At 40.3% G+C, this 288,358-nt stretch overlaps 3 protein-coding genes across 4 annotated transcripts in view; all 3 read right to left on the reverse strand.

Moving 5' to 3' along the window:
- Positions 1-52,783: 52,783 nt before the first annotated feature.
- On the reverse strand, positions 52,784-54,633 carry LOC126260079 (eukaryotic translation initiation factor eIF1). The gene is made up of 3 exons (XM_049957284.1): positions 54,474-54,633; positions 53,999-54,156; positions 52,784-53,655 (listed from the first exon to the last, which is right to left on the reverse strand). Exons 1-3 carry the CDS (start codon positions 54,499-54,501, stop codon positions 53,509-53,511), a joined length of 333 nt encoding a protein of 110 aa, XP_049813241.1. The 5' UTR covers positions 54,502-54,633; the 3' UTR covers positions 52,784-53,508.
- A 42,627-nt stretch (positions 54,634-97,260) lies between these two features.
- On the reverse strand, positions 97,261-211,807 carry LOC126259639 (protein bric-a-brac 2-like). 2 transcript variants are annotated; one of them, XM_049956566.1, is made up of 10 exons: positions 211,003-211,797; positions 210,744-210,920; positions 209,834-209,953; positions 194,068-194,171; positions 172,928-173,115; positions 160,683-160,885; positions 150,407-150,589; positions 104,949-105,086; positions 103,431-103,558; positions 97,261-97,519 (listed from the first exon to the last, which is right to left on the reverse strand). In XM_049956566.1, the coding sequence occupies exons 1-10, from the start codon at positions 211,177-211,179 to the stop codon at positions 97,489-97,491; spliced, it is 1,449 nt and encodes a 482-aa protein (XP_049812523.1). In that variant the 5' UTR covers positions 211,180-211,797; the 3' UTR covers positions 97,261-97,488. The 2 variants fall into 2 exon arrangements, 1 of the variants encoding a protein (XP_049812523.1); XR_007546541.1 differs by lacking the exons at positions 97,261-97,519; positions 103,431-103,558 and adding an exon at positions 150,203-150,289 and having other exon boundaries at positions 104,954-105,086; positions 211,003-211,807.
- A 72,758-nt stretch (positions 211,808-284,565) lies between these two features.
- Positions 284,566-288,358, reverse strand: part of LOC126260201 (1-phosphatidylinositol 4,5-bisphosphate phosphodiesterase gamma-1) — a 282,094-nt gene continuing 278,301 nt past the window's right edge. The window contains exon 22 of the mRNA XM_049957484.1: positions 284,566-288,358. This exon is cut by the window's right edge and continues 3,450 nt beyond it. The gene's annotated coding sequence lies outside the window, so the exon portion shown is untranslated.

Raw genomic sequence — 288,358 nt, forward strand, 5'->3', positions numbered from 1 at the left:
ACACTGAAGTCATCTGCCACGCGCCACTCTGACACAACTGCTTCGCTGGCCCCTACCCGCAGTATGTTACACACTACCCTTACATCTACAGTGTTACAAGCAGTTCTACTTTATGTCTCAACTTCCACTCGCCCCATAACAGCATCTGTGCTCTCACTAACCACTCAGAAGTAATACCACAGCAGTACAATTTAGTCTACCAGCCATTTGGGCCATATCATTTTATTCTTTGCAGCACTAGCCTGCATCTATCCAAACAAAATTCCACTTATTTATGTTTCCGCCTGTCATGGCGTAACACGGCAGCAAACACCAAACCCCTAACTAAAATACTAATTCTACCCTCATTAGAGAATTTCGAGTGTGTGATCATACCGACTCGTGAATGGGATGCAAACTGGTGTAAATGCGCAAGACTCTGGTTTGCTCATCCATTGCACTTTTGGATATATCGCATACAACATACTAATTATTATTACCTGTTTAGTAATTCCCCAAACTAGAGTTGAGTCTCAACAGATCGCAGCATAGCAACTAATCTACCGAGTATTCTCTCAATAGTGTTACAAAGAAATATACAACAGTGGACTTTTAGCAAACAGTTCCTATTGTGATGTTATTACACCACTTGTAACTTTTCATGCCAGTAGGGCTTGCTCTATCAGTATTCATGCCCATTTACCCATGTTTTTTCTACTTGAAAGTTCATTCGTGACTCCTTTGTCAACTGAATTACCTGCTCTATCTAATATATCAAATGATCATCTTTTAACGTCAATCGATAATTTCTTAAAACATGAGAATGGACAAATTCCTTACGAATGCCTGTTAGCACACTTAAGTGAATGGCAGACAGCCACTAATCTGCACACAACCATTATACCCAGTGCCACAGTAACCCTGCTCACTGCTATTCTTATTATCGCACTGATATGGATCTTGTATAAAAGGGGGTTTTGCAAACGGTTATGACTGTCCCCTCCAATAGTACCAGAAGCTCAGCCTCATTGTGAATATCACCCACAATTTGAAAGAAAAAAACCTATCAAGGCATGTGCCCTCCTTTAGTTTTAAGAGTTCAACTGTGTTATCTACCAATGTGAAAACTTGCACAGCATAGTGAAGTGCTCCCCCAGTGTTAACCCCCTTTTTAAATGTATGTGAAATGTGTGAACCTCCCCTCATACCCCACCATGCTGAGTTCCAGTGAACAGACCTGGCCACCACCACGCCTCCTTCCAGCTGGCAGCTTGTGCACTGCCCTCTGAGGACAACACAACACGTCGCATTGCGCCACTCAGTCCTGCGTGTAACTTCGGTGGTGATATGGATACTCATTTAAAAAGCAAAGACACTTGGCGTGTATTCATGATTCAAATTATTACTTTCTAAGATGTTTTATTCTCACTTGTTAACTCACATACTTTTGTTTTGATGTTTTATACTATTTATTCCTTGTTCTTGAGTAAACATAATATTGTTGAAGTGTGTAAATTCTTTTGTGAGCCCTAGCACATCTTCAAAGTCTCTACACCCATCCCTAGTTTAAGGCCCCTGCTGTCTTCTTTGGGAACCTTTAATAAACAAATACTGTCTGATTTGTTTTGTAAACTAAAATTGTCCACATTTAAATAACAATTACATTGTGCAAATTCACATACGTTCTCCACTCCCACAGAAGGGGGAGGAGTGTAAGGTTGTAAGTTTGAGCCAGATAGTAGGGGATTCTGTTGTTAATTTATTTCAAAAGGTTAATTTCATTCTCTTGTTATGGTCAAGCATTAACCAGCAGCTTTGGTTGCCTATAATTTTCTCATCCCACAGTCTGGGAACAGCAAGTGAGCACCGGACTGAGCAATCTCGATCACGTGCCTCCCTCATGTGCTGACGAGGTAACGCTGCCTAGGCGATGCTGACCAGGCCATGCTTCAGAACTTTCCATGCCACCCCCACGGGTTTCTCGGCTTTTGACCAATCAGGGCGGAGGAAGCCATGTGGCCGTGCTGGATGTACCCTGCCACCCATTGGCAAGACGCTCTCTCGGCCGTGCACCCTGTAGCTGTGAACACCACCTGCCTCTCCCAGTGCTGCAGCGCCATGGACCTTGTCTCTGTAGCTGCCACGCCATTTGGGCTTGTCCGAATGGCAGACTCCACTATTCAGCAACTTCGCCCAGGTTTGATGCGAACTATGCATCTCCTACCACTATGCTCTGGCTCACCCTCGCCTCCCTAGGCCTGATTCATGTTGCCTATTTGAATGCATTTTCTACCAATAAATGACCTTGTCACAAAAACTGTCCAAATTATTTATTTCCACCCACCGCCTTAGCCGCTCCGGCGATCCTGAACATTATTTAGTAACTGCCAAAAAATATTTTTCAGTCTACTTATCCTGAAATTCCCACATGGTCCTGCTTTATCCACTTTAGGTACAATTTCATACATCCTCCATACACTGACAGTCAATCTTCAAACAATGCCTATCAAGATATTTCTTATACTACTACTGACCAATGATCATGAAATAAATATGTACAGAGTTCACAGAAGTACATCAAATTGTTGCTTACATGTATCACAAAAAGTTCAATGCATTAATGAGTAGGCTTAGAAGCGCACCAACACAAAGTATATACTGTAAGTACATGTACTAATGATGACTAAAATAGTGTCATTCAGAATTAATGTGCCATGAGACTTTTCTAAATTAGGATACCCCTGTCTCAATGCCAGCTAGACAGGTGTAGCTGTAAATGAACTACATTTTACAAGGACTTGCACTCTCCTTTCCAGGAGTGAGTAAAAGATGAGTAAAAAAAATTACAAGAATGTACCATGAGGGGAAGGCTGTGTGTGTCCCATAGGTTGTAGTCAGTGCATCCCTGATCTGGACTTATGGCTGACACTTGCCTTGTTGATGATGGGAAGACAACAACGTTTTTAATGGTGAACAATTGCCCAAAGAAATTGTTGTTGTGTGTGCTTCTGTCAGTCTGGAGCTCTGATCTTTCACAGCCTATGACTGCAAGAATTCCCATCAGTGAATAACAATATGACTACAATCTGTAAAAATACAAATTCAAAAGGCTGTGTTATGTCATTGACATTCCTGCAATATATATTCGTTGGCTGACCATATTTCTCATTGGCAACCTTCAGCTAATTCACTTTTGTATAATGGAAAATAGTCTTCTTTACCTGATGACAATGAGCACTCATTGTTACAGAAAAAGAAACCTATGTGTCAACCAGTGCCTGGGCAAGTTGGTCTTTGAAGATGACATCAATGAGTTTCTAGACATCTTGGTAACTGTTATTACTTGGAGGATTTGCATCTGTGGCAGCCTAACCTCCATAATTAGTTAGTTGCCTTGCTTGGCCTTGCTGAATTTGTTGGGTAGATGAGTGACTGGTACCTCTGTACAATGATGGGGACTGGTTATGGCATTAGGGGCCGGACCTCGTCTGGGGTATGGCAACGGACTTCATCCCACAGGTCAACCATAATTGTACGCAGCTGACTGGCATGAATAGAACTGTTGTGATGGTTAACATCTCATGGCATAATATTAACTGAGTACTCATCCTCCTCTGCAGTAAAGTGCAGGATTCCCACAGTGGAAACATGCCATCATGTTGTCATCTGTCCTCTAAACATCTGTTCTTCTACAGAGCTCTACGTGGCAGAGGAGTTCATTGTACCTGTGTTGGTCAGATGCTGGGTTGTCATTTGATGTCTGCAGCGTAAGTCCAATTTGACTGAGTCCACTCTTCATGGCATGTTCACCTGGAAGTGGAGACTGATGGTAAATACTGATAAACCACTTCTCCAATATCCTCTTCTAGCTTCTCATGTATGGGGTCAATACGCGCGGCTACTATCTCTTGTTTGTTTGGTCTGTCGTATCTGGCAGCTATAAACTGCTGTATCTATTCTCTTACAACCTGGTGCATGACAGAGGTGAGGTCCAACTCTTTTTCTGTTGCGTTTCCTCAATGTGCTGACACGACTTGACTGATTTCTCTGTTGTTGTGACAACCTTTACTGGAAGATGTCAGTCGATGTCTTTGCATCTCCTTTCATCAAATGTGAGGTTCTCAATGTGGCATACAGCCAAAACATTCTGCGTGTAAGACCTCGTCATTTCCCCATTACAATGGTCCCTGATCTTCAACTGTTCTTTAGATAAATGGGATTGCTGATTGTCACCAAATGTTTTCCTAAGTTTGACCTGGTGTGCATCCCAGCTATTGAGCTTGTATTTGTTGTTCTCTAACCATTGATGGAATGTTGTGTCCAAGTAAAGGCCCACATCTGCAAGACAGATTATGTAATACTACCTGTTGTATTTAGCAACTTACTTGCATTCTTTCAGCCTTTTTGTTAGGTACTGACCAGCATCCCTGGAAAATATTGACGGCTGCATGATGCGCAAATGACTTACTGCTGTTTATGAATCCACTGGTCTCTTGAATATATTGACCTTAGGAATGATGTGCTGCTTGTATTCTAGTGCCTTTTCATGTCTGTGATGGTTTTTATGTTGGCTAATTGGAGTCATTAAGGTGTAAGTATCTGGCATCTTCACCAAACATCTACATTTATATAATGATGTTTCACTGTCACCACAATTGAGTCGAGATTGAAAGGCAGGGTCATCAATGAAGTACTGTACTTAGCACTGAAAGCACCTTTATTACAGACACCAATATATAGGCCAAACAGAAATGCCTCTTGGAAGGAGAGTGCTGCTATTTATGCAGACTTTACCAAAAAAAAAAAGTAATTTTGAGAAAACTCTGGAAACAATAAATACTAGGAAACAAACATTTGCTGGTGATATGTTTTGAAGTGGAGATCTGCAGCGTGATCTGCAGTGCACCAGATAGTGATGCTCACCACTGCATGCAGCAAAGCTTGCATCTCCACCTCTCATTACAATTCTACTATTGTGGTTTGCTAGATTATGTGAGTTTAAAGCTATATGTATTACTTCAGATCCTCTACACCAGGATTTTTTAAGACTAACTCAGCATTTTTAATTTCTTTTTTTTTTTCAAAATTATATATATTTACAGTGACTTTAAGGACATAACTCCTGTAGAGCCTCTGTTAAGCCAGAGTTATGTCATGTTTCAAGTTCAGCTGCACAATACACTTCTGTTGCAGATCTGGATGATTACTGTAATGGCAAATCATATAAATCATGGTTATTTCTTATGTAAATGCTTATATTAAATAGTACTGTAAAAATGCTTCCCTCTAGTTTCACATTGCAATCTTTCATTCCATATGTATATTTGTGAAAGACAGTATCAGCTATTGTCATTTAAAATCTCTCAAAAAGTTAGGAAAAGAAGGTGATTTCCAAATTTCTCCTGTAGAACTAACCTCAATAAAAACAATCATCATTTGCCTGTACCGAAGTCCAAACTCAAACATAAAAATATTCTTTAACCAACTTGAAGGTAGTCTTGACAGTATCAGGGACCTAAACAAAACAGTTATAATATGTGGAGACTTTAACATTGACTTTAATGAAGTTTCAAAAGATAGAGATGATCTTATGGCTATTTGTGCAACATACAATCTGCTCCCAATTATAAATTCCCCTACCAGAGTTATAAGTGTATCCAGCACCACTATTGATATGATACTGATAAACAAGGAAATCCATGAATATGCAGCTAGAAACTTCAACACAGGTTTCACTGACCACTATGCACAGCTTCTTGCAACATCTTCAATGCTGAACTTAATTAAACAAACAGAAACAATAAAAATAGGTAGAATCTTCAGCCATCAAAACATTGAATACTTTAGGAATTTACTAAAGAAGGAAATTTAGACTGAAATGTACAGATACGAAAACACAGATGAGAAGTTCAACATATTTCCGGATATATTTACACATTTTTTTAACATGTCATTTCCAGCAGAAAATCAAGTGTAGTAGGCTTAACAGAAAAAATTGTTGGTGGACAACAGGTATAAAAAAGTCATGTGTTGAAAAACAAAGATTATTTGAGATCTCCAAGTCTTCCATAGTATCCAGTGAATTCCTTGCATACTTCAAGAATTATAAAATGATACTTAAAAAAGTGATCAAAGAAGCTAAAGTAATGGCAAATGACTGCTATATAAATAAATACAATAAGAAACTGAAAGCTGTATGGAGTATAGCAAAACAGCAATCTGACAATGTTTCTCCTCAAAATTCCAGTATTAAAAGGAATTGTAACGGTAAAGAAATTAATGATCCTAAAGAAATAGCAAATGTGTTCAATACTTATTTTAGTAATATAAGTGAGCAATTAATCACTGAAATCAAACTTTGCAATACAAACTGCCCAGTATCATCTGTAAATATCAACATAAATCCTACTTCACTGTTTCTATTTCCAATAACCCAGAAAGATGTCCTGTTAGTTATCAAAACTTTAAAAGTGAACCACTCCACTGGAATAGATGGCATCCCAGACAGCCTTATTAAAAAATGTGGAGATCTCATTATTGAAACATTAGCACATCTTTATAATAGTTCTTTCAAACCAGAATTTTCCCATCATGCCTAAAAACAGCTAAGCTCAAACCACTATTCAAAAAAGGTAGAAAGGATGAAGTAGCTAACTACAGGCCCATTGCTCTACTATATGTATTCTCAAAAATGATAGAAAAAAAATTTTCAAAGAAGAGTAGTAGATTTTCTGGAAGAGCACAAAATACTATCCGCAGCACAACATGGTTTCAGGAAAGGCCAATCAACTGATACAGCAATTTTTGAACTATTAAGTGAAGTACTTCAGAAACTAGATAATGGCAAAAGTGTCATTGGAATATGCCTAGATCTCTCTAAGGCTTTTGATATCATAGATCACACAAAACTATTGCCTAAGCTTGACAGCATGGGGATTAGAGGAACATTTAACAATTGGATAAAGTCATACCTAAGTATTCGTAAACAAGCGGTTGAAGTGCAACATCAAAATTTCATTAAAATCACTCAGCACTATTAGAACTATGAAAGCATTAAATCTGGAGTGCCACAAGGTTCAGTTCTGGGACCTCTTCTATCAATAAATCAAGCAATCAATCAAATTTTGTCGTTCAGCTCATAAAGCAATAGACAACATCAAGATAACTTACATTTTTAACATTAATTACTAAATACAATTTAGTTTGTATTACATAAGGCCATCCACTAGATACAGTGTTGAAAGACAGTATTTTCAGTTTCAAAAAATTCGTCTACTGTGTAGAAAGGATTATTTACTAGTATTCTGTACAACTTAGCTTTCAAGATATTGACGGGTAACTCTTTTAAATCTATACTTAACTTATTGTACAATTTAAGTCCTAGAACTAAATATGAATTTTGTGACTTGGATAGTCTTTGATATGGTACTTCTAAACATGATTTGTTCCTGGTGTTATGGCTATGTACATCCCTTCTTAATGATATATTTGAAATATTGTCTATGTTGAGATGGCAAATTCGGACCGTAGGTCCAAGTTTCCTTGTTGGCATATCCTTAGGAGGACGTTTTTTGTGTCTTCTTGCATAGTCAGGAGAACCTTTCACGGTTTGTCTGACTGCCATTATGTGCTAGCTCATTTAGCGTTACCCGGGTTGCACCACGTGGAGGCGAGCTAGCTTTACACCCCGCTTCCTCAAGCGCTTCCTCAAGACGGGCGACAAAGAACTGGCCGATGACCTTCTCCACAGTCTTGATACTGCAAGACAACGTAAATGGACAGAAGCAATGGAGAGCCTGAATTTCCAGACTTCAAGCCGACAAGCATGGACCCTGTTAAGGAAATTAGGAAGTGGAGCACCTATTCAAAGACAGACAGCAAACGTCTCCCCAAACACCATGGCATCTCATATAGTGGCCACGTCCAGAGCCCCTAGTGACAGAGCACACACGATCAAGATAAAACGTGAACTCAGGAATCTGAGGAATAAGGCGACAGAAACTGAATACGCTCTCCCTTTCTCACTCGAAGAAATAGAAACAGCACTCAAAGAGGTCAAGCCAGGGAAAGCACCAGGACTCGACAGCATTAACCCAGAACTCCTGATACACTGCGGTAAATACACAAAACTCTGGCTGGCGAGATTCTTCACCGACATCATCCAAACCGGTAATGTGCCTAGTGACCTCAAAAGATCGAAAATAATATCCATCTTAAAACCAGGGAAACCAACAAACTCACCGAAGAGCTACAGGCCCATAGCACTACTGCCAGTAATATATAAATTGTTAGAAAGGCTCATCTACAATAGAATCTGCCAGAAAATACTCAATGCTATACCAATCGAACAAGCAGGTTTCAGACCAAACCGCAGCTGTGTCGATCAAGTTCTCTCACTCACGACGTACATTGAAGCTGGGTTCCAAAGAAAGCTTAAAACCTCTGCAGCATTCATAGACCTGTCAGCTGCCTATGACACAGTCTGGAGAGAAGGCATGATTTATAAGTTCCTCCGCATAATCCCATGTAAACTAACAGCTCGCCTACTAAACAACATGCTGAATGACAGAACGATCCAAGTCACCATGGGTTCAGATATTAGTTCACCGAGGAAATTAAAAAATGGCCTACCTCAAGGATCGGTGCTTGCACCACTCCTCTTCAATCTCTACATTGCAGACATACCGGAAACAAGATCAAAGAAGTTTGGCTACGCCGATGACTGGGTCCTTGCAACGAGAAGTCAGTCATTTGAAGGGGCAGAGGAGACCCTAACAGCTGACTTGGAGAAGATGGGAGAATATTTCCGAAAATGGCACCTGCAACCTAATGCCAACAAAACAGAAGTATCATGTTTTCACCTAAACAATAAAGCGGCTAAGAGGGAGCTCAGAATAAAACTCGAGACCACATGGCTTACCCACAATAAAACTCCAAAGTACCTAGGTGTGACCCTCGATAGAACACTCTCTTTCAAAGATCACCTAATGAAAACAGCAGAGAAACTAAAAACAAGGAATAACATTATACAGAAGCTCTGTGGAACGACATGGGGAGCGGCAGCTACTACATTACGGACATCAGCCTTAAGTCTCGTCTTCTCAGCTGCCAAATATTGTGCGCCGGTATGGCTAAACAGCCCCCATACCCATAGAATCGATGCACAGCTCAATAACACAATGAGAATGATCGCTGGTGTAATAAAGACTACACCCGTGGAATGGCTCCCAGTACTAAGCCACATACCACCCCCTAACCTACGCCGCACAAACGCTCTTATAAGAGAGTACAAAAAGATAATGAGCAATCGGAATCTACCCATCCATGAGAATATTGAAGATGCCACCCAAAGCCGCCTCCGCTCCAGAAGGTCACCCATCAGAACCGCAATAGCCACATCTGCAACAGAGGAAGAATTCAACATAACCAGCGCCTGGCACCAAGAATGGTCCTTAAAGAACATCAGCAAACTTCCATGTATCTCCCAGAAGCCTTCAGGTTTTGACTTACCACGCAAAACCTGGGCAACTTTAAACAGAATTAGAACTAAACATGGCAGATGCGCCTATTCCCTCTACCAGTGGGGCATGACAGAATCGCCGCTATGTCAATGTGGAGAAAATCAAACTATCCAGCACATAATAGAAGACTGCCCCAGGACAGCCTATGATGGGACCCCAGAAGATTTCCTGATGGCGACTCCAGAATCAATAGCATATATTAACTCATTAGATGTTTGTTTGTAATTACTTCCAAACTACTATAACTTTGTATAACTACTGTAACATGTGTATTATGTGTAATTTTGTATAATTTTGTATAATTCTGTATAACTATTGTAATAACTGTAAGAATATCTAATGCCAAATTATTACAATTTTGCATATTGATTGTAATAACAATTGTGTCTAAATGCCATACGCTAAATAAATAAATAAATGAAATATTGTTCCTAACATACAATAGAACATCATAGATGGGATCAATTATGCAGTCAATAATATCTTTCAATAAGTTACATGATAGATGGGATCAATTATGCAGTCAATAATATCTTTCAATAAGTTACATGATAAATCATAGTAATCAACGCTATCTGAGGCTTTGAAATTTGTAACTATTTTCAGAATTGTATTGATACACACCTCTGTGAAGTTGAAAATGCTCTGGTTGGGCATTTCAAAACAGTTATCGATGAAGTTAAGGGCATTTTCTGGAGGTTTGTCTATTGAGCTGCATATTTCTTCAATAGATTGGACACAGAATTTATTGAATTTTTTCTGTTATATGTGAATGACCTAAGCAAATTCTGCGAGAACATCATCCAGTTTGCTGAGATACAAGTGTGTTAGTCAGTGAGAAAGAAATGGAAATGCTTCAGAAGTCTACAACAAAGACACTGAACAATATTAAAAACTGGTTCAGTCACAACAGATTGGTAATAAACACAAGTAAGACAGTGGCACTAAATTTCTATAATGTGAAAAAAGGTGAGCAAACTGTTCAGATTCAGATATCTAACAAAGACCAAGACATTAAGATACTCTTAAATTGGAGACACATATCGAAAAAGTCTGTAAGAAATTAAGCACTACACGCTACTTAATGAGAATATTAGAGGGATGCTGCAACAAAGATTCTCTGAAAACTGTGTATTATGCCCACAACTGAAATATGGAATTATTATCTGGGGTAACTCTTCTCTTAGCTGAAAGCTCTTTAGGTTACAAAAAACAATTATAAGAATAATGGAAGGTGTAAAATGGAACAAAACCTGTAGACCACTTCCATGTATATAGGTGTACGTATATGAGATAACTGTTTGTGAAAAAATATTCAATGGAAAATCTCATTCTCTTCCAGAAAAATGAAAATATCCACTCTTTTAACACCAGACAAAAAGGAAACTTTCATTTAGAGCCCACCAACACCACCCTGAAAAAGGAACCCTGTATTATGGGAAAGTTATTTATAATGAACTTCCCACGCAAATTAAATCAATAAATGATCTGACAAATTTCAGATCAACTGCTAAGGCATATTTGACTCAGGGTGAGACACTGACTATTACCACCTAGAATAACTCCAAAAGTATGATAGTACCTGAAAAGTTTGTGGGACAAATGTTGTATGGGACAATGAGTTCCATAAGATGACGTTGGGTTTTTGTTGCTAGGTGGGGTCACGTCAGAGATATGAAGGTCAACTTTGTTTTTTTAGATGGGATGCTATAGTTTGGTACTTATTTTCTGACAGCGGCCATCGAGACAAATCCAATGAAGTGTAACAGTAAGGTCTTTAAAGATCAACGAAGGTCAGAAAGGTGGCATGAACGTCCATTCACAGAAGGTGTTAAAAGTGATGACCATTGGTATCAATGCAGAGCTGCAATCGTCTTATCATGGACTGAGTGGTATTCCTTATCACTTCGGCACTTATTGAAGCACATGCTCTGACAATTCTCTCTTGTATATTGTGCAGATAGTAAATAATTGCAGAATACGGCATATCCATCTAATATGCCATTGACATGTAAACACCATTCGACGGTTTCGCAATACAACAGTAATAGGAACAGTAAGACTAGTATTGTTGAATCAAGCAAATGTGAATGATGTATTTCTCCGAAGAACAAGCTGATATGATGCTCATTTACAGAGAATGCCAACGAAATTCAGTGAGAGTTAGAGACTTACATGTTGAAAGATATCCTTGATGTACTCACCCTACATGTTGTACATTTAAATATGTGTATGATAAATTGAGAACAACTGGATCTTTAATGCATCAGAAACATATCCGGCAAAGGTAAGTTATTAATGACGAAACGGAAATTGGTGCTGTTGCCACTGTGGTTCGAGATCCTTGTGTTAGTTCTTGTCAAATCGCAAGGGAATCTGGCATGAGCCAGAGTAGTGTTGTTCATGGTATGCATCACCATAAATATCATCCTTACCATATCAGTCTCCACCAAGAATGGACTGGTATGGATTGTACGCATCGCATTGAATTCTGCCGATGGGCTCAACTTCAGATTCAGAGGGATGACACATTTACTAATTTGATTTTATTTACTGATGAGGCTACATTCACGAACCATGGAAATGTTAATTTGCATAGCATGCATTATTGGGCAACTGAAAATCCATGTTGGTTGTGGCAAGTTGCACACCAAAATCCGTGGCCAGTGAATGTATGGTGCGGGATTCTGGAGGACAGAATTATAGGCCTTTATTTCATCGAAGGAAATCTTAATGGTAGGAAGTACAGCACATTCTTGCAAGGAACATTAGGTCTATTATTGGAAGAAATACCTATGGGAACAAGAAAAGAGTATAGTATCAACACAATGGGTGTCCGGTACATTTTTCGCTGATTGCTAGAAATGAGTTGGAGAGACAGTTCCCAAATCATTGGATTGGACATGGAGGAGATGTGCCGTGGCCAGCTCATCCACCACACTTGACATGTCTGGATTTTTTCTTGTGTGGGACTCATAAAAGACATTGTTTATAAAGACGTTCCAACTACACCTGAAGACATGTGAGAGAGAATTGTCAAAGCATGTGCTTTGATAAGTGCCAATGTGGTAGGGAATACCACTCAAGTACCAAACTATAGCATTCCATTAAAAAAAAAAACAGAGAGAGAGAGAGAGAGAGATAGATAGAGAGAGAGAGAGAGAGAGAGAGAGAGAGAGAGAGAGAGAGGTTGACCTTCATATCTATGAAGCAACCCCACCTAGTACCAAAAACCAACTATCATACTTTTGGAGATATTCTTTGTGGCAATAGTTAGTGACTCACCATGTATAGCCTCCACAAGTTCCTTCAGTAACTTCACTAACGATTTGTGTCTTTGCCTTAGTGATGTATCATTTTTAAATGTTACAAGAACTTTAATGATTTGCCATGTAAATGTTGCTGTAGTACAAATATTAATCTGCCTGTACAGTACATACTCTTTCTGCTTTAAAATATCTACTCTTTATTTCTGTATAATATTTGCTCTGTATATTGTAAGTCAGTGATCATTTAATGGAGAAATAATGTAATTAATGCAAATTTAATATTATATTTTGTTATACATTGACTTGTCCTACATCAGAATGTACTATTTCTGTACAATATGATTACCAGGACCAATAAAATTAAATTCTACTCTACTTTACTATGAGCAGTTCTAACATCACCTTGTTAGATGAAAATACAAGTAGCTAGTATGAAAATTTGTACATATAATTTAAAAAATGGAAACTCCAGGTAGGAATATCAACAATGTAGAAAAAGATAGATCGTTACGTACCATAAAGATGACACATTAGTTGTATGTCTTGTTAGGAGAGACTGCACTTTCTGGTTGTGTTGTGTGTAACAAAAACAGAAAACATTCATTGAGCTACAGTATGATCAAAGCCTTATATGTGGAATTCAATCTTTTATTAACGATTTTATTATTGGTTGTACTACAGCTTAGAATGTTTTACATTACAAAGAAAACAAACTTTCACTGAACACATTCTGGGATGAAGAATATATGGAATATTGTGTGAACTTGCTAAAGCCTTGGATTGTGTAGGTCACAAAATTGTGCTTGGAAAACCAAGATGTTATGGCAATAATAGCTTGCATGGATGGAGTCTTACCTTCACAACAAAAAGCAGGAGGTCTCACCAACAGACTGTGTCACATGGATGCAACTAACTTCAGCATATGAAAATACACAAGAAATGTTCCAAAAGTAAGTTTCATAATTGTGTTTGAAAGAGAAGATGATACAACAGGTGACACAAACATACACTATATGAATCCACACCTGTAGTAACGCATGTGCAAAGTGGTGAAGAAGAAAGAGTAGCAGCAGAGTGGTGTGCCCACAGTTATTAGAGTACACACCACAAGAGCAGGTGGATGTGTACTGATAATGTGGTTGACAATGTAACTGCATGCTGTTATCTTGTATGAATGGGCATGCAGGACTAGTGTGTCTGTCATCTATGAAGCCTGCAGATCATGTACGGTGAGAAGGTCAAGTCTTGTCAAATGGTTGGTTGTTGCTGTTGCATGTTTAGAGAAGGAAGGCAGAGTGTGGAGGATGAAGGCTGAAGTGGGTAGTGTACCTCCACATCCACGAATGAAAACAACATTGCTGAGATGGAGCAGGCTGTATGACAGTTCTTTGGATCACAGGGCACTGAGTTTTACCAGAGCAGTTTCTTCAAACCAATTGCACACTATGACAAATGTCTCAATGTCAGTGGTGACTGTGTTGAAAAATGGTGCAGGTGTCTAGTCCATGATGCCATGATGTATTCGTTTTTTGTAAGAAAGTTTCCGAGTGAAAAAGAGTGATGAAACTTACTTTGGAACATTCCTCATTACTTTGAATGCCATAAGCATTAGTACTTCGCTCACTCTCATTTCTAACATACATTCATGAACTTCTCATGTCTTGAAATGGCAATTCAAAATTCCCTTTCACACCCAAAAATTGATATCTTCATGATCTAGGCTCAGGATCGAGACACCTTATCTTCATTCTTTAACAAACTCAACACCTTCTCTCCCATTCACTTCATGTAGTCCTCCTCAATCCAGCATGCCACCCTCCTAAATGTTGACCTCCTCCTCTCTCAAGGCTCCATCTGCACATCTGTCCACATTTAACCCACAAACTACCAATAGTACCTGCATTTTGACAGCTGTCTTCCCTTTCACACCAAAAACCCCTCCCACAGAGCCTGGCCACCCACAGACAGCGTATCTGCAGTGACAAAAACTCCCTTGCTCAGTATGCTGAGGGTATCACCAAGGCCTTCACAGACAGGCACTATTCCCCAGACCTAGTCCACAAACACATCTTCCATGCCATTTCCCCTCACATCTACAATACTCCCACCTCACCCAAAGAACCAGCCACAAAGGAGTGTCCCCTTTGGCACCCATTACCACCATGTACTGGAACAACTGAACTACATCCTTCGCCAGAGCTTTGATTACGTGTCATCATGCCCTGAAATGAGGGACAACCTGCCTGAGATTCCTCCAACCCCTCCTTGAATGGTGCTCTGTCACCCACCTAACCTCCACAACATCCTAGTCAATCCCTATGCCACTCCCAATCTCAACCTCTTGCCACAAAATCATATCCCTGTGGAAGATGCAGGTGCAAAACCTGCCCAATCCAATACACCCAGCACTTCCTATTTCAGTCCTGTGACAGGTTTATCCTACCCCATCATGAGATGGGCCACCTTTGAAAGCAGACATGTCATTTACCAGCTCTGCTGCAATCATTGTATAGTTTTTTATATTGGTATGACTACCAACCCGCTGTCCACCAGGATGAACAGCCACTCCCATACCGTGGCCATGAGCAAAGTAGACCACCCTGTGGCGCAACATGAAGCTGAAATAACATACACTACTGGCCATTAAAATTGCTACACCACGAAGATGACATGCTACAGATGTGAAATTTAACCAACAGGAAGAAGATGCAGTGATATGCAAATGATTAGCTTTTCAGAGCATTCACACAAGGCTGGCAGTGGTGGCGACACCTACAATGTGCTGACATGAGGAAAGTTTCCAACCGATTTCTCATACACAAACAGCAGTTGACTGGCGTTGCCTAGTGAAACGTTCTTGTGATGCCTCGTGTACATCTACATCTACATTTATACTCCGCAAGCCACCCAAAGGTGTGTGGCGGAGGGCACTTTACGTGCCACTGTCATTACCTCCCTTTCCTGTTCCAGTTGCGTATGGTTTGCGGGAAGAACGATTGCCAGAAAGCCTCCGTGCGTGCTCAAATCTCTCTAATTTTACATTCGTGATCTCCTCGGGAGTTATAAGTAGGGGGAAGCAATATATTCGATACCTCATCCAGAAACACACCCTCTCAAAACCTGGACAGCAAGCTACACCATGATGCAGAGTGCCTCTCTTGCAGAGTCTGCTGCTTGAGTTTGCTAAACATCTCCATAACGCTATCACACTTACCAAATAACCCTGTGACGAAACGCGCCGCTCTTCTTTGGATCTTTTCTATCTCCTCTGTCAACCCGACTTGGTACGGATCCCACACTGATGAGCAATACTGAAGTATAGGTCGAACGAGTGTTTTGTAAGTGACCTCCTTTGTTGATGGACTGCATTTTCTAAGGACTCTCCCAATGAATCTCAACCTGGCACCTGCCTTACCAACAATTAATTTTGTACGATCACTCCACTTCCAATCGTTCCATATGCATACTCCCAGATATTTTACAGAAGTAACTGCTACCATGTTTGTTCTGCTATATATTCATACAGTAAAGGATCCTTCTTTCTATGTATTTGCAATACATTGCATTTGTCTATGTTAAGGGTCAGTTGCCACTCCCTGCTCCAAGTGCCTAACGGCTGCAGATCTTCCTGCATTTCGCTGCAATTTCCTAATGCTGCAACTTCTCTGTATACTACAGCATCATCTGCGAAAAGCCGCATGGAACTTCTGACACTATCTACTAGGTCATTTATATATATTGTGAAAAGCAATGGTCCCATAACACTCCCCTGCGGCACACCAGAGGTTACGATCGCTGTTTCCGGAATCCATGTTGATTCCTACAGAATAGATTATGGGTTTCCAGAAATTATATGATATGTGAGCAAAAAACATGTTCTAAAGTTCTACAACAGATCAATGTCAGAGATATAGGCCTATAGTTTTGCGCATCTGCTTAACAACCCTTCTTGTAAACTGGAACTATGCGGTACATGGCTGTTAGAAGGAGGGCATGTTCTTTCACGTACTCTGTGTAGAATCGAATTGGTATCCCCTCAGGTCCAGTGGACTTTCCTCTGTTGAGGGATTTCAGTTGCTATTCTATTCCTTGGACACTTATTTCGATGTCAGCCATTTTTTCTTTCGAGCGAGGATTTAGAGAAGGAATTGCAGTGCGGTCTTCCTCTGTGGAACAGCTTTGGAAAAAGGTGTTTACTATTTCAGCTTTATGTGTGTCATCCTCTGTTTCAATGCCATTATCATCCCAGAGTGTCTAGATATGCTGTTTCGATCCACTTACTGATTTAACGTAAGACCAGAACTTCCTAGGATTTTCTGTCGGTACATAGAATTTTACTTTCGAATTCACTGAACGCTTCACGCCTAGCCCCCCTTACGCTAACTTTGACATTGTTTAGCTTCTGTTTGTCTGAGAGGTTTTGGCTGCATTTAAATTTGCAGTGAAGTTCTCTTTGCTTTCGCAGTTGTTTCCTAACTTTGTTGTTGAACCATGGTGGGTTTTTCCCGTCCCTCATAGTTTTACTCAGCACGTACCTGTCTAAAACGCATTTTACGATTGTCTTCAACTTTTTCCATAAACACTTAGCATTGTCAGTGTCGGAACGGAAATTTTATTTTTGATCTGTTAGGTAGTCTGAAATCTGCCTCCTATTACTCTTGCTAAACAGATAAACCTTCCTCCCTTTTTTTTATATTCCTATATACTTCCATATTCAGGGATGCTGCAACAGCCTTGTGATCACTAATTCCCTGTTCTGTGCTTACAGAGTCAAAAAGTTTGGGTCTGTTTGTTATCAGTAGGTCCAAGATGTTATCTCCATGAGTTGGTTCTCTGTTTAATTGCTCGAGGTAATTTTCGGATAGTGCACTCAGTATAATGTCACTTGATTCTCTTTCCCTACCACCCGTCCTAAACATCTGAGTGTCCCAGTCTATATCTGGTAAATTGAAATCTCCACCTAACACTATAACGTGCTGAGGAAATTTATGTGAAACGTATTCCAGATTTTCTCTCAGTTGTTCTGCCACTAATGCTGCTGAGTCAGGAGGTTGGTAAAAGGAGCCAATTATTAACCTAGCTCGGTTGTTGAGTATAACCTCCACCCATAATAATTCACAGGAACTATCCACTTCAATTTCACTACAGGATAAACTACTACTAACAGCGCCAAACACGCAACCACCGGTTGCATGAAATCTATCATTTCTAAACGCCATCTTTGCCTTTGTAAAAATTTCGGCAGAATTTATCTCTGGCTTCAGCCAGCTTTCCATACCTATAACGATTTCAGCTTTGGTGCTTTCTATCAGTGCTTGAAGTTCCGGTACTTCACCAATGCAGCTTCGACAGTTTACAATTACAATACCGATTGTAGGAGGAGAAATGCATACCATCACGTTTCTGACTTTGATAAAGGTTGGATTGAAGCCTATCGCGATTGCGGTTTATCGTATCGCGACATTACTGCTCGCGTTGGTCAAGATCCAATGACTGTTAGCAGAATGTGGAATCAGTGGGTTCAGGAGCGTAATACGGAACACCGTGCTGGATCCCACAGCCTCATATCACTAGCAGTTGAGATGACAGGCATCTTATCTGCATGGCTGTAACGGATCATGCAGCCACGTCCCGATCCCTGAGTCAACAGATGGGGACGTCTGCAAGACAACAACCATCTGCACGAACAGTTCGATGACATTTGCAGCAGCGTGGACTATCAGCTCGGAGACCACGGCTGCAGTTACCCTTGATGCTGCATCACAGACAGGGGCGCCTGCTATGGTGTACTCAACGACGAACCTGGGTGCACGAATGGCAAAACATCATTTTTTCAGGTGAATCCAGGTTCTGTTTACAGCATCATGATGGTCACATCCATGTTTGGTGACATCACGGTGAATGCACATTGGAAGCTTGTATTCATCATCACCACACTGGCGTATCACCCGGCGTGATGGTATGGGGTGCCATTGGTTACGCGTCTTGGTCACCTCTTGTTCGCATTGACAGCACTTTGAACAGTGGACGTTACATTTCAGATGTGTTACAACCCGTGGCTCTACCCTTCATTCGATCCCTGCGAAACCCTACATTTCAGCAGGATAATGCACAACCGCATGTTGCAGGTCCTGTACGGGCCTTTCTGGATACAGAAAATGTTCTACTGCTGCCCTGGCCAGCACATTCTCCAGATCTCTCAACAATTGAAAACGTCTGGTCAATGGTGGCCGAGCAACTGGCTTGTCACAATATGCCAGTCACTACTCTTGATGAACTGTGGTATCATGTTGAAGCTGCATGGGCAGCTGTACCTGTACACGCCATCCAAGCTCTGTTTGACTCAAAGCCTAGGCTGTTATTACGGCCAGAGGTGGTTGTTCTGGGTACTGATTTCTGAGGATCTACGCACCCAAATTGCGTGAAAATGTGATCACATGTCAGTTCTAGTATAATATATTTGTCCAATGAATACCTGTTTATCATCTGCATTTCTTCTTGGTGTAGCAATTTTAATGGCCACTAGTGTATTTGATTTTAATAGCTGCTTCACTACCTGTGCCATCTGGATTCTTTTCTCCTCCACCTGCACACTCTACCAGACAGCATTAGTCTCTTTTCCCATCCATACACTACTATACCTTCCCCTTCTCTGCACCCACCGGATTGCTGCTTGCATCCCATGTAATAGTTACATTCTGGCCCAAGATGCTGGAGCTGGCAGTCATGTATGCATGAGGTGTGTTTGCTTGCAAGTATGAATGGTGTGTTCTCTCTTTCACTGATGAAGGCTGTGAGTGAAAGCTTCATGTAAATTTCTTTTAATTGTGCCTCTCTGCAACTTAATGTGTCTTCTTTACAGAAAGTAGCAGTCTGTCTTTTTCTACATTGTTGATATTCCTGCCTGGAGCTTCCATTGTTCAGTACAAAAACTGTAATGTTTGCTGATGAGACAATTACACTAATCAAGGATCTAAACTCAAACTTAGCAGATACATATCATATGGTAGCTGAACAAGTGCAAGTGATTCCCAACTGACAGTGTAAATCTTATTTTCACAAATATTCATATTATACCATATCAAACCAGCTCTAATGACCTGTTAGTACCAGAAGGAGATAACTAATGAAGAAGCTCAGTTCAGCATGTTATGCCCTTAGAGGCATCTTACATTGTGTTGACCTCAAGACAAGACTGTTGGCTAAGACAAGAATTTTGGCTTATTTTGTACATTTTCACTTCCTACTGTCTTGTGAAATCATCTTCTTTGGCGTTGCATATAGATTAAAAAAAGTGTTTATTCAGTACAAGTGAGCAGCAAGGATATTTTGTAAAGTATACTACCATACATAATTATAAAGCTCCATGCAACTAGTAATACACTGTAAATGGGGCTCAGTATTTACAGTTGTATGAATTTATTTTCCTTGGCAATACCATTGTAATAACACATAAATATTGAGCCATTAACAGCACTTAAACAGTAGCTATATGATATAACTGAGGAGGCATCAGATATTTATCAAAGTAATAATTTTCGTTTTCAATTAAATTAAGATGGTGAGAGTAGCACTAAGCAGTATAGTTATACTTTATTTTTAACAGAGAATATGGGTTAAGTTTCTTTGTCTTAAAGCTGATGTTTACCTTGACTTGTTCCACATCCCTGAAGGTTCTCCTTCCTGATAGGATTTAAGGAACATGATGAACGAATGAATGAATGAATGTGTGACCCGAGCATTGAATAATATAATTATTTTCTACTAACGTGTTCACTGTTCCATCCACTTTGAGCGAAATCACAATTTTCATGATACTCACTGTTAGCAAGCAGCCTAGCCTACACAATTTTCAGTCTGATGACATTGTTAAGGTCACCATGTCAATTTTAAGCAAACAAGGGAAAAGATGAGAAATGCATAGGCAAAAATCACACTGCATACTGTAAACTAGAAAGAAGTTGAGTCTTTTGTAAGCTGTGAATGAAAACACTTGAGTCTCAGTGGCGGCAACATGTATCCTGTACTGTCAATGAAATGTATCAAGTTGTTCTGAGAAGTTCATTACAAGTAGTAGGAAAATAGTCCAAAATGAAGACAGGCTATGGATAAAAATACTATTAATACATCATGCAGAACTGAGTCAAGGCAAATCCTGCTACTGTGTTCCTTTAGGAGGGCAGCAGTGTCCATTATGTGAATAAGCAGTTCATCTCACTTATCTGCCCTTCTGTAGACTTCTTCATCAAATCCTGAACAAACATCTGTCAGTCTTATGTCTGGAGATCTTCATTAGCAGATAATGATAATATGGTGGTCAAAAAGGCTCAATTATAAAAGTGTGGGTGATACAAAGCAGTGGTGTGGCGTGGTTGCTAAGGTTGGGGAGACTCTGCAGTTATTATAGGGAGACAAAATAGTACAATAAACAATAATTTAGACAAATGAAACAAAATGCATCAAATAAGACAACAACAACAACTACTACTACTACTACTACTACTACTACCACCACTACCAGTGCCACCAATAATAATAATAATAATAATAATAATAATAACTAACTTGTTCAAGAAACTATGACAAAGTTGTAGAACTCCAGCAGCAAGAGAAGTACTTATATTTTCTTGTACACAAGTGCAATGTGCTTGTATTTTTTTTTTTTTTTTTTTTTCCACGAATAAGTCTATAACTCGGTCTACATAGATCTGATCAATGGATAGCTCTCCCAGTAGTCACTTTTCTATTGCTAACGTGCACAAACACGACAGCTGGATGTTGGACATTGAATTCCCTAAATAATTCTTCACTCATTTAAGAGCACTCATGCTTCATTCACTGCTTGCTGTAGTTGTGGGCAGGGTCAAAACCAAATGCAGAAACTTTGTTGTTTCTTCATAAACGGAGTCTAAATCATTGTTGACAATGTACTTTAAGAGGATTCTGGGAGATATGTGTTTTTTCTCATCAGCTCTTATGTTACACAGTTCATTTTCAATTTGTTCTTGTTTGAAAAAAGGGTACTGTTCTAATAATTGGAGCAGTTTCAACTTTGGGAATGGATAGTTCAGGAAACACTTTTCGTTCAAAAGTTCAAAAAACTGAATTTTGGGAAGTCTTGAAACCTTCTTTCCATCTGAACAATTTGCAAATCCAGTATCTCGTAAGTTAGTGCCCTGAGAGATGTCTTTTGACTGTCACAGAACGATAAGTTGTCATTCAAACACAACCTGCATTTAATGCATTCATCAAATGTTTCTGTTCATAATTGTCGTAAGTTTCTCAAAACAGTTCTTATTTCATCGTGGCAAGCAGTTATACTGACACATTTTGACCGAAGAACATTAAAGAGATTATCAACATAAACAAAGCACCCTCGGTAGAAGCAAAGTAAGTAGACAAACATAGGATCATCCATCCGTCGTTTCATTCCCACAGCACAGCTCAATGATTCTGGGTCCCACTGAGAGGCTGTATCGTCCAATATATAATTAAAAACACTATATAGCCCAGAGAAATGATTAGATGTTCTTAAAACTGCCCTGGAATGAAAGTTCCAGCAAGTGTTGCTTGCATGTGGCAGTTTAAATCCTTTCTCAGTTAGCAATACAGTCCATTTTGATGATTTGCTGAAAAATGAATGGAATGCAGTGAGATAACTTACAAACATGCGTACCTGTCATATGATTTTGGAGGCATGTAACAATACCAAATTCAGTTGGTGTGCGTAACAATGAATAAACAGCGCATAGGGACAGAACTGCTTCATGAATTGTTGTAGTCCTCTTTCTCTGCCCGCCATTACTGAAGCGCCATCATATGTTTGACTAACCACTTTTCCTTCCACATTCCATTCTTTCAATACTTAATGAATAATGTTTGACAAACCTTCAGCAGTTTTATCTCCAGAAACATCGTAAAATCCAACGAATCTTTCCTCAATTTTGTCTGTAATACAGTAGCTGAATATTATACTCATTTGACTCGTGCATGACACGTCTAATGTTTCATCAGCCTGAATCGAAATGAAATTGCAGTTCTGAATTTCAGATTTTATTTTCTCATTAACTGCCAGAGCTGTCATTCCTATTACATCATTCTGTATATCTAGAGAAGTTCCTTTAAAGGTTGGAGATGATGACAGATGGTCTCAGATTAACTGCTCTCCTTCAGCTAGTAAATCCAGCAATTCCAGATAGTTACCTTTGTTGCTGGAGGATTCGTCTTATCAATGGCCACAACAGGTTAGCTCTTGTTCAACAAAGAAATACAATTGCCTGAATAAGATGAGCCAATACTATCCTGCTGGATGCAACTTGTTTGTTGTATTTTATTGCTGTCAGACAAGCGGCTTCAGAAATGGCATACTCAATTCTACTGTTGCCCAATAACTGAAATGATTCTTTGTTCTGCAGGTGATGTTTTGATATCTGATGTTTTTCTGCTTTCCTGTCAAAGTTCTTTATTGTACAAATGAGCTCATTGCATCATTCCTTTTCACCATCAAACAGAAGACATATATAACAATATAATCTGTTATTAACTGCATTCACAGTCTGTTAAGCACACTTCTCGCACCAGGCTGTCTGAAAAGTGCATTTTTGTTTGGCTTCACTTAAAACTACACTGAATATAGGAGTAGGTCATTTGTCCTGCAATTTGTACTTTTTTCGTATGTTAATGTAGAAAAAGGTGTTTTTAATAAAAATTCTATAAGGTCTTCAGTTGCGGGCTCACTCATGTTGGCGACACAATGAAAATATGCAATAAAATCACACCAGAATGACTACGAACACAAACCGTGTGACTGGTCACTTCTGTGTTAAAAGCCAGTACAGAAGCAGCAGAGACTAGTCTCAATACCTGCTAGCACGTGCAGCACACTGGCCTTCGTGGAAGAGGGGAAGTGGAGGGGAGCCCAGAATGCCACTAACGTACAGGGCACACACAGCCAGGTGAGGGAAGGGAGGCAGAGACAGAGCAGTTGAGTCTCAAGCAGGCAGATACACCAACACTCAGGGTGCGGCGGCACGGGTTACAAAACTGATGTCTTCACACATTTAGTGCTCTTAGTAGAAAGTTGTTTATATTTTTGTTATGAATTACTACTGCAACTTTTTTAAGCATGAACACAGGGGAGACTAAGTCTCAAAGTCTCCCCTCACGCTATGCCACTGATACAAACTGTGATTTGGTTTATTAGTTGCATAACACACATAATCTAAACCATTTTATTCAGATACAGCAGACATATCAAAACTGTGGTAAAATTTATCATACACATAGAACAGCTGATGTTAGCACACAGCAGAATAATAATAATAATAATAATATAATACAATTTTGTTATATACACATACAACAACAATATCTGACACTTAATTACCCACTTGTTCAAATTATCATTTCATCCTCCATGAATTCTTCTACTGAAAGTAGCATTTCTCCCACAGAATATGCTGTAGCCTTGTTTTTAGAATCTCTGGCTTCCCATTGTTATGTATTCTCATTTCCATATACTTATGGAATCCTTGCGTATAATACCAGTTGTTGTGTGGCTAGCATTAAATTCTTTTTATTTTTCATGTTGTATGTGTGGGTAAAATAATTCCCCACACACAGTTTCTGTTTGCTGTATAGGAAGACTATAACTTCATTAATGTGTGTGGATGGAACAAACAAAGGGCAACAAGATTCTGTTTGCTGTGCAGTACACACATATCTGATAATTTTGTCTGCAGTTTCAGTATTCAGGATATGCTATTGGACTTACCCAGGGAATTATATTCTGCCTAATGATAGATTCAAAATACAGAATGAAAGTTTCACTTTGCAGCAGAGTGTGCACTGATATGAAACCTCCTGGAAGATTACAACTCTGTGCCGGATTGAGACCCATGTTTGGGACCTTTTACATTCTCAGGCAAGTGCTCTACAAACTGAGCTACCCAAGCATGACTCACAACCTGCCCTCACAGCCCTACTTCTACCAGAACCTCATCTCCTACGTTCCAAACTTCTCACAAGCTCTCCTGACTAACTTGCAAGACTAGCACTTCTAGAAGAAAGCCTGGGGCTTGTTTCCAGAATGAAATTTTCAATCTGCAGTGGAGTGTGTGTCAATATGAAACTTCCTGGCAGATTAAAACTGTGGGCTGGACCGAGACTAAAACTTGGGACCTTCACCTTTCATGGGCAAGTACTCTACCAACTGAGCGAACGAGGCATGACTTGCAACCAATCTTGCAAGCTTTACTGGAGAGCTTCTGTTAAGTGTGGAAGGTAAGAGATGAGGTACTGGCAAAAGTAAGGCTGTGAGGATGGGCCATGAGACATGCTTGGATAGTTCAGATGGTAGAGCTATTGCCCATGAAAGGCAATGTTCCCAACTTTGAGTCTTGGTCTGGAACATGTTTTGATCTGCCAGGAAGTTTCAGATTCAAACTAACTATGATATGCTTTTTTTCTTGTATGCATGTGAGTAGAATTTGCTAGTATTTATACTGCAAATGCAAAAGTGCTTAGTTTATTTGACAGGAAGTCAATATGTGTATCCCAGCTTAGTTCTTGTCCACATTTAGTCCTAAGAATTTGATCATGTCAACTCTTCCATAAGTTGATGGTTATATTTTATTTTAAGTTCTGCACATTTTGAATGTTTGGTTTTTACGGGATTTTGCAATGTTCAGTTTGAACTGATTTAACTGAAAACTGTTTTGTAGGGTATCCAGTGTGCTCACGTTTGAGCTTGGAATTTTTTATGCATCACCATCTTTGATTAAAACAGAAGTATCATCTACAAACAGAACTGATGGGGAATTTATATTTCTGGGTAAGTAATTTATGAAGAATAGGGGACAAGGTTGGCCCCAAAATGGAGCCTTGAGGCACACCTTGTGATATTGTACTCCCCTTACAATAATAAATCGCTGCATTTGAAGTGATAGTTACCCTTTGTTTTCTATTGTGCACATGTAATGTGAGCCATTTCAGAGGATTACCCTTAGTCTATATTTATCTAATTTGTAGATAAGCAAGTCATGGTTCATGGAGCCCTGCAGCTTTACTCCTCTGATACAATGATTTGGTTATTTTTTCAATAAAGTTATTCTCTGTATCTAAAGTGTTTTTTCCTGGTTGGAATCCTAATTGGTCACTTATAATAATATAATTTTTACAATTATTTTTAATCTGGTTTTTCAGCTGCTCTCTCTAACACTTTCAACAGGATTGGATGAATAGAAATAGGGTGATAGTTTCCCACGTCTTCCAACAACCCTTTCTTGAACAGAGGTCTGACTTCAGCATACTTCAACACATCAGGGAAGCATTTCTGTTCAAAAGATCAGTTGATTATTTTAATTAGTGGCAGTGCTATTATGTCAATCACTGCTTTAATCGGTTTAGTGGGTATCCCATTCTATCCAGTAGAGTTTTTATTTTTTAATGATAATATAAGATTTTCCACATCCTTTATTGCAACTTTTTTCAAAATCTGTGAGGTACTCAGCTTCTTGGTGGAGTCCAAATGCATTTACTTTACTCTGGTACCCTGCTATGTCAACATCTGAATTTGTCATGTTTATGAAGAATTCATTTAAACACTCTGACATTTGAGCTAGGACTACAATAAAGCTTTCATCTACTTTAATCCTAGATATTTCATCACTACTAACTCTACTGCTTAACTCTGATTTGACAATGGACCACACAGCCATTTTCTAACTTTTATATTGTAAAATGAACTTATTGTTTGTCATTTGTTTGGCTACCTTTACAGTTTTTTTTAATGTAGCTTTATAATGTTTAACATCCTTTGTAAAATGTCTTGTTTTTATTATATTTCAGTTCATTGTTTAATTGCCTCTTCCTAGCACTAGAAATTTTAGTACCTGAGTTATCCATTTAAATTTGCTAGTCATTTTGTGGAAAAGTTGCATTAAACATTTCAAGAAAACTACTTAAAAATTTTTCAAAGTTACTATTACTTCAAATACAGCTGTCATGAGGTCATTCAACCTCTCTTACTAAATGTAGTTGAATTTTTTTTCATTGAAGTTCCTTTTCATATGGTTATTATTACATTTAGAGCCCAAGAAATTAGTGTAAGATTAGGAAAACCGTTTAGCTCAACTGAATGTCTAACTACTACATCTAGAAAGTATAATGACCAGAATATACAACATTTCCTTAACTATGTGTGTATAGAAACTTGGGAAGACATCTATTACTGTAAAAGTACAAATGATAAGTTCAACAAATTCCTAAATAGTTTTAGCTATTATTTTGAACTTTGCTTTCCACTCCATAAAAAGACAGTCACAAAAAAGGATCTGAAATTAAAATGGGTCACAGCATGGATACAAATATCTGTGAAGAATAAGAGATTACTTCATGGCATATCTAGACAGCACACCACATCCCTAGAAATTGAATCCTATTTTAAGAATTGCAAAAAGATTTTAACTAAAGTCATAAAAGAAGCAAAAAGAATGGCAAATAGTTCCTTCATAGCAAATGCACAAAATAAAATGAAAGCCATATGGGACATTGTAAGGCATGAAACAGGAGCAAAATGGAGAAATACCATAATATCAAACTGAATGAAAACACTTCTGTGATATATGATCCCCAGCAGATAGCAAATAATTTTAACTTATATTTCTCTGAGGCAGCTGAGATTCTGGTGAAGCAAGACTTTCAATATGCTGTCACTGCAAATCAGATTAAAACTATCCCTAGTAACAAGTCTCTCCTCCTATACCCAACAGACGAACAGGAAATGCTAAAAACAATAGGGGAGCTAAAATCAAAATTTTCCTCTGATACTGACAACATACCAGACCATATCATTAAAAAATGTGCGCCCTTAGTAGTTACACCCATGGTAGACATATGAAATAGTTCACTTTCTCAGGGAGTCTTCCCAGAAAGGTTAAAAATAACTAAAGTGAATCCATTGTACAAAAAGGGTGAAAAACAGATATAACAAATTATAGGCCAGTCTCTCTACTATCTGTTTTTTCTAAAATAATTGAAAAAATCTTTTATAAAAGACTCATAGATTTCACTGAAAAAAATAAACTTTTCTCAGCTACACAGCATGGTTTCCGAAAATGTAAATCCACTGAGACAGCTATTACTGATTTCTTAAATGAAGCTTTAAATGCATTAGATAAAAAAGAACACATAGCAGCAATATTCCTAGATCTTTAAAAAGCATTTGACATCATTAACCATGGTCTATTGCTTAGAAAGCTAGAAAATGTTGGTGTCAGAGGCCCAGCTCATGAGTGGGTAAAGTCATATCTACAAAACAGACACCAAATAGTTGAAGTCTTGTACAAGGAAGGAAAAAATGTAACTTCCTATCAATCAAAGAAACAGTGTGTTAAATACGGTGTGCCTCAGGGTTCCCTACTGGGACCAATCTTGTTCTTGCTGTTTGTAAATGACCTGGAACCACCCAGCCCTAACTATAAGTACATTCAATATGCTGATGTTACAAATATACTTATCAAAGGAAAGACCCCAGAAGAGCTCCAAAATGAAATAAAAAAGAGCACTTCACATGTATCAGAATTGTTCGCAATGAACAACTTAATAATAAACACACATAAAACAAACACTATGCATCTACACACAGTGCAGAATAAACAGCCTTTAACTGCAACCACAGAACTGTTAGGAAAAAGACTTGAATTAGTAAATAGCACCAAATTTTTGGGAGTTTGGATCCAAGATGACCTAAGATGGCAGAATCACACAACACCTATGTAGTAAATCAAATACCATTTGTTATAGTATAAAAATTCTTGCTGGACGCACATCAATGCAAGCCATAAAAAATGTGTACTATGCCCAAGCAGAATCACTACTAAGATATGGTTTATTTTGCTGGGGAAATTCGCCACCCAGCAAAAGCTGTTTTGTTGCACAAAAAAGAATTATAAGAGCCATGGAAGGCTCAGCACCTCAATCTTCATGCAAACCCTCATTTAAAAAGCTTCATATTCTCCCATTACCATGCCTATATATCCTAGAAACAATAATGTTTATAAGGAAAATCATAGATGAAAATAGCAAGATTGCTCCAAAAAAACAAAATATCCATTCATACAACACAAGGAATAATCAAGATTTACATATGCAGTTTTCATGTACAACACTAAAACAAAAATGACCCTTGCAAGCAGGAACAAAACTGTATAACACACTACCTAAAAAAATTAAGGCAATAACTGGCATGCATAAATTCAAAACTGCAGTGAGTGACTACTTGCTACAGAATTGCTACTATAGTGTTGATGAATTTTTATCTACAATGTAAATATGTGAAAAATTTAAATAGTTTACACAATTAAGGTCAAAATAAGAAATGTGTACACGTAGATTTATGTGTGTATTATATGTGGTCTATTACAGTTATGTGTGTATACTAAGATGGTATCTGATCTTTTGGACATGTCCGAAAGAACAGATACCATCAGTGACCATGCAGCTCGTTAGAATGAAATTACAATGAAATGAACACCCTTGACATACATCAACGGGGACAGATGAAAATGTGTGCCCCGACCGGGACTCGAACCCGGGATCTCCTGCTTACATGGCAGACGCTCTATCCATCTGAGCCACCAAGGACACAGAGGATAGCACGACTGCAGGGATTTATCTCTGGCATGCCTCCCGCGAAATCCACATTCTCAACGTATTGTCCCGCACTACATTCGCAGTGCCCCCGCCCATTATACTCATTACTCGCGGCATGTTGCCGATTCCCGTAAGAATTCGGGCACTGTTTGTTCATTCGCACAGAAGAAGAAGATGGTCAAGTGGCTGGTGAGCCTTAACTATATATGTACTGGGTTTCGCTGGAGGCGTGCCAGAGATAAATCCCTGCAGTTGCGCTATTCTCTGTGTCCTTGGTGGCTCAGATGGATAGCGCATCTGCCATGTAAGCAGGAGATCCCGGGTTCGAGTCCTGGTTGGGGCACAGATTTTCATCTGTCCCCGTCGACGTATGTCAACGCCTGTAAGCAGCTAAGGGTGTTCATTTCATTGTAATTTCATTCTAACGAGCTGCATGGTCTGTTCTTTCGGACATGTCCAAAAGAACAGATACCATCTTAGTATATATATAGTTAAGGCTCACAGGCCACTTGACCATCTTTTTCTTCTGTGTGACTGAACAAACAGTGCCCGAACTCTTACAGGAATCGGCAACACGCCGCAAGTAATGAGTATAATGGGCAGGGGCACTGCGAATGTAGTGCGGGACAATACGTTGAGAATGTGGGTTTCGCAGGAGGTGTGCCAGAGATAAATCCCTACAGTCGCACTATCCTCTGTGTCCTCGGTGGCTCAGATGGATAGAGCATCTGCCATGTAAGCAGGAGATCCCGGGTTCGAGTCCCGGTCGGGCCACATATTTTCATCCGTCCCCGTTGATGTATGTCAACGCCTGTAAGCAGCTAAGGTGTTCACTTCATTGTAATATATGTGTGTGTGTCTGTATAATCAAGGCCAAACGTATGAAATGTGTGAGTGAAAAATTTATTTGTGTATTTGTGAAACGTTATTCCCATGTGTTAGAGTTATATTGCTATATACTGAAAACCATACAACTGTTTTTCTGTTAAATTTTATTGCAAATTATTTGACTTGTCCTATATCATTATGTACCCCTGTACAGTGTATGATTCACAGGACCAATAAATATACAATACAATACAATACATATGCAAGAACGTACATTGCTTTCTGTGCAGCCATTAGAAAGACCTTTAGTTGTTCAACTAGTTTTACATGAAGTAAGGGGAAAGCAACCACTAACCTATAATGGACTGACGTGTGGAGTTCAGGGACACACAACAGGAAACAGCATTCATATTAGCTTTTGAGCTCTTGCTCTTTTCCTAGTAAAAGAATGCACATGGATATGTGTGTGCCTCTGTGCTCCATGGAACAGTCCACTGTAAGTGAGTTTGTGCCTTCCCCTTATTTTACGTATTGCTCCATCCAGGAATATCCATTATTGTCGTTCAATAAGTATATTTTCTTTTAAATGCAAGTAGACGTGTTCTCCCATTCATTCCTTCAAAATAATAGGTCCTCTGATTATATTACTGATAACGCCTTACCAATAACTGGCACAGGAGCAAATTCAGAAATTCATTTCAATGAACCATGTGAACAGTTGTGCAGTCATCAATGATTATTATTGATTCCATTCCATTTAAATACAAATTCATTAATAAATAGTATTAACAGAGGTATATTACAATTGTTCTTTGAGCAAGAACATAATTAAAGATGAGCAGTACTGTCTATAACGTAATATGAACTGTTTATGCTGTTACTGAAATGAAATGAGCCATTATAGAGGGTCTGATAAAATTGAAATATTAAGACTGCTGAAGCATTTTGTCTTATATACTTGACTGCTGACATCTGGAAAATATATTTAGAATTATGATAAGTTTGTCTTGTTGGCAACTTTGCATTCATCATCTTGTACAGTTTCTTCATGTCCAAAATTTTGTTTTCCCAAACATTAAGAAAATACATTAAGGAAAGGCAAACCTATGTTTCTAGCATTTGTAGACTTAGAGAAAGCTTTTGACAATGTTGATTGGAATACTCTCTTTCAAATTCTGAAGGTGGCAGGGGTAAAATACAGGGAGCGAAAGGCTATTTACAATTTGTACAGAAACCAGATGGCAATTATAAGAGTCGAGGGGCATGAAAGGGAAGCAGTGGTTGGGAAGGGAGTGAGACAGGGTTGTAGCCTCTCCCCGATATTATTCATTCTGTGTATGGAGCAAGCATTAAAGGAAACAAAAGAAAAATTCGGAGTAGGAATTAAAATCCGTGGAGAAGAAATAAAAACTTTGAGGTTTGCCGATGACATTGTAATCCTGTCAGAGACAGCAAAGGACCCAGAAGAGCAGCTGAATGGAACAGACAGTATCTTGAAAGGAGGATATAAGATGAACATCAACAGAAGCAAAACAAGGATAATGGAATGTAGTCAAATTAAATCAGGTGATGCTGTGGGAATTAGATTAGGAAATAAGAGGCTTAAAGTAGTAAATGAGTTTTGCTATTTGGGGAGCAAAATAACTGATGATGGTCGAAGTAGAGAGGATATAAAATGTAGACTGGCAATGGCAAGGAAAGGGATTCTGAAGAAGAGAAATTTGTTAACATCGAGTATAGATTGAAATGTCAGGAAGTTGTTTCTGAAAGTATTTATATGGAGTGCAGCCATCCATGTATGGAAGTGAAACGTGGACAATAAATAGTTTGGACAAGAAAAGAATACAAACTTTTGAAATGTGGTGCTACAGAAGAATGCTGAAGATTAGATGGGTAGGTCACATAACTAATGAGGAGATATTGAATACAATTGGAGAGAAGAGAAATTTATGGCACAACTTGACTAGAAGAAGGGATCGGTTGGTAGAGCATATTCTGAGGCATCAAGGGATCACCAAGGGCAGCGTGGAGGGTAAAAATCGTAGAGGGAGACCAAGAGATGAATACACTAAACAGATTCAGAAGGATGTAAGTTGCAGTAGGTACTGGGAGATGAAGAAGTTTGCACAGGATAGAGCAGCATGGAGAGCTGCATCAAACCAGTCTCTGGACTGAAGACCACAACAACAAAACTTAAAATTCATTAACATCATTTTTCAGCTCTTTATACATAGAATTTATCTCTAATTACCACAAAGGGGGACAGTACAGTGAATCTTGAACTTCACCAAAACATTTTTTGTGACAGTTATAATCATGAAGTTACCTTCCATTAGGAATGTGAAATGCACCAACGATGGTGATATGACTTTCAGAATTATGGAGCACACAATCAGTCATCCTTTCCTTTCAGGCTTTATTAAAGCAGATCTAGATTTTGGCTAGTAACTAATAACTGTAGTCTTGAATGAACTGTGACAGGACCTTGAACAACAGGGGATTGACGTACTAGATCATGTATTAAAACTCTGAAATCTACATTGATAATGCCTAGTTACTAGTTGAAAACTAGATTTACTTTAATACAGCCTGAAAGGAAAGGAAGACTGATTCTGTGCTCCATTATTATGAAATTATCATCATCTTTCAGTGACACACAATATCAAGCTTTGATTAAAGTTGTTGGTGATTTGAGGGTAAAATAAATGTCGTGTGTCTAGGGCCTCCTGTTGGCCAGGTGCAAGTCTTTCAATTTGATGCCACTTCAGCGATTTGCACATCGATGGGGATGAAATGATGATTAGGACAACACAACACCCAGTCCCTGAGCGGAGAAAATCTCCAACCCAGCCGGGAATCGAACTCAGGCTCTTAGGATTGACATTCTATCATGCTGACCACGCAGCTACTGGGGGCTGTCAGTTTGGGGGTATAATGAGTGTAAGCTTTAGCACACAGAGCTGTCACCCCTAAGAACAATGGCTGCAATCTGGCTAGGCATTGAGTTGAAATGAGCTTGGTTAACAGATAATGGGTTTGTCAATCCATGCTGCAACTCGGACACAGTTCACCAATCATAGTAGTTAGTGAGTGGTGGCATGCCAGTCTTTCGACAACCTGTGATCAGATGTTCTCAGAAGGTCAAAGATATGGAGAACATGCAGACCAGGGTAACACTTAAACACCCCCTGTATTGAGGTAGACCAGGACAGCACAGGCAATATATGGCCTTACGTTATCTTACTGACTGATAACATCACTAGAGACCTCAAACTTAAGGCACAGCCACTGGCCTTAATACACAAGTAATGTAGTGCCCGATCTTCTAATTTCCAATTATGTGGGCCAAATTTAATCATATTGTGAACGCCCATATGGGAACGACCATTGCAGTCTGGTAATGTTCATTGTCCTCGGAGCACCCGCACACAGATGCTGTACTCGGAACCAGAACCCATGTAAAAAGACAAATGGAGTCACTCAAGTGTCCAGTGTTGTCATTGGGCACATGACTATTAGTGCACCTCTCTCTGCCGGCACGTCAAGGGAAGCCGCAACAATTGTTGCAATCTTGACAGACTGTGGTGCTCAAAATATCATCACACTGTCTGTATGGTTTCTTATCTTGCTGTGAACAAGCCCATTTCCTCACTCGAGGCACATGATATGGCCATACAATCCTGAGTGGCTAAGTGAGCAATATGTCTGTTATCTCGGGAACTAGACATCAGATTCCATATTCACTTGACATTCAGTCATTCATCCTGTTCGGATCTTATCAATAAGGTGAACCTTTCAGGATGTGGAAAGATTCAAGGTAAACATTAATGACTAGCAAGGAAATCATAAAAACACAATCTGTAAATTGTATTAACAGTAAACTATCACTATTGTGAATAATCAAGCAAAGGAAAGTCCAGGATGGTATAATAACAATATTGAGAGGATAGACTGCTACTCACAACACAGAAACAGTATTGAGTCACAGACAGGCACAATGGAAAAAAATCTGCTAAAACAGAAAAGCTTTTCTACAACAGAAAACACACACATTCACACAAACAAAACTCTCAGTCACATGGCCACTGGCTGAGAACACTGGAAGTTGGGCTCCATCGCCCTGAGACAGTGGGCATGTGTGTGTGAGTTGTGCTTGTGCGTGTTTCCTACTGCAGAAGGAGAACTTTGAAATTTTTAATATTTTAGATGGCCATTTTCATTGTGTCTGTCTCCAGCACACCACCTCATCTATATGACGAGTAGCAGTATATCCTATTCATATTGTTACTATTTGAATAATGCTATTCAAGCTTATGAAAGCTAAACTGAGAGGTAGTATTTTACGTTAAAGACTGGTACTTTGAAAAAAGTTAGTGCCTCTTTGGCTATACCAGACTCCAATACAATGAAATTCCCACAGTTGTTCTGCAATTTCACTACTGCTGCAACAACAAATGGCTGGCAAGTATAAACACACTGCACAATGATTGTCATGATGTTAGGAAGAACTTTTACCGGCTGTAAGCGGTGTTCTTCCCAACATCATGCCTTTCAACAGCTGCAGTTGCCTGGGATATAAAATGGTTTCTGTCACAATGATCGTGTATTGTGTATACGGAACGGAGAAGCACATTCAAAATGCAGATGAGTTCTTATTTTGGAACTTACTGCGGTGTTGTAAATTGTAGCAGCCAGGAAAGAGAAACTTCAAGAGATTTTTGATGATATGATTACAACTCTGCTATTTTCAACCATTAATATTACATGGCATTCAGAATTTATTATTACATGTTAACAATGCCAGAATACAAGCAGGAAACCAATCTTACCACAGCCTAGCACAACTGCACGGTCCAAATATCTCTCCAGACAGTTCAAGATTTGACTGTACAAAACCCTGATCCAGCCTGGCTGTGAGACATGGAGTATCCGGTAACAGGACTTCCATAAGCTCCTTGTTTTTGAGAGAAATGTGCTTCGGAAGATCTTCGGTCCAGTTCTGGATGCAGATACAGGGGAATGGAGGAGCAGATACAACCAAGAGCTTGAGGAACTATACCAGCAGCCCAACATAGCAGAAACTGTCAAAGCCAAACGAATGCAGTGGGCCGGCCATGTGGCCCGGATGGAGGATCACAGATGGCCTCGGAAGCTCCTGGATTTCACACCTACAGGAAAGAGACCACCAGGGAGACCCAAGAAGCGTTGGAGGGATGGACTCCATGAAGATTTAAACCAAGTGTCAATAGATGTGAACGGATGGCAGATAGCAGCAATGGACAGAATACAGTGGAGGAGGAAACTTGTAGGTGCGTGCGGTCCACTGGGCCTGATCACGTAGTAGTAGTAGTAGTAGTAGTAGTAGTAACATTAGCAGGAGGTGGGCTATTAATTTAATAACATTTTCCTATTCATATTAGAAAAATCACTACCCTATTTAGTGACTGCGAAGTATGAAAGTAATGGCATTAAAAATATAAATTTCTCAGCTGATAGGATGCCATTCTTCTGTTACTACGTGCCAGCCATTTGGAATGCTAGCATCTCTACAGCTGTTAAAACGTTGCATTATTTACCATAGACTGTGGTTATATTATACAAGGTGCTACTCAAAATATCTGAGAATATCACTTCTTAGCTACTGCAGCACAATGCTGTATCATCTTTGGTGCATGCAGCTGTGAGTTGTAGTGGTGCATGTCAGGATATGTTTCAGTGTTTCTGTGAAATTTTTAAATGGGTATTTCAAGGAGCAATGTATTTGCATCAAATTCTCTTTCAAGTTGAAGAAAACTGCAGCTGAAACCCTAAATGTGCTGATGGAGGCATCTGATGAGAGTATACTGAGTCAAGCACGAATATCTCAGTAGTTCAAGCATTTCAAGGAAAGTTGAGAATCTGTGGCAGATGACAAACATTCTGGTTGACTGTCAGCATGCACAATACCAGAAATGATACTGAAAGTGTGTGACGTCATTCACAAAGACCAAAAGCAGATAATTCATGATGCTGCAACAGACTTGGCTGTCGTATGATACATGTCAATGAATTCTAGCTGATGAACTGAACATGAGATGAATTGCAGCAAAGTTTGCCCCCTGCCTTCTCAGCATCAACCAATGAAACCTCAGAATTCAAAACATGCACTAAGGTGCAATAAAGAGCTCGAGAGTGTCCAAAATTCTTATCCAGAGTCATAACAGTTGATGAATGTTGGACCTAGGGTTATGACCCTGTAATGAAGCAGCAGTTATCACAATGGAAAACACCATCTTCTCTAAGGCCAAAAAAAGTTTGCAGCAATATGGAGTCAATGCTGATCATTTTTTTCAACATTCAGGAATAGTGCATAAGAAGTTTGTTCCACTTGGCCACATCATCAATGGGCAGTTTTACTGTGAGGTTTTGAGTAGACTGAGAGAAAATGTTCAGCACAAATGGCCAGAGTTGTAGAAAATGAAAGACTGGTTGGTGCACCATGACAAGGCACCTGCACACACTTTGCTTCTTGTGAAGGAATTCTTGGCAAAAAACAACATGGCAACAGTACACCTTCCCTACTTGCCAGATCTAACCCTGTGTGATTTCTATCTGTTCTCGAAGATGAAAATTATGTTGAAAGGGTGATATTTTAATTCGACTGAAGACCCCCAAGTGAAACCACAACAGGTCCTGAATACCCATCACCCTGTGGGCTTCCTCAAGTGCTTTCAACAATGAGAACAATGCTGGGATTGTTGAAAACATGCCCAAGGTGACTACTTTGAAGGTGAAGGAGGACTTAGAACATAAGTGTAGTTTTCTGACTTTTATAAAGAAATTCTCAGATATTCTGGGTAATACCTCGTATAGCAACTGTTTACCGGTCATTGGCATTTCTGCATAAGACAACAGGAAATATTCAAAATAAACCAGCACTCTTGTCCTTAGGTGAATGAAATGGGAGGAGCTCAGTCATAGCCCAGCTTCTCAAACACTTTTGAAAAGGCTGGAAGGAACTAAATAAGTCCACAATTAAAGGTAGTTTGGTTTTTGCTTGTTGTTTTGGAATGCATTATTTTCTGAGCAAGTTACATCAGTTTTGTTTTTTTAATGATAGCTTAGATGTTTTCTCAATTATGGGCTACAGCTTGTTCTCTGAATTTGGTTGGCTCTCTCTTCCTATCACCAGATACTTCAATGCAAAGAATTACCCATCTCTTATCCTTGCTTCTGTTTGATTATGATCTTATTTGTTTTGGGGAAACATTTGACTCAAAGTGGTGTAGTAATGTGTTTAAGAAATAGAAATGTTCTTACATTAACACTGTCTGTTTGATAAATTTCTGTCCAGCATTCTTCACTTAATTTCTCCCTAAACACTGTAATCAAATCATTACTTATAATTCTGCGATATAATACTTCTGTTCTATTAGCTAAATCATTGGCTATTCATTTTACAGCTAAATCACTCCAGGCTGTTGGGTTTATAAACAAATTGTCAATAACTGTTGCATGATGTCCAACAATCCTTGCAGGGAAAAAATATGAATTTACCCTAAAGATGGTCTAGTGATCACACTGGAAACCACTGGGATGAAACAGATGCTGATGCATTCATAGCAAGTGCTTCTGGCCTTTAGCTAAGTGAGTAGCCTATTATGAGTAGGATTCAGATGCAAACCAAGATGTGTATGAGACAAGTTGGGCTGATTTATCAGCCACACTCACATGTGACCATCTTTCTCCCCTTATTGGTTTTCCAAGCTCTGAATTAATATGTCACACAGAAAGCTTTGTCTAGGGTTTACTGTATCACTTAAAGAGTGACATGATCTTCACACTATTCTGAGGAGCATTCTAATCAATGTACCTGATGCCCTCTTCAGTTGTATAACTTAGGTTACAGTCCAATCTGTTACCTGCATCCCCTACAATTATTATATGATCATCCTTTCTAGGACCTGTCCCCAAAGAGCTTAAATCACAGGTGACACCACCGAGCCCTGTACTTGGCTTAAAATAGTAGTTACCTGGTAGTCACATTACAGAAATAAGGACCAGTTCTGAGATTCCTCTCCCATGACTACTACCAAGCAAAAATACCATTTTGGTCTTCTATACTTTTCCTACACATAACTTGCCCTTGCACACAGCACTGCTTCCGAATTCTTTGTATCCAGAGCATTTGAAGCTATTGGACATAACTAGACTGGAGCTATCAGACTTGCAACATCTTCTGGATCTTTTCACTGATTCGCAAAGTGTGACTGTAATCCAGTCTTCTGATATAGCCATACTACTAATGCAGCTGACAAAACTGCTAACTCTTCTTCCGTTACAGCCAAATTGTCTTTAAGCTTCAAGATAAGCTGCTCCTGTTCCAGTATTGTATAGTGGTAGTGACAATCATTGCATCTCTAGACGTAAACAGCATCCTTTCCTCATGTAAGTCACATTACAGCATCCCAACTTCAATATAAGTGACATTTCTCACACTAATTCCTGATGATTTTGTAGCAGTTTTCACACTTGTCCATTACAACAATCAAAGTTTTCAGTTACAAAGGTTTTTCCAAAGACAGATAACATGTAAGTCATAAAATGGTTTGAAAAACAGTTTAAATGCAGCCTTTCAGCTACAGACTTTGTGTAATGAAAGAAACTTTACAAAACTGAATTAAAATTGTTTGTAAAAGGTTATTTGATTTTTTTGTGTCAATTAATGAAGTTTGTAACAATATTATGAGAAGGAAAGTTGCTACTCACCATATACCAAAGATGCTGAGTCGCAGATAGGCACAACAAAAAGATTTTCACAGTTAAAGCTTTTGGCCAATGACCTTTGTCAGTTGTGTTTGTGTGAATGTATGTGTGGGTGTCTATTTTGTTGACAAAGGCCATTGGCCGAAAGCTTTAAGTGTGAAAATCTTTTTGTTGTGCCTATCTGCGACTCAGCATCTCCGCTATATGGTGAGTAGCAACTTTCCTTCTCACAATATTGTTATATTCCACCCTGGAGTTTCCATTGCTTAATTAATGAAGATTGTATGATAGATATAAATGTTTACTGCTACAGACATGGAGGTTAGGTTTGTTCATAACAGTGGGACACCGGCCAAAATGAGCAGCAACACCACAGTATGAGAAACAGCAGTCTTCAGAGACCAAGATACTGCCACTGTTGAATTCCAACACATTCTGGTAGAATGCTGCTAGGTAGTTCTCACGGTAGAGGTGTGGGCCAGCAGTTGCAAGAAGTGTTGGGGAGTGAGTACCAGGTCACCAGCATTGTGATGCCTAGTGGAGGGATGGCTCAAGTGACTGACAGCATAGGGGAGTTATGTACGAATTTTGCGGAGGAGGATCAGGTAGTGATAGTGGGTGGAGCAGGGAACAGTGTTGTAGGGATAGGGAATATGATGTAGGTGGTGACCTGGTAAAGATAGCTGCTGAAACTGGTGGCACTAATGTGCATTTCGTGCCACTGTTTCAGCGTCATGATCGACCTCACCTTAATGCTGCTGTTAGGTGTGTTAACATGGGTTGGGGAGGGCACTGATGGCGGAGGGCATGGGTCACATCTCAGTGGTGCCAATTCGGTCTATCAGTAGATCGGTATTCACTAGCATGGCCTGCACCTCATAGGTATGGGAAGGGGAGGCTGGCAAAGCTTATAGGTGACAGTGTAGTGGGTGGTGGTGGTGGTGGTGGTGGTGGTGGGATCACTCATGGAAAAATTCCTGTAGTAGTTGGTGTTAGAGTTGCACCATTTTTAGATTGAAATCAGTTGATAGGTATACCTGCTTAAAGGAAGTCCCTCTAAGGGCTCACCTTCTGAGGGTGTAATGTATCCAAGTACAGCATATTTCATCAGAATATAAGAGGTATTAGAGATAAAGTTAGTAAACTGCTTATAAATGTTGACTCTAAAATTATTGGTATATTAGAGCACCACTTAAATAATTTGACAGTTTAGAGCCTTCCTTTACCAGGATACAGATTAGCTGGCTGTTTTTCAAGGAGTTCCTTGCGGGTTGGGGGAGTGGCTACGTACGTAAAAAACAGTATTCCATTTGAGTCCATAGATGTCTCATGATACTGCACTGAGCAGATATTTGAATGTTCCGCAGGGGCTGTTGAATTTAGTGAAACTAAACTTCCAATTGTTGTTGTCTATAGGTCCCCTAACTCGGACTTCAAAGCATTTCTTCTCAAGCTAGAGAGTGTTCTTGATTCACTTTGTAGGAAGTACCAGAAATTAGTTATATGTGGTGACTTCAATATTAATTTTGTATATGATGGTGCAAGAAAAAGGACGTTGGTAGATCTCATAAATTCATATGATCTGATGCAGACTGTGTTTTTTGCAACTAGGGTGCAGGGGGTAGCACAGCCATAGACAATACTTTTATTCATTCTTTAGTACTAGATGGGCATTCTGTCAGTAAAAGGGTTGAATGGCCTTTCAGACCATGATGCACAAATTTCAACACTAAAAGGCTTTATTACTAAAACAAATGTCATATTTAATTACAAACTATTTAGGAAAATTAATCCAACAACAATAGAGAGTTTTTTAAACCTTGTCAAAGAACAAGAGTGACAGGATGTTTATAGTGCTGATAGCATAGATGATAAATATAATGCTTTCCGTAACACATTTCTCATGCTCTTTGAGAGTTGCTTTCCATTAGAATATTCTAAACAGGGTACTAGCAGTTATAGGCAGCACGGGTGGCTGACTAATGGGATAAGGGTATCTTGTAGAACAAAGCGGGAATTATATCAAAATGTTAGAAGTATTCACAATCAAGCTACAGTAGCCCACTACAAACAGTATTGTAAGGTGCTTAAAAATGTTATTAGGAAGGCAAAGAGTATGTAGTATGCAAATAGAATAGCTAATTCACAGGATAAAATTAAAACCATATGGTCAGTTGTGAAGGAAGTGTCTGGTCAGCAGCACAAGGCCGACGATATAAAGTCAGTAAAAATATTTCTGTTACTGTTAAATCATATATATGTTCAGTATTTAATAATCATTTTCTGAGCATTGCCGGTGAATTAAATAAAAATTTAGTTTCTACAGGGAATCATATAACTTTCTTGGCAAATGCCTTTCCGAGATTGATGTCTGAAATATTCCTCTGTGATACAGACAAAAGGGAGATTGAGTCAATAATTAAATCACTGAAGACTAAGGACTCTCATGGTTATGATGGAGTGTTTAGCAGAATATTAAAGTACTGTGCTGCACATGTTAGCCCTGTATTTAGCCATATTTGTAATTTTTCCTTTACGAATGGTCAGTTTCGTGAATGATTAAAGAACTCAGTAGTAAAGCCGCTTTATAAAAAGGGAGAAAGGGATAATGTAGATAATTTTAGACCTATTTCTATGCCATCAGTGTTTGCAAAAGTTATTGAAAAGGCTGTGTATGTAAGGATAATTGATAATTTTATATCACACAATTTGCTATCAAAGGTACAGTTCGGCTTTAGAAGTCGTTTAACAACTGAAAATAAAACAAAACTTCCTGGCAGATTAAAACTGTGTGCTGGACTGAGACTCGAACTTGGGACCTTTGCCTTTCACGGGCAAGTGCTCTACCAACTGAGCTACCCAAGCACGACTCACGCTCCGTCCTCACAGCAAAGGTCCCGAGTTCGAGTCTCGGTCCGGCACACAGTTTTAATCTGCCAGGAAGTTTCATATCAGCGCACACTCTGCTGCAGAGTGAAAATCTCATTCTGGAAACATCCCCCAGGCTGTGGCTAAGCCATGTCTCTGCAATATCCTTTCTTTCAGGAGTGCTGGTTCTGCAGGAGAGCTTCTGTAAAGTTTGGAAGGTAGGAGACGAGATACTGGCAGAAGTAAAGCTGTGAGGACGGGGCGTGAGTCGTGCTTGGGTAGCTCAGTTGGTAGAGCACTTGCCCGCAAAAGTCACAGGTCCTGAGATCGAGTCTCGGTCCGGCACACAGCTTTAATCTGCCAGGAAGTTTCATATCAGCGCACACTCCGCTGCAGAGTGGAAATCTCATTCTGGGAACTGAAAATACTATATTCTCTATTCTCTGTGAGATACTGGATGGGTTAAACAAAAGGTTTATAATGCTTGGCATATTTTTTGATTTAACTAAGGCATCTGATTGTGTTGATCACAAAATATTGCTCCAGAAGTTGGACCATTACGGAATTTGGGGAGTAGCTCACAACTGGTTCACCTCTTACTTTAGCAACAGGCAGCAAAAGATCATTATTCACAATGTTGATAATGGCTGTGATGTGGGGCCTGAGTGGGGTACAATCAAGTGGGGGTGCCCCAGGGATGAGTGTTGGGGCCACTCCTGTTCCTTATTTATATAAATGATATGCCCTCTAGTATTACGGGTAACTCCAAAATATTTCTGTTTGCTGATGACACTAGCTAGGTAGTAAAGGATGTTGCGTGCAACATTGGCTCGGTTTCAAATAGTGCAGTACATGACATAAGTTCATGGCTTGTAGAAAATAAACTAACGCTAAATCACAGTAAGACTCAGTTTTTACAGTTTCTAACACACAACTCAACGAAACCTGACGTTTTGATTTCACAGAATGGGCATATGATTAGTGAAACTGAACAGTTCAAATTTCTAGGTGTCCTGATGGATAGTAAGCTGTTGTGGAAGGCCCACATTCAGGATCTTGTTCAAAGACTTAATACTGCAATTTTTACTATTCGAACGGTATCTGGAGTGAGTGGTCGTTCAACACGAAAATTAGTGTACTTTGTTTATTTTCATTTGCTTAAGTGATATGGTGTTATATTTTGGGGTAACTCTTCCCATTCTAAAAGGATACCTCTGGCTCAGAAATGGGTGTTTCAGGCAATACGTCGTGTTAAGTTCACAAACCTCTTGTTGACCCCTGTTCACGAGTCTGGGTATTTTCCTTACTGTCATTTCTTGTTAACAATATTAGCTTATTCCCAAGAATAAGCAGCTTTCACTCGGTTAATACTCGGCAGAAATCAAGCCTGCATTTGGATTGGACTTCCTTAATTCTTGTGCAGAAAGGTGTGAAGTATTCTGCTGCATCCATTTTCAATAAGCTACCACTCCAATTAAAAAATCTTAGAAGTAATCCAAGCACTTTCAAATCGAAACCGAAGAGTTTCCTCATGGGTCACTCTTTCTATTCTGTAGAGGAGTTCCTTGAAAAATTAAGCTGATTCTTGTTGTATTGTTGATTGCATTTACTTAAAACTAATAGAATCACTTTTTTCGGGTTCATCTGTTATTGCTTTTATGTTGTAATTTCATGTACTGACATGTTCCATGACCTTGGAGATTTGCTCCTCAGTTTGGTCCTACGGAACTTGACGTGTAAATAAATAAATTTTTCTCAGTTCTCACATGAACTGTACCTAACATGAACTTCTCATTAACAACCAAAATTCAAGTAAGAAATGAAAAATCCACTACATAAACTTTGCTTACATGCAGAATGTAGATGGAGTTATTGTTACCTGTTTTGTGTGCTTGTGCTGAAATACCAACCGTTTGCATATCCAAGAGGAAATACACTTTATGCCAGTTCCATGTTTTTCGCACACTGTATTGCAATTTAAATGGCCAGCAGTGTGCAAATTCAATAAAACCCTTATCTGCTGAATCCCAGTTGCACTACAGACCAGGATCTTCCTAAAAAACAGGCCAGTAACAGAGCTATACTAGAAAAATTAAGTTACCGACAATAGTACTATGGCGCAATGGTGATGCAGAAAGCTTAATCACCATGATTCAGTATCTGTTTGTTAATACAGAAATCAAGGAAGTGATAGAATGCTTTCTGTGCTCCAGCAGTGTTAATATTGTTCTGCTATTTAAATTCAAGTGATTTCTGTGCTGATCAAGCAAATGCCAGACCATATTTAATGAATGATATGACAAGGAGTTTGTCTTTTAGGGGGAACTATGGATTAGTCCACATTGTGGTCATTCACATGGGCCAAGGTAGGTATTGGTAAAATTAAGGACTTTCTTCTGAAATGAGGAGTATGTGCTACTGGTACCAAGCAGTTATGAAATTAATGCATTTGCAGTTCCCCAGTTCTACGCGGAGGATGTCTAATGCCTCAGCCATTCAACAAGTGCACATTGCCAATCCAAAATACAAATTACTGAAACAAATCAAATTTATTGTTCTTCCAGCAACATGTTTTGGACAATTATACCTCCATCATCAAGACTTATGTCAGTTGACAGACACACGATTTGAATGTCCAATTTTGTTAACAACTTGTTGCACCGTCTTTCAATTGCCACAGACCATTTCTTCAGTTACATACACATAACATATAATTTCTATAAGCTGAACAGCAGAAATCCAAGTACACTTTACACTCCCTTAATTTTCATGAAACTGTTGAACACTAAGTCTTCATTGTTTTCTGCTACTTGTGTCCTGCAATATTGTAGATATGTCAACATTTTCCATCCGAACTGCTTTAAATAGATTTGTTCACCATGACTGCTGATTCAGTCTATTATGTTACTTTCAAGTGACATCTCACTATGAAGTGTGTCAATTGATCCTTTTCAGAAGACACTGTCCTCGTAATGGACGAGGTAAATGACTTGCTTTCTGGAGCACAACGGAACCACACCTGGCCATCCAGATTTACGTCTTCCGCAATTTCCATCAGTCACTTAAGGCAAATGTCAGGATGGATCCTTTGAAAGGGCACAGCCGATTTCCTTTCCCAACCTTCCTTAATACAACTTTCTGCTCCATCTCTAATGACCTTTATGTTGAAAGGATGTTGAACACTAATCTTCTTCCTTTACTGTCCTCGTGTCAGCCGTGTTCACATGTTCCATTGACATGAAGACAGTGTCACCTTAAGAGGAACAACTGGCATTGTCACTTAAAAACGATGCAATAGGCTGAAATAACAATCACAGTGGACTAAATGAAAGTCCAGGCAGAAAATGTCTTTTCTTAAATAAAGTCTCTACATGTGCATCTACCTACCATATCAACATAGAGACAGTTAATGCTAGAAAGAGTAAGCGGAACACTAATGCTTAATTTTTTGATAAATAAAATAAATAACGGATGGCTGCTTATAAGAACAAATCACACTTGCACTACGTTTGCAATACCTGTAGAAAAAATACATGCCAGGGAAATATGGAATCATTCAATTACTTTCCCTACAGTAGAGCAATTTAGTGGAAAGATCAGAATACACGGAAAATATAATCCCCACTGCATATAAACCCTTCCAACAAAACTGAAGACTGCTACTGCTGTTGTGATCTTGTCTGAAGATGGGTTTGAGGCATATCTTCATACTATCCTGTCCTCTCCATGTTCCTTCATGTATGCATAACTACTGAAATCAACATCCACGGGAACTTTTTTTCTGTAGTCAAGCCTTGGTATGTTTCTGAAATTTTTACACCCACAATTAGCTACACGATCTATCCAAGGCAAGCTGTTACCGTGTTGGTTTTTGTATTCATGACTTGTTTAAACTGATGGTTTGATGTTTCTTTCACTTGCCTGCTTTGGGATCGGTCTTACGGCATTAAATTTGTCACAAAGAGTGAGGATGTTTCACCCATCTCATGTATCTTGCCTACCAAATACAACAGTTTTATCATAACTGTTTTTTCAAAAGATCTTAATACTTCTGAGAGTTGTGGCCTAGTCTGAGAGCTTACAAGTTAGGTCTTTCAGTGCTTTGGCAAATTCTTCTCACAGGCACACAACAATAACGGACACACATCTGGCTACTGTCTGGGTGATAAGCCACACTTCACAGGACCACAGTTTCATCTCATTTTCACAGCTTCCTCTTCCCTTTCCACAATATTGCCTTCAAGTTTCTTTACCTTCAGCTTCCCCCTCCCTCCCCCTATTTCTTTTGCAAAAAAACTGGCTTGACATCTTGACCTCTTGTTATTCAGACAGCTGCATTTCTTTTCTCCAAAGATTTCCTTGAAGAAATGAGAAACATATGTGTGAACATCAAGAGCTCAGGTGGCTAATCACTACTAAGCAAAGATTAGAAGGAATATATAGAAGAGCTACATAAAAGAAAGAAATTTGAAGACTGCTATGCTGTGTAGAAGCTGATCTGGAGCTCTGAAAATTGGGTAGGGCAGTATACAACATACCAGCATGACATACTGGCAACTGGACAAAGTATATGTATTGTAGAATGCCAGTGTCACAATGACCACAATAACCAACGAAATCAGCACTCAAATGTCTACCCCACCTTTGAGTAGGAAATGAAATGGCACAAGGCCCAAACTACTTGGGGAAGTGTAACAAAGCTGGGGATCAATATTACCACCTTTTTTAGGATAGGTAAGAGAGAAAGATGTCAAGTTCTACGAGAGGTCAGGATCGAAACAAATCTTCAGTTTAGGAAAGAAATTAAACAGCACAATTCTAGCACATTGGATCACCAATCACAGCTATCAATTATAAATTTTCACCAATCACCAGAAATTTTATTTCCACCAAGTTGTAGCTCAGTCCTAGGTAATTGCATTGATGAATTAAAGTCACCCAACCCAGTTGACATAATCTGCCTCTCTGAACACCGTGTGACCACTGGTATAGGAACTAGGCCTAAGCACAATGAGAAACTCAGACAGGAGAGTACTGCAAATGTTAGAATAAGGAAAGGTTCTCATAAAGGTATAATTAAAAATAATGTAAGTATATTTCATCAAAATATTGGGAGTTTAAAGAATAAAGTAGATGAGCTTCTGGTTTGTTTAGAAGATTTAGAAGCTGAGAATGAAATAGATATACTATGCCTGTCTGAGCATCACATTGTTACTGATATGGATAAGGTAAATGTAAGTGGATATAAGCTCTCTGCACATGTAATGAGAGAAAATATGGAGAAAGGAGGAGTTGCCATATATGTCAAAAGTTATCATTGTGCAAAAAGTATAGAAACAAAAAAGTTGTGTGTAGAGAAACATATAGAAGCATGTGCCTGTGAGCTTAAATTAAATAAAGGCACATTTATAATTGTAACTGTATATAGGTCCCCATCAGGAAATTTTCATCTATTTCTGAAAAATTTGGACTCCTTGTTGTGCTATCTGTCAGACAGGGGGAAGCAAATTATTATTTGTGGGGACTTCAATGTAGATTCTCTGAAAGAGGGTAATAGGAAAAATGACCTTGAAGTATTACTCGGTTCTTTCAATTTGACACCCGTTATTGATTTTCCTACTCGGGTGGTAAAGGATAGCAGCTCACTGATAGATAACTTCTTTATAGACCAAGATAAGTTTAACCAGATAAATGCTCAGCCTGTTGAGAATGGTCTTTCTGATCATGGTGCACAGCTAGTTACAATATATGACATAGCTCCATTCAGCAATACTAAACAGTCCTCCAAAGTGGTACGTTCAGTCAACGATTTAACAAATGCAAATTTCAGGGAAAGCCTACAGCAGTTAGACTGGGATGAGGTGTACCGTGAACCTGATGCCAATTTAAAATATAATTTATTTCATGACATTTTTGTAAATGCATTTGAAAACTGCTTCCCCAAGAAAATAGTTAAATATACTCGTAAGAAACCTTGTAAGAAACCATGGCTTACTAAGGGTATAAAAATATCTTGTAACCGCAAAAGGGAAATGTATCTGACAGCAAGAAAGAGTAGTGACCCAGAAACTATCAAAAATTATAAAAACTACTGTGTTATATTAAGAAAAGTTATTAAAAAATCCAGGAGTATGTGTATCATGTCTGAAATCAGCAACTCTGATAATAAAATTAAAACAATTTGGAATATTATTAAAAGAGAAACAGGTCAACCAAGAGCAGAGGAAGACAGTATTACCATCAAATTGAATGAAAACTTTACGAACAAAAAGTCAGAAGTTGAAAATATTTTTAATAATCATTTTCTAAATGTTGTGGATATAGTAGGATCCAGGTGTTCATTAGAAGATGCTAGGCTGTTAATGGAAGAGGCCATACCTATGCAATTTGATACAATTGAAATCTCACCCACTTCTCCCTTTCAAATTAGGAAAATAATAAACTTGCTTAAAAGCAAAAACTCACATGGAATTGATGGCATTTCCAGCAAAATACTAAAAGCTTGTTCTCAACAGATAAGTAAGATTCTCAGCCACCTGTGTAATAGCTCTCTGGAACAGGGCATTTTCCCTGATAGACTGAAATATGCTATTGTTATACCTTTGCATAAAAAGGGGGATAGATCTGATGTCAACAATTACCGTCCAATCTCCCTTCTAACAGCTTTATCCAAAATTTTTGAGAAAGTAATGTATTCAAGAGTAGCTTCACATATCTGTAAAAATGAAGTACTAACAAAATGTCAGTTTGGTTTTCAGAAAGGTTTTTCAACAGAAAATGCCATATATGCTTTCACCAGTAAAATTTTGAATGATCTGAATAACCGAACACCACCCATTGGGATTTTTTGTGATCTCTCAAAGGCTTTTGATTGTGTAAATCATGAAATTCTGCTAGACAAGCTCAAGTATTGTGGCATGAGTGGGACAGTGCACAAATGGTTTAATTCGTACCTAACTGGAAGAGTGCAGAAAGTTGAAATAAGTAGTTCTCGTAACATGCAAAGATCAACACATTCCTCAAACTGGGGAACTATCAAGAATGGGGTTCCACAAGGGTCAGTCTTGGGTCCTTTGTTGTTCTTATTATATATTAATGACTTGCCATTCTATATTCATGAAGAGGCAAAGTTAGTTCTCTTTGCTGATGATACAAGTATAGTAATCACACCTGACAAACAAGAATTAACTGATGAAATTGTCAATACTGTCTTTCAGAAAATTACTAAGTGGTTCCTTGTAAACGGACTCTCACTGAATTTTGATAAGACACAGTACATACAGTTCCGTACAGTGAATGGTATGACGCCATTAATAAATATAGACCTTAATCAGAAGCATATAGCTAAGGTAGAATATTCCAAATTTTTAGGTGTGTCCATTGATGAGAGATTAAATTGGAAGAAACACATTGATGATCTGCTGAAACGTTTGAGTTCAGCTACTTATGCAATAAGGGTCATTGCAAATTTTGGTGATAAACATCTTAGTAAATTAGCTTACTACGCCTATTTTCACTCATTGCTTTCATATGGCATCATATTTTGGGGTAATTCATCACTGAGGAATAAAGTATTTATTGCACAAAAGCGTGTAATCAGAATAATAGCTGGAGTCCACCCAAGATCATCCTGCAGACATTTATTTAAGGATCTAGGGATATTCACAGTAGCTTCTCAGTATATATACTCTCTTATGAAATTTGTTATTAACAACCAAACCCAATTCAAAAGTAATAGCAGTGTGCATAACTACAATACTAGGAGAAAGGATGATCTTCACTATTCAAGATTAAATCTAACTTTGGCACAGAAAGGGGTGAATTATACTGGCACTAAAGTCTTTGGTCACTTACCAAATAGTATCAAAAGTCTGACAGATAACCAACAAGTATTTAAGAAGAAATTAAAAGAATTTCTGAATGACAACTCCTTCTACTCCATAGAGGAATTTTTAGATATAAATTAAGAAAAAAAAAAGAAAAAAATATTAAAAAAATAAAAATTAAAAATAAAGAAAAACAAAAAACACAAAAAAATAAAGTTGTTATATTAACTTAAGTATGTTGTTAAATTAACCTAATTATGTCATGTACTGGAAAATTCGACTCGTTCCACATCATTACGAAATATCGTATTCATGATCCATGGAACTAGTATTAATCTAATCTAATCCACTGAACGATTTAATCAGAACGGCCCAAGATTGTAGTTTAAGTAAAGCATGAGATATGGCAATTAATTAGACTATGTCACATCAGAAATAAAATCAGTCTGCCACAAGGAATGTCTCAGGTGTGGAACAGCAACACAATGCTATTTTAAGTAGTGGGAAACATTGCTTTTTTTAGGTAGAATATATCCTGTCCACAGTTTGATTGAATTCCAAACAACAAATGACCATGATCTTTTCTTGGGACCTGAGTATGTCAGCTACAGAAGCAGTCAAAAACATGAACAAAAAAATAAACAAAGCCCGCCCTTGTGATTCATCAAATACAGTGAGAGAAAAATTTTTTTTAGAAAAAATGGAAAACTACACCAACAACTTGGCTGCAAACTATGAAATCTAGTACATTCGTGGCTTATTTTCACATATCTTCCAGCATTCTCTTGACAATCAATTCAGTCTGTTACTTCACAGTGGGTTCTTCCACCCTTGGATCACTTTCCTAGTTCTTTTGCTATGTCTGTCGCCTTTTCATCCCAGTAGACAAAATGGTGCAATTAGAAGAGTCAACCCCAGTCACCGTTTTTTCAGTTATTTCTAAGTGATAACATTATTGTGTGAAATATAGTGTGACCATGTAAAGTAATAACAAAAGAGCATAACTTCTATATTCCACATTATTCTCTTAGCCAAGAGGGTATACAGAATAACTAGGAGCAAAAGATGAACTTCACTTACCACACCTGAAGTAGTTTCAATAGACACCACCCAAACACTTCCTGGGTGCATTACACAATAATTTGTCAGCTGATGTAAGATCACTTGATTCAACGACTGCTTCATATTTACCCTAAACACTAACTCTTACTATTTTTCAGAAACAGACAGTCTGGTTTCCCATTATCACACTTTTTATAATGAAGTGCACTATCCGGACAAATCCCTAAATTTTCATTGGGAATTGGAGCTTACAATTTTACACACTTTTTATAATGAAGTACTAAGTCACCAAGAAGTATGTTGAAGCAAACTAAGTACTGAATTCATTACCTTACCTCTTCACTTTAACAAATTTAAATGTTAATCGTTTTCAACTTTTGTAGTCCTGTCTTCCTCAGTTGTGTGTAATATTATGGTATATTGATAATTTTTACTTATGGACCATCTGACAGCAACTGAATAAAACACAATTTTGGTGCCATACGTGTTTCGCCTTTATTTTCTGCAAGGCATCATCAGTGGCAGGTTGCATGGACAATTTTTTACATATTACGCTCCTGCTGCATTTCATAAGAACACCACCACCAAAAATGCAACAGGAGTGTAATATGTAAGAAATTGTCCAAGCAACCTGCCACTGATGATGCCTTGCAGAAAATAAAGGAGAAACGCTTATGGCACCAAAATTGTGTTATTCAGTTGCTGTCAGACAGTCCATAACTAAAAATTATCAATATACCGTTAATAGTTTTCCTTCAGAGAAGGTCAGACTTCAGTGACATAACATTAAAGCAATACCATTTCTGTGAGGTACAGTATAGGGTAAGACTGGTCCAATTGCCTTTTTCAGATTATCAAAACACAAAGCTCTACAATGTACATGCTTATATCAAAACAATTCTTGGCATTCAATTGGATAGAATTAATAACTGAACTTCTCTCTTCATTGTTAAGAATTAGCCAGAAAGCACACAGGCAATATTTATCTTAGCATCTTCAGCTCAATAGTGCTTTGGACACTTATAGCCTACATAACTGTCAGCTCTAAACCACGAGAGCTGGTACACACCTTGTGAAAATACACAGTGCATTCTGTGAACTGAATACAATGTTTTTAAGCAATCTGTTTCTTACAAATTAATTTTTATTTAGAACCCCTGTACAAGCTATGAAACGACCACACAAACTTCCAGCTGAGGAACATTAATCTAATTATTCTGTATAACATGACTGCAGAAGCTGCTTTCACTCAAATTTGTATCACTGCATTCTGACCATGTTCATTTTATTCAACAGGGAAAGAAGTCATCATATAAGGTTTAAGTGTGTGCGTGTACCTACCATCCACCACACACAGTTCAGTGGTTTTTTACCTTGCTACTGTCAGTTATTTTAACACTACTGGCACAATCATACAATCACATTTGAAATAAAACTTATTCAGTTTGTATTCCATAAATAACATGTACCATCAACATCTGCAAGCTATCTCAATCATTCATCTCATCTTCCAACAATACTACATAATCAACATTTTCATGTACTACAAATACACTTTTGGGGCCTTGCAGTTTTCTTCAGGACTAGAACTGAAGGTTTTGTATTCAGTATCCTTGAGCACATGTCACTGGAACTATTTCTTAACAATGATTTTTTACAACAGCTAAACTCAATAAAAAGTATACATTAATGCGTAATAACCCCCAACTGGACAGTGCTGAAACTTCTGACAATCCCACTGTAGTCAGTATTTCCAGTAACAAATTACACAGTAAGGTACACTTATGTCATTATTACACCAATCTTCACTTTGTGAGGCATGTGATAACAATAAAGCTGTAACACTACTTAAACCACTATAGCATTCTAATTTAGTGGACATTTGTTCACTCTTCCATGTCTTTAAAATATTCACTACTACTTGTAGTAAATATTCAAATTACAGGTCCTTTTTAATAAGCGCGTGTTTACACACTATGTTATTCAACATTTTGTAACAAATGCAAAGGAAAATGAGAACATACAAATGAAATTACTCCATTAATAAATTTATTGAAACAATTCAAATGTTACATACCATACTTATGGTCATTTTCTAATGCTTTAGATCATTAATTTTTAATGAAAAGTGGGGATACAATGTCAATATATTTTAAGTAATCTAAAGGCTCCCTTCACATTCGTTAATAAAAAGTGTACTATAAAAATTTGCAAGCTACAATTTCTGTATCGTATGATTGCCCCCACAAAAGGCACTGATGGAGTAAGAGGTTGCAATCACACATGCCATCTTGTGACAGTTAAAAAACAAATAAGGCATTCTGCACAAAGAAATGTTAAGCACAGTTAATTTTTCCTATACAAAAATACATATAATTGTTAAAGCAAAATTGCCCATTAGATTTTTCCATTCAATCACACACTCTTCCTAAACAGATGATACATTCTCGAAAGTCATCAATGGTGCCAAGATACATACTACCTCATAAAGGCAAAACACATTATTTCCTTTCCTTGAATGTTCAATATGAAAGATAATTTCCTATACAGAGGGAACCTTACCTAAAGAGCATAAGGAAAGAATTGAAGCTAAGAAAGTTAACGTCTGCTACAGATTGATAAAGAGTAATGAAGTCGTGCCAAAATTAGCATCTACTGACTATGATTTCACAGGTGATCCCCACTCCTGAGATTCCCAAACCAATTAAAATTTTTATAGGAGGATCATTTGGATTACAGTTTTTAATTTCCTTTTGTTTAAAACCCGTGAACTTTAAGCTGTTCAGGCTTGGCAAGCCCTGCTTTTGTCAACCACTGGCAAATATTTTCTCGCTGGTCACCCTGAAGCTGAAGTACTTCGCCGTACTCCGGATGTTCAATTACTGTGCCATTACAGGCAAACTCCTGCAACAAGAATTATTGCTGTTAATTCAAAATCTCAACTGACAAGTTGGTAGGCAACAAAACACATCACAACTAGGTCACAGCATTGACCTACTTTCAAACACGGACACGTGAAGCAATCTGTCAGTATTCCCTGCAGCTTTCATTATAAAATGAAAGTTTCGCAGGCATTACTTTTATTTTTGCACTGTTCCGACACCTGATAATACAAAATTCGTATAATCGGGCTCTAATGAGTGCATTTTCGTTGTTGTGTTTTTAAGGTGCATACATGTGCTACCGACAATACCATTATTGAACAGCATAAAACACACATTACAGAGCATTTAATAATGTTACTAACCTTTTTACATGCTCGGACAATCTTCTTCAAGTCATACTCCGATGAAAGTCCTTGGACAGTAGTTAACGTCTTACGACCATTCCTTTGCTGAATTCTTATATGCACGAGACCGTCTTGGACATCATCATCTGAACCCTTGATTGCATCAGCAAAGGGGTCTGAAAGGAATAAAAACCCTTATAATTTTTCCATTTTTAACGATTATGATTATGCGTATATACTGCTGATACAGGAGTGAATCATCAAATAATGTTACACAACCATGCGACCTATAGTACTGTTCAGTATCTCTTTTACAATTTTATAAGCTAAATACGAGCTTTACTTAAAAATCAAAGCTAAAGTCAGCAGAATCTTCTCATAAGTTTCGCTGCATTGCACAACTTAATAGCGATCTCACGATCTGCCATTTTGTTGTAGAAAATTCTATCATTTACACCACAATTAAAATTGAACGCTGGATTTATATACTTACCGAATGTGTTAAGATTCTGGATGGACATACGACAAACAAAGTATGCAACTGTGAAATATACACCTGCAAACTGCAAAATACTACGTCTGATATGCAAGCACGACAATTTCTACGACGCACAAAACCTTCTAAGCTCAATTCTTTACCGGAAACGTATATACGGATATGAATTGGTATGACGTCATGGTACGTCATCGCCTGTTCTGACATCAGCGCTCTCTCTGCAATGCAGGCAGAACTAGTCAGCCGCGGGCGTTTCGAAGCTTGAACATTTAAAACAAATTAAAAGACTTTCTGAATGGCAACTACTTCTACTCAATAGACGAATTTCTAGATATGAAGTAGTAACTGAAAAAAACTGTATAATGAAAACTTATGTTAAACTGGCACGTTCCATATAATTACGAAATGTCGTATTCATGATCTATGGAACAAGTATTAATGTAATGTACTGTAAAGTAATGATCCAAGTTTCAAAGTGCTAAGAGATCTTGTACAATAACTTAGATAACTATTACAGACATTTTATATCAAGTTTATTTTTATACCTCCCATGAAAATACCTCCTCTAAAAAATTAATGGAAGTAGTTACCTAGAAATCTTGCTGTCTCCTCTCTGCTGTTTTGTTCCACATCATTATGATTTATCATGTGGATGAAAATGATCCATGGAACATGAAACTAATTAACTTCATATAAAACTGCTTCAACACCATATACAATTTTAAGTATGTAACACAGTGCAATAGAATACATTACAAGAAAAATAGAATCTGATATATAGTACAATATATGACAAAATCAATTTTAGATACATGAAAAGAAAGTAGAAAATAATTTAAATTTATTTTAGCATATATTCGCATATTATATAGTTACATCTAACTTGAAAATGAATTTTCAGAACTATTTGTAATTTTTGTTACTGTTATGATCATGATGTGATAGGGAAGTTTATTGTATTGTTTATTCCCATGTTGCAGTGGTCCATTTTGTGTGAAAAATGTATTTGTATATTCACTGTAAAAATAAAATTTTTCCCACGTGTCATATACATGGACTGCTTGAGTTGTATAGACTAAGTTGTTTAGCCTCTGACATTTTTCTTTATGTAAGTAGCTACCACAAGTTGCTACATTTCCAATTGTCCTTGTGATCCTTTTTTGTGCTCTGAAGCAACTTTTGGTAATTGGCAAACTGCCACAAAAATTTATCCTCTATAGCAACAGAGACTCTGCTTGGCCAAAGTATACACTTTTTAATTTTTTCCTTGTAGTATACATAGTGCATTATTAGGCCAAAGCACGTTTTGCTTAGCTTCTTGTTAATGTACTTGTAGCTGATGTATTTCAGGTTTTTCTGAACCAATATTCCATGTTTTGCTTAGCTTCTTGTTAATGTACTTGTAGCTGATGTATGTGCCCCATTTCAGGTTTTTCTGAACCAATATTCCATTAAATTTTGTGGAGTTTCCATTTTCTAATTAAATAAATCTATAGTGGGATTGATTGATGTTTGTTTTGTGTGGTTTGAAGATGTGTTGCAACAGTTTTCTCTGTTTTAAAAAGAAGGCTTTAGTGCTTAACAATTCTGTAATGTGTGAAGCACAATTTCATGTTTGATATTGTAGTTCTGCAGCAGTTTTGCCTTTATCCGAGCATTTGTGTCAAAATTTTATGTATGTGTTGGAACTACTAAATTACTCTAGGTCATCAATAAATATGTAAAAAAAAGTATGCATAATGTTCTCTTCCTAGTGGTTGATTTCTATTAGTTGTTCTCTCTCTTTTTTTTTTTTTGTCAGGTATGATTTCTCTGTTTACCTATCAACCCCCTCAATTCCTACATATTCCAATTTTACAAGCAATAAATTGTGATCCATCATATCAAAGGCTTTTGTGAGGGCCGAAAATACATTTGTAGATACATTTGAAGAGTTATTCGTATCTTTAAAGTAGTAATGCAAATTACAGGTGACTCATGTGTACATCAAGCTCATGCAGAATAACATGTGGCAATCAAGAGATTTCCATGCAGAATAAACAAATGAACACAATATTACAGAATAAGGTTACATGTTACTTCAACAAACTCTGATTTCTACAAAAAATCTTTCTGTGAATAAAACACACAGCAAAAATTCCACACTCAGCAGATATAGTTTGTCAGTGAAGACATCAGCATAATGTTAAAAAATTCTGGTTCGCTGTAAACACTTTAAGAGTAAAGGAGACCACCCACCAGAAAGCAGAAGCATTGAGTTGTCAGAAGGTACACACACACACACAAAAGAAAGAAAACTTGAATCCTTTCTCAAGCTAGAGTACAAATACACACAGAAAAACACATGTGCATAGACATGCCTATGCACCTGCATGGTGCTGGCTGGATGTACAATGTCATTTCTGCATTTCAGCAGGTGGACTATGTAAGAGTGAGGGTTGTGTTAGGCGGATAGAGAGGGAGGAAGGCAAGAGGCAGGAAGATGGATCGTGAGTGGGTGACTAGCATCTCAGAGCGAGGCAGCCAGTTCACTGGCTAGGAGTGCGGGATGGAGGACTGGCAGGTGCACGGGCTTGGCATGTGATGTTCTGGTGTTGAAGCCAGTGGGGGACAATGCATGCTGAAAGTGATGTGGGCACATGAACCAGGAGGGGGTGATAGGATGGAGGAAGTGGAAATTGTTGTGTGAAAGGCATGGGGACAGTGAGTAAGTGGAGACTGAGACCGAGATGGTTGCAACACTAAACCTGGCCTCTTCTGGTTCATACCATCATTCAATTGTGACTTTCCCCCACCCCACCTAACCACAGCCTGGTCACCTTCCTTGAATTCCTTACCTCCAACTCAGCCTCAGCAGCCTTCCCACAACATTAACCTTTCAGCACAAGGAACGGCAGCCATACACAACCTTAAAACATATCAGATCCTGATGTAATCAACCTCCCTGAAAGCAAAGGAGCCACCACTGTCATGATGAATCACAATGACCACCTAGTAGAGGCCTCCACCACTGTATGACTATTCCATCAACAAGCTCTGCCATAGTGATCCCATCCTAGAAGTCCAACATAACTTCTTAATTTCTGCTTAAAGCCATATGCCCTTCTTAGAACCTCTCCCCTGAATGTATTTCCCTCCTCACTCCTATTACATCTTGCACACCCACCTTCCAAATGCTTCTCAAAATCCACAAATCCAACAGCTATGGATGCCCCATAGTAGCTGGTTATCGAGCTCCCACGGAAAGAATTTTGGCCTTCATTAACCAATACCTCCAACCTGTTGCCAAGATCCAGCCTCCCATGTCAAAGTTGCCAACCAGCTCCTTCAATGACTCTCCACCATCCACATCCTTTGATCTCCTGAGTCCCTGTTACCCACTGTTGACACCACTTCCCTATACACCAATATCCTTCATGCCTATGGTCTTGTTGCTATTGAACATTACCCTTCCCATTGTCCTTCAGATTCCAGACCCACTATCTCTTCCTTGTACACCTTACTAAATTATCCTAACTCACAACTACTCGTCTTTGAAGGGAAGGTCTGTGAACAAATCAATGGCCCCCTCCTATGCCAACCTGTTTATGGGCCGTTCAGAAGAGGCCTTCCTAGCCTCCCAAAATGACAAACCATTAGTCTGGTTTGGATTCATTGATAATATCTTCATCAACTTGACTAATGATGAGGACCAAGGCACCCCATCCTCATTCCTCCACAACCTCAACACCTTCTCTCCCATTCACTGCACCTAGTCCTTTTAAGCCCAACGTACCACATTCCTGGATGTTAAGCTCCACCTCTCTGAAAGCTCCATCCACACTTCTGTTACGCTGAACCCACTAACCACAAAAAGCACCTGCGTTTTGACAGCTGCATCCCTTCCACACCAAAAAATCCCTCCCTCCCACAAATCTTGGCCAACCATGGATGACGTATCTTCAGTGATGAGAACTCCCTTGCCCAGTATGCTGAAGGCCTTCAATGACAAGCACTAGCCTCCAAACCAGTCTGCAAACAGATTTCCCATGCCATATCCTCACACAACCCCAATCCTTCCACCAAGCAAAAGAAACAACTATAGCTCCTTGGACTAGAACAATTGAACCACATCCGCTTTATCCAGTACTGTATCTCAGTAATTATTTGTAATCAGTTTATTAATTCTGGTCAGTAATAACCATTTTCAGACCTAGAAAACATATGTACATACAGGTAGATCTGAAGATGGTCATTAACAACTGAAATGAATACCGTGATTACAAATAAACATTGTGATCGAAAACTGGAATTATAATACAGCCAATATTTTCCTCCATCCATGGAAATTTTTCCGTAACTATGTCACAACTTGTGAACCGTATCCTTTGTCATGGCCTTGCTTATATATCACCATGTCCTGAAATGAGGGACAATCCTACCCAAGGTCCTTCCCAGCCCTCCTAAAGTGGTGTTCCATCACCCATCCCACCTATACAACATACTAGTCCATCTCTATGCCACTTCCATTCCCAGGCCCTTCCCATAGGCATCATATACATAACGAAGACCCAAGATGTAAGCCCTGCCCACTCCAACCACCCAGCACTTTCTGTTCCAGTCCTGTCACAGGCTTATCCTACCCCATCCGAGTCCAGGCCACCATATCATGTATCAACCCTAGTGCAAACACTGCACTGGATTTTACATTGATACAACTATGTACCAGCTATCTACGAGGATTAATGGTCGTCACAAAGCTGTTGCCATGAACAAAGTTGACCACACACACACACACACACACACACACACACACACACACACACACACACACACCTGAACACAACATGCTCAGTTTCAATAACTGCTTCACAACTGGGCTATATCGATCCTTTCTTCCACCATTAGCTTCTCTATACTATGCAGATGGGCATTATCTTTGCACCACATCCTTCACTCCCATAATCATTGTGGCCTCAATCTCCACTACTACAGTGTCCCCACACTGTCCATCCAACAGTTTTCCTTTCCTCCATCCTATCACCCTCTCCCAATTCATGGCACCATATCACCTTCATCATGTGTTGCTCTTCACCAGCTCTGATTCCCATGCATCACATGCCTAGCCTATGTCTCTGCCACCCCTCTATCTCCCATTCCTAGCCTGCAAACCCGCTGCCTCCCTCTGAGCGGTTAACCACTCACCCCCAACCTCTCTCCCTCTACTCAACCCACCTGACACAATCCCCACCCTGACCTAGTCCACCTTCTGAAATGCAACCTTTGCAAGTTTCAGACCCTGCAAAAATTAAATTTTTTTGAACAGTGTTGCTTCAGTTTATTAGCAAACAGTATATGTGTAGATATTAAAGAATTTACCTGTGTTAATTGCGTGCACATTTTAAAGTACTTGTTAGATATCTATATTTTTATTCTACATAATCTGAAATGTATATGGGGTACATGAGTATGTACTTTAGGTAATAGAATGCAAAAATTGAAAATTTAGCTGAAACTGAAATTAATTTATTCATTTGTATTTATTCAAAAATAATTTGATGTATTACAATTAATACATCCTACATCTTTACATACAGCCCTTATCACTGTGACTGTATTATTTCATTTACTTAAGAGTTTTGCCACTTCATTAGTTTGTCTGTATCACAGAGCACAGCATAGTTTCTTTTACTCTACAACTAATTCCCTTTTGTGTGAGTGACATGCACTAAAACTGTTTTATGAAATTTAATGAAATATAAATATTTCTTTATTTCTTTTCACATATATCATGTGTGTGGAATATATCACTCAGGTTGCCATTTTATGGAATATGAATTTGAGAAAGTAAACACTATTGAATTTGGTAGCCTAGAGTATAAAAAAATGAAGATAAGTGAACTAAACATACATGTGTGTTTTGGAATTCATTGTCATGTTGTGTTTCATGAATCCCATTATGAAGAAGAGCCTTCAGGGTTATGGAATGAGTCAAAATATACATTAAAATTATGACAAAGTCACTGTAGACACTTTCTCTGTACAACGTATCAACATTATACCGAATAGCTATACTGATTAAGGCTATTCACACTTATGCCATCTAAGTTTAATAGAGTGAATCAGCAAAGAAGCTTCTACTCTGAAAAAAGCCTCCTCAGTTATACAATATACATGTCGTGTATCTGATATTAATTGATTAATATTTACTTGATTACAGTGCTTTATTTTAAATAAAACATGTACCTGCTTCTGTAGATATTAAGACTTATGTACAGTACATTACTACTTGTCATGTGTGACATGTATCTGTCACAACTTTTCACTGTTCTGCACTAGACAGAGTGGTTAGTGAGATACATTTTAAATTATATTTTGAACTGGAAGACATTTCGATTTTTTTTTCTGTAGAATAAATAATTTTTCTACCTTAGCAGCAATGCCCCCCAACATTACTCCTACTTCTACGGCTATGCTCTGCAAACCACTGTGAAGTGCTTGACAGAGGATACATCCCATTGTACCAATTATGAGGGCTTTGTCCCATTACATTCACTTTTGAATTATGGGAATAATGACTGCTTAAATGCCTCTGTGCATGCTGTAATTAGTCTACTCTTGTCTTCTTGGTCCCGACAGCAGTAACATGTAGAGTATTTTCATATATTCCTAGATTTGTTACTTAAAGTTTGCTGGAGAAACTTTCTAAGTAGATTTCATGCGATAGTTTGCATTTTTCTTCAAGTGTCTCTCAGTTCTGTTCTTTGAGCAACTTCATGATACCCTCCCATGGGTTGCACAAACTTGAGACAATTTGTACTGCCCTTCTTTGTTTTCACTCAGTATCTCCTGTTAGTTCTGTTTGGTACGGGTCCCACACACTTGAGCAATTCCAGTGTGAGTCATATGAGAATTTTGTGAGCTATCTCCTTTGCAGACTGAATGCATCCACTTAAAATCTACCACTGAATTGCTGTCTGCCAACTGCTAAATGTATTACTGAAAATGTGTGACCATTTCATTTCATAACCCTACAAATCATTACACTCATGTATTTGTATGACTGAAAGTACGGAAAGTATTCTAGCAATCCTGTCTGCAGATCAATGCAATGAAAGGGATTTCAGAATGCAAAGCAACCAGAACTTAATTTGCCCACTTGCTACTGTCACCTTATTTATTATCTGTTTGGGTGCCTACAAACTTCTCACATGGAACCTCATCCTATCTATGCATCCATATTGTGCTGACTAGGCCACACAATGCTAGTACTGCAGTCCAGCAAGTGGACTGTGGTGCGGGTATCATCGGGTGGGGTGGGTAGAAGGAGAAAGAGTTGGGAAGTAGGGGAAGGGGTTGGGGATGAGTAGCTAGAGGCCCGGAGGAAGGCAGCAGCTGTGCAGGATAGGAATTTGGGGAGGGAGGGGTGGCAAGTGCATGGTCTAGGCATCTGATGCACAGGTATCAGAGCCACTGAGGTGTGGCTCAGGATGAAGATGATGTGAAGATGTGGATTGGGAGGGGGTGACAGGACAAAGGGAGGCAAAACTGTTGTGTAGAGGGGCATGAGGAGAGTGGATTAGTGGAGATTGAGCCCAGGAGGTTTGTGGGATCATAGGATGTGCTACAAGGATACTTCCCACCTATATAGTTCAGAAACCTAGTGATGGAGGGAGAGACTTTGTTTCTGGCAACAGTTTGCTGGTGGTCTCTCATATAAAACACTATGCAGAAATTGCAGCAGAGCTGGTATATAACACGGCTGCTTTCATAGGAGGACCAGCCTCTGTGTGTGTATTTGTAGTCTAGATCATTAAAGGATTTCTTCTGAAAGCTAGCAAAGTTTTTGTTCTGTTTTGTGTGTGTCTGTCAATACTCAATGCTTCCGCTATTTGGTGAGTGGTCTCCTCTACTCCTATAAGTAATTTTTATTTGTTTGGATTTGCATCATACGAGTTATTTATTTATCTTTAATCATCCAAGGATCATCTCATAATGATAGAGGATTTGTCAGGGCAATACAGTGTCAATCAATAGGCCAAAATAAAACACAAAGCATAAATAATATGTTTAAGAGGATAGGACAGGTAGCCTATGGGGATAGGAGAGGTGGTCATCTGTGGCCTTGATTAAGAAACCATCCTGGCATTTACTTTAATGATCCAGGAAAACCAAGGAAAACACAAATCAGAATGGCTGGACAGAGAAGCTCCATCCTTCCAAATATGAGGTCAGTGTCTTAACAGCTGCACTGCCTTTGTCGGTAAGTATCTATTGCATAACGTTCCTTCATTTACATACAAAATATTTCAGGTAACTTGCAATACAAAACATAGTTTCCTTTTTCACTGCCCACACACTGAGGACACACTCCTGGACTGTTTCCTGTCACTTGCTATCATAGGTCTACTCTTCATTGCTATTCACACTAAGACACCAAGCAAGGACTCCTAGACTGACAAGATGCTGCTGTGCCTCTTGCTTCAATTCCAGACTCCATATTCAACAATGTGCTAGTGTCGACCTGAGAAACTAAGCCAACAGACATTACTATCGTACATTATACACCTTGACACATGATCCTTGTGAAAGAAATAAACCATAATCAATTATTGAAATGTGATGAGGTGCTGACTGCAGTTATTTCCTTTCGTTACTATCCACTACTCTGAGTCCTCCAAGTAGTCTTTGACTGTGTAATATGCATTACTTGTGAAGAAAGTTTTAGTTGCCTTTTTTAATATTGATAATTTGTTGTATGTTTTATCCCCGATATGAAATGCTGTTTTGTTATTTAGTTCATTTTTCCCCAGTAAATGTAGTTCCAAACTGGCTCTCATTCCAAGGTTATGTGTAAAACTGTTAGTGCACACTTTAGTAATATTTTTCTGTGATATGCATGACAGATACGTACTCACTCGGTACAATAATTATGCCCAATTTTATAAATAGTTCTTTACAATGAGCCCAACTAATGCACGCAGTTATTACTTTTATGGACCTTTTCTGCACTTGAACAACTGAGTCCATGTTTTATGCCTTCAGTCCTCAGAAAAGAGCTATGAATCGAGGGTATGTAGGCATAGTATGTCACCACTAGATATTGGTTGTTACAGACTGGTGCTAACATCCTAAGAGCACAGCATGCTGATGACATTAGTTTTGCTAGTATCTTTGTATATTCATTCCACGTTAGCTGAAAATCTTTGTTCAGCACTAAAAACTTTGTGTTTTCTATGCAACCTATAGAGTTAACATTTAAGCTTGAAAATGCAGAGTTGCTTCCTTCCCTTATGCTGAAGTGCATATTGCTTGTGTTCTTTATGTTCAACATTCATTTATTACATACTACCCAATCATAAACATCCTTGGGGGTTTCATTTGCTTTCTCTAATAGGAGTTCTGAAGTTTTATCAGTGACTACGATGTTGCTGTCATCGGCAAAGAGATTTTTTTCTCCATGTCTTACACTGTCTGGGAAGTCTCTGATATATATATTAAGACCAAAACTGGACCCAATACACTACCCAGAAAAACCGCCTATGTTTATATATTTCTTGTCTGACAACTGTTTCAGTAAAAATTTATCATCAGTAGACATGAGACGAATATCCACCTTTTGCATACTTTTTCCAAGTAAGACTGAAATCTCTCATTTGTTGTTTCTCTTGTCCATAGCACTTGTAGCTTTCTCACCCTTTCAAGAGCTTCAAGCACCACTTTTGTGAACTCTGCAGTGGCCAATATTGTATTTCTTCCACTTCTGAAACCAAATTGTGCTTAGTTAAAGCAGCTGAATTTACTTGTGTATCCACCAGCCTCTCCTTTATAATTGCTTCAATTGAGAATGAAGACAGCAATGAAACTGATCTCTAGTTTTCAGTATTTCTGCATTACCATGCTTCAGAGGCCTGCCAAATCAACTTAATGCCTGTCACAAGAGACTGGCAAATCATGTTATTTGTGTGGACAAATACTCCACCTGGACATGCATATGCATACCGGTACCTTCTGAGAGTCTGTTTCTCATGCATTAAAATTAGGAGATGTTCCTCAGTGCCTCCAGTTTAGCCAGTGTCTGTTCACTGATATAACAGTGATTGTCTTGAACATGGATCTGTTCTTTATATCTCATGAAGCCTTGTTTCAACTGAATGATTACATCAACTCACAAAATCATAGTTTCAGGGCAGTGGAGCATCTGCGTAACATCCATGATATAACTTGCTGACCAGGAGCCAAAAGTGCCAAGAGATGGTTGATGGTCACTTTCAGCATTTGCTATAGTCAAGTTAATACTGTTGGGTTTCTTTGTACCCAGGAACTCTGTTCTCTGGGCCACTTTTATTTGCCCCACCCTCTATAACACCCCACACCACTTTGCTTTTATTTTCTGCACTATATATTGCCACTGAATGATTTTTTTCCGCAAGCTGTACCCTCCTGTATATTTTTTTTATGCCTGTGACAGTACTCAATAATCTGTGGATTAGTGCAGCACTTTTGCAAAGAACTGATAATTTAAGTGTCTGCGATGACTTTCTAATACCTTCATTTTCCTTAGCTGCAGCTATAGAAATGGCTAATTTTGGAAATGTCACCTCAATAATCGATTTAAACAACATGCAAAACTTAGAGAACTTAGCATCTAAATTGCTTTCCATACATACTTCATCCCAGCTTTGATTTGTCAATGCACTAGAAAAAGTTTGTATCTTGTTGTTGTTGTGGTCTTCAGTCCAGAGACTGGTTTTATACAGCTCTCCATGCTACTCTATCCTGTGCAAGATTCTTCATTTCCCAGTACCTAATGCAACCTGCATCCTTCTGATCTGTTTAGTGTATTCATCTCTTGGTCTCCCTCTACGATTTTTACCCTCCACGCTGCCCTCCAGTACTACACTGGTGATCCCTTAATGACTCCGAATATGTCCTACCAACTGATCCCTTCTTCTAGTCAAGTTGTGCTAAAAATTTCTCTTCTCCCCAATTCTATTCAATACCTCCTCATTAGTTATATGATCTACCCTTCTAATCTTCAGTATTCTTCTGTAGCACCACATTTTCAAAGCTTCTATTCTCTTCTTGTCCAAACTATTTATCGTCCATATTTTACTTCCATACAATGCTATACTCCATACTAATACTTTCAGAAACAACTTCCTGACACTTAAATCTATACTCGATGTTAACAAATTTCTCTTCTTCAGAAACCCTTACCTTGCCATTGCCAGTCTACATTTTATATCCTCTCTACTTCTTCTTGAAGCCTGTCTCATACATCTTGCTCACCAGATGGTAGAGTTTTGTCAGGGCTGGCTCTCCCAAAGCTATCAGTAGTTCTAATGGAATGTTGTCTACTCCCGGGGCCTTGTTTCGACTTAGGTCTTTCAGTGCTCTGTCACACTCTTCATGCAGTATCATATCTCCCATTTCATCTTCATCTACATTCTCTTCCACTTCCATGATATTGTCCTTAAGAAAATTGCCCTTGTATAGCCCCTATATATACTCCTTCCACCTTTCTTCTTCCCCTTCTTTGCTTAGAAATGGGTTTCCATCTGAGCTCTTGATATTCATGCAAGTGGTTCTCTTTTCTCCAAAGGTCTCTTTAATTTTCCTGTAGGCATTATCTATCTTACCCCTAGTGATATACACCTCTACATCCTTAACATTTGTCCTCTAGCCATCCCTGCTTAGCCGTTTTGCACTTCCTGTCAATCTCATTTTTGAGATGTTTGTATTCCTTTTTGCCTGCTTCATTTACTGCATTTTTGTGTTTTCTTCTTTCATCAATTAAATTCAGTATCTCTTCTGTTACCCAAGGATTTCTATTAGCCCTTCTCTTTTACCTACTTGATCCTCTGCTGCCTTCACTATTTCATCTCTCAAAGCTACCCATTCTTCTTCTACTGTATTTCTTTCCCCCATTCTTGTCAATTGTTCCCTAATACTCTCCCTGCAACTATCTACAACCACTGGTTCTCTAAGTTTATCCAAGTCCCATCTCCTTAAATTCCCACCTTTTTGCAGTTTCTTCAGTTTTAATCTACAGTTCATAACCAATAGATTGTGGTCAGAGTCCACATCTGCCCGTGGAAATGTCTTACAATTTAAAACCTGGTTCCTAAATCTATGTCTTACCATTACATAATCTATCTGAAACCTTCCAGTATCTCCAGGCTTCTTCCATGTATACAACTTTCTTTCATGATTCTTGAACCAAGTGTTAGGTATGATTAAGTTATGCTCTGTGCAAAATTCTACCAGGCTGCTTCCTCTTTCATTCCTTACCCCCATTCCATATTCATCTACTATGTTTCCTTCTCTCCCTTTTCCTGCTAATGAATTCCAGTCACCCATGACTATTAAATTTTCGTCTCCCTTCACTATCTGAATAATTTCTTTTATCTCATCATACATTTCATCAATCTCTTCGTCATCTGCAGAGCTAGTTGGCATATAAACTTGTACTACTGTGGTAGGTGTGGGCATCGTATCTATCTTGGCCACAATAACGTGATCACTATGCTGTTTGTAGTAGCTTACCTGCATTCCTATTTTTTTATTCATTGTTATTGATTTTGTATTTATAACCCTGTATTCACCTGACCAGAAGTCTTATTCCTCCTGCCACCGAACTTCACTAATTCCCACTATATCTAACTTTAACCTATCCATTTCCCTTTTTAAATTTTTTAACCTACCTGCTTGATTAAGGGATCTGACATTCCACACTGCGACCCATAGAACGCCAGTTTTCTTTCTCTTGATAACAATGTCCTCCTGAGTAGTCCCCGCCTGGAGATCCGAATGGGGGACTATTTTACCCAAGAGGATGCCATCATCATTTAACCATACAGTAAAGCTGCATGCCCTCGGGAAAAATTATGCCTGTAGTTTCCCCTTGCTTTCAGCCATTCGCAGTACCAGCACAGCAAGGCCAGATCAGTCAATCATCCAGACTGTTGCCCCTGCAACTACTGAAAAGGCTGTTGCCCTTCTTCAGGAACCACACGTTTGTCTGGCCTCTCAACAGATACCCCTCTGTTATGGTTGCACCTATGGTACGGCTATCTGTATTGCTGAGGCACGCAAGCCTCCCCACCAATGGTAAGGTCCATGGTTCATGGGGGTGGGTTTGTATCTTATGACCTGAGAAATTCCTGTTGCAGACATGCAGTTTTGCAGGTTTCAGTGAGCCTGTTTTTAGCTTTATTATCTGACAGTAATGTTCCAGAATACCAAGTTCTCCTACAAGTACATTACAATTTTCCCTGTCAATGTCTGTAAGTAAATGATCTAAGGTTGAAGATGAACTTTTCAAAACTCTCGTAGCAGTGTTTGCCATTTGTAATGCAAACTACTTTGCTGCTCAAAGTCTGTAATTCAGCTCCAAGCTAGTGTACTTTATTTTTAATGGCTGGCATGCTGTGATTAATAATACATACTTGTGAGCAAATTTCCATGGTGTTGTACACTCCAGTGTTGTACATTCTGTTTCCCACATACACAGTGCAGAAGTCTTTAAGGTGGTTGAGATACTATTAAGAGATGGGAGCCTATTATGGAGGAGGAGGAGGAGGAGATTAGTGTTTAACGTCCCGTCGACAACGAGGTCATTAGAGACGGAGCACAAGCTCGGATTAGGGAAGGATGTGGAAGGAAATCGGCCATGCCCTTTCGAAGGAACCATCCCGGCATTTGCCTGAAGTGATCTAGGGAAATCACGGAAAACCTAAATCAGGATGGCCGGACGCGGGATTGAACTGTCGTCCTCCCGAATGCGAGTCCAGTGTGCTAACCACTGCGCCACCTCGCTCGGTGGGAGCCTATTATCATGGTTTATCCTGAGAAAGGCCTAGTTCTCAACTAATCAACTCCACCAACCTCCCCTTCCCAAACCTGCTGAGGTGCAGACCATGCCTAGTGTAGCCCCATCTCCCAGTAGTCCCCACCAGCACCACTGTTTATGTGCACCTGGCCAGCAGCCATCAGCACCATCACCAGCTCCACACTGACACACCTTGCAGCACTGCTAAGATGAGGCTAATCAAACTGCTGGAACAGCCCTACCATGCTCCCACTGGTGCCACCAGATGGGGAAGCTATTCTATTCAAGTCACCACCTGTTTTGTATGTCCTGTTCCTGTCCAGGCTGTTCCCTGCCCCACCCACTATCACCACCTGATCATCTTTCATGAAGGTCCTAAACCCTCAATCACCTGATCCAGCCCAGCATTCGGCCTGAAAGTACTGTTGACCAGATATTCCTCCCTTAACTTCTCCTGTAATAAAGGGCTACGCCTCTGTCATGACTGCTACCTAGCGATGGTACTCTCTTCTTCCTAAGATTAGTGTTATACCTAACTTTCCTAATTACAGGCAGAATCTATTGCATATATTATACTCCTTCATCCTCTTGAGGCTCCTCTTCCCTCAAGTGTGGCAACTGAAAGCTGTTGCTGGTAGCTGCAACAAAAATGTTGGACCGTGCCCTCCCATTAACAGCCCTCCTAACAACTGCCATTTCCTAGCCATCCCCCTCAAGATAAGATTAAGGGTTGCACTGTTGGCTGTGAACCAGGCGTAAGCATGTTCCATTATTCTCCATTGTCTGACAAGAATGTGTTTGGTCCCTTTATCAATATGCTTGTATCATCAGCAAACATTTAAGTTTCTGAAGATTGCTCCAGTGCCCTGGGTAAATCATTTATGCAGACCGAGAACAGGATTCCAACCAAGCAAGGAGAATAACCTTTATGGTGAAGAATAGTTTAGTACTAAGTTTCTGTGAAATATCTTGAAAACGAGTTTACCAAGAGTAATTCCTGTTTGTCTTCAATTGTAGGAATTTAAAGTATTTGAACTCACCAATCATCTGAACAATGCATGATAATAAAACACAGCCTTGACATGAACTGCATGTCGGAAATTGTTTGCACCGTATTTTGTCACAGTTAAGCTATGTGTCAGTGTTGTCCACAGAATATCATTCAATTCTTTCACTGGACACAAGCTATGAAGGAAGTTTGACTTGGATAGCCTTTCTTAAGTTTTGTGTGGTAAGGTATGGCCTATGATATCTTCAGACAGGTTCTTGATTCTTTATCTTACAGAAATCGATGGAGTGAACAATACATTCCTCTACGAAATATCTTCATAGGGGTTTGAGAAGTTAAACTTACTTGGACAGCAACTAGACGTAAAAACAATGGTGGCATATGAGATTAATCACTGCCAAAAACATGATATGAACACATCAAAAGAATACCACCTGAGTGTCTACCTTGGCAAGCATTACATCTTAACCAAACTGGAAGACAGTACATAGGACAGCCAATGAAGAGATGGAGATGACATTTGTCTTAAATTCTTTTGGTTTCGGAATAGGCCAATACCCACTCCTTGAAACTGAAGAAGAAGAAGAACAACAACAACAACAACAATAACAACAACAACAACTACTACTACTACTACTACTTAACACTAACTATATGTCACGTAATTGTTCTTCTTCTTCTTGCGTTACGGCCTCTGTAGGACCACGGGTAGCCCATTCGTAGACTGCATTTTCCTCTTCTTCTCCCAGAACCTCTTCATTCTTTCTCTTCTTCTGAGATTTTCAGTTTCTCGTTTCTCCTGTCGGCTCCACTGGTGACACTCTAATCTTTTCCTGTATTCTTCTCTGTCACTGATCTCCGGCATATTGGTCAGTGTATATTTGTTCCTCCAATTTTCCTTTCCTTCGACCTTGATCCCTAATTCCAACCAGTCCTTCCGAAGTTCAACAACCCACTTGGTTCCTGTCTTTCCCCTTGTCCTCCCTGTTGTTTCCCACACTCTCTTCGTCATTCTGTTCATACTCATGCTAACTACATGTCCAGCAAACCTTGCCCTTTTGAGTCTGATTTCCCCGGATGTTGTTCTCATGTTCCGGTACAATTCTTCCCTAGGACTTCGCATCCACCTCTCTCCACCCTTTTGGGACCTAGTATTTTTCTCTCTTCTTTCTCTAGTTGTTCTGCCCCATTTCTTCCTAGTGTCATCATCTCAGCAGCTTATAATACTGCATTACTCACCGTTGCCTTGTAGTGGTGTATCTTTGCCTCTGTAGATATAGTCTTTTTATTGTATATGTCTCTCGTTATGCAGAAGGCTGACCTCATCTTCTTTATCCTCTCTGTTATTCCCTCCTTGCTCCTGTTCCTTCCTGTTATAAATTCTCCCAGATATTTAAATTTGTCCACCATTTGCACAGTGCCTTCCGGTGTTTCCCAGTCTGCAGTGGTATTTAATGTCTTCGTCTTGTTATAGGCGATCCTCAGTCCCACCTTTTTGGCTACCTTACTTAAGTTGTCAAGTTGTGTCTTCTTCCGTCTCACTCACATAATTGTTATCATAACTTGACACATTCCTGACAGTTCTCCTACATGATTCGATTTGTGGAACATGATGTGTAAGTGAATGAATGTTATAGAAGCCATCAATACATTTACTTGATATAGAGTGTAATAACATTAACAGAATTTCCCTTCGGCACCTGGCAAGAGCATGCTAAAAATATTAAATAAGAAACAATTCCTAATGTTCTGCAAAATTAAATTTACTTGATCACAAACTGTCTTTTGGTTTCTTAGGCTGATGATGGCTGAAGAAGCTTGAGGCACAGCAAGTTGGAATTACTTCATATGTTATGATTACAACTCCTGATAACAACTATTTTCTTCCAATCTTCATTCTACCTTCATAAAATTACTTATGTAATTTGTATGTGGCATGTACATAAATATTTCAAAATGTTATCTAGACTTAATTCATTGTTCAGCTTATTATTATTGGTGTGCTGATTCTTCTAGTGTATGTAGTTTTCTTTAAAGTTATTCTAATCAAAAGATATAGATAACTGAACTTCTTAATGCAACACACAAGAGTAAATTTCTAGTGAGCTAATCAGCATATCTGATCATACTTGACAACATCCTTTAGCAAGACTGTCATTCTAACTTTTCAGTAACATATTTCATTTTCTGAAAAACCAATTAATTTACTGAGTGATTAAGAATAAAGTTCAGACGTACCCACATTTTCCATTGCAGATTTTGCCCTCGTGTTTGTTAGATTCTGACCTTTGCCATTATACTTCTGTTGACCTGAATTTTATGCACAAGTTGGCATATTTTACTGATTGATTAAGCCATTAATTAAGATTTTTGTATAACTCATCATAATTTTTGTCAATAGGGTGCTTGTATCTGTAAGTAGGGTATTCCCAAAACAGATGCATAAAATGGTTTCATAAACTTTTCTAATTTCTGTTAATTATTGTTCATATTTATAGTCCACCCAGAGAAGCAAAAGCTAACCTAGCTGTTTTACAAAGGATTATGTAGTTTCCAAAATAACAATTCTTTCATACTCCACTCTTTAAGTAGCTGGACACCACCTAAAATCCTGGGTACATTCCCAGTAATCACTCATGTAACATCTATGTGCAACCTAGCCATAAAAGTCTGTGGAAGTAATTCATTATGCTAATATCTCTATTAAAGCATGTTGATCAGCACCCACAAAAACTTTTTACTAGTGCCTAGAACCCACTAGTGAAGACTCTAATTCAAGTTTGCGAATGTTTTGATTAAATTGTATCTTAAACAATTGGCTAGGAAAGAGAGGCCACCATTTTCATTGGAATGATTGATTGTTGTGCATTGCGACCTCTGTTAAGGACTGAACCAAATGAAATATCTATGCATAATTTTGTTGGACGAATTTCTACAAGATGCTGTGTTTACTGTGATGAAAGTGAACTGTGTTCTGTGACACTCTCAATAATTTTATTCTAGTAACTTTTAGAGCAACTACTGATTTCTGTACAGTTTTTAAAAACTGTTTTACAACTATAATTTAATTTTATAAGTTCTGCCTTTGGACTATTGTTGGATGTGAGAGCTAACCTGATTTAAGCACTACTTGTGTTAAGAAAGTTAAAAAACTGGTCATCATCCCAACAATAAGACATAAAGTCTAATAAATACGTAAAAAAGTTAATCCAAAATTGTGATGTGATATACTTTATTAAATAAATACCATCCACTATTCCTTAAGGTTCTTAGCTTTATGGTTACAGATTGGGGGGCTACTGAAGAGGCAAAGAAGCAGCACAGACAAAAATCGGATTGGTTATCAAGCTTAAAGCCGGTTTGTGACAAAATAAATACAATTTTGAAGAACATTAGGAAGTAATTCCTACTTAATATTATAGTACAATAAAAAGTGCTCATAACTGGTTTGTATCATGTTTATATGCTGCCATGGATGAGCAACACTCCCCAGTTCATACTCCGCTGCGGGCATAACCTGTAGCCTCGAGTCCATGTGAAAAACTGTTGGGCCCTTTTTGGTGCATACACCTTGTGCAGATACTAACGTTAGAATTGCTCCTGTTGTTATGTTTAGATAATTCCAGAAGCAAGCTCCATATTTATGTCTTATGGCCACAAACATGCCTTTAAAAAGAGTTTATGTAACTTTATAAAGAACTATCAGCTGTTTATGTACTGGATCTGTCTAGTACAAATATCAGAGTTATGTGGAATTGTGTTCGTGAGTCCAAGTATTCTGATAAATCGTAGAAACCCCTACTTCTCATGCAACTTTATTATGAACTTCAGTAGCTATCATGCAGCTAAGAAGTTTTTGAAGTCTTTGAACCTTGATAATTTGTGGAAACGTTCAAACTATCAAAACAAAGTCAGTAAGTCCACTCATTGTTTATGTGAAACACTGTGTTTTAATTAATCCTTTATATAATGTAAAATGGTAAATGTAACCAGTGCACAGATGTTACGTTTGTTTGATCATCTACTGATAAAACTGTATGAGACACCAATTATTATCAGCTGGAAATTCTTAGCTGGACTCCACTGGCAAAGAATAAATAAATAATAAGTGTAAAAATGCCAAATTGAGTTTCTTGATTAGTTATTCTGTATGTTGACTCTATTTTAAGTTGTTATTCACATGTTTCATTTTGTGTATGGCCATTGGTATCTACTTCTGATACTAGCAAGTTATTTTTTTTTTTGTGGGATTAGTTATGAGGTTAACTTTACTTAGGGTTGTGCACCTATCATCTCAGTGGTGTTGGTATGTCTGAATTTAGTTTAAAGTATGTCAATCATCCTTGAAAGTCACTGGAAGATCATTGATCAAGGTTAAGAATAGGAGTGGACTCAGTACGCAACCTTGAGGGATCCTAAATATTATGTCACTTCCATTCTGACATAAAAATGAAAAAGCTTGCATACTTCGCCTACTTTCATTCCATAATGTCATATGGTATAATATTTTGGGGTAACTCTTCAAGTCAAACAAAAGTTTTCAGAGTCCAAAAGCGTGTAATACGTATTATTTGTGGAGTAAATTCATGGACGTCCTGTAGAAACCTCTTCAAAGAACTGGGTATACTAACTACTGCCTCTCAGTATATTTACTCATTAATGAAATTTGTCCTAAATAATATATCTCTTTTTCCAACAAACAGCTCAGTTCATACATACAATACCAGGAACAAAAATGATCTGCACAAGGACTTAAAAGCACTTACTTTAGTTCAAAAAGGGGTCCACTACTCAGGAACACTCATTTTCAATAATTTGCCAGTAAACATAAAAAATTTAGTTACAAATAAAGATCAGTTTAAAAGGAGCCTGAAAGACTTACTAGTGGCCAACTCCTTCTACTCCATTGATGAATTTTTTAGTAGAAACAAATGATGTATTGTATATATTCATACTATTAGTATTGTTATTTCAGCTTTTTTTTTTAAAAAAAAAAAATGACATGTTCCACATCCACGAGGATCTCCTCAGCACGGATCTATGGAACTAAAACTAATCTAATCTAATCTAATCTAATCTTTAGTTTTATTTCTCTGGCACAGTCTCTGTTTTTGTGTTCTGAAGGTCTGTCCATGCAAGAGGCATGTCACTGATGTCACAATATTTTAATTTGTCCAGTGGAATTTTGTGATCAATACCATCAAGAGCCTTGAGTAAGTAATAGAATATACCAACAGGATACTTTTCCATTTATATAAGAAACTATCGGCCTCAATTGAGGTAATGAAACCAGCCTTTATCTAGGTTTCAGCCCAAATAATTGAGCTTTCTTCAGAAGATATACCTGAATCTATAATTTGTCTAAGAGGGCATGGTCTAAAAATAAAACTAAGACAACCCAAATAGGTGTACTCACATTTTAAAAATGCGGCACATATGTACTAAGTTAACACCAAGACGTAACTTAAGCTCTGGCATGCGCCTCGTCTCCATGGACGCCATGCGGTGGGCCTCGGGAACTCACGTGAAACTAAGTACGACTAGATAACGCGCTGCAAATCAAAATGGCGGGGAACATTGCACATGTCTAACTGAGACCATGACTGCCAAAGATAAAAGACCAATGCAGTTTTATCTTAAAACAAATAACTTATAGAAAGGTTGAGAATCTTAAACATAAAGCCTCTGCACCAGGTTATCAATAAAATGTTACAAACTATGCATGGATTTATGTAAGTTCGAACACGTTACCCCAACTTACACTATTAGAATGTATTGCCCTTTCACAATGAATGCTGCAAAACACACCCTTGGCATCAGTAAAAATAAGTCCTTATTTCATGATATGCCAGTTTCTCAAAAGCTTGTGTAAAGATAGGAAGGAATGAAATGGGTCTGTAATTAGAGGTTTAGAGGTGGTGTCATTATGTCCTGTTTCATAGATGGGTGTCACAATGGGATATTTAATTGAGAATACATGTTCTGGGTCATTAATTGATTACAAAGATATGAAACTGTTTGATCTGTCAAGGTAGCACAAGATTTTAATACTGTCCATAAACACCACCCTAGTCAGAAGAATTTCACTTTTTACTGACCTTCTGAATTTTGTGATCTCTGTAATGACTTGTTTTGAAATTAATATCCGCTGGTGTTTCATGCAGTGCCTGCCAAAGTAAATTCAAGAAGAAGTAATCACTGAATTTAGTGGCCAATAATTTTTGTGTGTCACAATTTCTGCCAAAGCTAATTTTAGGTTATTCAGTCACAGTTGTATAACTGTTTATATATTCTTTAATTATGTTCCAAATTGTTTATGTTCTATTGTGGAAGTGTTTTAATTTTTGTACATAGTAAATGGTATTACAACACACAGCATGTGAATAAATTTCAAATTTGTGATTTTATAGATGTGAAATGATCATTTTGTCTTATGCACATATACAAATTTATTTTCTTTTCTTTCTCTTTTTTAAATATGAATGAATAAGCCTCTGTTATAATAACGTACTTAAATATTTTATTCTGTTTAAGATACAACAAAACCTGATTAGTGAGGTGCAGCTACTGCAGGCAATTAGGTTATGGGGGCAGAGTGTACCCTATTACACTGGCAGTCACAATCCACTAGGGTACTGTGGCCTCAAAGAAAATGATGCACTTTAAGGGGATATAAAACTATTGATATTGTTGTCATTTTATGAAATAACTGTTTGACTTGTTTTAAACCTCAGTTTCAGTTTAGAATGTTCACAACCCTTGTAAATCAGACACTGTGTTTATGATGTGGATAAATATATAATAAATATACTAATTGGCTTTTTATTGAGGAAAAAGTGATTAGCAAATGTATGAACTTATATATTTTGGTGGTAATATGCCTACACACATAAAAAATAATATAGAAGTCATTCCTATAATTACCAGTGTGAGTTCATTAGCACTAATCGCAATTTCTTGGTAATGTACTTTACAGAAGTTGCCTGTAGTGGCTGCTTGTGCTTGTTAACATATAAATTGACTGGTCCATATCTCTGGAGGCTCATCTTCACCTTCATAATTAGATTTGAGGAGCAGATAAGTCAGAAGCCGCCAGAGATCAGAAAACTAAAAGGCAAAAATCAAACAATGGAAAATCCAGAATGGAATGTAACAATATTATGAAAAGAATAGGTTTCTCATCATATAGCAAAGATGCTGAGTCACAGATAGGCACAACAAAATTACTTTTAGAAAGTGAGCTTTCAGCCAACAAGGCCTTCATTGGAAATAGACAAAACACACACACACACACACACACACACTCAAGTAAACACAACTCACACACAAATACAACTTACACACGCATGACCACAGACTGAAGATAGAGTGCAAGCAGCAGCTTGTGATGGGAAAGGCAACTGTGTGGTGGGGGTAAGGATCAGGCTGGAGTGGGGAGGGGTGGGGGATGGTAGTTCTGCTTGTCGGAGTGAGCAGGGATGAGGTAGACAGAGGGTAGGGCGGCTAGGTGAAGTCGTAAGGTTAGATGGAGGGCACGGGAAGGGGAGGGGGGGGGGGTAAAGAAATAGGAGAGAAGTAAAAAGACTGGGTGCATTAGTGGAATAGAGGGCTGTGTAATGCTGGAATGGGAACATGAAAGAGGTTAGCTGGATAAGGCCGTTGACTAACTAAGGTAGAGGCCAGAAGGGGGTGGGGGGATGTGGGATATTTCAGGGAGAGTTCACACCTGCACAATTCAGAAAAGCTGGTGTTGGTGGGAAGGATGCAGATCACACATGCTGTGAAACCGTCATTGAAATGAGGAACATCTTGTTGGGTGGTGTGCTCAGCAATGGGGTGGTCCAGCTGTTTCTTGGCCAGTTTGTCAGTGGCCATTCATGGTGGATAGACAGTTTGTTCGTTGTCATGCCCACGTACAATGCAGCACTGTCATGGCAGCTTAGCTTGTAGATCACATGACCCTGTCATTGATGGGATAGGTTATGCTCGTAACTGGATTGGAGGAGGTGGTAATAGGTGGATGTATGGGACAGGTCTTGCACTTCATCTATTACAGGAATATGAGCCGTGAGGCAAGAGGTTGGAACCAAGGGTTGTATAGGGATGGAAGAGGATATTGTGTAGGTTCAGTGAGCAGCAGAATACCACGGTGGGAGGAGTGGGGAGGATAGTGGGTAGGACATTCCTCATTTCAGGGCACTATGAGAAGTACTTGAAACCCTGGCGGGAGCAACAATGTATCCTTTCCATTGTCTGATTTTACTATTTAGTTAGATAATCACTGGTCAGGGGGATTTGTTTAATTTAATTTGAATATATGTAACAATAAGTTTATATTTTTAAGTCAGTCAAGTATTGTGCAAAAGACAACTACCTTAAATATCATAAAAGAATTAGGATGCAGAAGGGGTGTTGCAATTGGTACAACGACATTTGAAAAAAGTTGATCAAAAAAATGGCTCTGAGCACTATGGGACTCAACTGCTGTGGTCAGAACTACTTAAACCTAACTAACCTAAGGACAGCACACAACACCCAGCCATCACGAGGCAGAGAAAATCCCTGACCCCGCCGGGAATCGAACCCGGGAACCCGGGCGTGGGAAGTGAGAACGCTACCGCACAACCACGAGATACGGGCTGAAAAAAGTTGGATGATGACTGCAGATTGGTGGGAAAAGAACCAAAATGTGGCCAAGGGTGAGCCTGTACCGAATCTTGCTCCATCAAAATATTATGTTTGCTTACATGGTGATCTAAATATAGAATTTCCAAACAAGACACATGCAGCTCAGATTCTAGATCTGGCCCCATATAACTTGTTTTTCTCTTTCCAAATCTTTAAGAAACTGTATATACTCATCATTTCTAACACTTCATAAACAGTTGTTTTCGCATATAAAGTGTCTCAAACACTCCCTCAAAAAGACATACCATGTAATCTTCTCCAAGTTTGATTGAATATACCATGTATCGAATTTGAAGCAGAAGTAGAGGTACTTTTTTAGAAAAGTATGAAGTCCCAATGCTTCTCATAACAATTTGAGAGGTTCTAACTATTAATCAACTTGACACATTGTCTGAATTTTTATGAAAGATTTTATGCTTACATACTTTTATGATCAACGACATTCCAGTACCAACACATTAAACCACAAATGTGTAACAATTACATATAAACTTAAGTTATAAGAACTGATCTTTATTTCCTTGGGCCAGTAGAAACTGCACCACATCTGAAATACAACAGTCAATAATTTGTATTGGTAACTAAAATACAGTTTCAAGCTAAATTCCTTTTGTGTATAGTTCATGCTGACACAAGGGAGCCATATAAATCAGAAGTGATAACAGTTATATTTAGAGGTAGACTCTTTAGCAATCACACTGGCTCTTCCACAAATATTTTTATCTTAAAAAAGTGTAGAATACAACTCAACATGGCATGAAAGAAGAATACAATTTGTTCAGGGAGATGACAGTACTTAATTTATTGTTCTCTTATTTATCCGAAATTCCAAGTGGAAAGTGAAAGGTAATAAAAGAAGTCATCTTAGAAAACATGTTGACTATCTCACATGTGAAACCTTATATTTCACCATTATGATGCATATACACTGGAAGAGGTCTAGTATGTTAGTTAGATAGTTATACGTTCCATGGATCATTTTGTACGATAGATCATAATGATGTGGAATGAGTCATTTTACATTCACATTACAAATAGATCTCTACATTTCTAAGCTTTTTAAATACAAAAAGGAAAATATATACAGAGTTAGTAATTCACTACCCATTACTTTTACACATTAACAGAAATAATTTTGCAGAGCAGAGGGAGAAACTTCCTACTTTGCTGTCTGTCAGAAATTTTATCTCACTGTGTAAGTGACCAAAAATTTTTTCGCAGCATTGTGTACCCATTTTTATGCTAAAGACAACCTTAATGTGTAGCAATGAATGTCATTTTTCCTTCTGCTGTCATAATTATGAACATAATTTTTCCTTCTGAATTGTAGTGGATTATTTACAAGGTCAGTTCAAAAAATTCTGGAACATTCATAATTTAGGCCAATGGTGTGTTGGAGCAAAGTACAGTTGGCATCCCCGTACATGCCTATGTTTAATCTGTAACTGCTCAAAGTTTCACTGTTGTTTGTCTGTTAATCATTGTTCAGTAGTGACGAATTGGGAGTAGAACGTTGTGTCGCACAGTTTGTGAATTTTGAGATGGCATAGTCAGAGGAGCAATGTGTCTGCACAGAATTTTGTGTGAAACTCAAGAAAACCTTTACAGAGACTTACCAAATGATGCAGGAAGACTACACTGATGGGTGCTTTGGCTGTGCTTGGTATTACAAATGGTTCCTACAGTTAAAAATGGCCAGACAGAAGTTAAAGATGACTCTTTCACGACACCCATTGACATCCACTGACAATTCACATTGTGAATGTTAACAAAATTATGCCTGCCAATTGAAGACTGACTGTCTGAGAGATTGCAGAAGAATCTAACATTTCAGATGGATCATGTCATGAAAACCCGACACAGCATCTTGGAATGCACTGTGTTGTCACCAAGTTCTTCAAGACCAGAAAGACCTTGCGAGCAATGTGTGAAGAGCTTTTGGATTTTGCACATGAGAAGGACTTGTTCCTTAAGAGAATCAAACTGGTGGTGAGATTGGGTTAATGGCTATGATCTTGAGACCAAGGTTCAATTTTCACAATAGGTCGTGAAAAATTCTCCAAAACCAAAAAAACCTCATTGGGTCCAGTCAAATATCAAAGCTATGCTTTCTTTGACTTTGAAGGATTAGTTCCTCATGATTTCATGCCACAAAGACAAACTGTTAATCGATGGGACGATCAGGACATGTTGCGAAGCCAGCAAGAAAATCCGGGAGTGGAAACAGCGTTGGGAGTGGTGTATCAATTACGGAGGAAAATATTTCAAAGGAGACCAAGCAAAATAAGTGAAAGGTAAGAGTACAAAAATTTTGTGGACAAAGTTCTGTATATTTTTGAACAGACCTAATACAACAAATTTCATGAGGAAATAAACATACTGTGAAGCAGTAGTCAGGGAACAAGGCAGGGAGTTCACCAAACCACCTTCACAATTATCCTCTGTTATTCCATTCTTGAATAGCGTGCAGGAAAAAACAAACAACTATATCTTTCCGTGCGAGCTCTGATTCCCGTTATTTTATTATGATGATCATTTCTCCCTAGGTAGGTCAGCATCAACAAAATATTTCTACATCCAGAGGAAAAGTTGTTGATTGAAATTTCATGAGAAGATCCAATCCCAACACGAAATGCCTCTGTTTTAGAGATGTCCACTGCATATCCTGTATCATGTATGCGACACTCTCCCCCCTATTTCCACATAATACAAAACATGCTGTCCATCTTAGAACTTTCTCAATGTCCTCTGTTAATCCTATCTGGTAAGGATCCCACACCGTGCAGCAGTATTCCAAAAGAGGACGAACAAGTGTAGTGTAGGCAGTAGCATTGTGGTGTCACCGCCAGACACCACACATGCTAGGTGGTAGCCTTTAAATCGGCCACAGTCCGTTAGTATACGTCGGACCTGTGTGTCGCCACTATCAGTGATTGCAGACCGAGTGCCGCCGCATGGCAGGTCTAGTCTAGAGAGACTCCCTAGCACTCGCCCCAGTTGTACAGCCGACTTTGCTAGCGATGGTTCACTGTCTACATACACCCTCATTTGCCGAGACGACAGTTTAGCATAGCCTTCAGCTACGTCATTTGCTACGACCTAGCAAGGCGCCATATTCTTCAAGAATGTATTTTGAACTGATAATATTGTGAATCATGTACCGCCAAGAGCGACGTTCATCATTAATGGATTAAAGTTAAGTATCAAACTAGTTACGTCCGCTTTCTGAATTCTAATTCCTTGTCATGTTACAGACCTCACGTCAGTATAGTTCTTCCCTCCTTACGCCAGCCTGCGTGAGTTAAAACGCGTACATTTCAGCCTAAACTAGTAACACGGTGTTGGATCTTCTGCCAACACAACACTCATTAACAGACTTCTTGCATATTCTAACTGTTCTGCCAACAAATGCAGTCTTTGGTTCATCTTCCCCACAACATTTTCTTTGTGTTCTTTCCAATTTAAGTTGTTTGTAATTAATTCCTAGGCATTTAGTCGCATTTGTGGTCTTTAGATTTGATTGATATATCACATAGCCACAGTTTAATGGATTCCTTTTAGCACTCCTGTGGATGACATCACATTTTTCGTTATTTAGGATGAATTGCCAATTTTTGCACCATACAGATATCTTATCTAAGATAGTTGCTCAGATTGTCTCCTAAATTGTTGATATAGATAAGGAACAACTCTACGACTTTCCATTAGTTACTATGAACAGTGATCTCTTTCACAGGAAATCACAAATCCAATCGCATAACTGAGATGATATTCCATAAGCATGCAATTTGATTACAAGCCACTTGTGAGGTATGGTGTCAAAAGCCTTCTGGAAATCTCGAAATAGGGAATCAATATGAAATCCCTTGTTGATAGCACTCAGCACTTTGTTCAAAAGAGCTAGCTGTGTTTCACAAGAACGATGTTTTCTAAATCTATGTTGACTGTGTGTCATTCTCTTTGAGGTAATTCACAATGTTCAAACACAATATATGTTCCGAAATCCAGCTGCATCTTGATGTTAATGATATGGTTGTGTGATTTAGTGGATTACTCATATTACCTTTCTCGAATATTGGTGTGACTGGTGCAACTTTCCAGTCTGTGGGGTACAGATCTTTCATCAAGCGAACAGTTGTATATGATAGTTAAGTATGGAAATATTGCATCAACATACTCTGAGAGGAACCAGATGTCTACAAGGTGAGCACCACATATTATACAACACATTTATGAAGATATTCTTTCTTAAAGAACATTATTGACATTTTTGAATGAAAATGTGCAAAATATGCCAGATTACTGATTTTTCTCTCTCAAATATTTGCAATGATTCTAAGTGCAAAATGTGCTGAACTAGCGTTTTTCAGAGTTCCAATCAATGCTTTTCCCAATTTAAATTCTCATCAATGTGGAGCCCTAAGAATTTTGGCATTTACACTCTATTTATTATTTCCTGACCATCTGTTACACTTATCATTGGTGTAGTAGCCCCAGATGTGCAGAACTAAATCTGTTGTGTCTTTTTAAATTTGAGGCGAGACCATTTGTAAAGGATCAGTCAATACTTTTAAGAACTCTGTTTGCCACTTTTTATGTTTCTGTATGTATGCTGATTACAATACTACTGTTATCTGCAAAAGGAACTAATTCTGCATGTATATTAGGAGGAAGATAGTTTACATACACGAAGAACAATTGTGGACCTAAGACTCCAGTCATGATTTCTCCCTAGTCAGGATATCCCTGGACTATATTGGTAGAAGTACTAAGCACATCTTTCTGCATTATTTTGGTTAGATGTCTTATGAGAAACACAAAAAATTACAACACACAAAATAGAACATAACAATGACTAGCACCAAGCAGGTGCATGTTAAAATACATAGATATTACATAAACATATGACAATTAAAACAAACAGGTATAGAAATACAATATACTCAGTTACGACAATTAAAATGTACACATTTGGGTATGAAATATACCTAGTCTGAAAAAGTGCAGTAAGAAAACAAACATTAAAATACAGTAAGCAAAAAACCTAAACAGTTACACCCAGATCAGAGAGCCAAGCGACTGCTGCTGGAGAGGCAGAATGCAGTTCCATGATGCCCCCTGGGAAAGATCTGCCAGGGCACTCATTTAGTATGTGCCCCATGGTCTGATTCAGTGATCTGCAATTGCTCTCTGGTGAGCTTTCCACCCCTCATTTGGACAACATGTCTCGACATCTACCAATACCTACTCTAAACCAGTTCAGCCAGCTCCATATTTGACAGGGTAGATCCATTACTGGAGTTCTGTCTGCTGCTTGTGAGATAATATCCAAGTTCCTATTTTCTTTATTGGTAGCAATATGCTCATTCATGTGGCAATAATGTGTCAGTTGTCTTCCAAATTGGTGTCTCTCCAGATAGGGCAATGAGACCTAAGACATTTTGGTGGAGGAGGGTGTAAAATTTTCTGTTGTTGTTGTTGTTGTTGTATTCAGACCTGAGACTGGATTGATGCAGCTCTCCATGCTACTCTATCCTGTGCAAGCTTCATCATCTCCCAGTACCTACTGCAGCCTACGTCCTTCTGAATCTGCTTAGTTATTCATCTCTTGGTCTCCCTCTACAATTTTTACCCTCCACGCTGCCCTCCAATACTAAATTGGTGATCCCTTGATGCCTCAGAACATGTCCTACCAACTGATCCCTTCTTCTAGTCAAGTTGTGCCACAAACTCCTCTTCTCCCCAATTCTATTCAATAGCTCCTCATTAGTTATGTGATCTACCCATTTAATCTTCAGCATTTTTCTGTAGCACTACATTTCGAAAGCTTCTATTCTCTTCTTCTGCAAACTAGTTATCGTCTATGTTTCACTTCCATACAATGCTACACTCCATACAGATACTTTCAGAAATGACTTCCTGACACTTAAATCTTACTCAATATTAACAAATTTCTCTTCTTCAGAAACGCTTTCCTTGCCATTGCCAGTCTACATTTTATATCCTCTCTACTTCGACCATCATCAGTTATTTTACTCCCCAAATAGCAAGACTCCTTTACTACTTTAAGTGTCTCATTTCCTAATCTAATTCCCTCAGCATCACCCGACTTAATGTGACTACATTCCATTACCCTCATTTTGCTTTTGTTGATGTTCATCTTATATCCTCTTTTCAAGACACTGTCCATTCCGTTCAACTGCTCTTCCAAGTCCTTTGCTGTCTCTGACAGAATTACAATGTCATCGGCGAACCTCAAAGTTTTTATTTCTTCTCCATGGATTTTAATTCCTACTCCAAATTTTTCTTTTGTTTCCTTTACTGCTTGCTCAACATACAGAATGAATAACATCGGGGAGAGACTACAACCCTGTCTCACTCCCTTCCCAACCACTGCTTCCCTTTCATGTCCCTCGACTCTTATAACTGTTTCAGAAATTCATTTCCATGAACCATGTGAACAGTTGTGCAGTCATCAATGATTATTATTGATTCCATTCCATTTAAATACAAATTCATTAATAAATAGTATTAACAGAGGTATATTACAATTGTTCTTTGAGCAAGAACATAATTAAAGATGAGCAGCACTGTCTATAACGTAATATGAACTGTTTCTGCTGTTACTGAAATGAAATGAGCCATTGTAGAGGGTCTGATAAAATTTCTGAATTAGTACCAGATAAAAATTATATTATTCCTTCAGCACACCAAAAATAATTAAATAATACTGAAAATTTGTTTTATTTAACTGTATAGATAAAAAATTCACTCACCAAGCGGCGGCAGAACACACACATAGAAGACTGTTGTGATTGGCAAGCTTTCGGAGCCTATGTACAAATGTATAACATTGGGGAGAGACTACAACCCTGTCTCACTCCCTTCCCAACCACTGCTTCCCTTTCATGTCCCTCGACTCTTATAATTGCCATCTGGTTTCTGTACAAATTGTAAATAGCCTTTCGCTCCCTGTATTTTACCCCTGCCACCTTCAGAATTTGAAAGAGAGTATTCCAGTCAACATTGTCAAAAGCTTTCTCTAAGTCTACAAATGCTAGAAACATAGGTTTGCCTTTCCTTAATGTTTGGGAAAACGAAATTTTGGACATGAAGAAACTGTACAAGATGATGAATGGAAAGTTGCCAACAAGACAAACTTATCATAATTCTAAATATATTTTCCAGATGTCAGCAGTCAAGTATATAAGACAAAATGCTTCAGCAGTCTTAATATTTCAATTTCAAACTGTCAGTTTCAGAAAGTGCATACTCCTGGAATTTTTGTTCAACTTTTCTTAATGTGTATACTTCAAGTCAACTCAAAGGAGGGTTCAAGGAAATTAAATAGATAAATCTTATTAAAATTAAAAATGAATGCTGTGAAAGTGCATATATGGAAAATTAGTGTCTGCTGCTGGGTAACTTTATTCTATATCATTTTGCTCCACCCACAGACTCCAATATTCTTGATTATTCTTTGCATGCTGTCCATAAGGTAGTAGAAATTTTTTTGATCAAGCTTGTCCCACTCTTCAGCAGTAGACTTCTGCCCTCCTGAGATTATCTAGTGTGTGAGGAGCATCCCTGTGATGACACATTGCTTGTTCCACCTGATCCCAAGCATGCTCATTTGAGTTCATGCCAGAAGATTTGGTTGATTTCTGCCTCTTGGAGAAAGGTGTTCCTGAAGTGGGTGTAATGTGCTTGTTATAACCTTTAAGCACTAATAATTTGCGTGGATATACACAAGTAGAAACACTAGCGGGTTACATACTACTGACTCCGCATCTGTCATTCGACTCCCGTGCCGTGACACGCGGCCGGCGCCGTTCATAGCCAGGTGGCGCTCCCGCGCTCAGCCGAGCTGCGGAGCGCCTCTATCGCCGTGTTCGCGTACTAACGTAGCGGCACTTTTGAATGTCGTGGCACTGTCACAAAACTTTTCCCCCCGTGAAAAAAAAAACACTCACTTCCTGGGAGACACGGACAGTGCGGAGACATCCATGGCCTCTTGGGAGGCCCCGAGAAGATCCCGCGGAGAAACACAAGAGTATGGTCGAAAATGTCCAGGACGGAAGCTTGCGCGTGGAACGTGCCTCCTGGACGAGATGATGGGTGAAAACTCTGGAGCAGCATCCATAGGTGTCGTGGACCTGGGGGTGTGCTCCAGCGAGATGAGTCCCGGAGAAGGCGGCATCGCGACTGGGGACGGTTCCGGCGTACTCGGAAGCGGTAGCGGTAGCGACGTCGGCTGCAGCAACACGCACGGGAGATCGGCAGCAGCGACAGGACTGGCTTCTCGGGCTGGTGGAGGCGAAAGAAGGGGCGGTGGCACCGGCGTGGCCACCACTCGTGGGCGCATCTGGTCGTAATGGCGAACAATCATGTCGTCGTCCATACGGATTTCACAAAGCTGGCGGCCGCGAAGAGCCTTGACCACCCCTGGAATCCATTTAGGGCGAGATCCATAACCTCGTGCCCACACGTCGGCGCCCACCGAGAATTTTCCCGCACTAGGGGACACAGTACTAGGCCTGACAGGGTGAAGCAGGTGCAGTAGAGTGCGCGGTTGGCAGCCATGCAAGAGTTCAGCAGGGCTGCGATCACCCAGAGGCGTGAAGCGATAAGAACTCAGAAAGTGCAACAGAGCGTCATCGGTAGAAAAATCAGTAAGGAATTTTTTCATCTGGCTTTTGAAAGTGCGGACAAGGCGCTCGACCTCCCCATTCGATTGGGGATGGAAGGGCGGTGCTGTAACATGATGAATCCCTTGTCCAGTACAAAAATCACGGAAGGCCTGCGAAGAGAACTGAGGGCCATTGTCCGTGACAATTGTGGATGGAAGACCTTCTAGCGCAAAGATTTTGGACAAAGCCAGCGTCGTCGCCGCAGTGGTGGGCGACGGACATCGAACAACAAACGGGAACTTCGAGAAGGCGTCAATCAACAGTAGCCAATAAGTGCCGAGGAAGGGGCCGGCAAAGTCAGCGTGCACCCGTTCCCATGGCTGCGCCGGATCAGGCCACGGAGAAGGCACTGTACGGGGTGCAGCCAGTTGTTGAGCACACTGACCACACGCAGCGACCATGTGGGTGATGTCCGAATTGATACCGGGCCAATAAACATGCCTGCGGGCCAGGGACTTAGTCCAAGAAATCCCCCAATGGCCTTCATGCAATAGTTTGAGAACATCTTTGCGAAGAGAAGCTGGCACCACGACCCGCGGAGATGCGCCATCCGTGGCCAGAAGAACAACACCCTCACGAACAGACAGACGAAGGCGCAAGGCATGGTAGTTGCGAAGGGGATCCGATGCCCGGCCCTTGGTCCTGTCCGGCCAACCCCGTTGAACAAAACCGATCACCTGACGTAGGACCGGGTCCCGCGCAGTAGCCGACGCGACCTGCGAACCTGTAAGCGGAAAACCCTCGACCGCACGACGTTCTTCCTCATCCATGTGGAAACAGAGTAGTTCATCTCGATCAAAAACCGGGTCGGGGCCCATCGGCAAACGCGACAACGCGTCAGCGTTGGCGTGCTGGGCCGATAGTGAATCTCATAGTGAAAACGAGACAAGTATAATGCTCAACGTTGCAGGCGGTGATTTTTTTTTTTTTTTTTTTTGGTTTGGTTTTAGGGCGCAAAACTGCTATGGTCATTAGCGCCCAACCTGTGACCGAAACTGAAAATCAGCAGCAATGGGAACAAAGTCATAAAATTGGAGAAACTAAAAGCAGAAGGAAGGCTTAAAAATCCACTACAGAAAGGGGTTGGTTGTCCCCAAAAAAAGCTTCAAATGACTGACGTCAGTTCACTAGCACTAATAAACTGGAGAACGCGGTCGGCTGAGCGCGTGTCATCTGCTAAAATCGACGATAGATCAGGCGATAGCTGTAGACGGGCGCGTAACGGATTAAAATAGGGGCATTCAATTAAAAGGTGTCTTACCGTCCACAGCTGAGAGCAGTGGGGACAGATTGGGGGAGGATCGCCGCTTAAAAGATGTCGATGGCTAAAAAGACAGTGCCCTATCCGGAGTCTAGCTAAAATCACCTCCTCCCGACGACGCGTTCGGGAGGAAGAGGTCCAAGCGCAAGGAAGAGCTTTCACTTCCCGCAATTTATTATTGGGAAGTGTTAACCAATGCGCATGCCATAAATGAGCAACTTTGCGACATAAACCGCTCCGTATATCGGTGAAGGGAAGCGATTGAATAGCTGGCCGAGGAAGAGAGAGTGCAGCCTTGGCTGCTATATCAGCCGCCTCATTTCCACAGATACCAGCGTGTCCCGGGAGCCAGAGGAACGCCACCGAGACGCCCCCCAGATGGAGCAAGCGCAGACAGTCCTGAATCCGATGGACCAGAGGGTGCACAGGGTAAAGAGCTTGGAGACTGAGGAGAGAGCTGAGAGAATCTGAGCAGATAACGTACTGTATCCGCCGATGGCGGCGGATGTAGTGGACAGCCTGGAGAACAGCGTAAAGCTCCGCAGTATACACCGAACACTGGTCGGGAAGCCGAAATTGATTTGGGGTGTCGCCAGCAATATAGGCACTCCCTACACCTAACGATGTTTTCGAGCCGTCGGTGTAAATAAATGTGGCGTCCGTCATTTGTGCACAGAGAGCAGCAAATGCCCGACGATAAACAAGTGTAGGGGTACCATCCTTGGGAAATCGACAAAGGTCACGGAGCAGGCAGATCCGGGGACGGAGCCAAGGCGGTGCTGTACCCGAAGTTGTCAAAAAAGTTTTAGGAAAGCGGAAGGAAAGAGAATGGAGCAGTTGACGGAAGCGGACTCCCGGGGGTAGTAGGGAGGAGGAGCGGCCAGCATACCCTACATCAAATGAGGCGTCGAAAAAAAGGGCATGGGCTGGATTAGTAGGCATGGAAGACAGATGGCTAGCGTAACGACTTAGAAGGACCGCTCGCCGATTGGACAACGGAGGTTCAGCTGTCTCAGCATAAAGGCTTTCCACAGGGCTAGTGTAAAAAGCTCCAGACACTAAACGTAATCCACGGTGGTGGATAGAGTCGAGACGCCGAAGAATAGACGGCCGAGCAGAGGAGTAGACTATGCTTCCATAATCCAATTTCGAGCGCACTAAGGCGCGATAGAGGCGGAGAAGGACCACTCGGTCCGCTCCCCAGGAGGTTCCATTCAGGACACGGAGGGTGTTAAGCGATCGCAGACAGCGAGCCGAAAGATAGGAAACGTGGGAGGACCAGCACAGTTTTCTGTCAAACGTAAGACCCAAGAATTTAGCGACGTCTGAAAACGGAAGGTTGACAGGTCCTAGATGTAAGGAAGGCGGAAGAAACTCCTTACGTCGCCAAAAATTAACACAAACGGTCTTACTGGGAGAGAAACGGAAGCCTGTTTCGATGCTCCAAGAGTGGAGGCGATCGAGACATCCTTGAAGACGTCGTTCAAGAAGGCTGGTCCGTTGAGAGCTGTAGTAGATCGCAAAATCATCCACAAAGAGGGAGCCCGAGACATCGGGAAGGAGACAATCCATAATTGGATTTATAGCGATGGCAAATAGTACAACACTCAGCACGGAGCCCTGGGGTACCCCGTTTTCTTGGGAGAAAGTGCGGGAGAGAGTAGTGTTCACCCGCACCCTAAATGTGCGCTCTGCCATAAATTCGCGAAGAAAAAGGGGCAGCCGGCCTCGAAAGCCCCAAGAGAACAGTGTGCGGAGGATGCCTGTCCTCCAACAGGTATCGTATGCTCGCTCCAGATCAAAAAATATTGCTACCGTTTGGCGTTTCCGGAGAAAATTGTTCATGATATAAGTGGAGAGAGCAACGATGCTTTCGGAATCCGCATTGGGCAGGTGTTAAAAGACTGCGGGATTCCAGCCACCACGCTAAACGGTAATTCACCATACGCTCCAAAACCTTACAGACACTACTCATGAGAGAAATGGGGCGATAGCTAGAGGGGAGATGTTTGTCCTTTCCAGGTTTCGGAACAGGAACGACGATAGCTTCCCGCCATCGTCTGGGAAAAGTACTGTCGGTCCAAATGCGATTATAAAGGCGAAGGAGGTAACGCAGACTATGGGTTGATAAATGCAGCAACATTTGGACGTGGATACCATCTGGTCCTGGGGCGGAGGAGCGAGAAGAAGAGAGTGCATGTTGGAGTTCCCGCAAGGAGAAAACAGTATTGTAGCTTTCGCGATTTTGAGAGGAGAAAGCAAGAGGTCGCACTTCCGCTGCACGTTTCTTCGGGAGAAACGCTGGCGGGTAATTTGAAGAGCTCGAAATCTCGGCAAAGTGCTGGCCCAACGAGTTAGAAATTGTGACGGGGTCCACTAATGTGTCATGCGCGACAGTGAGCCCAGAGACCGGGGAGAAACTAGGCGCGCCTGAGAACCGTCGAAGCCGACTCCAAACTTCCGAGGCGGGAGTGAAGGTGTTAAATGAGCTAATAAAGAATTTCCAGCTTGCCTTCTTGCTATCGCGGATGACACGACGGCATCGCGCTCGTAGCTGCTTATAGCGGATACAGTTGGCCAAAGTAGGATGGTGGCGGAAAACGCGGAGAGCACGTCGCCGCTCACGTAGTGCATCACGGCATGCCTCGTTCCACCAAGGAACTGGGGGGCGCCGGGGCAATTCGGAGGTGTGTGGTATTGAATGTTCCGCAGCTGTAAGAATAACGTCGGTAATATGTGTGACCTCACCGTCGACGCTGGGAAAGTGACGGTCATCGAATGTCGCTAGACACGAAAAAAGTGTCCAATCGGCTTGGGCAAACTTCCAGCGACGCGGGCGCATATATGGCTGTGGTGGCTGCAGTCTAAGGACACATGGAAAGTGGTCACTCGAGTGTGTATCATCAAGGGCGAACCATTCGAAGCGCCGAGCTAGCGGAACAGTACCGACCGCAAGGTCCAAATGAGATAAATTTGCCGTGGAGGCAGACAAAAACGTAGGGACCCCAGTGTTGAGGCAAACTAGATCTGCTTGGTGGAAGACGTCTAGCAATAGTGAGCCACGTGGACAAGGATGTGGAGATCCCCAAAGCGGGTGGTGGGCATTCAAGTCCCCAACCAGCAAATATGGGGGTGGAAGCTGACCAAGAAGATGAAGGAGATCAGCTCGTGCCATTGGTGTGGACGATGGAATGTATACAGTACAAAGAGAGAACGTGTATCCGGAAAGGGAAAGACGGACGGCGACAGCTTGGAAGGAAGTGTTTAAATGGATTGGGTGATAATGGACAGTTTCATGGAGAAGAATCATGAGTCCTCCGTGTGCTGGAGTGCCTTCAACAGAGGGGAGATCATATCGGACGGACTGAAAATGAGGGAGAACAAAGCGGTCATGGGGACGCAGCTTTGTTTCCTGAAGACAGAAGATGACCGGCGAGTAGGATTGTAAGAGGATCGACAATTCATCCCGATTGGCTCGAATACCGCGGATATTCCAGTGGATAATGGACATAGGGTGAACAGAAAATGGAGGAATGTGACCAAGGTCGCTGTCAACTCAACGACTGCTCTGAGCTTGCGACCGACAGCATGGAATGGCATTCAGCCGAAGGCAGAAGATCCTGATCCATAGGTTGGTCAGGAGCAGCTCCTGCCACCAGCGACCGGCCGGTTGATCGGCCGCCAGCAGTGCGCCTCGGCGACACAGAAGACGGCCGAGGGCGACTTCCGCCAGGTGGTGCTGTAGATGGGACACGCCTTGGCGGAGAAGGAGAGGAACTGGGTTTCTTTGTAGCCTTCTTGGAATTATGATGTTTAGAGGAAGGAGGAACCGATGGTTGGGAAGTTGCCGTACGTAAAAACTCTTCACGAGTATGCTCTTTTTTCGAAGTCTTGGTGTCTGACTTTTGGGCTCGAGATTTAGCAGAACTCGACGAAGGGTGAGCCAGAGAGTGGGCAGGCGAAAGTGGTGAGGTTGAACGGGCGATCTTTGCGCTGGCCGATCTTACGACCATGGCACTAAAGGTGAGGTCGCAAGTCTGCGTGGCCGCCTCCTTTGTTGGCCGAGGAGAAGCAAGGACAGTGCTGTAGTTTCCTTTCTGAGGCACGGTGGGCTGTCGACTGGCGAATAATTTTCGAGCAGCAAAGGTCGACACCTTTTCCTTCACCCTAATTTCCTGGATGAGTTTTTCGTCCTTAAAAACGGGGCAATCTCGAGAGGAAGCGGCGTGGTCACCCATACAGTTGATGCAGCGAGGGGATGGAGGTGGACAAGCACCCTCATGGGCATCCCTGCCACACGTAACACATTTGGCCGGATTGGAACAGGACTGGCTGGTGTGATTGAACCGCTGGCACCGATAGCAACGCGTAGGGTTCGGGACGTAAGGGCGAACGGAAATTATCTCATAGCCGGCTTTGATTTTCGATGGTAGTTGAACTTTGTCAAATGTCAAGAAGACAGTGCGGGTTGGAATGATGTTCGTGTCAACCCTTTTCATAACCCTATGAACAGCCGTTACGCCCTGGTCAGACAGATAGTGCTGAATTTCTTCGTCAGACAGTCCATCGAGGGAGCGTGTATAAACGACTCCACGCGAGGAATTTAAGGTAGGGTGCGGTTCCACCCGGACAGGGAAGGTGTGTAGTAGTGACGTACGCAGCAATTTTTGTGCCTGGAGGGCACTGGCTGTTTCTAACAACAGGGTGCCATTCCGTAATCTGGAACAAGACTTTACAGGACCTGCAATTGCGTCGACACCTTTCTGAATAATGAAAGGGTTGACCGTGGAGAAGTCGTGACCTTCGTCAGACCGAGAAACAACAAGGAACTGTGGCAACGATGGAAGAACTGACTGTGGTTGAGACTCAGTGAACTTATGTTTGTGAGCAGGCATAGTGGAAGGTGAGGAAACCATTGCGGAAGAATCCCCCATGATTACCGGCGTCTCCGATGGCGCGCTCCTCCCTCGTGGGGGCCCTCTCTGAGGGCACTCCCGCCTTAGGTGATTGTTCACACCTCAGGTCACACCTCCCGACAAACGGACGGAGGGACCAATCGGCACTTTCGGAAGGTATCAGCTCGAGTAATCACCCCTCCCTGGGCCTGGCCGTTACCAGGGGGTACGTACGTGTCCTACCTGTCTACCCGGGGCGGGGAATTACGCGTTACCCCGTCACCGGCTACGCATGGAAGTGCCTGGGTTGGCCTTCAGACACGCACAGGGAGGAAGAAAGAGAAAGGGAAAGGAAAGAAGAGAGGTCTCAAACGCCGCAGCGGAGAAGGTAGAGAGAAGAGGTAAGGAAAAGAGAAGGACAAAGGAAGGATGAAGACTTACAAGCAAGGAAGGAAGGCGAAGAATGTAGTATATGTACAAGCGTCCGTCTCCGGACGTAGGCACAAACCATAACCCCAGAGAAAGGGAAAGAAAGAGCCAGAGGTGAAGAGGGGGGGGGGGGGGGGTGGCGAAGATGGGGGATGGGGAAGGATGCGGAAAGGGGAGGTATGCAGCCCGGAAAGGAAGGAAGGCCACATCAGCTCGGGGTCCCGTGCTCGCTACGCACGTATCCACAAAAGAGTTGTGGATCCCCTGGGGGGTGCAGGCGGAGAGCTGCCTTATCCGGAAGCGACGCCGAGGGGCTGAACAGAGAGACCAGCGGCTTGTGATCGGTGATGAGGTGAAACTTAGAACCATACAAAAAAACGCTGAACTTTTTTAGAGCATAAATGATAGCAAGCGCCTCCTTTTCGATTTGAGAGTAACACCGTTGGGCATCGTTGAGGGTCTTGGAAGCATAGGCGATGGGTCGTTCCGACCCATCCTCATACCGATGGGCGAGAACAGCCCCTAGGCCATACTGTGACGCGTCAGTCGCCAGAACCAAGTGCTGACCCGGACGGAATGTGGCAAGACAAGGCGCCGACTGCAAATGAGCCTTCAGGCGGACAAAAGCCTGCTCACACTCGTCGGACCAACAGAAAGGAACGTGTTTGCGTAACAGCTGATGCAGAGGATGAGCCACCGCTGCCGCGGATGGAATGAATTTGTGATAATAAGCAATCTTGCCGAGAAACGCTTGAAGTACTTTGAACGTAGACGGCCGGGGTAGAGCGGTAATGGCCGCAACGTGCTGACGTAGAGGACGTATACCCTCACGGGACAAGTGGAAACCAAGATACACAATGGAGGGTTGGAAAAACTGCGACTTGTCCAGATTGCACTTCAACTCAGCTGAATGCAGGACCCGAAACAGTGAATGCAAATTGCGAAGGTGCTCCTCAGTGGAGTCCCCCGTGACAACAATGTCATCCAGGTAGTTGATGCAGCCAGGAACGGAAGCCGTGAGCTGTTCCAAAAACCGCTGAAAAATGGCTGGCGCGCTAGCGACGCCAAATGGTAACCGCTGGTACTGATACAACCCACAAGGAGTGTTGATGACGAGAAATTCCTTGGAAGACGCATCCAATGGCAACTGATGGTACGCCTCCGATAAGTCAAGTTTGGAAAAGAACTGGCCCCCAGCAAGCTTGGTAAATAACTCCTCAGGACGGGGAAGAGGATAAGTGTCAATGAGGCTCTGAGCATTGACAGTGGCTTTAAAATCACCACACAATCGCAGACTCCCGTTTGGTTTAGAAACCACCACGATGGGCGATGCTGGAGGTAACAGGAAGGAGAATCCCTGAAGCTGTTAACCTGTCGATCTCAGCCTTGACAGGCGCAGGCAACGCCATCGGAATAGGGCGTGCCCGGAAAAACTTAGGGCGAGCTGTAGGTTTAAGAGTAATGTGGGCTTCAAAATCCTTGGCCCAACCCAGACCAGCAGAGAACACAGATGAGAATTCAGAACACAATCCATCCAGTTGCTGATACGGAATATCCTCAGATATGAGGTGCACATCATCATCAGTGGAGAACCCGAACAACTGGAAAGCATCATAACCGAACAGGTTTTCAGTGCCCGCATGATCCACCACATAAAACGTGAGGGGCCTAACAACAGACTTGTAGGCAGTGGAAGCATCAAACTGGCCAACGATAGGAATTTTCTGCTTATTATAAGTTCGCAGATTTCGCGTAACGGGAGACAAGGGAGGGGAGCCCAACTCCAAATACGTGCGAGAATTAATGAGAGTTACTGTAGAGCCCGTGTCCACTTGCATGCGAATGTCTTTATCCAGAACACGAACAGTAACAAACAACTTATTTGTTTGAGAAATCCATGTCCGATGCCTCGTCCTCATCGACAGGAACTTTAGGGGACTGACACACAGAAGCAATGTGGCCTTTTTTCCTACATGAATTACACGTGGCCCAACGTTTTGGACACGCGGCCCTGTCATGCTGTACGAAACAACGTGGACAAGAAGGAAGTGCGGAACGAACCTGCTTCTGTGGTTGTTGTTTTCGCTGCGAGCGTGGTGGCCCAACGCGACATTGTTGACGCGAGTGAACCGCCGCCACATCGTCGTTCCCCTGTGAAACAGGCAAATTGTCCGCGTCGAAAGTGGTCTGTACAGCGCCCACATCCGACAACGACGGGTTTGGCAGTTGTAAGGTACGTTGCCGAACTTCTTTATCAGGAGCAAGCCGTAGAATAGCATCCCGAACCATTGAATCAGCATAAGACTCATGATGAGTGTCCGTGACAAACTGACATTTCCTACTCAGACTGTGTAGTTCCGCCACCCAAGCCCGGTAAAATTGATGGGGCTGTTTACGACACCGGTAGAACGCCACGCGGGCGGCAACAACGTGGGTGTTTTTTCGGTAATAGTTAGACAATAATTCACACATTTCTTGGAAGGACAGAGAGGCAGGTTCCCGCAGAGGGGCTAACTGAGATAGCAGCTGATAGATCCGTGAGGAAATCCAAGACAGAAATAACGACTTACACATAGGAGCGTCGACAACGCCGAAAGCCAAGAAGTGTTGCCACAAACGCTTCTCATAATCCTCCCAGTCTTCAGCGGCCTCGTCGTAAGGAGGGAATGGAGGCGGAGAAGAGGAAGACAGACGATGAGTAAGCGACGTCGACAACGCCGGAATAGCAGCCGTCAGCTGTGTTTGTTGTTCAACGAGCGCTTGCAGAAGCTGTTCCATGTCTGCCCCAACACGAACACACAATTCCACAACGCAGGAAAAAAAATATCCGACCTCGTCGCCAAAATGTTATAACCTTTAATCACTAATAATTTGCGTGGATATGCAAAAGTAGAAACACTAGCGGGTTACATACTACTAACTCCGTATCCGTCATTCGACTGCCGTGCTGTGACATGCGGCCGGCGCCGTTCATAGCCAGGGGGCGCTCCCGCGCTCGACCGAGCTGCGGAGCGCCTCTATCGCCGTGTTCGCGTACTGACGTAGCGGCACTTTTAAATGTTGTGGCACTGTCACAACAGTTACTATGTAGCATTTTCAAAGATAATGCTGTAATAAGTTGAAACACATAATTATACCATATGTGTGAAAATATAGCAAAATGGAAAGTTCTACGAAATGGTCACTGTGTTTCCCTAGGGCCAATGAATAAATTATATTAAATTGATAGTTCCTTTTTCCTTTAATATTGCAAAGCAACACACGGGCAGGTCAGTGCTCATCTTCTGGAGGCAAATTATTGATAGATACACTTAAGAGCAGAAAACTGAATGAGCAGACTCAATTCAGTTACTCACCTCTGTTAGACAATGTTGCAACTTCGGCATAAAAGGGGAACCTTGGTGCCTTAATTCACAAACAGCTAACAACACAAGTACCCATCTCTGTTCTCTTAGCTCTATTCCAGTGTATGTTTGTTCATAGTTATATTAAATGCTGTCCTAATAAATGTCAAAAGGTAGGACAATATAAGTGTAACTACACCAAAATAGTCAACATAGATAACTTTTACAGTTATGTTCAAAACTAATGACTTAAGAGGTTGACATGTTTTTATCTTTGCTTGGATGCCATCTTTGGAATCTGTGTACCGAAAAATGGGCCAGCAACCCAAAACCTATGTCACACAAACTAAAAAAGTTTTGTAAAAGAAGACAAAAAAGTGTTTCATCTAGTTAAAAATGAAAGAAAATACTATATATAGCTTTTAGAAAAAGGAAGTAAAAAGGATTAGTTGAAGAAGTAAGGTCAGGTTACTCAGACTCTACGTTGAGAGGGGTCTCACCTGCTGTGAGAATAAGGGGATACTTTTACTTAATATACAATGTCATCTTGTAAATACTGACAAAAAATTATATTATCCATTGTATCATGAGTGTGAGAAAATGGGTACTACATGAATAAATGAAATAAACTGTGTGTAGAGGTTTTTACATTCCATTGTTTAAAATGACACAGATCTAACAAACATTAGGACAAAGGAAAACTGCATCTTCATTACTGAAAAATACATATTTTTGTGTTACAAAATATTATTAGAAAATTTGTATTTACTCAGTCATCACCTTAAAGCTATACAAATATTCCTAAAGTCATACATTTTTGTGTGTAGACATTAATAAAAAGACAACAGCTTCTGTTCTTCATGGTTAACTCAGACTTCTATATCTATTTCTTGGCACACCCCTCTTCCTGTTGCCTAAAACAGAAAAAAAACCAGAGTAAAGAATAACAGTTTTTTGGTGCATTATTGGCATAATTGAAAGACTTGAGTTACAGAGTCAGTCTCACTACAGCTCTGTATGTGTGTGTGTGTGTGTGTGTATGTGTGTTGACTTCTACTGGAGAAAGATCAAGAGCTCGAAAGCTAATGTAAATTCTTTTTACTGCTGTTCGTTTTTGTGCACAACACATCAGTTAGCTATAGGTGAGTGGTTGCCTGTCCTTTATTACTTTATTTTACGTAAAATTTTCCGTTAACTTCATAAATGGATAGGCCATTGAAATGTGTCATTTGAGATGACTCTTCCATGCAGATGTCCCCTGAAAATGAATGTAAAAATTCTCTTGTTGCCAGACTGGGACTCAAATCTGGAAGTGTTGCTTTCATGCGAAATGCAACTTACAACTGACCTCTCCAGCCACGGACCACCTACTTTCTCGGTCTGTCAGAATCTACCTCCTATTTTCCAGGCACCTGAAGCTCCCTGCATACCTTGCTGCACAAGCACAAAGAAAGGATATTCCAGATAATGAGTTATAATCCAGTATTTGCTCTGTAAAATAAAGCTATAACAGTATACAAATAGGAACCAAAGAAACAGTTCCTCTCACCATGTGGAAACAGAATGGGCACAAACATAAAGTTTTCTCTGCATTACTTTCTGGGTTCCTCCATTTGGAAGAATATGGGGAACAACTGGAAAAAAATAAGTGTAATTAGGGTCTTAATCAAGAAAGTCTGAGGTGTAATTAGGGTAGTAATCAAGAAAGTCTGTTAAGAGAAAACACACTGAACTGATATTCTGAATCATCTGTGCAGGCATTACTGTGTTTTAAAGTGTTAACCAACTGTACTCTAAGAAATTTTATACAGGGGGTTTTCATTTATTATGTGGCCACTAATGTCTACTACTTGGGGCGACACATCATTTTTGCTTGTTTGAAATCGCACAATAAAAGCCTTTGTGAGATAAAGACTTAAACTATTAGTTGTTAACTACTGTCCATCTTGGAGACATGCGGTACCCAGTTGCTGAGGACACTCAACAGCATGACTGAAAAGACCAGAGTGCCTATCATATCACAAGTACCATCTGAATTCTCCTACCCAGTACTAATTTCCATTAACTCCAGAAATGGGAACACATTCTCCAGCACGTGTCGTTATTCATTCTGCCACCCTCTTGGGTATAGCCTACATTAACTACTCATATCTGGCTTACTCTCATCCTCACCACAAGTGTCTCTCTCTTGTCTCCTGGGGTCTGAGTGACTTGCCCTTCCTTTTTAACCTTCCCCAACTGATATGCCTTTCATTCCTGAACTAGTAATTCCAAAAGGCAGTGTAGTGTGTCACTTTTTTTACATAAGTCTACTGGCAGTACTACATATTTCACCTCCTTACGATAAGTGCTGACCAGCAATTCTGTCTAATAATTTATTAGTTTTCTTGACTGAATTTTTCTTTGACACAAATGCATTAGTTACTCAATTACTTCCTAATGTATTTTCTCATTTTCCCATCAAATTTTTTCTTCCTATTTATTAATTTCATTATTCTATCCACTTTTCATTTCTCTTTCTCTTGTAACCTACCTTCTTAATCTCACCTTTTTATTATCTCTTAAGTGAATCTACCATTGTGTTGACTACTGTATTATCTTTGACCTTGTACTCTCTGTGATACCTTCACTTCCACCTTTGCCTACCTTTATTCTTACAGCAGGTTCCCCCCTTCCACACCCTTTCCTATCCTTCCTGACTGACCCCCTTTCTTCCTTGAAGAAAGAAAACACAGTTCCGAAATCTGAGATTACTATTTGTATACTTCTATATGCAGTAATAGTAATTTCACCTCCTTTTCTAACAGCCAGCCATTCTATTTCCCTGTAATTTTATCATTCTTATTAACAGTCAGAGAAGGCTTGAAATGGGAGCCCCATTTCAAACAAAACTAGTTTTTCATACACCTGAATGTTTACATCATCATATCTTCTGAGCTGTGTGCCATCCAAGTGAGTTCCTATGGGACCAAACTGCTGAGGTCATCGGCCTGTATCACATTTTCTGCATGGCACTTTAAGCAAATCTAAATGTTTGTGACATTGTAACACCTGAAGTATGTGTCATACAATGACATAATTTTGCAGATACATTCAGTGGAATATGTGGATACTGTCTGAAAACTGTGCTGTGAATTAAGTTAGTAGCAAAGAAGTAATAAATTAAATTGTCATGTCTGATTATGCCATTTTATTGTATGACCAGTGAAAATGTAGTAAGCAATAATTTTTTTTCCATTTTATCATTTTGTGGGAGGTGCCACTGAGTAAATGTTTGAAATTATGGGTAAATTTTGTTGGAAGTCAGTAAGAGCTCCCATTCTCAGATACTGAATGAATGATATCTGGGTGTTTGCATGTCATGTTACACTGCCTCGAGATGAACACACAGTTTCTAACATTAGTACGTATCTTATTGTGTTAAACTATTAACATTATACCTCTTAATGAATAGATTATAGCAGCACTTTAAATTTTTTACATTCAGTCAATAACTACGCGAAATATTGAAAATCGAATTTATGCTGTCCTTACACCGCAACTGGTGCCGGTTTCCTGGATAGTGTTTTAGTAATACAGATTTAAACTTTTCTTTCAATCTTTGTTTACTGTTGTTTTTCTTTATATGTGCACATGGAAAATAGCTCGTTTACAACAATGGATTTTTTTTCTGATGAGATGCAATTGGACAATTACATTCTCATCTTCAGGTGGTGAAATTTGATGTTTTCAGGCTAGCTAAACTGTCATGCAGCCATTGGTTTTGGTATGAGAAATAACAGCAATATTATTACAAAGAACAAACACCTACATAGGAAAATGACTAAAAACTAAAATACCAAATTTAGAAGAAAGTATATTTACCAGGTGGTAAAATGAACATTTTTTTTTTTTTTTTTTTTTACAAAATTGTAGCTTTATGCACCAAATATTCTGTAATCTACAACAAAACTAAGAAAAGAAAGTCTCTCGTATTCCATACAGCAGTATCCCAAAGGATAGCCAAAAAATGATATGTTGTTTTTTGACAGCTAATCTATCAGAATATGTATGTTTGGAAACCAACAAAATATGCAGTGATGAACTATTCTTCTGAACCAAGCTGTCTCAGAGGAATAAAAGTGGAGTGTGGCTCCTACTTCAAAGGAAAAACATGGTGTTGAGTCTGCAATAGATTGAAAGAGCCCTACAGATGCTCAAAATTGTACAAAACTGAATCCAGTGTAAAGAAGATATTAATTTTAACAGATATTGCAGTCCTCTGTTTGGGTTAGAACACAAATACTTGGAGGTCTCGAAATAACTGATTATAAAAAAAAACTTGAAGAATCATTCCCAACTCCTCTTGAACTGATTAAACCCAGTTTGTTCATTCCCTAGTACTACCAAAATTATTAAAGAAAAAGCCAACTGATTTCCCACCCTCTCCATTTATTCAGTTACTAGCCCCACTTCTCCTTTATACATTTATTATAAATACTCATGAGCTGCGAGTGATGCAAGAACAGTTGAAAAATGCTGTGCATTAATAACATCTTTGCAATGGTGTAAAACTAAAAAATGGGCTAGGAACTTGAAAACTAGGTCAGGTGCAGTAGAAGTTCAAGATACATCAAAAAAACTTTGCTTCTTCTAAAATAATTATGATGTTTTGTCAAGAATCCACGGACAAGTTACTTAAATTCATTTCAGACAATGGAATATACAGGCTGGAATAACAACAACGGGAGTGTGGTGTGGCAAACAGGCACAATGAAAAAGAATTCAGCTACACTATTTGTGTGTAGGTTGTACTTTATGTGTGAGCGTTTTGTTGTCTACATTTCATGAAGTACTTAGTCCGATAGCTGAATATGTCTAGCACTCTTTTTCATTGTGCCTGTTTGTGACTCCTCTATGTGGTGAGTAGCAACCTATCCCTTCTGACCGCTGTTAAATTGATTTCAATAACTCAAGTGTAGCATCACAAAACAGATGAACTGAATATCCCAAAAACAGTTGGAAGTGGCTATCTAAACTATAATGAGATTCATATTAAAAATCTACAACTCAGTTAACCCATTCAGACTCTCTGGCTACAATTGTACACATTAATTTTTACTGTGTCTTAGCTGCAACAAAAGTATTTTTCCCAATGGAAATCTGATGCACACGTTTCTGAATGTTCTACCTTTCCATTATGCACAAGTGCTGCCAACTCTTGGGCATTAGTATGAAAATATCAGCAAGTCAGTGTAGCAGTGTGTAACAGCTCACAACCACCAGAATACACAGATGTGGTTGTTTTGCTATATTCCACTGTATAATCGAAAATTGTTGTTGTTTTTGCAGGGCAATTACTGAATGATCATTTTACTGTTTACTGCCACAGAGAATATTTCATGATTAGTTATTTTAGTCCACAAAACCAAGCCACGTGTACAAAGTATGTTTTGAAAATGGGTGCATATTTTTCCATAAATCTTGCATATAAAATATTAAAAAATCACCTAGGAGTATGACCACATAAAGAATAATTTTTCTTCATCCAGAAAAAAATTTATATCTGAAAGGGTGAAGATAAGATCAATATTTGTTCTTTTCATTTATGCAGTGTGTACACATTTCAATCAAATCTTTCGCTCAAAGTTCTAACACCTTTAGCTTACTGTTGTGGGAACAAAAATGTTGCTTTTTCTCTATTCAGCAATGTGACCTATTTCAAAAGGTTCTAACACTTATTCTTTATTTTACTTGTTTGTTTCCAAGCATTTTTGTATTCATTTTCCACAGATGATGTTTTTGTTTCTCACAGATGTCAATGGTATTGTTACCTTTATACATTCTATTTTGCCAATATTTATTTGAGCTTAAGATGACTTCGCATCAAAGCGGAGGAGTGCAACCAAAGAAGATCGAAGGAAACGCGTCTAGCATATAGAATAGCAGTGACTGCCTCCAATTCTTTAAATGACACAGTCAAAGGATGTTTTCATTTCATTCTGAGCATTTGATTCTGTGTGGTTTCTTTAAGAATATACAGCATCAATGAAAAAAGTCAGAAGGCACTGATGATGGAGTTATCTACTTGGTAGCATGCATATGCAATGGGCCCTTGTGCCTCCTTCAAGACATTCAAAAGCAGTCCTTCTTCCACACAACAGTGTGCTAACAAACTCCCATTCCATTCTATCTCTTGCTGCCATCTTCACTGTTGTTATGGCACTTGACTCTCAAACTGCAACAGGGAGAACTGACATGGAGAGACTTCTGAAGACAGTAACTCCTCCTCAGTCTCATTATCTTTTAACATCCACTGTCTCTGTCAGAAAATCACCATCTGAACCCAGTAAGTGTGATTCAGTATTTGAAAAACCTCTTCATTAGTAAAACCTCATCCGAAAAACCCCTTTACAGAAAAAAAAGAAAAAAAGAAAATACAACACTAACTGATGGGGAGAGTAATAACACCAATACATGAAACACAGCTGACAAAAGAAAAAACACAGTTGACAAAAGAAAAATGCAATGCAAGTACTTTTATAATTACAAAAGGGAAATATTTTATAAATTATCAGGATTAATTGACCTCTCCTGATGTTCTACATATATATATATATACAGGTACATCATAAAATTTCCATGAAAACTGCTGTACATCATTGTTGAAAGTAGAAGGAATAAAGAATTATGAACCTTAGTGGAAAAAATGTTAAAAACTGAATTTGTTATGTGAAAATAAAATTTGAAAGGTGACTTTTGATACATTTTGTTGTTCTTACATTAAGAGTTTCTTTAACTAATAAAAACTTATACTACAGCACCTGTTTCACTGTAGCTCATTACCTTTCCATCAGCAGATTATTTTGCTCTTGTAATTCTACACCATTGTCCATGTCAGTGGTTAGTATAATGAGGGATGTTTCATGGAAATCTGATTCATCAATGTATGTCACAGGTATCTGTGTTGAAACCTAAGAAAAGAAAAAAAGCATTTACTTGTAGCTCATGTACTAATTAATAAATAACTTTGAGGGAAAGAAATTTCCAACTGATTTTCAACCTAAGAACCAATATAATTTGGACTATGTTACCATTACGTTCACAGAAAAAGCAAGGATTCGCTGATAGGATACATCCTGAAGCATCTTGGAATTATCAGTTTAGTATTGGAGGTAAGTGTGTAGGGTTAAACATTGTAGAGGGAGAGCAAGGAAGGAAGGAAGATTGTGATTAATGTCCCTTCGACATCGAGGTCATTTGCAAGGGAGAACTTGCTCAGATTGTGTCAAGGCGAAGGAAATTGGCCATGTCCTATCAAAGGAATCACCCTGGCATTTGCCTGGAGCAATTTAGGAAAATAACAGAAAACCTGAATCTGGATGGCCGGATGCGTAAATCTGGATAGCCAGACACGGGTAGGATATCAAGGTTTGACTACAGTAAGCATGTTAAAATGGGTGTAGGTTTCAGTAGTTATGCAGCTATGAAGGGGCCTGCACATGATACACTGGCTTGAAGAGGAACATCAAACCAGTCTTTGCACTGAGGTCCACAACAGCAAAAACAATGACTCTCTCTCTCTCTCTCTCTCTCTCTCTCTCTCTCTCTCTCTGTGTGTGTGTGTGTGTGTGTGTGTGTGTGTGTGTGTGTGTGTGTGTGTGTGTTTACTTACACTGAAAAAGAATGGAGAGCTTAAAGTTAATTAGTTTTGTGTGATAAAGGCCATATATCAATTATCAATAAGAGAGGTGATGCCTTTCTTCATTTCTTTTTGTAGTTCATTGTTGTAAAATAGTGAACACCTTTGAAATGAGCCCAGTAATGTTTTCAAACATTTTACTTAATTTTTTAATACTTACTGCTACAAGGAATAAATATGTTGCAACAGAATACTAGCAACATGAAATTTACTAAACAAAATTATCTTTGACTGTGTCTCAGTGCCTACAGACTCTTTGGCAAGTTGTGCAGTCACTATATTTTGTAATTTTTGTATCGGCTGTTGTAAAACGCATTATGAATTGTGTATGACTTGTGGGTTCATTTCTGCATAATTTTGAAGGCACAAGCCTGTAAAGAGATCAGAAGTATGATATATCTACATTTCTGATTAAATTATCCATGATATTATATGAGAGTTACCACCTTCATGAAATAAAGTTATGTAGGCTAATTGCTTGAAGGTATTTGTTTGCAGTCAAGGTAAACGTTAAAATCCTTGTGCCACAGTACCTACACAGCTAGAGGCATGTAACAGGACCGCAGACATGTTAACTGCAAATAAACTAAAATTTAATTAAATTATTTTATTTTTTGGAGGTGATAATTAAACTTTATTCCTCATATATATGTGTGACCTACGTCATGAAAAGAAAATTCTGGTTGCTCTTGTATTGATTCCATTGCTGTGTTAACTCCAGTCTCAGCAGTTTGGTCATGGTTCTTTGATGGCATTTTCTGTGCTTCTTGCAACCTTCTCCAGATGGCAGTTTTCGGAACCTGAAAAACCAAAGAGCAATAGAATTAGCACAGAGACCAACACTCTGTTAACCTCTGGCCCTCGTGCAGGCAGCTGGTCAACTTGGTACTGATTGACATAGTTGTTGGATGTCCTACTGAGGGATATCGTGCCAAGTTCTGTCCAACTGGCACCTTAGACCATCAAAGTCCTTAGCTGGTTGGAGAGCCCTGTCCATAATGCTCCAAACGTTCTCGATTGGGGAGAGATCTGGTGACATTGCTGGCTAAGGTAGAGTTTGACAACCATGAAGACACGCAGTAGAAAATCTCACCTTGTGTCAGCAGGCATTGTCTTGCTGAAATGTAAGCCCAGGAGTGCTTTCCATGAAAGGTGACAAAACAAGGCATAGAATACGGCAACCAAATGGATCTGCTATGAAAAGAAATGGCACCCCAGACCATCACTCCTTGTTGTTGTGCCATACGTCTGGTGATAGCTTGGCACACCTCCAAAGTTCGGACCGTCTCCATACACATTTTCGCTGGTAAACTGGGGTTCACTCTGAAGCAGGACTCATTATTGAAGATAATTCTGCTCTAGTCAGGCTGAAGACGCATATGGAGAGCTCTGGACAGTGGTGGAATACCAACCTGACTTTCATCTGGTGTAATGGCACTTGCTTTATGTTTTCAAGGAGGTATATGTAAGATGATAAACACGGAAGCAATGTGCTGATAGGCATTTAGGGCTTTCTGGTATGGGGATGCTCTATCACTGAGCAAACCGATAGATGTCTCTATGGTCTCACTAACATGATCCTTTGCGAAGGACAGCAAACCGATAGATGTCTCTATGGTCTCACTACCGTGATCCTTTGCAATGGAGAGCTGAACCACCGAGCAATATGACATGTTTCCGTTGAGAAGTCGTCATGATTCAGCGCTCACTCGGAAAGCTCGCAACCGTAAATGAATGCTGTTGCCAAAAGGAAAATGTTGATTTACACAAAATTGCAGTGAATTAAAAGGAGCTAGTGGGTGATATTGGACCCCACCACACCATGAATTCTTGACTGTGGCGACTGATCTATGGCATAGCCCACGTTCTATGTTAGGTTTAAGATGATACTGTGGTTGTGAATTAAAAGTTGTGGCAATAGGCTGACCTATGGCATCACCTAATGTTTACATTCGCACTGTATTTAATGCTTTTTTGACGAACATTTCACCATAAAAACTGAAATTGCAAGGTAAATTCTGAGAATCTACATTAGATAACTGACATAGGCCAGTATTTTGATGCATATTATGTACATATTTGTTACAAAATATGCAGGGGGAGTCTACAACAAAGAGTGTGATAGTGACTGCCAACAGCCACCTCCCTTCCCCCCACCAACCATGCAAGAATGTAATGTAGATGAAATATTCATGGTTTTTTGCACTTTGTAATAGGTGCATATTAGGAGGCTGTAGCTTTTGTTTCTTTCGAGATTGTTTATGCTAATTTGTAATTTAATTTCTGGCTGAGAGTAATTCAAATTAAATTCTGACCCAAATGTCCCAATGATGATTTGTGTGCCTTCAAATATTTTAAAATACTGCAGTGTTGAATATTCTTCATCCCAGCAACGTTATTTCAATTATTTATATTTTGTATTGATGCCCTGCACATACAGATTGAATAGATATATCCTTGTAATAGTCACACATTAAATGCTCTTCATTTAGCTAGACTAACTGAAGCATTTACAATGGTGGACATAAATGACTCACAAGATGAACCCCAAATATACTATCGATGCAAAACAAGTATCAGTATTTTGTTCCTTCTGTTTGTGAATGTATGTCATATGCCACTGCTTAATTATGTCATGGGTTAAAGACTATGTCCATTGTGGGTAGTTTCAATTGCCCCACCTGGCATTTTTTCCTTAGGTGTAATTCACACTCAACACACAATGTCTCATGAGACACAAGGAATAAGCTTCTGACACAAGGAATAAGCTTCCATCGAAGTGGTGCTGAAGTAGTCTTTTTCAAATGGATACTAAATAGCATTCCCTACTCACTGTAATCATCTCTGTAAGTTAAAACCCCGTGACACTCAGTATTTCTGAAGCTCTGTATATGCTCATGAAATGCAGTGCTGATGTCGATGCTCATGAAATGCAGTGCTGATGTCGAGGAATATTCAGTTCAAGTCACTGACATTGACCAGTGACATTTGAAACATGCGACAAATGCAGTAAGCAATGTGCGACTATAACATGATGTTACTGACAATTGTTTTATTTATTTATTTATTTTTTAACTTGGCTCAGCTACGCATCAGTTTGTGAGCACAACCAGACTTCTTTAATATCACGTTTTTTGACATCACCACTCACAACCAATATCACTTTCCAATCTAATAGACCTCAGGTGAAGCTACAGATCAGTCTGTCACCACAGTCTGGTTTTTTTAACATTACATTCACTAGCTTCGCCAACTAACAACAATACTGTGAATATATGCACCAAAAGGTGACATGACATCAGCAATGAACATTATGTCACTGGCCAAAGCCAACAGTTTGTATAGAATATTTTTCCTGATCCTGCACATTAAGATGGCGATTAATACTCAACTAATCTGTGAGAGGTGCAATCTATTATGTGCCAACAGCCTCACGACAACGGTAACACGAGTTCCTGTCAGATCATCAAAGTGAAGTGCTGTTGGGCTTGGCTAGCAATTGGATGGGGAACTGTCCAGTCTGCCAAGTGCTGTTGGTAAGTGGGGTGCACTCAGCCCTTGTCAGGCCAATTGAGGAGATACTTGATGGGGAAGTAGGGGCTCCTGTCACAAAAACTGACAATGACCAGGAGAGGTGTGCTGACCACATGCTTCTCCATATCTGCATCCAGTGACGCCTTCGAGCTGAGGATGATACGGAAGTCGGTCAGTACTGTTGGGCCTCCAAGGACTGTTCGGACAGAGTTTAGTTAATAATGTATTACGAGAGAACTGTTGTTGTTGTGGTCTTCAGTACTGAGACTGGTTTGATGCTGCTCTCCATGCTACTCTATCCTGTGCAAGCTTCTTCATCTCCCAGTACTTACTGCAACCTACATCCTTCTGAATCTGCTTAATGTATTCATCTCTTGGTCTCCCTATACGATTTTTACCCTCCACACTGCCCTCCAATGCTAAATTTGTGATCCCTTGATGCCTCAGAACATGTCCTACCAACCGGTAGAGAGAACTTGTAACTTAATATTTTAATAACATCATGGACACTGAAGAAAATTTCCTCCAGGGACAAGTAATTGAACTTTAGTGAATGTGAACAGAAGGATATCAACAAAAGGTAGGATCAAGAATATTCCAATGATTATGGCATGCAACAGCAATTTTGCTACATTATTCTGATCCTTAACCTGCTTAAAACCTTTTTGCAAGCAACAATATTTGTGGTAGGGTTGGTTTTTCATTACAATAAAAAACATGTTTCATATGTGTAACAGTGACGATAATGAGACGCCATCTTGGTGCGAATGTATATCCTGAGTGAAATTTTCCACAACTAATGAGTTTCTGTTATATTTCAAAACTCAGTTACAGTTATACCTTTTACTGTCAGTAAAAATGGAATCAAATGTCAATGAGAAAATTAATACTAACGGTAGTGCTTACGAAAATACTGAATCAGAATCTAATGTATTAGATAATGAAAATGACAATGCACTGCAACAGGATGGCAATACGACCATCGCAAAAACAATATATTTATTCCCACATCAAAGTTGACACTCGGCGCGCTGGCTGACAGGAGCGACTGCAAATGGGAAGTGCACTCCCATCAGCCACAGCGCCGAGTTTCAACTTTGTTTGCACATGTAGTACAACTGAACTCAACTGCAGTGAATGGACATAATGTTAGATCAAATTATATCACATGGCTAACAGTCGACGATGTTAATTCACAATCCTCAATAGGACATGTCTGTTTTCAAAATAATTTGGATAGAAACAATGCAACAGACATAGCAAACTTTTTCCAAGCAGAAGTAAGAGTTCTCTTGGTAACCCCTTCCCCTGCATTTTCCATCATTTTGACGCAGGCAATGATGTTGATGGTATATTTCCAAAACTCTCCGAGAGTGAGATTGGTACTTCAGTCAACTTTGCTCGAAGAGTGATTTAGTGTAGAGCTTCTTAAAGTTAGAAATAATCTACTGGTCCATAGGCTGGAGTAATGGGGTGGTGTTGGGAGTCACAAATTGGATCCTGATGAATTGAAATTCGTCAAGGAGGTGGTCTTGTAGGCTTGGAGAATGGGCAGGAGCATTTTCCACAACAAGCAAGGCATGGAGTGACAGATTCATTCCAAGCAAATATTTTTTTACTGAAGGACCAAACACTTCACTGATCCAGTTTCAAACAAGATCATGTGTCACCCAACTTCTTAAACAGAAGTTGCTTGATGTAATTCCTATGCCTTTTTTTCATCATGTAGCAGTGAAATTGCTCTTGATTGTGTTGATGATAAGATCAGTTTTCATGTTGTTATGGGACATGTAAATATTTTGAGAAGTAAATTCTCCACATACTGAAAGCAATAAAAATGAGAAAATTTTCTTAGAGCTAAAAATAAAGGTGTCAGCTAAAATTCATTATGAGGAGCCTTGAATTACAATATAGATAGGATTTTCTTGTAATTGTACTTGTGTGAGTTTGATTTGTTTTATATCTTTGTAAATCTGTTCATGTATAGTTTGTAAACCTGTGAATCTGCAGTGCTGAGCTGAAAGAGTGGAACAGTGGCACATGTGTGCTAATGGAAAGGTGAACAACTCACCAAAATGTCAACGATGATTTCATCTACATATAACTGATCCAGCAGGGTTCTTCAGCCTTACGACGCAGTGGGGACTCTTGTAGTTTATGGAATCCACAGGCAGATGTAAACAATTACCTAAGTGGACAGTGTCAACTGTTCATACTCCAACATACAGGCAAATAATGCTCTGCATGATGTGGAAAACAATAGCCACGACAAACTTCAAACAATGGAGCCAGCTCATGCCAACTACTCAATGATGACAGAAAAACAAAGGACAGAAAAAAATGTAAATTTTTATTTCAAACTAAAGGAGAGACATGGAATTGTCATACATATAAATAAATAAAGATAAATATTTAATTGAATGCATGTGATGATATGAAACAAATTTGTAATATTTTCCTTATATGTGTGAAGTAATCATTTTGTTTGTAATTTTAATATAGTGTACGAAAATTTTTGGTAAAATATATGACATATAGAGAATTTGGTAAAAACTAGGTTCCAACATAGCTGACACATATTAGTCAAACAGTATATTAAAGAATAATGGACAAATATACCAACATTTGAACAGCCAAAATAAAGGTTTCTAACCCCTTTGGCCATGAAAGCAGATGACTGACTGCACCTTGTCCCTCTGGGTAAAAAATGTATAACTTTTTATTAAATTAATAAGAAACGGAATTTTTTTACTGTGTGCTATGTATATGAATCCACAGTCCACAGTAGGAGCAGGAGTAATGGCACTTGCTAGATGCTTCCAAAGAGGTATACATAAGATAAAAAAGGAAGTGATGCATTGTAGCAGAGATGCTATTACAAGGTTTGTACTAAAAGTAAGGTTCCCATATTTTTTACAAATAGAAGACATTGCTTTTTGCTGTTAATTTATACATAGTTAAAAAGCTTACATTTTTGTCTATTTTTCAACATAACCTCCATTTTTTTTCGACACACTTTTGAAGACGGTGCTCCAGCTTTTGTATTCCTATGTCGAAGAAGTCTCCCGCCAACCGAGGAAGCGTGTGACCTCTAGTCGTACTTCATCATCACTCTTGAAGTGTTTGCCATCTAAGAGTTCATTTAGCTTGCGGAAGAGGTGATAATCTCTGGTGGCTAAGTCCGGGCTGTACGGGGGATGGGGCATAATGGTCCACCCAAATTTCTTCAAAAGCTCCTGTGTTTGACGAGCAACGTGGGGTCAAGCGTTGTCGTGAAGAAGCACTACTCCCTCTGTCAGTTGGCCTCTCCAGTGATTCTGGATTTCTCGCCAGAGTTTGGTCATTGTTTCACAATATCTGTCTGAGTTTATTGTTGTCCCAGGTTGCATTAAATTGATGAGGAGTACTCCCCCCCAATCAAAAAACACAGTTGCCATAACCTTTCCTGCTGACTGTATTTGCTTGAATTTCTTTGGTGGCAGCAAACCGGAGTGATGCCACTGACGAGACTGTTGTTTTGTTTTGGGAATGTAATGAAAAACCCACGTTTCATCTCCCGTGAAGATAGAGTCCAACAACTTCTCCTTGTTGCCTCCCCCCTCACACTATTGAAGAAACTTGTGAGCACAGTCAAGGCGATGCTCCTTGTGTCCGTCAGTCAACATCCGGGGGACCCAGTGAGCACACACCTTGTGATAACCCAAAGATTGGGAAGCTTCAGGAATGTGTTCAACAAGTTCACAGACAGTGACCCTGTGATCTTTGCGTAGCTCACTGTTGATCTTCTGGACAATCACATCAGAAACCGGCAGTTTTCCACTCCATTCTTCATTGAGAAATTCCATGCGACCTTCAGCAAAAGCCCTGCACCATTTGCGGACGTGCAGAACGGGCATGCACTCTCCACTATAAACCTCAGTCAGCTGACAATGAATCTCCACGGGCGGTAACTTCCATGTGTGGAGAAACTGGAGTACTGCTTGAACACTTGGTGGGAGCAGACATTGACATTTCCACCTCTGACGGCTGCCATGCCAACAGTGAGTGACGTAGTGAGTCGCAGACAGCGGGCTCAAGATTGGGGGAATCACTACGGATGGCACTGTTGTCGGATTTAGCCTCGCACCTTCCCTCGAGGCTGTAGCTCACTGGGAACCTTACTTTTGGTACAACTCTCGTATAAGAGAGAGATGTGACTGTCACTTTCTTTTTAAGTTGGCAAAAAAGGAGAAGGCTGTGGTGTGTCTTGATGAAGAGAGGCTGTGAACATTTTATAACTATTCGTGTTGTAACAGTTTTGTTAATAATATTGGATTTTGGGTCAATATAAATAAATTAAGTGGAGTAAATTACAGTGCCTGTCTATTTATTTGACAAATTTTTCATCTTACCACATTGAAACATGAGTTCCCTTCATTAGACGACACAGTCAACAATTAGCAACTTCTACAGTGGCTGTATTCAAGACAGCCATCCCAGCAGAAAGAAGAGGTAAAATTTCCCATTGAGAAGAAAATACAACCAAGCACATTTACTATTAAATTTCCTATAAAGTTTATTTCAGGTATGCTTGATGGTGTGTCTTCTGCAGCCAACCGTAAAAGCATTTCATTAACTTTCATTCATGACTTCACAGTCAAAAGTTATAAAACATTTCCAATTCAAAAACTCTTAATTCATTATCCAGCCAGTACTAAAAAAATTAAAATAGAGTGGAATACACTACCATATGACCCAACAACCAAGAGCCATGGTCTGGGTTGCCATTTTTTCATAGTAGGACCCCTTTGGTTGTCATTTGGGGCACTCTTACAGCACATCAGTACATCAGCAATATTATATGCCCCATTTTGTTGCCCTTCACGACAAGCCATCCTGGACTTACATTTCAGCAAGATAATGCCCGCCTGCACACGGCAAGAGTTTTTACTGCTCGTGTTCATGCTTGCCAATCCCTACCTTGGCCAACAAAGGTTACTAGGTCTCTCTCCAGTTGAGAACATTTGCAGAATTATGGGCAGAATCCTCCAACCAGTTCAGAATTTTGGTAATATAACATGCAAATTGGACAGAATTTGGCACAATATCCCTTAGTAGGACACCCTATGACTCCATCAATCAATGCCAATCCAAATAACTGCTTGCATAAGATCCAGAGGTGAAGCAAAATGTTAATGACTTGTTCAATTTGTGAAGCTTTTTCTGTTGAATAAAGCATCCAGTTTTCCTGAAATTATAATTGTTCATCTGTTCATGTACATCACATCCATCGATTACCTTCCCATTTGAATAATTCCTTCATGGGGAGCGTCCCTCTCTCTCTCTCTCTCTCTCTCTCTCTCTCTCTCTCTCTCTCTCTGTCTGTCTCCATCTTATAGTGTATAATGATGAATTAAAAAAGGTAGATGGAAAATTCTTTGATTAACAATAGGAATTAAAAAACAGGAAGCTATAGAAAATATTTGTGAGATTCAGGGATCTGCAACTGCTTTCACATTATAAAAATTTCTGTTTAAGATGAATTACTGATATATATTATATATAATTTTGATGTTATATTCAAAATTAATTATCCAAAGAATATTTTTTTTAAAAAACTATCTGAGATGGTAAAGGGGGAAACTGGGGTGTCTGTCCGGCCAAGGATGATTAAATAACTAAAGGAAATGACAAAATAATACAAACGGAAAACACACATTCAACATTTTAAACTGTTCCCCCTTTTATGTAAGAGAAAATCCAGATACATGGTCTGCCAGCAATACAGATCATTTCAGAGGGGTTGCCAAATTACGGGCCTGTTGACATCATTCCATTGAGGAAAAAAAACAAAAGTCTAGATGACAACAGCCACAATTCAGGACTGGCAGCATTGTATCATTGAGAACCAAACACAACAGTTCAGAACAACAACACTAATGGGTTGTTGTCGTAGGAAACTATGGCAGCAGCGACTGCAAACAGTGACGCCTGTTCCACCAACAGGTGGTGTTCTCATCGCACGACAAATCATGGCACTACTTGCATTCTGCCACGTCAAGTGCCTGCAAGTAGTCCATGCCAAATTGCTCTGCACCAACAGTATTTACGCAAATGCACAGCCATAACCAGAGGTTCAGTCTCAGCCACCAAAAGCAGCCTGACTCAGTTCACCCCTCCATCCAACTGCGATCCACCCTCCCTGCCCCAAACCACCCTGTTACTATTCCAGAATTTCTTAACCTCAAGCCTTGCCTTACCATCATTCCCCAAATACCTCACCATGGAAGCTAGTGTGACACCTGCAGAAAGGACTGCAATTCACCAGCTAAAATCTGATCCTGACCTCATAATCCTACCTGTCGACAAGGCTCCACCACTGTTGTTTTGAACCACAGGGATTACCTGGTGGAAGGATTCTGCCAGCTGTCAGATTCGTCCACCAACACACCCTGCAACAGTGACCCCATTCCAGAAATCCAGCAGGATCTCCAGTCTCTCCTCAAATCATTAGGCCCATCCCACAACCTCTTCTCAGAGTCTGCCTCTCTCCTCACCACTACCGCTCCCCACACTCCTACCTTCTACATACTTCCTAAAGTCCAACTACCTAGGATGCTCCATTGTGGCTAGTGACAGTGTCCCGGTTGAGAGAATCTCTCCTCTTGTTAATACTTTCAGCCTATCACCCGTAACCTACCCTTCTATATAAAAGACACTTATCATTCCCTCCTCGAACTCTCCACAGTTCCTGTTTCTTTGCCACATGGTGCCCTGCTGATCACTGATAATGCCACCTCCATGTACACTAACATCCCCAATACCCATGCTTGTCCTTGCCACAACTGAACACTACTCTTTTCAATGCCCGACTGATGCCAAATCTACAATCTCCTTCCTAGAAATCCGTGGTACAGCAATGTGCCCCCAAATGGCACCATCCTATGCCAACTTACTCATGCGCCATCTAGAGGAATCCTTCCTCACCAACCAGAATTCCAAACCCCTCACCTGGGTCAGATTTATTGATTTGTGATCCAGACAGATGGTGAGGACATCCTATCCACATTCTTCTCGAACCTCAACACCTTCTACCCCATTCGCTTCACCTGGCCCTTCTCAACCCAGCAAGCCACCTTCCGCGATACTGATCTCCACTTCACAGATGGCTACATCAGTACCTCTGTCCATATCAAGCAATACCTGCACTTCATCAGTTGTCAGCCATTTCATTTCATACCGAGAAGTCCCTTCCATACAACTTAGCCAAGCACGGTTGTCACATCTGCAGTGACAAGCAGTCCCTCTCCAAATATACCAAGGGTCTCACTGAGGCTTTCACAGACCAAAATTACTCCCCTAAACTTATACATGAGCAGATCTCCTGTGCCTTGTCTCTCTTGCCACCTACCACATTCCCATCATATGGTCATTAAGGAGCACTCCCCTTGTAATTCAGTATCACCCACTATTGCAGCAACTGAATCACATTCTGCACGAGTGTTCCGATTACCCCTCATCATTCCTGAAATGAGGAATATCCTACCCACTATTCTTCTCATCCCTCCCGCAGTGATATTCCGCTGCCCACTGAACCTTCATAATATTCTTTTCCATTGCTACTCTACCCCTGTTCCCAAACCATTGCCTCATGGATCATTTCCTTGCAACAGATTTAGTTGCAAGATTGTCCCATACATTCTCTCACTGCCATCTATCTCCATTTCAGTCACAGGCGTCACATATCCCATCAATGACAAGACAACCTGTGAAAGCAGTCATGTGACCTACAAACTAAGCTGCAACCACTGTGTTCTATGGGCGTGTGATAACCAACAAGCTGTCTGTCCTCATGAATGACCACCAATGAACTGTGCCCAAGAGACAGTTGGATCACCCAGCTCCTGAACATGCTGCCCAGCACAAAGTTATTCCCTTCAATAAATGCTTCCCAGCCTGTGCCATCTGGATCCTTCCTATCAAGGCCTAGGTGGGAACTATATCCTGCAACACATCCTACATTTCCATAACCTCCCTGTCCTCAACCTTCGCTAATCCCTGTCCTTCACATACCACCTGTTCCCACTCCAGCACTACACAGCCTTATATTCCACCATCGCACCCACTATTTTTCCCCCTCCTCTAATTCTCTCTTTTTCCGCTCACATCCCCCGCCTCCCCCCCCCCCTCCACCTCAAACTTCCCTTCACCTAGCAGCCCTATCCCATCCCCACCACATCCCTGCATTTTCTCACAAGTAGCACTACACTCCCCCCCCCCCCCCCCACCCTGCTGTCTGTGCCCCAAATGCACCAGCCTCCTCTCTACCCTCACAACCCACTGATTGCTTCTCCCATCAGGCACAGTTGCTCACAGTCCAGTCTCAGTGGTCAGAGACAGTGGTCATCTGAGTGTGTGTGTGAGTTGTGCTTGCATGAATATGTGCATGTTTTCTACTTCCCGTGGAAGAAAATCTGTGACCTGCTCCAAAGAGCTGACAGGAGCAATTTTCGGGTGGACACCAAATTTGGCAGCAACTGTATCCTCATCCAAATGTTGACATTTTCAATTGCATTGATTTTGCTTGTGTCCATATAGTATTGTCAATTCATTCCTAAGCGCCTGCAGACAGTTTAGCTGACACGTATAGACGGTGTTGAAGATGCTCTTTTGAAGTGACATCTAGTATTTGTCAGGTGCCACGAATTCTCTCATATACTAGAGCCAGGTCTGCACAGTGCACAATCCTACTTGTCGATGATGTGTTAATGTGGTACTTGATTTTAGCAAACATAGGTTAAACTTGTTCATCTCAATACCTCATTAGGAAGATCAGTGGACTGAGAAGTCGACCTCTTCTTTGATGGATCTAATCCAACTTGTATATCTTGTGGAACATCTCCTCTCCATAGAGTGACATATTGTGATCTCTCTCAGGGCTTTTCAGCATGACTGATTAACAGTGTGCTTCTGTGCTTGCCGGTGTTCTGCCAAATTGCTGTTTCCATTTCTCCCCCAAGGAGATCCTCACCAGAGAATTTCAACATCTATGAATATTGTTCTGAGGGATGGGTACTCAGATCATCAAAATCAAGAATGCCTGAGAAAGAGATTCAGGCTGAGACCGAGGAAGAGAAGCCAAAAATCCCTTATTTACCTTATGCTGCCCAATATCTGGAAAGATGGGTAGACTCCTAAGGAAACATGGCACCCGGTGTCTTTTGCTCCTTTCAACTAAGATAAAAAGAACTCTTTTCAAAGATCTATGTCTCTGAATGCTAGGTGTGTATCACATTCCACGTGACTGTGGCTTGTCTTACATGGGGCAGTCTATAGAACAGTCAAGGTTAAATGCAAGGAACATCAGCAACACATGCGACTAGAAGAACAAGGAAATCAGCTGTCATTGAGCACTGCCTTGAATACAGTCATGAAATGAAAAATGATGAGAACCATACCTCGGTGAAAATGTTGAGTTCCAGGACAGATTAATTAAGGAGTCTTTGAAATAAGGATTTCATAAAACATAATAAACAGGGACAGAGGTTTCAATTTAAATAATGCTTGGGGTCAGCACTCAATTTATTAAAATCTCACTAGTTGTCACATCCCTTAGAGTTGGAAAACACCGAGAGAATTTGTGTTTCACAGAATATCATTGCGAGCTCTGAAAACAAAAGAGCATCATGGAAGTGGGTATCATGAACTAAACCTGGCTATAAAGAGCAGTGTGAGACTAACAAAAGTTCACAGTTTAGTTGGAGTCCAGGCAGTGAGTACACACAACAGTAAAACTCACAGGTCATGAAGATATTATGCAGAAAATGGGAATGACAACTTGGCAGAACACCCAGAGCACAGAACACTACTGATCAACTGCACTGAGAAAGAATGAGAGAAAACAAAAGAGCATCATGGAAGTGGGTATCATGAACTGAACCTGGCTATAAAGAGCAGCGTGAGACTAACAAAAGTTCACAGTTTAGTTGGAGTCCAGGCAGTGAGTACACACAACAGTAAAACTCACAGGCCATGAAGATATTATGCAGAAAATGGGAACGACAACTTGGCAGAACACCCAGAGCACAGAACACTACTAATCAACTGCACTGAGAAAGAATGAGAGATCACAACACTTCGCTCTATGAGGAGGTGTTTTATAATGTACTCAAGTTGTATAAGCTCTGCCAAAAGGAAGGTCACTTCTCAGTGCATCCCTCTTCCTAACAAGGTGTTGAGAAGAAAGAGTTGTACCTAGATTTGCTAAAACCAAACATCACATTAACATGCCAGCAGAAAATAGGATTCACCACTGTGCAAGCATGGCAATACCACGATAGAGCATTTGTGACACATAAAAAATGCTAGATTTCACTTCAGAAGACCTGTTTCATCTCCATGTATACACTTTAGCAAAACTCTCTGCAGGTCTTGGGACTGGGCTGTCTATATGACACGGACACAAGTAGAATCAATGCCAAAAAGCAAAATTCAATTGCTTGCATTAAAAGCTACCATATGATGCAGGGAGGATGAAGATACAGTGGAGATCTTTGCTAAAGGACTAAATTTGGCATCGACTCTTAAAATACTACCAATAGCATATTACATCAGCTTCGTGGAGCACTTTGTAGCTTATCGCCCAAGGAAGCAGCAGAACAGGTTCATCACGAAACCTGTAGAGCACTTGCCAAGGTACCAACACTAAGATCAAATCCACTGAAGAGTGAGTAGCACTGAGATATCCGTGGGAGGACAAGGAAACTGTAGTTTTGCCAGTTGATAAGAGATTCACAGGGGGTTCTAATGTCACATGTAGATTACAATAAGATGTTTTTCAATCTTTTCAATGACATTCCATACACAGAGAGAATTGTTGTTCCTACAGTTAAAACCAAGAGGAAGATGATAACTCGTCTTGTAGTAACCAAGTAATATATGAAACTGATCCAAGTAACATAAATGTGGCTTTATTCTTAAGCCTCTGAACAATAATGGAAATAAACCTCTCCTGACTCCACACACAAAAACACAAAAGAATCATGCAAAAGGTGCATCATAAGCGATACACAGAACAACTGATGTGAGCAGTACAAACAAAAAGGACATAGCGAGAGTGAATCAGCACTGCTCTGTACATATAGGGGGCGAGTCGCTGATAGACAGTGCAGTGGAGACCATGCCATGTGCATGCTTTCTTCAGTTGGCAGTTGATTTACATACACACACGTGGCAACACTACACTAAGCACACTCACACCAAAATGCACTAGTAGCAGACACAGCACAACTCTCCCTCATGAGAAGAGAGTGCCCAGGCGATAGAAGAGACACCGGAGACCTGACGAGAGACATATCAGTTGGATCTGGAGCAGCAGCAGCAGCTGGTGCTGATGGCGATGGTGGAACAATGAGCACTGGAGCATAGGGCCAGAACACACAGAGACATGGGCATGTCCAAGGGCAGTGGAACCGTGCGGTGACTTACGACAGCACCAGGGAGGAGGGTGCCACCATCATCTCTTTGTCATCATCAACAGGCAGGTCCCCAGTACAGAGAAGATGGGACTGGACCCACTGCTGACAATGGCTGAGGTGATGATAGCGAGGGGGCCAGTGGAGGTGGCCTGACCGGAACAGCAGGCTGCAGCAACGGACCAGATGATGGAGACCATCAAGCAGAAGACGAGACCTCTGGGTGCCACACATGGAGGAGGCAGGGCAGCCAGTGGAATGGGGTTGCCTCCAAAATGGGTGACAATAGAGGTTGGTGGGACGGGATGTGCAGATGGGGACTACCACATCCATGGACTGGCAGCTTCCGGCGGCAGGTGGGGGCGCAACTGATCAAAATAGTGCACCACCAGCCCGTTGGCCATATGGATACCACAGAGATGGCATTCCCAGCAGTGGCCAACAGTGGTCAGTATCCACTTGGGCCCGCAACCAAAGCCTCGTGCACACACAGGTGATTCCAGTATGTAGCTGTCAGACAAACCCGACTGCAGCAGTTGTAGTGCAGGCCACAGAAGGTGGAGGAGCATGTGTGGCTGCCAGTAGTGAAGCAACTCAGCCAGGCTTTGCTCCCCTGTAGGCGTGAAATGATAGGTGAAGACACAGAATATTGTGCCATAACACGGTGGGAATGACTACTCTGGGAGAGAGGTCTTCCACGGTCAACAGCAGAACATCATAAGAAACAGAGAGATGATACTGTAAGGAAAAATAGTTGCGCAAGGGGTCCGAAGCTGGATCAGGTGGTTTATCTGGCCAGTTCTGTTGAACAAACCAAACCACCTGGTGGAGAACCAGATGTTTAGATGTAGGCTGAAAACAGATTTCGTAATTGTAGCGAGACAAGATCAGCACCCTGCACTGTAGACGGTGCACTGCCTTGTCAGACAAGGAAGTGTGAGAGTTTATGGTCAGTAATAAGGTGAAATTTGGAGCCATAAAAAATTAACAAATAAATAAAAATCCACGAAATTTCTAGAGAGCATAGCTATGGCAAGGGCCTCTTTTTACACCTGAGAGTAAAGCTACTGGGCCGGTTAGAGAGATTTAGAGGCAAAAGCAACAGGTCATTCGGAACCGTCGGCCTATCGGTGTGTTAGGAGTGTGCCGAGGCCATACTGTGATGGGTCAGTTGCCATAACTATGTGCTGGTCCAGAGAGAACGCACCTAAATAAGTGGCGAGAGTAGTTTGGATTTCAACATTTGAAAAGTGCATCCACAACCAGGGCTCCAGCAAAAAGGTACATTATGCATAACAAGGCATGCAACGAGTATGCCAATGTGGCTGCCCCCGACAGAAATTTACGGTAGTAGGCTACCTTCCCTAGGAAGGCATGAAGCTCCTTTATGGACAATAGGCAAAGCATAAACATAATAGTGGACATGTGGTCTGGCAGAGGCTGAACCCCACCCCGCGAGGCCTTCAATCCCGAATAAACAACAGAAGGTTGAAAAAACTGAGTATTCACAAGGTTCCACCGTAAGCCTGCGGACTGTAAAATAGATAAAAAGTGCATACATTTTTCAAGTGATCAGCCTTGGAGGAGGCCGCAAGAACAAGATCATCAAACTAATTAATCCAATCCAGGACAGGCACAGTCAATGCTCCAAAATTGTTGGAAAATAGCAGGGGTGCTTGCCACACAAAAAGGAAGGCTCCGATATTGACAGAAACCAACAGGAGCATTCAAAACCAGAACTCACAGACTCTTTATCTGCAGAAACCTGCAGATAGACTTCACACAAATCTATTTCAGAAAAGTTCTGGCCACCCAATATTTTCATTAACAGTTCCTCTTGATGAGGGGGAGGAACAATTGACTGCACGTTGACAGTAGTATTGATGTCGCCACAGAGGTGAAGTTTGCCCAGTGGCTTCCAAACTACAACCACCAAAGATGAACATCAACTACTCATACTAGGTTGCACCACCCCTGGAGACTGAAGTCTGTCCAAGTCTGCTTTCACTTGATCTTCCAAGGCGACAGGAATGCGATGTGCATGACAAAAATGAGACCGAGCTGTGGATTTCTAAGAAATATGAGCAGAAAAATTTGTACACACCCTATACCTTCCGAAAACATGTCCGAAAATTTCTTATAGTGTTTCCAATTGAGACTACAGCACCTGATTGGGCACGAGGTGAACTGTATCTGTGATGAAAAATCCAGATGCCTGAAATGGGCCCACCTCGAACAAATTCTCAAGATGGGCATCAGCAACCAGCAAAAATGTAACGGAATGAATTACCAACTTTTAAGAGGCAAATATCGTAACTTGTTCCAACAGCACAATGTTCCATTTATTATAACTGACTAGTTTCTGTGTGACTGATGTCAATGGAAGCAAGCGTAAACTCATATAGGTTTGAGAACTTAATAATATCACTGCAGCACCCGTGTTGACCTGTAGCCAGAGCACTTGGTGAAAAACACTTAACTTGATAAATAAATTGGGAGAAGTCACAACTATTTTTCCTGGTGTCACAAAGTTTATGTCCATGTCCATATCCTGAGCAACCTTTGGCGAACGACACACGGACGCGACGTGGACTTTCTACTGACAAGCTTTACAAGTAGCCCAGTGTTTAGAGCACGGCGAACATTTTTGCTGGACAAAACATAACGGAAAAGACAGAAGCAGTGAATGCTAATACTGGTGTTGTGGTGGTTGCAGCTGCTTGGCGCAGCCTTGGTCTGCTTGGCGCTGGGCCAGCAAGTTATCGCCGCCACTGCCGCTTCCTCAGGCAAGCTATCTGTCATCCTAGTAGGTATATCTAGTGACACTACTGCCAAATTGCCTCACACTTCAATGTGGTCACCTGCTGGCCAAGAAACTTCAAAAGATTTTACTATTTACATAGCACCTGCTAACGGGGGATTTTCACAGAGTAAAGATTCTGGCACACTTCCCCATCCAAAGCTAAACAGATAAGTGCGTGATGGACCATAGAGGCTGCATAAGAGTCATTATGGGCATCAATAATGAACTGACAGTTATGGCTAAGGCTGTGAAATTTGGTTTCTTGCAGCATTGGTAGCATTCAACTTGTTCCGCTATGGCGTGCATTCATTTACGATGGTAGTTGGACAATAAACTGCACACATTATCGAAAGTAAGAGCTGCTGGTTCTTGTAAAGGGGCAAGCTGACACAGTAATTGATACACCTTAGGTGGAATCCACGAGAGGAATAAAGCTTCGTACAAATTCGAGTCCGTCACACTGAAAGCCGAAAAATGCTGTCCGAGTCTTTTCTCATAAGCTTCCTGATCCTAAGTTGAATAATTATATGGAGGAAAAGTGGGTGGATAGGCCAGTGGAACAGTACCCTGTCTGTTAATGAAAGCCAACAAAGTGGTCACTACCAAAGTAAGCTGTTCAATCAGGACTGGTAGCACAGTATCCATAATGACTAACCCTAATGAAACCACACTTAAAGACTGCACATGCAGAAACCATCCCATCCTCATCATCAATCGTGTAGTAACCAGGTAATCCAAGTCCAAGTAACACAAATATGCCCTTATTCATTATCCCTTGAACATTAATGGACATAGGTCTGTCATGACTCGACACATAACAAGACAAAAGAATCTTACAGAAGTTGCAACATAGGAAATACGCAGAACAAATGATGTGAGCGGTACAAACTAAAAGAACATAGTGAGAGAGAATCACTGCTGCTCTGTGCATATGTAGGTGTGAGTCACTGGTAGATGATGCGGCAGAGACCGTGCTGTGAGCACGCTTCCTACAGGCTGCCTCTAGTGGCTGGCCTGTGCTGATACAGTTGGCAGTTGACTTAAGTACACACACATGTCACTATGCTCAGCACACTGACGAGCCCTAGTAGCAGGATACAGTACTTCTTAATGAGACTTGTTACGTAACAACATTAGGGGTCTCAAAACAAGTGGGATGCCACCATGATTACATGGCCTTCCTAAGGTACACGAGGAAGGATTTGTCTAAGACCCATAGTTAGTAATAAAGGCACACCTACATGCCAGCTGGCAAAATATCTGAAACACATTCTCAATGAATATGTGGAGAAGTGTGAACGCCACATTCACAACTCCATTGCTTGTGTACATCATCTCAGTCAGTTGCGGCTTCAGGATATGGATATTATGGTCAGTCTTGATGCAGTCTCCCTCTTTATGAGTTAGATTATCTGATTCTTTGGAATTAATCACAGAAAAGTTCAACAATTGTTTCCAGGAATTTTTTTAGACATGTTCTGACATCTGCTTCTTACCTGTTTGACAGAAATTGTTACGAACAAATGGCGTGGCAATGCATAGTCCATTATTGCCTGTCATGGTGAAACTATACATCAGGGCCAGCCAAGGTATGTCAAACTGCATACGAGCTGGATATGTGGGAAGAGGGAACTTTACTTCGTCCTTCTTCGAAATACCCGACACACTGCGGCATTTAATTTAGTATTATGGTGTGGCACTGTCAGTGTTGTTTACCTTTAGCATTCTGTTTGTGATATGAAGGACGTTTACAGGTCCAGTGCTGTTTGGACAGAAGACTGTCTAGTAATCTATCATCACAAGCCTTTAAAAATGAAAGGGAATGACAGAAGAGAGGGATGAGAATTGTTAATATCTATCATGGAGTCGCATAAGTAATGGTTACTACGAATCTTAATGGTTACTACGAATCTGCTCTGAAGTGACATTACTATACCATGCAGAAACTATTTAAAGATTTAGTTGATAATGGAAGAGCAAAAAATTTTAATCACTGAGAGGTGGGATTTACTGTTCTGTACATCTACTGCTAAATTTGCAGGCGTGGAATGCATGAAGAAATTGGTGGTACAGACACTAAATTTTCTGACATCGCACGCATTATTCTGTAGTCAGTTTTCGATGGAACATAACAAGGAGTGTGGAGCACATACATTGGTTGAGTCAAAGCAGTATGCCTGTAATGAGTTTTCCATTTAAAACTAACTATACCTGAGTTTATGAAGGAGAAAGGGCTGCAGGAATGAAAGTTAGAACGTTCAGGATTGATTGTAGATCTCACATTTTAATGAACTTCACTGCACACTGTCCACAGTAAGACATGGCAAGACGAGAAGAAGAAAAATATCGTGAGGTTGAAGAATTTATGGTGGCTCTGAAAGAATTACAAGGATAGTTTTCTAAACGTTTTAAGGACACTGTCAATCTTACAACTGTTTTTGAGCTCTATTTAGAACATTTGCTGTTTCAGCTGAAAGCCTTCCTGCGCATGTGAAGATGTAACTGATTGATCTGCAGCGTAATTAGCCCTTTAAAGACAAATTCTTTTATGTTAAATCTGTCCAGGATGACTACAGGGTCATTCCATACCAACTGAACTGTGGCATGCAACCCACTGACTCAGGTTTCTATGAAATTTGGTACACTTGGTTTATTTACATATGTAATGACTGGTTTAAACTTTCAGGCCTCTATCTTAAGCTGTTCCCAAATGAGAGAAACCTGATTTTCAGACTAAAATACTAAAAAAAATTCATCCATGGACGTTGCAAATTCAACAATAAGTTTTAAATTTATTTAATTTATGCTAAAATTGAAGTAGGAAAGATTTGAAATTTTCCATACCTACATAAAATTTTCTGCAGAATTCAAATATTGTATCAGATTTGTTATAACTGTATTGTGAAGGGTCATCTGAGCCTTGAAAATAGAAATATTACTTTCTTTTAAATGTCCACAACATGCATTACAAATTATTGTGTACAGACTGTTGTTACCTTGTCTCAGAATTATGGCTATTATCATTGGAAAGAGAAGAAAATTTACTTCAAACAGACTTAAAAAAATCTTTGGGGAAATGACAACTAGGCCCGCGATAGAACTAAACGCAGTAAATTAAAAAAAAATATTACTGCATCACAGAAAACTTTTCAAATTTCCCTCCCACACCATGTGTCACTACTGATCACTCATCTATCAAAGTGGCTGCCATGAGAAGTTGTAGCTGGTGTGGTTAGTGTACAATCCAAGCATTATATTTCACAAACTGCCTATTGGCTTCTGTCTCGGGTTCTTCGGCCGACGTTCATCTAATGATTTTTCTGACGTTTCGCCAGCATGAGTGGCTGGCATTGTCAAAGCTTCACCCTCCATTGCTGGTGGTGAACTGGAGCCGAGCTTGCGGCCGCAGACTATATGTACCTGGCGCGCCAACGCAGCGCAGATCCGATGCAGCGTATCACACGGAATACGAATCGATTAATCAAGGTGCAACACAGAAGCCCTACCACCTCGGCTGTATGGATTACCCAAGATCCATAAGAACAACGTTCCACTGAGACCGATCGTTAGCGCTCCTGGCTCACCGACAGATAAACTGGCAAAACACTTGGCCTTTCTGCTCCAGCCACATGTGGGGAAGACCGACACATACATTAAGGACTCAGGACATTTCATTGAGAAGCTGAAGAAACTGAAACTTGCACCAAAAGACATCCTGGTCAGCTTTGATGTTGTTTCGTTATTTACGAAAGTGCCACTTAGTGACGCTCTGGAGCACATCGGTTCCATTTTCCCACAAGACATCAGAAAGCTCTTCCATGCATGTCTCCCCATGAGCTATTTCACATGGAATGGCGATTTCTATGAACAGCTGGAAGGCGTCACCATGGGTAGTCTTCTCAGTCCAGTGGTGGCCAACTTCTTCATGGAACAGTTTGAAGTACAGGCGCTGTACTCGGCGACTTGCAAACCTAAGGTGTGGTACAGGTACATCGATGATACTTTCGTGGTGTGGAGCCATGGTGAAGAACAGCTCGGTGACTTCCCAAGACACTTGAACAGCCTCCATGCCAACATAACATTTACCATGGAAGTAGAAAAGGACAAGAAACTTCCATTTCTAGATGTGCTGGTCACAAGGGATGGCGAAAACCTGGGACACAGCGTGTATCGAAAACCGACACACACGGACCAATACCTGCACAAACTGTCAAACCACCACCCGAGCCAGAAAAGAGGCATGATCAGTACGCTCGTAACGAGAGCAGGACGAATATGTGAGCCGCAACATCTCAAACGAGAAATGCAACACCTGGAAACTGTCCTGAGGAGCAATGGGTACTCCACAAATTATATTAGAAGTCTAACAGAGCCAAACACTCGGCAAAGTAACGAACCAGAAAAAGAAATGTCGGGTACGGCCTTTCTGCCACACATTCCAAGAGTGATGGACAGAATCGGCCGTATATTGCGCAAACATGGCGTAAAGACAATTTTCAAACCGACAAGGAAGATCAAAGAATGTCTTAGATCGGCGAAGGAGAAAAGAGACCCACTTGCAATGACGGGAATATACCGTATACCATGCACAAGCGGAAAAGTTTATGTCGGAATGACTGGACGATCCATTAACACGAGGATCAAAGAGCATAAGCGACATTACAGGTTGGGGCAGGTGGAGAAATCGGCCGTGGCAGAGCACGCACTGAATGAGACCGACCACATAATAAAATTCGCCGACATGGAAGTTCTGGCAGTAGAGAAGCACTATCACACGCGCTTGTTCAGAGAAGCTGTAGAAATACAAAAACACGGAAACAGTTTGAACAAGAAAGAGGGAAGCCTTAAGGTAAACGGATCCTGGTTTCCCGTACTGCAGTGAACGACCGTCGAAGGTAGCAAGAGGAGAACCGCACCGGAAATGACCGCGGAGAAGCCCTCGGGCATTGGCGCGCCAGGTATATATAGTCTGCGGCCACCAGCTCGGCTCCAGTTCACCACCGGCAATGGAAGGTGAAGCTTTGACAATGCCAGCCACTCGTGCTGGCGAAACGTCAGAAAAATCATTAGATGAACGTCGGCCGAAGAACCCGAGACAGAAGCCAATAGGCAGTTTGTCAACAAGTGGCCACGAAAGCCTTAACAATTTTGCATTATAATTTAAGTGCACTGCTAATTTACAACTGGATACTTATAAAGCAGAATGATTAATTTACTGTAGTTCATTTTACAGGAAAAATAACCCCTGTTGTAAAATATTAACTTACATGGACAAGTATGGCACATAGACATGGAGATTGCACGTTACCCATCATGAAGCACTGGAACTTTCCTGCAAGCAGAGTGCCATTAGAGTATCCTATTCACCCATTGTGACCAACACTGCAGCTACTACATTCACTGACGTACAGAATGAACTGCTGCTTTGGCAACCAGGAACTGAACAACATGTTGATTTAAGTAATGTTAGCAATCACCAGAAAACTGAGAACCTGAATCAGTATGAAAGTCATGCTCATGTGGGTTGTGATCCATTGAAAAAACACAAAAACAAACAAACAAACAAAAAAGCATGATTTGTGAGTTGTTCACTTGATTTTGCTAAGCAGTTCCGTAAGATATTACATGTTAGGACCCCTGTCATTCCAGGGCAGAAGCTGCGTTCAACATGCCATAAGCATGTGCCTTAAGGGAAATTTCAGGTGCAGACCAAAAGAAGGGAAACAAAGACAGCAGTCAAGGAAGTAACAGTGAAGTGAAAACTACATCTGATGAAGACTGAGTGGAAGGGCAAGCAGTAGAAGGTACAGAAGAACTGGATAAACTTAAGACAAGTTGAACAGGTATAGATGACTCATCAATGAAAATGTATTCTCTAGCTCCACACCAAAGACTACATAATGGGAAATGTAAAATAAAGGCTGCTAACCAAACTCTACGAAAGAAAGTGGCACACGTGCTATGTTCGAGAAGAAGAATTATGCAAAGACAGTTGTTTAGTCTGAACGTAGAGCAACTAACCACGAGGAAAAACAAAACTCCAATGATTTAGAGAGTCTGGTTAAATTAATGAAAGAAAAATTACCAACTGTGAGTAGGTGGAAAAGATTCATATTCTTGCTTTTACTCCTCAATCATGGTGGAGAACTTTTGGTGTATCACAAAGAATGGTATGTGAAGCTAGGAACATTCATAATACAAAAGAGTCTGTTCACTGCCAGACCCAAAGAAGAAAGTTATCTGATGAAACTGTATTACTTGTAAGGAATTTTTATAAAGATGATGAGTACAGTCGACTGCTGCCCAGTGCAAAACATTATGTCAGTATAAAAAATAACATTCACGTTCAGAAGCATTTAATACTTAGTAACCTAGAGGATTTGTATGTGGCATTTAAGCAAATTTATCTTAACATTAAAATAGGATTTTTAAAATTTTGTCAAGTGCGTCCTAAATGGAGTGTGCTTGCTGGTTCATCAGGAATGCACCAGAGTGTCAACTAGAATCAAACAGTGGAAAATCCAGGATGGAATGTAACAATATTGAGAAAAGGGAAGTTGCAACTCACCATATAGCACAGAGAGGCACTGTGACAGTCTTTATGTTGTTCCTATCTGTGACTCAGCATCTCGACTACATGGTGAGTAGCAACTTTCCTTTTCACAATATAACCGTTGACTTGCTTTTATGTAGCCTAAATTTAAATCTGGAGGGTGATATAAATTCTTTCATAGATAAAATAGTTTGCAGTAAAGAAAACAGGGATTGCATGTTAAGATTTTGTGATAAGTGTCCTCCTTCAACAAATTTAACAGAATACACTGAAACTAAATTTCAACTTGAGGAAGATGATAAAATAAATTTCCAGCAGTGGGTATCGCTTGACAGAACCTAGCTTACTGACATGCCCCTATCATTTAATGAATTTATCAATATCTTAGTAATTAAACAAGAAACTTCTGTTCCACATAGTTACACAGCAAAAGTCAAGCTGCGTATTTGAAAGAGCGAAAAAATAATATAAATGAAAATGAGACATCAATATTAATGGAGTTTGCTGAGAATTATGGTTTTGTGCTACGAGATTCATCATTATCATTATATTTCTGATGATTTAAATCATTATGTTGCTTTTGTCTTCAACATTCAGTCAAAAACTGTAGAGTTAATTAAGCTTCACTGACCTGCTGTTAACAAAATAGATTATTTTACAGACGGGTGCGGTGCTCAATACAAAAACTGCAGAAGTTTTCTTTGTGTCATTATGAGACTGATTTTGGAATCACTGCCACATGATCTTTCTTTGCAACAAGCCACAGAAAATCACCTCGTGACAGTACAGGGGGCAGCGTGAAACAAATAGTGGCAAGGGGCAATTTACAGAGGCCAGGCCATGTAAGGTGCAAATCTGTGACCCTAAAAAATTTTTTTTGAAGACAAAAATTTTCTAAAACCTGTTTTTTTATTTAGAAGAAAGGAATTAAGTTTGTGATGATATATAAGGACTCTTATTTTTTGGTGACCGGCCAATTGGTCACAAGAAAGTCAGTTCATGGCTGAGTTTCAGACGAGGAACCTGTGTTGGTTACAATGACAAAAATGCATCAACTTAGCAGTGAAATAAGTGTTACACCAATTGGTCATGTGTTAAAGCAATGGCAGTGACCGGTCAATTTATTTGAAAGACTGTGAACTGTATGGTTAGGCTTTTACTGCTCATAGATGTTCAACAGTAAACTACTGTAGCAGTATGTGGAGGTTTGCCTGAAATCTATTAATGAGGCTTGTCGTAGGTTAATCAATAGTGAATTGGCCATACAACTAGGTAATATTAGGGGGTTGTGAACAGTGAAAGTACAAATTCCAAACCCCATTTTTCAGATAGTGTAGCAAAGCAGTATGTCGACACCGAGGACAACAAACGAAGAAACAAAGTAGGCGAACCGCCACACAGGGAAACTAAGATGAAATGGCTGCATGAAAAATGTGAAGAAATCGAAAAAGAAATATTTCTCAGAGTGACTGACTCAGCTTATAGGAAAGTCAAAACAACCTTCAGTGAAATTAAAAGCAAGGGTGGTAATATTAAGAGTGCAATGGGAATTCTACCGTTAAATGCAGAGGAGAGAGCAGATAGGTGGTAACAGTACACTGAAGGCCTCTATGAGGCGGAAGATTTGTCTGATGTGATATAAGAAGAAACAGGAGTCGATCTAAAAGTGATGGTGGACCCAGTATTAGAATTTGGATTTAAAAGAGCTTTGGATGATTTAAGATCAAATAAGGCAGAAGGGATAGATAAATAGATAGATAACATTCCATCTGAATATCTAAAATCATTGGGGGAAATGGCAACAAAATGACTATTCACATTGGTGTGCAGAATGTACGAGCCTGGAGACATACCATCTGACTTTTGGAAAAATATCATCCACACTATTCTGAAGACTGGAAGAGCTGGCAAGTGTGAGAACTGTTGCACAATCTGTTTAACAGCTCATGCATCCAAGTTGCTGACAAAGATAATATACACAACAACGAAGAGGAAAATTGAGGATGTGTTAGATGGTGATCAGCTTGGCTTTAGGAAAGGTAAAGGAACCAGAGAAGCAATTCTGACATTGTGGTTAATAATGGAAGCAAGACTAAAGAAAAATTAAGACACAGTCATAGGATCTGTCGATGTGGAAAAAGCATTCATGTTGTGACTCGCCGATCCTTCAAAGTGCCGCCACGCAGTTATGTGCATCCTCTACATGCGGCACTGTCTGCCAGCCATGCAGCAGCAGCGCCACCTAAGCGGCCAGCCAGCCAGCGGCCGCTAGACTCGGACTCAGTTCTGATTTGACTGTTAAAGTGTACACGTCTTACTTTGTTTACTTGATCTGTAACTTACATGTATTGTGTCGTCCTTGAAATATATTTGTTAAACTTGACGTTATAACAATTGGCGACGAGGTAGTGAATTTTTCTTTTTCACCGTTGACCCGCAGGTTTCCATGGCTACTTTAGAGCAACTATTGCAAGGTCTCATTGAACAGCAAACACTTCTCACAAATGCGATTCATGATTTCATCGCGGTATCCAATGTGGGGCGTCTCTTGTCGTTGTCTCTCCCTCCTTTTCCTCCTTACGATGAGACGGCGGAAGACTGGTCTGATTATGAAAAACGTCTCCGACAGCACTTCTTGGCATTTCACGTTGCCTAACTTCTTTGTCAGGCACCTACCGGATAATAGCATCCCGTACCATGGAATCAGCGGCCGAACAAACATTTAAGTCTCTGTTCCTTTCATGGATTTCACCTCAAATGTATCGGTTGTTGTTGCAATTGGCTCCTTTGAAAGATCCTGCATCTTTGTCCTTTGCTGAAATGTGCTCACTTCTGTCCATATATTTTCAAAAGCATACGCATGTGGTAGCCTCTCGTGTTGCCTTTTATCGTTGTCAAAACAACTGAATCAATCCTACCGCACTTGGGCTGCTGAACTTCACGGCTTCAGTAGAAAGTGTCAATTTGTTACTGACATTCACAAAGAATCCTACGCTGATTCCATGGTACGGGATGCTATTATCCGGTAGGTGCCTGACAAAGAAGTTAGGCAACGTGCCCTTCAGTTGGCAAATCTGACTCTAGATGAAGTCCTATCCATTGCTTAGTCTTTTGAAATTTCTTGCACTGCTGGAGTGCAAATAGAGGCAGGGGGTGATGTTGGGGACGTACAACCTCTGTGCGCTGTTGACGAAGCGTGCAGCGTGTCCCTGCCGGCCGACGTGGCCGCAGTACGCTCCCTAGCGCAGCCTCGGCCTACCCATAAACAAACCTCTAAGAAACTGCAGCAAACCCCACGGCAACTTCCTTCATGTCCGTGGTGTTTTACAAAACATTCACGAGAGGATTGTCCCCAACGTTGGGCCGTGTGTCACAAATGCAAAAAGAAGGGTCGTGTGTCATCCGTTTGCAAATCCGACCGCATACCTGATGTACATGCACATGAGGCTGATTCTGCTTCTGTGTTGTCTGTCAATTGTACTTCTTCCCTTTCAGGAAAGTTATTCCTCACTGTCCAAATACTTGGTCGAGATGTTCGCATGCAGGTGGATACTGGTTCTGCTGCCACTATCATCAATTCTCAGACGTATCTTCAGTTGGATTCTCCAATCCTGTCACCTGTCACTAGGCAATTACAGACTTACAATAAACAGAAGATCTCTCTCTTGGGACAATTTGATGCTGAGGTATCTCACAAATCTGTCGTTCGCACTGTTCCCATATTTGTGGTTGACCATAGTAATGCGGAGAATCTTTTTGGTTTTGATGCCTTTCGCGTTTTTGGGTTCTCCATAGATGACTCTGTCAATATCGTCTCTGATGCTATTCCTTATGCTCAATTGGATTCCTTGTCGACGACATTTTTGTCCCTTTTTTCTCCTGGGTTAGGCTATGCAAACGACTTTGAAGCTCATATCACGCTCAAACCCACTGCTCGGCCTAAGTTTTTTCGGACTCAGCCCATTCCTGTGGCCCTTCATGATCGGGTCAAACGGGAGCTGGATCGTATGACTGCTTCAGGGGTCTTGCTTCCTGTCACTTCCAGTGAGTGGTCCTCTCCTGTTGTTGTCGATGCTATGCCCAACGTTGATATTCGTCTCTGTGGCGATTTCAAAGCCACTGTAAATGCTCAATGCCTCATCGACACTTACTCTATGCCTCGACCTGAAGAATTGTTCACTAAACTTGCTGGAGCCAGTATTTTTCTAAACTTGACCTGTCAGAAGCTTATCATCAACTTCTTCTCGATGCTGCTTCTCGGCAGTTTCTGGTCCTTAACACGCCTTTCGGCCTCTATCAATACCAACGATTGCCATTCGGGGTTGCCAGCGCCCCTGCTCTCTTTCAGCGATTCTTGGAACAATTATTGCTCACTGTCCCTGGGTGTATAAATTACATGGACGACATTGTTAACACTGGCTCCACCACTGAAGAACATCTTCAGAATCTCCGCACACTTTTTCATGTCTTACAGACTGCTGGTCTTAAGCGTAATCTTCAGAAATCATATTTTTTCAGGCATCTATCACGTACTTGGGATTTCAACTCTCTCAGGATGGTATTCGTCTGCTTCAGCAAACTGTCACTGCGATCGATGCCCTTCCTCGCCCTACGTCTGTTAAGGAACTGCAGGCCTTCTTGGGGAAAATAGCATACTATCACAGGTTTTTACCGTCTGCTGCTTCGGTGGCTCAGCCGTTGCATCGCCTGTTGCATAAGAACGTGCCTTTTCACTGGTCCGCGTCATGTGATGTGGCTTTCCAGAAATTGAAGACTATGCTGAAACAGGCTCTATGCCTGGCTACTTATCGACCTGGCCAACATCTTGTTCTTGCCACGGACGCCTCTCAATATGGGGTTGGTGCAGTCCTTGCACACCATTTTTCTGACGGTTCTGAACAACCCATTGCTTATGCCTACAAAACGCTCACGGATGCCCAACGAAAGTATTCTCAAATTGAAAAAGAAGCATTGGCCATTATTTATGCTCTTCATAAGTTTGGTGTTTTTCTCTATGGATCCAAATTTGATCTTGTTACAGATCACAAACCACTTGTTTCCTTGTTTCATCCATCAATGTCACTTCCCGACAAGGCTGCACACCGCCTCCAGCGTTGGGCTCTATACTTGTCTCGTTTCAATTATGAGATTCATTTCCGGCCGACGGCTCAACATGCGAATGCTGATGCACTGTCTCGCCTTCCTATGGGTCCTGATCTGGCATTTGATAGGGACGAACTTTTGTGTTTCCACCTGGATGCTGCCAAGGAGTGGGTTGTGGATGGGTTCCCCATCACCGGGGACCAGCTGGCGGCTTCTACGGGTTCTGATCCTACCCTCTCCCGGGTTTTACGCTGTATTCAGAAGGGTTGGCCAGATCGTTCGTCCGCTAAGACTTCCGATCCGTTGCAGAACTACTACGCTTTGCGCTACCGCCTCACGGCTAGGGATGGTGTTATCCTCCTTTCCACCGACAATGCTTCGCCGTGTGTTGTGGTTCCTGCGTCTTTGCGTGCTTCGGTCTTGCGCCTCCTTCACCAAGGGCACTGGGGTGTCTCTCGCACAAATCTCTGGCGCGCCGTAATGTGTACTGGCCCGGCCTCGACTCTGAAATCGCACACATGGTCGCTGCCTGCGGCCCTTGTGTGTCACAGGCCGCCGCCCCGAAGTCATCTTTGTCACCGTGGCCTTCGCTTGAGAAGCCCTGGGAGCGTATTCATCCTGACTTTGCAGGACCTTTTTTAGGTACTTATTTCTTCTCATTATTGACGCCTACTCTAACTTTCCTTTCATTGTCCGTTGCATGTCACCTACCACTGCGGCAACCACCAATGCTCTAGCTCGCATTTTCTCTTTGGAAGGCCTTCCCCCTCAACTCTTGTTACTGATAATGGTCCGCAATTTGCCTCTTCTGATTTTGCGGAATTTTGTGCCCGTCACGGCGTCATGCACGTCACAGCCCCTCCGTTCCATCCACAGTCAAACGGTGAGGCTGAACATCTGGTCCGCACATTTAAGGCTCAGATGAGGAAACTCCTGACTTCTTCTGCTGCGGATAATGTGCTTCTTCAATTTCTGGCTTCTTACCATTTCACCCCCATGGGCAACCACAGCCCGGCTGAGCTCTTACATGGCCGACAGTCCCGCACACTACTTCATCTTCTGCGGCCTTCCACCTCACGGCCACTGGTGCCTTCGCTTGGCCGGTTCACCGCCGGCGACCTTGTATGGGTACAGGGATATGGCAGGCGGCCAAAATGGAGCCCTGGCTGCATCTTACGACACCGCGGCCGACACCTGTATGAAATCCAGACGGACACGGGTGTTGCAGTGCGTCATTTGGACCAGCTTCGGCCTCGTGTGCTGGCAACTCCTGTTCCAGATGCCGCTACACCACCTTCGCCTCTACCTGATGCTCGGGATCCTGGAATCTCTCATTACTCACAACGCAGTCCTCTCACCATCATCTCGGTGCCAGCACAAGAACTGACACCAACAGACGACGTGCCCATGCAGGAACCAGATGACCACCATCTGTCGGAACAACTCTACTCGCCTCCTCCTCCTACGGACGCGGACACATCGCCCATGTCTCCTGTTATAACAACCGGACTTGCCGCAACGGGCAGATTGGTGCACAGGGCCCCAGCAGATGCGACCCCCATGTCTCCTGTCATTTCGACCCGTTATCATCGGGGACACTTCCGTCCGTACGGGAAGCCTCCTCCTCGAGACTTTACGGCCAGTCAAACAACACCTATAGACGTTAGCAATCTACAGGCCACTTCCATCAAGACATGTGCAAAAACTTCAAAGGGGGGAAAATCGCTGTGACTCGCCAATCTTTCAAAGTGCCGCCGCGCAGTTATGCGCATCCTCTACATGCGGCGCTGTCTGCCAGCCATGCAGCAGCAGCGCCACCGAAGCGGCCAGCCAGCCTGCGGCCGCTAGACTCTGACTCAGTTCTGATTTGACTGTTAAAGTGTACACACGTCTTACTTTGTTTACTTGATCTGTATTGTGTCGTCCTTGGAATATATTTGTTAAACTTGACATTATAACAATTCGACAATGTAAAATGGTGCAAGATGTTCAAAATTCTCAGAAAAACAGCAGTAAGCTGTAGGGAGAGACGGGTAATATACGATATGTACAAGAGCCAAGAGGGAATAATAAGAGCGGACGTCTAAGAATGAGGTGCTCAGATTAAAAAGGGTGTAAGACAGAGATGTAATCTTTCACACGTACTGTTCAATCTGTATATCAAAGAGGCGATGATGGAAATAAAAGAAAGTTTCAGAAGTGGGATTAAAATTCAAGCCGTAAGGATATCAATGATACAGTTCGCTGATGATACAGCTATCTTGAGTGAAAGTGAAGAAGAATAACAGGATCTGCTGAAACGAATGAACAGTCTTCTGAGTACAGAATATGGCCTGAGAGTAAATTGAAGAAAGACTAAAGTAATGAGAAGTAGTAGCAATGAGAACAGTGGGAAACTTAACATCAGGATTGATGGTCACGAAGTAGATGAAGTTAAGGAATTCTACTACCTAGGCAGCAAAATAACCCATGATGGATGGAGCAAAGAGGACATCAAAAGCAGACTCGCTATGGCAAAAAAGGCATTCCTGGCCAAGGGAAGTTTCTTCTTTTTTTTCTGAGTCATCAGTCTTCTGACTTGTTTGATACGGCCCACCACAAATTCCTCTCCTGTGTCAACCTCTTCATCCCAGAGTAGCACTTGCAACCTACATCCTCAAATATTTGCTGAATGTATTCCAATCCCTGTCTTCCCCTACAGTTTTTGTCCTCTACAGCTCCCCCTAGAACCATGGAAGTCATTCCCCAACATCTTACCAGATTTCCTATCATCCTGTCCCTTCTCCTTATCAATGTTGTCCACATATTCCTTTCCTCTCCAATTCTCCACAGAACCTCCATCCCTTATCTTATCAGTCCACCTAATTTTCAACATTTGTCTGTAGCACCACATCTCAAATGATTCGATTCTCTTCTATTAGAGTTTTCCCACTGTCCACGTTTCACTACCATGCAATACTGCACTCCAGGCATACATTCTCAGAGATTACTTCCTCAAATTAAGTCTACTAGTATCAAACATGGGCCTTAATTTGAGGAAGAAATTTCTGATAATGTATGTCTGGAGTGCAGCGCTGCATGGTAGTAAAACATGGACTACGGGAAAACCAAAACAGAAGAGAATCAAAGCATTTGAGATGTGATGTTACAGACGAATGTTGAAAATTCGGTGCACTGATAAGGTAAGGAATGAGGAGGTTCCAAACAGAAAGGAATATGTAGAAAACACTGACAAGAAGAAGGGACAGGATGATAGGACATCTGTTAAGAGATCAGGGAATGACTTCCGTAGTACTAGAGGAAGCTGCAGAGGGCAAAAACTGTAGAGTAAGACGGAGATTGGAATACGTCAAGCAAATAATTGAGGACGTAGGTTGCAAGTGCTACTCTGAGATGAAGAGGCTGGCACAGGAGAGGAATTCGTGGTGGGCTGGGAGGCATCAAACCTGTCAGAAGACTGATGACTCAAAAAAATTGTTATAGTCTTATTGAAATTATAAATTTAGATCAGGGTGATGCCAGAACTAGATTTATGCATCCAGCAGGTCTAACAGTATCTTTTTACTGGCCATATAGGGTTGATATTTGTTGGGTCCCAATTCAAAATATTATGTACTATAGAACAACCAACAACAATGACAGACATGCAATATAAAAACTGATAAATGAGACATGGAGTAATTTGTAGCCAATTTATTTCTTAGAATACTTTGCAGTCCAAACTGTATTTTTGGATAATCAGTTGAATAAATTTTTGTTTCTGTGTGTAAAAGAGGAATAATTTGATAATAAGCCCTAAATTTTTTTTTTATGGCTACTAATGTAGCTGTCATTTCCCCAAAGATCATTTATGTCTGTGTTAAAGGAAATTTTCTTCTCTTTCCAATGATATCAGCCAGAATATTGCAACACTGTGACTACAGTCTGCACACAGTAATATGTAATTTAAGTTGTAGACATATTAAAAAAAGTCGTATTTCTATTTTCAAGGCTCAAACGACTGATCATAATGTGATGGCAACAAATCTGATACAACATTTCAATTTTGCAGAAAATTTTACACAAGTGCAGAAATTTTCAGATCTTTTCTACTTCAGTTTTAGTAGAAATTAAATTAATTTAAAACTACTTACTGAATTCGCAACAGCTGCGAATGAATTGTTTTAGTATTTTAGGTTGAAAAATCAGGCTTTTATAGCTTTATATTGGCTTCAGATAGAGGTCTGAAATTTTAAACCAGTCATTATACATCCAAACAAACCATGTGTACCAAATTTCATGAAAATCCAAGCCAGTGGGTTGCACTTTGCATTTTTCTGGTTCATTTGACATGGAATGACCCTACATTGTTTTCCTCAGGTAGAGTTTTCACGACTCCATAATGACGCTGCAAAAGTGCTGAAACAATTCAATCAACATATGTGCGCGGAAGATCATTTTTTGATTATGAAAGTAAATAAGTCATAATTATGTGGCAACATGAGTCGAAAATCTGTAAAATTGTTTGCATATGCTCGTATGCCGAAAATTAGTACCAGATAAAAATTATATTATTCCTGCAGCACACCAAAAATAATTAAATAATACTGAAAATTTGTTTTATTTAACTGTATAGATAAAAAATTCACTCACCAAGCGGCGGCAGAACACACACATAGAAGACTGTTGTGATTGGCAAGCTTTTGGAGCCAGTGGCTCCTTCTTCGGGCACAAAGGTTGAAGGGGAAGGAAGAAGGGTGAAGGAAAAGGACTGGAGAGGTCTAGGAAAAGGGGTAGATTTTGGGAACCGTGGGTCAGGGGAGACTTACCGTACGGGATGAGAAGGAAAGATTGATTGTTGGCGGACTGCATCGGACAAGATTTGAAAACATGGGAGCTTAAAGGTAGAAGACAGGGTAATATGCAAGACAGAGATTACTACTAAAACATTGTGTATGGGTTAATAAGCAGGAGAAGTTAAGTGCATCGTATGTAACAGAGGTGGGAGGGAGATGGAGAAAAATAGAAAGGTAAGATAATGAAGGATGTAGGAAACTAAAACAGAGTGAAGCAAAGAGTAGCTACAGTGAAGAAAAGCTGAGACAGAAGAAATTAACGTAAATGGCAAAATTTCGGACAGAATGGATCTCATTTCCCCTGAACTGAGATCCATTCTGTCTGAAATTTTGGCCACCATAACTGGAACAGCTTTCCGTCACCTTCCCAATCTCTGCAATATTCTTGTCAAACCCTATGCTCCTTTTGCACCCATCTCCATACCCTACGGCTCCTACCCCTGTGACTGTCCCCACTTCAAGACTTGCCCTATGCACCCTCCTACAACCACCTACAACAGACCTGTGACTGGCAAAACATATACCATCGAAGGAGCCACCTGTGAAATGACACATCATATGCCACCTGTTATGTAAACACTATTTGGCTTTTTACATTGGCATAACTACCACCAAATTATCAGTTCTGATGAAGGGGCTTAGGCAGAGGGTATATACTGGCAACTCACAGTATCCTGTTGCAGAACATACTCTACAACATGACATTCGTGACTTCAGCACCTGTTTCAACCACACGTGCCATCTGGATTCTTCCCCCAGACACCAGTTTCTCAGAACTCAACAGGTGGGAGCTAGCACTACAACATGTCCTCAGTTCTTGCCACCCACCTGGTCTTAATATATGTTAATTTCTTCTGTCTCAGCTTTTCTTCACTGTAACTACTCTTTGCTTCTCTCCATTTTAGATTTCTACATCTTTCATTGTCTTTCGTATCTATTTTTCACCTCTCCCTCCCATCTCTGTTACATACAACGCTCTTAGCTTCTCATGCTTATTAACTCGTACATCTTTTAGTAGTAATCTCTGTCTTGCATATTACCCTGTCTTCCACCTTTAAGCTCTCAGGTTTTCAAATCTCATCTGATGCAGTCCCCAACAATCAGTCTTTCCTTCTCATCTTGTATGGTAAGTCTCCCGTGACCTGCAGTTCTGGGTGACTTTCCCAATATCTACCCCTTTTCCTAGACCTCTCCAGACCGTTTCCTTCACCATTCTTCCTTCCCCTGCAACCCTTCCACCTGAAGAAGGAGCCACTGGTTCCGAAAGCTTGCCAATCACAACAGTCTTCTATGTTTTTGTTCTGCCGTTGCTTGGTGAGTAGATTTTTTTATCTATCCAATTAAATAATTTTATCAATAATTGATTGTTTTTTGTTGAAAATTTATTTTGTTTGTGATCTACGTTGTTGACACATCCGAAATATGAAACCAAGCCATATGCAGTGTGACCAAATTGCCATCTAAATATGGCATGTTCACAGTTTCCCCTCTTCCAGTTCACATAGTGTTGTGTGACTGGGGGAGGGGGCAGGGGGCGGGGGAGTGTGCAGCTAAGTTGAGCATTATTGCTCGTGAACCATGGTTTGGCTCACTAGTCGAATTCTTGGTCACCCCTGCTATACATGAAACTCTTTCAAGAAAATGCACTAGAATCTACGAAGTTGAAACAAACATGTTTCTACTGGTAAGTGAACCTCATGTTTGTAGGGGTGACCATGTGGAGCAGAAAATCTTCAAAAGTTCCTGGAACATTTAAACTCTACTATAACATACTGTACCCACAACCTCCACCCAACAGTTTCCACTCCTCTGTCCTGTCATCTCACCTCCCACCCTGTTTATCTGCAGCCCTTTTCCAACACATCTGCCCGTCTTTCCCCACTCCTCTCCTTTTTTACTCCTTTATCCCCCACCTCCCCTGCCCCACAACCTCCTGATGCTGCACCTGTTGACAGTCTAGTCCCTGCACACTCAGCCAGACAGTGTCTGCCTTTCTCCCCACCCGTACGCTACTATTCCTTCCCCTTGCCTAGCCCCTCCAAATTGTTGCTTGCGTCCCACGTGACAGTTGCATTCCAGACCAAAATACTGAAGTTGGCAGTCGTGTGTGTGTGTGTGTGTGTGTGTGTGTGTGTGTGTGTGTAGGCGCATACGCGTGTGAAGTTTGTGTGTGTCTCTTTTACTAATGAAGGCTGTGGCTGAGAGCTTGTAAGTGTCTTTTAATTGTACCTGTTTGCAACAAGACGTGTCTTCCTTATGGTAAGTAGCAATCTGTCTTTTCTTACATTGCTGTTATTCCTACCTGGAGTTTTCATTATTCGAGAGATTCAGGAAACGTAGTAAACAGGGATGGAGGTTTCTGTCTAAACAATGCTTGGAGTTCACACTCAATTTATTAAAATCTCACTGGCCCTCACATCCATTAGAGTTGGAAAACACTGAAAGAATTTGTGTTTCATGGAATATCAGTATGAGCTCTGAGAAACAAAAGCATCAGAGAGTGTAGTGAGCATCAGGAACCGAACTTGACTATAAATAGTGGCGTTAGATAACTTCCTCGTCTAGTTCAAGTCCAGGCAGTGAGTACATGTAACAACAAAACATCCAGCACGTGAATAAGAAGGCTGGGTCAGTTACTGAAAAATTGCGCAGAAAATGGGAACAACTTGGCAGAAAACCCAAAAGCACACTATTAATGAACACTATCTTCTACTGGAGTAAATTTCTGATCACTAGCGTAAATTGTTAAAGATCATTGGTAATTTTATTGTGAACAAAAATATTTTTCTTAACAGGGGGCCTGTAACTGCAAAAACAGTGCGGAAGAACCACTCAAGCCATAGGGCTGCCAGTTTATTGCTCCTGAGTAAGGTCACAATGACGAAGAATTCACCAGCACTGTCAACATGGCACAGCATGGCCCATGGCATGGAAATCCCAAAAGCACGGTGGAGTGTAGTCAGCATTGTTGTCTGCATTTGTTATATCAGTACAGGGTTTGCACTGTTTTAGTGTTTGTTTCTGAAGTACACAGAACTACTTTTTATTTCTAAGTATAGAAATACACATTTGTAATTGACATAGGAAGACTCAACACTGAGAGTGACTTCAGATATAAACTTATTTACCAATGGTAATGCACACCACACTACAGCCTATTGCTGGATTTATTATTCCCACAACTACATATCAGCTGTTTACATTCTATTAGGACCTTAATACTGGGTGTTTCAAAATTAATATTGTGGTTTTAAGATTTTGTAGCATTTATTGCATTCAACTTATAATCATAAATAATACACTGAATGAAAGAGCAACTCAGACATTTCTTTTTTTATATGTATGCACATGCATTGATTCCTGTCTCTTCTATTAGAAAACATTAGTAGCAAAGATGGCAATTAGTGAACAGAAGGCTTTAGGTGTATTACAGTTTGCAGGGTCTGAATCTGTTGTTACAGTGCAATGTGCTATTCATATTAAGTTCCAAATATCATCAGTTTGAAGGTACCAGCTGTCTTCGCTGCGGGATGACCAATAGTGACGGAATAACATGCTGAGAGAGTCTTTCATGACCATACACAAGAAATCAGTTTGGAAGACAAGTCACAAATTAGCAATGCCACTGATGTCTGTGTGGAGCCTTTTAAGGAGATACTTACAACTATGTCCTTATCGTTTGCAGTTGTTACAAGCTCTAAAGTCTCCAGACTATAGTTTATGTTTAACTTTGCAAAACAAAAAAAAATATTGCTGCACAAAACTGAAAATTTTCTAAATCACATTGCCCTGAATGACAAATTGACATTTAACCTATGTGGAAATAATGTGAACACACACTATGTGCACATCTGCAGTTCAGTAAATCCCCACGACATGGTACAATTGCAATGAGGCTCCCCTAAATTGAACGTTTTTTTGTGCCATATCCCAGTGAAAAGCTTATGGGCCTTTTTTCTTTGGTGAAGCAAGTATAACTGGTGTTCCTTATCTTGATGCGCTTGAACTATGGCTCTTTTCTCAATTCAAGGAAGCTGAACGACAGAACTTTATTTAGTAGCAGGATGGAACACAACCTCACTGGTGTATTTCAGTATGCAATTGATTAAACTATGTTGTACTTGACTGCTTGATTGGCAGTAAGAGGCCGCAAGACAGAGCTTGGCCTCCATGTTCACCCAATCTGAGACCATGCAGTTATTATAAGGATCATGTATACATTCTTCTGCTACCAGTTGATATACCCAACTTAAGAAACAGGATTGAAGCAGTTGCAACGATTACTCTAGACTCACTGATCGAGCTTTGGTAAGAACTCACCTATCAACTCAATGTATGACGAATGGTTCTCGTGTTGAACACTTGTAAGAAAAACTGTCTAACTTATTCTTTAATTAGATGTATTACTTTTAAGTGTAAGCCGAATATAGTAAAGGCTACAAAGCTTTGAAACCTTGATACTCATTCTGACACACCCGGTATTTACTTGATTACAATGGTATTTTTCAGGTAAATATCTTTACATATATAAACACTTCCTCTTGCTTATTGAATATTATTACTTGTCATACAGCTCTATAACAAAAGCTGCTATTTGCCATGTAGCTATGATAACTTTCGAATTCATGAATCTAGATGACAAGATATTTGTGAATGAGTTACTAATGAGGTATCTTTTTCATTTTCTTTTGAACTCCCAATTCCCTGCTTTATGTTTGGTGAGAGTTGTTGAGTACCTTACCACCAGTGTGTGTAGCTCCATTCTGAACCGTGGACAAGGAAGCAAAGTCTACATGGAAATTAGTATTTTTTTATCTGACATTGGTATACAGTAGAGTAGCAAACCAAATTTCAATAGGCGAGGTGTGCCAATGTGCAGTTGGATACAAGATTTCCTATCATTCCCAATGCAAAGACAATGAGGATTGTATTGGTGAAAATGATGAGGAACTAAGGAAGTAACATTTAACTGGAAGTCAAACGTGGGATAAGCAAAAGTTCAGTTAACTTCATCAGAAAAACTGTGTTGTCATCGACATATCAAAGCTTAAGTCTCACAGTTGGCACTATCACTGACACCACTAGTAGGAAAGTCACTGCCTGCCAGAGCAACCAACCAAGATGTAGTCTATGGTCACTCCTTCAAGGAAGTTACTGCTGCAAAAGAATATTTACTTCCATCTACAGAGCTGAACAGCCAGTCTGTATCTGGCCTCGAGTCTGATTACTATGGAGCATATTGGGTGTGGTACAGTGTCAATAAGCTGCAGTGAACACAGTGCCGGCCGCCTATTCCACGCAGAAGGACTTTATATATTACTCAACAGTAATCAGTGACCTGGACACTGTGTACTTTGTACAATGTACTGATGTAAGGACAAACTAACGGGCTACACCCTCCTTGCACGTTCAGTCTCTTACAGAATAAATATGTTTTGGTTAAGATTGTGTCAGCATTATTTACTGTTTTAGGACTGTCCATTTCTACCTCCAAGCAACGACAAAACATTGTCAACAAGAAAAGTGAACTTACAGTGTTGTGTTCTTCCACCATCAAAAGTGACATTTTTCGTTTACTGCGTTTGCTATAGTGAATTATAATGTCTGTGCCACCACAAGAACTTTTTCTGATAGATGGGGTTCAGTTGCAAGGGCCATGGATTCGACAAATGGTGCAGAGTGTCACTCAAATGATGCAAGTACTTGCAACAGAAGCTGTACCTCAATGAACTACAGCTACAACCAAATTCCGAGAATTTTACGGCCAGCAAGAGGACTAGGCCAAATACTGCACCCAATTTAAAGTGAATTTCTCTGTCTATGACATAACTGGAATACGGTGCAAGGCTTATTTCCTTTCAAATGTGGGTGCTGAAGTGTTTCGGTAGTGCTTCAAACTGTCTCTGGACTCTCAACTGGAGGATGTTGGTTATGAGTCATTACTTCAGAAGTTAGATGAGTACATAGACACTGAGGTGCATGTAGCAGCTGCCAGATAAAAAATTTTTAGGCTCTTGTTCAGTGGCACAATTACCCAAAATGTAATGGACATGCGAATGCAGATTGTTATTTTGAAGACACCAAATTCTGATTCAGAAACTGTTTTTTCTATCAATGAGACTCAGAACACAGTAGATATAGCAGAGATAGATTTAGAGGCTTGAGGCATTTCTGTTGTTCAAAGGGCACAACACACTCAGTTATCTAATCAGAAGTCTAGTGGCATGCAAAGTCAAGTGTTAACAACAGTCAGTCACACTGTACATACGCCTCTTGGGGGTCTAATACAAGAACTTGGGCCTGCAGTGCCACACAGCACATGACCATATATAGCATGCATGCAGGAGCGAAGTGCTCTTCCTGTGGTATGCGCAGCCACACCGAAACTGTGTGTTTGCAAAACTATTGTGCCAAGTAACAGTCAGACTCTACAGCACAATGTTCCTCAATAGAAGTAAATGTAGTATCAGCTGAGCTGTGCAAGGGGCACAATCAGAGGCTCCGCCTTCAAATAAACAGAAATGTTCACAACCAACATCAGAGAAATAAACTATGTATATGTATATTTGTGTGTGGTGCAGCATTCTCTGAAACTACAATTAGATACAGGGGCTTCCATAACTTTGCTGCATAGAAACACTTATACACTGTTAGGCAGCCCACAGCTGCAGCAGTCTAATTCCACTCTATCAGCATACAATGGTCACAATATTCCAGCATTGGTCATGTGCAGCCTACCAACAACAATTTGCAATGTTACTTAAACTGTTATTTCATGTCTTGTGTTCTAGGGACAGCCCAAACATTTTTAGTCTGGATTCATTTGACTTGCTTGACCTAGACATTCAGTACAATATGTTGCAAATAAATACTGCTGTACCTCAAGACTGTGTAATGATTTGTGTGCAAAGTATAGTGATCTATTTCATGAAGGTCTGGGAAAACTACAGATTTTGAGGTGCACATGACTTTAAAAGATGACACACAGCCACATTTTCATTTTGCATGGCCTGTCCCTATGCCATTCGTGATCAGGTCACTTAAGGACTGAAATGGTGGCAAGACATTGGTGTTATTGAACCAATTTCAGCAAGTAAGTGAGCATCTCCCCTAGTAGTTATTAAAAAGCCATCACGCAGTTTACGATTACAACAGGATGTTAAATCCACTGTAAACCTGCGCACACTGTTGACCTCTATTCCCCTGCCTTGGCCCAACAAATTGACGGACAGATTAGGACAGCATCACTTCTCAAAAAATTTACTTGCAATAGATGTACTTGCAGTTACCCCTGAATGAGCAGTCCAAATGGTTCTTTGTACTTAACATGCACTTGGGTTTATACTAGTATCAGTGTCTCCCTCTCAGCAGTGGAACACCTCCCGCTATTTTCTGATGGTTTTTGGAGCAGTTAACAGTGAAAGTTTCTTAGTGTGCAAACTATGATGATATAGTTGAGTCTAGTCACACAATAGCAGAACATTTAGCCAACTTAAGAGCGTTTGTTCCAAGTTCTTTCTGACATGGGACTAAAGTGCAATAAAGAAAAGTGCTTGTTTTTCCACATGACAGTTGAATACCTGGGCATCCATCCAGCACAATCACACTTGTCATTGAACAGGGATTTGTCGACACTTCGTAACATTAACAAGTTATAGGCAGCAACAAGTAAACTGATGTACCACATCAAGTTTATTCCTCATGTACCACAAATTGCTGCTCCGAAGAGCCCTGGAAAGATGTTCACTTCATGTGCCGAACACTGTCAGGATGCATTTCTGTGACTTAAGGATGGTCTCCTCAGTGATCATTCTTTGGCCCACTTTGATCCAGAGAAGTCAGTTGTCTTAACAGTTGATGCGTCATCCTATGGGACTGGATTGGTGCTCTCCCACAGGACTAGTTCCTGTCAGGCTCACTGCATTGACTTCCAAAACTTTAAACAAGGTACAGAGTAATTACAGCCAGCTGAAAAAAGAAGCATTCACCATTATTTATGGAGTCACAAAATTTCACCAGTATTTGTACAGATGATGTTCTATCTCCTCATGGATCACAGATCACTCACAACTTTGTTCAGCCCCTCCAAGTCTGTCCCGCCACATACCGCACAAAAATTACAACACAGGACCCTGTTGTTGTCGAACTACCAGTATAACTTGTTGCACAAGCCAATGGCTCACCACTTAAGTACTGACTAGTTACGACAGTTGCCAGTTGGTACTGTTGATTCATTTGAGGACTGGTGGTTCCAGATTAATTCAAAGCATCTTCATGGGTCTCCAGTGGACTACCATCATATTGCACACAAATCCAGTACTGACTCAGCTCTTCAAGTGATTTTGCAATATGTTTACAATGGGTGGTACTTCAGCTTAATAGAAATCCACTACCCCTTGATAGACCGCTACTTGGCACATCAGCACTCACATTCTGTGCACTGCATATCCTTTTTCATACTGAGAATGATGATGCTGATGTTGTGATGCCTCAATCCCTACAGCAAGAAATGTTGAAACTGTTGCACCACGTTCATTGCAGAGTGGTATGCACTAGGCAGCTAGCTCATTGTCATTGTATGTGACTGTCACGGATGCCCAAATTGAATGATCGACCTCCCCATTGTCTGTGTGGAACACCAGTCGGCTCCACCACAATGGTTTCTCGAGTGGCTATGCCCAACAGGACCATGGCAATGGTTACTTGTGGATTTCTTAGGACCCTATTGGAATGGTGGTAGATGTTTATATCAAGTTTCCCTTTGAAGTCCCAATGCATTCCACCACAACTGTCAGCCCTCACCTCCATTTTTTGAACTGAAGTATTTACAGAGATCATCATTTCTGACATTGGACCTCAAATTATGTCAGACAACTTTCGACAATTTTTTCATGTTAATTGCATCCAGAATATCACAATAGTGCATTTCATCCACAGTCAAATGGTGAAGCCAAATGGTTTATATGCACTTTAAAGACGCAAATGGAGAAGCTGTGCTCATCCCACACACAGGACCAGGCCCGCATGAAATTTTTGTTCTCCTATCACTTTTTGTCTTGTGACAGTTGCTGGTAGAACTCTTACACAGTCAATGTCACCGTACTCTTCTCCATCTCTTGCAGCGACTGTAGAAGCCATATGTCCAGCCCTGCAAGGTTTTGGGCCAAAGACACTTTCAGAGTGTTTGGCATGGGTAGCCTCTGAGAATAGGGTGTAATGATAGAAGTTTTAGGAAAATCATCACACACCATTCCGAGTCCAACAGGGCTGTGCTGGCAGCATCAGAACCAGCTGCCGCAGTCCTGAATTTGTGATTCTGCCACACAGTTTTTGTTCACAGACCCAGAATTCCACAGAGTTCTGTGGCAGCAGTCATCACCTCTGCCTCTTTGCCCAGTTCGGTCGTGGCAGCTCTCGTCTTGACATCAATGAAGATTGACATGCAGCAGGCATCTCCAGTGGCCCCACTGATAACGCAGTCTGAGCTGATGCCCATGGAAGCACTGCCTCTGGGCATCCCACAGGTTATCCCACGGTATCCTGCAGCTGTTGTTGATGTCCCATCCATAGCATCAGCATCCCTGGATGTGGGCGTGGACCCTGTGGTTGGTTTTTGGCCAGTGTTGTCTGCCACTCGCAGCAGTTTATACGGAGATGCAGATGAGATCTGGCATCAGCAACAGATACAGACCCCGTTCCATCTGAGATGCGTGCATTCATACCTTCCCCATGGCACTGGTCCAGGAACCAGCCACACATGACGATGGTGCAAAGGTTTGGGGGAGAGGAATGTTGTGTCATTGATGTATTAAAGCACAAGTCTCACTGTTGGCACCAACACTGACACAACCAGGAGGACAGTTGTCCTGCCGGAGCAACCAACCATTACGTGCCCTATGGCCATGCCTTGAAGGACGCGTCAGTACACTGCTGCTGCTGGCAAGTAGTTACTTCCATCCACAGAGCTGAGCAGCCAGTCCATGTTTAGCTTCGAGTCCGATTACTGCAGAGCATATTGAGTGTGCTACAGTGTGTCAACAACCTACAGCAGACTCAGTACTGGCCACCTACTCCACACAGGAGTCTCCATATTACTGAGATGTTATAACTGATTGGACACTACATCCTTTGTACAGTGTATAGATGTAAAGGCCCGCACATGGGCTGTATTTTCCTCGCAAATTAAGCGTCTTACAGTATAAATATGTTTTAATTAAGATTTATTATTTCTTTATTGTACTAGGACTGTCAGTTCTTATCTTCAAGCAGTGGTGCAACACAAACATATAACGGGAATCAATTTAAAGTGCAACTTATGCAAAAATTGATCAAAGAGAAGTTTGAGAGAAAAATAGAATTTTATAAATGGGCACAGTGATTATACGGCAAATGATTGTATTCATGTTAGTATTTTTTTGTGCTTGATAAACTGCTTTAACATAATCAAAATATGCAGTGTCAAGTAGATGTAATCTCCACTGGCATGAAGATTCGAAAATGCAACTTGCAGTTTGTGGGGAGACAGACTTATCTTCACTCGTGGTAAAAGTATGGCAACATGCCTCTGGAGATGTTGGACAAAATGGTCAGAATAGCAATTTTCTCCAAGTGCTTACAATATGATGGATTCTATCAACCATGCCATTGTTGATGCATAACCAGTTAAACATACAAGTTGACTAACCAATGCACAAGGCAATATGAACTTATTGAATGGCCCTCATTATCCCCAAACTTCAAAACCCTTAACTTTCTCTTAGAGGAAAGCTCACTGCATACCAAGCAGGCAATTAACTATACAAAGGAAAATCATATACATGAATTACTAAATCCACTTAGAAACAGATTATCTGGCCAGTTTCCTTCTTCAGGGCAGGGGATTGTGAAGGAGGAGGAGGAGGAGGAGGCAGACATGTGTGTGTGTGTGTGTGTGTGTGTGTGTGTGTGTGTGTGTGTGTGTGTGTGTGTGTGTGTGGGGAGAGAGGGAATCACTTGAGCACTTGCTACTCAGGTTAAGCGGGATCTGTCATGTCTGAAGAGTAAGGCAGGCAGAGGTGAAGAAAAATGTTGTTCCCACTTTTTGCTCTGAAGAAGGCATATACGATTCTGAAAGGTGTGAGTACTGCCATGTTATGTTTTCTGTCCCTGTACTGGCAGTTATGCATCCTGAAGGTAAAAATTCTCCCCCCCCCCCACACACACACACATACCTCTACACCCCCCCCCCTTTTTCCTGCCAGTTCTGAATCTAGTGAGTAATGCAACTGTTTGCACTCTGCACAGTGGAATTACATTTGGAAGGACAGTGCTTCAAATCCCTGTCCAGCTACAGAGGTCTAGGTTTTCCATGATTTCCCTAAATTTCAGAAGGCAAATGTTGCAATGGTTCCCCTGAGGACTTAACTGATTTTATTTCCTCTCTTACACATAATCAGACACTGTGCTCTCTCTCTCTCTCTCTCTCTCTCTCTCTCTGTTAAGACCTTGTTATCAAGGGGAAAGCTAAACCATAATCTTTTCTTCATTTCCAGTTTCAACATTTTAACATTTTGAGTAACAACCCTGGCCTTCTTAAAAAAAAAAAAAAGTTTTAAGTACTCCCTGTTTCTGACATGTAACTTAATTTCAATCTTACCTTATATTACTGTGCCTTCTTTTACTTAGGCCCGGGGTAACTTCCTTTCTAATACATGAAATGTTACCATTCCTGCTAGCCATTCCTCTGAAATCCCAATTTTAGAAGGATATCACAGATTATTCAGGAAATGCCAGACGACAAGCCAGTAAAAAAAAAAAAAAAAAGATCAGTGAAAAAATTGTTAATGAGTATGAGCCGTACCTGGTAAGCAACTGATGCTGCTGCCTGAGACATTTTCCCCTGTTGGCATGCTGCTACTGCTTCGTTTAACCTCAACTGCTTACATGCATCCGATGTCCCAGAGCGCTTGCGTATGCAATTTGATGGTAAGCGACCTGCTTCAACCAGGCGGGCCTTCTCACGATACAGCGTTTTCTTGGGTATCTGTTAGGTACAATCCAACTGCTCCACGTTAAATATGCAAATGAACTATGTAGTGAGAGAGAACATGAAAACTACCTTCCGCAATAAGTCCAGATACTAAAAAGCTCTGCATTGTTGAAATATGACAGCGTCATTTTTCATAAAATAAACACACTGAATCTAATGTCACTAGACCTCTAACTATACATTTCTTCTTCAAAAAGTTGAAAGTAAAGAAGATGGCTGCAACTCTAAAAAAGTGCATGGCAAGTCATTCAAAGCCTATGGCTTGTTTACAAGCGTATCATTTATCATATAATTTGTAAGTAACATAAAGATGAATAAAGTTTCTTTTAACCAATAAAAATTCTCTTCAGTTTATCAGGGCTGATAATACATCCTTGCACTAGAAAATATACCCTAGAACCATGTGGAGAGAAAAAAAAAATATATTCATATTTTTATAAATATCTGCTATGACTGTATTTTTGCACTTACTTCACAAAACAAAGTCTTTTGTATTATTTTAAAATGGAAATGTGTGGGCTTCATACATTTTAATTGGTAACCAGTAATGTATTCTAAATAAAAATGTATCACACAAGTGACATATTGTGCTAGGCCCTAAGATTTTACAACATTTTTTGGAACAACTGACAATGTCTGTTCTGTGGTCCACCAACTATCTTGATGACATCATTGTGAGAGATGCATTCCATGCAAGATCATTAATATAACACATGCTCTTTGTTCTCAGTCTTACATACTACAGGGTTGAAATGCAACTTGGCCAAGTCACACTTTTTTCAATCAACCACTGTGTACTTGGGGCTCGGGGGTTTTCGAGATGGTGTTAAGTCTTTACGTCATCATGTTGTCATGGTAACATCTCTGCCTCACCCTAGAAATGTCAAAAAACTCTAATTATTTTTAAGTAAAATTATTTACAATCACAAATTCATTCTGGGTGCAGCCATGTCATCTCCCCCCAAGCCCCACCCCCACGAGTTGCTCCACAAGAACATTCCCTTTTAGGGGATGCTAGCCAACAAGTGCATTCATGTTTCTGAAGTCTAAATTACAGTTTGATCCTTGTTTGGCTACTTTCCATGCTGGCTACCAACTGGTTTTCACTATGGACACCTCTCAGTATTGATTTCGGGCAGTTCTTGTATAATGATAGGAGGAGGGTTACAAATGTCTGATAACTTACGTGTCAAAAACACTCAACTCTGCTCAGCAGCACTACTCCCAAGTCGAAAAGAAGTGCTAGCTATGCCTATGTGCTCAAAAAGTTTCCCGCATTCTTATATGGGCCTAAGTTACACTTCATAACTGACCACAAGCCTTTGGTTTCATTGTTCAATCCTTTTGCTTCACTGTCCAACAAAGCAGCACATTGCCTCCAGCAGTGGGGTTTGTTTCTGTCTTACTAGAAGGGTTTCCTATTATGGGCCCCAGGATCACAGATGCTGTCACTGCCGATTCGGTTTTGTATCATGTTGTTTAACTCATTCGGATAGGCCTCCAGGCAGGGCTTCTGATTCTTTGCGCAACTATTTTGTCCCCTTTCATCGCCTTTTGGTATTTGATGGTGTCATTCCATTAGCTACGGACAGGATGTCAGCTAGGTTCATGATCCTGGTCACCATATGGCAAGATGTGATTCAGCTCCTACATCAAGGACATGGAGTGTCTCACATACCAAGTTATTGGCCCATCAGCACATGTTTTGGACTGACATTGATGGTGGCTTGGTGCATCTTGTTGTACCATGGCCTCCACTGCAGTGTCCGTGGGAACACGTCGATGTCGATTTTGTGGAACCCTTTCTAAATACTTGTTGGTTGTCAATGCTTTCTCTAAATTTCCATGTTATCCACCCTCCTTTGATGTCAGCCATGGCTATGAATCAGGATCTCTCTCAATTTTTTTTTTTTTTTTTTCTATTGGAAGAGCGTCTTATATGCTTGTGACATAGTTTGTGTCTCAGGCCTTCCATGATTTCCACTCATGTCCAGGCATTCGCCACGTGACTGCTCCTTATTTTTACTCACAATCTCACGAGCACATTCAGTGTTTGAATGAAGAAGTACATCGCAGATTCCTTGATGGATGACACCTTACACACTTCTTGAGCTCCCATTGTTTTACACCAGTGGGAGATCAGAGCCCAACTGAGACAGTTGTCAGCCCTGCACCCTCCTCCATCTGCTCATGCTGCCCCAACAATGTCCAAGGTGCAGCCCTCATTGTAGTTCGCTCCTGGCTCTGCAATCTGGGCTTGGTGGTGTGGCCACCAAAGTGTACACAGACCATGGTCCACAGCTGCCAAGGCTGCTGCCTCTGTATGGCGTGCACCTGTAATGGGCTTGTGGTGCGCTACCATGACCTGCTATGTCTTCGTGCCATGGTGAGGATTGTGGGTCCGCTGAAGCCACCTCTGCCCGCAGCACCTGTCCTGGCCTCAAAGGGTGTCCCTGCTGTGGGGACAGACATGCCCTCCTACCTCTCTCCCTGGGTCTAGTTCTCCAGCACCTGATGCCCGGCCTTCCCACGACGCTTCACTGCCACCATCAATTCCATCACCAGCTAGACTAGTGCCTTCAGGTCGTTCAACACAAGCATTCTCAACCAAGCAGCTGGCGCCTTCACTGTTGGCACAGTCCCACCATGTCAAGTAACAGGATATTTAGATGCTACCAGCGCCCTTGTCACTGGTGCTCTCTTTATCTGCAGGGGAGCGGCCACCATGCATGTCCAAGGCCACACCACTTTTACCCCTATTCATCAGTTCCAGCCTGGAGTCTCCTTCTGACACTTCTATCACCGCCTCTGGCACACGCTGCAGAGGCCACTGATGTTTCAACAGTTGCCCTGACGCTCACATTGGCAGAGCATTGTTTATCCAAGAGGGAAGAGAGCCTATAACCCTGTACGCAACACTTGGATAGGTGCCACAGTACCAGGTTGCTGGCGCACTACACTTCGAATGTTCCACCAATGGCATCTGTGTGGGCTAGTCACCAGAGGCTGCCTGTGGTAGGCCACATGATTTGTGCACGTCACGGCACCCGCCGCAGGCACTCGCCCTCATATTGTGCTCATATTATTTGTCAGCAACTGCTGTATCCATACCTGAATTGTTTCTATGTTTGTGTTTATGTTCTTAACTGCTGTCTGCTTGTATGCAGAAGAAGAACAAACTTTGGTTCATTGTGGCCATGCTGTTGTTTGTGTCTTATGATATGGTACAACAGTGTTCCTAACTTTCTTACCATTAAGTTTGATAGAAAAATGACGACAATCTACATTCCTACAGTGCAGTGATTACTTCAATGTGGATCAACAAGTGCTGTATTTGTCGAAACAGTAGTTGAAACTGCAATAGTGACAGACACAGATGCTGCAGCTGCAATCAGCCAAACAGCAAGAGCAATGTCAGCAGCAACAGCAGTTGCAGCAACACCACCTTGTCAACCAAAGAGCAGAATCAGGAGCTGCTGATACAACATGAGTTGTCAGGAACAGCACCACCACAGCTAGTGCCTTTTGTCAGTTTCAATGAAGCAGAAAAAATATGGAAAATTTACTCCACAGATTCATCAAAAGGGAAGTAGTATTTCCAACTCGAATCATCTGTGCTATTTTACTTTTTGACATAGTAAGCTATATAAATTAGTTCAAAAGTTATGGCTGTCAGCAGACTGCAGTAGCTGAGACTTTTTTGAAATTAGTGGATTTGGTATCTAATCATTGTAGTCAGCAAACTTACATCATAGTCACAATGCTGAAATTTAATCAGTATACCAAACAACTAGCTCAATTTTAGGTGGCACGAGTCTCTGAACTTCAAGATCTGTCTACACAGTGCAACATTTCATGTGAATCATGCAACGTGTAATATGCACGGTTTCTTATTCATATTGTGATAGTTAGATAATCCCCTGGGAACATAACCACCCCTCAGTGAAGCGTTACAAACAACCCAAGCATTTGAAATTGTTGTTTCTGCTCACCAGTCTTTTGATAACAGTTTTGGTACTGATACACTGTCTTGTAGTTATGTTGCAGGTCAACTGAGGACATGCAACTTCTCTTAATTGTCAATATTGTCTACTGTCACAAGCCTACTGGTATGCAGCACCACACACTTTGAAGGGTTAAAGAGTAAATCATCAATTTCAAAAAATTTGCCAGATCCTCTGGGACATCATTGGTCTTCAGCTAAAGTGACACATAAAAGCCATTCCCCCATGGTGTTAACCCATTAGAGTACTCATAAGTTATCAAAATCATATCCCAGGTGCAACAAACACAAGAGAACTGCAACGCAGTGTCTGTCAGCTATCATAGGTATGAACATCTTGCCAGATTGTACCTCAACCATTAGATGTAAAAAAAAAAAGTAGCACAATGTACTTGTGCATGATATTACAGTAATACCAGCAATCAATGGGGCTGATCAATAATAGCCACGAGATGTTCCAAGTCGACAAAAAAGCAGCTGTGCTGCTGATTCACTTGAGGCATACACCAGTGCATAAGCTCGCTGCTCCTGCAACTTTAGCAACAGAATGTCACCTACAGTGCTCAGCTGATACCATTATGGAGCCAGATCAATGTCAAGGCAAGCTACAGACATGTAGCTACAATATTAATACTTCTTGTAATTTGTTTGTTGGTGTCGACTAATATTATTGGGTGGATTATCAGCAATTGTTTAGACCTGGAGCAGATTGCACAAAAAATTTTCAAGTGCATATTTCACTTAAATGATCTACAAAGCTGCATTTGTACAGAGCATTTTCCACAATCATTTGCAATACAGGGCACAGTTAAACCCAAGACAGATAGATTGCATGATCATTTTCAACAATCAATAAACATCATTAATGCTCATAACCAAATATCCAATGGGTCTATTACAATATGCAGAGGTTTAATCACCATAATGCTCAGGTAACAGATTCCTTAACCTGAAGCATTACTCGTAAAAGTGATTTTTGTAAACAGATTTCACCAATGTGTATTTTCAGCTTCCCATAGGTGAAAAACAAGGCAAATACTGGTGTTAATCATGTCTCTCAGTATGTATCACTACAATTAGTCACTGTTTGGCATGGCTAGTATTCCAAAATTTATCAGAGAAATCTCAAACATTCCAAACTGTGCTGCCTACCTTTAAGATGTAACTATAGTAGGACTACTCAAAAACAACATATGGCTAGTCCAAAAGCATTGTTTGTTTGCCTACAAGAAAACGAGTTGTATGACTAACATGGCAAATGTAGCTTCTGTGTGCTGAGCATAAATACCTAGGGCATATTTTGAAAAGAGTAATATGTGAATGTCACTGATAAACTGCCACTGTCACAAAATTTAAAAAAGTCATTTCTGGGTAAAGTTAACTATTAGGGTGAATTTGTACCCCATGTGGTCCACAATGCTTACCCACTAAAGTAACTTCACACTAAAAGTGACAAGTACGAGTTGTCTGAGGTATGTCACCAAGCCTTGCTGAAATTGAAAAATAAGTGTTTTTAAGTTGTGGTCCATAGTGATACTCATGCTGGACAAATATCTCACTCTGGAAGCCAACATATCACAATGCAGAATAGGGGCCATGTTGGTGCACAAGCACACTGATAACAAGGAAGTGATGTGATGGAACAGCAAGAACTTTCACGGTGGCTCACTGTAACTATTAAAAGATTGTCAGATGTATTAATAATTATAAATGTTTTGTTTGATAGTTCAAAGACTGGGCTGATGCACCCTCCACATTAGTCTGTCCTATGCAAGCTTCTTCATCTCTATATATCTACTGCTACCTACAGCCCTATACCCTTTGAACATGCTTACTGCATTACAGCCTTGGTCTCCCTCCACAATTTTTAACCCCCCCCCCCCCCCCCTACACACACACACACACACACACACACACACACACACACACACACACACACACACACACACACACACATATATATATATATATATATATATATATATATATATATATATATATATATATATATTTTTTCTCCTTCCATTATCAAATTGACAATACCTTGGTGCTTCATGCTTTCTTCAATTAAATTTGATATCTCTTGTGTTATCCAAGGATTTCTTTTTGGTCTTGTCCTTAGCCCTATTTGATTGTCTGTTGCCTCCTATACTACTTCATCTGTCACAGCTACCCACTCTTTCTATTATATTATTTTCCCACATTTGAGTTATTCACTGCCTTCGGCTCCCTTTGAAACTCTCAACCACCTCTGTTTCTTCCCATTTATCTGGATCACATCTGCTTAATTCCGACGATAACCAGTTTGGACAAGAAGAGAATAGAAGCTTTTGAAATGTGGTGCTACAGAAGAATGCTGAAGATAAGGTGGGTAGATCACGTAACTAATGAGGAGGTATTGAATAGGATTGGGGAGAAGAGAAGTTTGTGGCACAACTTGACTAGAAGAAGGGATCGGTTGGTAGGACATGTTTTGAGGCATCAAGGGATCACAAATTTAGCATTGGCGGGCAGTGTGGTGGGTAAAAATCGTAGAGGGAGACCAAGAGATCAATACACTAAGCAGATTCAGAAGGATGTAGGTTGCAGTAGGTACTGGGAGATGAAGAAACTTGCACAGGATAGAGTAGCATGGAGAGCTGCATCAAACCAGTCTCAGGACTGAAGACCACAACAACAACAACCACCTCTGTTTCTTCCAATTTATCTGGATCACATCTGCTTAATTCCATACATTTCTGCAAGTTTTTCCATAATGAACTGAAATTCGGATCTAATGTACACCAGAACATAGATGAGTTCCCAGTGTAATGTAACAGACTGAGATTTACCAAGTGAATAATACACAACTAACACAAATCATGATCCACAATAATTTCACTGTGTAAACATATACATATGATCATGCTGTAATTTTTCAACCAACACTAATCTTTGTGTATGACAATTAATTCATAAAAGAAAGTAACTAAATGGAATTCTATTCATTGATGAAACAAATTGCTCTTAGTGTAAATGGCTTTCGGTTTATTAGCTTCCAGCATGAGTTAGGATGGTGTGTTTTGTGTAAAAAAAAATGAGTCACCACTATTCTAAGCAAGTAAAATATTAATTTATTTTTAATAAAAACTTGCCTAACATAATATTAATTGGTAAAAACATTCATTTTACAAAATTTAGGACTGGAAAGCTCTGCATGTTATGAAACTATTTGTGTGACATATACTGTATCTATGTTTTCTGCAGACCATGCTGCCAGAAAAAAATGTGCAAGTTTCTGTTCATTGTAAACTACATAATTTTTTCCTGAAATAATGCTGAAAATATGACACAGTGTCAAGATTCTGTGTAAGGGCCAGTGTTAGGCCAATCAGGGGAATTGTTGAGTTTTTGTGGTGAGTGGTGGCTGTAAGAAAATGCAGTGAAAAAAAAATTATGAAAAACATCATGACACATATGTTGGACATTTTTTATCTCAAAGAGTAAAAACCTAAATTTTAATATGTGCCCAGGGGAAACAGAAAATATACAACTGTTGGACTACTTCAGTGAAGCAGAATAATACAATAACTTGATCAACAATCTTGGACACCCCAATAAATTGAGATAAGTATAAAACCATATAAGAATCAGACCAATAGTGAATCATTTCTTACACAAAGAACTATTTTCCTATCATTTTCAGATAACTTTTTTACATTCAGAACAGAGCAGACTGTCTGAAACAAAATTTAAGTTTAGGTCTTACGTGTGAGCAGGAACATTGCACCAGTAACTGTTCATGAAGGAGCGTCAGCAACAAGGTTATGTCATCGGGTAAGCAGGAATGGACAGAGCACCTTCTGGAAGAACAGACTCGACAGTCAGAGCATTCATCGAGCAGCACAGGTGATGTCCTGTTATTCACCAGAGAAGAAGAAGAAGAAGAAAAAGAGGAAGAAGGATGTCTGGTTATTATGTCAGTAACATTCTGCTCCTGTATCCTCCATGCCTTGCACTGGAGGATGACCAGAATGAAGGCACACATTGCATGTATCCACCTAGAATCAACACTGTGATTGAGCACACCACCACAGACTGTTGTACCTGTGATCAAAGTCACAGCTGGATATGATCAGCTGACTAGCAGTGAAATCAATTTCAGCCGCAACGAATATCAGAAGATACACTCCTCATCCCCACCCCTCATCCACACTCGTCGAGAACGTACACTCCTAGATAAGGTATCTGTATACAACCTAGCTCATCCTTGTTTACACTACAGATTTTGCATGCGGACTGTCTACTAGGTTTACCATTACTTCATGAGTACTAAGGTTAAGATTCAGTTCTCATTTCACTTTTTGGATACATCACCAGCAACTACCACACATATCAATAGACCATTCTTTGCAACTCTACTATGAAAAAATCTTCTGCAGCACCACTGCCACAACAATGCTTAGAAACAAATGCCAGTCTCAGTCTTTACAGTGTTCCTGTCTTTCTTACAATCAGTTCAAATGGAAAAGTTGGTACTACACTCAAGAGCCAAAGAAACTGGTACACCTGCCTAATACCGTGTCGGGTTCCTGCAAGCATGCAGAAGTGCCCAACACGATGTGGCATGGACTCGGTTAATGTCTGAAATAGTGCTGGAGGGAAATGACTCCGTGAATCCTTCAGGGCTGTCCATAAATCCTAAGAGTACAAAGGGGTGGAGATCTCTTATGGACAGCACATTGCAAAGCATTCCAGATATGCTCAATAATGTTCATGTCTGGAGAGTTTGGTGGCCAGCAGAAGTGTTTAAACTCAGACGAGTGGTCCTGGAACCACTCTGTAGCAATTCTGGACATGTTGAATGTTGCATTGTCCTGCTGGAATTGTCCAAGTCTGTCAGTGTGGATAACAGACATGAACGGATTCAACTGATCAGACAGGATGTTTATGTATGTGTCACCTGTCAGAGTCATATCTAGATGTATCAGGGGTCCCATGTCACTCCACCTGCAGACACCCCACACCATTACAGAGCCTCCACCAGCTTGAACAGCGCTCTGCTGACACACAGGGCCCATGGATTCATGAGATTGTCTCCATACCCGTACACATCCATCTGCTTGATACAATTTGAAACGAGACTCATCTGACAAGGCAACATGTTTCCAGTCAGCAACAGTCCAATGTTGGTGTTGACAGGCCCAGGCGAGGTGTAAAGTTTTGTATCATCAAGGGTACACGAATGGGCCTTCAGCTCTGAAGGCCCATATCAATGATGTTTCGTTGAATGGTCCGCATGCTGACATTTGATGATGGCCCAGCATTGGAATCTGCAGCAATTTGCCGAAGGGTTACACTTCTGTCACGTTGAATGATTCTCTTCAGTCATCATTGGTCTCATTCTTGCAGGATCTTTATCCGGCCACGGCGATGTGGGAGATTTGATGTTTTACTGGATTCCTGATACTATAGTACACTCATGAAATGGTGATATGGAAAATCCACATCTTCATCACTACCTCGGAGATGCTGTGTGCCATTGCTCGTGCACCCACTATAACACCATGTTCAAACTAACTTAAATCTTGATAACATGCCATTGTCGCAGCAGTAACCGATCTAACAACTGTGTCAGACACTTGTTGTCTTATATAGACTATGCCGACTGCAGTGGCGTATTCTGCCTGTTTACATATTTCTGTATTTGATTATGCATGCCTATATCAGTTTCTTTTGCACTTCAGTGTATTAGTTTCTAATCACAACTGAACACCTGCTCCACGATGCAGAAAACTGTCATGTGATTACAGAGGTAGTGGGCAATTGTGGGAAAATGCCATGTCATGTGTAAAATGCATTTTTATCTTCGCAAATTTTTTTAGTCAAAATTGGGAAAGGAGTATAAAAAATTATGGCATTATCGCAATGGCAATTCAGAAACATTATGCGACTGTCTTTACATAATTTCAGGGCAAAATGGACAAGCCACATTCACAGGAAACTGTGGCTGTCCCATGACTGAGCAGTGTTCTCTCTGATGATCACACAGAATCTGATGGGGAAACAACATTAGCACTATAGCGTCACAGCCTGAGGCCTCACCTGCAAGTCAGAGGACACAGCGTTGAGGTTCTCTCCACGCTCCAGGGCCTGTATGGCTGCCTGGCGCCTCTCCCGACTCAGGCCCTGGTGCAGCTTGGACCGCCTGCTCAGCACCACACCTGCACCTTCCTTGTGGACACGCCGCCACAGCACTGTCTTTGGTATTTTGTACTGCTCGGCAGCCTGTTGCAGGCTTGCTCCACCTTATGCCAATACATTAGACAATAAATTACTAGCTGAACAGGACATGCTTCATTATGTCTGTTTTTCATTTGTTTCCAGCATTTGAAAGAAAAAAAAAATCAATTAACCATCTCATATGTGTGGCATCTAACTTATAAACTACATTTGGTGTTTTTCTTTCAGGTGCAAAAATGAAAATGTTTTGTGGCTGTCCAACACGTGACCACACTGATTTGTTATCCACAAAAGAAACCAGGTTCTTCTAAATTCACTCTAAAACTTTGGAATGTTTGCCCTTTTGCTTTTCTGATAGTCATACTACACAACAATCTTACCAGAAATTGTAGCCTTGTACAGTTGAATGGTAAGATGGTTGAAATTAGTGGAATTTGTGGTAATGAATGTCAACTTATATTTTGTTTTTACAGTTAATTTTTCCACTTCTATAGTGTTGTTTAGAAGCTTTTTTGCCGAGAATATACCAGGAACATTGATGGATTTTAGGACATGTGTTGGGTAGTTTAAATTTATGTGTTGCTTCATCATTAAATCAATGGATTTAAATATGTTTTACTCCCCTGGCATCATATTCACTGATCTGTTTGTTCAACTACATCATTTTTGTTGCTAAAATTGTTGGATCACACAATCATTCTCTGTTTACACAGTTTCTCTCTACAGATAGACACACTTTTCAGACAAGTTGTCACTCCATTTTTGCTATGTTGCATGACTCATCAGTTGAGATGATCTAGTCGGAGTGCAGATCAAAGTAGTATGTGACATTTCCAAGCTGTATCCTAGAACATTCAGGAATATCTGTAAAAGCTCAAGAACATTATAGAACCATCTTGAATTTTTTATCCCTTGCAGAACACCCTGATGCAAAAGAGACAGAATTACCACCATGTTGTGATGGCGACCATGTCACACAATTATACCTCACAATCACAACACTTACCATCACACAACCACAATAGTGCACAATACGGAACTACGGGTAGCACCTGGCAAAAAAACAGTAATTGGTGGTGGGTGTTTTTCTGCATATTAAAAGGTTTGTACAGAATAATGGACAAAAACGTAATGAAATTAAATTAAATGAAAAGCAAATAGAAAGAAAGCGCGAATAAACAGGAGATAAAGATGAATTTATTGACAACTATTCCATTTTTCGATTTCTTGTGGTTTATGACTGAACACAATACTTTTTGTCCAAACTAGTTCAAGCAATGTAATGTTTTAAAGTAATAACATTTTTTTAAAATTTTTATTCTGCTGGATTACTGTATCTAAAACACAAGTCACAGAATGCGTCATAACATAACCAGAACTTTTTAAAAGAATAACATCTAAATAATAAAACATTTCAATCATTAATATGGAAGACTAAGTTCAAATAACTCAGAAAAAGTATGACTGAGAAACTCAATTACAATCACGCTATGAAAAATAGGAGCACCATATTGGTGAGGGAGAGAGCTTATCCTCTTTATAGTTACATTTACATATCTAAATCCCTTTCCCTTGACCTAAAACTCACACTTTTGGCTTATAGGACACCACTCACTGAAAAGCAGGGCTGTTCAGTTTTCGATAGGCCCACACCCAAAGAAAGAAAACTTGCTAGCTTTCAGAGTAATCTTTTTTCGAGCTAGTGAAAAATACACACACACACACACACACACACACACACTCATAAGCAAAAACATGCACACCTACGCCCTTACATGACGATGAGAGGACATACAGTGACGGTGCAGCATTTCGGCAGGTGGACAGGGTTTTTTTATTCAGGGTTGTGTCAGGTGGGGCGGATAGAGGGATAGAGAAGCAGGTTGAGGGATTGGGGATGGTTGGCTAGCAGCTCAGAGGAAAGCGGCTGCTTTGCTGTCTAGCAATTCGGAGATGCAGCAATGGCAAGTAAACAGGCTCAGCATGTGAAGCACTCTTGTTGGAGCCAGTGAGGAGTGGCAAATGTTGAAGGTCATATAGGGACGTGACTGGGAGGGAGGGACTATTGGAGAAATGAGAAATGGTTCAGTGATGGGTATGGAGATAGTGAAGGATGTGTTGTAAGGGTAATTTTTATCTGTGTGAAGTTCATAGAAGCTGGTGGTAGATGAAAGGATTCAGATGGCCCAGGTTGTGAAACAGCCACTGAAATCGAGCATTTGTGCTCAACTGCATATTGTGCCAAAAGATGGTCAACTTTGTTCTTGGTAACAGTTTGACAGTGTCAATTAATCCTGATGGACAGTTGGTTGATAGCAATACAAACATAAAAAGCTGTGTTTGTAGCAGAGTTGGTATATGGCATGGCTGCTTTCACAGGTGGCCTGGCCTCTGAGGAGGTAGGACTGGAGTAGGAAGTGCAAATCACTCTGAGAACTATGGGACTTAACATCTGAGGTCATCAGTCCCCTAGAACCTAGAACTTAGAACTAGGACATCACACACACCCATGCCCGAGGCAGGATTCGAACCTGCGACTGAAGTGCCTAGAACCGCTCGGCCACACCGGCCGGCAGTAGGAAGTGCAGGGTGAGGGGTTAGGAGTGGGAGTGGCACAGGGATGGACTAGAATATTGCGTAGGTTGGGTGGTCAGTGAAACACCAATTTAGGGACGTTGGGAAGGAACATTGCTAGGATGTCCCTCATTTTAGGGCATGATGAGAGATAATCAAAACCCTGATGAAGGATATGGAACAGTTGTTTCAGTATGGAATAGTTGTTTCAGTCCAGGATTATATTGGAGACTGGGCCTGAAAGCAGTGATGTCATATAGCAGTTCTGCTGCAAGCACCGCACAGCTTTTTATGTTGGTGTGGCTACCTACCAGCTGTCCAGCATGAGGAATGGCCACTGCTTAACTGTTGCCAAGAACAGAGTTGACAACCCACTGTTCGTTCCATTTCATAGCCCTACAAATTATAATACCAGGTATTTTTATGACCTGACTGATTTAAATTGTAGCTCACATGATATTTTGAAGCGCACTTATTTTCGTTTCTGATCATTTAAAGGAAGTTGCCATCTTTGCACCAGTTTGAAATCCTATCAAGACCTGAATGAAAATTTGTGCTTTGTTAATGATGATTTCAGTCCATGAAAGAGACTGCTTATAAATACTGCCAATGAACAATTTGGAGATATTCTTCAGCATCCTCTATAGGATCTGCTGAAGAATCTCTTTTCCCAGATGGGCTGTTAAGTCAAGATTGAACTGTCTGCAGTGTCCATGGAGGCACTTAATTAGTCATTCTTCACACACTCGTGTCTGGAACAGGAAGAAATCTTAACATGTTGTACAATCCTCAGTGCCCTCTGCCATGCACTTCGCAGACATCTGCAGAAAATATATACAGATTATAGTGTGCACAAGAGATATCAATATTACTTGTCTTTTATTAATTTCTTTAATAGTAGTATAAAGCCGAAAGTCATACTGATTAGATTAGATTAGATTATTTTTCGTTCCATAGATCCGTGCTGAGGAGATCCTCGTGGATGTCTTTTTTTTTTAAAAAAAAAAAAAAAGCTGAAATAACAATACTAATAGTATGAATATATACAATACATCATTTGTTTCTATTAAAAAATTCGTCAATGGAGTAGAAGGAGTTGGCCACTAGTAAGTCTTTCAGGCTCCTTTTAAACTGATCTTTATTTGTAACTAAATTTTTTATGTTTACTGACAAATTATTGAAGATGAGTGTTCCTGAGTAGTGGACCCCTTTTTGAACTAAAGTAAGTGCTTTTAAGTCCTTGTGCAGATCATTTTTGTTCCTGGTATTGTATGTATGAACTGAGCTGTTTGTTGGAAAAAGAGATATATTATTTAGGACAAATTTCATTAATGAGTAAATATACTGAGAGGCAGTAGTTAATATACCCAGTTCTTTGAAGAGGTTTCTACAGGACGTCCGTGAATTTACTCCACAAATAATACGTATTACACACTTTTGGACTCTGAAAACTTCTGTTTGACTTGAAGAGGTACCCCAAAATATTATACCATATGACATTATGGAATGAAAGTAGGCAAAGTATGCAAGCTTTTTCATTTTTATGTCACCTATGTCTGCTAACACTCGAATTGCAAATACAGATATGTTAAGGCGTTTCTGCTGTTCTGTGGTGTGCTCTTCACAACTGAATTTATTATCAAGTTGTAATCCCAGGAATTTAAGACTGTCAACCTCTTCTATCTGCTCTTCTTCGTATTTTATGCATATGCTGGGTGGAAACCTCTTACAGGTTCTGAATTGCATATAGTGAGTCTTTTCGAAGTTTAATGTCAGTGAGTTGGCTTTAAACCATTTATTAATATCCATGAAAATATCATTAGCAGATCTTTCTAGAACTACACTTGACATACTATTTATTGCAATACTTGTGTCATCTGCAAACAAAACGAACTCTGCTTCTGGCAGTGTAACTGATGAGAGATCATTAATGTACACAAGAAAAAGCAATGGCCCTAAGATGGATCCTTGTGGGACACCACATGTAATTTCTTCCCATTCTGATGATGACTGATGACTTAATTCACTAGTCCCTTGCACTGACACCCTTTGTTTCCTGTTAGTGAGGTATGACTTGAACCATTTTGCAGCACTGCCCGTGACACCATAGAATTCTAATTTACTTAAAAGGATGTTGTGGTTCACACAATCAAATGCCTTTGACAAATCACAGAAAATACCTGCTGCTTGTAATTTGTTATTTAATGAATTAAGTACATTTTCACTGTAGGTGTAAATAGCCTTCTCGATATCAGAACCCTTCAGAAATCCAAACTGTGTTCTTGATAATATGTTATTTGTGGTCAGATGGTTGAGCAGCTGCCTGTACATTACTTTTTCTAAAATTTTTGAGAATGCTGGCAAAAGTGAAATCGGTCTGTAGTTTGATGGTATCTCTTTATCCCCTTTCTTGAATAGAGGCTTAACATCTGCATATTTTAGCCAGTCAGGAAACGTCCCAGTTATAATTGACTGGTTACACAAGTAACTTAGAATTTTACTAAACTCACAAGAACATGCCTTAATTAACTTTGTTGATATTTCATCGTACCCACTAGAATGCTTTGTTTTTAAAGATTTTATTATGGACGTTATTTCTTTTGGTGAAGTGAGTGATATATTCATGTACTTGAAGCTATTTGTGAAGGCTAGTTTCAGATATTCAAGGGCATTATTTACTGATCCTGAAAGTCCCATTCTATCAGTAACGGATATAAAGTACTTGTTAAATAGATCTGCCACACTATGCCCATCAGTTACTAATGTGTCATCTACCCTTAGTGCTATTTGCTCCTGTTCCTTTCTGGTTCTACCAGTCTGCTCTTTCACTATATCCCATATTGTTTTTATTTTGTTCCCTGACATTGCTATCTTCTTCTCGTAGTGCATTTGTTTAGACGTCTGAATTACTTTTTTTAATGTTCTTGTGTTGAGAGACATAACTGTCTTCCTCCCATGAGACTCAGTCATACCAAAGGCACATTCAGTGCCAGGCAGGATGGTTTTCTTGCTCCAACAAAATCAAATACTATGCTGGCAGTAGTGTGGCTAAGCTACTGGTAGGATCATCTGAGCTGGACAAGCCTCAACAGCTAGAGAAACTGTATCTCACATGGTGGAGGAGAGGGGGGGGGGGGGGGGGCTTAGGCATAGGGAAGCAATATCTCTCAAGGGAGTAAACCCCAAGTAAATATCCTGGTCCTCTGGACTAGGGGTTGGGCCTGGGGGTAAAAACCCCAACCCATACAATGGACTTGTTGCGGATACCATACATTAGCATTGGAAGGATACTGATTATAGGATGTCAATCCAGCAAGGAAAAAGGTCAACAAAAAGGAAAATGGATATTATGATAGCCACTTGGAATGTGAAGACACTTAGGAGACCTGGCAAACTGCAAGAAATTAGAGAAGAAATGGATAAGTATACAGTAAAAATAGTGCCACTACAAAAAATTTGTTGAAAATGACAGGGAACAATAGCATCAGGGTAGCATATGCTGATCTATAATGGAGGGTATATATGCCATCAGGGTACCGGATTCCTAATACACAGGTCAATGAGGGCAAATGAAGTTTCACAGCAATTAGTGATAGGTTTTTTTTTCTTCGAGATTTAGGACAAAATTTTTTAATGTTATAATGATGAGTGCCTACACCACCACAAAGGATGCAGATGATGAGGAAAAGGATGCATTTTACACCAAACTGGAGGAATAAATCGGTGAAGTCCAAAGGAATGATGGGAAAAGAGGCCTTACAGTCTCAATACAAAAGTTGGAAAGACAAAGTGTTCAGAAACATACCTGGGAAAGAGAGCCTGCACGAAGTCAGTAATGATAATGAACTATGGTTGATTCACTCTGCCACTGGGACGGCATCCAAGGAAAGAAGGTAAGAAGTGCATTTGGGAATTGCCAGACAGAGTTGCAACAAATGAAACAGACCAAGTAATTATAGTGAAATAGCATGCAACAGTCATTATGGAAGTTTGTAGCTGGAGAAGGGAAGATGGAGAGACAGACCATTAACTAGTGTGAGTCAGATATAGACAGAAGATACATCTGGTAAGAAAAAGGGTAGGAGAAAAGTGGAACACAATATGCAAGGACTCCAAATTAAAGAAATGCAAGATGAATACAAAAAGATATTAAAATAGATTTTTAAGGCAAGAAGCAAACACATGGAAAGAAGGGGATGTGGAAACTAAATGGGAAATACTGACAACAAGCATCAGTGTAGCAGCAGAGGAAATTCTGGGGAGGGTAGAACACAAAAGAACATTTAAATGGTTTAATGGGAGTGCTTACTGGTATCCAAAAGAGAAGTGAAGTGAGGCAAAGAATGCTGCAACAGAAAACAAGACTAGCAGTGGAAAAGTATAGAGAGAAGAGGGAAAGCGCAGATGAGTTATGCAAAGGCAAAGAAAAGGAAGTATGAAAGAAGAAGACAGTGCAGTTGCATCAAATGAAGAATGATAATGAGATACGAAAGTTCTATGAAAGACCCAGTGAAGTGAGGACAGCATTCCAGCCAAGAGCTGTCTTCTATAAGGATAAAGATGGAAATATAATTGGAGATAAAAGCAAAACTTTTGGAAGATGGCAAGAGTATTTTACTGAGTTACTCAATGGAAAGGGAGGAGGTAACAGAGAAGAAGTCTTGAATGAGGAGGAGTCGCAACCAGATTTGGAATTGAATTTAGAATTACAAGCAGAGGAGCAGAAAGACAAACCACTAGACTTAGAAGAAGTGAAAAATGCAATTAAAAACTCAATGGATAATAAGGCAACAGGAGAAGATGGCACACATTAAAATTTAAGAAAAGGAAAATGGGACTGGTGGTAATGAAATATTAATGAATCTAACAAAATATGCATAAAAGAAAAAATGCCTACGAATTGGCTGCCCTTTATATAAGAAAGTTGTTAAGTTAGAATGCAGCAGTTACCACAAGTTCAGTCTCTTAAGTATAACATATAAGGTGTTCAGAAAGCTTTTACCCTCTGGATTAAAATGCCATGTGGAAAGAATACCTGGTGATTATAAGGCTGGATTTAGGAGCAATAGATCCCCAATGGACCAGATACTTTTCTTGAAGAAAGTGCTAAAGAAATTTTATGAATATGACAAAAAAACTTAATCAGCTGCACATTGATTTTAAATAAATATATGGTGATCTAGATGTGAATAAGGTTCTCCAAATTATTAAAGATTTTAGAATTAAGTCAGCAGAAATGGCAATGGAAGAAATGGCTTGCAAGGTCAGACTAGGAAAAGAGTTATCGGAAGAGATTCCTGTAGAGAGGTGGCTGTGGCAGGGAGATGTGATCTCTGGTTTACTCTTCTACTTAGCAATACAGAAGACACTGTGGTAAATGCCAATAAACCCACAAGGGAACAATTTTTAACCAGCAGGTCTAGGTGATGGTTTACACTGATGAAGTAGCATCAATTGCAAGGAATATCAGAGATTTGAAGGATAATTAAGCTGCACTGAAGGAGCAGCGTGGAAGGAAGAGAATAAAAACAAAACAAAGTACACGGTGATGGGAGATTTTGGTAAGGATAGAGGAGAGACTTCAACAGAAATAAATGGGAAAGAATATCAAAGAGTGGAAGAGTTTATCTAAGTTTGATAACAATAGGACAGCAGCAGAAATTCGAAAAGGGATAGCAAGTGGAAACTGATGCTATTATTCCTTGCAGAATATCTCAAACTCCAGAAATTTTAGTAGGAATACAAAAATCAAAATATATTTCACTGTATTAAGATCTATAATACTGTATGGATCAGAATGCTGGGTGATGACTACAAAGGAAAAAAGGCTGGTTGTAAAGATGGGAAAGGATGACACTGATAAAGATATTTGGGGTAGTGAGAGAGGAAGAAATCAGGAGAATAAGGACACATGCAGAACTATAGACACTTTTTGGTCAGATGAATATTGTAATGAAACTCAAGCAAGGACGGAAAACATGGGTTGGTCATGTACAGAGAATGAAAATCAGTGTGTTAAGTGACTGTAGGAAAGCTCAAGGTGACAAGGAGAAAAGGAAGAACCAGGTAAAGGTGACTTGAAGATACAGAAAAGGAGCTCACAGCTGTGGAATCATGAATTTGATAAGAAAAGCAATGGACAGAGAGAAATGGAGGCAGGTAACAAAAGGGGCTGACCAATAAGTGAGTGACTAAATCAATATGTAACTGGAAACAGTTGTGCATATGTAACAAACAACAAAGTAACTAATGTCATTTTCAATTCTAAATTTGACCAATGTTAACTGAGAAAACTTAGTCTTTCAGGGAAAGATAGTAGTTAGGATCTTGCACCTGAAATTGAAATCTTTATTTTTGGTCAGTACGCAAGTTCGAAGGGCTCAGCATGTATGTTTCATTTCTTTTTAAAATGGAGGGAAAGGTTTATTGAGACAGGAGAAAGGTCAATTTGGCTAAAAGCTCAGTTTCACATGTCCTGTATATTTTATTGAAATAAACTTACACTGTGTCAATGAAATGAACTTCTCTCTATGTGCCCCACTACTGTTGTTTTGAATCGAAAGGATTACCAGTCAGATTCATCCACTTACAAACCCTGCCACAGTGACCCCACTCCAGAAATCTAGTATGATCTCCAGTCTATCCCAGAACCTCTCGCCGAAGCCCATCTCTCTCCTCTACACTACCATTCCCCACAATCCTACTTTCTACATGCTTCCTGAAGTCCATAAATCTAACCATCCAGGACACCCCACTGTGGCCGGTTATTGTGCCCCCACAGAAAGAATCTCAGCTCTTGTAGAACAACACCTTCAGCCTATTACCCAAAATATATCCTACTATGTAAAAGATACCAATCATTTTCTTCATCGACTCTCCAGAGTTCCTAGTCCTTTAACACATGGTGCCCTGCTCGTCACTACTGATGCCACCTCCCTTTACACTAACATCCCCAATGCCCATGGCCTTATCGTTATCGAACACAACCCTTTCCAATGCATGACAGATTCCAAACCAACTGCCTCCTTCCTAGTCGCCAAGACCAACTATATTCTCATCCACAATTACTTCTCCTTTGAAGTCATTGCCTACAAACAAATCTGGGATACAGCTATGGGCACCCACATGCCAACTTATTCATAGACCACCTAGAGGAATCCTTCCTAAACACTCAGAATATCAAACCCCTCACCTGGTTCAAATTCAGTGATGACATCTTCATGATTTGGATCAACGGTGAGCACACCCTATCCAAATTCCTCCAGAACCTCAAAACCTTCTCCATCCATAGCCATCACATCTGTATTGACAAGTGGTAACTCCCAAAATATACTGCAGGTCTCACTGAGGGCTTTACAGATTGTAATTAGCCTCCCACCCTTGTACAAAAACAGATCTCCCGTGCCTTATCTTTTAAGTCACCCACCACCTCCCAAAGCACTGCTGCCCGGCCACAGAGGAGCATTCCCCTCATGACTGAGTACCACCCAGGACTGGAGCAACTGAATTACATTCTCTGCCAGGGTTTCGACTACCTCTCGTCATGCCCTGAAATGAGGCATGTCCTATCCAGTATGCTTCCCACTCCTCCCACAGCGTACTCCATCGTCCACTGAACCTACACAATATTCATGTCCATTCCTACACAAGCCCTGCTCCCAACCCCTTACCTCATGGTTCATATCCCTGTAACAGACCTAAATGCAAGACCTGTCCCATACATCATCCCACCACCACCTACTCAAGTCTAATTACATGCATCATCTATCCCATCACAGGCAGAGCTACTTGTGAAACCAGTCACATGATCTACAAGCTAAGCTGCATCCACTGCGCTGCTTCTACATGGGCATGACAACCAATGAACTGTCTGTCTGCAAGAACGGCCACTGACAAACTGTGGCCAAGAAACAACTGGACCACCCTGTTGCTGAGCACTCCGCCCAACACAACATCCTTCATTTCAGTGATTGCTTCACAGTCTGTGTCATCTGGATCCTTCCTGCCAACACCAGCTTTTCTGAAATGTGCAGATTGGCACTCTCCCTGCACTATATCCTATGTTCCCATAAATTTTCTGGCCTCAACCCATCGTTGGTCATTGTCCTAACCCATCTAGCCCCTTCGTTGTTGCCATTCCAGAACTACACAGCCCTCTGTTCCACTAGCATAGCCAGTCTTTTTACTTCCCTCCTTTTCCACTAACCTCCCCCTCTCTTCCCTGCCTCCATCTAACCTCCCGACTGCACCTAGCTGCCCCACTCTCCACCTCGTCCCTCCACACTCTCAAGAGCACTTTACATCTCCCACCCCAACATCCTCCTTACCTCCAAACAGTTGCCTCTCCCATAATGCCCTGCTGCTCACAGTCTGGCTCAGCTGCCAGAGACTGTGGTCATGTGTGTGAGTTGTGTTTAAGTGTGTGCATGTTGTCTATTTTCGACAAAGGCCGTTTTGGCTGAAAGCTAAAATTCTGACAGTCTTTTTGTAGTGCCTTTAGTGCCTTCCTGCAACTCAGCATCTCCACTGTATGGTGAGTAGTAACCATGCTTTTTATTATATTGTTACATTCTACCATGGATTTTCCATTGTTAATCTTAAGATTTAGTATATCTCAAGAATATTCGACTTCATTACTTGCTCTGTTGTGTTAAAAAGACAATAAAAGAAGAGAAAGCACATATGTTTCTACATTTGTAAGACTGGATTAATGTACTTAAACAAAAAGAAAATTTTCATACAATTACTTTTAGCAATAATGGTACAATCAGAAATAGCAATTCCAAACAAGCTTCGCCATGCACTTAGAAGGAAAGCTACATCTCTGATTAATAATATACAATAGTTCTAAAACAAACTAGTGAACTGCAAAAATCAGTTACTCTACTATGAAACTTTTAATGGGAAAACATCAAAGGAAGCTTATTTTTCTATGTGATGTAATTAAATTCTGTGAGTACAAAATTACTCCCAAAAAATTTATACAGCCATTTAATTTATATTTGAAGTGAAAAATTTCAGTGTGACACATACAATATTGGAGTCCTTAATACACCTAAAAGAATTTCTACTACTGCTTGTAAACTGTCGTACGACTTACTTGATTTTGGAATTAATACCATACCTGATCACAGACACATCTTTTAAGAAAAGAGTATCATAAAATAGTGTCTGAACCATATTAATTGTTTTGGTTTAAAAGCACCAGATAATGAGGATAAGCCATGATAATTCACTTTAATATATAATGAAGCATATTGATCACTGGAGTACAATTCGTATGTGGACTTATAGTCATTATAAGGCAAAGTGCAAAGGGAAACAGCAAAAGGTTACAATGTGACACCCATGATCAGTAATAATGGCCATCTGCAATAATATCATATTTTATTAAGACATTGTAATTATGAGTGCTTCCCCAGTTTCTGGGCTATTCCACAGTGAAAAATTAATGATGAGAAATACTGTAACAGAAACTGGTTTGTGTTGCAAGCCTTGAACGTAAAAATATATATTACTGTTACAAAACAAACCTGTAACAGCTCGAACAGCAGCCTGTACATTTTCTCCGGAATGTTCACGCCTCGTCATGGTAGGAACTATTCCTTTGGCGCATGCTCGTACATACAGAGTTGAGCGTGGTATGCGGTGTGCAGCAGCGGTCTCAACAAGAGGGCGCCCATCTCGAATTTCTGCCAATGCTGCCTCCATGCTTTCATCACTGGTTAAGAAATTGTAAAATAGAAAAAAAAAAAAACCTTAAGTGAAGGAGAAGAGAATGATACATAGAAGTAATGGTACACAGTTTTTTCAATTCTATCTGTATACTTTTCAACAAGAATGTATTCAAACTTCATGTCTCTCCTACCCTCCCGCCCCTGTAACCCCTCTTGCTATACAAGCAGTACATGGAGGAAGACAGTGGAGCAGACCAAAATTCTCTCTTATGAGAAGTTGCAGCAGCAGGTAGTACACAATGTGCTGGAGGAAGATTAATGACTAATGAATCAGTCATGTTATGTACACATTATTTAAATTGTGAGGCAATTGTGAGAACTAGACAGACATTCCTTCTATTTACTTTATGACTTTTTATTTTCTATACATAACAAACGCATTGTAATGCCCCAACTATATTGAAACTATTGGGCAATAACTTTGCATTGGGTCCTTCACTCGTATGTCATCCCCCACCCACCTCCCCGCCCCTTTCAATCAAACCATGGATCTTGCCAAGATGGGGTGGCTTGCATCCATCAACGATACAGATAACAGCACCGTAGGTGGAACCACAGCAGAGAGGTATCTGTGGAGGCACCAGAGAAGCACGTGGTTGATTAAGAGAGGCAGTGATCTTTTCAGTAGCTGCAGGATCAACAGTCTGAATGATTGACTGGCCTGGCCTTTTAGCATCAGCTAATATGGACTTACTGTGCTGGTACTGCAAACAGCTGGAAGCAACGGTAAACTATAACCACCACTTTTCCCATTGGCACACAGCTCTATGGTATGGTTAAATGACGACAGCACCATCTGGGGTGAAATATTCCGAAGGTAAATTTAGTCCTCCATTTGGAATACTCAGGATGACGTCATCATCAAGAAAAACTAAACTGGCTTTATACAGATCAAAGCATCTAATTTTAGATCCCTTCACTGGGTACAAGTGAGAAAATGGGTAGGTTAAACTAAGATACAGTGGGAATTACTGAAGTGTGGCAGCAGGACAAACAGGACTTTCTGCTAAGTGAGTACAGGATGTAAATACAAAACCAAATGGGGTCATACTGGAGTAAGTAGGTCTAATAATGAACAAGAAAAGAGGAATGTTATTAAGTTACTATGAACAGCATAATGAAGGCATTACTTAGCCAAGACGGACATGAGTCCAACACCCACAACAGTACTTCAAGTTTAAATGCCAGCTAACTCTGCAGATGATGGAGGAAGCAGAAGAAAGTATTATGAGATAAAATAAATTACTCAGGTTGTTAAGGCAGAAGAGAACTTAGTTGTGATTGGGGACTGGAATTCAATAGTAGTAAAAAGAAGAGAAGCAAAAATAGAGGGAGAACACGGACTGGTGGAAAGGAGTGCAAGACGAAGGTACCTGGTAGGATTTTGTACGTAGCACAATTTAATCTTCACTAATATTTGTTTTAACAATTACAAAAAAACATGTATATGTGGAAGAGACCTGGAAACACTGAAAGGTTTCAGACTGATCATATAATACCAGTAGTAAGACAAAGATTTTGGAACAAGATTTTAAATTGTAAGACATTTCTAGGGGAAGATGTGGAGTCTGGCCATAGTTTATTGGTAATGAACTATAGATTGAAAATGGAAAAATTGCAGAAAGCTAGGAAATTAAGGACATGTGACCTACATAAGTTAAAAGAACTATAGGTTGTTGAGAATTCCAAAGGGAGCATTGGGCGCCGATTGATTGAAACTGGGGAAAGGAATACAACAGAAGACAAATGGGTAGCTTTGAGGGATGAAATAGTGAAGGCAGCAGAGCATCAAATATGTTAAAAGATATAGCCCAGTAGCAATGCTTAGATATCACAAGAGATATTGAGATTGATTAATGAAAAGAGAAAATATAAAAATGTAGTGAATGAGGAAACAAATATCTAAAAAATGAGATTGAAAGAAAGTGCAAAATAGCTAAGCATCAATGGAAGGAGGACAAATGTAAGGATTTAAAATCATATGTCACTGGGGAAAGATAGATATACTGCCTACAGGAAAATTAAAGAGGCCTTTGGAGAAAAGAGAAGCAACTGTGTGAATATCAAGAGCTCAGATGAGAAATCAGGCTGGAAGGAATATATAGAGGGGCTAAACAAGAGAAATGAACTTGAAGGCAATATTATAGAAAAGGAAGAGAAGTAGATGAAGGTGAGATAGAAGACATGAACTTGTTACTAGAATTTCACAGAGCATTGCAAGATGTACATCGAAACAAGGCCCTCAAGTACACCATATGTCCTCAGGGTTACTGCTGTCCTTGGAGAATGTAATAATTTGCATTCTAGGTGCTGATGGATGTAAATATTACCAAATTTTCAGTTTAACACTAGACTGCCTAGAGGAGGTGAACTGACCATTTATTTTAAGACAGGTACAAGCGTAATCCCAAAAGTAAGGTCTCCTACTTTTTTATAAGTACAGAACTCACTCTGTGTGGCAGTTGGTCACACTGTTACGAAGAGTGCTAGACGCGCTGTGTGTGAACATGCGCACGCCGCGCTGAGGCGCTCAGTCTTGGCTTGGCAGCCGTTGAGAATAGAGCTCCCGTTGGATGTTACCGCCAAGTGCAAATTGCGTGCAGTTATTCAGTTTTTGAACGCAAAGGGCACTGCACAGATTGAAATCCGTCAGTTGTTCATGGATGTCAAAAATGTTCGTAAATGGTGTAGAGTGTTTGCAGCTAGTTGGACCGAAATTCATGACAAACAAAGGAGTGGGAGACTGTCAATTTCTGAGGAGACAGTGTTGAATGTTGAGCAAAGCATGCATGAAGATCGGCAGATCACCCTGGGTGATCTCTGCATTTTGGTTCCTGGGTTTCCCGAAGCACCGCTCAAAGAACTTTAACAGAAACATTGAACTACTGGAAGATGTGCACAAGATGGGTGCCACGCATGCTAACTAAGGACCACAAGCAGCAAGGAGTTGATGCTTCCCGCGCATGTCTTCAATGCCTTGCAGCCGAACAGGACAACTTTCTGGACTCAATTGTCATGGGTGACGAAATCTGAGCATACCACTTTACACTTGAGACCAAGCAACGGTCGCACCAGTGATCCTTCTTCGCCAAAGCCGCGGAAATTCAAACAAACACAGTCTGTCGGTAAAGTCATGACAACCATTTTTTGGGATTGGAAAGGGGTATTGTTGGTCGACTTTATGCCCACTGGGACCACAATTAACGCTGACAGGTACTGTAAGACTCTGAAAAAACTCAAACAGGCAATTCAGAACCGAAGAAAAGGAATGTTGAGCAAGGGCGTACACATTCTCCATGACAACGCTCGCCCACACATCACTCGGCAAACCGTTGCTCTCCTGCAACAGTTTCAGTGGAACACAATCACTCAACCATCCTATAGTCCTGACTTGGCACCCAGTGCCTATCACCTGTTCCCTAAGTTAAAAGAACATTTGGCTGGCAAGCAATTCAGCTCCAATGACAAGGTGAAAGAAGAGGTTCATAACTTTCTGAACAACATGGCGGCGAGCTGGTATGGCATGGGCATACAAAAACTGCCACAGCCTCTACAAAAATGCATAGACAGAAATGGTGATTATGCTGAAAAATAGCTAAATGTTCAACCTGTAAACGGATGTAAATCATTGTATAAATAAACAGGTCTATATACTTATTAAAAAAATAGGAGACCTTACTTTTTGGGATTACCCTCGTATTTCTTCAGTGTGTAAAATAGTCTGTTCCTGTGATTTGACTTAAAATTGTTGTAGAGAGAGTTCAATTTGCCTTAATTAGTCTGCCTTGGAACTACAAACTTTAAGGTAATCACACATTTAACACTGGTTCTCAATGATGGCCAACTGACCGCTTCTCTCAGATATGCATTTGTTAGCCAACAATGATGAACTTCATACAATGTTTCACATAACTGTTTTTGTGCATCTGTTTGCTGTCACTAATAGTTTGACTGGTAAATATAATGGATCACTATCGTAGTCATGACCTTTCTGAATCTTAAATTACAGAAGCTCTTCAGGTATCTCCAACTCAACCTGAAGTAGAGGAGTTTCAGAGAATGCACAATGAAAGTTGCCCATCAAGCAATGAAAATAATCCGCCAGAGCATTCAAGTAGTGATTCACCAGAAAGCAGTGATGATAATGATCAACCAAGATGTTTGATTCCAAGCCCAATGATGGTGTAACCTTTGTAGATAGATCTGTTACAGGTTTGTGGACTTCAAGTATTGGTATTCGTCACAGAAGGGGAGAAAGAGGTATGTTAAATATTAAAATTAGTACAATTGTAAAGTATAAGATTTATTTTTATATTATTTACATCGATTTTTCTCATAATATCTAAATTTTGCAGTTGCTACAGTACAAAATGCTGAAAGGAGAGCAGACATTGGCACCAATAGCTTAGTATTGATGGAACAGCATGGACACACAGTGCACTTAGCAAGAAGAGAGCCTCAGCAAATGTTTATTTGAGACTGCTGGATCTACAGAGAATGCAAAGTGTACTATTAGAGCAGAATCCCCAGCTAGTGCCTGTCACTTATTCATTAGTGAAAACATGTTGCACCTGGTGGGAAAAAAAATGCACTGAAACAGAAGCACACATTATACTCAATGATAATTTGTGGAACTTGAGTTTGGAGAAGCTCGCAGCATTTATAATGATACTGTAAGCTCGAGAGGCACATATTGCATGGAGCCTGTGTATGAGACATCTGTGGAGTCGTTAGTGTTGTCCTGCCTTTTCCTCTCAAACAATGGCAAGAAACATATTTTTAGAAATCATGTGATTTCTTTGCTTTGACATCAGAGCTACCCGTCAGCAAGGTAAAGGAGCAGAGAATGTTTTGTTTGCCATCTGAAACCTGATACAGGTTTATAGATAACTGGAGTGCATGTTACAAACCATATGAATTCCTAACTGCTAAAAAGCAGTTATATCTGACAAAATGCCAATGCTCTTATGCTCAGCATGAATTTCAAACCTGATAAAGGTGGAATAAAGTATTGGCTACTCAAGGTGCTAAAGTTAGATATGTTCTGTAGCCTGGGAGAACTATTATGCTGCAAGATTCTAAATCAGGCTATGATAATTGCCCACACCTTGTACAAGTTGATAATTGGCTCTATCATCTCTCAATATAATTTTATAATAAGAATATAACAGAGGGAAACATTCCACGTGGAAAAAATATATCTAAAAAGAAAGATGATGAGACTTACCAAACAAAAGCGCTGGCAGGTCGATAGACACACAAACAAACACAAATATACACACAAAATTCAAGCTTTCGCAACAAACTGTTGCCTCATCAGGAAAGAGGGAAGGAGAGGGAAAGACGAAAGGATGTGGGTTTTAAGGGAGAGGGTAAGGAGTCATTCCAATCCCGGGAGCGGAAAGACTTACCTTAGGGGGAAAAAAGGACAGGTATACACTCGCACACACACACATATCCCTTTTTTTACTGAGTTGATGTGTAGGTGAAGGATTAGGTGGGTGAGGGCAATGGATTGTTCAGTTTGGAACTGGTATAGGGACTGATGGAAGGAAGGGTTGCAGCCAGAGATGGGAACTTTAAGTGTGAGGCCTTTGGGGGTAATGCCAAATGTCAGACAAGCCTGAGAAAATAGAATATGGGAGCGTAATCTGGCTAGGGCGAAGGCATGTCTGCGGACGGAATGTAAATAAAACTTAATGGGGTCGTTGTGGGGGTGTTGTGCGGGTGACATGGTACTAGAAGGTCGAAAGTGTAACGTGAGGCTGAAATGAAAATGAATGTAAAAATATGTGGGGAGAGATAAAGGTGAAGTAGAAAGCAAATGGAGATCTGGTGTGAAAAGAGGCGAAAAGGGGTTGGTTGCAGCTGGGTTATGTTGATCCTGTGGTGAAATAGTGTAGGTAGAAAACGATGTGAATAAAGGTTAGGTGGTTGTGTTGCCGCCAAAACACGTTAAAGGGTGGAGAAATTCGGGAAAATTTCGAAAAAACTACGTGAGGATGTATTAAAAGTAGTGGTATGGTGGTGGCAGATTATGGAAATGAGGCTAACAATTGTCTGGTGGAGAAATAATAACGTTAAAACCTGTGGGAAGCGGCTAAAAATGATCGGTGACGTGAAAAAACGGAAATCGAAATAAAGCAAAAGTTATTAAAACTAGCCGAAAAGGTTGTTTAATAGCTGAAAGGAACTGTTTGTGAACTAGAAACGGTGGATTTTATAGCAGTAGCGGAAGAAAAAATTTTTTGTTATGGTTTGGAAGTGGGTTACGTATTATTACGTATTGTTGAGTATATAACGGCGGGATAAAATTGTATAGTGGATTACGGTAAAAAGGAGAAGGTGAATACAAAGGGAAACTACTGGCAAAAACAGAAGGAGGAAATAAGACGACAGAAAAGACTTCGAAATGTAACAGTGACAATAACAAACGTCATTGTTGGGTTCAAATTAATGATATGAATATAACAGAGGGAAACATTCCACGTGGAAAAAATATATCTAAAAAGAAAGATGATGAGACTTACCAAACAAAAGCGCTGGCGGATATGTGTGTGTGTGCGAGTGTATACCTGTCCTTTTTTCCCCCTAAGGTAAGTCTTTCCGCTCCCGGGATTGGAATGACTCCTTACCCTCTCCCTTAAAACCCACATCCTTTCGTCTTTCCCTCTCCTTCCCTCTTTCCTGATGAGGCAACAGTTTGTTGCGAAAGCTTGAATTTTGTGTGTATATTTGTGTTTGTTTGTGTGTCTATCGACCTGCCAGCGCTTTTGTTTGGTAAGTCTCATCATCTTTCTTTTTAGATATAATTTTATAATAAAAGCTATAGAAGGATTAGTGGTACCAATTATGAATTCTCATCCTCAGCAACTCCAGACTCAGTCAATTTTGACTGCCAACAGAGAAGAAAGAGTATCTACAGGAGATAAATGAAAAATTTACCAAGTTGGATCGTGTAAAAAAAAAAACTAGAGATTATTATTTAACATGTAAAAAAATTGCATGCAGTTCGTGTTTCAGAAAAAGGATATGTAAAATGTGCAACTGAGATTCTCTGAATCACAGAGTTCTCCATATAGATAGGTCAAGTAAAACATTACTTCTTTGTACAGGATAAAAATATAATTATGGGCCACCTAAGCAAATCTATGATATTAACATTTGTCTCCTACTGTTGCATGATGTAAACCCCAAACACTGAAAATTTATGCAATTTTATGTACCTTCGATACAGTGTCATTTATTTTTGTATGGTGTAACATAAAAATCAAATTTGACAGGTTCAAATAAAAATGTGCTCATGGAATTATTATACATGAAAAACTAGCAAAAGCATTATTAAAGACAATAAGCATGAAATATAGTTACATTTAACAAAAAAGAAAGTTTAAAATGTAATAAACACCTTATAGGTCAACTGACCTCTAATGGGCATTGTAGCAGATAGTTTGAAGTAGGGCATTCTAGTATTAATAAGTCATGATTGCAAAATGTGTGGACACATTCCTGTTTCAATACTCTTAACAAAATACTCTCCGAACAGACAATTCGCTGAAAGTTCCGTAATTCCAATTGTATCTAATAACTGATTTTGCATAATACATTATATCTCATAAAATTTGTGTGTAATGTTTGTCAAATATATGTTTGCAATATTTTGCTTTCAGTAATGAAGCCATAATTAAGAAAAATTAGGTTAGCATTGTTATTTTTCAGTATTTTATAAAATATGATGTATATCATACGTAAAAATCTTTTTTATTGTATTCACCAGTTTCAGCATAAAATAAGCAAGGTTTTGTGGATAGTTAGTCATATTAATGTTAAACTTTTAATTGTTAATTTTATAAACTTGGACTGTAGTTTTGTTGTCTTCATTGTTAAAAATGTATAAATAGGAGGAGCTCAAGGCTCAGAAGTGGTCAGTTGGTGACAGTTTTGAGACGTAACCACTGTATTGGGACGTCTGTGCAATAATTTAACTGTTGTAATATAGTATTGTGACTATGTAGCCTGTTACATGGAGTGGGCTCCCACTAAGAAGAAGTGGTGCATGTCATAAATAAACCACTATCAAACAACTTGGTACCTGGATTATTTCATGGAATTCACATAACTTGATCCAGTTAGCAGATGAAATGGACCTGGACAATGACAACAGCAGCAGCAGCAGCAGAAAAAGAAGAAGAAGAAGAAGAAGAAGAAGCATCAGCAAGCAGATTACTCCGAGTTACACTGAACTAAGATATGTGTGAACAATGAACTGAACTATATATGTGCCACTGCAGACGTAATTACTAACTTGTAATGTTTGGAAACTGTTGTAGTAGTAAACATTGGCATTTGTCTCAACATTATCTTTGAGTGGTGGAGGCCAAAGTGATCAAAAGATACTCCCATGATCAAGCATTCTTGATGTCTATGGAAGACAACTGTAACGAAAAACTTTTGAGATTTCTTGTCTAAACCAAATAATCTCTTTTAATGTCGCAATTTTTGCAACAATCTCAGTATCTCACCCCACAAGTAAAAAGTACAGTTTTGTTACAATGGGGAATTTTCATTTATGGGTAAGCCATTTACATAGAATAGGAACAGGATTGGCCCCAAAATGGAGCCTTGAGGTATACCTTCTGTCACTGTACTCCGTTTAGAATAATAATTCACTGCATATGAAGTGATAGTTATCCTTTGTTTTCTGTTGTGTAAGTATGATGTGAGCCAATTTAGAGCATTGTCCTTAATTCTTTATTTGTCTAATTTGAAGATAAGCAAGTCACAGTTCATTGTGTTAAATGCTTTTGTGAGATCACTCATTAACAAATTTTATTTCAGTCTCTTTAAAAGCTGCTAATCAGAGTTTCCTTAAAATTTCATTTAGAGTATCCTTGACTGTGAGCAGATCATGAATAGAATTGTAGTACGGATTCCATCGGGCTGGACATAGATAAGTAGGAGATTTTCCAGTGGATTCTAAATAGGTTTCACAAGTTTTCAAGTGCAAAATAAAAATAGATATTTTGCATTTTCTATTTGCATTTCAAATGCATGTACTGCATATAACTCACATCTCTGCTGTAGAATTAGAGAAAGCTCTTGACAATATTGGCTGGCATACACTCTTTAAAATTGTGAAGGTAGCAGAGGTAAAATACAGGGAGTCAAAGGCTATTTACAACTTGTACAGAAACCGGATGGTAGTCATAAGAATCATAAGGCATGAAAGGCCTGAGAAGCAGATGAGAAAGGATTGTAGCCTATTCCCAATGTCATCTGTACACAAGCAAGCTGTAAACGAAACCAAAGAAAAATTTGGAGAAGGAATTAAAATTCAGGAAGACGAAATAAAAACTTTGAGATCTACCAATGATGTCATAATTCTGTCAGAGATACCACTGGATGTGGGAGAGTGGTAAAACAAAATAGACAATGTCTTGAAAGGTTGAAAGGAGGATATAAGATGAACAGAAAAACGGGGGGGGTGGGGGTTAATGGAATGCCATCAAATTAAATCAGGCTATGCTGAGGGAATTAAATTAGGAAATGAGGCACTAAATGTAGTATATGAATTTTTAAAATAACTGATTATGGCCGAAGTAGAGAGGATAACGTATATAGATGGACAATGGCAAGAAAAGCGTTTCTGAAGAAGAGCAATTTGTTAACATCAAATGTAACTAAGTGTTAGGAAGTCTTTTCTGGATATATTTGCCTGGAGCGCAGCCTTGTATAAATCTGTGTCTCCTCTACATTTTGAGTAGCCATCTACTCTCTTCATAATGCTGTTGTTATTCCATCCTGGACTTTCCACTGTGCGGTCTCTGTTCCGAAAGACATCAAACGATGTATGCTATAGCAGTGATATTAGATAATGTAGGTAGATGCTTTTGACAAAGTACAGAGGCAAGCTTTCTTTGGTTGTTTCATGAAGTAGGAGCTTTCACTGTACAATTGCTTTAGAAACTACTGTCAGACTAAATAGGAATCTTTAATTGGGCAGGGATAAGAAATAGAGACGATCACCTAGAAAGTCTGTCCCCAGGTGTCAGTACGTGTTTCAGAGTTTGAGGTTTAGCCCCAGAGCACTTACTACAGAAGCTGTATGACAGCAAAAATGTACGTCAACTGGTGACATTGAAAGGTGATGTAATGCACATCATAACTGACAATTCTACAAGAAGTTTAAAAAAAATAAACAGTGTCAAACCATTAAAATGTCACTAGTGTCTCAAAAGGTTTACACATGCATTCAAATAAAGATATACCATTCAATATGCAATCAACACTTCATGCAGAGGCATATGTTTACCTGGTGTTTGTTATTTATTTATCAGGTTGCAGGAGTCCAAGCTACTTGGTCATGGAACAAGTCACCATGTAGTTCACAGAATACTGATTGAAAAATTTATAAACAAAATAACTAAACAATTCGTTAAAAACTGTGAGAGAGTATAAGAATAAATAACAGAATACAGAGATAAGTTCTCAGCTATTGTAAGGACTCCTGTGCCACAGGGATGGCAGAACTAACGCCACAAGTGCGTGACTGCTCTTTTCTACTATACAAATGTTCTTGGAGAGAGCACAGAGTTGCTCCAACATATGTCTGTTTGGGAGGTAATAGAATGACTCATTCTGACACAAAAGACGCATAATATGTTGGATGCCCACACTTTACCCATATAGCTCTTACACAACTGAAAATAGAGTTTTGGTTTTGTTCTGAGAGCTTTCCATTCTCTTAGTGTAATGTGTTACGTTAGCCTATCTGATGATATTCTTCAGCACTTTGCAGTCTGTCTGTAGTGCATTTCTGCAACCTGGCTTTGACTATCCTTCATACTATGATGAAGTTTCGGTTTCCTCCTACATGATATTCTAAAGCCATTAATTATCCATACTGGTTCCTTACTATTACTGCATACCTACCTGAAATTTTTAAACGAAAAGATCTACTGACGATGGTATTTGTAGTATTGTATTGTTGTAATGCTGAATTGTATTTTTCACTGAAGTAGTCTGGATTGTAGACTTTGTCATAAACCAGATGCAACTGCATCGGCCATTATAAGAAAACCCTCTGGGCAGAGGCGCAGCTCTCTGCCGCAGAACAATCTTTGCAAGTAGTGAGCTTCGGTTGTATTCACACGTGTTCTTAAGTATTGGTACCAATAAATAAAGTGTACATACTCTGCGGTTACAGTCATTATATTGTTGGCATCCTCACCTGGTTCATCTCCACGTTGGTGACATCTCGAGGACCATCAGCATCTACTATGGATTATCCTGCATTCTTTGTCTCACCTTATATGCCACAACAATGGAACCATCCCACAACCATAATGCCAGAGAAGTACGAATACGAGACAGTGACTTTTACTGTGTTGAGTTTAGTGTTTCATTTCAAACAACAAACATATCTAAACAATGTGCACCTTCTGGATGTGTCAAATACAACTCATTTGCATACCAACATGACACTGTTCAACAAATTGTCACAAACACAGTGGAATGTTGCTCAGTTATGTCATGCCTTCCGTGTCACATACAGTTCTGCTGAACCTGTCGCGTCCCCATGTAGAGATCATCTAGCCAGGTCACACACGAACACTTACAAGGGATTTGCTTCTGCACTGCAACTGATCTACGTGAGCTCATCCATAGTTGCTCCCTAACCAGCTGTGGTGCCACATGCTTTCTAAAATTTCAGTGACAGTTCTTTTCGACCCAATCACAACCCAAGCTACCATCCTTCCGCCTGGAACAACAAATATGTGGTTTGCTATCACCAAGTGCATTCTCAATAACCATGACATTTCTGATGACAGCTCCCAGTTCACCGCATCACTATAACTTTTTTTTGTGGTTTTAGGGCGCAAAACATCTAAGGTCATAAGCACCCAGTAGAGAACCATAGAATGCTGGGACCGCAAGGGTAAAAAATCGTTGTGAGGTCCAATACAAAAAGCAAGAAAAAACAAATCTAAAACATCAAGACATAACAGACTAGTATCTAAAAGATGTCAACAAGACACCAGAGGCACCAGGTAGAAATCAGATCTCTTTCGTCATATTACTGCTTTTTAAAAAACTTAAAATGCGACCTACAGCTCGCACGTCATCTGCTAAAATGTCTGGCAAAGTGGGTAGCAGCCCGACCCTGAGACGTAAGTGGCTAAAATAGGGGCAGAGGATCATGAAATGTCTGACCATTAATGGCTGGCTACAGAAAGGACAGCTGGGTGCAGGGTTGCCACTCAACAAGTGGTGGGGACTAAAGCGGCAGTGCCCTATTCACAACCAAGCTAACATTACTTCCTCATGGCGAGACGGCCAGGAGGAAGTCGACCAGGCTGTTGGGAGAGGTTTGACTTCTCTGAGATTGTTCCCATGAAGGGAGCACCAACGGTCATGCCAAAGTGACGTAATACGCTGATAGAGAAAAGTACAAATATCTTACGAGGGAACAGAGTAAGAGGAGGGCCGACCGCGATGGACGGCGGCCTTGGCTGCAGCATCAGCACTGACCACATGACCATAACATCTATGTGAATGCGACAACATTATTAGTGACAAATACAGCTTGGCAAAGAGAGTGCTCCTCCAGCACCTTGCTAGGATGCCAGCACAGAAATTGAGCCACGTTATTTACAATGAACATTTAGACACCAAGACACCTTCTCTCCTTTGAAGATGCCTTCAGATATTAATCAACACCACATCACACTCTATGAACACCATGGATTATAAAGTTGCCTCGTTAGGTACAACTAGCAATTATCTCACATGAGAGTGTGTCATTAGAAAAGAAACCAATTTCGGCAGATAGACTTCTCACCATGTTACATCAACAATGTATTACTTTACCAGACAAAAGTGACCAGCTCCGTCTCAGTCTGGAAACGTGCCACAACACATTGCAGCAGGCAACCAAGAGGAGTCGAGCATGCCCGGACACTGCCGAGGACAATGTCACTCGAACTCACTGAGGCAGCAACCTCCAGCCACTCAAAACAAACAGGCAGCCAGATGACTACAACACTTGACACTTGGACAAGTAGATACTGCCACATCTTTGTTGATTTCATGCATGTTTCACTAATAAAGCACACAACTGTGCGACATCTTGTGATCACCCAAACAGAACGAACAATCTAGATTATTCATCAATACAAGTCACCTGCCTACTCAGCACATGAGTCAATCAAGTTGCACACTGTCCCTAAATGAGGGTGGTACTATTATACGTCCTGGATCATACTCGCAACCAATATTTTCCTGTTGACACTGGATATGAGGTGAGTGACATGTCCCGTGAGCTACCACACCAGAGGAAACTTTATCCACCTTCTAATTATGGGCAGCGAACAATTCACACATTGCGGTATATGGAACGACCTCTTCAACTTTGGCTTGGGTTAAGATGAGATGCTTCCACAGCAGTTCTTCATCACCATTTTCAAGGAGCCCGTGCTGGGCACTGATTTTCTGATGTTTTTGTCTCACCCTCTATGTGACATTTAAAACTCTTTTACATCACAGCAGCGGACATTCGGTAACTGGGATCATTGGTGCTCATTTGCATCCACACAGCCACCTTCCACAAATGCCTGCTCAAAAACCTTTCATTCTTTCAACACATACAAACTTAATCAACAGATACTTCATCTATGTGAAGAGAACCATACTATATGTGATAAAAGTTGCACAGCTACAGAAAAGCTTACCAGTGCACATTCATATTTGGGGTAACTCAATCAAGAACAGCCACCTCATTCCGACATTGTCACCATGGGCAAGTCAGCAGACGTGGAGTACCCGGCAACAGGCACACACACATCTTTACCAGTACCGACATAACTCAGTCCACAGGATTCTTCTTCCAGTGTCCATGACACTACTGTAAGTGTTTCCCTCGTTCCACTAGATTCAAGCATGCATTTCAGACAAACTGCTATCCACAACATACCAATGATGGCTATTATCACTCCTTTTGGACTTTATGAATTCCTACACATGCCACACAGACTCAAAAATGCACTGCAAACTTGGCACAGGTTCAGTGAGAATCTTCTCTTCAAATATTCATTTTGATTCATCTATTTAAATATTGCAGCCTTCTCTAGTTCTCAACACAGACACAAATGGCATCTCAAACTATTTTGTGATGCATTACACACGCTCTGCATCAACTGCGGCAATCACAGGTTACCTTCCTTGGCCATTCAATTAGCAACTATAGTGTACAGTGTACAATACATTGGAGTGATCTCATTAGTCAACTACCATAGCCACAGAACTTTCAATAATTATAGCAGTTACTTGGCATGGTGAATTTTTATCGCAGACACTTACCTCATGCAGCTTCCATCGAGACACCCCTGATGAATGAGTTAGCATGCAAACACATGAGAGGTAAAAGAGATAGTCAATGGACCCTGCAGATGTGACAGTTATTTGGGAAATTAAAAACTGCCTTTTTGAGGCTATGACACTGGCACACCCACTAACTGCTGCACAGGAATACAAAAATCATTATGCTTCTTTTGCAAAAATATGACTGACTCGCAGCGTAAGTGGTCAGCTTATGATAGGGAATTGTTCTTGAAACATGAAGCAATATGGCACCTTAAAGATGATGTGGATGGCAGGCTTTTAACAAACACTGACCTCTGGCAGATTTGATTTGAAATACAGCAGAAGATTGTTGCCTAAGGCACTTTCACCATACACATTGTCACGGTAGATTACCTCTCTAGGATCAATGCACTATCAGTGCAGAATGCTATAACAAACTAGAAGAAGTGCAACTACAGAACATGCAATCATGGTAAGTCCTACAGGACACAACAATCAGTTTGTGCATAGAAGATTCCACTGGTCTTGGCTCTTCAACACAAGTACTGTGTTATGATTCAAAGAATCGTCTTCAAGGACTCGTACCTCTCAGCATGAGGACAGTCATATTCAATAAACTACACGAGCTGTCCCAACCAGGGATCCTTTCAACAACAAAACACATTACAGGTTGCTTTGTATGGCCAAATGTCAAAAAGAGACTGTAAAACTTGGATGCAAGCATGTGCTGCCTGCCAACACTCTAAGACAGGATGGCACACACAACCGCAACATGGTCGTTATTCACCCCCAGAGCCTGATTTCAGTGTGTCCACCCAGGCCTTGTCAGGCCCCTCGCCAACTCAGGCTGTTTCTGTTATATCCTTTCAGCGATCGACAGGGTAACTCACAATTTCAAGTCTATATGGACATCTGACATCACTGCAGAAATAATGGCAAAACATTTTTCAATTTATAGATTTCTCATTTTGGCTGTCCCACCTCAATAATGACAGATGGAACCATACAATTTGAATCGGCACTTTTTACTAGTCACTCATGCAGTGTTTAGCACTTCCAAACCATATCTTACCACCCTCAAAGTCTTTCTTTATTCGCGTCATAGGTACACTAAAATGAACACATATACAATACATACAAAGAAAACTATACAGTATTCACCCAGAATTGGGCATCTTTGATAGCATTGGGTGCTGCAGACCTTGTTGATCCTTCTAAGGGCTGTGAAGTGGTTAGGAAACTCTTCCTGGACTTCAGTCTTGGCTTGGCAGGTTGATGTCCAACGAGTGGATGTGAGGTCACTGTATTTGACTTATACCTCTCGATGTTAGCAGCAACCTCTCTTCTGATGTCACGTGGAGCAATCCCAGCGAGACATTGAACTTTGTCCATGGGGGTTGGCCTTGGGCAGCCTGTAACAATCCTACAGCTGTCATTTAAGGCTACATCAACCTGCTTTGCATGTACTGAATTGTACCACACTGGGCTAGCATACTCTCCTGCAGAATAGCATAAGGCAAGAGGTGTAGTTCTTAATGTTTGTGGATGTGTAGCCCAGTTCGATCCCACCAGTTCTCAAAGAAGGCAGTTTCTGGAAGATACTTTCTACTTCTGCTTCAATGTTCCTTGTAGGTCAGTGTATGGTCGAGAGTGCACCCAGATACCTGGGGTGGGAACAATATTCTAGTGCAACTCCATTCCAGAATATCTGAAGTTTCCTGTCGGTTTGTTTATGTTTCAGATGGAATGAACAAAATGGTTCAAATGGCTCTGAGCACTGTGGGACTTAACATCTAAGGTCATCAATCCCTAGAACTTAGAACTACTTAAACCTAACTAACCTAAGGACATCACACACATCCATGCCCCAGGCAGGATTCGAACCTGCGACCGTAGCGGTCGCGCGGTTCCAGACTGGAGCGCCTAGAACCGCTCGGCTAGAATGAACACACTTGCGCTTTCTTAGGATTGGGTGTGAGTTGATTCTTTTCGTAGTAAGTACCAAGCTGTTGTAGACCGTGTGTAAGCATTATCTCTACATCTTCAAACCAACTGCGCTGGGCAGCAAGAGCAAGGTCATCAGCATATATGAAACTTTTGCATCCTTGAGGCTGTGGTTGATCGTTAGTGTACACATTAAATAAAATAGGTGACAGTACACTTCCTCAAAGTAATGGACTAGTGGAACGCTACCACAACACACTCAGAACAGCGCTCATATGTGATGAAGGATGGAAGACCTGAATGGGAGCTTTAAGGTGTGCATTTGGTATTTAAGGAAGACCTCCGTGCATCTCTGGTGGAAATCCTTTATAGGGAACCATTCTCTCTCCGGCAGACTTCGCAGAGACATCTGTACCACCAACAGACAAAGAAAGAGAACTATTCCTTTTCACTTGCAAGGTGTAACAGCACACTGCTTATCTCAAGATACCAACCCCAATATGCACACAGTTCACACAAAATCTTCACCCATCCAGCTCTAAAGGGCTTATGACTACTTAATGCATCAGATGATCAAAACGACTTGCAAAATGATTTAGATAAGATGTCAGTATGGTGCGAAAAGTGGCAATTGACCCTGAATAAGGAAAAGTGTGAAGTTATTCACATGAGTACCAAAAGAAATAAGCTAAATTTCGATTACGCGATAAGTCACACAAATCTGAAGGCCATAAATTCAACAAAATACTTAGGGATTACAATTACAAATAACCTAAATTGGAACGATCACATAGGTAATATTGTGGGTAGAGCAAACCAAAGACTGCGATTCATTGGCAGAACACTTAGAAGGTGCAACAAGTCTACTAAAGGGCCTGCTTGCACCATGCTTGTCCGCCCTATTCTGGAGTATTGCTGTGCGGTGTGGGATCCGGATCAGATGGGACTGATGGATGACATCGAAAAAGTACAAAGAAGGGCAGCTCGTTTTGTATTATCGTGAAATAGGGGAGATAGTGTCATAGACATGATATGTGAATTGGAGTGGCAACCATTAAAACAAAGGCGTTTTCCTTTGGGTCGTTGGGATGGGATCTTCTCATGAAATTTCAATCAACAGTTTTCTCCTCCAATTGCGAAAACATTCTGTTGGCCCACCTACATAGGGAGATATGATCATCAAGATAAAATAAGAGAAATCAGGGCTCGCACAGAAAAATTTAAGTGCTCGTTTTTCCCGCATGCCATTGGAGAGTGGAACGGTAGAGAGACAGCTTGAAGGTGGTACATTGAACCCTCCGCCAGGCAATTTATTGTGAATAGCAGGGTAATCGCATAGATGTAGATGAAAGACGACATTGTCTACCTGCCATTGCTACCATCGTACTCAGGCTCACACAGACTGATTATATGAGGCGATAACACATTTGACATCTAACTTCATGGGAAACTGACAACTATCATGTCAACATACTCAAGCCTGCTTGGATCCTACAGAATATGTCTCACATGACAGTAAATAGCACCGACTGCATGGATGACAGTACTTATATCAATCTGGACAATGATGTACTTGTAGTGGAAGTAGCACACAAAAATTTCAATCTGAAGAGATCTCAGTTTAACTCATTGACAACCTTCTTGTACTGGAAGGACAGCTCAGTGAAGGCAGGGCAACAAAGGGGCACCTCCTGGAATATTCTCTCATCGTTACAGACTTCCACTGCGTATCAAACCAGACACTATTACTTCTCGGTTGTCAGTGGACGGAACCTTCCTATCACAGCCCTGAGAAACACCAATAGCACCTGCACTCTCAAACGTAGAAGGATAAACCCATAGCCACGGTTTTACTGCCACCATTATTTAAAGCTTCACCACATTCCAATGCTGATCAGCAATTTCGTTGTGAATGACCACACCAACTTCCCCCTCACCTCACACAGTACCATCTCTACTGAACAGCAGGAATCAAGTTTCCCTCCATCCTCCTGAGCATCAACAAACAGTCCAAACATGCCCTACTTAGGCAGCCAGCCACAGTGTGGTTGGTCACATGTGCCTGCATGAAGAGCAGTGATCCTTTCCCGTGCTCTGCATTCCTTGGAGGGGAGAGGGGAGGGGGGGGGGGGGACCACATGGCAACACATCTGTGATAGCATTGATGAATATAAGAAAACTCTCTGCCAGCGGTGGAGCTCTCTGCAGCAGCACTATCTTTGCAAACAGTTCATGCTGAGGTTTTGTTGTATTCACATGCATACTTATGTATTGCTACGTAATGTATTGCTACGTAATGTATGTAGTCTGTATTTGTTGTTACAATTATTATATCATCAGCATCCTCACCTGGGTCCTCTCCACAACTTCTTGTCAAGTTTGCACTTCAAGGCTGTCTTCAAATGTCTTCGCTGCAAGTGGAATTGTAGCTCTAAATCTTTCATTTACTGCTTTGAGATACAACTTTGGCTTAATTGCTTTCAGTATTATTACATGGGGACTTCAAAAAGCAAGTTACATGTTATTGTGGCAAGGTAAGTAACTTTAATTGAATGCTGCACTACATTTCAAAGCTACACAGGTACGCAAGACTATTTTTCAACACAGTTACCAAGTTTCTGTAGACTGCAGTCAGAATGTTCTACCAGTTGTTCAATTCCTTGATGACAGAAATCACATTCTTGGTTATGTAGCCATCTGAGAAATGCTGTGTGAATTTTCTTATCATTGGAAAATCTGTTTCCCCTTCAGCTGCTGTGAATCAGTTCATTGATTAATAAACATAAACATGGTCCGTAGTAGGCAGCAAAGTGATGTTTATTTAATCATGTGATTAGCTAATTTTGACTATGTGTCACTGTCAAGCCCATTTGTAACACCTGTATTTCATGTCATTTTCAAATCACTCTTAACTACAAGTAAAAAGTAACCATATTCTGTCATTTTATGAAAGGATCCACACAACAGAGACGCCTTTCAAGATCATATTCTGAACTTTGCTCTACGTACAACAACATGGTAAACATGTTGTTGCACACCCAGGAAAGTTCAGAATATGATCTTCAAAGATGTCACTGTAATGTGGATCCTGTTGTGAAATGATGGAATATGGCCGCTTTTTACTTGTAATTAGAGTGAGTTGAAAATGACATGAAATGCAGATGTTACAATTGTGCTTGACAATGACACTTAGTCAAAATTAGCTAATCACACGATTAAATAAACATCACATTCCTGCCTACTACAGCCCATGTTTACATTTATTAAGCATCTGGAGGCTGTGGATCAAAATTTTTAGTTGCTTGATTGTCTGGGCACTGCCATCTATGGTCTATGTTAATGGCCTTCCATAACAATTGGCATCAGTGTGGCCTTGGTCATATTGCTGGCACCATTTTACCATGGCTATACAAGACACTGCTTTTGGTCCATATACTGCCAGAATTTCATGGTGAATCTGTGTGCAGTTTAGACATTTTGGCCACAACAATCATACTGTTCTACATACTTCAGTTTTGGAGTACATTTCAAGTTCTATATCATTTAATTCGTGCACTGTGGTGCACAAACCTGGAACATGAATTCTCTTCTTTTAATGCGCCACTCTTTTTTTGCAATGGTCTTTGCACGGGAGAATATATGTCAATTACTTTCCGAAGTCCTTATCTATCTGTGCATCATTAATATTTTTTTTTATGCTGTGCCCATCAACTGGGAACAGTCCTTATCTATTTGCGCATCATGATCTGACAGGTCATTAATAATTTTTCTTACACTGTGCCCATCAACTGGGAACAATCTTCGAAGATATTGTCTATGATTGTGGTGCTGTTTCCCTGACTCTAGCTGGAAAGTACACTGTTTATACCAGGTTGTAAGAATCAAGTAAATCCATTAACATTCTTTTCTCTGGAGAATGAGTCAGAAAACTTGCATTGAAATCCAAGTACCAAATTAACTTCATGTCTTTTGTGAGGGCTGATTGTAGCACTGTTTCATATATAGAGAGGATAACCTTGGAGCCTGAAGGGTGGGGTCCGTATAGACGTGTGATTAAAGGTCTTTCCTTGAAAGTTTAAATTCTCTTGTACAAACTTCAAATATTTTGGTATGCTAACTCTTTTGAATGGAGCATCAAATTTGGTATAAATGGCCACACGTCTCACCTGCAATGAACTCCTTGGATAGAAATCAGGCAAGATGTATACCACAAAATGAAGCATTTATACATCTTCAATGTGAAAATAATGCTCTGGGATAATATCAGAGTCATGAGCTACTAGCAGTTCATCTGTTGCATTCCTAATGCCCCTAATAATTTGATGAAATAAGCTTACTGAGTCTTCTGGTACGCATTTCCCTTTTATAGAACTAACTTCCAGAATTAAAGGGATCTTTCTCAAAAAATAATACCTCCCAGTTGACTGAAAAAGGTGTAGCTCTTCTACACATGTAATGAATGATGATGGACCTGACTTGCAAAACTGCAATATCACTCACTTATGAATTTAGATTACAATTACTTGTTCTGCATACTTCGATTAGGCACTGCAGTGACAAGTTTCCGAGTGGATTACTTCACTTTTCAAGACTGATGTACTTAACAAACTTGTCAGCTAAGTCAATGGTACCTGTAGTCTTTCTTGCTGCTCTCTTTTCTCCGTTTTCTTTTCCTACACTCTTCCTCTTGTTTTTTCTCTGTTGAAGTATTTTGCTGTGGACTTTCTTCTGCAGGCTGAAAAAAAGACCGAAATTGTTATTTTAACTTCATTACACTGTTTTCCATTCAAATATGGAGAACATGTTCATTCACGATAAAGTTAAGTTTAGGAGAGAGAAATGGGGTAGGTTAATACCTACACACTTCTTTTAAAACAATGGATGGAGCAAAATCACATGAAAGACAAGAACTCTTTATGTTTTACTGTGCAAGAGTTGTCCACATAAATAGTAGTAAGAAGGCTTTAGTAACACTCCTGGACATGAAAATAGAAGATACAGACATATTAATATTCATAACACTGCCCCTGAAAGACGAAGGTGCTTCTGGTGTGGACATCTCCAGTACTGCAGATTGGTCATGTGAAATTTATAGTGGGACAATATAAGGTCACCTGGCTGTTGCTTCACTAGTTACCACTGTCCTTCACTAGCTACTATGGTAACATTGTAACCACACTCAGTTCCGAATCTGAAAGTAGGATCATTAATGAATTACAACACTTACCACTGAAAGCAAGTTTTTTATGACAAGGTTGCCCCAAGTTTCCCCAAGTAAAATTCCCTGATATTTCACTGATTTCCAGAAAGTTTTAGCATTTTTCCCTGACAAATTTTGAGATCTCAAGGGTAAGTTAAGATGTAAGTTGACAATCTGTCTTCACAGCTATGGTACAAGAAACAATAGTGCAAATGAGAAAATATCTAAAATAAACTTGCAAGTAGATGGCATTTCCTGATTTGAGCAAAAATCTTTAGTACTAACATTAATATCTTTTGTGACGAACTCTTTTTAGATGGAGAAAGCAAGCCAAATGGCTAGGGTGTTTCATCAAGACCGCTGACGTTACTTTATTTTAATAAAATTAAACACATTTGGTGACAAAAGTACGCATTTCCTTGGAGTCGCAAGACATATTTGAAATACCTTCACTGATTTCAAAAATAGCCTCAGAAAAAAGTAGGTCTTTTAAAAGAAGTGTATAAAGCGGGTAAGAATTGTGTGAACCAACACTGTAGGTGACCAGCAATAAAATGTTGGTTCTACTATGTTCGTTATTGTCAGTTATTACCCACTGTGCTATATCTATTATTTTACAGGTATTATATGATTTTTCTTTTGAGAAATATATGAGTACTTAAGTGTACAAACCACCAGCAACTGACACAATTTTCTTCTTCTTATCTTCTTCTAACATATGAACTACTTTTGAAGTGCCAAAATGTACTAAAACAAAAACGTCGCACTGTACAATGTGGTTGTGGCGAGATAGTCACAATTCCTGAAATCCATTGCCCATGGTCTCTGGCATGCTGAGGAGAACCGCAGTTCTTGGTCCATGGGTAAACCATGAAAATCCGCTGCGTTACACCACACACAAACGCACCCAGCCTGCAGGCAGTTTGATGAGAATAGATCTGACGGGCAGTGCCTGCACATTAGTGGGAACCAAATGGCTTCAGATCGGCAGGCCCAATCCATTACAGATACACACAGAAACGGCCCGTCATGGAAATCCACTCACGTGGCCAGCTATTCATGAGCCACAGACAGCATGTTGATGAAATGATACCACAGTGATCAATCCATGTAACAGATAACTTGTTCAAACACTCTGAAAATCAATAATAATGAGGATAGGTAGCAACTCGCTGTAAAGATGACTGCTAAGCTGCAGACAGAAATGTAGAAAGGACAATCACACTCACAACTAAATTTTCAGCCGTAGCTTTTGTCAGCACATGGGAGCACACACTCAGACATAACTCATGCACACACGACTGCCGTCTCCGGCCACTGCGTCTACAGTCTCCGAGAATCAGATCCAAACAAAACAGCTCCTCATGCTTCATTGCTTCTTGTCGGCAGCACTGACTGCAAGCTGAGGAGAGTGGTAGGAAGGAGAGAAGCAGTAGGAATGAGGGAGTAGGGAAGTGGCACACATACTAAGCTGCACCCACCCAGCGACAACGCATGACACCTCAGTAAACAAACCATTTCATCTACTGGGACAAAAATGAGATTTTTCCAGTATTTCTTTTTCTTTATTTCAAAATTTCCTGATATGTTCCTGATTTCCCTGACATGTTTGAATTTCCCTGATATTCCCTGATTTCCAGGACCTGTGGCAACCCTGTATGAACACCAATGTACAGATGTAACAGAACTGACTTCTTGGACAGAGAGCACAACTATTTACACAAACATAAAACATTCTAGAATATACAAACATCGCAAACATAAGATATTTCAAGAACTTTTCTGAAATGTTAAATACTACATAAAAAATAAGTGGTGCTGATCAGGTTTGAAAAGGCAACCTGCAGCATGCCATCCAGCAATGCTAACCACTTACCATGCTACATACACTACAGCTCACAGCATTGCTTCCTCTCGTCGAGAGATCCATTACAGAAGCCCAGTGATAACTGCAGTATGTGATTCCATCATTGGCATTCCTTACAATGGCTAACCTAGTGTCCAATGGAACCGTAGAGTCATGGTCAGTGTTATCTGCCTCCGATACTGTCCGGCATCTTCAAGAATCCCAGATGACCAGATGTTGGAATGTCAAGCAAATACTTCATAACAGCTGGCCGTGGATGAGCTGGCATAACGAGCAACCATTTATGCCCTGTTGCATCACAGTTTCCTTACAAAGTGCTATATTTATTTATTGAAATTCTCCTTTTGTCAGTTCCTCATCCTTGAGGTCTTCTATAATTTTCAGCAGTGGTGGATCTTCCATCTGTTCAGCATTAATGTCACTTAATGCAGCAATGACTGAGATATCATCCACAGATTCATAGAACGGCAGCTGGTGTCCTTGTGTTTGCGTTCACTTTTGTATACCAGAGTGACACCGTACTCCTGAAGCCTCACTGTCCATCTTATGAGTTGGATCCTTCAAGTCAGTAAGCCAGTATAAAGAATGTTGGCTGTAGTGTAGTTCATCTCAGATTTGGAGAGTAATTTGGAAGTATAAGCTATCACTTTTTCAGCAACTTCCTGAATTTGTACTAGAACAGCCCCTATTCTAAAATCACTAGTGTCGGTGTGAAGTTCTGTTCTGCAGTCTCAACATACAATTCCAAAACTGGAGAAGATGTAGCACCCACATAAGTACAAAGAAAAATTTTCTCACACCTCATTCATTCAAGGAAAATTTGGCATCTCCCTGGAGTAGTACTTACAAGGGACATGCCCTGGTACAGTAGGCGTTTATGAATCGCTGGAAATACAAGCACATTCCAAGAAAATCCTTTCATCACAACCGTACTGCAAAGTTGGAAAATTACCACTCCTGTTACATTTTATGGATCAGAACATACTCCATCACCATTCAGTAGGAGCCCCAAAATTTTTATTTACTGGGTGTTAAAGAGTCAGTTTTTCAAACAGGCAGAGGCCTGCAGTCTGAACACCAAATGGTTGTCAGCAGCTTAGATGTTTTCCAAAGGCATTCAAAACTCAACAATGTTGTCCAGTTGGCAAAGGTACATCATCCATTTAACGTATTGAAGCACGCTGACCATCACATGTTCGAAGGTCACTTGAACATTACACTGTCCAAGCGCCATAACTTTCAACTCATACAGGCCATCAGGAGTTATGAATACAGTCTTTTCCCAGTTAGCCTCATCAGCCTCGATTTGCCAGTAGCCCGTCTACATTTCCATAGTTGAGACACACTTTGCTCTTTTCAAGCAGTCTACGGTGTCATTGATGTGCGGTATTGGATAAACATCTTTCTACATGAATTTTTGCAATCATTAGTTGTTGATGCAGAAATGCCATGCGCCATGTCACCTTTCTGCTTCAAAAGGGCAAGAAGAAAGAGCCAAAGACTCTCCACTTCTCCTGGATAATCCATTGTTCAGCCAGTGAAATTCTATATGAGCACTCGCTAACTGGTGGATGATCGACAATGTTGGCACGGTGTTTTACAATGAGCCATTTCTCTGCCTTTTCTCCACTTCAGATTTGAAAGAATCCAAAAACTGAAGCAGAATGGCTGTCACTTGCTGACATTATTTCTCAGTCAAGCCAGAGCCTACTGGCAGTTTGATAGTATCTTCCTCCCTTGCATTGTCTGTAGTGGTAGTGGAGCACGGTTCTTCATCAATGGCATTATTCTGCCCTTTGTGGACTGGTTCAGCTTTCCCTATGTATATAAGCTTTCCCTATGTATATAAGCTTTCCCTATGTATATATGTTTAGGGATGAGTTGTGCTTGCTCATGACAATTAGCGGTCCAAAGTCCTCCTTGACCACCAACAATGCTTATGATTGTCACTGATAGGCAGACTTCTTTTGTAAGCCTGAATAGGTTTTTCCTGTTAACAAAAGCTTCATATTTTAACTTTGCATCTACAGTAATGACCGGAACTCCTCTTGTTGGTGATGGAAGGACAATAATGTCTACAATGGCAAAAAAACTCCCAGAGCAATCTTTATTATGTGTGTTTTTTTGCAATAGCTTCATCTGTCTCAAGCTCTGATCTTCCACAGTCAATGACTTATTGTGACGCTTGCAAGAAGTCCCACCTGAGAATACCATTATGACTACATTTGTTAAAATTTGTGTTCTTTCACTAATAGTAATTCTTGCAATACATGTTCCTGTCAGCTGGATATATTTTCCATTTGTGACCTTCAGTACAATTGCTTGCGTATCATGGAAATAGTGTTCTTTGGCTGACAAAAATAAGCATTCGACAATAAAAACAAAAAAGAGTCGACTAATGCCTGGACAGGTTGGCCACTGATTTACAGTCACCTTGGTGACTACCGTCCATGGAGGATTTGTATCTGTGGCAGCCTCACCTCCACTTTTCTGAAGTGTATGGCTAGACGAGTGTCTGGCACCTCTGTACAGCTACCAATTAACGGCTACAGCAAATTGGGGATCAACCTCGTCCAGGATATAACAATGGACTTCGTCCCACAGGTTGACAATAATTACCTGCAGCTGACTGGCATCAATATGATTGTTGTAATGCTTGAGATCTTGTGGCATAATAATACCAGACAATGTGTCCAGGACTTCCACAGTGAAAGCATACTGGTGTGTTATTTTCCATCCTATGAATTTCTACTCTTCTGCAGGGCACTATACTTTACAGAGGGGTCGGTTTTATCTGCACTGGTTGGATGCTGGGCTGTCATTTGATGATTGCAAACATGACCGGGCTGGCCAGTCCATTCTTCATGGTATGTTTGGCTGGTGGCAGAGATTGATGTTAAAGATCAATACAACTTTTCTTCAACATTCTCTACTACATCCTGACATAGGGTTGACATTCATGGCAGCTATCTCTTGTATACTCAGTACAATGTTTCTGGCTGCCAAACACTGCAGTATCTGTATTCTGTATGTAACACTGTGGTCTTGGGCTTTGTTCTTCAGCTTTTCTTCCACTAAACAGACTTGCTGCAGATTTTTGACAAACTTCTGTTCCCCCCCCCCCCCCCCCCCTTCCGTTCAGCTCAGAATATGTCCTAGCTGTTGAGTTCCTCGTCATTGTTCTCAAACCACTGCTGGGTTGTGACATTCAAGAAAAAGTAAACGGTTGCCATGCCATCCTACTTGCATTTGGAGACTGGGTCAAATACTTTTAGCCATTTTGTCAGGTCCTGACCAGCATCTCTGGAAAACACTGATGCATACCCAATACGCAGCTGACACTCTGCTGTTTTGTATACCAACTGTCTCCTGAATATACAGGTCTCAGTAACGATGTACTGCATGTCTTGTGGTTCCTGTCCATGTATGCTCTAGCCTAAATGGATCCAAGGTGATGTAGATATTTTGAAGTATCCAGCACCTCCGCACACTAATCCAAATCTGAAAGCCAGTTGTCAGTGAAATAAACAGTGTGCAGCTATTTATACAAACATTGAATATTCCAGAATGCTGCTATTTATATGAATACTAAATATTCCACAATATAAAAACATTACACATGTACGATATTTCAAAAACTTTTCAGAAATGATACTACATAACAAATAATTCCTGCCCATAAGGGTTGAACTGGCAACCTGCAGCAAACCATGCAGTGACAAACCACTATGCTACACTGCATACAGCACAGCTCACAGCACTACTGTCTGTCTCTGTCTCTCTGAAGTGAGCATGAGTGCTGCTGCTCTTCGCTGCTGCTCTTCACGTGGTCTAGAGTGGACTTGTGTTTGGATAGTGACTGTCATGCTTTCAAATTTACTGCATGATTAAAGTTACGAGACTGTTAGCTGCACTCCACAAGCTGGTATGTTTCTTTATAGTGCTTCTGTTTGATGAGTGTGTGACTTCGACTAACCTAAGACCTACTTGGAACTGTGCTTAACTAACAATTGTGTTACACTTGCAAAATGAAGTAGTCACACTTCAACTTAATTTCAATCAGGTACTATTGTTCATTAGTAAGGACAATTTAATCTCTTGTTACAGAATGCTAATACTTGTTCAACAAATGTTGACTGAACTTAAAGCCAGGTTACAATACGAGCAAAGCCATTTTTTACTACAACGGTATCACAATATACTCCATACACAGATATCCTTACGTATGCGAATGGGTGGTAATCACAGCAGAGCATCAAAACGAATACAGTGTGTATTCCTATACATCATGCTTAACAATCCCTTAGTTTTTTCATTATCAAAGAACCTTTGAAGGCAGAAGCATTGTCCCAATTAAAGATGGATTTCATTTTTCTTTTGTAATCCGACCTTCTTGCCACAGTTTTCTGCAGCTTTTAATTGGATTTGTCATAGAATTCTTCTAGAGAAACTGTGCCGCTATGACATAAGAGGAAAAGCTGTGTATATTATACAACCTTTGCTGAAAACAGGCAACAGTGTGTTGAAATAAAACATAAATCCAGTAATACAGAGAAAAATGTCTATTCTGATTTTCTGCACAAAATATGGAATAGCTCAGAGTTCAGTACTAGGATGTCTGCTCTTTATCTTGTATGTAAGACATTCCCATTGCAGCTAATGAGGAAGTTGTTATGTACGCCGACTCAGTAAAGGATTTAGGAAAAGGGAGCCAATGAGAACATGCTAATGGCAGGATGATATTTTAGAGAAAATAATCTATTGATTATCTAAAAAATCTACAAAATTTCAAACAATCTGAACTTACAACTCAAATGATTTTATTCTGGGTGTTGGAGATGAAGACCTAGAAGAATTGGACTGTAATAAGTTTCTGGGAATATAGGTGGAGAAATTAGTGACATTGGAGAACTACCTCGATAAGATCTGTTTAAAAAGAAGTAGAAATATATTTATAGTGAAGAAAATCTCCTGTACATTGGGAAAAGAAACCCTGCTAAAAATGTGCTATGGACTTATCCTTCCACATATGAGACCTGTTCAAAAAATTCCCGAACATTCATAATTTAGCACCAACGATGTGTTGGAGCGAAATGAAGTTGGCATCCCTGCACATGCCTATGTTTAATGTGTAACTGCTGGAAGTTTCATTGTTTTATGTCTGTTAGTTATTGTTCAGTGCTGTATTGAGTAGAATGTAGTGTCACACAGTTTGCGAATTTCGAGTTAGCAGAGTTAGAGGAGCAACGCATCTGCATTGAGAAAACCTTTCCAGAAACACATCAACTGATGCTAGAAGCCTACGGTTATGAGTGCATAAGCTGCACTCAGTGCTACGAATGGTTCACTCAAGATGACCCTCATTCAGGACACCCTTGAATATTTACTGATGGCACTCCTGTCAAGAACGTAAACAAAATTGTGCGTGCCAAACCGAAGACTGCTGTCCCAGAGATTGCAGAAATATGTAATATTTGAGTTGGATCATGTCATGAAATCCTGACACAACACCTTGGAATACATCAAGTTGCTGCCAAGTTCATCCTACTGTTCATGAGTCAAGACCAGAAAGACCATCATCTCACAATCTGTGAAGAGCTTTTGGATCACCAAATGAGAACAAGATAATCCTTGAGAGAATCATTACTGGTGATCAGTCTTTACAATGGGTTGGGGAAGGTTCTCCAAGACCAAAAGAAGCTCGACAGGTCACTTCAAATGTCAAAGCCATGTTGATAGTTTTCTCTGACTTTGAAGGATTAGTTCATCATGAATTCGTGCCACAGAGACAAACTGTTGATTGATGATATTATCAGGACGTGTTGCGACACCTGTGAGAAAATGTGATAAGGAAACAGCCTGAAATGTGGCGAGACAATTCATGGCTCTTGCATCGTGATAATGCACCTGCACATTCATCCCTGTTGGTGCGTGAGTAGAGCACAAGAAACAAAATCTCTGTGCTGCCTCATCCTCTGTACTCTCCAGACATGGCCCCTGCAGACTTACTTTTTATTTCCAAAGTTGAAAACCCTGTTGAAAGGATGAAGATTTGCAATGACAGACAAGATAAAACAAAATTTGAAGACAGTGCTTTGCATGATCCAGCAAGAGGTGTACCAAGACTCCTACCGAAAGCCGCAAATGGTGTTGGGAGCGGTGCATCAATTGTGGAGGAGAGTATTTCAAGGAAATCATGCACAACAAGTAAATGACAAGCATAAAAATTTCATGGACAAAGGTCTGGAATTTTTTGGACATATATATTGTACTGTATACCAACACAGGGAGGTGCAGCAGATGTTCATATTCAGAGAATTTCAAATCTCCAAAAGAAAGTTATCATATAAATAGCGAACTTAACACTACTGGAATCCTGGAAAAACAAATCTAATGAATTTCAAATATTAACAGTACCAAATTTGTACACAAATGAGATGATACTTCTTTTAATGGTAAATTGTACAGCACTTCTAAACAAAGATTTTCATGACTATAAAACAGTAACCAGAGAAAATTATCATATCTGCACCAAAATGCTGAAAATGAGAGATAGAGACTATAGTAAGGCTGTGAGCTTATTTTATAACTTACTGCCAGTTAGCATAAAGGAACTGAGCACATTCAAAAGAAAACTGACAGAACATATCATCTTTGGATGTTGGTACAAGATGTACAAATACTTGCAGGCAAATTAATAGAAAAAAAAAAACAAATTTAAAATTGGGAACTGTTAAGCACTTCTTCTTCATGTAGTTATCAACTTCCTGAGGAGGAAACAAAGGAAGACCACCAGGTGTAATGCTGAAAACACAGAGGAAGAGAATTTATAAACTAAGTGGGAAACAGTGTTAGCAAATGTGTTTACTAGTGCAAATATGATCTAAAACTTATTTTCAGTATTTGCAGTATGACATATAGATTGCCTTCTTTCCTTATGCCTTCAAGATTGTGTATGAATTAATGGAGACTGTTAGTGCTTATCATTATTACATATCACTGAAACAATTTTGTTTCTCTGTGTTTTGGCTGCATCTACAATATCTCGTTGCTACTAATTATATCTTACCATTATTATTACTGAAAAATGTTGTTTTTCTGTATCAAAGATAAATTTTGTATGCAATTTTGTTTCTTCTGTAAAAAAAAAAAAAAAAAAAAAAAAAAAAAAAAACCACTTGTAATATATATAATATATCTAATATCACTGTAAACTATTACGTATGGACAAAATAAACCAAACACTTTATTTTTTTTATTTTTTTCCCCCCTCTGTTGGAACAGAAGATTCGCACCATATTCACTAGTAATTGTTTTACTTGTTACATCATAAACAGCACTGAGAAATCTACCTGCTTCCCGAACAATAATGACAAGTGAAACTGACCTAATAACTTCTGGTACACAGTCTCTTATCTTCAATACAATTTATATCAACACTTTTTTTGACACACACAGGTGAACCCAAGTGTCACCCACAGTAACAAATTCGTGCACAAAATCAGTTGGATGCTTCTTGAAATGACTGTTCTATGTAATTTAGATGATAGGCAGAAATCAAGAGATGAAAGTAAGCTACCACCTTTAAAATTATCCTGTCTGTCAATGGAAAAAAAATACTTCACACAAAAAATAAAATGATAGACAAAGTAAAACAAAACAGAAAAACATTAAACACTAAGTCAATGAAACCAGTGAGCAAATGAAACTGAATTCCCAGGCGATCACCATGAAACAAAATGATAACATGTTGAAATCATTTGCCATCAAATTCAATAATTTCTCCCTCAGAGTGGCAGAAATCATTGCACTGTTAGCAACATATCAAGAACTAATGCACTGAATTTTGTTGGCTACAAACAGCATATTACTCTGACAGAAAGGATAGTACAGTGAAAAGACGAATAAAGAACCATCTGTTGTGACCTATTAGAGTATGACTGTTTTCTGGTGTATCTATTTTCTTTAATTGAACCACAGATCTCATCAGAGTTGATAAACTAAATGACAGTGTACAAACAGTTTACCATAGATGTGTACTTTCTCTCTGTTAGAAGATGAAAATGGTAGTGTTCATATGTAGCCTCTTGAGGAGTGCACTCTCTGAGGCGTAGAATTTCTTTTTATCATTTGTTGTAAATTCAGTGTTTATAGCTGAATTGGATGAGCTCTCTTTGTCTTCCTGCTTGGTAGGTATGCAACAGAGAGGGCAACACAGACGAGGACCAATTATTACATTTACGTGTACTTGCATGCATTGTGGAGAAGTATATGTTGCTCAGTCAGGCAGAGCTATGTCAGTCACGTTACCAGAACATGAGAGAAGCTGGAAACTAGGAAAGACAGAGTCAACAATGTGGAAGCTGTTTCAACAGATAAACATCCATGCAATGTAGACTGTTTTACATACTGATAAGAAGGGCAGAAATACGACACTACTGGAAATACTTGGACCCAATACACATGTGACATAATACATGGTCAGCACCTTAAATGACCAAACACAATTTCCTTCTCTTAAATTATGTTTCAGATATGCAAATGTTAGATTAAAATAGCAAACTCAACTTTATTTTTCATCTTTTGTTAAATGTAATGATTACTTCACAATACAAGAACTTGACTTTTCATTAATTTGTTGAATTTATGAGCAACATTAAAAAAGTAATATTTAGGTTTATAAACACACTTTGTCCCATCATTTTAGATATCTTTTGTAAGTAATGCTTGTGTAAGCAACAAATCATTTACCTGTGGTTACAACATACACATGTCACCTGACATGGGCTTAAGAAGCCAAATGCTGGTTTATGATCAAATAAATAACATTTTACGGAACATCAGGTGTTTCCTTTTTAAAGTCATTGTCATGTGTCAAGTGCAACCATAACATCCAGTTTATTGTTTCTTAAACATATATTTCAGTTAAAATAATGTGTTGCTGTTAACAGTAGTCAGGAGCCAAGGTTACGTACAAGAGCCTCACTCCCCATTGAAATGGAACAGACTGATACATATTATACTACATAATACATGGTCAGCACCTTCCACGCAGGCAGCAACAGTTCAGAGTACAGCATTCCGCTTGTAAGTTGTAACGGACTTCTACTAACAAGAAACAAATTATAGTTTTATTTACTGTGTGCATTTCGGATTAAAATCTTAAATTTCTTGGGTGGTTTGTCTTTGCTAGCCACAGATTTGCATTTAACTACTGAGTATCATATATTTCTGCCATTTGTTTTGCATCAGTCATTGGTTTTCATTTGAGTAGTCACTTACAACAACTGTAGAGCTCATTAATAGGTCAGCAGCTCTCATACAGGGAGCAGCTCTTCAGAGCACAGTGTTTCATTTCTGAGTTCCAAGTTTTAAATCACAGTTTATTCTATTGTTTCTGTGACTTTAGTATAGATAGCGATTGTGACTGCATGTTCAGATACAAGCTGAGTTGGTGAACCTTCAGCTGCAGCTCTAGGCAGTGCTGATTTTGCTCATGCCACTTGAGGATGTTACCAATGGGCACCGCTGTGGTGGGCTGGACATGGAGATGCGAGGTATGTCCAGCATGTCCCTCATGTTCCCAAACCAGTCCACTAGTGTGACCACCCTGAGCACTGCTCGCATTGAGGATAATCCTTCACCTGTAGTCGAGTGAGAGGTTGTTTCAAGGTGTGGGAGGCAGTTAAAGATTTTCTGGGAGGCTGATCGAAGGGCCTCCACGTTTATCCAACAAGCAAGTTTCAGGCACTATCTCTGGCTGACAGAGACCCTGAGCTAGTTGCAGTCGCTCACCTGTTCTAGAGGAAACCTCTCAATTCACAAGATGGGGGTATTCACAGTGGGTGGGTTTACTGGTACTTGGGAGCTCCGACGTCAGGCACATAATGGGGGCTTTTAGGAAAATGGCTGCCAAGGAGGGATAGAAGTTCAATGTGCACTCTGTGTGTACACTGGTAGGAGTCATTCCAGAAGTAGAATGAGAGCTTCCAGATGCCATGAAGTCCACAGGGTACAGCCAATGGCAGGTGGTGGCACATGTTAGTACTAACAATGTGTGTCACTTTGGTTCAGATGAGATTCTCTCTGGTTTTAGGTGGCTAGCTGAAGTGGTACAGACTGTCACACAAAAGCTGAGCTCACTGACCGACTGTGGACCTTTGGTACAAAGTCGAATGGAGGGTCTGAATCATAGGCTTAGATGGTTCTGCCACCGTGTAGGTTGCAGATTTCTCAAATTGCACCATAGTGTGGTGGAGTTTCATGTTTCGCTTAATAGGGCAGGTGTCCACTACACACAGGAGGTGGCTACATGGGTAGTGGGGGTCGTGTGGAATGGGCTGCACAATTTTTTAGATTACAGGGTCTCGGGAAAGTGCAGAAAGGGGTTCAGTTTTGAAGGGTGCAGGATGAACACATGAAGAGGCTACACATAGTAAAAATCAGTATTGTAGCTGTTCACTGTTGTAGCTGTGTTGCAAAAGAACCCGAGTTCCAAGTGCTAACAAAAAGCACTGACATTCAAATCGTTATATGTATCAAAACTGCAAAAGTTGGACATTAAGTTAAGCCAAAATTTTTACAAAGGACCTAACAGTGTTGTGGCGCATCTTTGTTGCTGTTAGAAGTAGGTTATTTCATAGTGAAATTGATGTATGGGTTAGTGTGGGCAGAGGCTATACTTGACAACCAGAATAATCTATGAATGGCTCCCTTTATCAACCCCCCCCCCTTCCCAAACTCAGATGACACAGCTGCTGAACAGTTCAAAGACAACTTAAGTCTCATCACAAACTGGTACCTCCACTCATATGAATACAGCTGGTGGTGACCTCAATATATCCTTGAGTTGTTGGTGAAAATACATATTCAAAGCCTGTGGTAGGTATCAAACATCATCATAAATTGTACTAAATACTTTCTGCAAAAATTATTTTGAGCAATTTGCTCAGGAGCCCACTTGAAGTGTAAATGGTTGTGAAAACATACTTGACCTCTTAGTAACAAACAATCCTGATCAAATAGTGAGCATCATGACAGACGAAGGGCTTAGTGACCTGACCACAAGGTCATTGTAGCAAGACTTAATACTGCAACATCCAAATCCACCAAAAGTAAATGCAAAATATCTGTTTAATAACATGAAAACTAAGAAGTAGATATCTTAGGTGTAGCGAAGCAGCCTAAAGCACTTAATAAAAGCAAGTCTTCCAGTCCAGATTAAATACCAAAAAGGTTCCTTCAGGGTTTGTTGATACAATAGCCCCACACTTAGCAAATATATATGACAACTCATTTCACAAAAGATCCATACCAAAGTACTGGAAAGGTGCACAGGTCATACCAGTACCCAAGCAAGGTGAGAAATTTGCTGAATTGCAGACCCATAGCACTAACATTCCTTTGCAGTCGGATTTTGGAACATATACTGAGTCTGAACATTATGAATTATCTCGAAGGTAACAGTCTATTGGCACACAGACATCACGGATTCAGAAAGTGTCATTCTTGTGAGACACAACTAGTTCGTTATTCGCATGAAGTAATGAGTGTTACTGACAGGGTATCTCAAATTGACGCCATATTTCTAGATATCCAAAAGGCTTTTGAAACCATTTCTCACTAGAGATTTCTAATCAAATTGCATGCCTATGGAGTATCACTTCAGCTATGCAACTGGATCTGAGATTTTCTCTCAGAAAGGTCATAGTAATCGATGGAAAATCGAGTAAAACAGAAGTGATATCCAATGTTCCCCAAGGGACTGTTTAGGCCCTCTGCTGTTACTAATCTACATAAATGATTTAGGAGATAATCTGAACAGTCCTCTTAGATTGGCATGCAACACAACAGTCACTGGCACTATAAATGCACATTTATCACTGGTGCAGATAGTAAAGAACTATGAAGACTGTAAACATAGTATAAAATTTATAAGTCCTATACATTAGACTAAATATATTTCTTGTTTCGTACAACCACTGATCCACCAACAACACAGCCAAAGGTGAAAGATTAAATAGTTATAGATGCGCAAATTTGTAATCTAACATTTACACACTTGGACATTAATTCTTTCATGCAATACCTAAAACTATTCAGATGACGCACAAAAATCCTAGGACTGGTGGAAGATCGAACCAGAGCCCTTTGGAATCATAGGCTGGCACTTTGCCACTGATTATCTGTTACGTCATGACATCTTAATTCATGTAAAAGGGTATTGCAATTTTGACAGCTTACAGAATATACCAATAGCCTGTAATTTACTGTCTTGCTGTATGCGTAAATACCCTTCCCAACATTAGAAACATTTAGACTCCCAAACTGGGGTTTTACAAAATATTATTTGTAGTGAGAAGGTTAAGAAGCCACTTGCACATTACCCTTTCTAAAATTTTCAAGAAGTTTGACAAAGGTGAAACTGAATGGAATTTTGACGATTTTTATTTATTTTGTTACCTTTCTTATACAGAGATTTAACCTCAGCACATTTCAGCCAGCAGTGAAATTTTCCAGTGATAAAAAAATATGTAATGATGTGGGCCCAGGCCAGGCCCTGTTGCTGTATTCCAGGTGCTTGCTGTCATGCAATGTTACACCTTGTAAACAGTTCTGGAGCCACTGGCTACCACTGACTGGAGGTCGACTGACTCTGCTCACATTTATGACAGCTGAGGGGCCATCGGCTGACACAGTGTTGTGAGGCAGTTGGAATGTCCAGCTAAACAAGGTTGATCCTTGCAGAGCCAAGTGGGCGAGAGATTGCAGATGTTCATTGCTCCCCGTCTGATGCCCATCTCCTGTGGGTGCGCAATCACTGTGTGTGTCTAACAAGAAAGTCAAAAAACTGTATCCAACACCATTGTCTGGCCTGCTTTTTCTATACCTGCATTCCAACTCTACCAGAGAACCCCATGCTCACACTGACCGACATCCCTTAGAACTGGTTAGTCACATAGTTTGTTATGTTGACAAAAACAGAAGAATACTCTTCAATTAGCTTTGTTGCTCTCACACACACACACACACACACACACACACACACACACACACACACACACACACACAGAGAGAGCACATGTGCACGTGAGAGAGAGAGAGGCAGAGAGGGGGGAGGGGGAGAGGGAGGGAGGGAGGGAGGGAGAGAGATGGGGAGACAGGGAGAGGGAGAGAGAGAGAGAGAGAGAGAGAGAGAGAGAGAGAGAGAGAGAGAGAGAGAGAGAGCGCAGGAGGTCCAGGAACACATTATTCATCAACAGCTTAAATGGCACACAGCTAGCTAAGGTTTGCAGACTAAATGAGGAGAAATTTTATTTTGACTGCTTACCACTGACTGAACTGCTGCCTCACTTGAATCTGGTGCACAAGCTTCCCCTGTGTCACATACAATAACTTCCTGTTCATTTTCTGGGCACGTATCATCAAACTGGGGCAAATGGTTGCTCACCTACAGACATTGGATAGGATATTATTTATTTATTAAAGTTCAAATTTAAATAGTTTAAAGAGAAATTCAAACAACTAATGTTACCTGGATATGGCTGAAGCTGATGGGCGACTCTGATACTTTGCTCCATTAATAAAAATAGATTAAACTTAGTTCACTAATTTAAATAAGGCTACAATTTTTATGTGAAAAACTAAACTTATCGGCTTGGAATAAACTGATTGGAATAGTAATTGACAAGCAGCAATTAATGCAAAATGCAGATGTCATTTTAAAAAAACAGGCAACACTCGTGAAACAAGTTTCATTACTCATTTTAAAATAAAGTAAAATAAAAACAACACAGTATACACAGTCTTCCCAAAGGCCACTACAGTGCTGCTATATGCATCGTGATTTTGCAGTTTCGAGTTGACAGCGACTAAAAAGAAGTCCATGCTGCCCACAAGTCACCTAACTTTCAAAACAATTCCTTTATTTCCTGCAGCACTCAGTGAAAGTGCTACATTGCAGTGGACTCACCAACAAAAATAGTGCTGTTTTTGGTAAACTGAAGTGCTACTACCATCCAAGGTTGTGTTTAAATGATTTTAATGAGTTAACAAGTACAGAGGAACCACTCTGCCTAAAGTAATTCACCCCTGGAATTATCTGAAACTTAACCTCATGAACAGAAATAAACATGTTGTTATGATGTACAGTATAGTAAATGAAACAAGTTACAATGAGCGTAAATTTAAACAGATCTTACAATAAATAACAGGATACAGAATAAAATAAACATACTTACTTCCATAAGCCCTCTTATTCTTAATTCTTCTGCTACTTTCAAAACTGAACTGAAACGCTCAGCAGTCACACTTAATTCTCCTCTGTAAACGAATTCTATGACTGACTGGATGTCTTCCACACACATTTCGCTGAGTATTATGATCGGATGGGCATCTTCCACTCCTGAGAGAAGCTCCTAATGAACAACAGTACAATTCAGTGATCTTTCACGGTCAACGAACTTATATGTGGACCTAGTGTAGGGGCTAATATCTTACATGGAAATATGGGCTGCAGGCCGAAAGAACTATCCTGTGTGCATATATCTTCTGCCCTTCAGCGCACAATGTGACATCAACCAATGATTGAGCTTGCAGTAAATGTAAAAACACTTCTGCCAGATGATCTTGATAATTGTTCCACTTTAGGCAATAATGTTCGGGTTTCGCGCACATTTTCGAAATTATTGTGGCATTCGCTGCATTGTAAACACCATTGCATCTAAATTGACATTCACCTATTCACGTTTCTCAAACATTGATCTTAAGATGTGCTCTTAAGTGGCGCTGGTAATATTTTCTTTGAGAAAAAACATATTTTGGTAAATCTGTCGCTATGTGACAAACAAGCAGGCCCCGGTATATAAGCCGGTTTAACTCTAGTCACTGTGTGGAAAGACAAGAGTGGGAAGGGAGTTGAATTAAGGTAGTTGGCTCATATTACGCCTTTATGAACTTAGCCGACAATCACAGATGCGGAATGTATTCAAATGTGAAGGGCGACAGGAAATATACACTGACTATAGCATAAACATTTTTCAAATAACTCAGACCACCCCTTGGCACAAGCTTGTAATTCGGAGCTTACTCATGTGTCTTCAGTTGCTCGTCCATTTTACGACACTTTTATTATTTTCCAGAAGCGATGTAGCCGTGTGCTTATTTACTTATCGATTCAAAAAGCGAATACACATATCTCACGTCCGTAAACACAAATATTTATTTATAAATCGCGCTGAAACTCAATAAACTATAGGAACGATGGTGAAAATAATTACTTCAAAGATGGTCGACATGTTTTGCAAGAAGGAACGACCATGATTTGAACCGTCTGTGGAAGTAAGTTCTGTTGTTTCACAATTGTAATTTGAAAGAATAAAGACGTGATTGCAGAGACATAAACATGTTTGATCACACTGCTCGACAAAATAAGACTGGCACATAACGACAGAAATGTTGTATTACGATACTGTGTTAGTTTCTTAAAATGTGGTGGAAGGACTCTGGAATTGAGGAGAAATCGTTGCTTTGTTTTACATTTGATTTCTGTAAAGGAAGTTTATCGTGCTAGTGAGAGATTAATTAATGTACCACGTATATACAAAAAAAACCTTCGAAGTCCTTGTAATGCATTATCGAATGCTATGGCGGTGGTGTATGTTTGCGACTGAAGCATTATCAAACTGTCTCATGTTGTGGGTTACATTACTAGGCCAATTCTTGTCATTATTCTAGTAGTATTTTTCCCTTTGGTATTTGGTTTCCGTTACATTGCTAGACTATTTGTCATTTCTTCTAAGGTCAGTAAGAGCTTCTCATAACCAGTCTCCGCGCTCTGATTGGTTCAGTTAGACACTTACACAAGATGATCAGCCGTGAAATGTAGAACATCACGAATGGTTGTTTCTCCTTTGAGTGCTTTACTCAGAGTTGTCGTTCTGCGTTATAATGTATATGGTGTTAACATTTACTGGCAAACATATGCAATAAAGTTTTGGTCAACTACAGCTTATCTTCGTCTGCTGAAGAGATGCAATGTAGTAGTCAAGCAATAACTTTTTATTTTTATCAAGCTCGAACACCAATCAACTCAAAACGCAAGTCAATGCAAAGAATACTAATAAAAATCAAAGAGCAAAGCAGATCGCCTGTGCGCTCGTCGACGCAGAATAATGTAGCGTTTCTTGTGCATTCATAGGTGTTCTGGCGACTCCCACAAAGTTACTGTAATGTTCGAAGAGTAATTGTTAAACATGTGAGCAGGCCGTAATTATAGCTAAAACTGAATAAGTGTTCAAGCACTTTTTGTAGTTGTATTCCGCGGGGCGGTGGAATGGGGGGGGGGGGGGGGGTCGAAAGTTGCTTCTGGTTTCGTATGTGTTGAGTTGAGCCAAAAGGGAACGGAAGGAAGACGTAAAGATGGTCAAGCAATTTCAGTAACCAGTAACTACATAATGAAAGAGAGATTTGAAAGTGCAGGTATTTCTCTAGTCTGTCAATAACTAGGCTTCTACATCTACATCCATTCTCCGCAATCCACCATACGATGCGTGGCGGAGGGTACCTCGTACCACAACTAGCATCTTCTCTCCCTGTTCCACTCCCAAACAGAACGAGGGAAAAATGACTGCATATATGCCTCTGTACGAGCCCTAATCTCTCTTATCTTTGTGGTCTTTCCGCGAAATGTAAGTTGGCGGCAGTAAAATTGTACTGCAGTCAGCCTCAAATGCTTGTTCTCTAAATTTCCTCAGTCGCGATTCACGAAAAGAACGCCTCCTTTCCTCCAGAGACTCCCACCCAAGTTCCTGAAGCATTTCCGTAACACTTGGGTGATGATCAAACCTACCAGTAACAAATTTAGCAGCCCGCCTCTGAATTGCTTCTATGTCCTCCCTCAATCCAACCTGATAGGGATCCCAAACGCTCGAGCAGTACTCAAGAATAGGTTGTATTAGTGTTTTGTAAGCGTTCTCCTTTACAGATGAACCACATCTTCCCAAAATTCTACCAATGAACCGAAGATGACTAACCGCCTTCCCCACAGTTGCCATTACATGCTTGTCCCACTTCACATTGCTCTGCATGTTACGCCCAAATATTTAATCGACGTGTCAAGTGCTACACTACTAATGGAGTATTCAAACATTACAGGATTCTTTTTCCTATTCATCTGATTAATTTACATTTATCTATATTTAGAGTTAGCTGCCATTCTTTACACCAATCACAAATCCTGTCCAAGTCATCTTGTATCCTCCTACAGTCACTTCTACCATGTAGTTACAAATGAAGCAGTATTATCTTTATCACTCTGTATATTTTTTAGGAAATAGTTTTTGCTTGCCCTGTAAAATTAAACAGAATGGAATTTTGAGTTTCTCATTGCCTACCATTGATTATAAAAATCACTGACAGGAGTCTCGAAGGCTTCCAACAAGAGACTCCGAAGAATGACTGTAAGAAATCTTTGGCTGCCTTCCCACCCAAGGCTTATCAGTTTGGATGGCCTACAATAATCCGAGATACTTGCTACATAAGCATGTGGCCAAATTGCCCTACCTGCTCAGATAGTCTTGTGTGAGGAGGGGACCCTGGCAGTTGTTAGATTCGAGTCTTCCATACTGAGATACCTGATCTGAATTAGTCAGTGTGTTTGCTTAAATATTTTTATTAGTTTTTATTTGTTAGGGCATCAGTGTGAAAAAAGAAAGGTTTAAATTGAGGAAATAAAGGTAACAAGGTCCGAGTACTTGAGATGGTGACTCATCAATACACACATAAACAAGTCTGAGAATGTTGCTAGTTTTCAGAACAGTTCTCCTTCAGAGTAATGGAGCGGTACAGCTACATTTTCCCATCCTGCTGATTCGACTACATTGTGTTGCCACTGCAGCTTGGTTTCAATGAAAGAATGAAACTGATTCGGTCTTTTATAGTGAACGTGGCTATATTGTGACATTTATCTGCCATCACTGTGTGATGCGTGCAGTAGTTACTTTATATGGTCATCATTAAGATCAGGTACTTTCAGTGCAGTCTCAGTAGGTCAGGCTTGAGAATGAACCAGTTGGTGCAAAACTATTTGCCGAAATATATTCACTGCAACTTTGACAGATTTGTAATAAATGCTTCATGTAATTGTTTCAGTTTATTGAACTCTAGGCTCTGATGAGATAGTGTTTATGAGAAAAATTAATACTTTAAAATTGCAGCTCTCCCAATATAGCCAGCATAAAATTTAATTTTAGATATAAGGGCAAAGAGAAAAAACATGATTCACACATGGTTAATACTCTGAAACCATTGAACTATTACTGTCTCAAAAAAAAAAAAAAAAAAGGCCACCAGACTGAATACATGTCTTGATGAGATAACTAGTGATGTACGTGGATGTCTTGGTAACATAGGACCTTTGCCTTTTGCGGGCAAGTGCTCTACCATCTGAGCAACCCAAGCACGACTCACGCCCGGTCCTCACAGCTTTACTTCTGCCAGTATCTCGTCTCCTCCCTTCCAAACTTTACAGAAGCTCTCCTGCGAACCTTGCAGAACTAGTGATGTACGCAGAGACTGATGTTACAGAATTAGGAATACTAGATGATGCAGGAATGTGGCTTAAAAAGGAAAATTCAGCTCTCAATACTACAGAAAGATAAGTGACACATAGACTTCTACAAGAATACAATGTAAACAATATGATAGACCTGTTAAAGGAAATGAATTGGTCTCATATAATGGATGGTAATAAAATGATTGGTAAATGCTTTTCTGTTTTCCTAACAGAGTTTAAGTACAGAGTAGAAAAGATGTGCCCTGCTGTAACCAAAAAACATAGTGCTAATGAAGCAGATATGCATCATATCAACAACTGCTACACTCCACAACTTAAGAAACTCAGGATACTAGGCATATTTCTCAGTCCAAAAGGGCAAGTATCATAAATTTGACTGGAACATGGAGAGCTATGTAAATATGAGAAACTCTACAGATGCAAAATTTAAAAAATGCCACGTGGAATAGAAATGATGAGATTATTTTAAATTCAAAAAATAAATTTAAATCGACCTTGAGTGTCATTAAAAGTGAAATTAATATCAATAAAGAAAACAGTATACCTGTTGACTGTGATATGCTCAATGAATATTTTGATAATTATGTCAGCATCACAACTCCACTCAATAATTCCATCTTCAACACAGAAGTCCTGCTCAGTCGTGCAAAACAAGTGAGAAATTTGCTTGTACCCTAATCACTTTTAAATGCCATTCACAATCGATATATAAACTAAGCAATTGCAAAACAGAAGACTATTTTCGACTTGGTAATTTCATCATAAAGTGTATAGCAAAGTATATCTAAACGCCAGTTCTCTCACAGTCTGAGTACTAACTGAAGCAGTTTTCACAGAATATCTTAAGTTCAGGTTCATTACCTGTGTATGGAGAGGTGATCAAAATCTCCCAAATAACTACAGACCTATTTCAGTAGTACAAATCTGACTAGAGTGACAGTCTGGTCCAAGCTGCCGGAGTATGTGTGAGGCGTACTTGCTTGTGTGAATGAATAGTGTGTGTTTCTCTTTCTTTTTCTGATGAAGGCTGTGTCCAAAAGCTAATGTGTGTGTGTGTGTATTTAACTGTGCCTTTCTGCATTTTAATGTGTTGGCTTTATGTTAAGTAGCACTCTATCCCTTCCTTACATTTTTATAGTAATCAAAGAGCTAGAATATTGTGGGATTGAAGATAAAACACTCAGTCTATTCAAATCTTATTTAAGTAATAGGTTACAGCTTGCATATGCAAATAAGCAATACTCCTAATGAAAAGGGGAATACCACAAGGCTTTGTTGTTGGGCCTTTCCTGTTTTTTGTCCACATTAATGACTTTCTGACTTACGTACGATGTAAAAATATACTGTATGCTGATAACATGACACTAATCACCACAGTTGAGAAATTACAGAATTTACTAGCTAACAATAGAGAAATTATGCAAATGACTAGTCACTGACTGGTATTAGCCCAATCAGCTGAGCATAAATCATACAAAAACAAGTTAAATAATTTTTAATCTAACGATAACTAAAAATGAAAATAAAACAGTAAAACTACTTTGGACTGTTCATTGAACCAACACCTGTCTTTGGGAAGAACTTCCTAATTATCTGCACAGCAAACTGAATAAATTAAGGAACAGTGTGATCAAACAGTTGTTACTACAGTCAAATTTTGATTTCATCTGTTCCCATCTGCATATAGAATACTGCTCTGGGGCAGTTCCCCAGGAGTTAAATATTTTTTCAGATGGCAGAAGATGACAGTCAGATGTTGGATTACCATCCAGAGAGTCACGCAGAAACCACGAGATGTAATGTGCATGTACACAGTACCAGAAATGGTCACATGTTCGATATGCCTTCCTCAAGACTTACTACAATCCATAATAACTATGAATACTTGAACATAAAATTTTTCAATAAGCTTGTACAGTATCATTACATAAATATTAGAACATTTTACGAACTTGGCTAAAGAATTCCTAGAAACTAATGATTATGATTTATGTTTTTCCTAAGTGGTGAAGAAAATCTTTTAGTTCTTAAATAAGCTAGTTATTTTCTGTGTATAACTGATCATTGTATAAAACTTGACCCCCATTGCAGACTTTAATGAAGCCAATTTTATAAAAGAAATACTGAAAGTTGAATAAAATATTATATCATATTGAGAGTGATTGAGATGATGACATCCAGTCAAGTGTTGAAGATACTCGTCCAATAACTTGAAATCCTCAAAAGTCCTTCCCTATAGTAAGTGTGTTATGTCAAGCCATGACCTTCTAAAGAAAATGCTGAAGGACATCAGGAAGAATAGTAGCATGTAGCAGTGATGTAAGCTATAAACATTACAAAGCAAAAAAAGAAAAAAAATCTATTGTGATGTTTATGTTTAATTCACTTATGATGGTTCATTTATAGAGTAGGCAACATTCCATTAGAACTACTGACGGCCTTGGGAGAGCCAGTCCTGACAAAACTCTACCATCTGGTGAGGAAGATGTATGAGACAGGTGAAGTACCCTCAGACTTCAAGAAGAATATAATAATTCCAATTCTAAAGAAAGCAGGTGTTGACAGATGTGAAAATTACTGAACTATCAGTTTAATAAGTCACAGCTGCAAAATACTAACGCGAATTCTTTACAGACGAATGGAAAAACTGGTAGAAGCCGACATCGGGGAAGATCAGTTTGGATTCCGTAGAAATATTGGAACACGTGAGGCAATACTGACCTTACGACTTATCTTAGAAGAAAGATTAAGGGAAGGCAAACCTACATTTGTAGCATTTGTAGACTTAGAGAAAGCTTTTGACAATGTTGACTGGAATACTCTCTTCCAAATTCTAAAGGTGGCAGGGGTAAAGTACAGCGAGCGAAGGGCTATTTACAATTTTTACAGAAACCAGATGGCAGTTATAAAGAGTCGAGGGGCATGAAAGGGAAGCAGTGGTTGGGAAGGGAGTGAGACAGGGTTGTAGCCTCTCCCCGATGTTATTCAATCTGTATATTGAGCAAGCAGTAAAGGAACAAAAGAAAAATTCGGAGTAGGTATTAAAATCCATGGAAAAGAAATAAAAACTTTGAGGTTCGCTGATGACATTGTAATTCTGTCAGAGACAGCAAAGGACTTGGAAGAGCAGTTGAACGGAATGGACAGTGTCTTGAAAGGAGGATATAAGATGAACATCAACGAAAGCAAAACGAGGATAATGGAATGTAGTCGAATTAAGTCGGGTGATGCTGAGGGAATTAGATTAGGAAATGAGGCACTTAAAGTAGTAAAGGAGCTTTGCTATTTGGGGAGCAAAATAACTGATGGAGTGTAGCAATGTATGGAAGTGAAACATGGACGATAACTATTTTGGACAAGAAGAGAATAGAAACTTTCGAAATGTGGTGCTAACAGAAGAATGCTGAAGATTAGATGGGTAGATCACATAACTAATGAGGAGGTATTGAATAGAATTGGGGAGAAGAGGAGTTTGTGGCACAACTTCGAGAAGAAGGGACCGGTTGGTAGGACATGTTCTGAGGCATCAAGGGATCACAAATTTGGCATTGGAGGGTAAAAATCGCAGAGGGAGACCAAGAGATGAATACACTAAGCAGATTCAGACGGATGTAGGTTGCAGTAGGTACTGGGAGATGAAGAAACTTGCACAGGATAGGGTAGCATGGAGAGCTGCATCAAACCAGTCTCAGGACTGAAGACCACAACAACAACAACAACAACAACAACATGATGGTTCATTACATTCTGGGTGGTTCTAGAAGCCCAAATATCCATCTATATCTGAGAAATCCAACAAAATGTTCAATGTGGCAGACTGTACCCTTTAAGCATTTTGGATGGAAAAAGACAGCCTGTGTGAAATGCAGTCTTGTGGTCTTGCTCGGAGGAACAGAAAACTTTTAAGACTGTACAGCTATCAGAGCGTATGGCATACTTATTGTTTTCTGTAATGAACCCAGTTTTCATATCGGACTAATCAATACAGGTGTCTGCAGGGTATACTCCTGCACTGGCGCTGTTTTCTGTGAACTGTAGTGGCTGATAATGAGACTTGAATAAAAACTCAGGATCCCAAGTTAATATTCTGACTCACCACAATAAGGTATCTTCACTCACATCCTCAGCATCTTCCTATCATAATAGAGACATCTGTGGACACAAAACAAAAAAAGAAATGTATGAATTCATAAGTCAATGACTGCTAAGCTCCTTTGAAGCTTGATAGAGAAGATTCTGCCACAGAGAATGTAGTATTGTTAGAAGGCCTATGTAGTCCCTCTCCCTTTGCTGATCTACTTTCTCCCATCAAACAGAATGAAAAGTTCAGGGAAGTACCCCATTCTTAGCAAGGCTCCCATCTCTCAGTACAGTCAAAATGGATTAAAATTATATGAAGATCTTTAAAGTTCTTAGTGGAAGGAAGGCTCATATGTACATATTTCTAGGATACTTAGTTCAGAAATACTGATACCTCTGCTGTGAAGATATTATATGCACAGAAATACATTGACAGAAAGAAATTGCAACACCAAAAAGTAATTAATGTAGAGTAATGCAATTTTGGAATATGTTAGTCTAGATAAAATCAAACAATGGAATATCCAGGATGGAATAATGACAATATTATGAACAGGATAGATGCCTATTCACCATATAGTGGAGATGTTGAGTTGCGGATGAGTACAACAAACAGAATTTTAAACAAGTAAGCTTTCGGCCAAAAGGCCTCCTTCCAAATTAGGCAACATACACATACCCGTTCATGCAAACACAACTCTCTTTCTCTCTCTCTCTCCCCCTCTCTCTCTCTCTCTCTCTCTCTCTCTCTCTCTCTCTCTCTCTCTCTCACACACACACACACACACATGACCACTGCTCTGGCTGCTGAGACCAGATTCTAGTTAATGTATTTAAGTGTTTAACATTGCAAGATCACAGACTAATGTAAGCCATTGCAAATGTGAAATGCTGGTACATTGATAACTAGTCTAACTGCCAGAATGTTGAATGCAAACATGTGTGAATTGTGTCATAGACATGCCAGATGTCAGTTTTTGAAATGGAGTTCCGTGCCAGTTGCACTTGGTTGGTCAATATAGGGACGGTAATGCTGTTTGTGGATGATGCTGGAGTTGTTGTCTGATGATGTCCCATATATCCTTGATTGGAGAAAGATCTGATAATCGAGCAGGGCAAGGGACATGTCAGTACTTTGTAGAGCATGATGGGTTACAACAGCAGTATGGAAGTGAGTGTTATCCTGTTGGAAAATACCTGCTGGAATGCTGTTCACAAATGGTGCACAACTGGTCAAATCACCAGGTTAACATACAAATTTGCCATCAGCATGTATGAAATAACCACAAGAGTGCTCCTACTGTCACAAAAAATTGTAACTCAGACCACAACTCCGAATGTAGGTCCAGTGTGTCCAGCACAATCAACTGGTACTATGGTAGAACCAGCTTTCATGAGAAAACACAACAGACCTGCACACTGTCCTCCATTGAGCTCTTGATTGATACCACTGATGTCACAGATGGCGGTGGTTTGAGGTTAGCGGAAACAACACTACAGAGTGTTTGACTCGGAGCTGTCCTTGAAGTATCTGTAACATGCTCAGAAAAGAGAAAGGCAGCAGGATCAAACACAGAAATATGTCGAACAGAACAGACACCAGTTACATAGTTCATTTTGTTACTGTGGTGTCAAGTGCTGCTCAAGTTGCTGCTGCAGATTCAGATGAAGCATCGGAGCCGTACACTAAACACAATGGTCTTCTCTCTCGGTAGGGACACATGGCCATCTGGAGCCCGATCTTCTTGCAACCATACATTCTCGTGACTGCCGCCACCAGCAGTCATCTACAGTGGCTGCATTTGTGCGAAGTCATGCTGCAATGTCACAGAAGGAACATCCAGCTTCTCATAGCCCTATTACACGAAATTGTCCAAACTTACTGAGATGTTGACAATGGCATCTTTGTCACCTGAAAGGCATTGTTGGCTAACATCAACTCACCACATCCAATCTCAAAGGTAACCAATACTGACAACTGTTACAGTGTTCATTTAAAGCCTATTCTTATGCAACTGGCACGAAATTTGAATTGACATAATCTTTTAGAGGTAGAAACACTGATACCAACTTTTGTTTATGTCACACAACTCCCTCTTGGTGTCACGATTTCTTTTTCCATCATTGTAACTATCCCATTGATGAGTATGCAGACGATGGAATGACTAGGGTAGCAAGTAAATTTATGACTATGCCAGTACTGTGGTTGCTGCTGTAGTATAAGTATCATTTTCAATACCAATATCCTCTGCATGTTGTTTATTGTGATCTTCAATCCATAAAATGGTTTGATGCAGCTCCTCATACTACTCTATCCTGTGCAAGCCTCGTCATATCCGAATAACTACTGCAACTTACATCCTTCTGAATCTGCTTAGCGTATTCATCTCTTGGTCTCCCTCTATGATTTTTACCCTCCACACTTCCAGCCAGTACTAAATTGGTGATCCCTTGGTGCCTAAGAACATGTCCTACCAACTGACCCCTTCTTCTTGTCAGGTTGTGCCACAAATTCCTCTTCTTCCCAGTTCTTTTCAGTACCTCCTCATTAGTTACATGATCTACTCATCTAATCTTGAGCATTCTTCGGTAGCACCACATTTTGAAAGCTTTTATTCTCTTCTTGCCAAACTGTTTATCATCCATGTTTCACTTTCATACATGGCTACATTCCATACAAACACTTTCAGAAAAGACTTCCTGACACTTAAATCTATACTTGATGTTAAGAAATTTATCTTTGTCAGAAACGCTTTCTTTGCCATTGCCAGCGTACATTTTATATCCTCTGCACTAGGACCATCATCATTTATTTTACTCTTCAAATAACAAAACTCATTTACTACTTTTAAGTGTCTCATTTCCTAACCTAATACCCTCAGCATCACCTGATTTAATTTGACTACATTCCATTATCCTCATTTTGCTTTTGTTGATGTTCATCTTATATCCTCCTTTCAAGACACTGTCCATTCTGTTCAGATGGTCTTCCAGGTCCTTTGCTGTCTCTGCCAGAACTACAATGTCATCGGCAAACCTCAAAGTTTTTGTTTCTTCACCATGGATTTTAATTCCTACTCCAAATTTTTCTTTTGTTTCCTTTACTGCTTGCTCAGTATACAGATTGAATAACATCAGGGATAGGCTACAACCCTGTCTCACTCCCTTCTCAACCACTGCATCCCTTTCATGCCCCCTTGTCTCTTATGACTGCTATCTGCTTTATGTACAAAAGGTAAATAGCCTTTCACAATGTCTATTTTACCATTGCCACCTTCAGAATCTGAAAGAGAGTATTCCAGTGAACATTGCCAAAAGCTTCCTCTAAGTCTACAGATGCTGGAATGTAGCTTTGCCTTTCCTTAACCTATCTTCTAAGATAAGTCGTAGGGTCAGTATTGCCTCACGTGTTCCAGTATTTCTATAGAATCCAAACTGATCTTTCCCAAAGTCGGCTTCTACCAGTTTTTCCATTCATCTGTATTTTGCGACTGTGACTTATTAAACTGATAGTTCGGTAATTTTCACACCTGTCAACACCTGCTCTCTTTGGGATTGGAAGTATATTCTTGAAGTCAGGGTATTTCGCCTGTCTCATACATCTTGCTTACCAGATGGAAGAGTTTTGTCATGACTGGCTGTCCCAAGGGTATCAGTAGTTCTAAAGGAATGCTGGGAATGTTGTCTAGTCCCGGGACCTTGTTTCGACTTAGGTCTTTCAGTGCTCTGTCAAATTCTTCATGCAGTATCATATCTCCCATTTCATCTTCATCTGTGTCCTCTTCCATTTCCATAATATTGCCCTTGTATAGACCCTCAATATACTGCTTCTACCTCTCTGCTTTCTCTTCTTTGCTTAAGATGGGTTTTCCATCTGAGCTCTTGATGTTCACACAGATCGCACAGATGGTTCTCTTTTCTCCAAAGGTCTGTTTAATTTTCCTGTAGGCAGTATCTATTGTACACCTATTGATACATGCTTCTACATCCTTATTTTTGTCTTCTAGCCATCTCTGCGTAGTGACTTTGCACTTCCTGTCAATCTGATTTTTGAGTTGTTTGTATTTTCGCCTGCTTCATTTACTGCACTTTTATATTTTCACCTTTCATCAATTACATTCAATCTCTCTTCTGTTACCCAAGGATTTCCACTAGTCCTCTTCTTTGTAGCTACTTGACCTTCTGCTGCCTTCACTATTTCATCTCTCAAAGCTACCCATTCTTCTACTGCATGCTATTAACCTCAGAATCATCTTACTGACTCTCAAGATAATTCCACATGCTTTTGTTTTACTCAGAGAGATAAATTTGTACAATGGTCTGTGGGGCCACCTTACCATCTGCATTCTGAGTCAAATGAGTCATAGGCAGCCAGCCGCTGTCAGAAAACATTTTCAGTCTAAAAACGGGAGAAATAATGGACTTCAGGCTTGCAGGGCCAATTTCTGTCATACATCTCTCCCTATGCTTGCCAGCTCTAGATACTACACAGCAGAAAATCAGTGATGTACATTCCAGTGAGCACTGTTCCACTTGGTTCCATGTACTGGGGGGAATTATACTCAGTAGAAGTCCACATAGGTGGTTAATGAGCAATGAAAACTGGATTCTATACAGCCAGGCTGTTATTTTTTTTAATGTTATGTTAGTGTTCAAAACCTGGTGGTGAAGTGTGACTTGTCATTCTTTCAGTGAGATGTCCCACTTCCCTGCTCTCCTTTGGTTGATGAAAGATGTTCATGAGTTAGGTAGTTAGAAAGCATCCCACTTTTGGGAAGTATTTTATGATCTGTGTGGATTGGAGTTGTATTGATCCTGTGCTATTGGTGAGGTGGGTCTGATGGGTGAAGTCAGCTGCTTTGTGGTGCTGCAGGTGACGGGCACAGAGAGAATGTGATCTCCATGAAGTCAAAGAAATGCTTGCAAGAGACAAAATGATGTTCAAATATACACTCCTGGAAATTGAAATAAGAACACCGTGAATTCATTGTCCCAGGAAGGGGAAACTTTATTGACACATTCCTGGGGTCAGATACATCACATGATCACACTGACAGAACCACAGGCACATAGACACAGGCAACAGAGCATGCACAATGTCGACACTAGTACAGTGTATATCCACCTTTCGCAGCAATGCAGGCTGCTATTCTCCCATGGAGACGATCGTAGAGATGCTGGATGTAGTCCTGTGGAACGGCTTGCCATGCCATTTCCACCTGGCGCCTCAGTTGGACCAGCGTTCGTGCTGGACGTGCAGACCGCGTGAGACGACGCTTCATCCAGTCCCAAACATGCTCAATGGGGGACAGATCCGGAGATCTTGCTGGCCAGGGTAGTTGACTTACACCTTCTAGAGCACGTTGGGTGGCACGGGATACATGCGGACGTGCATTGTCCTGTTGGAACAGCAAGTTCCCTTGCCGGTCTAGGAATGGTAGAACGATGGGTTCGATGACGGTTTGGATGTACCGTGCACTATTCAGTGTCCCCTCGACGATCACCAGTGGTGTACGGCCAGTGTAGGAGATCGCTCCCCACACCATGATGCCGGGTGTTGGCCCTGTGTGCCTCGGTCGTATGCAGTCCTGATTGTGGCGCTCACCTGCACGGCGCCAAACACGCATACGACCATCATTGGCACCAAGGCAGAAGCGACTCTCATCGCTGAAGACGACACGTCTCCATTCGTCCCTCCATTCACGCCTGTCGCGACACCACTGGAGGCGGGCTGCACGATGTTGGGGCGTGAGCGGAAGACGGCCTAACGAGGTGCGGGACCGTAGCCCAGCTTCATGGAGACGGTTGCGAATGGTCCTCGCCAATACCCCAGGAGCAACAGTGTCCCTAATTTGCTGGGAAGTGGCGGTGCGGTCCCCTACGGCACTGCGTAGGATCCTACGGTCTTGGCGTGCGTCGCTGCGGTCCGGTCCCAGGTCGACGGGCACGTGCACCTTCCGCCGACCACTGGCGACAACATCGATGTACTGTGAAGACCTCACGCCCCACGTGTTGAGCAATTCGGCGGTACGTCCACCCGGCCTCCCGCATGCCCACTATACGCCCTCACTCAAAGTCTGTCAACTGCACATACGGTTCACGTCCACGCTGTCGCGGCATGCTACCCGTGTTAAAGACTGCGATGGAGCTCCGTATGCCACGGCAAACTGGCTGACACTGACGGCGGCGGTGCACAAATGCTGCGCAGCTAGCGCCATTCGACGGCCAACACCGCGGTTCCTGGTGTGTCCGCTGTGCCGTGCGTGTGATCATTGCTTGTACAGCCCTCTCGCTGTGTCCTGAGCAAGTATGGTGGGTCTGACACACCGGTGTCAATGTGTTCTTTTTTCCATTTCCAGGAGTGTATTTTTAAAAATTGTTATTGGCTTGATGGACTATGATAGCAGACTTTCTCGTTCTCCGTGGAATACATGCAGCTGTAGTCAATCTGTTGTAATCCAGCATTGTATATTGTAGGCAGTGCATCAAGTTCAAACTACCTTGTGTTATTCCAGCTGATACATGGAACAACAGAAATCACATTCAGCTCCTTTTGACACAAAGGGAGAAGCAGTCCACTGAGAAGAGCCGATCCACAGTTAAAGGTGCACTGATTACCAGGACACTTTCAGCACAAGATATGATGACCAATAAATATATTTCAAGTACTTTGAAGAATTAACCTACAAAAATGCTGCAGATTGACTGAAGAATTGTTTTACATATCAACACTTATCATGAAAGTAGGAAAAGAAAGAAGAAACATTTCAGTGGATTACAACACATACACAATCCCTTATGCCACTGATTTGTAAATACTTACGTTATCTGAGTATCATAGGAGAAAATGCATCCCTTCATGTTGTAAGCAGTTGTGCTCTGCAATCAGGGACAGGAACCCAGCACTGCAAATGTGTAAGCATAGTCCAAGAGAAGAAAACCAGTCAGGAGCTAAAACTTTGACATTGTGTCAATGACAGTAAAAGGAGTGTGTTGTGGGATTTTGCAGCATCTGTCAAGTGGTTCATATCATCAATGAACAAATAAGAATTGGGGTGATGGATTTCAGGAAGCTGAAGTGTTTGTTGAGCAAAAGTCTCACTGTACTGTGCTTACATGCAATGTGCTCTGCATGAAGTTGCACAGATGACTTCTCCTGGTTTAGATCTCAAAAATTGCACTCACTGAGAAGGTAAGCCTGAACTTCATCTGTAACAAGAGTGTGTTACTGTCACGCCTCCATTTTTGTTGTTTGAGACTCAGCTCCAGCACCTGAGGTGATACAATATGACATGTGACATCTATTAATTACACAATTACAAGAACTCTTACTATCTTTATTCAATAAAATAATAGCAGAAGATTGTTATTTAGCTTCCTAGTGAAGAGAGACGTGTATATAATAACTTTTTTAAAACCAAGAAAAGGCTGCTTATTTAAGGGTATTTACAAAAGTGTTGCTTTCACTAGGTATATAAGGGAAAGCCTTTAAACTATCAGCTGTTGCTTAATTGTGACCTGACTTGAGGTTCAAACAACAATTTTTCATCTTGGTTTGAACATACGACTCCATATGTGGCAACCTTATTTAATTGGAAGTAGCAATAAAAGTTTTTTTCTTTCTTACTTACTTTTAACAGTGTCTGAATAAACAGACCATGGTGACTATCTGGCAGCTGTACTAAATTTATGAAATTTATTTTAAGTTACAAAATTTTTCTGACATTAGCTCCATTAGGTACAAAGGCATAACATATTGGTGACACATGAATATTTGTTCCAAACCGGGACTCGAACATGGATTTTCCACATGTCACAAGCAGTAACCATTACCACTTTTGCTAGCAGAGCTGCAACATCATCACCAATGTCTATTTCTTCACACACTGGTAAAAATAAGTATTTCAAGCTTCAATGGGCAATATGCTGATCGCCATTTCTAATGCTGAATATGTTTGGGTCCTTGAAACCCTGTAGCAGGAATACAAGTAAAGTTGCAAGCGATGAGGTCATAGGCAATAAGACATATGGAAGTTCAGGTGGTCCTGGAAGTGTGCTCAGATAGCCAGACTGGATAAGGTGACTGCTCATGACAAGTGGGAAATCTGGGTTCAAGTCCTGGTTTGGTACAAATTTTCATGTGTCATTAATAGGTAATATCTTCATACCTAATGACTAATACCTAATATCTTCATACTTAATTCCAGTAATGTCAGAAATATTCAGCAGTTATGAATAAATTTCATGAAAGTTTTTTTCCGTGCAAATGGCATTTTATGGATGTTTCCAGAAGAGGTAGTATATGACACTACTGGGAACCGAAATATCTGTCAACAGTCTGAATGGAGATTTTGCAGCCCTTACTCATGGAACAATTCTTCAAGCATCAACTTGTATCCAGTATCATATTCAGACTATATTCTGCAACAGACTGGTGCTGAGAATGATTGTTTTGTAGCTTCACAACCACTGATCACAATTTGTAGTTGACATTTGGAAGACCGGACAATAGTGCTGATAAAGTAGGCTTAAAGAAAGCCCCATTCAGCCATACATTCGTTGAGGTCTGTAGCTCCCATCAAGAAGCAGAACCTGTCCTGCAACAGCTCTTGGTGGCCAGGCGACACAGACGATTTGATTCACGGATCCAGTTATATGGCTCCTTCCGTGTATAGCTATTTTATGACTATGACGAGCGGGACCTGAAGATGGCATCAGTGTAATGTCAAAACTGGTAGCACATAGAAGTTCATAAAATAAAATAAATTTCTAGAATACATACGGCTGTTGGTAAATTATTGCATCAAGGAGTTAATGCCAGCCGTCGTCCCACGATCCATAATGGATCAACAAAGAAGAAGAATGTCTATGATGACATCAGGGCACTTATGAAATGAGGTAGTGTTTGCCAGGTAGCCCCAGATCCACCATCGCTGCGTGCACAGGCACAGATGGCGCAGTATAGTACAGAGAAGACGCCTACCAGAATTTCTGCGGTGGATAGCCATAGAAATAAAGGAAGCAGAACTGTCGCAAACTGATTTGGCTCAATGGCATAATATGAATTGTTCTGTTGTTTCTCAGATGTAGCGACAGTTTACAGAGATCGAAACTCTATCCTGAAGAACAGGGCAGAACTAACCATGTGTGATTTCAGAAGAGAGGACCGTTATTTGGCTCCAAGGTCATGACTTTACTGCCTTAGTACTGCACCGCAACTGGCATGTGAGCTCTCAGCATCCAGTGGATGTGTTTTACTGAGGCAAAGAGTGTACAGAAGGCTTAGACAGAGTGGCCTTTATTGTCAGAGACCTCCTGTATGTGCACCTCTGATGCATCTTCACTGAAGGAAATGTCTTAGAGTGGAGTCATCAACATGCCACCTGGACGGTCCAACAGTGGGCCAATGTTGTTTTCATATATGAGTCCTGATTTAGTCTGGAGAGTGATTCCCAATTGATTCGCATCTGGAGGGAAAGAGATTGAGATCGAGGAGGATCCTAATGGTGTGAGCAGGGATTATGTTTACCACTCGAACCCCTCTTCATCATATTGTATGGGTGAACTGGCAAGGTTTAACTGGTGTCAGATATTGTGACAAGATCTTGGGACCTTGTCTACAGTTGTTGCAAGGTGCTGTGGGCCCAGATGTCATATTGTTGGACGATAGTACTTGATCTCATAGAGCACAGTGGTTGATGTTTTCTTGGAAATGGAAGATATTGCACACATGGCATGGCCTACTCGCTCTCCTGATTTGAATCCCATAGAGCATGTCTGGGATGCACTAGGGAGATGGCTTGCATCATGTCAACACCCACTAACCACTCTTCAAGACTATGAGCAGCTCTGAAAGAAGAATGAGCATTACTGCCTCGACATTAGACTGATGACATAATTCACAGCATACCCCGTCGTCGTCAGGCCTGTATTACTGCCAGAGGTGGTCACACCCCATACTGAGTACATTAACCACTTGTCAGAATGTATGTGCAAATCTGTTAAGTTGAAAAAATGAAGAACATTTTTGTCCATCACTACGCATGTTGCAGTTGTTTGCATTCTGTATTATTTACATTGTTCCTACTTTACTTTCACCTGTTTATACTGTGTTGTGGCAAAATAAATGCAGCCTTTCAAAACTTTCTTTTGTTGCTTTAATTTTGGACACCAGTGTATGTTTCACTCATCTGTGAAGTGGTATGAAAATTAAATTGGAGCAATACTCCTGAATTTTACTTTTTTTGTTGCAAAGGAACATTTGTAAACTGACTTCAGCCTCTACCATTTTGCTTTTTTACCCTCAATTTCAATTTATGTCTCGTTTGTGAGTGTCTGCATACTAACTTTGGTGCCACTAATAGAGTTTATGTATGACCAGAATTTCTTTGGATTTTGTAGGATCTGTGGGGACATAACTCCGTGGAGTCACCCAGAACAACATCACTGCCCTGAGGTAGCTCAACTAACCTCTCTGGACCTGCAGTTAGTTCACTCTAATCTATGTTTGTGACAATGTTTTCTACCTTGTAGGACAATAAAATATATTTGTATGGAATCATACAACCTGTCAGTTGTTGTTATATGTGTCCCGAGAGCCATACTCCCTACATTGGTGTTCCCGAAATTTCAACCGTGCAGCTACCTCCAGCTCAACCATTTTCTGCTCCAAGGGATGTTGTTCTCACCTCTTCTTCAATGCCTGTGAACTCCATTAACTTTCCATGCTTCAGTTTGGTACAGCTTCGCCAAAACCTGGGGGAATCGTCCAGGTTGGCAGTGTGTTGTGAACCGATGACAATGCTTCCATTGTTTCCATGTCTACCACACCAGACTCGCACCACTTTTCACCGAACAGCCCAGCAATGTGGGTCGAATTCTCGGTGTGATCTTACCAGTGACAGCACTGTAACAATGTCAGGTGACTACTTGCCTAGCAGCTCAACCACAACAACAAATGTGATTACGGGTGAACAATGGCTTCCTGTCACCCCATTTGTCAGTATACATAGTGCTTCAAGCTTCTACGTGGGAAATAATTACACTTATTCCCATGAACACTGCTTTAGTGCCAGTGAATCTACATGCATCAACATTCCTAGTGTTTCAAAACTATACAGGCACCCAACAGAGTGCCACAATAGTTGGTCAATAATGGCCCTTGCTAAATGATCCTCAAACCATTTTCAACTATTTACTGCCTCCCGGACTGAACAATAGGATTCTAGTGATCTTCCTTGACATAAAAGCGAACTACCTGCCATGGATTATGTCATTATCCACCCCTGTCATCCACATCATTTCTGCCACCAAGTCACCTGAGCAACTTCACGTCTCCGCCACCTGTCCCACATTTGCTTGCAGCTGACACCACTATGCACGACACACACACACTGCATCTCCTCCATGCATGTGTAATGCCCAGATTCAGCACAACTGCCTTACCAGATTCATTACCTCGTGAGCACACCATGTACTCACAGTATCCAGCAGCTCCCATGGACTGGCACTATGCACGACATACTGTCGGTCATGGCCAGCTTCATGCTCGGCTTGTGTCTAATGTGCCACACATACCTTTTGTCTGATCATGACACACCCCATCCTGACATTTCTGCACCTTCTGTGTCGCATGTCTCCTCACTGCTTTACGACTCGCCGCTCTCCAACACTACCGCACCTGCCACACCTACTGTGCCACATCTCTCTTCACCACTTTACAATGCGCCGCTCTGCGATGCCTCCATTCGTGACATGTCTACCGTGCTGGGCAACACCCATCTCATGCTGGTGTCGGCCTCACTTAACCATGGCCCTTTTCATTCTGCATGTCCTGGGCCGAAACTCTCTCTATTGAACATTGGCTCACCTACACTGCAGTTTGCGCTTAGTGAGTGCATAATGCAGTCTGCAGGTGTCATTGAGGACAATAAAAAATTTGCAGTACTTCTCACCCACCTTGCTGATAACGCTGATCACATTAGTGGCTGTCTGCTCAATGTGCACACACAAACAAACAAGTATGAGATTGTCAAGGCACTTCTGCTGCAACACCATACTGCTTACCAGAGCAACTACTTCATCTATTGAGAAGTGAAACCTCACGTGGTCGTAATATGCCTTATGTGCAATGGCACAAGCTTTGCCTGCAAATTGATATGAGCCTGTGGACTTTGTGGCTATTAAAACTGCTGGAGAGCATTCAAACAGCGATGCTGGCAAATGAGGACGTTCCACTAGATTTCAAACTACGCTTGGCTGACAGATTTCTAGTGCTCACACAGCATCGCTCGTTGATTACTCATCATCGTGACTGCTTTACAACTGACAGCATTCCCACCTACATCGCCAACAACATACGGCCCTGGCCGAGTCTATCTGACACCCCACCCACACTCCTGGCCACTACTGCATGCCTCGTAGCATGCAGATGCCAGCTACCCAGTGTCCACTGGGACTTGCCAAACCTCGCCAAGCTGGCACCTGCCACTGTTTTGTGTGGTCTCCCAGACAATGATCATAAACAATTACCTACAGTGCAGACTACCACCAGTGTGACTCTGCCCAGTCACTGAACTGTGTCTGCCATTGAAAACGACATGACTCAAGCAGGCACTACACCAGCCCGTGTGCACCGCATGTGCAAGTTCCAAACTCACTTCGGCTCCGACGTGCTACGTCGCAGTCAGCCTTGCTCATACACAAACATCCGGTGGCCTAATACCGACACACCAGGTCACTCATCTTCTTCAAGTCACCACAAATCACCACTTCGTGATAGTGCCCACAGACCTCATCTACAACCCTATGGCTCTCACCTCTTGTTTATAATGCACAGCTGAATTCTTACCCTCTAGTCAACACCAGAGGTGACATCAGCACGATTCCACTGTCTCTCATTCCCACTACACTTTCATTTTCACACATGGAATTGTGTACAGCTAATGACTCCGTGATACCAGTGGTTGGTACCACCTCCATCACTCTCGACCTCGGCAACCATGCACCTATGCCTTGGACGTTCTTCTTGGCTGAAATGGTGGAACCCTTCTTAAGAGCTGACTTCCTCAGGCACTACCGTTTACTGCCAGACCTGAACTGCCCTCTGCCCCTGCACCATGATAGTCAATGACCGATCAGCAAAAAGATCTGGTACTCCCTTCCTGCCAATGATATGCCACCATCTCCTACTTTGCAGCCACAGATGCAGCCTGATCTTATCTTTAAATGTCAAACCCTTCTGGATGATTTCTGCATGACACCTGCTGCACACTCCGAACTCCGGCTTTCCAACTTTGTTATGTGAGCAGCCAATGACTTTCTCCACTCATGCATTGCTGAGATATCTAGTGAGCTTCATATGGCTCAACAACAACTCACCTTTCTGCAACATCATGCCATTACCTAATTGCGTTCACCTGACCCCACTCAGTGTTATTGACAGTGCCTCTGCGACCAAGTTGTTCATTGACGATGGTAATACATTAACACCTATCGCTATGCCTTTGACACCCACTTCCTGCCAGCCCATCTGGCCACAGACTAGTTGTACCATCCATGATGGGCCAGTTCATTGTATCAACTCAAACCCCGTCTCGCTGGTCTGCCGTCACTCCTGCCACCTACCTCCACACAAATCTTAAGTGACAAAAGCCACTGTGGACAAACTCTTGTGTGCCAATATTGTAAGTGCCTGGGCTTCTCTTAACAAGCTTGTCCTCAGAAAGGATAATACTTGGCGATTGTGTGGCAATTATCTGTACCTCAATGTCCATACTATAACAGACCAAACCTCGCACATGAACTTGCTGGTGTCACTACATTCAGTGTTGTTGACTGTAAAAGGGCCTATTTACAGATATTTATGGCTGATGAGGATGTACCAAAAATGGCAATAATCATGCCATTTGGTGTGTGCAAGTTTTTATTTATTCCGTATGCGTTAAAAAAACATGGCCCAGGCTTGGCAGAGGTTTATTGATGGCCTCCTATTTAACATGTCCTTCTGCTATGCTTACTTTGATGACACGATAATTTTCTCATACAGATTCATTTATGCACCCTGTTGGACACATTAGCGGCACACAGCAACATAATTAATAACAGCAAATCTCAACTATGCCAGTCACGTGTCACCTTCTTTGGACATTTGGTTGATGCATCAGGGATATGCCCAATGTCGGAGAAAAGGGAACAAATCTGCCTCCTCCCTCACCCTCGGACTGTCAAGAACTATGATGTTTCCTTGGAGTAATCAGCTTTACAGGCATCATCTCCTACACACTGCTGAAACACTCTTGGCTCTGAATGAGCCACTGTGTGGCAAGAATATCATCAGTAAATAACACCTAACGTGGATGCCTGAAATGCAAACTGCCCTTGACAAGATTAAATCCGACCTCACACAGACTGTCACCCTTGCCTTTCCATCACCAGATGCACATCTCATGACCACCACAGATGCCAGCAAACACGCAATTGGTGCGGTACTGCACTGCAAAAAGAGATTGCAGGCGCAACATATCCCCTGCATTTCTTCTCTCAAAAGTCGACCGATACTCAGAAGAAATGTTTGACTTTTGGTAGAGAGCTCTTAGCCATCTATGAGGCAGTCCACTATTTCCAGAATGACATTGAAGGATGCCCTCTAACCATTTACACTGACCACAAGCCTCTTGCAGATATGATCAAAAACCCTTCTGTTAAAACTACACCAATGCACTTTCGATACATTAGTCTGGCCTCGCAATTTACCACCACTGTCAGACACGTCCAAGGTGTGAGAAATATAATCGCAGACTACATGTCTTGCTTGGCAGCTGCATCTACTCAGCTGGACTTTGATCTACTTGCTGACACGTAAGAAGGCAGGAGCACAGTTGTAGGTTTGATGGCTGCTTTCTGAGATGGCAATATCACTATTGTTGCACCTGAAGTTTGTGGCAATGTTTTCATTGGTTCCTCCACTATTTGGATGGATATGGTTAGGCTCTCTTTAGTTAAATGGGTCAATAATCTTCCATAGGCTACTTTCTCAAATATTTTTGAAAAGACTGAAGACATAAAATAGATCTGTTATTAGAGGGGGTTGATTATCTCCAGTTTTATAGATGGGTCCTATTACAGCATATTTAAGCCTGTCAGGAAACTAACCTAGGGATACTGATTGATTACAAAGATAGCTGAAGAGTAATCCTATCAAGTCAGCACATGATTTCAATATTCTATGAAAAACGTCTAGTGGTTTTGTGTGACCTGTGCAAAAGCAAGTAGTGTAGTGAATTTGCATATCAGCACAATATATATCTCACTGCTTCACAGTTTTAAAAAAACGTACACATTCTGCAGCATTTGCTGAATATATGTAATCTAGTAAAATTACTAATCATTCATTGAACAAAAGACCTACTGTTGTGTATATTGTGAAACAGCTTTGAAGTTGAAATACTACAAATTCCATCATAGTCTGTAGAATTGTTACATTTTAGTGGCATGATGAATTTTGTAATCTTCTTAGGGGTTATATTTTTTAAATTAATATCTGTTGGTGTTGCATGCAGAATGAATTCTAATGCATCTATATTTGGATGTTTATTACTGTGTGCCATGTTTTCTGCCAGTGTGATGAAATAATTGTTGAATATGGTGGACAATGATTTCTGCCTAGCTATTATCTGTGAGCTCCATTTTATTTCGGTCTCATTTTTTTTTTCTTTGTTTCTTATTAGTAATGTTCTAAACAGTTTTTGCCACATTCTTTTTTTTTTATTATTTTTGTGCATAGTACATGCAGTTTCCTTTCTTAATGACGGACTTGATTGGCTTATCCTCTGAATTAGAGCCTTCTTTTTGTAGGACAAAATACTGTTATTTCAGGAGCTGTGAACCACTTATTCTTGCTGTGTTCAATTTTGTCCATATTGGCTTTAGGGGGAAACAAGACTCAAAGTGCTGTTTGAATACATTTAAGAAATAATTAAATTTTCCAGCAACACTGACTGCTTTATAAATTTCTCTCTAAAACACACATAATCGAGTCTTTGTTTATGATTCTGTGATACAATACTTTTCATCTATGATCTATAGTGTATTCTAGTTTTAACATTTGATCATCATGATCAAATAAACTATTGACTACTGATTTCACCACTAAATCACTTCAGGTTGTAGGGTCTAACAACAAATTATCAGTAACAGTTGCACAGTGTCCTTCAATACTATTAGGAAACTTTACTGTAAAATAATTCAAAGCTGGACAATCAACATTAAAGTCTTCACAAACAATGATTCCTCTGGTGTTACTGCATAACTTTATTAAAACTGTTTCTAACTGCTTTATAAAGCTTAAGGTACTTCCCAAATGGGTTATTTGATCATGCTGGTCAAACAGCAGCAATAAAGCATCCCCATCAATGACTTTTAACTAAGAAGAAAAAAGTAAAATTTAAGAGAAATCAAATTATTCAGTTAACTATTCAGGGAGAATTTACAGGATAAAAAATAGGAAGAAATTTACCGAGGATTGACTGTAGATGAAAAACTTAATTCTTTCTTAAAATATTCTGACAACACTATGTATCCAGTTTTCCTATGTAATGGATCCAGGACAATTACAGTGTAAGTCAAGAGAAAGAGTGGCTAATATCTGGTATCAAAGTATCTTCCTAGGAAGAGCGAGATTTATTTAATGGAGAGAACTAGCTCTAATCAGGAGTTAAAAAGCAATACAAGCAGTGCATCAAAATTCTTCTCCATGTCATCAAAAAGGCAAAAGGCATTTGTCATGCACAAATAATTCCTAGGACAAGGCAATGACATTATGGCGATTAGTTGCCATGAAACAAATAAACATGGTAAGACAAGTAATATTCAACTCCCCGATGACAGTAACAGCAAAACAGTATCTCAAGCACAAAAACACCCTCAGAATGGGGGAACATAACATGTGTAGTGTCACAAGGATTAGTGCTAGTCCCTCTCCTGTCTTTGATCTAGATAAATGATCTCCCAATGACTTCAAAAGAAAGTTCAAAAACTGTAATGTTTAGTAAAACAACATATGCCTGAACAGGCATACAAGTGGTTCACCACTATCGGTTTTAAGTCTTAACCACACAAAGACTCATGTTATGGAGTTTGAAACAAGCCATAAAAATCTTTTAGCACCATAAGTAGACATTAATGCTCATACACTGAATGAATCTACTGAGGTAACAAGTCAAAACGTAATCAATACATGGACAAATTAGTGAAGAAGCTCAGTTCAGTGTGTAGACCTAAATAGGAGTGTCTTGGTTTATTTTGCATATTTTCACTTCCTTTTTCTTATGGAACTATCTTCTGCAACAGTGCAGAGACAAGTATTTTTTCAGCAGAAGAATACTGTGAGTGGATAACCTTACATCGTGCAGAAACCTTCTTAAGGCTCTTAGACTATGTATACTCACTTCCCAGTACATTTATTTGTTAATTGTTTTTTTTTCCATTGATAAAAATCAATTTCAGCTGAACTGTGATGTACACAGCCACTATACTAGACATAAAAATTATTTTCATGTAGTCTTTGCCTCCATATCCAGGTTTCAAAGAAGAGTTATATTCTCTTCTGGTAACATATTTAGCAAGATCCCATTTAATGTAAAGTAAGGAATTGGGAATCCCTAACATTGTGCTGGCTGTACACACAATGCCAGAACTGCAGATAGGCAGTGGGACTGGGGTCAGGTGTTGTGTCGAGTGGGGCTGCGGCATGGGTACCACAGCTGGTGAGTTGCTGCACACAACGAAGAAGAGATGAAGGTGTTGATTGGGAGGGGGTGACAGGACAGAGGGAGGGGAAACTGTAGAGTAGAGGGTGTTGGATACAGTGGGTTAGTGAAGATTGACGCCAGGAGGATTATGGGAACAAAGGATGTGTTGCAAAGATAACTCCCATCTTTGTAGTTCAGAAAATCCGGTGCTGGAGGAAGGGCCCAGATAGCCTGGGGATGTGAAACAGCCATTGAACTTGAGTGTGTTGTGCTCTGCTGCATCTTGTGCCACTAGGTGGTCAACTCTGTTCTTGGTTGCTGTTTATCAGTGGTCATTCAGTCTGGTGACCAGCTGGTTGGTGTCATGCCAACATAAAACTCTGTGCAGAAATTGCAGGAGAACTGGTATGTCACAGGTGGCCCAGCCTCTAACTGGATGGGATAAGCCTGTGGCAGGATTGGAGTATGATGTGCCAGATGGGTGAACTGGGCGGGTCTTGCATGTGGGTCTTCCACTGGGATATAACCCCTGTGGCAATGGGTTGGGAGTGGGAACAGCATAGGGATAAAACATATAGTTGTATAGACTGAGTGGACAACGGAATACCACTTTATGAGGGTACACATTGATTCCCCCTTACTTGATTTAATTCATAGGGCAAAAGTGGAAATAGCATTAAGCCGTGTAGTGATATTTTATTGTTAATTTAGTATGCAGATTATGTTTTTATAATTTCCTTGCTTCTTTTTAAAGGCAAGAAACTTGTGCCATATACTGGCAGGTTCTGCCCCTTGATAGGATGGTTGGTTGGTTGATTGGGAGGGGGAGGGGGGGGGAGGGGACCAAACAGTGACAGTGAGGTCATCGATCCCATAGTCTAAGATGGCAGAAATCATGGGAGGAACAACACGAAGAGCACAGTCCAGTCAAGGGGAAGGTGTAACAGGCAAACAAAGAGGGAAAATGGGTGTCAGGGCAGCAGAAAGGAAAGAATAGGAGTGGGATAGGTGGAAACAGAGAGAGCAGGGGCATCCCAGAAACATTGCAGTGGGGCACCAGCACAGCCACCGATCCATTCCAACATCCGCTTCATACCATCATCATGATATAATAGGGACAATGCCAGGGGCAGAAGACACAAGAAAAGGGGAAACAAAATTGCACAACATAGCAGACAAAATGGAGGGAAAAGGCAGGCAGAACCTGGCTGATGTGTAGGTAACATCAAGGCCTTCGTAACCAATGCCTACACTAACTGAGGGACCCAAATTCCAGAGGAAAATTAAAGCACTTAAACCTAAGAAGACAAACCATGTTCGTGAAGAAAACAGAGGACAGATGTAACCATGTGAGGGTTGTCTGCTAACACCCAAGACGAGGAAGGTGGAAGAGCATATTTAGTTGAAAGGGCCAAAAGGCAGGGGCAGTCCAGCAAAATATGGATCACCATGAGGGGAGCTCTGCAACTACAAAGGGAGGGGCGTATTATGAAGTAAAAAACGATGGGTCAACCTAGTGCGGCCAATACAAAGACAGCAGACGTTGGTAGACCCCTGCTGGGAGAAGCAGAGGGAAGAACACCACATCGTGGGAGTCTCTTTGATTGTGCAAAGTTTATTAGACAGGGGTAGCCTCCCAAAAGTCAGCCCATGACTGAGCAGGAAGGGATCTGATGTAAAGCCACAAATGCCCCCCCCTACCCCCCACCCCTGGAGAGGATATGGAGAATGGTTGCTTAGATGACAGCACCCCCTCCCCTCCCCCCAACCAGACAGTCAGTAAGTTTTACCTGGGATATCAACATGGCCAGGAACCCAAAGGAAATCACCCAAACAAGCAGAAGCACCAAGATCAGTGAGAAGGTTGTGGATGGCAGAGACAAAGGGTGGAGGGAAAAATTCCAAGTGATAGCCTGAAAGCCATTCATTGAGTCTCAGTGACTGAGGACTGCTTAATGAAGCAGAGGGCCCAATAGATGGATACCAATTCTGCAGTAAACATCCCACACATGGCAGGCAAGAGACAGTGTTCCATGCCAACAGAAGACACGACGCCTTATCCCACATGATCGGAAGATTTAGAGCCATCAGTATAAAAAACAATGAAAAACCCCAAAATTCTCGTAAGAGTGTTCAGAGCAAAAAACAGAACACCAGTGGAGCGATGGGGGCTATCGGATCCCAGAAAATATCCATCAGAATCTGAGGCTGAGGAACTAACCAAGATGGAGAGGGGGGGAGGGTGGTCGGCAGAGAACATGGGGAAGAGGAAAAGGAGGGGAAATGGAAGCCATGGCAGAGAGAAGCGAGGCGGAGCCCAATCGGTAAACCCACCGGAGGGCGGGCATTGGGCAGGCGACAGTCTGAAGATGCGAAAAGAATAGAATAGGAGGGGTGAGCACAAGAACAGTGGGTAGAGACAGCATAGGAAACAAAGTACTGGGGCTACCAAATCAAAAGGGGAGGGCTCCTACCATGAACCAGAAAACTATCGACAGGGCTAGTGCTGAAGGCACCAGTGGCTTAACTGATACCACAATGGTGAACCAGGTCCAAGAGGAGCTGCGTGGAAGGTCAGCTGATCCATAAACTTGACAACCATATTCCAGGTGAGACAGAACCAATGCCCGGTAAAGGTGGAGAAGGGTTGAACGATCTGCGACCCAAGAGGTGTGGGCAAGAAAGTGAAGGACATTGAGTTTACAAAAACAGCCACCCTTCAGGTGATGGATATGGTGCAACCAAGTAAGTTTGTTGTCAAAAACAAGACCCAATAAATGGAACTGGGGGACCACAGTCAGGTGTTGGACATTGAAGTAGAGCTCTGGGTCAGGATGGACTTTAGTATGACAACAGAAGTGCACCAACCTCAACTTATGGTGAAAGAATTGAGAACTGTGTGAGAGTGTCCACATGGAAGAGCATCGGATGGCACCCTAAAGCTGTTGTTCTGCAGAGGCCTCCAAGTGGGAGCTAGCATAAACAAAAAAATCATTCATGTGCAGAACAGGAGTTATCAAAGGTGTGGCTGAAGCCACAAGTCCCTTAATAGTGACGAGAAAAAGGAATAAAGGACACTTAATACGGAACCCTGTGGAATGCCATGCTCCTAGATCCACAGAGAGCTGAGAACAGTGTCAACCTTGACTCTGAATGACTGGTGGGACAGGAACTGGTGGGGGGGACCGGGAGAAGGCCCTGAAGACCATAAGGGCCCTGAAGAGCATAGGGAGGAGGAGGAGTATGTAATGCCACTAAGCTGTGTCATAGGCCTTACAAAAATCAAAGAAAACTGTGAAAAGATGGTGGTGCTGAGAAAAGGTCTGATGAACTGTGGTTTCCAATTAAAGCAGATGATTGATCAGAGACCGTCCCTCCCAAAAGCTGCACTGGTAAGGAGATAAAAGGTCCCGAGGTTCAAGGCCCCCAGTTGAGCCGACAAGCCACCGTCTGTTCTAGTAACTTGCAGGTGATATTGGTCAGGCTGGTTGGCTGCTAACTGTCAAGGGACAACAGATTCTTGTCAGGCTTAAGGACAGTAACAACAATACTGTCTCTCTGCTGAGAAGGGAAGCTGCCTTGGAGACAAATACAGATAGACACCTGGAGGAGATATTGTCATTGTGGAGGATTGAAGAGTTGAAGAAATTGGTAATAAATGGAATCAGGACAGAAGCTGAATCATTAGAAGAAGAGAGGACCAGAAGCAGCTCCCATTCAGTAAAAGGTTCAATGTAGGATTCCACCCGGAAAGGAGTAGAATGTAAGCGGGAAGCTTCAGCCCACTGTTTCTGGAGGAGGAAGGTAGCTTAAGAGGAGGCTGATGCCACTGCTGTTACAAAATGGGTCACAAGGTGTTCCATGAGAACTGAGGGATCTGTACAAAGGCCACCTGGAAGGACAAGGTGTGGAATGGATGACTGCAGCTGAAAAACTTGGAGGGTGCGGAGTGTAGCACACACCCATGATGAAGGGACAAGAACTATAGAGTAGACAAAGCATTCTCAACACACCCATTTGCTCTGTGTGATTAAGTAACGGGCTGTGGCATGAAGACATTTAAAGCTAATAAGACTGATGGGGGGTGGGTACAGCTCAAGATGTTGCAAGGCACGATGCCGTGTTCCACCATTGGGGAATGGCATGCAGGCAGCATGGATTATCGTACAGACAGATGATGGACAACTTCATCAATGCAACCTCACAAAGAAGGTGGAAAAACGACCTGGGAGTTATATAGAAGCCAATCAGCACAATGGAAAGCCCATCGGGGTAACCTGGCCATTGGGAAGTGGGAAGGGAAAACGAGAATCAATGAGAAGTGGTCACTATCACAGTGGTCATCATGTAGTGACCATTCTAAGGAAGGAAGAAAGGGAGGGGGAAGAGAGTGGAAGATCAGTGACAGAGAAGGTGCCATATGCGGCACTAGAATGAGTAGGGGAATCATTATTGAGAAGGCACAGATCATTGTCCGCAAGAAATTGGTCAATGAGGAGCCCCTGACTAGATGAAAAAGGACTGCTCTATGAAGGATGATAGGTATTAAAATCCCCAAGGAGGAGGTGATGAAGGAGGGCAGTTAGGGCAGCAGATGTAGATGACCTATCAGGTGGGAGATAGAGATTGCAAACCATGACCATAGAGTCCAAGTGGACCCGGACAGCAACTGCTTACAGTGTGGTGCAAAGTGGGATCCATGTACTAACAATGTATGGACCAATGTGCAATGCCACTGGAAGCCCTCAAAGGGCCGACCCAGTTCTGACAGAAAGCACAGAACCTACAAAGGGTTGGTGAGTGAGCTTCAGTAAAATGAGATTCCTTGAGAATGACACAAAATGCTGAGTAAAAGGCAATAAGGGATTGCAACTCTGTAAGGTGATGGTAGTATCCGTTACATTTCCACTGAATAAGCATGGAATAGGTATCCAAATGGGAGTTGAATGGGTTGGTCATGACAGTCATGACAATTAACACACACAAGTGGCAGAACACAGGAGCTCCCTCATGTAGCAGGTGTCCACATTCACCACATAGAGGGTCTGCCATACATCGGGGACGTGCCTGAAACGCAAGCATCGAAAGCACCGCATATGTGGCGAGATGTACGGCTTCATTACACACCAACAATACATAACCTTGACCTTCTCTGGAAGGGTATCTCCCTCAAAAGCCGGAATAAAGGTGCTGGTAGCAGAGTGATTGTCCTTGTTACCTTTCTGCAATGCTGAACAAAATGAACATCCCACCATTCCAGTTTGGCTGGAAGTTCCACATCAGTTTGAAGGATGAGGTCCCTATGAGAAATTACTCCCTGAACTATACTCAAAGACTGATGACGTATAATTGACACTAGAACGTTGCTAAGATGATAGTAAACACAAAGCAGATAGGAGAGTAGTAGTTTTGATCAACAGGGAACACGACCGCATCTTACTGAGAGACTCCACTTCACCAAACTTGTCTTTATTTTCCACAAAAAATAACAGCTTTTCGACTGTGAATGTATCCCCATCCATCCTAGTACAGACCAGGTAGCCGGGAAAGTGTTTCACACCAAGCCAGCGAGTGTGACCCTCTTGCCAGGCTAGGGAACGCTGTAGGGTCATGAGGAGCAGCATTCAATGATCCGTTACCAACCGAAGAAATGGCCATAGGAGAATGGCCAGATTTTTGGAGCTTGATATATTTTATACGCAAAGTATCCACCCTGATACTACCCCTCCAAACAAGAGCTCTCCCCGTGGGCAACACCCAGCGACAGCAAGGACCATTTGGCACAGTGGCCATTGCTGGGAGTTCCAATGCTCCAAAATGACAAGCAAGCACTCGTATCAGAAGTGAATTCCACGTGTTGTCCATTCTTCCCCAAATGGCTCACACTACAGAGAGAAAATTTAGAAGTGGAGATCCAACCCCAAAGGGGGACTAAAAATGCAAAAAAGGAAGGATGAAAAAGAAAAGGTGAAGGGAACAAACCCACAAGGAATATAGGAAACCAGGTGTATAACCAAGTCAACTTAAGTGAGAACACTGAGAGAGGGGAAAGAGTGGGGATGGGAAAGGAGGGGCACAGGGAAGGAAATGCAGCCCGGGAAGGAAGGATGGGCTGCAATAGCTTGGGGCCCCATAGGCGCCATGCACAAATCACAAAAGAACTGTGAGCCCCCTATGGAATCCTTGATAGGATCTATAGACCATGATGAATGAATGTTTGACTGAATGGGTTTTCTTTAAACCTGTTCTACCAGCAATGTCATCCAGCCTTCCAAACATCAACTATGGCATAATCCCTTTTATTACTTTACTATGCAGTCTACCAAAATACATTTTACAGTATTAATGCATTTAGAATTAAAAAATATCACTAAGGATCATTTTCATCATAAAAGAAAAGTCTTTTAATCCTCACTTCAGCGAGGCTGATGTTCCATGTGCATTTATCGATGAAACTATTTTGTACAATAGGAACATAAGACTAGTGCAGTAATGCAGAACAAAGGTATGTGTACGTGCTATACTGGAGGCAAGTTAAATATTGACCTAACAATTTCCAGAACATCAATGTACTAGAAAAATCATATTTCAGTTTGGTGAGGTATTATTTTGTAAGATGCCGAAAGAAATAATATTTGCTCCAGATGCAATGTTTAAAATTAAATTAAAGAAATTTATAACAAAACACTGTTTATATACTCTACAAGAATTTCAGTCCCTTAAATGTAAACACATAAATTAAATATAGATTTAAGAACATGTACATATTTTTGCTCTTTGCTAGTGCTGTATGCTCATTTGACATGTTCAGTGTCTTGTATAATTTTTGCTGTGTGGTACATCTGGATCAATACATTTAAAATTTTAATACAGTTACATAAGTAAACAGTTCTCATGCTTAGAATATGTTAAGTGAGAACAATTTTCTGTAAGGTATATAATTATGGTGTTCCAATTTGCCTGATGGTATTTCAGTGAATTTATATAAGAGTGAGTTGTTGTTAATATAACATAGAGAATGACTAAAACGTTGTGCCAGCACAGTTTTCACAACATTATCATTAAGCACAATTTAAAAAACAAATTTAATGCATCAGGAAGTTTCAAAACAGTGCTCATTGTGCTGCAGATTTAAACATTCATTCTGGTGTGGTAATGGTGACTGTTATATGTAAACATACAATAAGGAATAGCCATTTAACACTGTTCCTTGCTCTTGATAATCTATCTTTTTTTTTATTACAGTTGCCAGTACATTGTGGAAGAAGATCATAATGCTGTCACATTTAGGCACAAGACTTTCTAGATTACAGTTAAAAACACTATGTATCAGACATTGCATCACAGTAAGAATCAGCTGCAAAAGCACTGGAAAACTGCAAACTGAATATGTATGTGCTGAACCACTTTTGGAATGTGCAGTATATCGTGTTGACCAACGCCTGGGTATGAAAACATGGGCATCACCTCACCTTGAAGAAAAGATTCGAAAACAAGACAAGTTATCAAGTGATTTCACTTTAATATATCGTGCTCCAATGATCAACTATATTAAAGTAGCTCAGGGACTTTGCACAGGTCCTCCATTAGTCTTTTGTGGGCTTCTTACTGCTAACTATTTCTCAGACTTCTTGTTTGCTGAAGTTAAGGATAGCTATTTTGGACTTACTCTTGACCAAAGTGATATGATGATCTTCTTGGCGTCATATTTTCTTTTTAATGTAGTTCTTTATTTGTTTATATCAAGATATGCATTAAGGATATACAGTAATAAGGAGCGTGTGTATAAAACAATATTTCAGGGTTTGTTGCCCTGGAATACAAAAGAACTGAGTTTTAAGAAAGGAGATATAGTGAGAAAACCATCATTATATTTCCTCCCTTGGAAAGATTCCCAGTACAGTATAGGGAAGAAAAAAGTTATTCTTTTAGAACAGTATTTTAGAAGGCCAGTTGACCTGCATGACATGTTTAAAAATTAACTTACATATTTAAAAAAAAGGCCTATTAACCATTCAACTGCACATGTAAGGTGTATGGTACACAGGCACACTTGAATATCAGATAATTTCATTAGCTATCACTCTGCTTTCAGCTTTAGCATGCATGTGCATGCTGCCCCCCCCCCCCCCCCCCCCCACACACACATATTAAAAGTTTTTTAATTGCTCATAATCTGTATATAGTTACTATATTAGTAATATTTGCATTTGTAGTATTTTTATTATACGTACCATAGATCTGTACCAAAATAAATTAAATTTTGATTGTTGTCATGAAATAGCATACTGTAATAAAGCTTCCACTCTAACAACGATGACTTGACATTGCTTGTGAAATTGGTTGGATTGTAGGTATTAAGTAACAAATTAAGTGAATAACAAAAAGAAGATATATTTCATGTAGGAGAGAAAATGTCAGATTGTTTCAAATTCAAACTGGACATTTCTACTGTGGAGAGGAGAAAAGCCACCAGCTGAGTTTCACATTAAGAGGTAGAGGAGTATGTAAGAAGATGGAACAGTTGCACCATCTTTCATTAGTTGAAATGATAAGCAAGCAGGAATTGCATCTCTCAATTGTGAACAGCACTTGTTTCTTCTTTCCATGAAGGAAGATGTCAAAAACCAAATAGATTTGAGTTGTGCTCCAAACAATGGCTGTCCATAGGAATTTTTTAAGATGTGGGCCAAGATTCAAAATTGTTGTTATTGATACAACTAACTTGGTGAATTTGGTAATGTGTCACACTTCAAGAACTAAATTTGAGAAGATGTGCACAAAACTTATCATATCTCAAAAGATTAATAGTTATCTACTTAGTATTTTTGAAGTAGATTACTTTGGTACCAGAAATTTCAACAGGACATGGAAAGTACATCTTTAACATGAATGTGGATGCCAGCTGTTTGATTCAGTGACCTTAAATTACATCCTGGTTTGATTTAGTCCAGGCCATCCAATGAGCTATGAAATAAAGCTAGAAAATACAAAAATAATTTCTTAATACTCCCCTAATGTTAAGCTGAAACTGAAATTAAAAATCTGAAATAGGGAAAAAATAATCAGATAATTCAAGCAGGTATGAACAAAAATGACAAATTAATACCTTTTCAAATAGAGAAACAGAGAAAAAAAACCTTGAAAGGAGGCTTATTCAAGTTCAATGCCATCAGTAAACACTTTGTTTTCTTATAAAACGTCACATCTATTCACATTACTAGATTGTTGTATTACTTTCATGATTTTTATTAATATCAACTGGCTTAAATGAAACTGAACAAAATGTGTTTTGAAAGCTACTTTTCTTTAAGTAGGTTAGGTTAATTGTAGCCCAGGACCAGTATACAACTAGATGCATGTGGGAAATCTCCTTATATCATTCTCGAAGTGGTTGTGCTAGATTCAACTTTCAGCAGGCTAGTACTGCACCAAGGTAATCCTCATCTTCCCAGTGGCACATCACTTTGCACTGGACTGTAGAATTAATAGCTATGTGACTGCATGTGATGCTGTGCAGACCTCATAGACTCTGAGAAGGTCACAGTCCTGGAGAGCATATTTTTCAACTTTAAAATTTCATACTTTTTTACGCTCGATTTTGGCATGTAAAACTGTATTTGGTTTCTTCAATGGATGTATCTGGGTCTAAAGATTCAGTGTAGATGTATACACCTGCAGTAAAGATAGCCATGTTCTTCCCATTGTACTGCAATATATAGCTGTTTAATGTAAAACTAAACGTAGAATCAGCAAGCAAACATGGACTTCTTTGTCCCCCGATTCCATTGTGCAGCAATGGTGTTGTTATGAGCATCGAGCGTGGGTGGCTGGCACATATGCAGCTGCCATGTTTGTGATGTGTTGCGAACAGGATGAGATCCATGCACCATGGTGTTGAACCAGTGAGGGCTGAACAAGGAAATGAAAGAAAAGTTTAGAGACATTATTTTGGCAAGGCTGTGTAAAAGTTTTCATCCATCTCGGAAAGCAATGCAACCACACCCAGGAATCAGCATAATGTACTGCCAGAAGCCCATACCCAGATGCAACCGCCCCCCCTCCCATCCCACACACACACACACACAAACACAGACCCCATCCTTCCCCTTGCTCCAAACACAGTTTGCAGATGTTGTTGTGGTGGCTGAAAGGTGAGATTGGCTTGAGTTTCTATGCTCTGTGCATTGCTTGTGTAAAATGTACTTTACAAAGTCCACCTTACAGTGAAAGATGACCCATACTTAACAACAGTCAAGATCTCATAGGAGGTGGGCTTAAATTTTGAGTATTCGCACTTCTCAGAGAACACAGCATGAGGTAAATTAAGTAGGCTTTATGCTTCCTCAGTGAGAGACAAAGAAATATTCATCTGACTAAAAAAATACAGAATATAATTTAAGAAAAGAAGTGTACCCAGCAAACAGACCAGAGAATATGGACTGGAGGAAAAGGAGAAAGAGGTTTTCAGTTATGGTATTAGCTCATCTGTTAGCCATTACAGCAATAGTGACAGGCTTTGGCGATGCGAAAGGTCTACTCCTCAGTAATTTTATTCCAGACTAAAGGGTGATGAATACTACCACCTATTTCATGCCATTGGTTAATGCAAAAATTGTCTATCACATGGTACTATCACCTCTCCAAGCCAGGGTGCACAATGATTAAGGCACTGCACTTGGATTGAGGAATAGTGGGGTTCAGATTTCATGTGGCCATTCTGATTGAGGTTTTCTATGCTGTATCTAAAATCAGTTAAGGGGAATCAAGTGATATTTCCTTCCCCATCATTGTCCAGTCCAAGCTCGTAGTATAGTACTAACAACTTTTTAGTCAATAAGATGTTATCGCATTATCTTCATTCTTTTATTACTGACATTCTTCTTCAGCATAAGAACGTATGGTTGTATACAGCAAGTTTAACCAGCTCCAGGAATTTCAACGAGTCCCTCTTGAACCATCTCTTTACAATCCTCACTTATCCTTATAATGTTTCAACATGTTTTTGGCCTTTGAATGAGGCATTAGGTGCACAAAAATTCAGACAATACAGTATTGAGCAATACATTTGCAATTGACTTGATGATAAGATTGTGAAGCTAGCTATCCACTAGAAATAAATGTGTTTCTAATGAAGAAAAATAACAGACCTTTTTCTAATTTTACCAACACCAATACACTTGTAAAAAATCCTACGTAAATTTGAGTGATACCTGTAAAAGGAGGACAGATAAGGAACATGTTGTAGAATAGATAACAGCCACAGAAAATCTTAGGAAACAAAGTTGAAAACAAATGAATGGGCAACCAGAGAGCATATGAAACAAAGAAAGGGAACAGAGATATAATACCAAAGAAAATATATTTTTTGTGTGTTTTTATAAATCTCCATGATCTATGGAGGTCTTGTTTGTTCATTAATAGTACAAAATTCATGTAGTAGTTTCAAGCAGTAATTGTGCGTTTAGTTTGATAGTGTTTCTTCCTGTTTTCATCCCAATTGGTAGAGAAAAAAATAGTGAGACTACATTGCTTATTCTGAACTGCATATACTGTATGTACTTGTGAATATATAACATGTTTCTGATATTCAGTTTATAGCATATACAGAAAGTGACTTTAGAGTACATTTTTATGAATGTTAATACACCATCAAAAGATGGGTAGCTTAATCAGTGTCATAACTAAATTAATAACAACTGTATTACTAATTCATTAACTTCAGTGTCACGGAAATTATGAGAGATTTTCAAGCTCCAATAATGCTGTAAGTTGAAAGAAAATATGTCTGAAATGATTCTGTACAGATACAATGTACATTAAATTCAGCATAGACACCACTGGTGAATTAAGCAATGATCATAATGTTATACCAGCTTTCCTATTCCCTTCCCTATCTGTCTGTCGGGTAATGCTGTAATGGTGCTGTGACCTTCTTAATGTGACATACTGCATAATTTTGACTGAGTATCTAGTAATCTGTGCGAGTGGCCACTTGTATGTGAGCTGTGATTTTGTGTGTTTCCTACTGCAGAAGAAGGACTTTGTTCAAAAAATTTAATATTTCAGCAATCTTTTTCTTATGTCTTTCTTATATGGTGAGTAGCAATCTATCCTTTCCATGGTGTTGTTACTGCATTATTTTAGTTAAATAGAATGCAAAACCAGTTAACAGCAAGATCCATTGTATCATAGTAAATATTTGAGCCTCTTTAGGAGAATATTGTAAACTGCATAGTCAAATGCTTTGACAAGTCATAGAAAATAGTGAAAGCAATGTTTCAGTTTTAAATTTTATATAATCTGATTTGTGATCTCAAAAATTGTGTGTTTTTTGAAGAGATTCATTTGAAACCCAAGCTGAGGCTGAATAAGTATTAATTATTAATATCTGTTACAAAAAATGTGGTAAAAGGGGTCTATACCTACATTTACATCTACATTTTCATATATAACAATGAAAACAATCAATTATTGATAAAATTATTTAACTGAACAGTGGAAAATCCAGGATGAAATGTAACAATATTATCCTCCCAACCATTTACAAAAACAATTCTCCCATGCCTTATCCTTCCAGTCTCCCACTACCTCCCACCGTGTGGTCACAGAGGAGCGTTCTCCTCGTAACTCAGTACCACCCCAGACTGGAGCAATTGAATTACATTCTCCGCCAGGGTTACGATTACCTCTCATCCTTCCCTGAAATGAGAAATGTCCTGCCCACTATCCTTCCCACCCCTCCCAAAGTGGTATTCCACTGTCCACCAAATCTACACAATATACTCGTCCATCCTTACACAACCCCTGCTCCCAATCCCGTAACTCATGCCTAATACCCCTGTAATAGACCTAGATGCAAGTCCTGTCCCATCCTGCCACCATCACCTACTCCAGTCCGGTCACTAACATCAAAAGCAGGGCTACCTGTGAAACCAATCATGTAATCTAACAAAGAGATAGAGGGGCTGGCCAGTACTTACCTCAGCTCAGTACAGCCGATAGATACACATGAAACAGAACCGAAAATTTACGTTCCTAGCTTTCGGAACAAATGTTCCTTCATCGGGGAGGAGAGAGGGGAAAGAAAGGGAAGAAGGGAAAGGAGATTCAGTTACTCACAACCCAGGTTATGAAGCAACAGGGAAAGGAAAATAGGGAGGGTAGCAAGGATGGAGGCATGGTTGTCAAAGGGAAGCCAAAGATATTCTACTGTAAGTACTGTGCCAGCTTCAGACCAAAGAGGATGCATACAGAAGTAAAGAGGTATATAGTATAAAGATAAACACAACTGTGTAGGATGAAAAGATGCATGAATGGCTAAAGAGGAAAGGGAAAGAGGAGAAGACTGAAGAGTAAATGGGAGTGAGGTTGTTTAACGTAGGTTCAGTCCAGGGGAATGGCGGGATGAAAGGATGTGTTGGAGTGCAAGACAGACGAACTGTCCACCTAGGAGATACCCAGTAGCGGAGCATGCCCTCCAGCATAATTCTAGGGACCTAGGAACCTGCTACACCGTATGTGCCATTTGGCTTCTCCCACCCAACACCAGTCCCTCTGAACTGCGGAGATGGGAACTTGCACTCCAACACATCCTTTCATCCCGCCATCCCCCTGGACTAAACCTACGTTAAACAACCTCACTCCCATTTACTCTTCAGTCTTCTCCTCTTTCCCTTTCCTCTTTAGCCATTCACGCATCTTTTCATCCTACATAGTTGTGTTTATCTTTATACTATATACCTCTTTACTTCTGTATGCATCCTCTTTGGTCTGAAGCTGGCACAGTACTTACAGTAGAATATCTTTGGCTTCCCTCTGACAACCATGCCTCCATCCTTGCTACCCTCCCTATTTTCCTTTCCCTGTTGCTTCATAACCTGGGTTGTGAGTAACTGAATCTCCTTTCCCTTCTTCCCTTTCTTTCCCCTCTCTCCACCCCGATGAAGGAACATTTGTTCCGAAAGCTAGGAACGTAAATTTCCGGTTCTGTTTTATGTGTATCTATCGGCTGTACTGAGCTGAGGTAAGTACTGGCCAGCCCCTCTATCTCTTTGTTAGTATTTGTTTCACATCTTTATATGAGATTTTCCATTAATCATTTCAATCATGTAATCTACAAGCTAAGCTGCAACCACTGTGCTGCATTCTATGTAGGCATGACAACCAACAAGCTGCCTGTCCACATGAATGGCCAAGAAACAAGTGGATCACCCTGTTGCTGAACACACTGTCAAACATGATATCCTTCATTTCAGTGACTGCTTCACAGCCTGTGCCATATGGATCCTTCCCACCAACACCAGCTTTTCTGAACTGTGCAGATGGGAACTTTCCCTGCAATACATCCTATGTTCCCGTAACCCCCCTGGCCTCAGCCTTTGTTAGTCACTGTCCTCACCCATCCAGCCCCTTCTGTGTTCCCATTCCAGCACTACACAGCCATCATTCCACCATCACACCCAGTCTTTGTATTTCCCTTCATTTCTGCTACTTACCCCCCTCCCCTTCCTCCCCATCTCTCCCCTGTCATCCATCTAACCTGCAGCACTTCACTGTCCGCGTCCCCCTCCCCACCCCAGCCTCCTCCATACCTCCACCCAGTTGCCATTCTATCATTTACTGGTGCTGCTGTTCGCAGTGTGGCTTCAGTTGCCTGAGACTTCAGTTGTGTGTGCAAGTTGTCTTTGCGTGTGTGTGTGTGTGTGTGTGTGTGTGTGTGTGTGTGTGTGTGTGTCTGTTGTCTATTGTTGACGAAGGCCTTAATGGCCAAAAGCTTTAATTGTGAGTCTTTCTGTTGTGCCTATCTGTGACTCAGCATCTCCACTAAATTATTTAATTGAATAGATAAAAAATCTACACACCAAGCAGCGGCAGAACACACATAAAACAATATTGTGATTGGCAAACTGTCGGAGCCAGTGGCTCCTTTTTCAGGCAGAAGGGTTGAAGGGGAAGGAAGAAGAAGAGTGAAGGAAAAGGACTGGAGAGGTCTAGGAAAAGGGGTAGATTTTGGGAAAGCCTATGGGTTTCAGGTGTTGATCAACTAAGGCAGATATGCGTTGCATGGGTGCTTTGAAGCCAGCAACAATAGGGCGGCCAGGAGGATTGGGTTTGTGGATCTTAAGAAGAAGGTAAAAGGTGAGGGTGCATGGTTTGGGTGGGGTGAGAAGTTCTATGGATTCAGGTGTTAGTCCTTGTGAGGGGCCTGAGGTTTTAAGGAGGGACTGCAGGTCTGTTTGAATCACAGGGGTGCGATCTTGATGGCAGATGCTGTATGTAGAGGTGTCAGACAGCTGGCATAGACCTCCACTAACATATTCCTTTCAGTCAAGTACTACAGTGGTAGATCCTTTGTCTGCTGGGAGGATAATGATGGAGTTGTCAGCTTTTAGGAAACATAGAGCCTGGTATTCTGCAGAGGACAAGTTAGGGTCATGCTGTAGGGACCTGAGGAACGGTTGTGAAGCAATGCTGGATGTGAGGAATTCTTTGATAGGCTTGTAAGGGATGATTTTGAGGTAATGGTGGTGAATTAACGTGGGATAGTGGTCTGAACCGTTCAAGGCAGTGTTCAATGTCAGGTTTGCTGTTGCAAATGTTTTGGATTTGGGTTGCATCGTGATATTTCCAATGGAAATCCTTCACCAAAGCAGCAAGATCAAATGCAGGTTTAGGGCTGAAAGTGAGGCCCTTAGATAATACAAATAATTCAGAGGTTAAGGACATTGAGAGGTTAATTCAGAGGTTAAGGACACTGTACTGTTGTGACTGGTTCTTAGGATTATAGGTTATTCTTGGCCTGGGAGGCAGTGGTGAAGGCTGTGGGATGTTAAGGAGGTTGGCCAATCTTGATTTGTAGGAGAGGAGTGGTGGTTGATGGTGTGGCTGTTTATGGAGCTGCAGAGCGACAGGAAGATAAATACCACTATTCAGGTAGTTTAGGAGAAGGTGGGATAGCTTTTTGAGCTGAAGTCTGGCATGTTGTTGCAGTTTGAAGTTGGCTTGGCAGATGGTACCATTCAAGGAAACATGAGGGGAAGATAACTGCAGGATTTTGTAGAAGGAGAGAAGTCTGCTAGAGCGGATATTTGCTGATGAGACATATAGGTCACAGAGTAGACGGGTAAGAGCAAAAAATTGCTGTATTTGAAACTGTAAAAAAGCCTGGTGTAGGCTAGGATTGGATCCAGAAACGAGGACTCTATACCAACATCCCCCACATACAGGGTCTGTCTGCCATTGAACATTTCATCAGTCAGTCTCACCTGATTCCAAACCTATGCCATCCTTCCTGCTCACCTTAATCAGTTTTATATTTACCAGCAACTACTTCACCTTTGAGGGGCAGACATACAAACAGACCAGGATACTGCCATGGGAACCAGGATGGCTCCTTCCTATGCCAAACTTTTGATGGGTCACTTGGAGGGGGGCTTTCCTGGGATCAATAAGTCTTCAGCCCCTTGTTTGGTTTCGATACATTGATGACATCTTTACCATATGGACTCATGGTGTGGCTGACCTGCCAAAATTCCTGGAAAATCTGAATACCTTCTCCCAATTAAATTTCACATGGTCCTATACCAAATCCCATGCCACTTTCCTTGATGTTGATCTTGTCCTCACTGAAGGCCAGCTACACACTTCTGCCCACATAAACCTACCAACAAACAACAGTAATTACATTTTGACAGTTACCTCCCATACAGCCTTGGCATCCGAGGCAAACGAATTTGTTCAGATGCAGACTCTTTACAGCAATACACCATCACTCTCACTTCAGCCTTCACTGCACGTAATTACCCCACCAGCCTAGTTAAAAAGCAGATTTCCCAAGCCATCACATCCAGTCCTGGTACTGCTGATCCCTCCACAAAACAGCTTCAGAGCACCCCATTGGTGACTCAGTATTATCCTGGTCTGGAATGTGTCAATCATCTACTTCAACAGGGCCATGACTTCCTAAAATCATGCTCTGAAATGAGATCCATTCTGTCTGAAATTTTGCCCACCACACCTAGAATAGCTTTCCGTCGCCCTCCCAATATCCACAATATTCTTGTCAGACCCTATGCTCCTTCTTAACTCATCTCCCTACCCTATGGCTCCTACCCCTGTGACTGTCCTCACTGCAAGATTTGTTCTATGCACCCTCCTACCACCACCTGTAATAGCCCTGTAACTGGCAAAACATTTACTATCAATGAGAGAGCCACCTGCAAAACGACACATCATATACCAGTTATTATGTAAACACTGTTCAGACTTCTATATCAACATGACTACCACCAAATTATCAATTAGGATGCATGGGGGCATAGGCAGAGGGTGTATACTGGCAACTCACAGTATCCTGCTGCAGAACATGCTCTACAACATGACATTCGCATCCTCGTCTCGTGTTTTACATGAGCCATCTGGATTCTTCCTCCAGACACCAGTTTCTCATAACTCCGCAGGCAGGAACTAGTACTACAACTTGTTCTTGGTTCTCACCACCCACCTGGCCTGAATGTATGTTAATTTCTTTCATCTCAGCTTTCCTTCACACCATTTTAGTTTTCTACATCTTTCGTTGTCTTTCCTGTCTATTTTTCACCCCCCCCCCCCCCCTCCCTTCCACCTCCGTTACACACAATGCACTTAGCTTTTCAGTCTTATTAACTCGTGCAGAATGTTTTAGTAGTAATCTCTGTCTTGCAAGCATATTCCCCTGTCTTGCACCTTCAAACTCTCAGGTTTTCAAATCTCGTCCAATGCAGTCTTTCCTTCTCACCCTGTACGGTAAGTCTCCCCTGACCCGCGGGTCTGGGTGACTTTCCTGAAATCTACCCCTCTTTCTAGGCCTCTCCAGTCCTTTTCCTTCACCCTTCTTCCTTTCCCTTCAAGCCTTCTGCCTGAAGAAGGAGCCACTGGCTCTTAAAGCTTGCCAATCCCAATAGTATTTGTATGTGTGTTCTGCCATGCTTGGTGAGTAGATATTTGATCTATCCAATTAAATACATTTTCATATAGTATCAATGAGTTACAGATGGAATCAGACAGCTCAAGCCAATACACTGTTGAGCCAAGACATTTTGACCACTGCCCACCACTAGATTAAATGCTGCCTGGTGGTGTTTTGGGCATGTAGTGCAATAAGGAAAATTCGTAAGTAGAGCAGAGACAAGTGGTAAATCCATAGACGTGAGTGAGTTTGACAAAGGGCAGGTTGTTAGGGTCTGATACCTGGGAAAGGACCACCTCAGGAATGGACAAGCTAGTCAGGCCTTCGAATTTTACTGTTATAAACATCTATGGAATTTGGTTGAAACACAGTGAAACTATGAGTACCTGACAAGGTGTTGGATGTTCATGCCTCATTATGGAACACAGAGGTCAGAGGCTTCCTATCTCTGTAAAGCAGGATATGCTGAGTTCTCTGGCAGATCTGCTGACAGAGTACGGTGGCAGTGCAGCCACATGTGTTTCATAATATACCATTCAGGGTATGTATTTGAATGTGTGGCTCCACAGCAGATGGTCCCTCTGTGTTCACCTGTTGACTCAATGGCATTGCTACTTACAATTGGAGTGGGCATAGGATCACTGAGATTGAACTGTGGATTGATGATGGAAATTTGTCACCTGGTCATATGAGTCAAATTTTTGTTATACCAGGTTGTCATTCATGTCTGTGTACAGCATAATCCAGCCAAGAAGTTGCTCAAAACGTCACTGTGCATTGTACGCAGGACAGTGGAGGTAGTATAATGCTATCTTGAACATTCACATTGCCTGCTTGGATCCTGTGATTGTAATCAAAGGCACCATAACATGCTCGATGTCTTCCCTGGTGGTGCTGGCATCTTCCACTAGTATACCTGTCTGTGTCACAAGGCCAGAATCATACTACAGTAGTTTGAGGGGCATGATAGTTAACTCACTTTTGACAACTTGACCACCAATTCCACATGATCTGAACCTGGGACACTATCAGGCAACTGTGATTTATGGGAATTGGCATGATTTGTACCCAGAGGTCTGATGCCACATGCTTCTGCAAAACTACCAAGGATTTGTCAAATCCATGCCACACAAAATTGCTGCTCAACTGCAGTCCAAAGGTGGACCAGCATACTATTAAGCCAGTAGTCATAATGTTTTGGATGCTCAGTATACTTGGGTTTAACATTTTGTGGAGATATGCACCTGTACGATCACAGATGCAGTTAGTCTACAAAGGAGGAAAGTTACAAAACACTTACGTGACATGTACTAGAATAATTTGCAGGATCCATACCAAAGGGGTCTAACAGTGGATATTGAAGATATACAAAGAAGGCACCGCAAATGCTGACACGGTTGTTTGACTTATGTGACAGCTTCATAGGAATGCTGAAAAATATGAACTGGTAGACATTTGAAGATACATGCCAGCTAGCTCTTGAGAGCCCACTCAAGAACCATTATTAAGTGAGGAACTACGGAATAATACAAGGGAAGTACCTTCTGCTATGTACTTCACTATGGTATGCAGAGCATTGGTGTAGATGTGATTAATTACCTTATAAATTTCTTTGGTAGGATCTGGAGTAATTGTAATTACTGTTTGTATGAATGTGCCATTAGCATTGCTTCTTGAGTGTATTCTACTACTTTATTCCTTGAACTGCCAATCTTCAGAGTTATTTCCAGGAAGTGGTAATTAAATATGTTGGCTGACTAATTGCTATAATTTATTATTTGGTTTAGCCAATGTTCAGGTTTCATGTTTAACTATCATCTAAATAAATTTAATTTTATTGTCTGTAATGATAAAGGAAATTCTTGGATTGAACAATACATAAAATAAGGTAAAAAGTACAGGGTGAGGCAGTGAAACAGGACGGTTTTGAAAAATCACCAGTAATATATTTACAAGAAAAGAGTATGATTATTTCAACATGAATCTTAAGTACGTGAGTAGAAATTAATGTTTCACCTTAAAAACAATCATTTTTTGAATATGGTGTCAGTAAGGTGGCATCCTTGGTTTTGCATACATTATTGGAGTCTGATATGAAATCCGCCCATGACATTCAGTAGCATCTGCATTGGAATGTTGTTAATTTCCTGCTGGATTCGCTCCTTCAGATCTTCTTTTGTTCTTGGTGTATTTTCCTGGAAGACTTTGCATTTAAGATAACCCCAAAGAAAGAAGCCTGGGGTGGCCAAAACTGGTGAATGGGCGGGCCAAGGGATATCACCATTCTTGCTGATTAGCCATCCTGGAAATGCGAGTTTAAGCAAATCCATTGAGACATTAGCGGTATGTCTTTTTGCACCATCTTGCTGGAAGAGTGTTTCTATGTCGGGATCATACTGATTGATTTCAGGCAGACCAAAAGTTGCCAACATGTCAGCATAAAGTTGAGAGTTCACTGTTACTGTGTTACCATGTTCATCTCCAAAAAATAGGGTCCCTTGATTCCACAAGAAGATATTGCACACCAAACTGTTCCTTTTTCAGAATGGAAAGGGTTTTCATGAAGATCATGTGGGTTATTTGTGGATCAATAGTGGAAGCTCTGCTTGTTGACGTAGCCACTAAGGTGAAAGTGGGCTTCATTATGAGTTATGCACTCTTTCTCCATTTCTTCGGATAATATTAAGCATCACTTGGAAAAAGTGTACACAATGATTGTAATCGTTAGGTTGTAGGGCTTGCACTATCTGTATTTTGTGTGGATTGCGGACTTTGCGCTAATGCATCGCGCACACGATCAACGTTCTCTGGGGTGCGGATTGTTTTTTCCCTACCACCTATGTTCTTCATCGTGTTTGCAGTGGCTTCAAAGTTTTTCACCCACAGGAGAATAGCTTCTCTTGATGGCACGGGATCCCGTGGCGGTAGATTAAACTCACAACGGAAAGCGCATTGGCCACCAATATAATATGCTTTTACAGTAAATGCACAGTGCGTGCTTGAGCAATGTTCCATGGCTACGGAGATTTCCACCTGTCTAGATGATCAAGGTCATTTCCCCCACTCCCATAACCCCCCCCTCCACTGTGCTCCTCAGCTGGAGTCAAATCGTGCCGTTTCACTGCCTCACCCTGTACCACTCACCTATAGCAGACTGATGTGCAGAGGATAGAAACAAATAACAGAAAACAGTAGTCACACTACCTTTCGAGGTCTTGTTCTTTTTCTAATAAAAGTCCACACAATCGTATACACAAACACACAGTATGAATGTGTACGCCTTTTCTAGAAAATGAGCTAGTGCTCAAAAGTTAGTGTGACTACTGTTTTTTGTGATTTGTTTCTATGCTCCCCACATCAGTCCACTGTACGTAAGTGGTTGCTTTTCCCTTATTTTATGTATGGCTCCATCCAGGAATTTCCATTATTGTTATTCATTACCAGTTCAGTTCTGTTCCTTCCCACACCCTTTTCTCATTGTTACTGTCTTTCTCTTATTATCTGCAACTCGCTGTCCATTCGTTGTTCTTTAATATATCTATACTATCTTTAAATGTGTCTTGCAGTTGTGTGCACCAATGTGTGTATTTTTACTGGGAAAAGAGCAAGAGCCTGAAATCTAGCATAAACAGTGTTTTTCATTACATGTTTTTATGCTCCACACATCAGTCTGCTTTATAAGTGGGTGGTTGGCTTTCTCTTGTTTTATGCAATTTTACTCTCTGAATGTTAAATTTCAATAGTTTAGAGAGATATTTTGATTTTTTTAATCGCTTTCTCTTTTGACAACTGGTGGCACAATAGTGGTTCAACTTTTTTAGAAGGCTCTGAAAATGTGTGTAATAGTTATAAATGAGTTTTCAGGTGGCAGCAAAATTCACAAGCACACATTTTCCAATCAGCTATCTAAACAGTAACTATTGGTTTCCAGTGATTTGAATTTGATGTTATCTGTAACATATGAAAAACGTCAAAGTTGTCCCTTACTCAGGAAATGAGTTTAGAGGAGCTGAGGGAGGAGTCCTGCATAGCAGCTTGTGATGAGGCCCTAGTGGAGGTGTTTACCATTGCCTTTCTCTGAGATGTTGTGAAGTGTCAAGTGTGTATCTGTGTTGTGTGGGTGATTGTGATGAATGCTCGCACAGTATAGTGTTGGGTTTGTGTCGTTCTGGATGAAGTGATGCGAGAGGGTGAAACCTGGAGCTGGAACATGGCCTACTCATCTTGAGCAGCACCAAGGGATAATGCCCCACCAAAAAATGTCACATGCCCTTACTTCATGAGACGCTGTAGTTAGATTTGGACTTTAATCCAGGGCATTGGCACAAAGACTGGTGATTGCAAACTTTACACCAGCCAAATACTGGCAGTAAAAATTTTCCACTACCAGGATTTGAATTTGCATACCTATAAGTCTAGTGCCACTGCACAGACACGTGTTAGCTATTTGAGCTGTGGAGATGGGCAAATACTTTAATTAATTGCTTCAGCTTCTCTCTTTATCAGAGATAAAGTTGAGACCCATATGTCTCCAGGAAAATGTAATTTCATCCAACAGTTGAGAGTCTTGTCCTCTACACCCATACACACAAAGTTTCAGTTTGTGTTATTCCTGAGACTGGTTCAAGCTTACATAGGAATTCCACTTTCCTGAATACGACATACTTGGAAGCGAAGGGAATGACTGTTGTGGAGAGATAGCTGTCCTTTTGAAACAGACTGTTTTTTCCATGTCATTACAACAGGTTGGTCACCGTCATCCTGGGATCTGAGTAACCTGTAGCTTGTTCCTTGTATCCTTTCTTCACAAAGGAAGAAGCTAAACATTAGAGTTTCCCTTTTAAACTTGTCTGTTGACAATATTGGTACATTGCTTCCTGAAGGAAAGTACTTGCTAGCCATTTTCTCTCTTTCAGATTTTAGTCTTATAATATTCTTGAACGTAATTGCCAAAACCCATTTGTACAAGCCATAACAAGACCCACCAGCTCCCTATCCATGTATACCAAGACTATTAAGTTGCAGAATGAAATTTTCACTCTGAAGCGGAGTGTGCGCTGATATGAAACTTCCTGGCAGATTAAAACTGTGTGCTGGATCCGAACTCGGGACCTTTGACTTTCGCGGGCAAGTGCTCTACCATCTGAGCTACCCAAGCACGACTCATGCCTCATCCTCACAGCTTTACTTTTGCCAGTACCTCATCTCCTACCTTCCAAACTTTACAGAAGCTCTCCTGAGAACCTTGCAGAACTAGCACTCCTGAAAGAAAGGATATTGCAGACATGGCTTAGCCACAGCCTGGGGGATGTTTCCAGAATGAGATTTTCACTCTGCAGCAGAGTGTGTGCTGATGTGAAACTTCCCGGAAACATACCCAAGCTGTGGCTAAGCCATGTCTCCGCAATATCCTTTCTTTTAGGAGTGCTAGTTCTGCAAGGTTCGCAGGAGAGCTTCTGTAAAGTTTGGAAGGTAGGAGACGAGGTACTGGCAGAAGTAAAGCTGTGAGGACAGGCGTGAGTCATTCTTGAGTAGCTCAGATGGTAGAGCACTTGCCCGCAAAAGGCAAAGGTTCTGAGTTCGAGTCTTGGTCCGGCACACAGTTTTAATCTGCCAAGAAGTTTCATATCAGTGCACACTACGCTGCAGAGTGAAAATCTCATTCTGGAAACATCCCTCAGGCTGTGGCTAAGCCATGTCTCCGCAATATCCTTTTTTCAGGGGTGCTAGTTCTGCAGGGTTCGCAGGAGAGCTTCTGTAAAGTTTGGAAGGTAGGAGATGAGGTACTGGCAGAAAAAAGCTTTGAGGATGGGGCGTGAGTCGTGCTTGGGTAGCTCAGATGGTGGAGCACTTGCCCACGAAAGACAAAGGTCCTGAGTTCGAGTCTCAGTCCGGCACACAGTTTTAATCTGCCAGGAAGTTTCACTATTAAGTTTGGCCTATAAATAATGTATCTCTGTAGGCCACCTAATTCTCCTCTACAAATTGCAATTAGAAAAGGATAGCCATCCACCATTTGTAGTGGGAGACTTCAATATGCACCATAGATCCTGGAGATATGATCATGATAATGACAGCAGGTAACTAAACTCATCAGACAACATATTAGGAGACGTGATTCTTTGCAGCAGGATTGGTATCAGGCAGTCATATGACCCTCTACTGCTGACTCAGATTACGGTTGTGAAGTAATGTTTATGTGCCAGTCTGTTGCAGGGAATCAGCATAAACTGGTCAATATGGAGATGTGGTAGAATGGCAGAAAGGATCTATCACGCTTGGATGTGTGCATTACTACACCATGAATGAAGGGTCCCTCTTTGTTGGTGTATCGACATGGACTGTCCAACGTTATACTCCTGGCGATGTAATACACAGTAATAATAATGGTCACTACATAATCCTGACAGGCAGAGACTGGTGTTTGTTTCTTAGTTCCATGTTCCATGTGGACCACTTAGCATGATTCCTACCCACCACCTTTTCTGCATACAATAATAGAAATCCTTCCACAGAATAGAAAGAGTTCTCAAGGAGAAACTTTCTCGAATTGTTTTCATATTTCACTTTGTTGACTGTCAGACATTTTATATCACTGGGAAAGTGATCAAAAATTTTTGTTGCAAGATTGTGCTCTCCTTTTGGTGTTAAAGACAACTTTAATGTGGAGTGATGAATGCTATTTTTCCTTCTGGTGTTGTAATTATGTACCTTTCTTTTGAATTGTAGTGGATTACTCACAACAAGTGTCATGAAGGAATAAATGTACTGTGAAGCAGTAATCAGAATGCCCAACTCCTGAAAAAGGTGTCTACAAGATGATCATGGGTGAGCACCATATATTATCCTTACACCACAGTTTTGAGCAATGAAGATTTTCTTTCCTAAAGTTGAATTACCCCAGAACATTATTCCACATGACATTATTAAATGAAAATATGTCAACTCTCCAAGATTTGCTATGATTCTAAGTGCAAATGTAACTGAACTAAATTGTTTTAGGAGTCGCAAAAAGTGCTTTTTCCAATTTAAATTCTCATCAATATGGATACCTAAGAATTTTGAAGTTTCCACCCTATTTATTATTTCCTCATCACGTGTTACACATATCATTGGTGTAGCACCCTCTAGACAAGCAGAACTGAATATGTTGTGTCTTTTTAAAACTGAGGGTGAGACAATTCACAGAAAACCAGTCAATGATTCTTTTAAGAACTCCGTTTACCATTTCTCCTGTTTCTCTGTGTATACTTGGTCGATTACATTGGAAGTGTCATCCTCAAAAAGAACCAATTCTACTTCTTGTATATTCGACAGAAGATCGTTTACATATATGAGGAACAATAGTGGTCCTAAGACTGAGCCTGGAGGAATTCCATTTGTGGGTTCTCTCCAGTCAGAAATTACATCTTCAGACTATATTGGTTGAATTACTTAGCAAACTTTCTGCATGCTTTTGGTTAGATATGACATTATCCATTGGTTGGCTATAGTACCAATCCCATAAAATGACTGTCAACCCTCGCCAGCAACAGTTGGTTTCAAACCCAAGAGCAATTGATATTGTCAGTGATTGCATGTCCAATTTAACCAGTTTATGAACAAATACTGTGAAGGAAACTGCATGCAATAGACATATGGAGTTGGGTATCTCTCAGCAGGCCATTGCTCACAGCCACAGGTAAAGCTACACATCATCAGAGGGCCAAAATACAAAGAAACTGGACAGTAGCTAACAGGAGACATTTAGCGTGCTTCGGTGAGTCAGAATTTTGCAGTGATGCAAGGTGTCGAGTGTATTGGCAGCCCAGTGAGGCATTTTAGCAGGCCGTGTGTGGCGAGAATAGTTCAGGTGGGCGTAGTTCCTTGGTGCTTTGAGGGTGTTTTTTGTATTATGACTTGAGCCTACTCGTTCAGGTTGCTGTGAACATGAACCAGGAGGTTTATTTCAACATTCTCAGTGACCAAATGGAGGCCTTGCTTCTATGTGATAATGATGAGTATACTGTGGGCACTCTTGACTTCCAAGACGACAACAACCGTATTCACAGGGCTCAACACATATGTTCACAGTTTGACAAACAATCAGACACCTTGAATAGCCCACAAATCACCCAGTCTTAAACTGTGAAAAATATCCAAGACTATTTTGAACAGTGGCTGAAATATAGCAGCCAACATCCCATTAATTTGTTAGCTCTATGAGATCTAGTCATAAATGAGTGGCTTCAGCTGCATGTTGTATTCATGGAGAAACATGGGGATTCTGTTTCTCACTGAACTGAGGCTGTTAGTGGGGCTAGAGACAATGTTACATGGTATTTAGTGTGATATCCCCTGGGTGAGACTAACATTTTTTTCCAGTGTGCTTATTAACAAGTGCAAACATTGTTCTGCTGAATGGCAGCCCTCCTGCAGGGATAACTCTACAGCAATAACGACAAAGTTTGCATTGCCACAATTATCACAAGTAATCAACTGGGAAGTAAAATTAAAGCCTTCTGTTACTGACCACCCCATAACTGTTTTCATTTTCCTGGTTTAGAGTGAAGAATAATTCTGGATCTCACCAGTGCACAAACGGTAAATTAAGAAAGGTAACTAGGGCAAGTACCTTGACAGTTTAAAAGTGAGTCTCCCTTCATAAAAGAAACTGGATGAGCTGGTAACCAATTAGTCCAAATTAACTCAGTGCAGTACTGAAGACACTGTAGAGGCAGTTCTTGAACAGAAATATTGTGCATTACAAATAAATGTCCCTTGTGGTGGGATAGTGAATACCACAGAACCCTCAAAGACTCTAAGGACACACTGGGATGACAAAAGTCATGGGATACCTCAAAGACTCTAGGGATACACTGAGATGACAAAAGTCATAGGATACCTCCTAATATCATGTCAGACCTCCTTTAGCTTGGCACAGTGCATCATCTCGACAGGGCAGCGACTCAACAAGTTTTTGGAAGTCCCCTGCACAAATATTGAGGCATGCTGCCACTCTAGTCATCCATAATTGTGAAAGTATTGCTGACACAGGATTTTGTGCATGAACTGAACTCTCAATTATGTCCCATAAATGTTTGATGGGATCCATGTCGGGTGATGTGGGTGGCCAGACCATTCACTCGAAGTGTCCAGAATGTTCTTCAAACCAAGATTGGTTGTGACCTGGTGACACGATTGGGAGGATGAAGTCTATGAATGACTGCAAATGGTCTCCAAGTAGCTGAACATTACCATTTCCAATCAATGATCACACCATTATGGAGCCACCACCAGCCTGCACATTGCCTTGTTGGCAGCTTGCGTCTACGGCTTTGTGGGGTCTGCAACACACTCGAATCCTACCATCAGCACTTACCAAATGAAATTGAGTCTCTCTGACCAGGCCATGGTTTTCCAGTCATCTAGTTTCCAACTGCTATGGTCACGAGCCCAGGAGAAGCACTGCAGGTGATGCGCTGTTAATAAAGACACTTGTGTTGGTCGTCTGCTGCCATAGCCCACTAATGCCAAATTTTGCTGAACTGTCCTAATGGATACATCCATCATGTGTCCTACATTGATTTCTGTGGATATTTCAAGCAGTTTTGTTTGTCTGTTAGCACTGACAACTCTACACAAATGCTGCTGCTCTCAGACATTAAGTGAAGGCCATCAACAACTGCATTGTCAGTGTTGGGAGGTAGTGTCTGAAATTTGGTATTCTCAGCAGACTCTTGACACTGTGAATCTCAGAATATTGAATTCCCTAATGATTTCCAAAATGGAATTCCCATGTGTCCAGCTCCAACTACCATTCTGTGTTCACAGTCTGTTAATTCCTGTTGTGCGACCATAATCACATTGGAAACCTTTGAACATGAATCTCTCAAACACAAATGACAGCCCCATCAATACACTGGCCTTTTATACATTGTGTATGCAATACTACTGCCATCTGTGTATGTTCGTCTCACTAGTCTGTGACTTTTGTCACTTCAGTGTATAATCAACATATCACCCTACAAAACTACAGCAACTTACAAAACATACAAACGGATAGTAAGAGGAGCAAGGTGAGTTAAGTAAGGAGAACTTCTGAAATTGCTTACCCAAGGACACTACAGTGTCAAATGCGTGGAAGAAAGTGAAAAGATTCAAGGAGACCTTGACGTCTCACTGCTGCAGCAGCAACTACTACTACTAGTACTACTTAATACTATTACGCACCGCCTACAGTTTTCATTATAGAACACATGCTAGAAAGCGGACACCACCCATAGTCACCATCCAAACACAGTAAAGACACATCCTGACAGTAGTCACCCACTTCTACAGCCATCCACAATGTTCACCATACAGACAGGTTTCAATTTTAGTAAAAGTGCAGCTTCTGGTACAGACAATGTCTACTACAACATCATTTCACCTCTTCCAGATGATACTAAATACCAAACACAGGATTAAACCTAAACTCAGAACAGGATAGAAAACTGATACAGTGGTATTACATCAATGAATAACAATACTACAAGTTGATCAAACACCAGGTAATACTGGTTTGAGAATGGTGTGACTTTTTCCCCAATATTCAAATAAATTTTTGGAAAGGGACTTATACTGGAGATGTCTTGACCACCTGATCAGCGACTAAAATTGTTCCAGCAGAAATTCCTACATTCTAGCAGTGTGTCTTGGGCTAACCACTACAATAAAGAACAAAATATACCCCATGCTTTTTGCAGAAAGTCTGTTATCTTTTCTCTCTGGCCGGCTGCTCTAGTCATAATTTAGAACTTACAACAACAAGAAGTAATGGGTAGCCACAGGGTACTGTTTCATTGCTCCTCTTGTTTAACATTTAAAGTGCAGATCTACAATATATTTTATATTACTGGAAAAGATGAAAGTTCTAAAACAGGCGATTATTTGTCTATGTAGACAGTCTGCCTTTAGAAGAATAAAATTTACAAATGACTACAGTAATGTTCATACATAAACAATGGATTACAAAAAGCTAAATATACCCACAGTAAAACCAGCTACAGTAATGTTTCCTGGGCAAGTGGCTCTACCCCAGATAATTGTATTTGGTCTGTATTACTTCTGTATAAAAACAATTGTCAAATGTCTGGGACTTTTCATCAGACAAATATTAACATGGAAGATGTGCTCCAATCCAACCACTGCTCAGTTGGTTGGCACACTTGAGCCTCCAATTCATGAATGCCAGCATAATAGCTTTCGAAAACAGCTCAAACCAAATCAAAGAATCTCTTTAACTGTCTTTCTTCTGCCTATACTGTAGCTTGACGAGTCGGGACAGGAAAATTTATTAAAAACAATAAAGTGAAATTGGTGATTTTTATGAAATGGCATGAAATTTGTCATATTTTCATATAAAAGTTTTATAAATCTGATTGTGACATTTTACCAATATTCATAATTGGCAATTATTGAATACGGAAATTGTATTTTGCCTTCTTTTTTTCTGAAAGCTGAGGTTCAATCATAATCTTAAAATGACTGGTGAACTACAATGTAATGTCAGTAATAGCACCAAAATTGGCAAAAAAAGAAAGAAAGAAAACACCAAACCTGAGGAAGAAATCACTGAATCTGATAAAAACTAACACCAAGCATGGCAAAAAATGACGTCAAACTTGGAAAAAAGAATAACACACAGCTTGGAAAAAAATGTTGAATTTTGGAAAAAGTAACACAGAAATTGGCAAAAAATAGCACTAAAATTGTAAAAATAAAGACTCAAAAAAAAAAAAAAGGGTCAAAATTTGAGGCCAACTCCCCAACTGCAGAATGATTTTGCTGGCGCCAACAAACATTTTTTGCAAGGATCATGAAGATAATACAAGATGACATAAGATAAGAGAAATTAAGGGTTGACGGAGGCTGCTTGTAGACAGTCTATTTGCGATTGGAACAGGAAAGGAAATGAACAGCAGTGGTATGTGGTACCGTTCACCATGCACTGTACGGTTGGTTGCAGAGTACATATGTAGATGTAGAATTAAACAGCAGATATGAAGGCAGATGAAACTATTCTAGCTTTCAGAAGTATTCGTTCCTTCTTTAGCAAGGAAAGATAGATAGGTTGGAAAAGGTCACTCAGGATGAGAGGACCCATCTTTTCCGAGAATGGGGAGACAAAGATGAAAGAAGAGACACCACAGAGTAAGTCGTCAAAGACAGTTTGTTGGTAAGCATTGTACCAGCTCCCATCCAGTGATAATGAGGACAGAGTGAGAAGTAAAAATAGATCAAGGTGAAGAGAAACGATATGAATAGTGGACTTAAGAACTAGGAGAAAAAGGAAATGGGATAAAAACAATGGGTGGGGAGGGGGCGGGGGAGAAAATGAAAAAGCTGAAATCCCCCTGAATAGTGTAACAGGATCTTGGGTCCCACGAGTCATGCTGTAGAGCATGTTCACTAACTAGGTACTGGATGCCTCCAATGTAGACAGTTCTCCTACGCCATTCATGCACTAAGCTTGTTTGATGGTGGTCATTCCTATATTACATGTTCTGCAGGAACTCATGTTAGATGGTGAACAAGATTTGAAGTTTTGCTAGTTTCTCTGCCTCTGATATGATAGTGGGTGGGTACATGGGGCAGCTCTTTCAGCAATAACAATTTCAGGAGTAAGATCCTTGGTGTAGTCAAATTGTCTAGGAATGTTTTATGATTTGATGAGGATGTTACAGGTTGGGAGAACAACAGTGGGAAATGTGGGGAGTATATCAGGCAGGGATGGATCTCAATTCAGAGCTTGAGTTGAGAAGGTCATACTCTGGTGGAGCATTCAAGGCATGGGTGATAGTGGGTGGCAAATGGACGCATAGGTTTGTTTTGGAAGTGACAGCCGTATTAGACAGAAGGTGAAGGAGGAGACAGTGGGAGATTTGTTTGAGAATAAGATACGTAGAAGTGGGGTGTGGGAGAGGAGAGCCTGAGAGAGCTTTGTGGTGTTGGTGGAGTCCTGAAAATTAACTGAGTGCAAAATATACTGTGTGTGTGTGTGTGTGTGTGTGTGTGTGTGTGTGTGTGAGTGAGAGAGAGAGAGAGAGAGAGAGAGAGAGAGAGAGAGAGAGAAGAATAACATGCCTAACGCCACGTACCTCGCATGGACTGGAGCTGAAACATCTATCACTAAGTGCACATCTGTCAACATTTTAAGAACTGGGTCAGGGATACGATTTAAAATAATACTAAATGGCTAGTAGCAGAACTGAAATCATAATTTTTCACATTTATAGGCTTATTGTTGATGGTTTCAATGACATTTGAATTCAAATTTTGTCAAGTACAATAGACAGAACTTCATAGAACATTCTGAAAAATTTGAGTGGTTGTCCCGTGTCTTTATGTTCTGAGGGTTTTCACTTGTTTTTATATTTAACACTTTCTACCTTCTAAACTGAAGTTCATACGTGTTTGCCATGTTGTTACAGTGAGTTCACAGTTGAAAGGTGTTTTGTTAGCTTTGCTAACACTCAGCAGTTTTGCAGTAGTGTGATATGAACCCTGTACTCAGCCCTATCCTCGAGCACCATGGATTCTTCTGTGACGGTTATCATACCTTAGCCAAAATGCCCCTGGGTCTCATCTCTCCCTTAATGTATTTGGGTAGATGCATTCAGGTTACATCACCCATGGGAAATGAAGCTTTCACATTCCAACGTGTGGGATTTGCAGTTGCTGACAGAACTGAATAATAAACTGGCTTCCCTTCCCCCCTTCTTCTGTGATCAATTCCACGATTATCTCACTTATACTTTCAGCTCCATATATCATCATCATGGTCATCAAAGACAGTGTTTCTGGTCAGTCCCAGAAATATCAGGGGAGCAATGGAGAAAATCTGGCAAGGATGAATCATTCTGGCCTTAACAAAGTAATCAATAGAAACCAAAAACCCAAAACTTGGATTAGATGTGGCAATTTGAAACCTTCTGTTCCTGAGTATAAAACACGAGTGTTAACAACTACTGCATTTTGCTAACTTCAGTTTATGAAGTCTGCATTTTCTAAACAGTCCCCAGTTGCCAGCTGAATAACAGAAAAATATGTGGAGCTTCAAAATTTGCAAGTACTGTGAACATAATTTTCATTCTCTGGAATTAGCTCCGCCTGCCTTCAAAGTACTATAAGATGTTTTGAGAGGCTGTACAAGAAGTTACAAGTAACAGAATGTGTTTTGAGATTACATGGAGATTTTTTAAAATAGAAACACAATAATTTTCATTATTCTCTCAAATCTTTCTCAAGTACCACCGCACATCCCCCTACTAACATAATTTCAGTGTTTCACCTCGTTAAGCCGCGGTTGTGTGTCTTTTGCTTGCGAGTGTAGGCGTTTTCCATTATGTCCCACATTACTGACACAATGAAGCAACACCCTTGAATTCAATGTATTTTTGAGAACAGTTAACTGACAACTATTCAATAGTGAAAAATTACAGAACTGTAAACACTACTCAGTCCAAGAGTAAGCAATATATGCTAATATGTGCGTGCTGTCCAAAGCACAACCAAATACACTTTGCACATTGTTCTAGATCCTCTTACTGCTGTTGTGACAATGTAAGCAAGCTTGATTGGCTCGGTGTGCATGTGGATGAGTTGGTGTTCATTACTGGACCAATTTTGAACATGGTCTCCTGCTGAACTTTGTTTAACGACTGTTGACTTTTTCACACCTTGTGTCGCTTTCTTCTTTCTGAATATGGCACTTTTGCAGAGTTTTGCGGCTTGCTGCACCTATTGCTGGCCACTGACACCATTTGGGTATGTGCATGGAAATGTGCACCTTGTGGTCTGCTCACCAAAACATCTGTGGTACAAACACAAAGTATTTTGTCAACTCTTTTGGCTCATTTGCTCACCTGCTTGATTGTTCTGAAACAGTCTCTTCCTATATTCTTCGTTCCTTCTGGGTGGGGTCCACTGTCAATGTTGACACTTGCTTTTACAGTGTGTCTGTTTAGCTTTTCAGACAGCTAAACCATCATCAAAGAAACTACTTACTGAACTATCAACTTTTGGTGCCTGTTGCCACTAACTGCTGCGTTGCCACTAACTGCTCAAGCTATTTATCAATACTAATTATCTTAAGAATAAATGAACTCCCTATGAAGGCCCAAAGGATGTCTATATGCCGCGAGTGTAGAAGTGTGTAACCCTAAGACGAGAAAAAGTTACAGTTATGTACAAAAAAGGGAGTGTGTGAGAATTGTAACGTTGAAATAACAAATTTAAGAGAACGAGTTTCAGGTCTACGATTCTTAGTCAACACTTTAAGAAGCAAAATCACCACACTCAAGAATGAAAATCGGGAACTACGGTCGAAGAACAAATCATCCGAAGTGGCACCTGACGAAAGGCACAAATCGTCCGAGTGGACAGAAGTGAGACACAAAGGTAGGACTTTAGCTGGAAAAATAAAAACGAACTCTGCAACAGCAGTTACATTTATGGATAAAAACAAATACGGTGTTCTGCAGTCCAGTGACGGTGTTAAAGACAGTGTAAATTATCCAGACCATTCAAAAGACAATGCGCTGAAAACGAATGGTCACTCTGGGAAAAATGTTGATAAACGGGAAACAACAGGTAAAAAGAACAGTGTGCTTTTTCTAACAGATAGCCATGGCAGGAATTTATCGAGTATGTTTCGAGAAATAAATCGAGACTTAGCAGTGACCAGTGTTGTTAAACCTGGAGCGGGAACTAAACACGTTTTAGACGCTTGCATTCAAACAAAATCCACGCAAGAAAATGACTTTGTCGTATGCATAACGGGATCAAATGATGTTGCGAAAAATGAAGCAGATGTCTGCGTAAAAGTGCTTCAGAACTTTCTAGAAAAAAATAAATCAAGGGATACAGTTGTTGCTACAGTGCCTCATAGGCACGATCTAATCTATAGTTCGTGCGTTAATAAAGAAATTCGAAGAACGAATATTAAAATAAAGAAACTGTGCTCTGAATACGCAAATTGTGCTGTGGTCGATATAAGTAAACTTAAGCGTAACCTTCACACCAGACATGGGCACCACCTAAATTATGAAGGGAAAAAGTTGGTGTGCGAACGTGTCAATGAAATAATTGAAGAAAGACTCACATGGAATAAAACGATCTACGAAAGTAGCAGTTTGAGTAATACCTGGAATGTACGTCATTTTTTAGTATAAAAGTCTGTGAATCGGCGGGTAATAAACCTCCTGTACTTGAACTAGGTGCTAAAAGCGACATTCGAATGAGAGAGTGTTCTCAGACAATAAAGATAAATCTGTTACTGTGATGCAAACGAACATTCACTGCATTAGGAACAAAGTATTACAATTAGAACATTTTTGCAGTATTGAAAATGTTGATGTTGTTTGTATCTCAGAACATTGGCTGACAGACGATCAAGTACAATATTTTGTTCCTCAGGGGTATGCTGTTGGAGACATTATGTGTAGAAGTGAAAGAAAGAATGGAGGTGTCCTAATATTTGTTAAAGATAGTATAAAGTTTACTAAAATAGATGTTAGCTCTTACTGTGCAGAACTAGATGGAGAATTTAGCTGTATAAGACGAAACGTAGAGAATACTATAATTGTTAGCCTATATAGATCACCAGGAGGAGATGTAAATATATTTTTCGAAAGATTTGAGCTGCTTATGAGGAAAATACTAAAATCTAACATAAAACTAATTATCTGTGGCGATTTCAACATTGAAATGGCCAACAGTGATGAACATGTTACTAGAACGTTTTTTAATATCTTAAGATCACGAAATTTACAATGTACAAATTACACACCAACACGGGATAAGGCGTGCTTAGATAATATTATAGTACATTTTTCTAGAGATATGTATGACGTCAGACTTGCCAGTGGAGCCCTAGCTGATCATGAACCATTGATTTTAACATTCTCCTGTGATCAGTTGCCTAAATCAGTCAGATCAAGTCTAATGCCACATGGGTAAGAGGGCAGAAAGATGAATATATTAATTTATTTATTGACAGAATATCTTATGTTAACTGGGACTTTGTATACAACACACAACCTGGAAAGGGTGCTGGTGAAATGGTGTTTAACAAATTCCTGGAAATACTCATAGAGTTATGGTACTCCTGCTCACCATTAATCAAAAGTAGCCCTAAGCATAAACAGAAAAACAAACAGCTAAAATGGTATACAGATGAGCTAGCTCTCACTAGGGAGGAGATGCTCAGACTGTACAGAATATATAAAAATTCTTGTAAACAAGGACCTGAGCAAGATAATACTTCTTATAGAGCCTATCTAAAATGTAAAAAATATCTACAAAGACAAACTGTCCTTGGCCAAAAAACAAGCATGTGTACATTACATTGAAAGTGCTCCCAACAAATGTAAAGCAGCATGGGATATCATCAACCAATATAATTCACAAACCCATACACAAGATGCAATGCTGGTCCCAGAAGAAGTAAATAATTACTTCCTAACCTCAGTGAGTGAGCTGAAAAACAAAATCAAGCAAAATGGCACTTGTGCACTAGATCATCTTGGTGCCGTGCCCCATAGTATGTATACTTTCCACTGGAATGTTGTCACCCCAGAGGATATTGTAAAAGCTGTGGCAAGGCTCACCAACTCCAAAAGTATGGACTGTTATTGGTTTTCTAACTATGTAATGAAAAAAATAATACACCTTATCTGTCAACCTCTTTCTTTCATTTTTAATATGTGTTTAGAATCTGGAGTTTTCCCAGATGCACTCAAAACTGCTAAAGTAATACCAGCCTTTAAAAAGGGAGATAAGCATCTGCCCCAAAACTATCGACCAGTTTCTATTGTCCAAATTTTCTCTAAAGTTTTTGAATATCTAATGTACAATCAACCAAATAACTATTTTGATAAGCATGATCTCCTCTCCAACAGACAGTTTGCATATCAGCATGGTAAAAACACCACTACTGCTGTCACTGAAGTTGTTAACCAGGTGTTAACTGCATTCGAAAATAAGGATCTAGTATCAGTCGTACCGTGCGATCTTAGCAAAGCCTTCGACTGCATACCATCTAACACCCTACTTGCAAAACTGGAATTTTATGGCATACACAAACCATCTTTAGATGTAATCGAATCATACTTAAGTAACAGGAGACAGTATGTATCAATTAAAAATAGATGCTCCTCACTGAAGGAAGTTCGGACTGGAGTGCCTCAGGGCTCGGTCCTAGGTCCTTTTCTGTTTATCATTGCAATTAATGACTTACCTTACCATGTAGGAGCAAATTCAATTGTGTGTTATGCAGATGACACAACATTGCTCAATACACACCATGACACAACAGAACTGCATCAGGCAACACAGGAAAAACTAGAACTAGTAATGGATTGGTTTTCTTCTAATGAACTCCTGTGTAATCCTGATAAAACACATGAACTAATACTGGGTTTAACTACAGCTGTTGAAAGCAAATCAATAAAATTGTTAGGATTCCACATTGACTCAAAATTAAACTGGGAGGAACACATTAGCCATATCTGCATGAGAATAGCAAGAGTGTGTTATCTCATCTGGAGACTGACAGATGTAGTCACTGATGAGTATCTAAAGGTGGTATATTTTGGCCTCTTTCAGTCACACATTTCCTACGGCATATTGTTATGGGGACATTCTTGCTTTGTCAGTGAAATTCTGAAAATTCAAAAAAAAATAATCAGAATAATAAGCAAAGATAAGCCCAAGGAACACTGCTGTCCCCTCTTTATCAAGCGCATGATATTAACTGTGGTGAATCTATGCATCTACACAGCACTGCTTTATGTCAAAAGCAACTTAAATGAGTTCGAGACCAGAGAGAACATCCATCCCCACAACACCAGAGGCAAACTGGACTTTGACATACCAAGACACAGACTCACAAAGACTGCAAACTCACACAAAATAATGAGTTTAAAACTCTTCAATAAACTTCCAGCATCTGCTCGGTCACTGACCAATAATATTTTCAAACGTAAGGTTTATGACTGGCTCATCAAACACCCATTTTATAAGATAACAGAATATTTTGAAATAAGCATTGAAATTAGTATATAAGAATATTCCTAAAAGAAAAGGAATTAAATTGTAAAAACTTTACTGTAAAGTTATTGTTAATTGTATATTTAATGTTCAGACCTATTCCGCTGTAAGTGGTCAATGGTGAATAAACTGAATACTGAATACTATTGGCTGCCGTGTCATCATCTGCTTGAGGCGTCATGCAGATGCAGTAAGGGGCATGTGGTCAGCACACTGCTGTCCTGGTACCATTAGTCCTTAATTACTCCGTAATTGGCATCGTGAGGCTGAGTGCAACCCATACCAGTGATCCCAAAGGACAAATCCTTGCCAGTACTGGAAATTGAACCCAGGACCTCCACATGGTAGCCATCTATGCTGACCATTCAACCACGGAGGTGCACTATCTCAGGAACGAAGTTCGACTTCAGTTAATTAAATACTGTATTTTCCCTCTTCAGAAACTTTTATAAATATAAACACAATGCCCAAAAGCTAGACATAATCAAGAAATGGTAGCATATTTTCTGAGCAGGTTATGGAATAATCAAAAACTTAATAACATCACATTTAGCATACACCAGTTTCAAACAGAGCAATTTTAAAAAGTTCTGAAGCAAAAAATACAAATTTTGGAATACACAAAGACCAGAAAATCTCTTGCGCACTAACAAAGAAATCAGTGGTGTACAGTTACCACTAGGTGCCAAACAGTATTGACAATGATGTTATTTGTTTCCTACGAGGTGGTTCAAGAGCTCTATTGGCAGTAGATTCCATTCCTGAGGGATTTGTGCAGAGATGTGGAAGAGTCCTTAACTGTCTCTGATAACCTGTAATTCATATTCCAAATATAGTCCATACACTTCCTTCTCATAGCATGCATCCAAAATATCTTGGAATCATGCTGGATAGGACTTTTTGTATTAAAGAGCACTTGACATAAATATCTGCTATGATCAAAAGCAGAAATAACTGAAGATTTTCTGACAGTAACGAGTGGCGTGATAACTAAATAAGAGACCTTGATATTTCCCTATAGCTATTGTCATTTGTGTTATATTATGCTGGAGAGCTGTGTTAAAGTTTTGATATGTTATAGTTTGGTAATCTCTGTGTAAGCATAGCTGTTTTTGTGATTCAAAAACTCTTAATGTATGCCATACAATAAGTAGTAGTAGTAGTAGTAGTAGTAGTAGTAGTAGTAGTAGTAGTAATCTAAACACTTAATGGAAGTTATAAATAGAGACTTCATTGGTCAATCCTTGCAGTGAATAACTTCTTTTCCCTAGTGTTTATCCTGTCTAGTACAGAGTCCACTTTTCCAGAATTTGACAAATTTTGTTTTTATTGAAGTTCCTGATGACACAGTCTCTAAGCTAATCTATAGGAGGGAAATCATGAGCATCATCTTTCTGTGAGGCGTGTACACTTTGTTCTGAATGCCATTGTGTTTTAACTGTTTGTGTATTCTATTCCCTAAGGTGGAATTTGAGACCAGACTAGCACTTCTGAAGTCAGTACCCTGACTGTGATAAATTCATCCACTATAGCAACCTGGCAGATGTTGTATTTTGGTTCATGAGAAACAAGTATAAACCGACTGCATTTTGAAAGAATATCTGATGTGCTTGCAGTTGCTCATATTGAACCTCTGGGAATTAACAGTATTGCTCCAATCACCAACAGAGGGATGAAGCCTTGTAGGCATATCCAATAGTGTGCCTTCTCACAACTGGATCCCACCACAGGTCTTCCCCTGATATTCTTAGTGATTTTACTGGCTACCACTTTCAAATAGAACTATTCTGAAAACTGAATCAGGGGCCATCTTTGCAGAACACAATCCATCACTTCTTCTTGATCCAATCTCGATGTTGCTCTCTCTACAACAACTGCATTATACTCTGCACTCTCATAGCCAGAAGCACACTGTCAGATACCAGACAGAAAGACTAAAAGCTACGAGGCTCCGATACATATATTGACAGGAAAAAATCACAACACAAAGGAGCTGTGGCAGACAAATGAAAATTGGTAGCCATGTTCCTACATCTGAAAAATGATGTTGTTGTTGTGGTCTTCAGTCCAGAGACTGGTTTGATGCAGCTCTCCATGCTACTCTATCCTGTGCAAGCTTCTTCATCTCCCAGTACCTAATGCAACCTACATCCTTCTGAATCTGTTCAGTGCATTCATCTCTTGGTCTCCCTCTACGATCTTTACCCTCCAATACTAAATTGGTGATCCCTTGATGCCTCAGAGTATTCGCTACCAACCTATCCCTTCTTCTAGTCAAGTTGTGCCACAAACTTCTCTTCTCTTCAGTTCTATTCAATACCTCCTCGTTAGTTATGTGATCTACCCATCTAATCTTCAGCATTCTTCTGTAGCACCACATTTCGAAAGCTTCTATTCTCTTCTTGTCCAACTACTTATCGTCCATGTTTCACTTTCATACATGGCTACACTCCATACAAATACTGTCAGAAACGACTTCCTGACACCTAAATCTAAACTCGATGTTAAAAATTTTCTCTTCTTCAGAAACGCTTTCCTTGCCATTGCCAGTCTACATTTTATATCCTCTCTGCTTCGACCATCATCAGTTATTTTGCTCCCCAAATAGCAAAACTCATTTACTACTTTGCACGCCTCATTTCCTAATCTAATTCCCGCAGCATCACCTGATTTAATTCGACTACATTCCATTATCCTCGTTTTGCTTTTATTGATTTTCATCTTGTATCCTCCTTTCAAGAAACTGTCCATTCCATTCAGCTGCTCTTCCAGGTCCTTTCCTGTCTGTCAGAATTACAGTGTCGTTGGCGAACCTCAAAGTTTTTATTTCTTCTCCATGGATTTTAATTCTTACTCCCAATTTTTCTTTTATTTCCTTTACTGCTTGCTCAATATACAGATTGAATAACATCGGGGATAGGCTACAACCCTGTCTCACTCCCTTCCCGACCACTGCTTCCCTTTCATGCCCCTCGACTCTTATAACTGCCATCTGATTTCTGTACAAATTGTAAATAGCCTTTCGCTCCCTGTATTTTACCCCTGCCACCTTCAGAATTTGAAAGAGAGTATTTCAGTCAACATTGTCAAAAGCTTTCTCTAAGTCTACAAATGCTAGATACGTAGGTTTGCCTTTCCTTAATCTATTTTCTAAGATAAGTTGTAGGGTCAGTACTGCCTCACGTGTTCCAACATTTCTACGGAATCCAAACTGATCATCCCCGAGGTCAGCTTCTATCAGTTTTTCCATTCATCTGTAAAGAATTCATGTTAGTATTTTGCAGCCGTGACTTATTAAACTGATAGTCCGGTAATTTTCACATCTGTCAACACCTGCTTTCTTTTGGATTGGGATTATTATATTCTTCTTGAAGTCTGAGGGTATTTCACCTGTATCACACATCTTGCTCACTAGATGGTAGAGTTTTGTTAGGCCTGGCTCTCCCAAGGCGATCAGTAGTTCTAATGGAATGTTGCTACTCCCGGGGCCTTGTTTCGACTTAGGTCTTTCAGTGCTCTGTCAAACTCTTCATCATATCTCCAATTTCATCTTCGTCTACATTCTCTTCCATTTCTATAATATTGTCCACAAGAACATCGCCCTTGTATAGACCCTCTATATACTCCTTCCACCTTTCTGCTTTCCCTTATTTGCTTACAAGGGAACCTCCCCATCACACCCCCCTCAGATTTAATTATAAGTTGGCACAGTCGATAGGCCTTGAAAAACTGAACACAGATCAATCAAGAAACAGGAAGAAGTTGTGTGGAACTATGAAAAAAATAAGCAAAATATACAAACTGAGTAGTCCATGCGCAAGATAGGCAACATCAAGGATAGCGTGAGCTCAGGAGCACCGTGGTCCCGTGGTTAGCGTGAGCAGCTGCAGACCGAGAGGTCCTTGGTTCAAGTCTTCCCTTGAGTGAGAAGTTTACTTTCGTTATTTTCGCAAAGTTATGATCTGTCCGTTCGTTCATTGATATCTCTGTTCACTGTAATAAGTTTAGTGTCCGTGTTTTGCGACCGCACCTCAAAACCGTGCGATTAGTAGACGAAAGGACGTGCCTCTCCAATGGGAACCGAAAACATTTGATCGCAAGGTCATAGGTCAACCGATTCCTCCACAGGAAAACACATCTGATATATTCTATACGTCACTGGTGATGGCATGTGCGTCACGTGACAGAAATATGATGTTGACCCACATAACTTGCACACTTGGCGAATGGGTAAAAAGATTCTTCTACCTTGCCCGATTTAGGTTTTCTTGTGGATGTGATAATCACTCCCAAAAAACTGATGAAAACATAAGAGTTTGTCACATAAACTGCAACAAATGAATGCATCAGTTTCACAGTTTTCCTTGTGCCCTGTCAAAACATATGTTTTTAACGTTTTCAAATTTTTCCGTGTGTAGACCGTCAAATCCTGCATATGTCCAAGCAAATCTGTACATGTCCTGGAATTTTGGAGAGCGAAGTTGATTATGTGTGAGTGCCTGAACTTTGATAATTGACACACGATCATGTAAACAATACTGCTCTGTGTACATGTGCAGCTTCGCAAAATAATTGAATATAAAAAATTAAACTTTTCACTCGAGGGAAGACTTGAACCAAGGACAGCTCATTCCGCAGCTGCTCACGCTAACCACAGGGCCACGACGCTCCTGAGCTCACACTATCCTTAATGTTGCTTACCTTGGGCATGGACTACTCAGTTTGTATATTTTGCTTATTTTTTTCATAGTTCCACACAACTTCTTCCTGTTTTCTCGAGTGATCTGTGTTCAGTTTTTCAAGGCCTATCCACTGTGCCAACTTATAACTAAATCTGAGGGGGGTGCGATGGGGAAGTTCCCTTGTTAGAACTGTGTTTCCATCTGAGCTCTTGATATTCATAAAAGTGTTTCTCTTTTCTTCAAAGGTCTCTTTAATTTTCCTGTAGGCAGTATCTATCTTACCCCTAGTCATATGCGCCTCTACATCCTTACATTTGTCCTCCAGCCATCCCATCTTCGCCATTTTACACTTCCTGTCGATCTCATTTTTGAGACTTTGTATTTCTTTTTGCCTACTTCATTTACTGCATTTTTGTGTTTCCTTCTTTCATCAATTAAATTCAATATCTCTTCTGTTACCCAAGGATTTCTATTAGCCCTCATCTTTTTACCTACTTGATCCTCTGCTACCTTCACTATTTCATCTCTCAAAGCTACCCATTCTTCTTCTACTGTATTTCTTTCCTCCATTCTTGTCAATCGTTCCCTAATGCTCTCTACAACCTCTTGTTCTTTCAGTTTATCCAGGTCCCATCTCCTCAAATTCCCACCTTTTTGCAGTTTCTTCAGTTTTAATCTACAGTTCATAACTAATAGATTGTGGTCAGAGTCCACATATGCCCCTGGAAATGTGTTACAATTTAAAACCTGGTTCCTGAATATCCGTCTTACCATTATAAAATCTATCTGATACTTTCTAGTATCTCCAGGCTTCTTCCATGAATACAACCTTCTTTTATGGTTCTTGAACCAAGTGTTAGCTATGATTAAGTTATGCTCTGTGCAAGATTCTACCAGGCGGCTTCCACTTTCGTTCCTTAGCCCCATTCCATATTCACCTACTACGTTTCCTTCTCTCCCTTTTCCTACTGTCAAGTTCCAGTCACCCATGACTATTAAATTTTCATCGCCCTTCACTATCTGAATAATTTCTTTTATCTCATCATACATTTCATCAATCTCTTCACCATCTGCGGTGCTAGTTGGCATATAAACTTTTACTACTGTGGTAGAAGTGGGCTTCGTATCTATCTTTGCCACAATAATGCTTTCACTATGCTGTTTGTAGTAGCTTACCCACATTCCTATTTTCCTACTCATTATTAAACCTACTCCTGCATTACCCCTATTTGATATTGTATTTATAAGCCTGTATTTACCTGACCAGAAGTCTTGTTCCTCCTGCCACCGAACTCACTAATTCCCACTATATCTAACTTTAATCTATCCATTTCCCTTTTTAAATTTTTTAACCTACCTGCCCGATTAAGGGATCTGACACTCCACTCTCCGATCCGTAGAACGCCAGTTGTCTTTCTCCTGATAACGACATCCTCCTGAGTAGTCCCTGCCCGGAAATCCAAATGGGGGACTATTTCACCTCCGGAATATTTTACCCCAGAGGACGCTATTATCATTTAACCATACAGTAAAGCTGCATGCACTCAGGAAAAATCACGGCTGTAGTTTCTCCACGCTTTCAGTCGTTCGCAGTACCAGCACAGCAAGGCCGTTTTGGTTAGTGTTACAAGGCCAGATCAGTCAATCACCCAGACTGTTGTCCCTACAACTACTGAAAAGGCTGCTGCCCCTCTTCAGGAACCACACATTTGTCATCTGACAAATGATATCTATCCAAATTTCTTACTGTTGGCTGACTGGCACTAGTTGCACCACTATGAAGATGCGAATCAGGTTTGCTTTAAATACACATTGTAATGGTAGTAAGTGTTAGTTACCTTTCAGATTGGATGTGGTGTCTGATGTTAGTCAAGAATGCCTTAGAGGCAGGAATGTAACCAATGTACTTGACTGCTGGCATTGGTGATCACAACAGCGTACGGTTGCAAGAAGACCAGGCTCTGGACGGCCACGTGACACTATCGAGAGGGAAGACCATCATGTTCGGGGTATGGCTCTGCGCATCACTGCATCTGCAGCAGCAATTTGAGCAGCTGTTGGCATCACAGTCACACAACAAGCTGTTACAAATCGGTTACTTCAAGGACAGCTCTGAGCAAGATGCCCTGTAGCATGCATTCCACTGACTCCACACCATCACCATTCAGTGGTATCAAGTGAGAACTGATTGGAGCAGGCCCGTTGTGTTTTCTGATGAAAGCTGGTTCGGATTTGCTGCCAGTGATGGTTGTGTGTTGATTGGGGGGGGGGGGGGGGGGGCGGCAGCATCCTGACTGCAAATTTCTGTATGTCAGTCTGGTGATTCAATCTGCTGTGCTACCATTTATGAACAATATTTCAGAGGGTGTTTTCCAACAGGATAATGCTCACCCACATACTGCTGTTGTCTCCCAACATGCTCCACAGTGTGGACATGTTGCATTAGCCTGCTTGATCACCCGATCTGTATCCATTCGAGGACATAGGAGACATCAATGGATGACAACTCGTGTCATCCACAAACAGCATTAACCACTCTGTATTGCCCGACCAAGTGCAACAGGCATGGAACTCCAGCTCATACACTGACAACCAACGCCTGTGCAATACAATACATGCACATTTGAATGCTTGCAGTCAACATTCTGGTGTTTACACTAGTTATTAATGTACCAAAATTTCAAATTTGGAATGGCTTATCTTGCACTCACATTAACCTGTGACCTTGCAATGTTAATCACTTATAAATGTTGCCTAGACAAATGTATTAACTAAATTTCATTACTCTACATTAATTATGTTTTGGTGTCACAATTTTTTTCTGTCAGTGTAGTTTGTAGAAAAATGTAACTCCCGTGGCAACTGTAAACTCTGAATTTTGTTGTGTAATGACGACTCTATATTGGTTCTTTCATTTAGTGATTGCTCTTGGTTGATCTTGTAATCACCTCCAACAATTCCTGTGTCTTACAGTCTTTGCCAAAGTCTAGAAAACCCATTTTGTGGCACATTTAACATTATCGAGACTGCATTCTGTGTATGACTTATTTTAAGCTGTCTGAAGATTCTATCCAATAAAACAAGACCCATTTGGCATTGGAATAAAATTTAGGCAGAGACCACACTATTTTTACAACAAAAGTGTCAATATGTAGGTCCAATGCATTGTTTTTCATTATTACAATTATGTGTATTCAAAGTAGAAATTACTACTTTCTTATACATATGGTGAAATTCTGGTTTTTGGATACATTTCCAAACTCATTTAGAATTATTGCTCACATTTTGATTTTTTTTCTTCATGATTTTGTAACTACTCGACACCAGCATGATATGCTGCACTAGGAACAGGTTATGAAAGAGATCTTGCATCCTCTTATCTGATCTAATACTGCTGCAAGATGCTGCCATTCAATGATGATAACTTCTTGAAAGGAGGAATTAACACCAGGTTTCACCATCAACTTATTTTAGGATAGTCTTATTTCATTTTTTTTTCCAGGCATAGCCTAGGTAACAAAAGAAACTGGTTTCTCGATAAAGTGGTTGCAAATTCATCTATCCAAGCCAGAAGCAGCAGAGAGGTAGCAATTGATGTTCAATATTATTGTGGAAAGTACCGGCGACGGAATAATGTGCAAAGTCTATATGGTTGTGCTTTGGACAGCAGATGCGTAGCGTATATTGTTTACTCATAGACTGGGTAGTTTTGACAGTTCCATGAATTTTTACTACTGAGTGTTTGTCAGTTACTTGTGCTTGGTAAAAATATGTTGAATTCAAAAGTGTTGCTTCATTGCATCAGTAATGGAAAATACCTAAAAATTGGCAACCAAGAATACTAAAGAATGCAAAAAACCTCAGAGAGTGTGCAAGGAAATACAGTGACTTCACATCAAGCTGTCAGAAGAAAATGCAACTGTTATAGCTGCAAGGAAGATCTTTCAGAAACATATCAACAAAGTCCAACCTAAAATTGAAACACAGATATGGAATTACCTTTGCGAGTGAAAAAATACTCTGCAAATTCGGCAAACAATTTGCCTGAAGACGACTAGATAAATCTTAATGCATTAATGGAGATACAAATTCTGAAGCTCCTTCTGGAGAAGCCAGAGTCATGTGTTGAATTTGGCATTTACACAGAACAATGTTACCAATGATTTCTCTAAGTCTGCAATAACAGTGAACAGTTTAGATGCTAGAATAGCTGCAATAGCCTCAGACATTACACTGAAGCCACCTGAAGAATGACAATATCTACACTTGAGAGAAATGCTTATCAGCTGTCTGTGCAAATCATTGGAACAACACATACAACATGTATTGCATAGCAAAAATTTTGGGGATAGAATGACTTCAAATCTCTGACGACACCCAAGAGGCATCATGGAGAAGACGAAATGTCTGACGCAATGTTACGGCATGTGTGGTTGGCACAACTCCCAGTAGCAGTGAAGATAGCTGTAGTGATGTGTGAGAGAACTGACATTAATTATGTAATCACAGTAGCAGACAACGTGTATGCAACAATAGACCAAGAAAGCTCATCGATGGTGATGAAAGTAGCCGATGAAATCAACTGCTGAGAATTAGCTGCTATTCAGAAGGAGCCCAGATTGTGGAGATATGGACAGACTTGTTTGCTCCTTTGCCTATCAGACCCATTAATGTGAAATCATAGACAAGATAGAATATAATAAATGTATGAGGATAGTTCACTACTCTCTACTTCTACATTTGTCTTACAGCTGTCTCTCTTGCACTTTGCTCTTTCCTTCTTGTTCCTGCATTTCCTCATCCCTTTCACACCCCACATCCAATCCCATATGCTTACTTGCCCCCTCATTCTTATGCACCTAAAGACAGTTATATGTGTGTGTGTGTGTGTGTGTGTGTGTGTGTGTTTGGGGGGTAGACTTTGAAAGCTTAGGTGGCAATGCTATCTGATAAAAAGTAATATATTACTCAATTATACATTATGTTCTTTTTGGTCAATTACACAGCGATCACTGAAAGTCTCAGAGGTGGTTTCAGGAGTCCATCATTTCTCTTCAAGCTTGCTTTTCTTTTGTATTTCTTCTCCTCTGAAGTGAACAAAGAGGTGGTTTTAATAATAACAAATGTTTTAACAATTATTGCAAATATATTTTCATGCATCAGTACTTATGCTGCTTGGTTTTGTGTATGAACACTGAGCTCTGTACACATGATGTGCTATACAATGTTTCAAAAACAGAAATTTGAAGGTATACCTTTCCCTAGTTTTTATGCACTTTCTGCCTTTACTTATACATGAACCTAGTTTAATAATAATGGCTCTGTTCCACAAGAGTTGCATTAGTTGATAAAGGTGGGCAAATTAAGCAAGAAGAAATTAAAAACACAAAATGTTGGCATTAAGTGAGAATTTTCAATAAAAGAAATTTCAGACTTTTTACTCACAATGAGATGGTTTCTCTCTCTTGTAGCAGTCAAAGTCCAACACAGTATGAATAATGAGACTTCTTAAGTCTAATTAGTGTCAAGAATTCTTTTCAAATGCCATAGTGAGAAACAGTAGTAAGGTTTAAATTCCCAATATCTTTGGCGCATTTAACATTCTGGCTAGAAATTATCAGCAACTCTGTCTTATTCACGATGGACCCAAAATTAGCCTTGAAACATGTAATAATGAGCATTTTTGCACTGTAAACAGAGTGGTTGAGCCCACATTTCAACTTTCAAACTGGTAGATATTCTAGTTGTGTTCATATCAAGCTCTACACTGCCTCGCTCAAAGAATCTTAATGGAAGAGTAGTAAATTTATATGAAAGTTTCTTATACTGAAATGGGTCCCTCTTTTAACATATGAATCTGAGAGTCAGAAGGATATGAAATGTGAAAATATAAAGACAACAACAGGAAAAAATAATCTGCAGTTACACACCTCCTAAATAAATGCAATGAAGAAAAAATTTATAAACCATTTACTTTCTATTGTATAAAACACACCTGTATTTGACTGCAACATATACAAATTTAACTTACAAAATGTATGCCTGGATACACAGATTGCATGAAGTCACAAGTAAAACACAATGACGTGGAGAATATGGCTGACATAATGAAGATGAATAACACAGATCATAATTTTATTGTAATGCAAATCAAGAATGCCTTGACATGCAGGCAAGAACACCAATAGCGTCTAAGCTGACATGACAATAAAAGTATATTTGAAGATTAAAAGTGTGTGTGTTTCAATAAAGATCTTACACAGTAACAATCTTTGCACATTATATCACATAATGCAATGTTATAATTTAGATATTATTTCACAACAGTCTTCATAGTGTACATTCGATAAATACATAAACAAAAATGAAAATAATAAATTCAAAAACAAAATCTATATTATGAATGAAAGATAGATAGAAAGGGTAACATTCAACATTAGTGAAAATCTATGCCCATCAATATGATCAGCATTGTGTTTAGAAACTAGACACAGTTCCACATTTCCGTAGATTACAAATCCTACACTTGATGCTACAGCAGGGTTGAATAAATGAACGCATAAGATATGGAAAGCTAACAAGACAGATGAGAAGTTTATCAGGGCTTAGTTTATTAGTTTTGCACTACAGCTGCTGGGCTGCTGTTGTCACTATCTTAATACAGTTTTCTCAATGAATAACCCCATCTCATTATTCCTTGATGACGTTTTCCTTTATTCTTATTTCATAAAAACAAACAGTTGTGAGGTGGTGGAATGATAAACATCAGAATTATGTCCACACACAAAATGCAAGGAAAAGAAATATTATGTCAACTACTTATAAAAAAGTAAGTTTGCAGTTAGGTGCAGAGTATTACTTTTTATGTTTTGTGTTTACTGCTCTGTTTCTATTGATCAAGATGTTTTTGATGTAATATGGCAGTTTGTCCGTAGCAGTGCCTGAGATGCTTACAGCAACCGGTAGCTAAGCATAGCTGCCAACTGCTGTAAGCCAAGTGTCAGTGGTCTTTTGAAGTATCATCAAGTAGTCATTCTAGGATAATGAAGACATGGAGTTTAAAACTCTCATGTTACAGTGAAATACCTCTTATACTGTAAGCATGAAAGGCAACTAGTAAAAATTATTTTGAGTCTTGTTGTAGGCTTGAGAACAGCTCTAAATTTTGCTACTCATACCCTTCTATTCATCTTTATTCATTTATTAAAAAAAGAAAGAGATGGATGACTGGGAATGCCGACTTGAGTATCAAAATCCTATAAAACTGAACCCTCAAATAGTGGCATATGTATATAATACACAATAAAATTGTAAATTACAACTTAAAACATAGCAATACACTGAGCACTATGATTAAATGCAACTGTACAATAGTTCATTGTTCGGCTTTCTCAGCAATAAAATTTGTAAAAGTGAAAACTTCAACAGTTAAAATGCATAGATATATCACATTCACGACTTATTACTGTTATTTATTCTTTTCCACTATAGAAAACATTTGAAGGATGTTTCAGAAAGTGACTGCAGCTTCCCAGTTCTTCACAAAACAAATATTCTGGACTGATGAACTGCTTTGTCAGTAAAAAATCTATTCTTAAGGAAAGCAGATGCACAGTTCAATATTAAGACAACCTGTGCATTCAGGAGGGCACCAAATATAAAATTTATGCAGACATACTTATTTCTGCTTTAAAAGGTTACAATTCATACAAAGATGCTGAAGTTACGCAACTATTGTACAGGCGGAAAAGTATGGGAGAATGCTACAAGCCAATGAGGGGCTTACAATACGTAAATGTCAACAGATGAAATAATTTTCTGTCAGTGTTCAAGTACCAGCAATGATGTGCCATTATTCATGAAGATGGATGAAGCTTTGTACTAAATGCAGTCTCACACCCACAGATACGTATTTCATAAAGGCTGTCAAACATCACAGGCTTTGTAACATATTACTGATAGACTCACATATTTTCCTATAATCATCTTCCTCTTTAGAAGCATTATAAAAATGAGAAGAACCAACATGCAGCACTTGACAGTGTATGTTACTGAAGAAGCACTAACTAATAGTGAGAGGCCGTCACCAGGGCTTGACGTTTATGATCTAAATAGAACGAAGAACAGTATATGATGAACACATCAGGAGCAGCAACGCATAACTACATAGATTTTCTTTCTTTTTTTCATTATGAAATCAAAGTGTTGATCAACAAGATGGAAAGTGTCCTGATCAAGAAAGCAGGAAGTGAGATGAGAGCCTAAGAAGTGAAAGATTATATTTTGTATTCTTGGTTGAGTAGCATATTTTAATTATTTTACTGAGGTTACTTTCTGAAACACCATTGTACTGTATTTTTTAAAATGTATATTTTACAGTAATTTAATTTTACATTTTTCCTGCTTACAAAAATAGCAAAGAAAATATTTTCCAATTTATGGAGCTATATTGAGTATATTCTTGACCACATTCAAAAACTGTTATCACTTAACTCTTTACATATACAAGTACATAATTTATCTCCAAAGAATGGCAGGGAAATACAACATAATATTTGAAACAAAAGTCTAACAAGTCAAAAGATAAAGATATACCTACAGGTTGAGAAAATTAAGGTATGACGTGAGAAAGTACTAACAAAAGAAAGAGTACATAAATTAACTTGTACACAATCAAATGGAATAACTGAACAAGGCTGCAGCTTTATCCATTATATGCAGAAACGTTAAAATACAAATTTGGATAGCTTAGCCTCCCTCTGAAAAATGAATACTAGAGACTGAAACTTTGTCTCAAATCACCAAAGGTTGAGATAATTCTCTTTAAGGCACTATTAGAACAATCACTTTATATTATTTGGAGAAAGACATCAGAACAATCCACTTTAAATCATTTAGAGAGAGACATAATGTAAAACGAGACAATCAGATAGGAAATTAAAGAGAGTCTACATTCTGAATTGTTGCACTGTTAAACTTGGTGAGCACTTTGACTAGCAACAGTGGCTAATATGCCAAGAAGAAAATTCTTTCACACTGGCAGATTTAACAGGTCTCCAACACTCTACTTTGTCACGTGGATCATTATGTTACATTTTTAGGCACGTCGAATAAATAAAAACAATGAACAACATACAACATGCTTATTTTACAGCGCTGGTTCTCCAAGACTTCATACAAATCACACTTCAATTCTATAGTCTGCCTTAACTCACTGGTCATAAAAATATGAAATTTCCCTTGACTACATCTGTGGCACTCCATATTACTATTCTGAATGGCATGGAATTCAACATACAATTAATTAATCAGCTTTAAAATAAAATACAAGAGGCAGAGTTTTAAGTTCTCTGTTGTTTATGACTATAATTCATTCTGTGCTGCCAATGATACTTTCCTGATTTTATTGTATTATTTTTGCATACAACTTCTTAATCAAAATACTCACATGATGGAATTATGAGCTGCCTCCTCCACAACTAAAAACTAACAAAAATAAATACAAAGTTTTTTCCATGCTCAGTATGTACATAAATACAATATTATTTCTTTCAAACAATTTCATTTCCTTTTTCAACTTTGGGATTTTGGCATAACTGCTATGAATGGAGAATGTGTGTGGTTTTGTGAGAGTGTGTGTGTGTGGGGGGGGGGGGGGGGGGGGGGAGGGGAAGCATCACACACACACACACACACACACACACACACACACACACACACACACAGAGAGAGAGAGAGAGAGAGA

The sequence above is a fragment of the Schistocerca nitens genome, chromosome 5 (assembly GCF_023898315.1).
Source record: "Schistocerca nitens isolate TAMUIC-IGC-003100 chromosome 5, iqSchNite1.1, whole genome shotgun sequence".
Taxonomy (NCBI): Eukaryota; Metazoa; Arthropoda; class Insecta; order Orthoptera; family Acrididae; genus Schistocerca; species Schistocerca nitens.

What these genes read in the sequence shown, in the direction of transcription:
- LOC126260079 (XM_049957284.1), bottom strand. Translation starts at nt 54,501, where the DNA reads ATGTCCATCCAGAATCTTAACACATTCG. An exon ending in CCAGAATCTTAACACATTCG is followed by an intron (nt 54,157 to 54,473) that starts GTAAGTATATAA and finishes TATTCCTTTCAG; the next exon opens with ACCCCTTTGCTGATGCAATC. An exon ending in TTGTCCGAGCATGTAAAAAG is followed by an intron (nt 53,656 to 53,998) that starts GTTAGTAACATT and finishes TTCTTGTTGCAG; the next exon opens with GAGTTTGCCTGTAATGGCAC.
- LOC126259639 (XM_049956566.1), bottom strand. Translation starts at nt 211,179, where the DNA reads ATGTGCGCGAAACCCGAACATTATTGCCTAAAGTGGAACAATTATCAA. An exon ending in CCTGCAGCCCATATTTCCAT is followed by an intron (nt 210,921 to 211,002) that starts GTAAGATATTAG and finishes GTTGTTCATTAG; the next exon opens with GAGCTTCTCTCAGGAGTGGA. An exon ending in CAGAATTTTCTTTTCATGAC is followed by an intron (nt 103,559 to 104,948) that starts GTAGGTCACACA and finishes TTCTTTTCTTAG; the next exon opens with GTTTCAACACAGATACCTGT.